At 37.3% G+C, this 282,637-nt stretch overlaps 2 protein-coding genes and 1 pseudogene across 7 annotated transcripts; all 3 read right to left on the bottom strand.

Moving 5' to 3' along the window:
* Positions 1-7,998: 7,998 nt before the first annotated feature.
* Positions 7,999-31,836, bottom strand: FMO3 (flavin containing dimethylaniline monoxygenase 3). Of its 6 annotated transcripts, none has more exons than XM_065524262.2 (10): positions 31,755-31,836; positions 30,164-30,293; positions 29,924-30,061; positions 21,795-21,983; positions 18,324-18,486; positions 17,940-18,082; positions 14,836-15,035; positions 11,358-11,713; positions 9,446-9,518; positions 7,999-8,626 (listed from the first exon to the last, which is right to left on the bottom strand). In XM_065524262.2, exons 3-10 carry the CDS (start codon positions 30,053-30,055, stop codon positions 8,284-8,286), a joined length of 1,599 nt encoding a protein of 532 aa, XP_065380334.1. In that variant the 5' UTR covers positions 30,056-30,061; positions 30,164-30,293; positions 31,755-31,836; the 3' UTR covers positions 7,999-8,283. The 6 variants fall into 6 exon arrangements, 4 of the variants coding, with proteins under 4 accessions (XP_065380334.1, XP_065380388.1, XP_005540026.2 ...); XM_065524316.2 differs by having other exon boundaries at positions 31,772-31,836; XM_005539969.5 differs by lacking the exon at positions 30,164-30,293.
* Positions 31,837-37,636: 5,800 nt separating this feature from the next.
* Positions 37,637-38,241, bottom strand: LOC102133709 (tRNA (carboxymethyluridine(34)-5-O)-methyltransferase ALKBH8-like; annotated as a pseudogene).
* A 17,375-nt stretch (positions 38,242-55,616) lies between these two features.
* MROH9 (maestro heat like repeat family member 9) lies at positions 55,617-183,826 on the bottom strand. The gene is made up of 21 exons (XM_045392756.2): positions 183,802-183,826; positions 177,378-177,511; positions 171,284-171,363; positions 170,225-170,360; positions 167,346-167,432; positions 164,140-164,244; positions 157,573-157,708; positions 145,786-145,901; positions 142,545-142,694; positions 139,249-139,397; positions 136,936-137,101; positions 133,779-133,921; positions 132,665-132,802; positions 131,020-131,140; positions 107,759-107,896; positions 105,676-105,849; positions 96,750-96,902; positions 96,532-96,648; positions 95,536-95,638; positions 57,937-57,999; positions 55,617-56,008 (listed from the first exon to the last, which is right to left on the bottom strand). Exons 1-21 carry the CDS (start codon positions 183,824-183,826, stop codon positions 55,767-55,769), a joined length of 2,676 nt encoding a protein of 891 aa, XP_045248691.1. The 3' UTR covers positions 55,617-55,766.
* Positions 183,827-282,637: the final 98,811 nt, after the last annotated feature.

The following is a 282,637-nucleotide window of genomic DNA, read 5'->3' as shown; positions in this document are numbered from 1 at the left end:
TCAGCATACTCCAGGGAAACAAGTACAAAGTCTGACCCCAAAGGAAATAATTTAGATTTAAGATGGGTTTGACAAATGCCTGGATTTCAGGCATTTTTATATGGTTATACATTTCATGTATTACCATAAATATATACATGAAGGTGGGTTTATTCAGGGAGAAAACTCTAAATAGTATAGTTTGTCTGTCACATAGTTACAAATAAGACTGGAAAAGTAGCTTTAGTCATATTGGGAGGCCCCTTGCATGAGATTTAAATGGGGAGAAAGAACCAGTAAAGGATTTTATGCAAGTGTAAGGTGTTTTAGAGGCTCACTTCGGGAAGATGAATCTGGCAGTAGTATACAGGATAAACTATGACAGGGAAACTAAAGTCTAACTGGCAAGTTAGAGGCCTATTCCAACAGTCTCAGAAATTATGATAGCTGGGATGGGGCGATATGTTCCATGTACTTGGGAGGCTCAGATGGGAGGATTGCTTGAGCCCAGGAGTTCCAGGCCAGCTTGGACAACATAACAAAAACTTGCCTCTAAAAACAACAACAACAACAACAACAACAACAACAACAACAACAACAAAATAAAACATGAACAAAAATAAATAAATAAATAGAACCCCAGGCAGCAAAAGCAAAATAGACAAATAATACTATATCCAAATTTAAAAATGATAGCCAGATCTAATTTGCTGGAGTGGGACTTATAAGATTGAAAGAGGCAAAAGACATGTAGAAAGTAGACTTTATAGAACCTATCCTTAGATTGCAAATAGGGATTCAAGCCAGGGGAAGAGAGAATGAGGCTGAAATATTGAGTCTGGGTATGGGTAGCATAAAAGTCAGAAAGGGAGAGAGAGAGATAAGAAATGATGAAATGATGAAATGAATTGGTTGAAGGCAAAGTGGGGTGGCAACAATGAATGAAGATGCCAAAAAGGAGCATTCTGCTGACTTAGAATGAGATCTTACTAGGATAAAATAGAAGGAATTGCAGCTGGATTTCTGCACTAGAGGTTAGGGAAATACAGAACTTCAGAATATTGAAAAATTGACTAGAAATCCATCAGGTTAGGGCTGATACACTGTAAGTAATATCGTTTCAGTAACTCAAGAAAAAGTACACCTGGGACTCAAAGGGAGTTGGTAAACATTGGCCTCACGTGTTTCCTGGGTCGCTTTGCTTTACAACTAGAGGACTGGACTAGATAACTTTTAAGGCCATTTATTTTCTATTATTCGATGTCATGATATGTTCTTCTCTAATAATTTTAATTTTTATTTTTTTTGAGACGGAGTCATGCTCTGTCACCAGGCACCAAGCTGGAGCACAGTGGCATGATCTTGGCTCACTGCAACCTCTGCCTCCCATGTTCAAGCAATTCTCCTGCCTCAGCCAGCCGAATAGCTGGGACTACAGGTGCATGTCACCACACCCGGCTAATTTTTGTATTTTTAGTAGAGACAAGTCTTCACCATGTTGACCAGGATGGTCTTGATCTCTTGACCTTGTGATCCACCTGTCTCAGCCTCCCAAAGTGCTGGGATTATAGGCGTGAGCCACAGTGCCTGGCCCATGTATTTTTAAATAAAGTATTTTCGGCCGGGCGCGGTGGCTCAAGCCTGTAATCCCAGCACTTTGGGAGGCCGAGACGGGCGGATCACGAGGTCAGGAGATCGAGACCATCCTGGCTAACACGGTGAAACCCCGTCTCTACTAAAAAATACAAAAAAAAACTAGCCGGGCGAGGTGGCGGGCGCCTGTAGTCCCAGCTACTCGGGAGGCTGAGGCAGGAGAATGGCGTGAACCCGGGAGGCGGAGCTTGCAGTGAGCTGAGATCCGGCCACTGCACTCCAGCCTGGGCGACAGAGCGAGACTCCGTGTCAAAAAAAAAAAAAAAAAAAAAAAAAAAAAAAAAATAAAGTATTTTCCCCTGATAGAATGTGACTTTCTTAAAAGTGGTATCATTGTAATCTAATATCCTGTTGAATCACCAGGTCCTAGAATATACCCTAGTATATAACTAGTACAAAAACTGTTGGCAGAAAGCATGAATTCTGTTTGCCCTTTACTATTATCATTTTTATGGAAACTTTTGCACTGGGAAACATTATTCTGGAGCTGAAAATACTGTGCTATGATTTGGATATACTTTGCTTGGCCCTGTCAAGTCTCAGGTTGATATTGGATCTCAATGTTGGAGGTGGGTCCTTGTGGGAGGTATTTGGATCTTGAGGGTGGACCTCTCATGAACTACTTGGTGTCATTCTCACAGGAGTGAGTTCTCACTCTTAGTTCTGTGAGAACTGGTTGTTAAAAAGAGTCTGACACCTCCTCCTCTCTCTACTGCTTCCTGCCTTACCATGTAATTTCTGCAGATATCAGTTCCCCTTTCCCTTTCATCATGAGTGGAAGCAGCCTGAGGCCCTCATCAGAAGCAGATGCTACTGCAATGCTTCTTGTACAGCGTGCAGAACCATGAGCCAAAGAAACCTTTTTCCTTTATAAATTATCCAACCTCAGATGTTCCTTTATAGCAGCACATATGGGCTGAGACACAGTGGCACTGGAAAGCTATTTGCAGTAGAGCAGCAGTCTAAAAATAAGCAGATCATGTGACCCCCACTATTATCTGTCTGTTTTATGTTCCACAGGAAGAAAACTGCTTAAAAACAGGCTGGGGCAACAACATAAAACACTGACAGGAGTAGCGTTATCTGACAGGATGCAAATGACATAGTGAAATTTAGATAACCATTTGCCATTATCTTGCTGGAAAATTTTCAAAAGTTTAACACTTATCTTTGAAGGCCCTGAGCTGCAATTCATAGCTTAGAGCCCCTCCTTAATTTCCTCAAGCTTGGGAGAGGAGGATTAATAATTGCCAGTTGTGCCTTCACACAGAAGCACATTTTCACCTAAACACAGAGAAATTTCAGTCTGCTAAGTCTGCTGTTCCTGATCACTAAGCCAATCAGCACCAAGGTGGAAGGTGAACAATGGTCAGCTGCAGGGTCTGGAATTAGTCTTGCTTTGGTAATATTAGTGTCTGGTATAAGCTCTGCACCTGTTCCCTCACCAAGCCTTTGGTAAATCCTATTGAGCTGGCTCCTTCTGGTGGTCATGAGAAGTTGCAGATCTCCAACTACAGGGACCATAATGACCAATGGACCCAAACTACAGGGAGCATAATTGACTAATGGATCCAAGCTGCTCATTGAATGCTGCCTTTGAACTGAGGTTATACTTATTCAGGCTGTTCCCAGCCAATGACTCAGTATGGCAGAGATACCTAGGCAGGCCTCTTCCTTATAGACACAGGACTCCTCTGATGCCCAACTTTGGTCAGGCATTCCCTTACAGCATTGCCAAACCATTCCTAGACTGCTTGGCAGTCTGGAATGTTTTCACCCAACTCTCCTCCCCTCACTTCTTTACTTGGGGTCATACTTGCATCCTTGTCTGACAGCTCCCCCTGTCTTTTCCAACTCCTTTCCTATTATCTTTCACAGGTATTCTCCTGATCAGTTCCTTGCATGTTTAGTGCTATGTTGTCATATGCTCCTTGGAGGACCATTCTTAGAGAATATACCCATGCTCTGTGACTTGACTTACTGGAGCCTTATTCTGACCTCCAGGCCACTTGATTGGGACTCTGGTATTCGCTCTGGTTCTTAGGAGTATCCCTTACCTGTAATTAGGAGCTAAATCTTTTCTTCATGTCATTTACTTCTGGCTGGAGTCTTATTCCACCAATGTGTGGGCTATCTAGAATGACATTGGTCTTCTGGAACCATTTGTAAGACTTTGACTCTTGTTACAACTGACGAACTCATCCTGTCCTCATTGTAGCTATGACTGAGAAACCAAGAAACTCACTAGCTCGTCCTCTTGGATGCCGGCTATAAATTGAATCAAGTTGGACCCTGGAATTTTGATCACTTGCTACCTTTCTGTCATTGTCAGATAAGTTGCATAAGCCTGTGGTATGCATGGCTTTGGACTATGTTCCTTTTCACACTGGCCTACAGTTGAGGTACCAGATTCTCATACATCAGTAATTAGAGTAGTAATCACTTATATGAGATGTTGAAATGTACTCCCTTCAAGAAAGGTGACATTTTCAGCTGTTTTCTTAATGGGAAAACATTCTTAGTGGGAAGAAATTACAGATCCTTTAATGAGATTAGTATGAAAGCAGAAGAAATGTGAAGGCAGTGGCTATTTGAGTGACATGAAAATATTCCAAGGGGCACAAAAGCACAAAGGGAAAGCTGGTAACTTCACAGTAAACCTCATTGCCTCCATAGTTTTTCCCAATATCAGGAAGTGCCTTTCTACAAACATGTGTCACAAACTTAACACAGAGAGAATTGAAATTTCTACTTGTTGGATAACTATACAGTTACACAACAAACAGGAGGCTATGCATTTCCATGCGGAGACTGATATTACAACTTAATCCTTTTGGCAATCAGAGATGGGCAATTATCCTAACCAACTTATGTTTCCAACTTAGAAGGCTCTCTAATTTCAGGGCTTTATCCATACTTAAATCTGGTAACCAAGCCTATGAAAAGAAGTTTCAAATACAGCAGGTATAAATGTCTATAGGAAAAGGCTTGAGCAGTGTAGGAACCATCTCAGAATTATAAGAGCATGGACAGAACTTCTTTTGTTAAATACTATTATCTTAACCCAAGAGAACTGTTAATAGAGAGCTGAGTTGCTGCATTATGGGTGCTTCCCTCCTATGTCTTAAGATTAGCCAGCAGCATGCAAGGAATTGGAAGCATGTCCTTACATGACACAGCAAGAAGGATGACAAGATCCTATTTGTGTTTGAAAAAGTTTACTCTTGCTGCTGCATACAAAATGAAATGTTAAGATGCAAGAATGGAATCAAGTAGGAGGCTCTTAGAATAATGGGTAAGATTTAATGGTGGATTTGACCCAAGTGGAGGCTATGGAGGCAGACAGAAGTGAGAACATTTGCTGATGCTGTAGGTAGGGGAATGGTGAGGTGTTATGGACTGAGTTGTGTCACCCTCAAATTTATATGTTGAAGTTCTAACCCCTAGTACCTTAGAATGTTACTATATTTGAAGAGAGCATTCTTAAAAAGGCTATTAAGTTAAAATGAGGTCATAGGGTGGTCCCTAATCCAATATGATAGGTTTCTTCACGAGAAGAGGAGATTCAGTCACAGGCACATACAGAAGAAGACTGTGTGAAGACACAGGGAGAACTTATCCACAAATGAATGAGAGAGGCCTCAGAAAAAACCAACATTGCTGACACTCTGATCTTGGATTTCTAGACTCAGGAATTGTGAGAAAATAAATTTTTATTGTTTAAGCCACCCAGTCTGTGATACTTTCTTATGGCATCCCTGGCTAACAAATATAGGAGGCAGCTAAAGAAATTGAGGATTATACCTAGTTTTGTGGCTTGAGAAATGGCATATTTAGAAGTCTCATTACCAGAATAAGTAAGATTGAGGAAAGAACATGTTTGGGATCCACATGGGAACGTTGTTGGTGGGGAGAATTGAGAGGTAAATGTAGCAGTTTATGTGTGAGATGCCTATGCACATACAAGAAAAGATATCAAGGAGGCAGTGGTATGTGCAAATCTAGAAATTTTATAAATTCTTATGCAGATGATTTAAATAAATAAATCTGAACCCTCTCGTCCATTCTCAATCCCTTCTGGATTTCAACAAAAAGGGCTGGTTATATGGGGCTAGCATCATATATCAATGTCAGTAAGTTAGATTGTCCATTATTTTGTATTGAGTAGAACTACGTGCTACATGATTTCTGTGTCTCTAAAAGTCAACAGACCTTGGACAGACCCAAAGGGTTAAATGTCACCCTAAAAACCACTCTAAATTAGGAGGCAGTTGCAACATTCTAAACAAATTTACTAGAATACATATCAAGAGATATGGCTTTGGGTTCAAACTCTTTTTAGATTAGTGTTCTTGGATCATAATCTCGGAGACTTAGATTTTTCATTCATTTTATGGTGACTCTCATTAGGGGTACTTCACTTGATTTAGGGTATTTTTGGAATTTTCAGGGTCAGTTTTTGTTGTTGCATGATTGAGAAGTTCTAGTTATTAGAAGCTCTGTGAAGTCCTGCAAAATGATTGGACACAAAGTCCTCTTGGATGTGTACTTACAGTTGCACAACTTGAAAAGATTCTATACTTTACAATTGGGCTACAGTGACACACACACACACACACACTTAACACATCTGTGTATTAATTTTACTTCAGGACTGTAGATAAAGTGTTACAAAATTCTAGCTATTAAAAGGGGGCATTGCACTAAGTTGTGTTGTGTTGAGAACCACTGACCTATAATATCTTTTTACTGCATTTATTATTTTGAATGGACACATAATAATTATACAATTTATGGGGTACATGTGATATTTAGATGCATGTATATCATGAATAGTGATCAAATCAGGGTAACTAGCATATCTGTCACCTCGACCATTTGTTATTTCTTTGTACGTGGATAAAGAAAATGTGCTGTGTGCATTCATCCATTGATGAACACTTAGGTTGATTCCATAACTTGGCCATTGTGAATAGTACTGCAGTAACCATGGGAGTGCAGATGTCTCTTCATATTGCTTTCCTTTCAATATGGTATATAGCAATATATATATACTCACACACACACACACACACATATATGGGGGATATAGAAATGGAAGAAAGGAAGAAGATCACGTTTTTATCTAATGCTTTCTTCTTTTCTATTGTTACTTTCTTTATATTTTTATCTTTGAAGCTCAGATTTATCATAAATGCTATATACAATTTTAAATATTTTCCTTTTCCTAATTGTTTATGGTAGCAAAGTAACATTCTGCTTTTAAGGTCTTCTTACCAGATGTGAAATATTCCCAAATATTCCCAAATGAAGCAAAACTTTTCTTGAAAACTTGTGCCCTAAATGGAATGAAGTAACTAAAAATTAAACACAGCCCATAAAAATTTTTTTACTTCATGTTATAAATGCCAGTACAAAAAATGGAAGATTAAGTTGCTATAATCCAATTTTTAATATCCTTTTTTTGTATGATGCAATGGTTTGAATGTTTTTTTCTCTCCAGATCTCATGTTGAAAACTAATCCCCATTGTAGCAGTGTCGAAAGGAGAGGCCTTTAAGAGGTGATTGGGTTATGAGGACTCTGCCTAAATAAATGGAAGCATCATTTATGGATTAATGAATTAATGGATTATCACAGGAATGGGACTGGCAGACCTTTAAGAGGAATATATATATACACACGTATATTTCCTCCATTGATCTAAGTTGGAAGTGAAGGTTTAGTAAGAAATACGTAATATAATAACTGGTGGAGCCCTCTGACGACTGATGATTCTGACAGATGGTTTTATCTGCCTATGATGTCAAAATTTAAAAATTATAATTATGAAAATTTTAATTATAAGATGTAATAGGTTATAAAATATAATTTTAGATTTATTCTGGTACCTCAGAAGTTTAATCTATTGGGGTAGACTATATAAGACTATAAGTCTGTATAAGCATTAGATTTTGATCACAGTTTTGGCTAAATATTTAATTTTTTAAAAGATTTAGCTAAAAAGGTGTATTTGGTACTAAACTCATTATTATTGTTGTTATTCTTTTGCTGCTAGAAGTTGAAAAGTTTGTTTCCTTGTTGAGAATATAAATAAAACAAATTACTTTGTGTTAACTTTCAGTATAGACTAGGTCCTTATGCTATGTTTCTTGGGCAGGGGAGAGGAGGTCTTACCTGGATTATGTTGCACAAAACAAACAAATGAAAAATAATATAATAGCCAAACTCCCCCCTTGACCCTGCAAATAGCTTATAGAAGTAGCCTGAGAATATCATAATTATTCTGCTTAATTTGCTCTTTGTTTAGATTTAAAATACATCCTTCAAACATTGTTTAAAGGGAAAAAGGAATCATGTCAAAATGTTTCAGGAAATGATTTAAGTTAAATATAAAGAACATAGTTCTGATTTTGAAGTGTTAGTGGAACCCAAACAGAAATGATTAGTACTCTCTCAAGATTATGATATGATTCTTAAAGTGGCTATTTCAAAGCCTAGAAATAACACTGTGCTACTGACTAATGTCTACAGAGTACTGCAAAAGATGCTGAATAGAAAAGTAGATGGTGTGAAAATTTTAATTTTTAAATAGCAAAGCCGTTGTCTGGGTATTGTCAGCAACTTTCAGAAATCCTAGAGAAAATGGTGATTACGTCAATACAAGGAAAACAGCAATTAACAGAATAGGAATTGCAAAGAGCTTCAGCCAATGGAAAAAGAAGCGAGGCTTCTGAAGACTCCCGACAACTCGTGTCTGCAAGGGTTTCAACGACCGGTCCCACTGGGTCAGGATGGCATTTCTGGCTCCTGGCCACTTCCCTGGGCCCACCAGCCTAAACTGGTAGGAACTACAAGGGCCAAAATAAACTTCCATGGCCAATTTGGGATCTGTGAGAAACAGCCATGGGATGTTGGGCTTTACCCCAATGAAGGAGGAGAGTTCATCCATATAAACAATGTAATCTGTCTGTAAGGTCTCGCTTTTGCCATACCTAGAGATGGGAGAGAAAACACCACAGTGGATACCCAAACTCTGTGTAGAAACAGAACAGACAAAATGGCTCACAACTTTATATCAGTGAGAATTAACATCGATCTCTCTCTCTCTTTAAAAAAACTTCCCACACTACCCTGACATAAAACATCAATTTCTTGTGTAAGGAGAATATCATTTGTTTATCCTGTACTTTGTAGTTTTTTAAAGAACTTTCATATTGGTTTCATTTGGAAATACCCCAACACTGCAATGTAGCTGAGAAAGACATTTTTTATCCTTATTTACAAATGGATAGATTGTCTCTTGCTCAAGTGACGCTTCTATAATAGTTCATGGCCACTGAGCTAATTAGTGACAACTAGAAATGAAGCCCAGTTCTCCAGATTCATTCTCACTTTTCTGAGTCATTTTCATTAGAGGTATACCTTTGAAATATTGTCTACATCTTAGAGGATTTATGGTCTAGAGAATGGAAGCCCACATCCATGTATTCCCAAACTCTTCCAATTTCAAATCCTTTCTAGGTCTTCTTTCTATGATATATTACAGGAGGCATGGAGGGCTAAAACTGACTATGTAATGTAGATTCTCAATCCTATTATTCACTCTGTGCCTTGCACTAAAAATAACTTAATACAATGTCAGAAGCAACGTAGGTCTTCAATTAATATTTGTTGAATGGATGAATATGGCTTGTAGCTGTCATTTCAATGACGTCATTCGGGATCATTTAAGGTTAAAACAGTTCCAAGCATTCACAAATTCTCACTTTTCTATGGAAATTCTACACTCCTATTACAATAGGTACTCTTACCATTTGCGCTTTCTCTCCATTTTCTCATTAATATCATTCATCATGTCTTCCATAGAAGGCAAAGTACAAGTTCCTGAAAAAGAAGGAAAGACATGATGGAAGTTAAATGAGTCTGGCATAGGACCAGCCTACAATTTTCCCTTTTTAATAATGAGTTATGAATCACATTAATTGGTGATCATTTTCAGACAGACATCAAATTCAGTTCTAGTCTTCTCAGAACTCATATTTTTCATAAAAATTAAAAAAAACATTACCTAAATAGCTTTGCTCTTAAACTGGTTACAAGGTGTTTAAACTCAATTTCATAGATATATTTTAATCTCTCAGTCATATTTTAAGAATGTTATATTTTAAATTATAGCCAGAGGTGAATTGGCATCACTTTTCCAAGATTTATGAAGAAAAAACTTCATAGACATTAATCCTGCTTTGCCAGAAAATGGAATTTCCAGAAGATAGAGAATTTGGTGAAGGGCTAAGTTTTTCTATGGAAAGCCAATAGTTCTTGAATGTGACTGAGGATATGGACTGTCCACAAGTCAGAAAGGACATAAGGGAGACCCAGGAGACTAGCCCTGGCTTGGGGCTGCCCCAGGATCCAGGTTTACATAGGTTTGCAGAGTTCCCTGAAACCCAGACCAAAACAGGCTTTGTGTCCAGAAATTCTTCATATTTAGGATGATTTCTTTGGCAGTCTTGGAATTAACTTGAAAGAGAATAAAACTCTCAGCCCAGATATGATTGCTCAAAACCTATAATGGCTTGCTTAATTTCCCATTTCTACACTTCTTACAGGGAGGGTCACTTGAACAGCTTTTGTAGATGTGGCCTGGTTCCAGACCTTGGAACTTGTCATGCTTTTCAGGGGAAGAGAATGAAAAGAAAGAGACTGCTTTTTAGCCCACCAACTATTGCCATTGGGTTGTTGTAACTAGCCCCTCTTGTCTTGGTACTTTGGTTTTCCAAACCTAGGTTGTTCGCCTTGTCTCTCATTTCCCTTAAGACAGCCTGTGCCTTGTACATCAATTTTCCCCATAAATTGCCTTGTTTCCTTTCTTCAGAGCCCAAGTTACAACTCTTGTCCTCAGACAGAGTGAGGGTCCCACCCTTCCTTTAATGCCAGCCTCTCTGGGTCTGAACCCTAAGTGGAACGCTGAGTGAAATTTCATGCCTTTACCTTCCTGGCTACCTGGTCATATGATCTGCATCTTCCCACAACCATATTCCAACCTGCTGCTGGGAGATGCTGCCTGCCTTTCTTGCCTGACCCCAATCAAGTTTGTTGTTTCCTTTGTAAAATATAAGGACTTAGCATTCTTATGTATTACAGACTGATCATCTACCACACTTAGCACTTTCTGCCTCTATTGATCCACTGTTTGTTCTTAGCACTTCCTGCTTCTATTGATCCACTGTTTGTCCTTATTTTGTCAGGGAAGAAACGGTAGTAGAAAAGCCATTGCCTTCCAGCAATCATATTTTCCATGACTGTGGACATTCGAAGTTGGCTAGATATTGGCTTGTAAACATATTTTCTTACGCACTTTTCAAGCAATGTAACTCTACTGAGTTTTGCAATCATAATTTTTTAAAGTTGTCATTCACTTAGTCTTAAGTGGATGCAAGCTTTGGTGGTCTCAAATCTAATGAATGATCTTGGGTAATTATCAGCTGTAAGAAGTTATAAGTCACAAAATACCTCCTCTAATAATATCTTGTACTATTGCATATAATAATCCAAACTGGTATACTTTAAATTGCTTACAAAATATAGCACCAAAGAATATAGAATTCTAAATTTTCAAAACTGAAGGGGACCCTGTAACTAGGATTATTGTTTTCACAAATATACAAAGTTATTGTCACTGGCATTCATCTTCCCAATCCATGAGCCTTTTTATTGACTTACCCTTTATTACTCGTGCTGCCCAGCGGGACTGGAGGTCAACTGTGGGAATGGCAGCCCCAAGGGACTGGACAAAGCCAATCACTGCTATGGTTGACTTCTCAAGTAGAGGAGGAAAGACTCCTTTAAATAAAATGATCTCATTGTTTCTGTTTTTGATGATAGACTCATCAAGGAACGTGTAGGCATAACTATAGCCTGTTGCAAAGATTACACAGTCAATGCCCTCAAATGTGGTCCCATCCTCAAAAATGGCCGAAGTCTCTGTGAATTTCTTCACATTAGGCTTTACGGACACAATGCCACACAGAATGCAAGCTGGGAGCTCATCATTAAATACAGGTTCTTTCCTCAGGACTCTGTATGGAAAACAGAGATAATTATTAGAAGTGTAATATTTCCCTCTTGTTTTATTGGTCCATATATAAATGGATAAGCAAAAAGTGGCCCAATTTTTTTTTTCTGAGCCATAGAGTATCTCCAATATGGCTGAAGAACAAAATTGATGGGAGGCAACATTGGGAAGTAAGAGAAGTTGCCGTTTGCTGGCCCCATCTCTATTTTCTGTGATCCTTCTCTTCCATGGAGCTCTTTCCAAATCCCAGAATAAAGACTTATGCCCAGTTCCCTGTTAAAGCCTGTTTCAGGAAAAACTCTGAAGTGAGGGTTCTTCAGTGTTTACATTTTTTTAATTTGCTACTTATTCAGTGGGAACTTTGATAAGATTGTTTTTTAAATTCTTGGTGTCTCATATTTCTCATCTGGAATGTCAGTAATGTTTGTACTACCTCAGAAGTTCCCTAAATTATATAAAGAGGAGTTTTGCACAGTCTCTAGCATGTGCATAGAGCTTGAAAATGTTAACTGCTATTCTTAATTCCGTATACTCCAAGTTGGTCATCATAATGTGGAGAAGATCAAATAGGAGGAGGAAAGTCAAAGGTGTGAAAGCTGCAGCTGGGCTCTTGAGGGATGAAGTTTGAGCCCTGTGCAGACAGAGGCACCAGTCAGGTGAAGGAGGGAGCACCCAGGAATTTAAATAAGGCCAGAGGGAGGGTGCCAGTTTGAGGTTTTGGCGACTGCAAATCTGAAAAGAAAGAGCTTTGGACTACTTTTTATTGAATAATATCTGTAGTGGGAGCAGAGAAATCTGAACTCGGGAATGAACGTGAATACAGTTGAAGGAAAGAGTGTTGTTCTTGTATGGCTGTGGGAGCTGTGAGAGAGTGCTACAGGCAAATTCCACTGGAGAACAAACTGAGTTGGACAACGAGATTGGTTGGAATCTTGGAAGAAGGCTTGACTCACTTGCACTTACTACCTGCCATGTATGTTAAACCTGTGGCCATCAGGTTTTCACCTCCACCACCACCACACTGAAACGGCTCTTGTCAAGGCCGTCAGAATCAGGCTCTCAGATCCAGTGGTCCACCCTCACTTTCACTTTTACTCAACTTAGCATTTAACACAGTTGATGGTTTTTTTCTTTCTTGAAACACTGTATTCATTTTGTTTCCAGGTCATCACTCTCTCTCAGTTCCTTTCCTACTTTCCTGGCTATTCTTTCTCTGTCTCCCACAGATGTCTTCTCCTCTTCTCCTCTTCCTGATTTCTGACAGTGGCATACCTCAGGACTCAGGCCTCAGATCTTTAGTCTCCTCCATTTACACACATTCAAGAGATGTCATCTAGTTTCATTTCTTCAGGAAAAATTTTCACATGACTCCAAAGTTTTAACTTCTGGTTTGAGCCTCAAAGTCAGTGTTTCCCACTGCTGGTCAACATTCTTCTACCTGAATGTCTAATAGGCATTCTAATTTTAATATGTCTAAAACTGAACTTCTGTTCCTCCTGTAGTTTTTCACATTTTAGTAGATGTCAATGTCGTCCTTTTTCAAGTGTCTTGAAAGACATTCTTACCCCCTCCTTGCTCTCTCATCCACTATCCAGTCCACAGGAAATCCTATTCGGGTCTACCTTCAAGCTATCCAGAAATCTGCCCTATTCTGACCACTCACTGCTAACAATTTTGGTCCAGACCAACATCCCCTCTTATTCAGGTTTTTGAGAGTAGCTTTTTAACTGGTCATTTCGTTTCCTTCCTTGCCCTGCCCTTACATTGAATGATGACCACAGCAGCTGATCAATCTCTGCAATGCTAACTTAGGTCTTGTCATTCATTTGCTCAGATGCCTGCTGTGGTTTCCCATTGCTTTCAGCATAAAAGCCAGAGTCCTTACAATGATCTACAAGGCCCATGCCATCCAACAATTTTTACGTCTCTGGTTTTATCTCCTGGCGCTCTCCCCTCATTCTCTTTTCTCCAGGAAGAGAAGCCCCATTGTTGTTTGTTGATCACGCCAGCTCCGCCTGTGAAGAGACAATGCCCTGGCTGTGTCCTCAGTCTGGAATATCCTCCCCCAGAGACCCTCATGACTCATTCCCTCAACTCCTTCAGAGGTTTTCTTTAAAGTCTCCTTCTCTCTGAGACATACTCTGACGACTCTGTTGGAAATTGTCCTGACAGCACTTGCCATTACCTTTATCTGCTTTGTTTTCTTCCCCAAAGCACACATCGCCATATCTTATGCTATTGTTTGTTGTCTGTTTCCCATCACTTAGAATGGAGATTCCATGAGGACAGGGATTTTTGCCTGTTTTGTTCACTGCTATATCCTCAGGGCTAAACACAGGACCTGGCATATAATAAACGTGTAATAAATGTTTGTCAAATTAATGAATTCACTTTGTTGTAAACAGCTCAAAACTTGGGTTTTTCAACTCGTGTCAAAGTCATTTCTTGTTATGTTGCTGGCTTGGAGGATCTTATAGGAGAAGATGGGAAGGAGACTGAAGATGCAAGCATTGGCATGTATGTGTTTAGTGAGAGGGGTCCATTAAGGAGTGGGTAATGAAATGGAAAGGGAAAGGTAGGACAGGAAAAGTTCTCTTGCTGTGCTTAACTTTACCATTAAATGACAGGCAGTAGAGCAAGTGGCCAAGAGTGAGAGGCTCTGGAATCAGCAGATCTGGGTTTGTTTTGAATGCTGCTTCTACTTTCTAGCTGTGGGACCCTAGTAAAGTTATTAACTACACTGAAACTCAGTTATCTCATCTCTAAAATGGAGATACTAATAGAGCTCTCTTCATAGTTGTTGTAAGGATAAAACAAAATAATTTATGTCAGAGCCTTAGCAGAGTCTTGCTAAATCTCTGACATGTATAAAATGCTTAAAAGAGGTTAACTTTGATTATCATTACTCCCGGGACTAATTCTTGAGGCATTATATAATTTTCCAGCTGTGTAAATATAGCAAGGATTGTAAAATAGGAAATCACTCTTAATTTTTGCAGTTCTTTATCTTCTGATAGATGAGATGTGATTGCTAATATTTTTATTTGTTTTGGAGTTACAGGACATTAAGGGTTGTTGACACTGAACTAAAGGCCAGCAGGCATATCACATTTAACTCTGCATTACCCATTTAAAGGCATCAAGCCATAGTTTTCATGCTTGAATCTTGCATTCATCTGCTTCATGTACAACCAGTCAGAGATGGCTGTCGGTAAATTGTTCTTGAGGAAGGTTCCAAATCGAGTGATAAGCACCATGTCCCAGGGATAACCATTGTCCCAGACGCGGCTCATCACCCAGGAGCCACTTCTGGAGCTGATCACGACCTTAAAAAACACCATTTCAACCATGAAATTAGTGACCATTTGTAGTGGATATTCTGATGAGCTCCCCAGATCCTTCTTGAGGAATGGATCTATTACCCCACTGCAGAAAGTGGTGTCAGAAGGCATCTGTCATCTGTCAGTCCTCTTTGACAGTTGTTTTGGCTGAAGAGAGGGGCCTCACCCAACATCTTCTATTCTTTCTGGGTTTCCTCCATCTAGTGACTGGTCAATGCAGGCATATAAAGGCCCAGTCCCTCACCTCAAATTGGGGCAATGCCCAAGGACTATCCCAGCTTCAAAGTAAACAGAAGCTTTCTTCCCTTCCTGCAGAAGTATTGATCCTGAGACTGCTCCCAAATAAACTTCTGAACCTGACCTCTGCATCTTAGGGTCAGCCACCCTGTCATAGTGCTGCAGGCAAATTTTCATATTTTAATCAATCCCTGCTACAGGTGACTAATAACTTAATTCTAGTCATGTTTTCCCTAGTGCTTATCTAACTATTGCTGTCTACAAATAAGCAATTATGATCTCAAAATAGGCATTTAAAAATAAGATGCCTGCTACTATCTGGAAAGAAGGTGAGAAATTTGGAATCAGAAAGCCACACGCTCAAACATTGACTCTCCTACTTATTAATGATGTGATTTGAAAAAATTCCTTTAACTTCTCTAATCTTGTTCCCTCATTCCTAAAATGGAGAGAATCGAATTTGCCTCATCAAATTTGTGTAAGGGTTAATTTGATGTGATAAACTATGTCACACCGCTAATGTTACCTGGCAGATAGTATGTGCTCAGTAAATGTCAGTTTCCTCTCCTTCCCCTTCTGTTATGCTAATCCCTTATAGTGTAGTTTTCAGGCTTTCTTTGTCTTTTTTAAAACCAATTTTTATATACCATATCACTTCAAGGCATTTGTTATAAGAGGAACTAGACAAATAAGAAGAGACTAAAGGAGTCTGGGCATGGTGGCTCACGCCTATAATCCCAGCACTTTGGGAGGGCCGAGGCGGGCAGATCATCTGAGGTCAGGCGTTCGAGACCAGCCTGGCCAACATAGTGAAACCCCATCTGTACTAAAAATACAAAAATTAACTGGGTGTGGGGTGTGGTGGCAGGTGCCTGTAATCCCAGCTACTCGGGCTGAGACGGGAGGATTGCTTGAACCTGAGAGATGGAGGCTGCAGTGAGCCGAGATTGTGCCACTACACTCGAGCCTGGGCAACAGAGTGAGACTCTGGAAAAAAAAAAAAAAAAGACTAAAGGATCAATTAATTAAATAGAGAGCCTCTGAAATTGGTCTTCCCTCTAATTTAACACATACGCAAATAATCACATATACAAATACAAATCTCTTAAAACTATGAGTTCATCATAAATTTCCTGAACCCAAGAAGCTGAAATAATGATTTACCTTTATTTATGCAGAAATCTAATTATTTTATCCTGTCATTCAAGTCCTTAAAATATGTGATATAACCTGATTCCAATCTTTCTTTCCTGCAACTCAATCCTATATCTACTGTTCCCTGGATTCAGAAGCTTTGGCTTTCAGTTCTGTAACCCTTCAGTGGCTCAAACATTAATTTTCTCGATGACTTTCAAGAAGACAATTGACATTTCTGGTCCTCATTTATCCTTTCTGCAATAAAACTACCTTCTTCCCAAAAGCAAAGGAGCTCATTTACAGGAAAATATTTGAGTACCATAATGCATCATACAAATTGTTAGCATTAAGAACCTCCATTCGGCCGGGGGCGGTGGCTCACGCCTGTCATCACAGCACTTTGGGAGGCCAAGGCAGGCAGATCACAAGGTCAGGAGATCGAGACCATCCTGGCTAACATGGTGAAACCCCGTCTCTACTAAAAATACAAAAAATTAGCCAGACGTGGTGGCGGGTGCCTGTAGTCCCAGCTACTCCGGAGGCTGAGGCAGGAGAATGGCGTGAACCGGGGAGGTGGAGATTGTAGTGAGCTGAGATCGCGCCACTGCACTCCAGCCTGGGTGACAGAGTGAGTTTCCTTCTCAAAAAAGAAAGAAAAAAAGAAAACAAAAACAAAAACAAAAACAACCTCCATTACAGCAAGATGAAACTATAACCTACAATAGTCAAATATACAGCGCTCATTTTCTTGTCTTCATGCCTCTGCTCAAGGCATTTCCAATTCTAAGAACAGCCTCTGTTGCCTCTTCAGTCACATGATTTATATTTATTGTTCAAGGACTGGCTCAGTTCTACCTCCTTTGTGAAGCATCCAGTTTTGGAATCATAGCATTTAGTGCCTGAATCACTTGTTTATCCTTTATTCCAGTGACAGCTCTTATTCCAGAGCAGGGATCATGCCTGTTATGTTCACCACTCTCTTCAGCACCCAAGCCAGTGCCTGGCACATAGTAGGCTCTCAATAAGTAGTCATGAAATAAATGTATGCATGCATGCATAAATGAATGAATAAATGAGCCACTCTATATGGCTTAAATCCTGTTCAAAAGCTTTAACTTTATCACAAGCCCCAGAAGTAGGTTCTATTTTTGTCTATTTCACCATTGAGAAAACTGCCTCAGAGAGATTGAAGGACTTGCCTGAGTCTCAGAATCATAACCTTAACCCTAAATCTGTGCTAGTTTTAGAGAAATTGATCAGAGACATTAGGCACCAAATGTCCTGAAGAAGGAGATTGTTGAATGACAGTAGTACTCCTTGCTGATGTTCTGCCTTTGTCTATGAAGTGATTTAAAACCTCAGCTGTTACTTGGGGAAGCTCAGCTATGTGAAATACCACTTAGTCTTTACCTCAGATACCCTTCCCTCCTCCCCAACATTTCCTATCACACCTTTCCAACGATAATAACTCTTCTGTCAGTAAAGAGAGTCGCCTGAGTACCCGGGGAGTAGTACCTGTTCTGCTGTGTGGCTGAGTTCTGTGGCAATATCACAGCCCGAATTCCCCAGGCCAACCACCAGGACACGCTTTCCTTTGAATACACCTGGTTCTTTGTAGTCCCTGCTGTGGAAGCATTTGCCTTTAAAGTGGTTTAGTCCTGAGTGGAAAGCGAGAAATATATGACAATTTGAGTCATATATTTAAACAAAGACTTTAACAGAAGCAACCTTGTGAATAGATGCAGTCACAATAATGCGCTATTTTAACACACCAAGTGTATTAGATATAACAGAAGTATATTTTAATTTAACCTGCTTGTACCTTTAGAAAAAAGAAGACATTATCGAGATACTCATTTTTGTCGGTTACGTGGCTAGCAGCTTAAATTGTGGCCTTACCTGGAAAGGACTCTTTTGGTAGGTTGGGATAGACATGATGTCCAGAACAAACCATCACAGCATCAAAGACAGCCGATTCTCTTTTACCATCCCTTTCAGTGGTAACATCCCATTGGCCAGTAGTTGCAAAATCAGGACGTTTATTTACACTGGATACAAATGTCTAAGAGAAATACAGAAAGAAACCCCCCTTTTCTATGCTAGCAAATGGATTAGGTAGAAACAGTATGAAAAAAGAGAAAGTGGGTTAGCAAAAATATTTAACCAATTATTAAGATACATATTACAAATTTAAAATTCCCTCAGAATAAATCAAAACACTAAATGGTATCTGTCTATCTATTTGTCCCTGCATGATTTCTTGTGCATAACCAGTATTTTCTGGAGTACAAGAGTGACACCCCTTGGAGATATGGCAGTGACTTCAATTACAATTTACAAGAGGTATACGTCACGTATACTAGAAAATCTGATGGCCAATAATGTTCTGGATCACATTCCCATATGTTCTGGTTCAGTACAGCAAAGATAGCTCAAAGATAGACGTACTGAACCAGAACATATGAAAATGTGATCCAAAAAATTATTAAATTTGTTAAATTAAAATTAAAACTATTAAATTCAAATTTCTAACACGCTCCTGGGTGATGCTGATGTCACTTGGACTATAACTGAGTAGCTTTGACTAGATTATCAATAAATATTTGTTCACAGTTAAATGGCTGCCTGTTGGTGTGCTCCCTGTTCTAAAAAAATCTTTCAATTCTTCTGATTATATTGGAAAAAGAATCTCTATTTGGTATTAATTGTTCTTAAAAAGTTTATTATATACTATTTCATACATATAGAAGAATGCACACACAAACACATATGTAACATTTTTGTTAGTTATGAAATATAATGAGAACTTATGGACCCATAAGACCTAATACATCATTTGTTTAGAAGAACTCTGGGATTATTTAGTTAATTAGTTACGCTATTGCATATGTTAACATTTTTTTGTATGGGTTTCTGTTTGCTGCTGGTTTACAGAAATGCAATCTATTTTTATATATCGATCTTATATACCACCATCTTGCCTAACTTTTTTTGTATTGCTATGAATTCTAGTAATTCATCTATTCTTTTAGAATACATAGACAATCACATTATCTTCAGTAACTGTGTTTTACTTTCTTTTGAGTTGTCATTCATTTATTTTTCTTTACTTACTGCACTGTTTCTTAAATTTCTTAAGACTATTGAAAAGAAGTAATTACTATTGAAAATAGTAATTAGGAATTCTTACCTTGTTCTGAAACTTTACAGTGAATGCTTCTAATTTTTCATGCTTTAGCACAGCACCGACCAGTACCAATATAGTATGAGCAACATATGCAATTTAAAAATTTCTAAAACCGAGCACGGTGGCTCACACCTATAATCCCAGCACTTTGGCAGGCCAAGGCGGGTAGATCACCTGAGATGGGGAGTTCGAGAACAGCCTAACAACATGGAGAAACCCCATCTCTACTAAAAATACAAAATTAGTCGGGCATGATGGCGCATGCCTGTATTCTCAGCTACTTGGGAGGTTGAGGCAGGAGAATCGTTTGAACCTGGGAGGCGGAGGTTGCGGTGAGCCGAGATCGCACCACTGCATTCCAGCCTGGGTAGCAAGAACAAAACTCTGTCTCAAAAAAAAAAAAAAAAAAAAAAAAAAAAAAAATTCTAATAGTCACATTAGAAAGTGAAAAAAATGTATAATTTAAATCTGTCTGATATGTTAGCATTTCAAAATGTAATTAAAATTTATTAATGAGGTATTTTACTTTCCTTTTTAATAATAAGACTTAGAAAGTTAGTGTATATTTTATACTTATTCCACATCTCAGTTTTGTGGCTAGTGGCTACTATATTGAACAGTGCAGATTTAAGATAAATTAAGATAAAGATTAAGATAATATTTGTGTATGTTTTGCTGGTTCAAGACAATTCTGCTCTAAGTTTGGCAAAAGTTTTCTTTTGATTTTCTTTTTTTTCCTTTCAAGCACAAATAGCTGTTAAATTGATTTTTGAAGGATTTTTGCATTGACTTTCATGAAGGAGATTGACCTGTAATTTTCCTATTTCATATGATCTGGTCTGCCTTTGATGTAAAGGTAATAATGTCATAAAATAACTTTGGAAATCATATCTCATTTTCAAATCTCTGAAAGTTTATAAACCTTTGAAGTAATTTGTTCACTGCAAATTTGGAAGTACTCACCCATGGAACTGCTTATTTTCTTTATGGGAAGATTTTTAATTTCTAGGTCAAAAGAACTATACATCACCAAATGACAATTCAGGCTTTCTACTTATTATTGAGTGAGTTTTGAAAAGTTTTTGTTAAAAAATTGAGACAATCTAACTCACTTAAAATATTACTTGGCAAACACTTTTATAGTATTCTCGTTATATTTTTTATTTTATCTGTATCCATTTTGTCTACCCTTTCCTTCTCAATATTATTTATTTGTGCCTTTGATTTTTTTTCCTTAAACTGCCAGCTACTTATCTATTGTTTATTTATTTTTTGAGACAGGGTCTCACTCTTGTCACCCAGGCTGAATGCAGTGGCGTGATCTCAGCTCACTGCAACCTCTACCTCCTGAGCTCAAGCAATCCTCCCACCTCAGCCTCCTGAGTAGCTGGGACCACAGGCATGTGCCACCACATCTAGCTAATTTTTGGATTTTTTGTAGAGACGAGGTTTCTCCATGTCATCCAGGCTAGTTTCCAACTCCTGGACTCAAGCGATCTGCCTGCCTTGTCCTCCCAAAGTGCTGGGACTATAAGCATGGGCCATTGCACTTGGCCACTGTTCTTTATTTTATTAGTCTTTTCAAATAATTAACTTTCAATTGTGTACATATGCTTCATTTTATATTTCATAAATTTCTTTTTATATCCCCTTCATTCTATGTTCTTTGAGTTTATTCTGCCTTTCTTTTACTAATTTCTTAAACTTTTTAACCTTGTTTTTAAACTTTTTTATTTTCTAATATAAGCATTTAGCATTTACATTTATAATTTTCATGAAAATATAGCTTCCTGTTTCCCACAAGTATTGATACATAGACTAAATTAACATTCAGTTATCGATATTTTTAAATTCCCATTGAAATTTCTTCTTTGACCTATATGTTGTTTAGAAAAAAAGAGTTTTTAATTTCCAAATGCACAGGTATTTTACATTTATTTCTTTGGTATTGATTTCTAAATTAGTAGTGATTTGGTCTAAGAACTATAGGTGGTCAAATTTTGTGAATTTTCCATGTATCCTTGAGAAGAAGATAATTCTCTAAACCTAGAGTTAGAGAGGCCACACTGGTAAAAACGTTGACAAATTAGTAAGGGATACTGAAAGGAACAAGTGAGAATCCAGTAGCAGACATAGACTTCTTCAGCGTTATGATAAGAGCTAAACTGTTGATAACATCTTACCTTAAATTGTATGTACTTCAGGAGGCTCTTTTCTTTGGCGAATGCAGTGAGATATTCCTGGATCTTGCTGTTGTGCATAAAGTTGGGGAAGTCATCAGGATATGGGAAGTCTGGGAAACACATCATCTCTTTGGAAGAGTTGGTAAAGACTGATTTGTAAATGCTAGCCCTGCCCTCCTCTGCATGGTCCTGTGAATGTATAGTTTCAAATGGAAGAGAATTGGTAAATGAGTATACTGATCATGGTCAGGGCTAGTTCCAAGTAATTACAGTCATCCCTTGGTATCTGTGGAGGGTTCCAGGACCTCTGTGGTTACCAAAATCTGCGATTGTTCAAGTCCCCTATATAAAATGATATAGTATTTTCATATAACCTATATACATAAACTTTGAATCATCTCTAGGTTACTTATAATACCTAATGCAATGTAAATGCTAAATGAATAGTTGTAGTGTATTTTTTATTTTTATTTTTATTTTTTATTAGTTTTTTTTGGATTTTTTTTTATCAACAGTTGGTTGAATCTGTGGATATAGAACTTGCAAAAACAGATGGCCAACTGTATACTTATTTGAGTCATCCTTTATTCACAGTAAATTCAGTAAGACACACATAGATTAACTTCACTTCAACAATTGATGCTAGTCATGGAAACTTATTAAATTAACTTAGGATATGGAAGAATACCTTTCTTAATATCCTTTAAGAAAATAAATCTTAATCTTTTCTAAGGGAAACAAATTTTAAATTTCATTATGTCCTTTAGGCCTATGCAACTAGAATCCTTTCATTCCCTTGAACTGTTTAATATGGTGACAGAGATTTTTTAAAATTCCACTTTGTGTAATTTCGGTGTGTCAACTCATGAGCACGAGCATCTGATGGTCAATTTATAAAAGCAAACAGTAACAGGAGGTTGCAACTATTGATCAGATTTGTAAACGTAAGCATTTTAAGACTTAATTTTTAAAAAATTAACCTTAGAATTTCTACAATGTATAAAATAAGGTTAACTATTTTGAATCTAACACAGAATTTATGGGCATCACATGCCTTTTGAGTACTTATGTAAGTAACAAAGTTTTAGCTTTCAATGATGTAAAAATATTTGAATTTGCTTTAACTCTAAGGAACTATAGAACCATGCTAATAAAGCCTTAAGTGATGGTGAATAAAGAAAAAGGACATTGAAGGAAGAATGATCAGCAATGAGAAGGTTAGGACATTGTGTTGTGGTTCTTTAGTCACACACTGAAACAAACTGGGAGCTTTAAAAAAACACTGAGCATTAGGTCCCACTCTCAGAGAATTCAATTTAATTGACAAAAAGTTTTAAAAGCTCTTCAGGTAATCCTAAGGTGCAGCCAAGTTTGCAGTCACAATGTAGAGTTCAACAAATAGAAGCTCATGACCAACAAGCTACAGTTACTGTGGAAGAGCTTACCATAGGACACATCTGTTACAGCTGTGAGCTCTGCAAAGCAAGCTGTTGAATGAATAAAAGGCATTAAGTTAAAAAAAAGTACTGGTAGGAGCATGATTTGGAAGAGGTGGAGCCTTGGTTTAGCTCTGTTGAAGCACCAAGGTATTCACATCTCAAGTTTCATGATGAAAGATCAGATTGTAGATCACTATGCGTAGTTGCTATTTCATAGTGGAAAGTACTGAGCACTAGAAATTTCTAATTAGAGCTTATCTAACTCAAAGTTGTCAGGGCCCCCAGAACATGAAATTTTAGTATAATATTGGAATATTACAATCACATCAAAAGCCAATGTGGCTGCAGTTTCATTATTGACAAGTAATTAATTGGCAGATTAGTTGCCATGTTCACTTCAGAAAGCAGTGTGTTCTTGAAATAGGGCATGAGTTTTCTGCTGCTCACATAGTTTGTTGACCCTGCTATAGGCAAGTGGGATGGGGAAGTGAAAGAATTTGTAGCTTTCTGTGAGTTGGGTAAGTTTAAAGAGATGATAATCAGCATAAAGAGAGAAGAAACATTAAAGGAAAAAATTGATATATAGTCTAGAAAAAAATCAGAAGTTAAAAAAGGGTGGTATGCCCAGATGAAAGCCTCTATTCATAAAACATGCAAAATTTCATATAATTTGCTGATTTATTGTTTGGGGAGCTCCTGAGAAAAGAGGACATTTTACCCAGATCCGTGGCCTAATCAGAAATGTGGCCTGTGATTAGGCCACAGATCTGGGTGAAATGTCCTCCTTCTGTGACCAAAGAAGGTGAGAGAAATATATCATTGTGGTTCTAGATCAGGGTTAGAAGTCAGAACTAGAAGGGCATAGGAAAGTGCTATAGTAAACAGCTCCAAAAGTTTCAACTATATGCACCCTTAGTGTTAGTTAAGTTTTAACCAATGTTTGGATTTCTCTGAAATTTAAAAAATGATAATGTAAAATGATGATGTTAGAAACCAAAGGTAAGGCAAATACAAAATTAACACAATTTTAAAACAATCTCTAATGTGAATACTCAGCCTATTGCTGCACACTTCTAGTGATCTGAGAAACACTGCTGTTTACTCCATCGTTTGCAATCCATACGCCCCCTCACAGTAGTAAAATAGGAAACACTGAAAAACCAAAGGTATTTGTTTCTTACGGCTGCTGTAATAAATTACTGCAAACTTAATGGCTTAAAATAATAGCAATTGATTCACAGTTCTAGAAGTCAGTAGTCGGGAATCACTATAAGTGGGCTGAAAACAAGGTGTGACAATGCCAGGTTCGTTTCAAGAGGCTCCAGGAGAGAATCCATTCCTTGCCTCTTCTGGCTTCTGGTGGATGCTGGTATTTCTTTTTTTTTTTCAGTGGCAAGAGCCCACTTGTATGCCTTCACTCATGGCCGCTGTGGCCATCTTCAAAGATACAGCATAGCATCTTCAAATTTCTCTCTTTCTGTTGAGGTCATCACATCACCTTCTCTCTTCTCTTTGTGTTAAATCTCCCTCTGCCTCTCTCTTTTAAGGATGCATTTGTTATAGCATTTGGGGCTCACCCACATAATACAGAAAAATCTGTCCATCTTAAGATTTTTAACTTAATTATATTTGCAAATATCCTTTTCTCTTTTAAGGTAAGTAAGATAACATTTACAGTTCCAGGAATTTGGATGCGATATCTTTGAGGAGGGGCATTGTTCAATCATTCAGCCTATTACAGGACATCCTCTGGTTCCCAAGGATTCACATCTATCCCATCTGTAAAATACATTAATCCAATCCAACATCCTCTAAGTCTCAACCCATAGCAGCATGAAATCAACTTTCAACTCTCATTTATATATTTTCAATTCAAAAGTCCCAAATCTATACCCAAAGGATTATAAATCATGCTGCTATAAAGACACATGCACACGTATGTTTATTGCGGCACTATTCACAATAGCAAAGACTTGGAATCAACCCAAATGTCCATCAGTGACAGACTGGATTAAGAAAATGGCACCTATACACCATGGAATACTATGCAGCCATAAAAAAGGATGAGTTTGTGTCCTTTGTAGGGACATAGATGCAGCTGGAAACCATCATTCTCAGCAAACTATCGCAAGAACAGAAAACCAAACACTGCATGTTCTCACTCATAGGTGGGAACTGAACAATGAGATCACCTGGACTCGGGAAGGGGAACATCACACACCGGGGCCTATCATGGGGAGCGGGGAGGGGGGAGGGATTGCATTGGGAGTTATACCTGATGTAAATGACGAGTTGATGGGTGCTGACGAGTTGATGGGTACAGCACACCAACATGGCACAAGTATACATATGTAACAAACCTGCACAATATGCACATGTACCCTAGAACTTAAAGTATAAAAAAAAGAAAAAAAAAGTCCCAAATCTCATCATCATATAAATTATCCAAATCAGGTATAAATGAGACTCTGGGTATGGACAAGGATGAGGCAAAATTTCTATCTGTGAATCTGTGAAACTAGAAAACAAGTTATCTTCTTCCAAAATACAATGGTGGGACAAGCATGGGTAACACTTATAGACATTCCCATTTAGCCAGGGAGGAAAAAGAAGGAAAGAAAAGAATCACTAATCCCAAACAATTTGAAATCCAGCAGGACAAATTCCATTAGGCTTGAAGGCTGTGGCTCAAGCCTCTGCCCTCAGGGCCTGAGGCTCTACCCTCTGGGCTATCCTTTCTTTTTCTTGAAGGGTAGCACATGTTGCAGTTCAGTTTTATCAACGTATGATGCCAGCTTCAAATTTTAAAGTCTTCCTCGAGCAGCAAGAAAGGCAAATTAGCTGTCTTTAGTTGTGTTCCTCTTAATAGCCATATCAGCAGTGTGTTCTATCTTCAGCAACATCTTGCAAAGTAAGTTTGAGTATAAGGCTTTGGTTAAGATCACTGTGTCTAAAATATGGCAGGCCAGACACGGTGGCTCATGCCTGTAATTCCAGTGCTTTGGGAGGCTGAGGTGGGTGGATCACCTGAGGTCGGGAGTTCGAGACCATCCTGGCCAACATGGCGAAATCCCATCTCTACTAAAAATACAAAAATTAGTGGGTGTGGTGGTGCACACATGTAACTACTTGGGAGGCTGAGGCAGGAGAATCCCTTGATCCCAGGAGGCAGAGGTTTTAGTGAGCTGAGATTATGCCATTGCACTCCAGCCTGGGCAACAAACTCCGTTTCAAAAAAAAAAAAAAAAAAAAAAAGACATGGTCAGCTCAATAGACCACTTGGTGAAATGGCAACCAGCAATTCAGCAATTTACAAAGGAGTCAAGAATAGGATGGAGAGAAAGGCAACCTTGAATTGGGATCTTTTCTCCAACATTATCAGCTGTATGATTTTTTTTTTCTTTTCTTTTTAAGCCTCAAATTCATTTGTAAAAGGAAAAAAATATACCTAGCTTATAGGATTATTATAAATATTTAATTAAATAGAAAAAGTCATGTATCATATAGAACGTGCTTGATAAAATAGCCCTAAGTTTGATCACAAAGAAACGAAAATAACAACAACCAAAAAGCCCTAAGAATCACCAGTGTGTTAATCTGTAGCCCTGTCAACACATTCCAATAACATATAGTAGGCTCCACAACATTGTATAAGATGCTGGGTAGTTTCAAGAGTTTTTTGCACTTTGCAAAGTATCTATATTAATAAGAATGATATCTCATGTCTTTATAATATTTAAAGAGCCGTTATAGACACTGTTTCATTAAATACAACTTCTTCATTGAGGTAAATGATATAATACTGATTTTGCATTTGAGGAGGAAATAGTGGTTTAAAAGGGTTATTGATCTTCCTAAATTTGCATATATACTAATGGGTTTATCAGGACAAGAAAAATAAGACTTAGGCAATAAGGCTGGAAGACTGTACTGCTTGAGTGGAGAACATAGGGAAGCCCCATTCCTGCTGCTGTTTGGCAACACATGAAGTGATTTAATGATGTCTGCTGTAGAACCCTTATTATAAATGCATGGGACAAAGGGGCATTGAAGAACTTCAAAGCAATTCTCAATTATGTAGTTTCACAAGACCAAAGTCAGCACCTGAAACTTTAAAATCCATGGTCCGACTCACTTTGGTAACCTCACCAAATGAATGGGAAAAGCCAACAACAATAAAAAATTATCTAGGAACCCATTTAACCAGAGGTGAAAGATCTCTCTGGGGAAAACCACAAAACATGAATAAAAGAAATGTAGCTGACACAAACAAATGGTAAAACATCTCCTGCTCATGGATTGGAAGGGCCAATATCATTAAAATAACCATATGCCCAAAAGACTTAATGCAATTCCTAACAAAATATCAATGTTATTTTTACAGAATTAGAACAATTCTAAAAATTCATACGGAACCAAAAAAAAAAAAAAAAAAAAAAAAAAGCCAAATAACCTAAGCAATTCTAAGCAAAAAGAATGAAGCTGGAGGCATCATATTACCTGACTTCAAATTACAGTACAAGGCTATAGTAATTCAAATAGCATGGTACTGGTATAAAAATAGACACATAGATCAGTGGAACAGAATAGATAACTAAGAAAGAAAGCCTCATCCCTATAGCCAACTGATCTTCAGTAAAGTTGACAACAGCATTCACTGGGGAAAGGACACCCTATTCAGTAAATTGTGTTTGGAAAATGAATTGCCATATGCAGAACAAAAGTGAACCGCTGTCTCTTACCATATACAAAAATTAACTCAACATAGATTAAAGACTTAAATGTAAGACCCGAAACTACAAAAATTCTAGAAAAAAACAAGTAAAACTCTTTCACCTAGGCTATGACTAAGAATTTATGACTAAGGCCTCAAAAGCAAATGTAATGAAAACAAAAATAGACAATCTAAAAATATTTTTCACATAAAAAGAAATAGTTAACAGAGTGAACAGACTACCTTCAGAATGGGAGAAAATATTTGCGAACTATGCATCTAACAAAGGACAAATATCCATAATTTATAAGGAACTCAAGCAACTCAATTTTTAAAGAAGCACAGATAACACCATTAAAAAGTGGGAAAAGGAGATAAATAAGCATTTTTCAAAAAAAGACATACCAATGGCCAATAAACATGTGAGAAAATGCTTAACATTATGAATTACAGAGAAAATGCAAATTAAAAGTAAAATACTATCTTACACCACAGCAAAATACTATCTTACACCAGTGAGAATGGCTGTTATTAAAAAGTCAAAAAGGCCAGGCACGGTGGCTTATGCCTGTAATCCCGGCACTTTGGGAGTCCGAGGCCAGAGGATTACCTGAGGTCAGGAGTTTGAGACCAGCCTGACCAACATGGTGAAACTCTGTCTCTATTAAAAATACAAAAATTAGCTGGGTGTGGTGGCGGGTGCCTGTAATCCCAGCTACTCGGGAGGCTGAGGTAGGAGAATTGTTTGAACCCAGGAGGTGGAGGTTGCAGTGAACTGAGATGGTGCCACTGCACTCCAGCCTGGGAGACAGATTGAGACTCCAACTCAAAAAAAAAAAAAAAAAAAAAAAAAAAAAAAAAAAAAAGAGAGAGAGTAAAAAAATAACAGATATTGGTGAGTATGTGGAGAAAAAGAAACACTGTTGGTCAGAATGTAAACTATAGAAAACAGTATGGAGATTTCTCAAAGAATTAAAAATAGATTTACCATTTGATCCAACAATGCCCCTACTAGATATCTACCCAAAGGAAAAGAAGTCGTTATGTAAAAGATTCCTGCACCCATATGTTTATCACAGCACCATTCACAGTAGCAAAGAAATAGAATCAACCTTGTCCAACAAGGATGATTGAATAAAGAAATTGCGGTATATTCATACATACATGTATACATACACACAGTTACATATACATATATACGTATGTATATATGCACACACCATGGAATATTATCCAGCAATAATACAGAGTGAATTATGTCTTCTGCAGCAACATGGATGGAACTGGAGGCCATTATCTTAAGTGAAATAACTCAGAAACAGAAAGTCAGATACCACATGTCCTCTCACTTATGATTGGGAGCTACATAATGTATACACATTGACATAGAGTATGGGAATAATAGACATTGGAAACTTGAAAGGGTAGGAGAGTGGGAAGGGGTTGAGATATGAGAAATTACTTAATAGGTACCATGTACATTATTTGGGTGATGGCTACACAAAAAGCCCAGACTTAACTACTACACATTATATCCATGTAATAAAACTGCACTTGTACCCCCTAAATCTGTAAAAAAAAGAAAAAAAAGAAAGATGTGAAAAGTTATTGTGTTTTAAATGAGTAAATAACTTAATTATAACTACATAAACCTAACTAATATTTACCATGAATTTTATGTCCAAGTGGCTCTTATTAATGATCTATCAAGGGAGAATTTTGTAATGGAGAATTTCAAAGCCATTGTCTAATTTACTTCTGACTTGCAAGAAGGTTATTTTCCAACTTGTACTGCACTTAGTGGATTCCATTGTGGATCCACTGTACTTAGTGGATGACACTGTACTTAGTGGATTCCAATTCTAACAGATATGATAACTGCCATGGTAGCAGGTTTAGAAACCTGTGTGCACAGAGCATGTTCTTATACACTTCCCAACCTATTTCCCTGTCTATTACAACAACATGCTACTCACTGAAAATTTCCACAGGCCCCCAATGTCATTGCTCTTCTCAAAGCAGGTGGGCTCCAGCCCCTCTTCCAGACAGCTCCTGATGGAGGCCAAGCCACTCACGCCAGCTCCAATGATGGCCACTTTCTTCCCCATGGTCACCTGTGCAAAGGCCCAAAGAACATTTCCAGTAACAACACTGCTGAAAATTTATTCACTTATTTATCTGTTTTGATTTTACTCTTTGGCTTAATAAAAACTTACTTCTTAAGAAACACTGGCTGAGTATGGTAGCTCATGCCTGTAATCCCAGCACTTCGGGAGGCTGAGGTGGGAGGATCACTTGAGCCCAGGAGTTTGAGACCAGTCTGGGTAACAGAGTGAGACCCTGTCTCTATAAACCAAACCAAAACAAAAAAAAAAAACCAAAAAAAAGAAAAAAAAAATCAGCTGGATGTGGTGGTGCGCGCCTGTACTCCCAGCTACTCAGGAGGCTGAGGCAGGAGAATTCAGGAGTTCCAGGCTGCAGTGAGCCGTGATTGTACCACTGCACTCCAGGCTGGGTGACACAGTAAGACCTTGTCTCTAGAAAACAAATTCCTTTTAGTGATCTAACTACATTTTCATTTCTCTCTAATTTCTAAAGAGAAAATTTTCTTCTGAAAAAAAAAATAAATACTTTGTTTTTAGTCATCAGCTCTCCAAAAGTAAGAGACTGATGACCCAGCATACATATTTGTCTTTTTTGCTTTTGGACTTTGTAATTTACTGTCTACCGAAAAGAGTAAGCAGAAGAAATAAAAGAAGATTCACAACTAAAACACATGTAGACATATCCACCTACCCACCCACATATATATGCCTGTATTTGGGAATGAAGAAACATATATGTATATGTACACACACACACACACACAATCTGTATCCTCTTTCTACTTTGATACAGATAATGAGGAACAAAGTCTGAAGATGTCTGTATTTCAGTGTGCCAGGTAGTCACCCCTTCTCCCCACCAACAATGTTCTTCACCTTCTCAATTAAAAAGACAAGTAAATGGTGCATACCTATAGTCCCAGCTACTCTGGGACTGTATATTCCTGTTGAGCAGGGATACCGCTTGAGCCCCAGAGTTTGAGGCTGCAGTGAGCTATGGTTGTGGCACTGCACTCTAGCCTAGGCGACAGAGTGAGACCTTCTCCCAGGGAGGAGGCGGGGGGGGGAAATAAAAGTCATGTTCTTACCTAAAAACAATTTTTTCCCACTATCTTCAACCTTCATTCTCCTCTAAGAAAATTACATTTCCTAACTTTTTTTTTTTCTTCTGTTCCTGACACTGTCTCTAGGCTCTACCACTACTTCTTTCACTATTTTTTTTTCTTTTTAGACAAAATCACATAGCTATGCAGGGAAATAGACTTGGATGATAAAAATCATGATCCGTGATTTCTAGAAACAAACTGCCTGAATTATATCATTCTCATTCTAGCCATATTTGGTATAAAACTACAGCATGCTCCTTCTTCGTTTACCCATCCCACCCTCAACCCTTTACCATATCACCCTTTTTTTTCTTTTTTCTTTTCTTTTCTTTTCTTTTCATTTCATTTTTTTTTGAAACGAAGTTTCGCTCTTGTCCAGGTTGGAGTGCAATGGCACAGTCTTAGCTCACTGCAACCTCCGCCTCCCGGGTTCAAGTGATTCTCCTGCCTCAGCCTCCCAAGTAGCTGGGATTACAGGCATGCACCACTACGCCTGGCTAATTTTTGTATTTTTAGTAGAGATTGGGTTTCACCATATTGGCCAGGCTGGTCTCAAACTCCTGACCTCAGGTGATCCACCCACCTTGGTCTCCTACCTTTTTAATTTTTCTACCTGTTCTTTTCTTCTCTTCTTCTGTATATCTATGTGCTGTCCAACGTCTGGGCAGTTTGAAAGAGAAAATGTTCTAGTGAGCCCAAATATTAGGAAGATTGTTGGAAAATGGGAGGAGCTGCTCTTAAAGAGATAGTCAATTCTTGGTCCTTGAATGAGTGAGCACACACCAGCTCTGTGATGGATGGGACTCTAGGCCAGTCTCCCATAGCCACCCAGTTTCTGTTTTTCCTTTGATTATAGTAAACACAAGCTGCTGGTTATACTCTTGGACCCTTGGCCTGGGAGTCAAGCAGTTTCTCCCACGTGACTTTGCAGTTCTCTACTCCATTTCATTATGTGTTATTTCAAAGTTTACCTTTTTTTCCTTATTCCTAGTTCTTTTGTGGGTACCTCATAGTAGTCCTCCAAATACTGTAGAAACTTAGCTACTTAATTAAGATAGCCCAGTAAGGAGGATGACTTTGTTCTCTCTTTTCATGTCCTGTCTTGGAATTTTGGGGTCAAAGGCCTATATTTCTCAAACTTGTATTTACTTGTTTCTGAGTACAGTGTGTAGTCACAGAAAAGATCAAAATTCCACAAATTGATCTATTAGTACCAGGAACCAGGTAAAATTAGTACCGGGTAAAATTATGTTGGCAGTAAGACAAAATAAACTGCACTTAACTCCCAGTCATGAAATATAGTAAAATTTCAAAAAAAGTTTTCCTATCAACTATATTTCGATGTCACTTAGAATTATAACATCTCACTCATTTTATCTAGTTAACCCCTTCATTAAGCGAGCGATACTTAGCATAAACTGGTATATGTCTAATTTTGAGGAATTACCCTTCATGCCTTTTGAAGACAGTACTCTTCATCTCTGAAATGTGAGTATGATAGATTTCAAATCACTTGTATAGCTCTGTGGCCTTGGGCAAGTCACTTAACCTTTCCAATTCTTGGTTTACTCATTAATAAAATAGGGATAAATACACTATTACTATCTGTCTGGCTTTTTTTTAAAAAAACAAGAATTAGAGGATTAAAGGGCATGTACACATAAATACGTTTATACATGTGTACCTATAAAATGTGGCATGTAGTTAAAAATGAGCAAACTGACTTGTAGATAAAAATTAAGTCATAGGTTCATGAAGTTTTCTAGGGCTGCAATTCAGATGATATGATTTTCTCTGCTCTCATTTTACATAGAACTCCTTTTCAGTTTTTAATGCTACATAAATAGCATTAAAATAATGCAAAGAAAAGATTGTGAATACTTTAGGAAGCAATACGATTCCTACAGCCTTATTCATTTAAAGACGCAGGACACACCCAATTCTACCTTGGCTTCCGATGTTTTATCTCTCTAGGAGGTGAAAAGGCCACCTATTCTTTGCTGTCCTTCACAAGAATATATCTATAGTAGACACATTTATTAGTCCTGTCTCTCTTTAGCCTATCCTTTGCTTGCCACAGCTTTCTGCAGAGCCCCTTTTAATTTTCTATTTATTATTATTGTTTTTTTTTTAGAGAGGGAGTCCCATTCTGTCACCCAGGCTGGAGAGCAGTGGCGATATCTCGGCTCACTGCAACCTCCATCCCCCGGGTTCAAGCGATTCTCCTGTCTCAGCCTCCTGAGTAGCTGGGATTACAGGCGCCTGCCACTGCACCCAGCTAATTTTTTGTATTTTTAGTAGAGACAGGGTTTCAACATCTTGGCTAGGCTGGTCTTGAACTCCTGGCCTCGTGATCCACTCGCCTTGGCCTCCCAAAGTGCTGGGATTACAGACGTGAGCCACCATGCCCAGACTGGAGCCCCTTTTTAAATCTTCAGAATCTCAAATGCCCAGGCTCTGGTTGGGGGAGTGGATATTCTCTATTGTCCCCTCCGAATCACAAAACTGCTAAGAAGAAACTTTCATCCCTGGATGGTTACTAGATTATTGTTGCTGTTGGAAGATATGAGTGGAAGACTTCACATTCTGCTGTCTTGTTCTACATTTTCTTTATATTTTAAAGAAATTTTTGTTTTATTCTAATTGACTTACTGGAGGCAAGACGTATATCTCTTGTGACACATGTTGTCATGTCTGATGATGCACAATGGTTGAAATATTTCTATAAAATGACAGTGGCTTTTGGAGACCCCGACTTGATCATCAAAGCTATGATGGAACATTCCAAAGATGTGGATTCTTTAGGGTCCATATTCTGAAGCTAATATCTCGTAAAGAGTCGAGTGAACAACAATTAGTGCAGGCAGTGCTAAATGAAGCTGACAGTCTGTTGCACCTTCTGCTACAAGTTCAAAAAGTGTCTCAAACTTTTTTAGTTTCACAGCCAGAGGAATTCTGTGTTTATTTCCAAAGATATATATTTTTTCATATGTTTTTAGCTATCTTTGTCATGTATGTGTGGGCTCTAAGTCAGTGATGTAAAATTATGTAAAATGTTTTCTTTAATGGGCTTGTCAATTGTTAACTTCAAAAATGATGATGGTGATGATAAAAATAAAGTACTTTCAGTTTTTCTTGAGATAAAAAATATATGCTGTTTGATCAGGTGATTTTACTCTTGGAAATATATTTTATAAAAATACAAATATAAGCATGCTTGAACAAATTGTATAAAAAAGTTTATTTCAGTTTTGTTCAAAGTATCAAAAATGAGATAGAATGAATGCTTTTTGTTAGAGAAATGAATAAATCATTCTGTGTAAATTAGAGCTAACAGATAGCTTGGAGAAATACCCCATTAAAGTACTGGAAAGGAAAAAAGCAACACGCAAAAAAGTGCTTATAATGTGATCCTTGTTTCAAAAATGAATGTTGATTTTTAAAAATTCTGTATAAATGTGAACACAAACGCACATAGACATATGATCTGTAATGGATTTTGATCAGGGAGAAAAATATGAATCCATATATAAGAAGTTGTTAGTATGCCTTACCTTTGGGTGTCGTCATATGTGAGTAGATGAAAGAGCTTAGACTAAATAAATAGGAAAACTAAACTAAAAAATTTGTGATAGGGAAAAAAATAAAACCAAAACATTTTAGAACTTAGGTAATAAAAGACTGTCTATTTAATCCTGGAACTAACAAGCAAGTGCAAACAATGTTTCTCTGTGACCACTCGCTGTGGTTTTTGACATTTGGTTGCACTGTTGAGAAACACCGAGTTAAAGTCAGGTCCAATGATAGGTCCAGAGTGGTCACCCCACTTGTTCCTTTACAAAGGGGCAAGGTCTCTGCTCCTCACATTGCCCCTATTGCCCCAGGGGCAGGAAAACCAAGACAGCCATAATTAAGGAAAATAAATGAAGGAGAGCTTATCTTACAACTCTGAGTTCCCATCTGAGAGCCTTCCGTGGCAGCTGCTGAAGTTATAAATAACCCTAAGTTACCAGGAAAATGGCAGCCATTACCAGAGCCTTCCAGAGCAGGAGCCTTATGGAATAAGAAAGACCACTTTTAAGGCTCATTAGAGGAAGAACCCTCGTGTTGGTTGCTTTGGTGATTGTGAGCGAGTAGAGGTGAGGGGATAAGATAGCCTTTTAGGCTCCATTCCATTTCTCATATTCTATCAGCTGGAACTGGGTTGCTGTATAAGGGCCAAAAAGACCTTCCAGGCTAGTTTTGGACCCATGACGAACGAGGACAGTAGTCTGAGTTTCACACCAGAGAATCTGACCATTTCATTCGTAGAGCCCACATACTGCACCTGCGAGTGATGGGCCAGCCAGGAACACACATGAAGGCCAAAGAAGAAGCAAAACAGAAACCCTATTGGCTGGTGTTAGCCCGATACTCATGTCTGCATTGTAAAACAGTAATTTTCAAACTGTACTTTCCACTTAGAATCATATAATTTTAGAACTTGAAAGAACTTTAAGGATTAAATTTATGAATGATCTCACTATGACATTTTGGGCCAGGCAATTTTTCTTTTTCTTTCTTTATTTTTTGAGTTGGAGTCTTGTTCTGTCACCCAGGCTGGAATGCTGTGGTGCGATCATGGCTCACTGCACCCTCCCGACTCTCTCGACTTCAGAATACCATCAAGAGGAGGATACTCATCATTTATTGGCCCATAAGTAATATAGAAGCCACTGAGACAGTATAATTAAAAAATGAGGAATGAGGGCAGTAGTTTGAGTTTCACACCAGAGAATCTGACCATTTCATTCTTAGAGTCACATACTGCACCTGAGAGTGATGGACCACCCAGGAACACACAGGAAGGCAAAAGAAGCAGCAAAACAGGCACCCTACTGGCTGATGTTAGTGTGATATTCATGTCTGCCTTAGAGTTTATGAAAATGTTACATATTACAATAACAAATATTACAGTGATGAGTAGTATAGCTTTTATAGATAGATTAATCAAGTTAATTTGAAGATTAGCATGTATTTGTTTTTTATTAACCAGGAATATTTCCTTTATTAAAATATAATAGAATTACTTCACTAAGCTCCTACATAATTTAGTACATTCAGTAACACTTTATAACAAAAGGTTATCTTTGAAACGGTGGACTCTTACCCAAGAATTACAAGCACTGCACAAATTACTTTAATCGCTTTTAGAAACCATCTTTTGTAGGAAAGTTGTGGGAGCCTACATTTATGAGGTCAGCCAACAGCAGCCAACTGAATGTTTCCTAATGAATCTCTACTTCCAAATTTTTCTCAAGAGCTCTCCTTTGGTAGTTTCTTATAAGTTTTCTCTTTAATTAAAATGATAATTAATTTATTCTTTTTTTGAAACAAAATGAGCATTTCTTTTTTATATATGATATATTCAGGTACATAATCAAACCTTTTGAAGAATCACACACACATTTTCTTGGACATAGTAGCTTTGCAGAATGCTGACATCACTCACAGTCCTGCAGGCGACTTCCTATCCTCCCTCACAGAACATGTAAGTAACGATGAAATACTGGACTTGGGCCATGCGATCATATGGGACCAAATGGCTCAACAGGTTCGTCTTTATCAGGGTTTCCCGTAAAGTACCAGGGAACCAATACATCCCGAGAACAAAAAGAAGTCCTGTTAATATGAATAGGCAGCTCGGAATTAGTAACTTGCCTTGAATTATATCCTCCCTCCTAAGAGTCATTAATGGAGGGGACAGAAGATGCTGAGTCTTGACTGCCCACATCAGGCATCTGCTTCACAAGCATCCCCTGCACTGAGGTATAACTGCTTATCTCCTCTCTCTTTCCTTGGCTAGTTCTGTTTCCTGTAAGCTACTTGGACTTCTGTTTATTATCATATATTCTTGTTCCATTGCCCAGACGTAAATGAGTGCCTTCCCACTAGGTTTCAGGAGTCCAACACCTGCTTGAAGAGCTGTCACTCTATGTTCTGTTGTTGCAAAATGGGGAATAACAGCAATGGAGGTTCGGGCATACCAAACCCACTGTGGACTGGTACTGACAATACATCACAAACAAAAGCCTGGAATTGTCTCACTCTACAAATGTCCACAAGGTTTTGACTCTGATCACAACCAATCAAATCTAACTCCTTATTGATGCCAAGGTGCTTTCTCCATTACCATATCCTGTATGAGCCACTATTAAACCACTTGGCAAAGCCTTCAAAAACTCAATGATGTGTGGCCAAGCAGTATGTCTCATGCTGCTGAAGTGCCCAGCAACCTATTCATAAACTTGATGGACGTACTCTTGCTCTAGTTGTCAGGTTTCTTTGTCACTCTCTGGAAATGAGGGAGGAGTCTCTTTCCTCTGGCTATCACAAGCCAAAGGGTAACCCATGGGTCCAAAGGTATCTAGATTCTCCTGTCATCACCAGCCAACTCCAACAAGGCAACATAACTGGCACTGTGATACCATCTGGGTACTTAAAATCCATGGCAGTCATGCCCAGCTTAATATTGATTTATGGTCAATTGTTCAGGTTTATGTTCAGGTTAATGTTACCCTCCCTCAGCTATTTCTCCAAAAAGCTATCACAAACATCAGGAAGACCCCCAGGCAAAGACTTATCTTTATCTACATTGTTGTTGTCACAGTGGAACTCATGACCAAAATGCTTTACTCTTCTGTGTTTCAAGCATTTTTGAAAATTTTGATGGTCCATATCTTTCGTTCAATCAACACTTTCCAAAAGAATTTTCTCATCCTCAGAAGAAATTATTTCTTCTACTACTATGAGGCCTGGTAGTAAGACTTGAGGCCCCAATTCCTTCCATTGTGCTTTTTCCACAAAATTCAAATACAGAATAATCTTTCATCCTAAATCATCCACTATTTCTTTCCCATTGAGGGTAACATAGGCTCTCTTAGATTCTTCTGTAGTTTTGTATCTTTCAAATGAGAAGGGCTTGTTAGGTGGCATTAAGAGAGCATCCACCAGTCCACATTTCTCTAAAACCAGGAGCAGTTGGTTTCTACTCACACCATTACCTAAACCACCATTGGCAACAACTAGCCTCTCCTCTTCAGCTCAGGCTGGATTCAGATTCTCACCCTGCAAGTGCTTTGTTCTTTGCTACCCTCTCCACTGTAGAGCCAGAAAACTGTCATGGATACTTGCACAACACCTCCTTTGGGCTTGGCCATGTTGGAGAAAAGCAGCATATGTTTGTTTATAGGAGACCTGGAATATTTGTAAGTTAGTTTTGTTGGTTTGACCTATGAGGTGCCGGAAGAGATTCAAATGTTCTTTGATCTTTTCACCAGAGAATAACAACAAAAAACTTGTTCAAGCACATAACTTAGCATTTTCTGTTGTGATGAAAATTAAAGTTGTTATATAATCTCTACTTTATAGTAAAATGGTATTTTTCTCTTTTATTCTTAGGAATTACTTCAACTCCATTCCCTGTTTACTTTGGCATCTGAACTTTCACTTTATCCATTAGCTACAATTCCTTGGTTATCATTATCATTGCATAATATTTTCTTTCTGAAGATGGATGATAGTTCTTACAGAGTGTAGGAGTCATGTCTTGCAGTCTAACTTGGATTTTCCTCAGCACTCAGCATGATGCCCTTTGCATACATAGTTTATCACAAAATTATTTACTGAATGGTCAGAGGTTTTAAAAATGAGCCTATTTTAGAATAGGAAGCCTAGTACAGAGGAGAAGACTATGGTTTTTAGTAGTTTCTCCACAGTTAAGCCCACTTAAATTCATAAAACATTGACAAATACTGTTTTACTGCTTATCATTGACCTTTACCTATTGGTAACATTAACCTGTATATCTTTGCTGGGATTATGACGAGATCTGGAAAAAATGATAACAAAACTATTTTCTTTTCAAGCAGAGACCTCATATTCCTGGCAAATAAATTGACCTTGACAATCAAACACAGGCATTAAACAATGAGATGAATGAATAAGGAGTAGAAAAAATTTATGTGTAATCTTCACAATGAAACTTGAAATTATCAGAAAACAATCTTGTTGGTCCTTTTAGTGGGCACCAAACCAATGAATTATTCAGAAAATTCATACGTGAACCGAACGTCCAGTTTAAAACCTACCTAGTGCCAAGGTTGACAACTTCCTCAATACTAAGAGCCAGGAATAAGACTGAGGTATGCTTGTGGGTAACAGGATGGGACTTAATACAGGGGCAAGGGATAAGGCAGGAGAGAAAATGAAGACAGAGAAAAGTCAAAGGAGAATAATTTAGCATCAGGCAGACCTAATTTGAAACTCAACCCCCAGTGGGTATCAGCTGCATGAACTTGAGAAAGTTATTTCCTTTCTTAAATTTGCTTTTTTAAAAAATCTGTAAAATAGGGATACTGTAAAAGGTGGTCACAGGAATAAATTAGCTGATGAATATGAAACAGCAAGTTTCTACTTGACAGAGAGTATTTTTGCACACAGGCTCGTTTAGTGGCAAAGCACCATCTCCCTGGAAGAAAGCACAGCTGGTAAGAAAAATATTGGCACAAAAATACACACTTCTGTTTCAGAGAAGCTTTTGTAGGTTAAAGCGGTACGTTTTGCAGCTTTTAGCAGAGGTAAGCACAGCGGCTCTAGAAAGTAAGAGATGAATTACTTAAAGTGGACTTTGTTCAGTCACTTAAACTAAGCTAAACCAAATCTGTATTGCCCTGAAACATGCTTGAGAGCAATGGCTCTTAAATAGTGAACAGCAAGCTGATGTGAATGGATTACAAATCAAAATAAAACAGATTACCAGGCCTCATCCTGAGCCTACTGGGTCAAAAATGAAGGGTAAAGCCTAGAAAGGAGTCACTTCCCCTGAAACACTCTCCCTACCTACCACCACTCAAAGAAAGCAAAAAACTTCCCTCACTGTGAGAATTGCTGAGTTTACAAATGAAGAGAGCCCAGTGTGCAAACTAGACCAAATTATACCAGATTTGGTACCCTTGATCACATGGGCTAGGGGTTTAGACTACACTGGTCAATTCCGCAACAAAGAGTAACTGGACATTTATATCAGCTTCCTGCTTCACGTTTTTTAGATCAGTGCTACTTATATTTATCTTAACTTAGCTATAGTGAAGGCCATCTGGTTTTTATCCCAGAGCGTGTGTTTGAGATACTCTTAAAAACTTGTGTGACTTGCATGAAGTTTAGGATTTGAAAGTTGCTTCTGCCACCTACTGGATGTTTGACCTTAGGTAACTTATTTAATCTTTCTGAGCTTCAATTTTCTCTTTTATCAAATGAAAATATTAATATGATTGTGTTATAGTAGTAAATTCCTACATTAAATGAATACTTTCTATTACACTCAGGATCCAGAAATCTCAAATAGACAAAACGCAGGGAAACAACATTTATATAATGCTGATTAACAAAGCCTGTTTCCATCTAGAAATGCAATAATCTATAAAACCACTTTTACAGAACTTGTCATAAAATAGGTTCTCAGAAATGCCAGTTTTTTTTTCTCTCTCTCCCTAACTTATGGCCACTTTTTATGTACTACCTTGCTTGTTATTTCGCATTGCATTATTATGATCTCTTGTATTATTACTTAATTTTCAATGTGTGCCTTGTTTTTCCAATTGCCTTTTAAACTCTTTGAAGAAAGCAAATACATCTTACATTCATGGTACTATTCCTAATGCCAAGCACGGAGCATTCCTAGTGCCAATCACATAAAAGTGCTCAATAAAAATTTCAATTGATTGAGGGTGGAAATACTAAAAGATTGATGAAGAGAAGAGATAGGCGTTTATGGTGGGCAGAGTTAATGAGATACAGAGTAGCACTAATGCTAGGGATGTTTAGTCTCCCCCACAGTTGGGTTTTGGCTTCTGTGACATCCCATCTTCGTTACTCAGTCTTCGTTTATATCATAATTTGAATGTATATATATATTTTTTGAATGTGTATTTGAAAAGAATTTATATAATGAAAGTATTTTTGAGTGATACATATTTGAAGCTAAAAGTAAGCTATACAGATTGGACCTAGGGTGTGTAGACTGGTAGATACCTCTCAATATCCCCCAGCAATTGAGTGCCATAAAAGTGTATAAGGGAGCTGAATCAAATACCTTATTTCAGAAATAGAGGGAGACCATGACTCTGATAAAATTTGTGTATGAAATTGGATTGTAAAGAATAAGTAGACTTATGGCTAAGAATTTTAATTTTTGAAATGTCTTTTTGTTTTAGTCAGACTACCACAACAGATAGCTGAAAAGAAAAAAAAAAGTATCAGGTTAGTATACGTAATTCTTGGTTGGTATTTCTATTTTCTGGCCTTCTCTGGTTCTCATATCTCTGGTCCTAACCCATTTCTGGGATATCGAAATAAAACTTCTCTCCAACCACAATTGTTGACTTTCTAACTTATAAGAATAAACGGTAGACCTGATCCAGATATTCCATTGGGGGTTTAGAGTCTAGAGCTATGCTACCCTTTATTATTTAACAATGTGCCAGTTAAAGATATCACCTCAATGAAAAATAATAATTATAATACATTTCAAATTAGAGATATATTAATGTAGTTGACCGAATACTGGAAGTTAGAGTTGAAAGACCTAACTCTCCCCACTAGCTATTTTGCTGACCATGAACAAGTCACTTGGAATCTCTAGACTTCAGGTTCCTCCTCACTTTCAATGTGCCTTGGGCTAATGTTATAAGAATAAAATAAGATATCACATGTAAGGTATTTAAAATGGAAAGGCACTAGGGGCAGTGCGGTGGTATTAGCCTGAGGAATCTGCATGTGGGGTCCTGGGATAACTGTGACAGGTGTGGAAGAACCATTTGAGATATTTCTTCTGGGTTTTTAATACTCTTTGACAGGACTGCAGCCTTGAAAATAAACACAGAATATGTCCATGTTGAAGAGAAATGAACAGAAAGAGCTTTCAGGATGAAAAAAATCAATAAAAAAATGTAAACATCTAAGGGATATTGACATTGACCTCAGAAAGCATGCCAGATTTTTCATAAGTTAGTGATACAAAGATCTGCAATAATGTATAATTACTATTTAAAAACGAATATCTTTTTTTGGTTGTGAAGATTTTTGCATTATAAATACATACAAGAGATAGATAAAACACCACATATGCAATCTAAAAACTCCTCCACGTTTGCAGCTAAACTTCTGATTTTAAAATTTTCTAACATAATGGTTCAGTTAAATTATTTCATGTCTACATCCTTAAGCTGCTGTCTATACTGCAGATAAAATGTGATTCATATGTGATCACTACTGAGAAAAACTGAGTACAAGGAACTATTGAATATAAGAATGAATTATTTTTATAAGTTTAAGAAAAGTTAGGAACTGGATAAAGAGTTGAAAAAGGAAGGGCCTTGAAGAATGTGCTAGGAAGGCCTTGAATCTTCATCCAAGCTTCGCACAATTGATACTTAGTCTAATAGGCTTGGACCTTGGAACTGAAAATGATTCTTCTGGGGCAGCCACCAAGTAGACATCTGTTTCAAGTGCATATGATGGATAACTTATGCCCCTCCCCCGATCCCCCGCTGCCTCTCGTTGCTCAATTCCTTAAGATACGCTTTAGTTTTTTAAATTTCACTTGTAACTTTTGTAAGAACTTCTGATAGCCTCTTAGGAAAGAAGAAACCTACATATTTTAATAAAGCTTGATGGGATATAATTTTATACGAAAATTTTATAAAGCAAAATTAATAAATACAAGTGTATTAGTCTGTTTTCATGTTGCTGATAAAGACATACCTGAGACTGGGCAATTTACAAAAGAAAGATGTTTAATAGACTTCCACGTGGCTGAGGAAGCCTCCTAATCATGGCACTAGACAAAGAACTTGTGCAGGGAAACTTCCCCTTATAGAACCATCAGATCTCGTGGGATTTATTCACTATAATGAGGACAGCATGGGAAAGACCTGCCCCCATGATTCAATTACCTCCCACTGGGCCCCTCCCACAACACATGAGAATTCAAGATGAGATTTGGGTGGCGACACAGCAAAACCGTATCAATCAGACTTTGAGTTAAAATAACACATTTTATGTAATTTTTATGCTTGACTATGTATCAGAAAGAATTATTTTGCTAGCTTCCCCTTTCTCCCCATTTCCTGCTGCCTCTGCCATGCCCATCCCCAATATAAATAGAACACATGAATTTTGTAATCAAATAGATCTCCAGTCTGATAGAATAGGTAGTAAGAAAGGGAGTAGAGGCAAATATGGGTGGGCTGGGTTTAAAGAAAGAGGCATGGTGGAGTTGAGGAATTTCCTGGATGATGGCTTCTATTTTTGTCTATTATATAGGGAGCAAAGTCATCTGTTGAGAATGAGTGGGCAAGTGGTCAAGTAGTAGATTTCAGGAGTGTTAAATAAAGGCAGGAACTACCTATAAGGCTTGCCTGGGGTATCAAAGTCGGGTTGGGGTTGAGGAACACAGATTTCTAATAGACCACGACTTCTTCATGGGCAGTAGCAGCATTCTACATGCACGTGTAATGTTTCTCGGGGAGCAGTGTAATCTAGGAGCAGAGAAGAAAGTAAAATAGGTGAATTCATCTAAGGTTACGGTTTTCCTAGATAGGTTCAAAGGAAGGGGGATGGTGGGGTAGCAGCTTTTGTTCTGAGGGTGGCAGCTGAAGTGAAAGACAAGAGTCCTATGCTGTGAAAAGAAGGCAATGAAGATTTGAGAACAGGGTTTAAGGGTCTGAATCTTCCCAGTAAAGTGAAAGATGAGATGTGATAGGAATGAAGGTGTCATGAGCTGAACTGTGCCCCCACCAAACTCCTATGTTGAAGTCCTAACCCCTAGTACAGCAGAAGATGACTGCATTTGGAGATAGGGTATTTAAAGGGGTAACTATGATTAAGTGAGTTCATTAGGGTGGGTTCTAATTTGGACTGACTAGTATCCTAATAAGACGAGGAAATTAAGACACAGAGGAAAGATCGTGAGAGGACACAGAGAGGATGGCCATCTCTAAGCCAAGGATAGAGGTCTTAGAAGAAACCAGATCTGGGGCCAGGCGCGGTGGCTCACACCTGTAATCCCAGCACTTTGGGAGGCTGAGGCAGGCGGATAACCTGAGATCAGGAGTTTGAGACTAGCCTGGCCAACATGGTGAAATCTGTCTCTACTAAAAATATAAAAAAATTAGCAGGGCATGGTGGTGGGCACCTGTAATCCCAGCTACTTATGAGGCTGAAGCAGGAGAATTGCTTGAACCCAGAAGACGGAGGTTGCAGTGAACTGACATGGTGCCAATGCACTCCAGCCTGGGTGACAGAGTAAGACTCTGTCTCAAAAAAAAAAAAAAAAAAGAAGAAGAAGAAACCAGATCTGCCAGCAAATTGATCTTAGATGTTTAGCCTTCAGAGTTGTAAGAAAATGAATTTCTGTTGGTTAAGCAGGATTACTTGAATTTAAGATATCGGTAGTGGAGTAATTCTGCATGGTTCAGGGTGTGGCTATGGAAGTGGAGGTTGAAGTGGTAAGGATGTGAACATCACTAGATGCAAAGACAGTAAAGCATGCAATATAAAGACAAATAATTTAAAACCAATTTTACAGTGTTATAAAAAACAAATTTAACAGTTTTGGTGGCAGTTGCGAGGTCAGTTTACAATGTACTCTGTACATATCTTTTAGAACAAAAACTATCACGTGAAATAATAAATGTGAAAGTGCCTTTTAATTTCAAGCCATAAAATAAAATCTCTGAAGCCTGAGGTGCATAAATATAGGCCTATATAAGCCTATTAAGAAAAAAAAAACATGTGAAACATCTGATTTATATGCCCTACAAAACACTATCTTCCTGTGACTTTTCCTTCCTTACATTTTGATGTGGCAATCAAATGCTATAGCAGTTAAATTATAGGATATATGTAGAATGCTTAGCTCTTTGGAAGAGCTCAGTGAAAGTTAACTACTATGTACAAATTAGACATAGAAACCTACCATATCTGGGGAAGGGAATGGGGAAACATTGGAGCTGCAGAACTAGGGAGGTGTCTGGTACTTTCTAATTGTGGCTAAATAAATTAAAACATTGCAAAGAATTTTTACAAGTCAATGCTTTGACAGAATAATATTTTTAAAAAATATTTCTTCATTTGGTAAAGAGTTAATCCATGTTTGAAATTCCTCTAAGTTCTTCTGAATGCGTGGGTTCTATTTACTGGAACCTCTTCTAGAGTAATTAGAGAATATTTCATGGTCAAGGTTACTCTATGAATTGTTTTAGTAAATATATCTGTAAAGTGATGGACATTTTATTATCAAGAAATAAATTAAAATACTCATGATTTATGCCATTAATTTGGGTAGATGCCAGGCCCTATTGATTTATATCCTCTGTATCTTGTTGAAGTACACTGTGAAACCCCTTCCCTAGCTCATTTACTGCAATGAACATCTTGTTCATTTAAAGCCACTGCCAGCCCAGACAACTTCTATTGCTTAGAATTTTTCTTCCAGCCACCCATTACCCTCTATTAAAAAGGCTTTTTCCCTCTCTTTTTAGAAAACTACTCTTGACTACAGTTATAACTCCCTGATGTGAGGCCTCCCTCTATAACTGATGTCATGAAGGAAAATTTTACCTTGAGACGTTTTTCATATACATAAGTGTTAAAAAAAAAAAAGAATAAAAGGAAGGGAAAAAAGGCAGTAACAGAAATCAAGTTGTAAATAAATGGCACACCTAAATATCAGGAATTAAATTCTCTGACGTTGTGGAATAACTTAGTAACTCTTGGCCTCGTTAAATATATTTCTAAGTAGCAATTCAATTCAAACCAATATATTAATATTATAGGACTGTGGTTTCCACATTCTTTAAGAACTTCCAAAAGGAATCCCTTCCTCCCTCCCTCCCTCCCTCCCTCCCTCCCTCCCTCCCTTCCTTCCTTCCTTCCTTCCTTCCTTCCTTCCTTCCTTCCTTCCTTCCTTCCTTCCTTCCTTTCTTCCCTTCCTTTTTCTTTTTGTTTTCTTTTTCTTTTTTTAAACAAGGTTTTACCCTGTTGCCCAGGCTGGAGTGCAGTGGTGAAATCAAGGCTCACTGCAGTCTCAACCACCATGGCCTCAGGTGATCCTCCCACCTCAGCTTCCAGAGTAGCTGGGAGCACAAGCCCATGGCACCATGCCTGGCTAATTTTTGTGGTTTTTGTAGAGATAGAGTTTCACCATGTTTCCCAGGTTGGTCTTGAACTGGGCTCAAGCGATCCACCTGCCTCAGCCTCCCAAAGTGCTAGGATTATAAGTGTGAGCCACAGTGCCTGGCCTAAAAGGAATATTTCTTACCATTCTTCTTCCAAAGTGTAGTTTCAGAGTTTGACTAGGTTGATTTCAATGTCACTGTAAGGTGGTAGAGGAAGAGGTGCAGAGAAGGTCCCATTTGTAAACCAAAAAGTATATGAGACAGGACTCAATCAATTTAGAATCTTATTTTGCCAAGGTTAAGGACCACAGTCATGATATAGCTTCAGGAGGTCCTGAGAACATGTGTCCAAGGTGATTGGGTTACAGGTTTGTTTTATACATTTTAGGGAGACAGGAATTACAGGCAAAGACATAAATCAATAAATGTAAGGTATACATTGGTTTGGCCTGAAAAGGTGGGACATCTTAAATGGGTGGGAGAGGGGGGCTTCCAGGTCATGGATTCAGAGCTTTCCTGATTGGCAATTGGGTGGAAGAGTTAAGCTCTGCCTGAAGACTTGAACTCAACATAGAGAAATGCTTGAGTTTAGATAAAGGGTTTGTGATAACCAAGGTTCTTGTCATACAGATGAAGCCCCCAAGTAGCAGGCTTCAGAGAGAATAGATGGTGAAAGTCTCTTATCAGAACTTAAAAGGTGTCAGACTCTTTCAAAAAAAAAAAAAAAAAGACCTAGTAAGGGAAAGAGAGTCTCTACAGAATGCAAGTCTTCCCCACAAGAGACAGATTTCAGGACCATTTCAGAATTTGTCAAAGAAATATATTTTGGGGTGAAATACTTGGTTTTCCTTCAGAGTCTGTTTTCTGTCATGTGATGCTATACCAGAGTCAGGTTGGAATTGTCTTATTGCTATAGAGTCTGTTTTCTTAGTCTTGAGTTTTCTGTTTCAATGTTAAATTCTAGTCCGTTGCATCTAAACTCCAAAGAGAGGAGTGAACAATGAGCCATGTCTGACCTTCCACTTTCCATCATGGCTCGAACAAGTTTTTCGGGTTTCTTTGGGGTTCCCTTGGCCAAGAGGGGGTCCATTAAGACGGTTGGGGGACTTGGAATTCTATTTTTTGTTTACACATTGAGGAGGAATCAGCAGAGTCTAGTGAAAACAGAACATTACGACAAAATTGCTAATTTTATCACAACTCTCCAGTGAGAACATTGGTAATTTAACTATTTGAGGACTGAATTTTTACAACTTATTCTATCCTTACAGGGGTTGGAGGACAGAGTGGGATATTGATTTTTGTGATAGATATAATATTGTATTTTGAAATGTTCAACATGCTGTGGAAATGCAAAGTCCCACCTGTCATTCCCATTGTCACAGTGTTGATAGAAACCCGTAGGCAACCTTGCTTTCAATATCATAGTGGCAGCGTAGCTGGCTTTCCTGACTACACCCTCCCTTCTTCTGCTGGCAACCTGCAGCAGATAGCCATCAAACCAATTTTTCCTGATAGCCTACTTTTATTAAGTCAAGATACTCCTCCAAATCACTACTTCACACTCAACGTATTTAACCTAAATTCCCGGGCATAACATGCTTTTCAAATTTTGAAAATGTTTATATAGTTCCAGTGTTTTGTGCAATGTGCTAAAGATTCAGTGACAAATATGACATAGCTCTTATTACAAAAGAGCTTGTAGATTAATGATGAAAAACCAGATGACTTCTTATTTCCTTTTCAATGACAGTGACTTGTTTAAAAGCATTTATTGAATCAGCATATACTTGAATGCCAAATGACAGGCATTGTTCTTGAATTTAGGATTACAGTGATGGACAAAATTGTACTCACTGCATAGTGCTCACATGCTGGCTTGGATTACTCATAAAACTGACACATGCTTATAATGTAATAAAAAGCAAAAAGCCAAAATAAGTATTATATCCTATACCCTTCATTTTTATTCCCCAAAGGCAATCACTATTAATGGCTTTTGTGTACATTTCCAAAATTTTCTGTCTATGCCAATATATATATTTATTTTTTAAGCAAAGGGCTCAAATTCTAACTCTACTTAATTTATTTAATCGAACCCTATCTTAATATCTCTGAAACAGGGACATGTCTTATAATCAATGTTGTATTATAGTTTTAATTGACAGAATGTTTTCTTGTCTTTGTGGTACATAAAATGAGGGTGGGTCTTAATGTTGAGCCAATGAAATGTAGTATTATAATAGTAAAGCACTTGGCTATGAGTACAGAAAACCAACACCATACCAGTTAGAGATGGTTTGGTGTTTTCAGCCTAATTACATTAGGCTGAAAGTAACAGAAATGAAAACCAACAGCTTAAAAAAGGAGTGTAATTTTTCTCACATAACAAGAAATTCTGGAGTTAGGAATGCAGGGCTAACGCATGGCTTTAATGTGCCAATGGGGCTCAAGCTCCTTTGCCTTTATCTTCCTCAGGGTAGTCAGAAGATGGTTCCTTCTCTTCCTGATGGTGCTACTACATCTAGGCAGGAAGAAAAAATATTATCTACCTTTAACGCATTCAATATATAATGGCAGAGAAGAAACAGGATAAATGCAGGAAAAAACTACCATTCAGAAAAGGGGAAGATGGGAAGATGGTGATAACCGGTTCGTAGAAATCATCAAATCCTGCCAGGCAGGGATGGTGACTCTGGGCTCCAGCAGTAGAGTGAATATTTAGTTGGGCAATCTGGCAACTCCTGGTTCTGCTTTCTGGAAGAACCACCCTTGTCTACTGTCCTCTGTGGACCTGAATCTTTCCTTTTCAAGTTGGGGAGTATGAAGGATGTACTTCTAGGAGTTTGTTCAGCTGTTGGATTTTACTTCTTTTGGTGTGAATTTGGGTTCTCTGAGATTATTTTGGCAATTGCCAACTGTTGTAGGTCAGATATGGCATTTCTTTGACCAATGTATGGAATCAAAATTTAGAATGCTTGCTGTCTGTTTGCTTCCAGTCATTTCTACACATAAGAAACAGCCAAGAATTTGTAAAGACACATTCTATACCTGAAAATTCCCATTTACCTACTGATGTACTAGTTTTTGCAATAGCTTTTTAGAAGGCTTATGTTGTAAAGAAATTTGAAAAAATGACAGTACTCTTAATCCCATCTGTCATAGCAGCTTCTTGCTTTTTTTCCTTAAAAGACTGAACTTTATTCTAATGTGTTTATATTAAATATTGGATGCTAAATAATCCATCCCTATGCCATAAGATATGATGATAAAGGTATATATGGAAGAGCATTTTAAAACATTTTTAACTTTAAAATATTTAATTGATAAAGATTGCATATATTCGAGATGCATATAATTATGATTTGATATATAGATATGTTGTATAATAATGATCAGAATCAAATTACTTTGTGTTTTTGTATTACAGTAGCACTGGTTTTATCTCCTAATATACTTGGAATGCCTTCTGCTTGATGTATAGAAGCAGTTGGTTTTCTTAACTCTATAAAGCTATGAGCTGTGTACTATGGCACATAGTATTCTCTCAAGATGGGTGTAACATTATTCTTATATAATAGTCTGATGTGGATTGACATTTTGCCTGAGAAGGTGTTCTCAAGGATATCAAAACCTTTCATTTTGTGATGCCATTGTCTTTAACAAATGGCCTCTGATGCAGAAAGGGAGGAGGGAGAATATCTAGTACTTATCCACTTAGACATAGAAGTGACACTTATCACTCTCACTCACATTTGACTGCCCAGAATGAGTCACTTGGCCAACCTAACTGCAAGGCAGGCCAGTAAATCTCCTCTTCTAATGTATGACTAAAGAATAAGGAATTGCTAAAGACCTAGCCAATATCTATCACAAATACTATTGTTAAAATGATTTCGATAATTCAACCTACTATAGAATCATCATTTTCAGCACCATAAAAAGAAATGGATCAGAATACCAGCTTGTCAGTCCAATGGAAGAATTTTGTCATTACATAGTGGGCTAGAAGTCACACCTGACTAAGGAACAGCATGTTACCCAGAGGTCACAGAATTGAAGCTGAGAACAGTAATTGGATGAGACTGTTATCTTCCTAAGGGAAGGAGTACATTTTGGTGGTATGGAAGAGCTATGTTCTTCATGCTCTTATAAAAATGATTTATTAAAACTATATAATTCTATGTAATTATCCCATTAAAACTTCACAATACGTTTCTCTGGGGGAATAAGCATGCTCTGGGGGAATATTAACTCCATATCATAGAAAAATAAACAAAATGAATTACCTAAGGCTTCCAGCTAGTAAGCAGACAAGCCAGAACTCAAACCCATGTCTCCTCAATTCAAGTCTAGGTTTTTAAAATTATTTTCTCAAGAGGGAACCATCATAGTACTGGCCTCTGCATCAAGCCAATGTTTCTCATTTATTATGAAAATGTTATATTGGGCTACCAGGACGCTGCCCTGCCAGAATATCCATTCTCTATCAATGCGCCTTCCTATTCTACTCAAGTCATTATTGCAAGGTGCCACCCCAGGACCATGGACATGCTTCAGTATTTATCAACTTGGCATCAGTGGTTATTTAGATATTGCAAAAAGAAAAAAAAAAAAACCAAACTGGAAAGTAAACAAATTGATGCAAGTCTATTAAATTTCTAGTTTTTACTTTGTCAGATGCTTGGAATTTTGACTGTGTCAGTCTAAACAGCAACCCTCTTTAGAATTTAGATACCTTCTTCTTTTAATGCGGAATAGCCTCTGTTCCTCCTCTACCTCACCTATTATGGAGTATCTCATTAGAATCATGCATCTGGAAATGCTTATTTCCTAGTACAGTGTCTCTTTCCCTAATGTCTCTGTACCCTAACTAAACTAATGTTGGTTTGTGAACAAATAAATGATTGGTTCCTATACTCAATAAGTTATAAATTTATGAAGTTTTCCCCCACATGACAAACACAGTGCTAGATGCTGATGATAGAGAAATGTCTAAACCTGATCTCAAGGACTGACTAGTACACTGACACACAATACTGACTTCTCTCTGGATCTACCAGGACTCTTAAAAAACACTGATGGCCAGGTGTAAAGCCCAAATATTCTGATATAAATGGTCTGGATTAAAGCCTGTTTATTGATATGTATTTTTAGATCAGTCTAAATGGTTCCAATATGCAAACGAGTTTATACCCAGTGGGAAAAACAAATCCCTGAAAGGGCAATTTCAGTGATATAGTGATTAAGTATCCTGTTCTGGAGTCCTTGAGTTCAAATATTCTGCACTCCTCTCCTTAAGTTATGTGACATTTACTCAATCTCTCTGAGGTTCAGATTGCTTTTCAGCAAAATGGGAGCAGTGATAATACCCAGCTGCTAAGATTGTTGGGAAGAGTAAGTCGGATATCACAAGTAAAGCACTTTGTAGTTTCTGGGATAAAGCAGCCACTAGGCCAAGTGTGCTGTGGAAACATGTGAGTTAGAGAAGGCCTCTCAGAGGCAGGATACCTCCTTCTCTGACAGGGTGCCACCATAATTTTGTGGTACAAAATGGAGGTCAGATATCCTCCTGGAATAGTGAACTCACCAGGGATCCCTTGAATCCTCTCCCCTTGCATGGATATCAAAGCCAACAGAGTCTATCAAATTGTTTCAACTATGCAATGGCAACAAAAATACCTTTTTTTTTCAGTATTATTGTGAGGATGAAATGAAATAGACACACAAAGAGTGCTTATCATGTAGTAAGTCTGCAACAAATGTGTCCCACTTCCCTATACAATGGGCCACAACAATATGCCCAATAAAGCTGAGGCTGTCTCTTCCCTTACACATATCTAGCCACCTGGTATCAGAAAGTCTGCTCACGTGTCTATTTACTCACCCATTTATCCATGTGACGAATATGTATTAAATACTACTATGGCCTGTGTGTATACAGGAGTGAATCAAGCAAACACAATTCATGATCTTGTGGAGCTGATATTTTAGCAGCAGGGCCAGAGTAGAGGCAACTAACTGCAGATGAATTACCTTTCCATTAATTTATTCTATCATTAATTATCCTAGTTATTGTGGTAAGTGCTACAAAGGTATATGGGGGTCAAAGATGCTTCCCGTGGAAATAACTTCTGAGTTGGGTTTTGAAGGATGGGTAGGAACTGACTGTGTGAGGGAAAAGGAAGAGTGCTTCTGGCACAGGAAGAACATGAGTGAAGGCCCTAATTCATGGGGAGAATGGGGAGTTGAGGAAGCTAGTGTTTCTGGAACACGAAGAGTGAGCAAGAGAGTGTTCCATGAGGCTGGCAAGGGGGGCCAGATCCTACATGGCCTTAAAGACCATGTTGACTATTTCTCTCTTACTCCAGCAAACAATGGAGAAGCTTTCAAGGATTATTATATTTTTCAAAAATGGGAATAACAGCCATGTGCCAAGAAGAAAGGTATTCATAACCACAACTATTTCCTAAAGAAGGTGAAATCTATTGAAGGGATACTCTTATGTCTTCAGAGCATATGGAAGACCTGCATATCCAAGTGGGAGGTGAAGCCTCTGGAGAGTTGAGTGTTTTACCAAGTAAAGTGAAAACAACTCAGAGATCCTGAAGAAATCGGGAAAATGTGGGGTGAAGAGAAGATACGGAAAGGAGAAGGAGGAGAGGGAACCAGGAGATGATGAAGATCATGTCTAATAGGATTATCAGACCCTAAAGAAATATCAACCTTTGTGTAAGGCATAATATATCAATTGCTGTCTGGTTGATTGATGGGTATTGGTTGAATTGATTTTCTTTGTTTTGCAGAAATGTAGCTATGTTAAATTCCTTTTGCTGCTCTAGCAAATTACCACAAACAGGGCCTTAAAACAACATGAATTTATTTCATACAATTCTGGATGTCAGGTGTCCCAAGTGGGTTTCACTGGGCCAAAGTCAAGATGTATGTAGGGCCGGGTGCGGTGGCTCATGCCTGTAATCCCAGCGCTTTGGGAGGCCAAGGAGGGCGGATCACGAGGTCAGGAGATCGAGACCATCCTGGCTAGCACGGTGAAAACCCATCTCTACTAAAAATACAAAAAAAAAAATTAGCTGGGCGTGGTGGCGGATGCCTGTAGTCCCAGCCACTGGGGAGGCTGAGGCAGGAGAATGGCGTGAACCCAGGAGGCAGAGCTTGCAGTGAGCCGAGATCGCGCCGCTGCACTCCAGCCTGGGTGACAGAGTGAGACTCCGTCTCAAAAAAAAAAAAAAAAAAAAAAAAGATGTGTGTAGGACCTTGCTCACTGGAAATTCTATAGAAATCTATTTCCTTGCCTTTTTCAGCTCCTAGACCTGTATTCCTTGCATTTTTTGGCTCATGGACCCTACCTCCACCTTCAGAAAGAAGTGTAGCATCTTCATGAATCCCCTTTCTCACTGACCTCCCATATTCCTCTTATAAAGAATCTATGATTACATTGGGCCCACCTAGATAATCCAAAATAATCTCCCCATCTCAAGATTCTTAATCACATCTGTTAAGTTCCTTTTGCCGCATAAAGCAAAATATCTGCAGATTTCACGGATTAGGAAGTGGATATTTTGGGGGAGGTCATTATTCAGCCTACCTCTTTAGGTATTCTGCTAGTTCATTATGTGGGAATGAAAATTTGCCCTAATTTTGAAAGATGAGATCTGGGACACCTGGATATATAAAATAATACAGGTTAAGGTATAAATTAAAATTATGTATTCTTTATTTCTAGTCATTTTTTATTACTCCACATTTCATAAATATGTAAAAACTTTTACTGAAGTGTGAAGGTAATATGTCTTGTTAACATTTCATTCATTTGGCAAGTATTCATTGAGCATTTACAAGTGCCAGGCATCGAGCCCAAGAGCACACAACCAAGTGTAAGACATGACAGTTGCTTTCATGAAACTTCCATTTTATGAAGCAGAAGGAGAAGGAAATAGATAATTTTATTACAGTGTGATTAAAAACGATGAAAGGTATAATCATAGGGTGTTAAGGCAAAATATAGGACCAAACCCACCCAACTTGATCAAAGAGGGAAAAAAATGGATCCCAGATACATCCATCAGGATTCAACTAGAGAAGCAGAACTGGGGATTTGACCATATGAAATTGTGGGAGCAGGATAAGTAGTCTAGTCTCTGAAGTCTATCATTTTCACATCTGATCCTGGAACTTGAAATATGCAGGGCAGGCAGTTGGGAGGGAAGGTGTATGTGAAATGGGAAGAACAAGGACAAAGTAGAACCCACAAGCTCAAAACTGTGTCCATCTCTTACTGCTTCCAATATTGATGTTGATGATGTGGGTATTCTGCAGGAGAAGCTGGAATCCTTTGTCAATAAAACTAAACTCACCTGGCCCAGAAGTCAGAGAAGCTGAAGGAGAATGTAGGGGAAGCTGGAATGGCTGCCATACAATACTAGAGAGGTGACCCAGCAAAGAAAGGAAAACATACTTGAACTGGAAGTTGACACATTACAAATTCAGATGCCACTACATCTGAATCAACAGAGAAAAAGTGCTTTCATCTAATTACAAGTAGTTTACTGTGGCTAGAATGGCTTATGCTCAGGTGGGGATATGGGGATCCAGAGAAGGTAAGGTAGGAGGAGTGAAGGATAAGCCTTAGCCTTAAGTTGAGCAAGATCATTGATGAGGTTTTATAATTCTGATGGCAATGGGAGCACTGACTATGATGGACTGTCCAATCTTTCTTTTAAAAAGCTCAAACCAATTAGCATAAAGTAGTCTTCGCTTGGGTTTCAGCTCTTCTCATTCTTCTTTCCTCCTCATAGTTGTACCCACAAACTCCTCCACTTTCCCCTACACTCTTATTGCTCAATACCTGTACCCAGAATATATTTCCTTCTCCCCTTTTTCAAGTTCCACATCTTTTTTGTTAACACTGCCCTAGGCAATATTTCTCCCAGCAGGATAGAAATGACCACACTATGTGTCACTAGACTGTGCCCATCCTGAGGTCAGGAACCTTGTCTATATCATCCAAATGTCTCCACTGCCTAACACAGTATCTGGCACTTAGAAGGTGCTCAGTAGACGCTTATGGACTGAATCAAGTTCCAAGAGCTTCTCATTAAACACTTTGCTTATGTTATTTTCAATTATTAGTGGTTTTGAGGAAATAGGGCTTCTGATCACTGTCAGAGACACCAGGTCTCTCAGATTTCTATATTTGAATAGAGAATTAAGAAGAAACAGTAAAAGCTTCCAGCATTTTTCAGAAAAGCATCTACAAACAGACTCAAGTTGTCAGGAGGGAAAGAAAAATCATTCTTCTTCTAAGGTCAGCTCCAAGACATTGTTGACTTCCCATTGTTTATGAATGATGAATGTCATCATCATTCTCTTCTATAAGGTCTTATCATTCTTGATATCTTTACTGTCTGTGGGACTGTCTATCTGGTCCTTGAGTGAGTTATAATTGTAAAGAGGGCTCAATTTTTTGATGTAGAAGAATTTAAGCAATTTTTGGAAGTTTTGATTAAGAGTTGCAGAGGTCAGTTTATTGGCTATTTTCTTAAAAATATCGTAGGTTATTTCAGCCAACTCTTTGGTCACAGTGTCTTCATCTCGGAGCAGTCGTTCAATAACTGTAACATCAGAAGAGACTTTAGTTCAAGTTATCTCTTTCTTAGAGGCCATGAGACTTTAATTCTAAACAGCCCTGCCACCTTTCACAGAGTGCCCCCTTCTCTCCATCTCTCCTCTTCATTCCCTCTGCATTTTGTAACTTTGACTGATAGCATTCAGGAAGTTTTATCATCTATCCCCACCAGACCCCATTAAAAGAAAAATGGGAATATTCACTAAAAATTACCGAGGACCTTTTATGTGTTGAGCATTTTTCTAGATAACATAAACAGGTATTTGTATGTTGAGGAAGAGGTTCATATTGGTCATAATGAAAAAGTTAAAATCAGTCTAAATGTTCATTAATAGGGAACTGCTTAAAAGTTAGGAATATAAAATGAAATACTACATATGTATTAACATATTGTAGGCCCCTATTTCTTGGCATAGAAAGATGTTTATATTATACAGCTAAGTGAAAAAAGTTATAAAACAGTTATGATAGTTAAAAATATATAATAGCTTTTATTCTTTAAAAATATCCTGGATAGGCAGGGCATGGTGGCTCATGCCTGTAATCCCAGCACTTTGGGAGACCAAGGCAGGCGGATCTTGAGGTCAGGAGATCAAGACCATTCTGGCTAACACGGTGAACCCTGTCCCTACTAAAAATACAAAAAATTAGCCAGGCGTGGTGGCCCACGCCTGTAGTACCAGTTACTCTGGAGGCTGAGGCAGCAGAATTGCTGGAACCAGGAGGCGGAGCTTTCACTGAGCAGAGATCACGCCACTGCACTCCAGCTGGGTGACAGAGGGAGACTCCGTCTCAAAAAAAAAAAAAAAAAGAAAAAAGAAAAAAAAACTGGGATAATACATAGACCAAAATGCTAATATCATTATACAAAATGCTAATATCATTATATCCAGATAGTGGACTATGAGAAATTACTATTTTATTTCTTGATAAAAGAAATAGAAACAAAGGGGGGAGATTTAGAAAACAGAGAGATGAGAAGGAGTAGGAGAGAGGGGAGTGAAAGAAGAAAATGACTGTAAGAAAGATGGAAAATTCTAGTGTTTGGCATTTAGCAGGTAGTCAAATATGTGTTGAATGAATGAGTGAGTGAGTGAATGAATGAATGGATGAATGAATGAATAAGGAAGGAAGGTAATGACGTATAAATGTAGGTCCGTGAATTATAATAAATGTACCACTCTGATGGGGGATGTCGATAATGGGGGAGGCTAAGCATTGGTGAGGAGAGAAGGCACTTGGGAAATCTCTGTACCTGCAGCTCAATATTGCTGTGAACCTGAAACTGTTCTAAAAAAAATAGTCTAGTAAGAAAGAAAGAGGAAGGAAGGCAGCCAACTTGTTTTTATAACTCACTGTTTGTAATTCTGACCCTGATGGGACAACAGACAGAGGCTAAGGGAGATTCCTAAGACCCAAACATTTTGATAGACTAATATTACCCTTTTTTAATTCCCTCCTCTGCAAATATATTGTACAATACTATCTACTAAAATGTGAATTCTCTGAGGGAAGAGACTGCTTTATTTGCAACTCTGTCGCTAGCAGTAAATAGTGCTGTCACATAAATATAAGAGATGCTAAAAAACATTTGTTAGATGAATGAGTAAATGAATTTTCAACTTTCCGAAGTTCCCAACGGCTCTAGGATGACAGTTCTCATACAATCAGTGGAATACATGGAGTGACTGAAACAGGGAAAGAGAGTAAGAGGAAATAGAATAGAAAGAGAAAAAACATACATATCTCTTAGCCCAGTCCTTTCATTGATTCTTCCATAATTATCCAACCACTACTACCACCCTCTTCCTATCTGGCCTGGCACCCTAACAGAAATCATATGTGACTAGAATCACAAATAGTAAATGTATTTAGATTTATGCATAAAGATTTTGTTATAACCTCAATACTCACCATCAAGCATGACTTCAATTTCAACTCTAAGCAGTAAATGACCACCAGATTTTGCCAAATATCCTATGCACATAATAAAAATTAAAGTTACTGCAACATGCATTATGAAAATATATTTTCTGATGTTATCTGGCTACTTTCTTTGCTTTTTTCAAAGCAAAGCATCTCTAGATTATCCTTGAGTCATCTTTTAGTACTTTTAACTATTGTCTCATAAAATTGTTTATCGAAAGATATATGAGAGTATAAATGTGCACGAATCATACTCAACAGCTCGGTGAATGACCACAAAAGGAACACACCAGGCTACCACTTACATTATTAAATAGAGTATTAGCAGCATCCTGGAAGCCTCCTTAAAGCCTCTCCCAGTCTCCTCCTCCACCTTTCAGAATATATTCTTTTGTGTCTGCCTTCTTTTGCTTCACATGACATTTTAAGATTCATCCATGTTCTTTCATGTAGCAATAGTTTGTTCATTTCCATTGCTACATGGCAGAGGCTAGCAAACAGTTTTCTTGAGATACAGACATTCACATTGGCTCATTTGTTTACATATCTATGACTGTTTTCACCCTACCACAGCAGAGTTGAAAAATTGCAACAGAGACTATATGGTGCTCAAAGTCTAAAATATTTACTATTGGGCCTTTAACAGAAATAATTTGCTGAACCTGCTATATACTAGTGTATCTTATGAATGCATCATTTTTTTAAAATCCATTCTGCTGTTGATGGGCATTTGTGGTGTTTCCAGTTTGGGGCCATGATGAATAATGAAGTTACGGGCATTCTTGTACATGAATTTTGGCATGTATTTGTATAACTGCTGTTTGGTATATAACTAGTGGATTTACTGGGCATGCTTATGTTCAACTTTAGCAGTGGGGCTAAACAGTTATCCAAAGTGGCTGTACCAGTTTTCACTCCTACCAATAGTATGCTAACATTTTCATTGCTCTATGTCCTCCAAACAATTGATATTGTTAAAATTTTTCCTTTCAGTCATCCTCATAGGTTTGGTGATAATATCACATTGTAACTTTAATTTTTATTTTTTGTTGTTGATTAATAAGATCATATGTGTATTTACTGGCTAATTGGATGTCTTCTTTTCTGAAATGCTTATTCAGATAAGTCTCTTGCCTGCTTATATATTGAGTTATCTTTTTCTTTGTCACTTGTAGGCATTTTAAAGTTCTGAGCAGTAATCTTTTTAAAATGGTGCATGTCTTACAATATCTTCTCCTATCTCATGGCTAAACTTCTCCATTTGCATTTGTGTTTTAACTAACAGAAATCCCTAATTTCAATGTAGTTTAATTTATCGTCTTTACATTTATGGTTAGTTAATTTTGAGGTCCTGTTTAGGAAATGTTTGCTTGTCTCAAGCCATAAAGATATTCTCCTATATTTACTTCTGGAAGCTTTACTATTTTACCCTTTATGCTTATATCTACCATCCAGCTGGAGTTATACAGCATGAAGTTGGGGTCAAGATATTTTTATATACCTGTATAGTTGATCCTGCACCGTTAAGAGAAAAACTGCTCTTACTTTACTGCTTGGCAGTGTCACCTAGATCATAAATTGTGTGTGGTCAATGTCTTGGCTCCATTCTGTCTGTCTATCATTGTGTCACTACTGCATGACCTTAATGTGTAATGCATCTTGATATCCATGGTATAAGTCCTTCAACTCTAGTTTCTCTTTAAATTATCTTGGCTATTCTCAAACACTTAAGTTTTAATATAAAGTTTATAATCAGCTTGTCATGTTTCACACACACACCCAAAATCCTCAATGAGATTTTGTTTGGGAATATACTGAATCTATATAGATCAATTTGGGGAGAACTGACATCATCATAATATTTAATCTTTCAATAAATGAGCATAATATATCCTTGTATGGAACTCTTTTAAAAATTTTCTGTATGTTTTCCAGTTTTCTGTGCATTCATTTTGTGTATCATTTCTTTTAAGGTATTTGATGATTTTTGGTGCTATTGTATTGGTATTTTTTTAATTTTTATTTTTATTTCAATAGGCTTTGGGGGAAGAGGTGGTATTTGGTTACATGGTTGAGTCCTTTAGCAGTGATTTCTGAGATTTTGGTGCACCCATCACCTGAGCAGTGTACACAGTACCCAATATGTAGTCTTTTAAAAAAAAATTGTAGAGGGAAACTTTCTTTTTTTCTTTCCATTATTTTTTAAAATATGTGAGTGCATATATAACCTTTCATTTCTTTTAAATAAACTGTTTGCACCTATTGACCCATCCTCTAAGTTTCTTCCCCTCACCTCCCACCCCCAAACAGGCCCTAGTGTGTGTTATTCCCCTCCCTGTGTCCATGTGTTCTCATTGTTCAACTCCCACTTATGAGTGAGAACATGTGGTGTTTGGTTTTCTGTTCCTGTGTTATTTAGCTGAGGATGATGGCTTCCAGCTTCATCCATGTCCCTGAAAAGGACATGATCTCATTTCTTTTTTATGGCTAGATAGTATTCCATGGTATATATGTACCACATTTTCTTTATCCAGTCTATCATTGATGGGCATTTGGATTGGTTCCATGACTTTGCTATTGTAAATAGTGCTGCAGTAAACATATGTGTGCATGTGTCTTTATAAAATGATTTGTATTCCTTTGGGTATATACCCAGTAATTGGATTTCTGGGTCAAATGGTATTTCTGGTTCTAGATCCTTGAGGAATTGCCACACTGTCTTCTACAATCGTTGAACTAACTTAAATTCCCACTAACAGTGTAAAAACATTCCCATTTCTCCACAGCCTCGCCAGCATCTATTGTTTCTTGACTTTTTAATAATCACCATTCTTACTGGTGTGAGATGGTATCTGATTGTGGTTTTGATTTGCATTTCTCTAATGATCAGTGATGTTGAGCTTTTTTTCATAAGTTTGTTGGCCATGTAAAAGTCTTCTTTTGAGAAGTGTCTGTTCATATCCTTTGCCCACTTTTGCTACTTTGACCACTTCAGACTCTGATATTCTTTCTTCCACTTGGTTGATTCAGCTATTGATACTTGTTTTTTTTTCCTTGTAAATTTATTTAAGTTTCATGTAGATTCTGGATGCTAGGCCTTTCTCAGATGGGTAGACTGCAAAAATTTTCTCCCATTCTGTAGGTTGCCTATTCACTCTAATGATAGTTTCTTTTGCCGTGTAGAAGCTCTTTAGTTTAATTAGATCCCATTTGTCAATTTTGGCTTTTGTTGCTATTGCTTTTGGCATTTTTGTCATGAAGTCTTTGTCCATGTCTATGTCCTGAATGGTATTGCTTAGGTTTTCTTGTAGGGTTTTTGTGGTTTGGGGTTTACATTTAAGTATTTAAGCCATATTGAGTTAACTTTTGTATAAGGTGTCAGGAAGGGGTCCAGTTTCAGTTTTCTGCATATGGCTAGCCAGTTTTCCCAGCACCATTTATTAAATAGGGAATCCTTTCCCCATTGCTTGTTTTCGGCAGGTTTGTCGAAGGACAGATAGTTGTAGATATGGTGTTATTTCTGAGGTCTCTTTTCTGTTCCATTGGTCTATATGTCTGTTTTATTTTTATTTATTTATTTATTTTTTAACCAGTACTGTGTTGTCGTGGTTACTGTAGCCTTGTAGTATAAAGTCAGGTAGCGTGATGCCTCCAGCTTTGTTCTTCCTGATTAGGATTGTTTTGGCTATATGGGATCTTTTTTGATCCTATATGAAATTTAAACTAGCTTTTTTCTAATTTTGTGAAGAATGTCAATAGTAGTATGATGGGAATAACATTGAATTTATAAATTACTTTGGGCAGTATGACCGTTTTCATGATATGGATTCTTCTTATTCATGAGGATGGAATGTTTTTCCTTTTTTTTTTTTTTTTTTTTTTTCTGTCCTCTCTTATTTCCTTGACCCGTGGTTTGTAGTTCTCCTTGAAGAGGTCCTTTACATCCCTTGTTATCTGTATTCCAAGGTATTTTATTCTCTTCGTAGTAATTGTGAGTGGGAATTTATTCATAATTTGGCTCTCTGTTTATCTATTGTTGGTGTAAAGAAAAGCTTGTAATATTTGCACATTGATTTTGTATCCTGATACTTTGCTAAAGTTGCTTATCAGCTTAAGGAGTTTTTGGGCTGAGATGATGTTGTCTTCTAAATATAAAATCATGTCATCTGCAAACAGAAACAATATGACTTGCTCTCTTCCTATTCGAATATGCTTTATTTGTTTCTCTTAACTGAAAGAATATATTTTGGTGTGTTTTCCCCCCCATATTTAGTGCTTCTTTCAGGTAGGCCTGGTGGTAACAAAATTCCTCAACATTTGCTTGTGTGGAAATGATTTTATTTCTCCTTCACTTATGAAGCTTATTTTGGCTGGATATGAAATTCTGGGTTGGAAATTCTTTTCTTTAAGAATGTTGAATTTGGCCCTCAATCTGTTCTGGTTTGCAGTGTTTCTGCTGAGTGGTTCACTCTTAGTCTGATTAGCTTCCCTTTGTAGGTGACCTGGCCTTTCTCTCTGGCTGCCCTTAACACTTTTTCCCTTATTTTGACCTTGGAGAATCTGATGATTATGTATCTTGGGGTTTGTCTTCTTGTGGAGTGTCTTAATGGTGTTCCCTCTCTTTTCCTGGATTTGCATGTTGGCATGTATTGCTAGGTTGGGGAAATCCTCCTGGGTAATATCCTGAAGTGTGTTTTCCAGCTTGTTTCTATTCGCCCCATCTCCTTCAGGTATTCCAGTCTATCACCGGTTCCATCTTTTCACAAAGTCCCGTTTCCTGGAGGCTTTGTTTGTTACTTTTCATTCTTTTTTCTCTAACCTTGCTTGCATGCCTTATTTCAATAAAGTGGTCTTCAAACTCTGATATTCTTTCTTCCACTTGGCTGATTTAGTTATTGACACTTGTGTATGCTTCACGAAGTTCCTGTGCTGTTTTTCAGCTCCGTTAGGTCATTTCTGTTCCTCTCTAAACTGTTTATTCTAGTTAGCAGTTCCTGTAACCTTTTATCAAGGTGTTTAGCTTCTTTGCATTGGGTTAGAACATACTTCTTTAGCTCCGCATAGTTTTTTATTACCCATCTTCTGAAGCCTACTTCTGTCAATTCGTCCGTCTCATCCTCCGTGCAGTGCTGTGCCCTTGCTGGAGAGACACTGCAAACATTTGGAGAAGAGGCACTCTAGCTTTTTGGGTTTTCAGCATTTTGTCATTGATTCTTTCTCATCTTTCTGAATTTGCCTAGTTTTGATCTTTGAGGCTGCTGACCCTTGGATGAGGTATTTGTGAGGACTTTTTTGTTGTTGTTGCTTTTTGTTTGTTTTTCTTTCAATGGTCAGGTCCCTCTTCTGTAGGGCTGCTGCCATTTGCTGGGGGTCCATTTCACGCCCTATTCATCTGGTTCACTTCTGCCTCTGGAGATGTCACTCAAGGAGGCTAGAAAACAGCAAAGATGGGTGCCTGCTCCATCTTCTGGCAGGGGCACTGACCTGATGCCAATTGGATCGCTCCTGTGTAGGGTTTCTGACAACCCCTGTTGGAGGGTCTCACCCAGTTGGGTGGCATGGGGAACAGGATCCATTTAATGAAGCACTTTGACCCTTGATGCAGGGGTGTGATTTGCTAGGGGGAAACCCACTCATCTGGGCTCCTGGATTCCTCAGAACTATCAGGAGGAAAGGCTATGTCTGCTGATTCACAGAGACTGCAGCTATCCCTCCCGCTAGAGGCTCAGGCCCAGAGAGATATGGGTTCTGTCCCTGAGCCTCTGGTTAGAGTTGTTGGATTTCCTGCAGGAAGCCCCACCCAGTGAGGAAGGATGAGTCAGGGTCAGGCCTGAAGAGATCCTCTGGCTGCAGTCTTCCACAGCTGGTGTGTTGGGCTGTTGGGGACAACTTTTGGGACCAAGCTGTCCAGTCCTACTGGTTCCAGCAGGGGAAAAGCACAGCCTGGAGCTATAGAGATGGATGCCACACTTCCCCTGCCCGGGGAACTTGACATGTTAGGCAGTTGTGAGTCCCAGTACTGGCTGCTGCCCCTTTCCCAAGAAGCTCAAATGGCTTAGACAGCAGGCAGCTGCAGCTGTGATGCTGGTCACCCCTCCTCCCCAGGGTCTTGATGGGTTTAAGCAGAATCCAGCTGAGACGCTATTGAGAATCTGCATGGCTCTGGGGTTAAGGCCCTAGGGCCCGGTGGTGTGGGTTCATGAGTGGGATCCTCTAATCTGTGGGTTTCATAGTTCCATGGAAAAATCACGGTCCCCCCCAGCTGGGAAGGATGCCTCCCTTGGCTGAGGGGTGGGGGTTCCTCTACCCATGTGGCTCTCAGATGGGCCACTGCACCACACTGCTTGCTCTTCCTTTCTCTCCATGGATCACACCAGCTGCCTAGTCAGTTCTGATGAGAGAACCTGGATACCTTGGTTGCCAGTGAAAGATTAATGCACTTATTATGGTTCTTTTCGATGGGAGCCTCCGATTGCCACTGTTTCTAGTTGGACATCTTGGCCAGTCAGTATGTTGTCTTTTATCCCTCATCCCTTCCCACCCTTTCCCCTGAGTGCCCAAAGTCCACTGTATCTTTTTTTTTTTTTAAGTCTCATACTGTTGCACAAGCTGAAGTGCAGTGGAGCAACCTCGGTTCACTGCACCCTCCGACTCCCAGGTTCCAGCAGTTCTACTGCCTCAGCCTCCCAATTAGCTGGAACTATAGGCACACGCCACCATGCCTGGCTAATTTCTTTTGTATTAGAGACGGGGTTTCACCATGTTGGCCAGGCTGTTCTTGAACTCCTGACCTCGTGATCTGCCCACCTCAGCCTCCCAAAGTGCTGGGATTACAGGCGTGAGCCACCGCACCTGGCCCATTGTATCATTCTTATGCCCTTGCATCCTCATAGCCTAGCTCCCACTTATGAGTGAGAACACAAGATGTTTGGTTTTCCATTCTTGAGTTACTTCACTTAGAATAATGATGTCCAGTTACATCCAGGTTGCTGCAAATGCCATTATTTCATTCCTTTTTAATGGCTGAGTAATATTTCACGGCATATATACACCACATTTTCTTTATCCATTCATTGATTGATGGATATTTAGGTCAGTTTTATATTTTTGCAGTTGCAAATTGTACTGCCCTAAACATGCATATGCAAGTGTCTTTTTTTGTATAATGACTTCTTTCCCTCTGGGTAGATACCCAGTAGTGGGATTGCTGGATCAAATGAACTTAACTTTTAGTTCAAATGAAGTTAAAGAACTTTTAGCTCAAGTGAACTTAAAGAACTTTTAGCTCAAGTGAACTTAAAGAACTTTTAGTTCAAGTGAACTTAAAGAACTTTTAGTTCTTTACGGACTCTCCACGTCATTTTCTGTAATGGCTGTACTAGTTTGCAATCCCACCAGCAGTGTAAAAGTGTTCCCTTTTCACCACATCCACACCAACATCTATGATTTTTTTTATTTTTAAATTATGGCTATTCTTGCAGAAGTAAGGTGGTATCACATTGTGGTTCTGATTTGCATTTTCCTGATAATTAGTGGTGTAGAGCATATTTTCATAGGTTTGTTGGCCATTTGTATATTTTCTTTTGAGAATTATCTATTCATGTTCTTAGCCCACTTTTTGATAGGATTGTTTCTTGTCGATTTGAGTTCCTTGTAGATTCTGGATATTAGTCTTTTGTTGGATGCATAGTTTGTGAAGATTCTCTCCCACTCTGTGGTTATTGCTCTACGCTGCTGATTATTTCCTTTGCTGTGCAGAAGCTTTTTAGTTTAATTAAGTCCCATCTGTTTATCTTATTTTTGTTGCATTTGCTTTTGGGTTCTTGGTCATGAAGTCTTTGCCTAAGCCAATGCCTAGAAAGGTTTCTTCTGATGCTATTTTTCTGGAATTTTTATGTTTCAGGTCTTAGAGTTAAGTATTTGATCCATCTTGAGTTAGTTTTTGTATAAGGTGAGAGATGAGAATCAACTTTTCATTCTTCTACATGTGGCTTGCCAATTATCCCAGCACAATTTGTTGAATAGGGTGTCATGTCCCCACTTTATATTTTTGTTTGTCGAAGATCAGTTGGCTGCACTTTATTTCTGGATTCTCTATTCTGCTTCATTGGTCTAAAAATTAAGCTTCTAATTATTTGTTGTTTATGTATAGAAATCCAATTGATCTTTGTATACTGATGTTGTATCTAGAAAACTTGCTAAACAGGTTAATTTGAGAACTTTTTTCTGAATTTCTGGAATGTTTAAAATATGCAATTATTTATTTGCTAATTTTGAATGTTTCAAATGTTTCATTTCCTTCTGTCCAAACTTAGTCATTTGTTTTGCCTTATTTTAGTTTTGGAAAATTCTTGGCCATCCTCTCTTACAGTGGTTCTTCTGCCTCATTCTTTCTCCTCTCTCTTTTTAAAATCTATATGTTAGACCATTTTGCCGTGTCTCATATTATCTTACACTCTTTTTATATTTTTCATTTTTATTTCTTCAAACTTTAATCTTTAGTTTGAATATTTTATTCTGACATATCCAATTCCATTTTAAGCTTTTTCTAATATGCTGCTGATTTCATCCATTGAGTTCTGCATTCCATTTCATTGTTTAATCTTTTGAATACATTAATCATATTTATTTTAAAGGTATATCTAATAACTGCAATAATGATATATTCTTCATTCTATCTCTATTGTTTGTTTTCTCTTGTAATTAAAAAAGTCTACTTCTGGTTGTTTTTGATTAACTGTCAGCTATTGTGTATGAAATTCTGTGTAGAAAATTTGAGTCTCTGGGTAATTTATCTTCTTTCAGAGGGGATTTATTTTTGCTTCTGCCAGGCAGTTAAGCTAAAGGTATATCTTCTTTATCCAACCAGGGATTTAGATGTTCAAGGCTTTGTTCATTGTGAGGGCTGGTCTATTTCCAGTTTACTCTTTCTCCTAGGATGAATCCATCACAGATCCCCATTGAAAGTCTGGGAGTATTTGGGATCAAGACGAGGGCAACATTTTCAAACTGGGCTCATACAAAGTCAATCATTGTTTGGTGATCTGGCTGTGATGGCTACCATGAGCATTTGTCTTGGGCCTCAGAGCACTTGCTTTGAAGTGGGTGAAGGGTTCCCACAGCAAGCAGTGGATGTGGAGTGCACTCCAGAGATAGGCATTGAAATTGGGATCTTTCTTGTTGCAGGACAGGAGCAGAAGGAGAGTTTCTGAAGCTGCAGGAAGCTTTACAGCCAGGGATGCCTTTGAGACCTGAGATGACAGCTCTGTATATGTCGTTGCTAGGTACCTCAACCTGTTCCCTTGGTCAGTCAGGAGAATGAGCCCTACTAGTTCCAAGGAGTAGTAGAGAGAATCCCATTCCTGCTCACCTGAATTAGAAGCATGGGCCACCCTTCTCTTCCTATGCAAAGAATTTCGTATGGCAGTGCTCCCTGCACTCCACACTAAGGCATATTTTCAGGCATTTGATGCACCTATTCACCTGCATTAGGAGCCTGCACCACCCCTTGCTTTCTGTGCAGAGATCTTGGTGCTGTAGCATTTTCTTTGCTCCATGCCCAGGGCACATTTCCAGGCATTTGGCTCACCCACTCCCTTGGATTAGGAGCCTGAGCTACCCCTGCCTTTCCCTGTGCAGTAGTGATTTCTCTGCTCCTTTCTGGGGCATTTCTAGGCATTTTTATGTACTCGCTTGCCTGGATTAGGAGCGTAAGCCACCCTTCCCTTTCTGAGTAGAGAACTTGGTGCAGCCAACTTGATGGTCTCTTCACTCTACACCTGGACATATCTCCTGGCATTTGGAGTACCCATTCTTCTAGATTAGGAGTTCTGGCTGTCTCTCCCTTCCCATGCAGAGAGTTTAGGGCAGTGGAGGTTCCTCTGCTCCGCACACAGGCACATCACTGGGTGCTTACTCCCTGGGTTCCCATAAGAGCTGGTGCTTATGACTGCCACTGGAGGAGTATGGATGGTCCTGCCTGGCCTGGCTCCACCCAGCTTGGTCCCCAACTCTGAGACTCAAATAACTGCAACAATGTGCTCAAATAAGCACAGTCAGAAATGATAATAATGACAAACAACTGATTCCACAGGAATACAAAAGATCATCAGAGACTACTATGAGCATCTCTGTGCACACAAACTATGAAATCTAGAAGAAATGTGTAAATTATTGGAAACATAAATCTCCCAAGATTGCGCCAAGAATAAATAGAAGTCCTGAACAGATCAATAACAAGTAGAAAAATTGAATCAGTAATTAATAAAAAGAAAAGAAAAGAAAAGAAAAAAGGTCCACGACCAGACTGATCCACAGTTGAATTCTACCAGACGTACAAGGAATAACTGATACCAATTCTATTAAAATTGCTCCAATTCCTATGAAGCCATCATTACCCTAATATCAAAGCATGGCAAAGGCACAAAACAAACTGAGGAGGAGGGAACCCTCCCTAACTCATTCTATGAAGCCATCACCGCAATATCAAAGAATGGCAAGGGTACAAAACAGAAAATGACAGGCCGCTATCCCTGATGAAAATATAAGAAAACTTTTTTAAAATTTAATTTAATTTGATTTTAAGTTCTGGGATACATGAGCAGGATGTGCAGGTTTGTTACATTAGGTAAATGTGTGCTATGGTGGTTTGCTGCACCTATCAACCCATCACCTACGTGTTAAGCCTCACATGCATTGGCTATTTATCCTGTTGCTTTCCCTCCTCCCTGCCTCTGCCAGGTCCCAGTTTGTGTTGTTCCCTTCCCTTTTTCCATGTGTTCTCATTGTTCAGCTCCCATTTATAAGTGAGAATATGTGATGTTTGGTTTTCTGTTTCTGCATTAGTTTGCTGAGGATAATGGCTTCCAGCTTCATCCATGTCTGTGCAAATGACATGATCTCATTCCCTTTTATGGATGCATAGTATTCCATGGCATAGACATACCACATTTTCTTTATCTAATCTAGTATTGATGGATGTTTAGGCTTATTCTATGTCTTTGTTATTGTGTATAGTGCTGCCATGATCATACATGTTCATAGATCTTTATAATATAATGATTTATGCTCCTTTGGGTATATACCCAGTAATGAGATTGTTGGGTCAAATGATATTTCTGGTTTTAGGTCTTTGAGGAAATGCCACACTGTCTTCCACAATGTTTGAACTAATTTACATTCCCACCAACAGTGTAAAAGCTTTCTATTTCTCCACAATCTCACTGGTATCTTTTATTGAAGAAAACATTTTCAACAAAATACTGGCAAATCAAATCCAACAGAACATGAAAAAGATAATATACCCCAATCAAGTAGGTTTCATTCCAAGGATGTAAGGATGATTCGACATAAAAAAATCAATAAATGTGATTCACCACATAAACAAAACTAAAAACAATAATCATCGCAATAAATGTACAAAAAGCATTTGATAAAATCCAGCTTTCCTTCATGAGAAAAACCCTTAACTAGGCACATAAGGAACATACCTCAAAATAATAAAAGCCTGTTTATTGCGGCACTATTCACAATAGCAAAGACTTGGAATCAACCCAAATGTCCATCAATGACAGACTGGATTAAGAAAATGTGGCACATATACACCATGGAATACTATGCAGCTATAAAAAATGATGAGTTCATGTTGTTTGCAGGGACATGGATGCAGCTGGAAACCATCATTCTCAGCAAACTTTCACAAGAAGAGAAAACAAACACTGCATGTTCTCACTCATAGGTGGGAATTGAACAATGAGCACACTTGGACACAGGAAGGGGAACATCACACACTGGGGCCTGTTGTGGGGTGGGGGGAGGGGGGAGGGATAGCATTAGGAGATATACCTAATGTAAATGACGAGTTAATGGGTGCAGCACACCAACATGGCACATGTATACATATATAACCTGCATGTTGTGCACATGTACCCTAGAACATAAAGTATAATAAATTAATAATAAAAGCTATATATGACAAACCCACAACCAATATCTTACTGAATGGGGAAAAGATGAAACCACTCCTCCTAAGAACTAGAACAAGGCAATGTTGTCCACTCTCACCACTTCTATTCAATGCAGTACTGGAAGACTTAACTAGAGCAATCAGACAACAGAAATAAATAAAGGGCATCCAAACCGGAAAAGAGGATGTCAAATCATCCCTCTTCACTGATGATGTGATATACCTGCAGAAACCCTAAAGACTCCTCCAAAAGACTCCTATATTTGATAAATGACTTCAGTAAAGTTTTAGGATATAAAACCAACATACTGAAATCAGTAGCATTTTCATATGCCAACAAGGATAAAGCCAAGAGCCAAATCAAGAACTAAATCCCATCTACAATAGCTACAAAAAACCAAAATACTTAGAAGTACATTTAACCAAGGAGGTGAGATATCTGTATAAGAAGAACTATAAAACACTGATGAAAGAAATTGTAGATGACACAAATTTTTAAAATCCCTGTTTCTTACCATATACAAAAATTAAGAGAGATTAAAGACTTAAATATAAGACCCAAAACTATAAAATTATAAAAGAGAAACTAGGAAAAACTCTTCTGCACATTGGCTTGGGTAAAGAAATTTTACTAAGTCTTCAAAAGAAAACACAACAGAAACAAAAACAGACAAATGGAACTTTATTAAACTAAAGTTTCTGCACAGTGAACAAAATAATCAGCTGAGTAAACAGACAATCCACAGGATGAGAGAAAGTATTTGCATAGTATGCATTTGACAAAGAACTAATATTCAGAATCTACAAAAAAATTCAAACAACTCAATAAGAAAGAAAATAGCCCAGGCATGGTGGCTCATGCCTGTAATCCTAGCACATTGGGAGGCCAAGGCAGGCAGATTGCTTGAGCCCAAGAGTTTGAGACCAGCCTGGGCAACATGGCAAAGCCACATTTTTACAAAAAAATAAAAAAATAAAAATACAAAAATTAGTCTGGTGTGGTAGTACAGGCCTACAGTTCCAGCTACTTAGGGGACTGAGTTGGGAAGACCACTTGAACTTGGGAGGTTGAGGCTGCATGAGCTGTGTTCACACCACTGCACTCTAGCCTGGTCTGCAGAGGAGACCACATCTCAAAAAAAAAGAAAAAAAAAAAAGAAAAAACTCATTAAAGAATGGGTAAAGAACATGAACAGATGAACAGACATTTTTCCAAAAGAAGACATGTAGGCGGCCAAGGAAAATAAAGAAATGGGGGATGTACCAAGGTGGTGGAATAGAAAGCTCCACTGATCATTACCCAGATCCCTGAGTCCCCTCTGACTAGGGTTGGTTTAAATGCTCCCTCTGTGGGTTGGCATTGGCTGAGTTTTATCTGGTTTTCCTTCCTGCTCTAACAGGGCAGCACTGAGTTTAGTGCCTCACAATTGCTGTGTTCTCCCTCACTCAGCACCCAGAGATCCTCTTAGCACCACACTGCTGCCACTGGGAATGGGGGTGGGGGGAGTGGAGTCAGTGATTCAGGACTGTTTTTTTTCTATCTCTGCAGTACCTCTTTCAGAGATACGAAGTTAAAACCAGGTACTATGCATGTTCACCTGACTTTGGGTTCGTATGAAGGCGTTTCTTCTGTGTAGGTGGTTTTTTACGTGTCAGCAGGGGTGGGTAATGATCAGCCAAGGCAGTGCTGGCATCAGCCCTCCCCTAACCCCAAACTACACAGCTTGTGGCTCCAAAAAAGACACTTTCCTTCCCCTTGAGGAGAGGAGAGGGAAAAGTGGGGAGGACTTTGTCTTGCATGTTGGATGCCAGCTCAGCCACAGCAGGATAGGTCACCAGTCAGAATCATGAGGCCCTGTTCCGGGTCCTAGCTCCCAGACATTTCTAAACATACCCTGGGCCAAAAGGGAACCCACTGCCTTGAAGGAAAAGACCTGACCTGGCAGCATTCATTACCTGCTAACGGAAGAGCCCTTGGTCCTTGAATAACCAGCAGCAATACCCAGGTACTACATTGTGGGCGTTGGGTGAACCTCTGAGACTTGCTGGCTTCAGCTGAGACTCAGTACATTACCAGCTGTGGTGGCTATGGGACAAAACTCCTTCTGCTTGAGGAAAGCAGAGGAAAAAGTAAAGGGGACTTTCTTTTGCACCTTAGATCCCAGCATAGTTACAGGGGGCAGAGCATCAAGTGGGCTCTTGGGATCCTGGATTCCAGGACTTGACTTTTGGATGGGATTTTTTAGACCTGCCTTAGGCCAAGGGGAACCCACTGCCTTGAAGAGTGAATTGTGGGCCTGGTAGCATTCACCACAAGCTGACTTCAGAGTCCTTGGGCCTTAAGGGAACATCAGTGGTAGTTTGGCAGTACTCCTCGTGACCTGGGATTATTGTGTCTACAAGGTGAGGCTCCTCTGCCTTTGGAAAGGGGAAGGAAGAGTGGAAAGGATTGCATCTCAGTTTGAGGGCCAGCTAAGCTGCAATACAATGGAACACCAGGTAGACTTCCAAGGTTTTTGACCCTAGTCCCTGACTCCTGGACAGTCCTTCTGGACCCACCCATGTCCTAGGGGACCTCACTGTTCTGAAGGGAGGAACACAGGCCTGGCTGGCTTTGCCACACGCTAATCGTAGAGCTCCACAGGCTTTGAGGAACATGGGCCAAGGAGTGGTCACAGTAGGTCTTGGGTGAGACTCAGTGCTGTACTGGCTTCAGGTCGACCCGGTGCAGTCATAGTGGTGGTGGCCGCAGGGATGCTTGTGTAACTCTACCCCCAGCTTTAGGTGGTTCACAACAGAGAGACAGAGAGAATATGTTTGTTTGGCAGAAAGTAAGAGAAGAAACAAGAGTCCCTTCTTGATAATCCAGAGAATTCTCACAGATCTTGTCCAAGACGATCAAGGCAGTACCTCTATGAGTCTGCAAGAACCACAATGTTACTTGGCTTGGGGATACAAAGTAGATACAACTTACGTTACAACACCTAAGTCCTTTCAAATCTCTGCAAAGCATTCCCGAGAAGGACAGCTACAAATAACCAAGATAATGAAGACTATAATAAATACCTAAGTCTTCAATGCCCAGACACTGAAGAACATCTGCTATCATCAACACCATTCAGGAAAACATGACCTCACCAAATGAAGTAAATAAGGCACCACGGACCAATCATAGAGAAACAGAGATATGTGACCTTTCAGAGAATTTGAAATAGCTATGTTGAGTAAACTCAAAGAAATTCAATATAACACCAAGAAGGGATTCAGAATTCTGTCAGATAAATTTAACAAAGAGATGAATGAAAAAGAATCAAGCAGAAATTCTGAGAGATGAAAAATGCAATAAGCATACTGTAGAATGCATTGGAGTACTTTAATGGCAGAATTCATCAAGCAAAAGAGAATTAGTGAGACTGAAGGCAGTGTATTTGAAAATAGAGCTGACAAAAGGAATAAAAAACAATGAAGCATGCCTACAAGATCTAGAAAATAGCCTCAAGAGGGCAAATCTAAGAGTCACTGGCCTTAAAGAGGGCATGGAGAAAGAGATAGGGGTTGAAAGTTTATTCACAGGGATAATAACAGAAGCCTTCCCAAATCTAGAGAAAGATATCAATATCCAAGTACAAAAAGGTTGTGGAACACCAAGCAGATTTAACCCAAAGAAGACTACCTAAGGCATTTAACAATCAAACTCCCAAAAGTCAAGGATAAGAAAAGGATCCTAAAAGCAGCTAGAAAAAAGAAACAAATAATATACAATGGAATTCCAATACATCTGGCAGCAGACTTTTAGTGGAACCCTTACAGGCCTTGAGAGAGTGACACGACATATCCAAAGTGCTGAAGGGAAAACTATGTTACACTAGAATAGTATATCTGATGAAAATATCCTTCAAACATGAAGGAGAAATAAAGGCTTTTCCAAATAAACAAAAGCTGAGGGATTTCATCAATACCAGACCTGTCCTACAAGAAATGCTAAAGGGAGTAACTCAATCAGAAAGAAAAGGATATTAATGAGCAATAAAATAGTCACCTGAAGGCACAAAACTCACTGGTAATAGTAAGTACACAGAAAAACACAGAATATTATAATACTGTAACTGTGGTATATAACCTATTCTTATCCTAAGCAGAAAGACTAAATGATGAGCCAATCAATAATAATAACTACAACAACTTTTCAAGACATAGACAGTATAATAACATATAAATAGAAGCAACAAAAAGTTAAAAAGCAGAGGGATGAAAATAAGGCATCTTTTTTGTTTATGCAAATAGTATTAAGTTGTTAACAGGTTAACGTAATGGTTTATAAGATTGTATTTGCAAGCCCCGTGGTAGCCACAAACCAAAAACATACAATAAATACACAAAAAATAAAAATAAACTAAATTATAATGCCAGAGAAAATTACCTTGACTAGAGGAAGACAGGAAGGAAAGAAAGAAGAAAGAAACCATAACACAACTAGAATACAAATAATAAAATGACAGGAGTAAGTTCTTATAAATAATAACATTGAATGTAAATGGACTAAACTCCCCAATCAAAAGACATAAACTCTCTGAATGGAAGAAAAAGTAAGATTAATTGATCTGTTCAGCCTACAGAAAACACACTTCACCTATAAAGACACATATAGAGTGAAAATAAACTGGTAGAAAAAGATATTTCATACCCATGGAAACCAAAAAAATTGGAAGAGTCACTATACTTATATCAGAAAAGATAGATTTCAAGACAAAAACTATAATAAAGGACAAGAAGGTCACTATAGAATGATAAAGGGGTCAATTCAGCAAGAGGATATAACAATTTAAAATATATATGCATTCAACACAGGAGCACTCAGATACATAAAGGAAATACTATTAGAGTGAAAGAGAGAGATGGACTTCAATATAATAATAACTGGAGACTTCAATACCCCACTTTAGCATTACAAAGATCTTCCAGATAGAAAATCAACAAACATCAGATTTAATCTTCACTATACATGAAATGGATCTAATATATATTTAGGGAACATTTCATTCAAGAGCTGCAGAATACACATTCTTTTCCTCAGCACATGGATTATTTTTACAGATAGACCATATGTTAGGTCACTGAACAGTCTTAAAACATTCAGAATACAGGGAAACAATATCAAGTATCTTCTTTGATCACAATGGAATAAAACTAAAAATTAATAACAAGAGGAATTTTGGAAACTATACAAAATATGTGGAAATTTAACAATATACTTCCAAATGACCAGTGAGTCAATCAATAAATTAGGAAGAAATTGAAAAATTTCTTGAAACAAAATAATGGAAACACAACATACTAAAACCTATGGGATACAGCAAAAGCAGTACTAGGAATTTTGTAGCTGTAAGTGCCTATATCAAAAAAGAGGAAAAACTTCAAATGAGCATTTTAATGATGTATCTTAAAGAATTAGAGAAGCAAGAGCAAACCAAACCCAAAATTAGTGAAAGAAAAGAAATAATAAAGATCAGGGCAGAAATAAATGGAATTGAACTGAAAACAACAATACAAATTATCAGTGAAACAAAAAGTTGACTTTTTTGAAAAGTTAAACAAAATTGACATACCTTTAGCCAGACTAAGAAAAAAAGGGAGAAGATCTAAATAAAATAAAAAATGAAAAAGGAGACATTAAAACTGTTACTGAAGAAATTCAAGGGATCATTAGTGGCTAGTATGAGCAACTACAGGCCAATAAATTGGAAGATATAGAAGAAATGGACAAATTCCTAGATACATACAACCTACTAAGATTGAACCAGGAAGAAATACAAAATCTGAAAAGACCAATAACAAGTAGTGAGATCAAAGCAATAATACAAAGTCTCCCAGTGAAGAAAAGCCCAGAACCTAATGGTTTTACTGTTGAATTCTACCAAACATTTAAAGAAGAATGAATACAAATCTTAATAAAAATGTTCTGAAAATTAGAGGAGGAGGGAATACATCCAATATCATTCTATGAGGCTAGTGTTACTCTGATATCAAAACCAGACAAATACACATCAAAAGAAGAAAACTATGGGCCAATATCTCTGATGAATATTAATGCAAAAATCCTCAAGAAAATACTAGAAAGTGAAATCAACGATGCATTAGAAAGATCATCCATCATGAGTTAGTGGGATTTATCCCTGGGATGCAAAGATAGTTCAACAGGTAAGTCAATCACTGTAATACATTATATCAACAGAATGAAGGATAAAACCATATGATCATTTCAATTGATGCTGAAGAAGCATTTGATAAAATATAATATCCCTTCATGATAAAAACCCTTAAAAAACTGGATAGATGGAATATACCTCAACATAATAAAAACCATATATGACAGACCCACAGGTGGTATCATACTGAATGGGGAAAAACTGAAAGCCTTTTCTCTAAAATGTGAAACATGACAAGAATGTCCACTGTCATCACTCTTGTTCAACATAGTACTAGAAGTCTGAGCTAGAGCAATCAGACAAGAGAAAGATATAAAGGATATCTAAACTGGAAAGGAAGAAGTCAAATTATCCTTGTTTGCAGATAATATGATCTTATATTTGGAAAAACCTCAAGACTTCACAAGAAAACTATTAGAACTGATAAATACAGTGAAGTTACAAAATACAAAATCAACATACAAAAATCAGTAACATTTCTATATGCCAAGTGAACAATGTGAAAAAATTTAAATCCCCTTTCTAATAGCCACATATAAAATTAAAGACCTAGTAATTAATTTAACCAAATAAGTGAAAGATTTTTATAATGAATATTATAAAACACTGATGAAAGAAATTGAAGACACTAGGAAATGAAAAAAATATTCCAAGTTCATGGATTGGAGAATCAATTTTGTTAAAATGTCCATACTACACAAAGCAATCTACAAATTAAATGCAATCCCTATCAAAATAAATACCAATGGCATTCTTCATATAAATAGAAAAAACTGTTCTAAAATGTATATGAAACCACAAAAGACCCAGAATAGCCAAAGCTATCCTAAACCAAAAAAACAAAACTGGAGGAATCACATTACCTGACTTCAAATTAAACTACAGAGCTATAGTAACCAAAACAGCATGGTACTGGCATAAAAACAGACACGCAGACCAATGGAACAGAATAGAGAACCCAGAAATAAATCCACACACCCACAGTAAACTCATTTTTGACAAAGATGCCAAGAACATAAAGACAGCCTCTTCAATAAATGGTGCTGAAAAAACTGGATATCCATATGCAGGAGAATGAATCTAGACCCTCATCTATTGTCATATACAAAAATCAAGCCAAAATGGATTAAAGGCTTAAATCTAGGACCTCAAAATATACATCTATTACAAGAAAACATTTGGGAAAACCTCCAGGACATTGGTCTGGGCAAAGATTTCTTGACCAATACCTCACAAGCACGAACAACCAAAGCAAAAATGGACAAATAGGATTACCTCAAGTTAAAAAGCTTTTGTATAGCAAAGGAAGCAATCAACAAAGTGAAGAGACAACCCACACAATGGGAGAAAATATTTGCAAACTACTCATCTGACAAGAGTGTAATAACCAGAATATATAAGGAGTTCAAACAACTCTATAGGTAAAAAAAAAAAAAAAAAAAAAAAAAATCTAATAATCAGATCAAAAGATGAGCAAAAGATTTGAATAGACATTTCTAAAAAGAAGACATACAAATGGCAAACAGGTATATGAAAAGATGTTCAACATCACTGATAATTAGAGAAATGCAAATCAAAACTACAATGACATATCCTCTCACCCTGGTTAAAATGGCTTATACCAAAAAGGCGGTAACAAATGCTGGTGAGGATGTGGTGAAAAGGGGACCCTCTACACTGTTGGTGAGAGGAGAAGAGTTTGGAGGTTCCTCAAAAAAACTAAAAATTGAACTACCATATAATTCAGCAATTCCACTGCTGGGTATATACCCAAAAGAAAGAAAATCAGTGTATCAAAGAGATATCTGCATTTCTTTGTTTGTTGCAGCACTGTTTACAATAGCGAAAATTTGGAAGCAACCTAAATGTCCATCAACAGATTAATGCATAAAGAAAATGTGGTGCATACACATACACAATGGAATACTATTCTGCCACGAAAAGAGTGAGATCCAGTCATTTGCAACAACATGAGTGAGACTGAAGATCATTATTTTAAGTGAAATAAGCTAGGAACAGAAAGACAAACTTTGCATGTTCTCACTTATTTGTGGGATTTAAAAATCAAAATAATTGAACTCATGGACATAGAGAGTAGAAGGATGGCTACCAGAGGCTAGAAAGGGTAATGGGGGGTTGTGGGGGTTGTGGGGATGGTTAATGGGTACAGAATAATAGTTAGAAAGAATGAATAAGACTTACTATTTGATAGCACAATAGAATGACTGTAGCCAATAATAACTTAATTGTACATTTTTAAATAGTGTGATTGGATTGTTTATAATTCAAAGGATAGAGGTTTGAGGGGATGAATACCCCATTTTCCATGACATGCTTATTTCACATTGCATGCTTGTATCAAAGCATTCCATGTACCCATAAATATATACACATACTATGTACCCACAAAAATAAAAATATTAAAAAATGAAAAAATGTTGAATGTCACTAATCATCAGTGAAATACAAATTAAAACTACAGTGAGATACCATCTTGCACTAGTCAGAATGGCTATTACTAAAAAGACCAAAAGAACAAATGTTGATGAAGTTACAGAGAAAAATGAATGCATATACATTGTTGGTGAGAATACAATTTAGTATATCCTTTATGGAAAACATTATGTTGATTTCTCAAATAATTAAAAATAGAACTACCATTTGATCCACCAATCTCACACTAGGTATCTAATCAAAGGAAAACAAATAAAATAATTGTATCAAAAAGACACTTGCATTCCTGTGTTTGTCACAGCACTGTTTACAATAGCAAAGTCATGCAATCAACATAAGTTACCATCAGGGATGACTGGAGAAAGAAAATGTGACATATATGTGTGTGTATGTGTGTGTGTGTGTGTAGATTTCTTGACCAATGCATACACACACACACACACCATGGAATACTACTCAGCCATAATAAATAATTGAATCATGTATCTTGTAGCAACATGGATGCAACTGGAAGCCATTAGCCTCAGTGAAATGACTCAGAAATATAAAGTCAAAAACCATATTTTCTCACTTACCAATGGGAGCTAAACAGTGGGTACACATGGACATACAGAGTGGAATAATAGATACTGGAGACTTCAAAAGGTGGGAGGGTGGAAAGAGAATGAGGGATAAAATACTACCTATTGGGTACAATGTACATTGTTTGGGTAATGGGTACACTGAATGCCCAGCGTTCCACCGTTATGCAATATATCCATGTAACACAACTGTACTTGTATCCCCAAATCTATTAAATAAAGAAAAAAATTTATATCAGCTTTATAACTGACAGAGATATATATTATAACAGAGCCCTTCATTTCAGTGGATAACCATGTAATTTTTCAGAATCTTCGAATAGTTATTCTTCAGTCAGCCAAAATATTCAATTGATAAATGCCATGCTATGTGATCATTAAATAAACTAAAAAATAAAATGATTTTAAATATCACAACCAGATGAAAAATAATGCTACAAAGGATTGAACAATTGCTATATGCTAGACACTCTCCTGGGTGCTTTGTTTCAATTACTACTCACACCCATTTTGTGAAGCTATTCTTATTATTCTCATTTTACAGACAGTAAAACTAAAGTTCATAGAGATTAAGTAACTTGGTAAAGGTCACATGGCTAGAGGGTGTTCATTCTGAGGTTTAAATGCAAGATTATCTATTTTTTACTTCAGTAATCAGAACTAAAATTTGTTTTTCTGTTGTGTAGACTTAAGGTATACAACATAACGTTTTGATATATATGTACCTAGTGAAATGAATACAACACTCAAGCAAGTTAACATATCTATCATCTCACATAGTTACCCTTTTTGTGTGTAACACACAAATGTGTTGTATTTATTTTAAGTGTTCTTTTAGCTAAAAAGACCTAAGATCTACTCTCTTAGAAAATGTACAGTATGTAAGTATGTCATACAATATTATTAACTACAGTTTTCATGCTATACGTTAGTTCTCTAGATTTATCTTACATGACTGCAACTTTGCACCCTTTGACTTATGTACCCCTTGATTTACATCTTCCCATTTCTTGTGCCCTTGCTCCTGGTAATCACCATTATACTTTATATTTCTATATATTTGACTTTTTAAAAAAGATTTCACATATAAGTGAGATTATGCAGTATGTTTCTGTCTTTGGCTTATTTCACTTATTATAATGTAATCTAGGTTCATCTATGTTGTGTCTTGTTTTCCCCTTTTTTCAGGATGGATCATTTATATTGTCTCAAAGGAGGATTTCCTTTGCTTATCAAACCAATATTTTATATTTTTTCTTTGCTTTAGTCAAAATAGTGACCACAAAAATCACATGATCATTTTCTTTTTCTTTTTTTTGTTTATTATTATTATACTTTAAGTTCTAGGGTACATGTGCATAACGTGCAGGTTTGTTACATATGTATACTTGTGCCATGTTGGTGTGCTGCACCCATCAACTCGTCAGCCCCCATCAACTCATCATTTACATCAGGTATAACTCCCAGTGCAATCCCTCCCTCCTCCCCCTCCCCATGATAGGCCCCTGTGTGTGATGTTCCCCTTCCTGAGTCCAAGTGATCTCATTGTTCAGTTCCCACCTATGAGTGAGAAGATCATTTTCATAATACAGTCAACTGGCAGTAAAGCTCAAGATACTCTTACTGGCAGGTGGAGCATGAGCCTAGCAATTGAAGAATAATGCTTAAAAAAAAAACCTGTTTTGTGGGATGTCCTTTATTACTGTGCTTTTCTATCTGTTTGATTTTGTATTCTAATGCATTTCCTTTTAAGATTAGGTAGATAAATGAATGAAAATTTCTCATGCTAACAAGTATTAATTCCCCCAATGTCAAATGTCTTTTTTTTTTTCTTTAGTGCTTTTACTAAAATTACTGAGATTTAGCTGGCCACCCAGCTAACAACCAGATATTTAAGACTTCTTTACAGCTAGGCGGGAGGATACGTCTATGATCTAGGCTAATGATAATTTAGCAGAAGTTATATTTGCTCTTCAGAGGAGTGTGTGTGACCTGTTGATATTTTTGTTTCTTTCCAACCAACTGGAATGTAGAAGTGGCTGCAGAAGCTGGAGCAAACATTTTGGAGCTGCAGTGGGAAACTATGTGATGAGAATGTTAGAGCAGCAAAGGAGCTGGCCCTAGTTTACGTATCCTTGGACTATTGCATGAGAGAGAAATAAATTACTATCTTGTTAAACATAGTTATATTTGGATTGTTCTTACAACTGCAGATACTTATTTCATAAATACAATGTTACCACCAAATGAACAAAATAGGTGGAAAAATTGTGCAAAAAGACCTACAAATTGAATGGCTCTACGGAAACTGTGTTTTTGAAAGTCACAAATGAACTTTCAAACAGAATTTGATTCTTTGGACATTATGTCAAATTAACCAAAATGCCAAGGTCTAGGTAGGTAACCATGTGATCCCAACTGTGTGGAAGAATGCATTTGGTGGTGGTGGGGAGTGTGGTTAACAGGGAGTACAGGCTTTATCCACAAGTGAAGCTAATGGTCAGCTACATCCGGTTGCTACCATGCAGAAATGCAGGTTCAGTATAGCTTCGTCTTGCTTTTTTTTTTTTTTTCTTCGTGAATAACTAGAATCCCAGAAACTTATATGAGAACTCTCACATTTTAAATATTGACAGCTGTGACATACTACTCCATATTAATATCATGGTCCCTTTCTTGACCATTTAAATAACTATATTTCCAAGCATCTCTTGAACTAATGGCGTCATTATGACAGTTCTGGTCATTGTGACTGTAAGATAAATCACAGGTTGGGGACTTTGAAGACAGCCTTGTAAAACTGGGCTGACCCAGTTGGAAAGCACATCTTTTGTCTTTTACTTTTTGTTTCCTTCTTGGTGTAACACTTTTAAAATGTGAAGGTAATCAGAAAATACAAGGATAAAAGCCACATGCTAAGGTCAGATGGCAGTGTACAATGATGCAATAAATATCTATGTACACACATCATTTCTCCCCTGTGTGAGTGTATCTGAGAATATATTCTCTTGAGAGGAAATTACTGAGTCAAAATAATATGCATTTCACATTTTGATAGATTTTACCAAATTGTTCTTCTTAGAGAAAGTAATGATTTACAGTCTCAACAGTAATGTAAGTGATGGCTCACTTCCTGCAACCTGGCCAAAATAGGGTCCTACAAAACTTTTCATCTTTGTCAGCTCAATGGATAGAAACATTGTTGCCATCACTTTTGGATAAATTTGTGAACATTTTAATGTTTAAGAGCCAAATGATTTTTTTCGGTGTGTTCTTCGTCCATTTTTCTATTGTTACTTTTCCTTGTGGGTTAGTAAAGATTCTATAGACAGCGAGAATTCATGCTTTGTCTTGATAAATGTAAATATTTCATCAAAATTTGGCTTTTGACTTTGTTTATAGTGCTTTTGCCTTGCCAATACCGTTTCATTTTTACATAGTTATCAATCTTTTCTTTATGGCTTCTTTTGACTCTTAGAAAGATCTTCCCCACCTCATGACTGTAAAGCCCATTTTTCCAATTTATTTAATTTAATTTTATTTATTATTATAGTTTCCTTTTTAACATTTGAACTTGTGATCATCTGGATTTTATTTCGTGTAAGAAATGAAATGGGCGTAAAATTATTCTAAAAATTCCAGATGGCTCAGCAGGTGTCCCAACATCATTTAAGGAACATTCCATATTTTCATCACTGTTAGTTAAGGTCAATGATTCACTTTCTAAAACACCGCATATTTAGGGGGTTATTTCTGGATGGTATTATGTCCTATTTATCTGTCTATTCATTCCATGTGATTTTAATTACTAAAGCTATATTGACATATGATAGGGCTAGTCCTCTCTCATTATTCTTTTCAGTTAGAGTTTCCATTATTCTTGCATGCTAACTTTTCTACTTTAATTTTAGAATCAGTATGCCAATGTTGAAAAAAATCCTATTGATATTTTAATTGGCATTTCATTCCATGCACAGATTCATTTAGAAAAAAATTGACACTTTTAAAATTTTTATTCTTTTTTTCCTAAAATAGGGTTTATACCTTTCTATTTTCAGTCTCTGTGTCCTTCAGTAATGTTTGCAATTTTCTTCATACAAATATTGCATATATTTTAAAGTTTATTTTTAGACCTCCCTTCCTTCCTTCTGTCTATCCTTCCTCCTTTTCTTATTCCTCTCCCTATCTCCCATCTCTCTTCTTACCTTCTTCCAAAAGTCTTCCTTCCTTCCTTCTTTTGCTCCCTCCTTCTTTTTCTCCTCTCTCCCTCCCTCATTCTTCCCTTCCTCCTTTCTCCTTTACTTCCTCATTTTTTATTTCCTTCTTCAATTTTTACCTACTATAAATGAGATATTTTCTTTCACTGTATTTTTTTTTAATGAGTTAGTTGCTTTGAGATTAGCATAATTTAAAGCATGTATTTTTAAATTGAAAGTATATAAAAGAATATATATAATATCCTACCTATGGACTTAAACAATACTGGTGCTCTTGAAGCTTCTTGTGTGTCCTTTCATAAACACTTTTTTCCCTCCGTCTCCTCCTAGGTAAACTAGTATATTGAATTTTGTGTTGACCATTTCCATGATCTTTCTTACTGTTTTCCAGAAAATTAATGTGAATTCTCAAATAATGTTTTAGTAGTGTCTGCTTTCATCAGTACATAAGTAGTATGTATTCTTTGGGTTTTGTTTTTTGTTTTTATTCATTTTACTCAAAGTTTTTTTTTTTATGTGTTCATCTATTCTGGTGAAAGTAAAGATAGCATTTATTTACTTATTATTTATTTATTGTTTGTAATAAACTTCCTTGCTATTTACTGTTGCATTTGTGACAATACAAAAATTATTTATTCATTCTACTTGTGACAGACATTTGGATTATTTTTAATTTATCTGATATTACAAATAATACAGCAATAAACTTACATGTCTCCAGATGCACCTATGTGAGAGAGTCTAAGGTACATAGTTAAAAATGGTATTACTGACTTATAGGAACATTATGCTCAACTTTAGCTAATAAGATGATGTCAAATTATTTTCTGAGTGTTTGTATCAATTTCTGTTCCCACTACAAGCAACAAAAATTCCCACCACTCCACACACTTTTCAACTCTTGATATATATATATATATATACACACACACACACAAATCTAGGTATACATGCTTTATACTTAGATTTTTTAAATTAAAGTTATATATATACACACACACATATATACACACATGTATATATATAAAATATATGTGTGTATATATGTGTATATATATATCTTTAATTTTAAAAATCTAGGTATAATGCATATATGAAAAAGTGCACATATAAATGTATAGCTCATGGAATATTCACACAGTGACCACATCTAAAGTCAAGACACAAGACATTACCAGTAATCCAGAAACTCTCTCTGAGGCTCCCTTTTAGTTTCTCCCAAGTGTAAACACTACCCTGAGTGTAATAACTCTTTAGTTCTAGCTGTTTTTGTGTTTTACATCAATGGAATTGTACAATATGTACTTTTTGTGACTAGCTTTCATTTCAACATTGTAAACTTCCTCTCCACTGTGAATGCAGTTGATTTTTTTTCATTGGTACGTAGTATTTCACTGTGTGAATCTACATCAATATATTCATCTAACTGTTGATTTGCAGGATTGGGTTATAACTAGTAATGCTGCTTTGAATATTCTAGTATATATATTTGTGAACACATGTATGTATTTCTGTGAGATTTTATAGAATTCCTGAGTCATAGGATATGTATGTGTTTGGTTTTATCACATATAGCTAAACAGCTTTCCAAAGTGGTTTAAGAATTTTCAGTGCCAACAGCATATAAGAAAGTTCTGTTTGCTCCATATCCTTGACAACAGTTGAGCTTGTTAGTCTTTATTCTACACTTTATGTTCGATGTATAATGGTACCTTATGTTTTCAATTTGCATTTTCCAAATGAACAATAGACTCAAATATCTTTTTATATGTTTATTGGTCATTTGTCTATCCTTTTCTGAAAAGTGTCATTTATTACTCATTTTTCTATTAGGTGTTTTTTTTCTTATAAATTTATATGAATTCTTTATATATTCTAATGTGATTCTTTGCCAGATATATGTGTCGTATATATCTTCTTCCATTTGGTGGTTGCCTTTTAACATCATTTGGTGAAGAGAAGCTTTCAATTTTAACATCAGTTTTTATTTTTTTATATTTTAAGAAGCGTTGCTACTTTATTGGTGTGAAATGGGGTGTTATTGTTCTAATTTGTATGTTTCTGATTATTAATATTATTGGACATCTTTTTACATGATTATTTGTATTTATGTTTTCTCTTTTGTGAACTTCCTCTTCATATTTATTATTATTTTTTGCACCTTTTATATTTTGGTCTATGGATTTTTTTGTCTTTTTCTATGTTATAATTAATATAATATCAAAATTAATATGTTTTAGTTACACATGTACAAATATTTTTCTCAGCTTATTGCTTGATTTTTATATTTTTATCTTTAGAAATATTTTGGTAATCTTCAGTTATGAAGATATTATCCTACATTTTCTTCTAAAAGTTTTAAAATATTTGTGTTTTATGTTTACATTGTTTGATTCTTCTAGAATTAATTTTTGTGTAGGGCGTCAGGAGTCCTTTTGTATTTCCAATTTTCTTTGCAACTTTTATTAGGCAGCCCATCATTTGCCGGTCTGATATACACTGCCAGTTCTGATATATATTAGGTATATGTGTGGATCGGCTTTCTATTTTGTTCCACAGGTCTGTCTTTCCTTGAGTGAGTAACAGACTGTTTAAAATTCTGTAGCTTTATAATAAATCTTTATATCTGGTGAAAGTAGTAGCCCCAATTTTTTTTCCTTCAGGAGTATCTTGGCCTTTTGCTATTCCACAACCATTTAGAATCAATTTATCAAGATCTATGAAATTATCTGATAGTATATTCATGACACTTGAACTGAGCCTGTTGATCAGTATTTTTCAACAGATGCTCAGTAAGGATTCTAGATGGGACAAGCATTTGTGAATAGCACTGTCATAATTATTTCTGAATATTAAGCATATCTCTGCTCATTAAATGCATCAATGGACATTAAGTGTTGTACCCATCAGGAAGCAAGCTGGCAAGGGAGCTTGGGAGGTATAGAATGCAGAGGTCAGCCTTCCGAGACATAGAGAAAAATAAAAAGTGGTAGAGACTTGATTGAAAGATGAGAGCCCTACAGGTAAATAGATACTAGATGTCTTTTTGCAATAGTTCATCCATTCATTCTTTAGTTAGATGAATTCCATGCTCTAATAATTTCTTCAAGAAGAACTCATGATGATGATTTCATCCTGAGTTCTTGTGTTTTTGAAAATAATGTTCTGTCATCTGTATAGTTGGATAAAATTGTGCTGAATATAAAATTCTCCAGTCACAGTTTTCACTTCACTTAGGAATTTGTAGGCAATATTCCACATTTTATAGTTGAATACTATAAAAATATGTTTTTATAGTATTCAAAATATGTTTTTATAGTATTCAATATTCTATATTTTATACTTGAATTCTATAAAAAAGTACTTTTTAGTATTCAACTATAAAATATAGAATATTGAAGTAAAGAAGTTTAATGACAGTTTCTCTATTTTTAAAATCTATAGGTAATTTTTTTTGTCTGAATGCATAAAGAATTCTTGAAGAATTCTTACAGAACTGTGCAGTTCCATAACTTTATTACAAAATGCCTTAATGTTGCGTTCTGTATAAAATATTTCTTGAAAAAATGTTTTCCTCTCTCAGTATATTTAATCTAGTCATCTTTATTTCTTAAATTTTATATTCAAAGACTTTTGTTCTGTTGTAGTTTTTCATTTCTCTTCTTCAGGGATATCACTTGCACATATCTGCATTTCTTTTTTCTATCATCTATGTCTACTATTGTTCCCTAATTTTAAGAATTTTGTGGGGGTGCCAAATAGATGGTGGAATAGAAACAGCAGAGTTCAGAGGCTCCCATCATGGAAAAAAACAGACAGACAGACAAACAAACAAACAAACAAAAACCATACTAAGCATGTGAATCCTTCACCAGCAGCCAAGGTATTCAGGTTTTCTCATCAGAACTGCCTAGGAGGCTGGTGCGAGAGAGAGAGAAGGAAGAACAGTGTGGTGTGGCGACCTGCCTGAGAGCCACATGGGGCAGGTGAGCCCCTCCTCCAAAACCAAGGGAGGCAGTGAGTGAGCGTGCTACCCAGCCAGGAATCTGTGCTTTTTTGATGAAACTGTGCAACCCACAGATTGGAAGATCCCACTCGTGAACCCACGCCACTGAGGCTTAGTGTCCCAACCGCAGAATGTGCAGACTCTTTAGAGCCTCTCATCTGGAATCGGCTTAAGATTACCGAACTCTCTAAGCCATTTGAACTCCTTGAGGGAAGGGCAGCAGCCAGCACTGGGGCTCACAACTGCCTAACACGCTAAGCTCCCTGGGCAGATGAACACCCAGAAAAGGGTGGCACCCATTTCTAAAGCCCCAGGCTGTGCTTTTCCCCTGCCAGAGCCAGGGAGGCTGGATAGCTTGGTTCCAAGACTTGTCACCCCACAGCCCAACACACTGGCTGTGGCAGTCTGTGGCCTGAGTGCCTCTGCAGGCCTGACTTAACCATCCTTCCTCATTGGGTGGGACTTCCCTGCAGGGACTCCAATAACTCCAGCCAGGGGCTCAGGGACAGAACCTGAATCCCGCAGGACCTAAGCCCCTAAGGAGAGGGAGGCCACAGTCTCTGCAGACCAGCAGTTTTAGCCTTTCTTCTTAGTAGTTCTAAGGAATCCAGGCAGCCCAGACAAGTGCGTTTCCCCCCAGTGAGGCACACCCCCTCTACCAAGGGATAAAGTGCTTTGTTAAATGGGTATTGTTCTCCATGGTACCCAACTGTGTGAGACCCTCCAACGGGGTTGTCAGAAACCCTATACAAGAGCAATCCTACTGGCATCAGGTTGGTGCCCCTAGAGCTCAGAGGTCCTAGAGGAAGGAGAAGGCACCCAGCCTCCTTGAGTGACATCTCCAGGCATGGGAGTGAATCAGGTGAATAGGGCCTGAAGTGAACCCCCAGCAAACTGCAGCAGCCCTACAGAAGAGGGACCTGACCACTGAAAGAAAAACAAGCAGAAAGAAACAATAAAAGCAGCAACAAAAAAGCCCCCAAAAAACCCCATCCATGGGTCAGAGCCTCAAAGACTGACTCTAGACAAACTCAGGAAGATAAGAAAGAATCAACAAAAAAATCCTGAAAACCCAAAAGGCCAGAGTGCCTCTTCTCCTCCAAATAATTGCAACATCTTTCCATCAAGGACACAGAACTGGACAGAGGATCAGATGGGTGAATTGACAGTAGTAGCCTTCAGAAGATGGGTAATAAAAAACTATGCTGCACTAAAGGAGCATGTTCTAACCCAATGCAAAGAAACTAAGAACCTTGATAAAAGCTTACAGGAGCTGCTAACTGAATGACCAGTTTAGAGAGGAACATAAATGATCTGATGGAGTTGAAAACCCCAGCATTAGAAGTTTGTAAAACATATACAGGTATCAATAGCCAAATTGACCAAGTGGAAGAAAGGATATCAGAGTTTGAAAACCACCTTGCTGAAATAAGGCATGCAGCCAAGACTAGAGATAAAAGAATGAAAAGGAATGAACAAAGCCTCCAAAAAATATGGGGCTTCATAAAAAAGACCAAACCTATGATTGCTTAGAGTACCAGAAGGAGATGAGGAGAATGGAAACAAGCTGGAAAACACACTTATATTTATGGATATATTAAGAATATTATTATCCAGGAGGACTTTCCCAACCTAGCAAGACAGCCCAACATGCAAATTCAGGAAATACAGAGAACACCACTAAGATACTCCATGAGAAGATCAACCCCAAGACACATAATCATCCAATTATTCAAGCTTAAAATAAAGGAAAAATTGTTAAGGGCAATCAGAGAGAAAGGCTAGGTCACCTACAAAGAGAAGCCCATAAGACTAAAAGTACACCTCTCAATAGAAACCCTGCAAGCCAGAAGAGATTGGGGGCCAACTTCAACATTGTTAAAGAAAAGAATTTTCAACCCAGAATTTCATACCCAGCCAAATTAAGCTTCATAAGCAAAGGAGAAATAAAATCATTTTGAGACAAATGTTGAGGGATTTCATTATCACCAGGGCTGCCTTGCAAGAGCTCCTGAGAGAAGCACTAAATATGGAAAAAAAGCACCTAGTACCAGTCACTGCAAAACACACCAAAATGTAATGACCAATGACACTATGAAGAAACTGCACCAACTAGTATGCAAAATAACCAGCTAGTATCATGATGACAGGACCAAATTCACACATAAAAATATTAACCTTAAATGTAAATGGGCTAAATGCCCCAATTAAAAGACACAGACTGGCAAACTGGATAGAGTCAAGACCCATTGGTGTGCTGTATTCAGGAGACCCATCCAATGTGCAAAGACACACATAGGCTCAAAATAAAGGGATGGAGGAAAATTTACCAAGCAAATGGAAAGCAAAACAAAAACAAAAACAAAACAAAACAAAAAACAACAACAACAACAAAAAAAAAACAAAAACCCAAAAAACAAAACAAACAAACAAACAAAAACCCACAGGGATTTCAATCCTAGTCTCTGACAAAACAGACTTTAAAACAAACAAAGATCAAAAAAGAATAAAAAGGGCATTACATTGTGGAAGAGGGAAAAATTCAATAAGAAGAGCTAACTATTCTAAATATACATGCACTCAATACAGGCACACCCAGATTCATAAAACAAGTTTATAAGACATACAAAGAGACTTAGACTTCCACACAATAATGGTAGGAGATTTTAACACCTCACTGTCAGTATTAGACAGAACTAGACAGAAAATTAATAAGGATATTCAGGACTTGAACTCAGCTCTGGATCAAGTGGGCCCAGTAGACATATGCAGAACTCTCCAACCCAAATCAACAGAATATACATTCTTCTCAGTGCCACATGACACTGATTCTAAAATAGACCACGTAATTGGAAGTAAAACACTCCTCAGCAAATGTAAAATAACTGAAATCATAACAAACAGTCTTTCAGAACACAGTGCAATCAAATTAGAACTCAGGATTAAAAAACTCACTCAAAAACACAGAATTGCACAGAAATTGAACAACCTGCTTCTGAATGACTCCTGGGTAAACAATGAAATTAAGGCAGAAATCAAGAAGTTCTTTGAAACCAATGAGAACATGGAGACAATGCACCAGAATCTCTGGGACACAGCTAAAGCAGTGTTAAGAGGGAAATTTATAGCACTAAGTGCCCACATCAGAAAGCTTGGAAGATCTCAAATTGACGCTCTAGAATCACAGTTAAAAAAGCTAGAGCATCAAGAACAAACTAATCCAAAAGCTAGCATAAGACAATAAGTAACTAAGATCAGAAAAGAATTGAACTAGATAGAGACATGAAAAGCCCTCCAAAAAAATCAATAAATCCAGGAGCTGGTTTTTTAAAAAAAAATTAACAAAATAGACCACTAGCTAAACTAATATAGAAAAAAAGAGAAGAATTAAATAGATACAATAAAAAATGATAAGGAAATATCACCACTGACCCCACAGAAATACAAACTGCCATCAGAGAATACTATAAACACCTCTACGCAAATAAACTAGACAATCTAGAAGAAATGGGTAAATTCCTGGACACATACACACTCCCAAGTCTAAACAATTAAGAAGTTGAATCCCTGAATAGACCAATAACAAGTTCTGAACATGAGGCAGTAATTAATAGCCTACCAACCAAAAAAAAGCCCAGGACCAGATGGACTCACAGTTGAATTCTACCAGAAACACAAAGAGGAATGGTACTATTCCTTCCGAAACTATTCTAAACAATTGAAAAGGAGGGACTCCTCCCTAATTCATTTTATGAAGCCAGCATCATTCTGATACCAAAATCAGGAAGAGATACAACAAAAAAGGAAAAGTCCAGGCCAATATTTCTGATGAACATCGATGCAAAAATCCTCAATAAAATCCTGACAAATCAAATCTAGCAGCAAATAAAAAAAACTTACTCACCATGATCAGGTTGGCTTCATCCCTGCGATGCAAGGCTGATTCAACGTAAGCATATCAATAAACATAATCCATCACATTAAACAGAACTGAAGACAAAAACCACATGATTATCTCCACAGATGCAGAAAAGGCCTTTGATAAAATTCAACATCGCTTCATGTTAAAAACTCTTAACAATCCCAGCACTTTAGGAGGCTGAGGCAGGTAGATCACGAGGTCAGGAGTTCAAGACCAGCCTGACCAACATGGTGAAACCTCGTCTTTACTAAAAATACAAAAATTAGCTGGGCATGGTGGCATGTGCCTGTAACCCTAGCTACTCAGGAGGCTGAGGCAGGAGAATCGCTGGAACCTGGGAGAGGAGGTTGCAGTGAGCCAAGATTGCGCCACTGCACTCCAGCCTGGGCAACAAGAGCAAGACTCCATCAAAAAACAAACAAACAAAACAAAAAAACCACCTCTTAATGACAAACCCACAGCTAATATCGTATCGATATCATATTGAATGGGCAAAAGCTGGAAGCATTTCCTTTGAAAACTCGTACAAGACAAGGATGGCTTCTCGCACTACTCATATTCAACATAGTATTGGAAGTTCTGGCCATGGCAATCAGGCAAGAGAAAAAAACAAAGGGTATTCAAATAGGAAGAGAGGAAGTCAAATTGTCTCTGCAGACTGCATGATTCTACATTTAGAAAACTCCATCACCTCAGCCCCAAAACTCTTTAAACTGATAAGCATCTTCAGCAAAGTCTCAGGATACAAAATCAATGTGCAAAAGTTATGAGCGTTCATTTACACCAATGATAGACACCCAGAGAGCCAAATCATGAATGAACTCCCATTCATAATTGCTAAGAAGAAAATAAAATACCTAGGAATACAGGTAACAAGAAATGTGAAGGACCTCTTCAAGGAGAACTACAAACCACTGCTCAAAGAAATCAGAGAGGACACAAACAAAGAGAAAGACATTCCATCCTCATGGATAGGAAGAATCAATATTGTAAAAATGGCCATAATGCCTAAGGTAATTTATAGATTCAGTACTATTCCCATCAAACTACCATTGATATTCTTCACAGAATTAGGAAAAACTATTTTGGATTTCACATGTAATCAAAGAAGACCCCACATAGCCACAACAATCCTAAGCACAAAGAACAAATGTGGAGGCATTGTGGTACCTGGCTTCAAACTATATTACAAGGCTACAGTAACCAAAACAACATGGTACTGGTACCAAAGCAGATACATAGACCAATGGAACAGAACAGAGACCTCAGAAATAACACCACACAGCTATAATCATCTGCTAAATACAAGCAATGGGGAAAGGATCTTCTATTCAGTAAATGATACTGCGAAAACTGGCTAGCCATATGCAGGAAACTGAAACTAGATGCTTTCCTTACACCTTATACAAAAATTAACAAGGATTAAAGACTTAAATGTAAAACCCCAAACCCTAAAAACTCTAGAAGAAAACCTAGGCAATACCATTCAGGACATGGGCATGGGCAAAGATTTCATGACAAAAACACCAAAAGCAATTGCAACAAAAGCCAAAATTGATAAATAGGATCTAATTAAATTAAATAGCTTCTGCACAGCAAAAGAAACTATAAGACTGAACAGGCAACCTACAGGAGAAAATTTTTGCAATCTACCCATCTGACAAAGGTCTAATATCCAGAATCCACAAGAAACTTAAACAAATTTACAAGAAAAAACAACCCCCTCAAAAAGTGGGCAAAGGATATGAACAGACACTTCTGAAAAGAAGACATTTACATAGCCAACAAACATAGGGAAAAAAGCTCAACGTCACTGTTCATTAAAGAAATGCAAATCAAAACTACAATGAGACACCATCTCACACAGGTCAGAGTGGTGATTATTAAAAAGTCAAGAAACAATAGATGCTGGCAAGGCTGTGGAGAAATAGGAATGCTTTTACACTGTTGGTGGGAATGTAAATTAGTTCAACTGTTGTGGAATACAGTATGACAATTCCTTAAGGATCTAGGACCAGAAATACCATTTGACCCAGCAATCCCATTACTATGTATACACTCAAAGGAATACAAATCATTTTACTATAAAGACAAGTGCACATGTATGTTTATTGCAGCATTATTTAAAATGGCAAAGACATGGAACCAATCCAAATGCCCATCAATGATACACTGGATAAAGAAAATGTGGTATATATGCACCACAGAATATTATGCAGCCATAAAAAGGAATGAGATCGTGTTCTTTGCAGGGACATGGATGAAGCTGAAAGCCATTCTTCTCAGCAAACTAACACAGGAACAGAAAACGAAATACCACATGTTCTCACTCATAAGTGGGAGCTGAACAACAAGAACACATGTACACAGGGAGGGGAACAACACACATCAGAGCCTGTTGGGAGGTGGGGGGTGAGGGGAGGGAACTTTGAGGGCCAGTCAATAGGTGCAGCGAACCACCATGGCACATGTATAGGTATGTAACAAACTTGCATGTTCTGCACATGTATTCCATTTTTTTTAGTAGAAAGAATAAAAAGAATTTTTCATTGATGGTTTTTGTTTGATTTTGCTAACATTTCTCAACCCTGTACTCCTTGTCCCTTACTGAGTTCTCAACAAATATTTTCTCTTTTGCTGGTTGTAATTTAATTTGCATTTTTGGTGATATGTTTTTTCTCACTTTTTCCCCCTTGTACTTTGAAAGTTTATTTTTCATGTGCTCCCATTATCCCATCATATATTCCCTATATGCTTGTGTCTATACTTTAGATCTTCATTTTAAAATGTTTTGGATTCATGGAAATATTTATCATGACTTTCATCTGCTCTATAGACATATTTTCTAAGGTGTGTTTTTCTTCATTCTTTTGTCTCTTTTTTCCCTTGAAGTACCACTGTAGAAAGATAATGCTGTTTCTTTTTTAAAACTACTTATTTACTAATCTTGCAATAGTTATATACAGAGGTTTATTTGTGGGAACTTCCAAGGTAGAACTCAGGATAGCAGAGATTAATTCTGGTTTGAAATAAAGTTATTATTGGCTGAGCACGGTGGCTCACGCCTGTAATTTCAGCACTTTGGGAGGCGGAGGCAGGCAGATCACTTTAGGTCAGGAGTTCAAGACCAGCCTGGCCAACATAGTGAAACTCTGTCTCTATTAAAAATAGAAAAATTAGCCAGGCGTGGTAGCGCATGCCTATAATCCCAGCTACTCTAGAGGCTGAAGCAGGAGAGTCGCTTGAACCTGGAAGGTGGAGGCTGCAGTGAGCCAAGATTGTGCACTGCACTCCAGCGTAGGCGACAGAGTAAAAGTCTGTCTCAAAAAACAAACAAACGAACAAACAACCAACCAAAAAAAAAAAAAAAAAAAGAAAGAAAAACAAAAGAAAAGAAAATGACAGAAAGTTATAACAGGGTTTTTCTTTGTGTGTGTGTGTGCGCACACACACACGTGTGCATGCCTGTGTCTGTGTGTGTTCTGCCACTCCTCTCTGATTAAAACAGATCAAGCGCTTCAGTGCTGATCATAATTCATTTTGTCATCTACCCTGACTGAGAGCCTCCTCTCTATATGTATGATGTGACTGTGTATTTCCTTATTCTTTGCTGCTCCTATTACTCCGTGATGCTAACTGGGGTCAAGGGAAGATCCTACTGCCAAGTTGGAGACTCACTACCAAGTTGGGAATTCCAAAATACAGAATAATTCATTTTCATTTTCACAGTGAGAGCTAGTAGGGGAAAACTGTTTGGTCAGGTTTGTCTAATATTAAAAAACTGTCTAGTCTTAGAGTCTTCCTGGGTCGCCCCTGCCTGTTTCCACTTTTTAAAAACTTTAGTGGATTTGGTAGTTCTTCCTCATCTATTGTAGTCTGTGGTTACAGATGTCCAAGTTTGGTTGAAGATGATGTTTTTATATTTTTAAAAATTATTCGTATTCTTTGGGTAGTGATTTTTAAGTGATGAAGGGGAATAATGAATGATGGTATGTCACCATCTTAAATTTTGAAATCCATTTTGCTGAATACACTTTGCATAAAAATTAATTATACAGCTATATTCTCTGTGTACTATAAAATAGAACTCTATTCTCATCACATGTATCAACCTCTATTCATCACCATGACAGGTGCTGTCCCTCATAAACAGAGATATTTAAAAAATGTAAGGAAAACTTTTAGCTTCTTCTCCATTTAAGACAAATTAGAAATTGAGAATTGAATTATATTTACCTATCAAAATAACCGATGCCCTCTTAAGATATGTTCTGGAGCTCCACAGGAATCCTAAGGTATCAGATATCAAATCTGTAATGTAGTTCCTATGAGAAATAATCTGAGAATAAAAAGGAGAAAAAAACACCTCTCTCAATTGTTGAAATAGAACATTTGCTTCCTCCAGAAAGGCTTCAACATACCAAATCAGGACCAAATTAGAAGCTGGGGATGTTTTTGTGGGAACTATATTCTTGTTCCCAAACTCAACTCTCTTTTTCCATTCTTTGGTTAGCATTCATCCATCCCTACTTGTCTTTTTTTTTTTTTTTTTTTTTTTTTTTTTTTTTTTTTTTTTTATGAGACGGAGTCTCGCTCTGTCTCTCGGGCTGGAGTGCAGTGGCCGGATCTCAGCTCACTGCAAGCTCCGCCTCCCGCATTCACGCCATTCTCCTGCCTCAGCCTCCCGAGTAGCTGGGACTACAGGCGCCCGCCACCTCGCCCGGCTAGTTTTTTGTATTTTTTTAGTAGAGACGGGGTTTAACCGTGTTAGCCAGGCTAGTCTCGAAATCCTGACCTCATGATCCGCCCGTCTCGGCCTCCCAAAGTGCTGGGATTACAGGCTTGAGCCACCGCACCCGGCCATCCCTACTTGTCTATCATTGCTATTCATGCTGGGTTTCAGAGGACTAGCTCAAGAGGCAGTGGCAAAGTATTCTAGTTTTCTTTTTCGTGATCTGGGATGTTCTTCCTACCTTAATACCCATCCATAGCTCAAAATGGGTGGGCTGGAGGAAGAAGATAAGATGGATGATCAATGTTGAGAAAGGGGAAGTGGAAAATTCTAATTCCTCTCGGCTCAAGCTCCAGTTATAATCATTTATTGAAGATTTTTTCTTCCATTTCTTTTTCTCCAAGATCTTCTCTTATCCCCATTACAGTTTTTATCACTTTGGATATCCTGTAAGTTTTGTCTATAACTCTTACAGCAGTAAAAATGGAAGAGCCACTTACAAGATTGTTACAGATATTGAGCACCACCATCTCAAAACTGTAATTTTCATCTTTGAGAAAACGTGATGTTGACCACTTTAATTGTGATGTACAGATTTTTAATGTATATTTACATGCCTGTGAGACAGAAAAGGGTCAGTGGAGATCTATTCATCTGTTGTTAGATAAAACATTGTAATTCTTGGTAAATTTATGAAAAAGAAGATCAAATGACTTACTTTAGCTACTCTTTCCTCGTCATCCTCCAAAAACAGGATTAGGGGCACCAAGCCTTCTAGAATCACATCATTCAGCATCCATGTGTACTGTCTCATATCCCTAACTAATTCACCAAAGTGTCGAATTGCCATACTTCGAATGCCTCCATTAATCTGTAAAAGAAAAAGGTCTTATTTGAGGATAATATTAGGGCTTTTTTCTTCAATCAGTAATCTACACATGCACACACACACACACACACACACACACGATATAAATATACTATATATGTATATGTCTATACCTACACTATGTGAAATTTTATTTATTTTTTAAAAAATTCACCTTGGGTTAAAGTAGTTAGGGTGTCTTTTAATTTTAAAATAATATTTGCTTACTTATTATTTACAATAACCAAGATATGGAATTAACCTGTGTCCATCAATGGAATAATTGAAATACTTTTCAGCCTTAAAAAGAATAAAATCCTGTCACGTATGACATGGATGAACTTGGAGGACATCATGCTACTTGAAATCAGTCAGGGACAGAAAGACAAATATTGCATGATCTCACTCATATATGGAATACTAAAAGGTTGAACTCATAGAAGAGGACAGTGGGACTAGGTTGCCAGTAGCTGAAGGGTGGTGGGAGGCACTAGGGGAGATGTTGGTTAAAGGATACAAAGTTTCTGTTAGACGGGATGAATAAATTCTAGAGATCTAACGTAAGTCTAGCTACATTAGACTATAGTTAATAATGTAATGTATACTTAAAAATTGCAAAGAGATTAGATCTTAAATGTTCTCACCACACACACAAAAAAAGATATATGAGGTAATGGCAATGTTAATTTTGTTTGATTTAATCATTTCACAATGTATAAATATATCAAAACATATTGGATTCTATAAACATATACAATTTTGATTTATTAATTATGCCTTAATAAAGCTGAAAAAAATATCAACTAGTAAAAAAATTACTTACCAAAATTCAGATTGCATTACAAAAAACTCCTGTGAAAAATTAGTTTCTTAAATTCAGGAAGATGATTAGTATTTAATAGCATCCTAAAAGTATAAACTGAAATAGTATGTGTAACTTGGAGATAATTTTTACAAGGATACTTATAATAATGTAACCATGCTGTGTTCAAAGGCTGGAGGACTTTGCTGAGTTGCCACTGAGTAGCAATGGAAGCTCTATGCATACTGGCACACAACCAGGTTTTCAAGGGCTACTTAGGCCAAATAGGAAGGTAATTGGATAAAAATGATTCTAGAAAGGAAAAATTGCAAGTAAGAAGAGGTTAATTTTTTAATTTAATTTATTTATATTTTATTAGAGATAGGGTCTAACTCTGTTGCCCAGGCCAGAGTGCAGGGGCAGGATCATAGCTCACTGCAGCTTTTAACTCCTGGGTTCCAACAACCCTCCTGCTGGTCTCAAAATCTTGGGCTCAAGCAATCCTTCCGTGTCAGTCTTGGAAAGTGTTGGGATTACAGGCGTGAGCCACTGCACTTGGCCCAAATTTTAAAAATATAATAACACTTTCTGGTTTTCAGGAAATGTTTATAATCTCATACTGATGTTTTTTTTATGTGAGCATTCTGACTACTTTATCACATATATGACCTTGGCCAAATATTGCCTTCTCTTTGCCTTAGTTTCTTTACATGAAAATTGGATGATAGTAATATAGTTGCTTAGAGATTTATGTAAGATAGCTCGTGTAAATCATTTAGAATAGCCCCTGGTATATATTAAGTGTTCAATAAATTAAGCCACTTTTTTTTTTCTTTTTTTTTTTACTTTAAGTTCTGGGGTACAAGTCCAGAAAGTTTAGGTATGTTACAAAGGTCTATGTGTGCCATGGTGGTTTGCTGCACCTATCACCCCATCATCTAGGTTTTAAGCCCCATATGCATTAGCTATTTCTCCTAATGTTCTCCCTCCCCTTGCTACCCACCCCCCAAGTGGCCCTGGTGTATGTTGTTCCCCTCCCTGTGTCCATGTGTTTTCATTGTTCAACTCCCACTTATGAGTCAGAACACGAGGTGCTTCATTTTCTGTTCCTGTGTTAGTTTGCTGAGAATATGGCTTCCAGCTTCATCCATGTCCCTGCAAAGGACATAATCTTCATTCCCTTTTATGGCTGCATAGTAGTCCATGGTGTATATATATCACATTTTCTTTATCCAGTCTAACATTGATGGGCATTTGGGTTGGTTCCATGACTTTGCTACTGTAAGTAGTGCTGCAATAAATATACGTGTGCATATGTCTTTATAGCAGAATGATTTATAATCCTTTGGGTATATACCCAGAAATGGGATTGCTGGGTCAAATCGTATTTCTGGTTCTAGATTCTTAGGAATCACCATAATGTATTCCACAATGGTTGACCTGATTACATTCTCACCAACAGTGTAAAAGCGTTCCTATTTCTCCACAGCCTCATCAGCATCTATTATTTTTTGACTTTTTAATAATCACCACTCTGACTGGCATGAGATGGTATCTCACTGTGGTTTTGATTTGCATTTCTCTAATGATCAGTGATGTTGAACTTTTTTTCTTTTTTTTTTTTTTGAGACGGAGTCTCGCTCTGTTGCCCAGGCTGGAGTGCAGTGGCCAGATCTCGACTCACTGCAAGCTCTGCCTCCTGGGTTCACGCCATTCTCCTGCCTCAGCCTCCCAAGTAGTTGGGACTACAGGCACCCACCACCTCGCCCAGCTAGTTTTTTGTATTTTTTTAGTAGAGACGGGGTTTCACTGGTTAGCCGGGATGGTCTCGATCTCCTGACCTCGTGATCCACCCGTCTCAGCCTCCCAAAGTGCTAGGATTACAGGCTTGAGCCACCGCACCCGGCTTGAACTTTTTTTCATATGTGTTTTGGCCATGTAAATATTTTCTTTTGATAAGTGTCTGTTCATATGCTTTGCCCACTTTTTGATGGGGTCTTTTTTTTTTTTTCTTGTAAATTTAAGTTTCTTGTAGATTCTGGATATTAGATCTTTATCAGATGGGTAGATCGCAAAAATTTTCTCCCATTCGGTAGGTTACCTATTCACTCTGATAATAGTCTGTTTTGCTGTGCAAAAGCTCTTTGGTTTAGTTAGATTCTATTTGTGAATTTTGCTTTTGTTGCAATTGCTTTTGGCATTTTTATAATGAAATCTTTGCCCATGCATATGTCCTGAATGGTATTGCCTAGGTTTTCTTTGAGGGTTTTTATGGTTTGGGGTCCTACATTTAAGTTTTTAAGCCATGTTGAGTTAATTTTTGTATAATGTATGAGGAGGGGTCCAGTTTCAGTTTTCTGCATATGGCTAGCCAGTTTTCCCAGACCATTTATTAAATAGGGAATCTTTTCTCCATTGCTTGTTTTTGGCAGGATTGTTGAAGATCAGATGATTGTAGATGTGCAGTGTTATTTCTGAGGTCTCTGTTCTGTTTCATTGGTCTATATATCTGTTTTGGTACCAGTAGCATGTTGTTTTGGGAACTGTAGCCTTGTAGTATAGTTTGAAGTCAGGTACCATGATGTCTTCAGCTTTGTTCTTTGTGCTTAGGATTGTCTTGGCTATATGGGCTCTTTTTTGGTTCCATATGAAATTTAAAGTAGGTTTTTCTAATTCCGTGAAGAATGTCAATGGTAGTTTGATGGGAATAGCACCGAACCTGTAAATTACTTTGGGCAATATGGCCATTTTAATAATATTGATTCTTTTTATCCATGAGGATGGAATGTTTTTCCATTTGTTTGTGTCCTCACTGACTTCCTTGAGTAGTGGTTTGTAGTTCTCCTTGAAGATGTCCTTCACATCCCTTGTTAGCTGTATTCCTGGGTATTTTATTCTTTGTAGCAATTGGGAATGAGTGTTCATTCATGATTTGGCTCTCTGCTTGTCTATTGTTGGTGTATAGAAATGCTTGTGATTTTTGCACATTGACTTTGTATCCTGAGATTTTGTGAAGTTGCTTATCAGCTTAAGGAGTTTTGGGGCTGAGGTGATGGGGTTTTCTAAATATAGAATCATGTCCATAAACAGAGATAATTTGACTTCTTCTCTTCCTATGTGAGTACCCTTTACTTGTTTCCCTTGCCTGATTGCCCTGACCAGAACTTCCAATACTTTGATGCATAGGAGTGGTGAGAGAGGGCATCCTTGTCTTGTGCTGGTTTTCAAAGGGAATGTTTCCAGCTTTTGCCCATTCAATATGATATTGGCTGTGTGTTTGTCATAAATAGCTCTTATTATTTTGAAATATGTTCCAATAATACCAGGTTTATTGAGAGTTTTTAACATGAAGGAATGTTGAATTTTATCGAAGGCCTTTTCGGCATCTATTGAGATGATCGTGTGGTTTTTGTCATTGGTTCTCTTTATGTGATGGATTACATTTTTTGATTTGTATATGTTGAACCAGGCTTGCATCCCAGGGATGAAGCTGACCTGATCGGGGTGGATAAGCTTTTGAATGTGCTGCTGGATTTGTTTTGCCAGTATTTTATTGAGGATTTTCTCATCAATGTTCATCAGGGATATTGGCCTAAAGTTTTCTTTTTTGTTGTGTCTCTGACAGGTTTTGGAATCAGAATGATGCTGGACTCATAAAATGAATTAGGGAGAAGTCCCTGCTTTTCAGTTGTTTGGAATAGTTTCAGAAGGAATGGGACCAGCTCCTCTTCGTATGTCTAGTAGAATTCGACTGTGAAATGGTCTGGTCCTGGGCTTTTGTTTATTGGTAGGCGGCTATTAATTACTGCCACAATTTCAGAACTTGTTATTCGTCTATTCAAGGATTCAGTTTCTTCCTGGCTTAGTCTTGGGAGGGTGTATGTGTCCAGGAATTTACCCATTTCTTCTAGATTTTACCTTTTATTTGTGTATAGATGTTTATGGCGTTCTCTGATAGTAGTTTGCAGTTCTGGGGGGTCAGTTGTGATTTCCCCCTTATCATTTTTTATTGTGTCTATTTAATTCTTCATTCTATTTTTCTGTATTAGTCTAGCTAGTGGTCTATTTTGTTAATTTTTTCGACAAACCAGCTCTTGGATTCGTTGACTTTTTGAAGGGCTTTTCGTGTCTTTACTTTCTTCAGTTCTGCTCTGATTTTAGTTATTTCTTGTTTTCTGCTAGCTTTTGAATTTGTTTGTTCCTGCTTCTCTAGCTCTTTTAATTGTGATGTTAGGGTGTCGATTTGAGATATTGTTAGCCTTTTTTTTTTTTTTTTTTGACAGAGTCTCACTCTGTCGCCCAGGCTAGAGTGCAGTGGTGCAATCTCGGCTCACTGCAACCTCCGCCTCCTGGGTTTAAGCAATTCTCTGCCTCAGCCTTCCAAGTAGCTGGGATTACAGGCACGTGCCACCATGGCAGGCTAATTTTTGTATTTTTAACAGAGACGGGGTTTCACCATCTTGGCCATGCTGGTCTTGAACTCCTGACCTCGTGATCCACCCACCTCAGCCTTCCAAAGTTCTGGGATTACAGGCGTCAGCCACTGCTCCTGGCCGATATTTCTAACTTTATGACATGGACATCCAGTGCCATAAATTTCCCTCTCAACACTGCTTTCGCTGTGTCCCACAGATTCTCATACATAGTCTCTTCTTATTGGTTTCAAAAGACTTCTTGATTTCTGTCTTAATTTCATTATTTACCCAGGAGTCATTCAGGAGCAGGTTGCTCAATTTCCATGTAATTGTGGGCTTTTGAGTGAGTTTCTTAATCCTGAGTTCTAATGTGATTGCACTGTTTTTAGAGAGTGTGCTATGATTTCAGTTCTTGTGAATTTGCTGAGGAGTGTTTTGCCTCCAATTATGTGGTCTATTTTAGAATCAGTGCCATGTGGCACTGAGAGGAATGTATATTCTGTTGATTTGGGTTGGAGAGTTCTGTATATGTCTATGGGGCCCACTTGATCCATAGCTGAGCTTAAGTCCTGAATATCCTGTTAATTTTTTGTCTCGTTGATCTGTCCCTTGTTTCTCAGAGGTTTTGCTCATTCCCTTTTCTTCTTTTTTCTCTAATATTGTCTGCATGCCTGATTTCACCAAGATAGTCTTCAAACTCTGATATCATTTCTTCTGCTTGGTCGAGTCAGTCATTGATACTTGTGTATGCTTCACAAAGTTCTTGTGCTGTGTTTTTCAGCTCCATCAGGTCATTTATTTTCCTCTCTAAACTGGTTATTCTAGTTAGCAGCTCCTCTAACCTTTTATCAAGGTTCTTAGCTTCTTTGCATTGGGTTAGAACACGCTCCTTTAGCTCAGAGGAGTTTGTTATTACCCACCTTCTGAAGCCTACTTCTGTCAATTCATCTATCTCATCCTCCATCCAGTTCTACGTCTTTGCTGGAGGAGGTGCTGCGACCATTTGAAGGAGAAGAGGCACTCTGGCCTTTTGGGCCTGCAGCGTTGTTTTGTTGATTTTTCTCTCATTTTCATGAGTTTGTCCAGTATTGATCTTTGAGGCTGCTGACCTTTGAATCGGGTTTTTGTGGAGACTTTTTTTGTCGGTGATGTTGTTGCTTTCTGTTTCTTTGTTTCTCTTGCAATGGTCAGGTACCTCTTCTGTAGGGTTGCCACAGTTTTCTAGGGGTTCATTTTAGGCCTTATTCATCTGATTTGCTCCCATGTCTGGAGATGCCACTCGAGGAATCTGGAGAACAGCAAAGATGGGTGCCTGCTCTTTTGTCTGGAATCTTGAGGGGCACCAACCTGATGCTTGTAGGATCGCTCCTGTATAGGGTTTCTGATGACCCCTTTTGGAGGGTTTCACCCGGCTGGGTTTTATGGGGAGCAGGATCCACTTACCGAAGCACTTTGGCTGTCCCTTGATGGAGGGGGTGTGCTTCACTGGGGGGAAAGCCCACTTGTCTGGGCTGCCCTGCTTCCTTCAAACTAGGAGGAGGAAAGACTGTGTCTGCTAGTGTGCAGAGACTGTGGCCACCCCTCCCCCCAGGGGTTCAGGCCTAGGAAGATCAGAGTTCTGTCCCTGAGCCCCTGGCTGGAGTAGTCGGACTATCTGCAGGAAGACCTCAGCGAGGAGGGATGGGTCTAGGTCAGGCCTGAAGAGGCACTCATCAGCAGTCTGCCACAACTGGTGTGTTGGGCTGTGGGGGATACCTCTTGGGATCAAGCCATCCAGCCTCACTGGCTCCAGCAGGGAAAAATCATAGCCTGGAGCTATAGAGACGGCTGCTGCCCTTCCCCCACCCTGAGGGCTTTGTGTCTTAGGTGGCTATCAGTCTGAGTGCTGGCTGTCACCCCTCCCCCAAGAAGTTTAAAGGGCTTAGACAGCAGGCAGCCACAGCTGTTGTGCTAGTCACCACCCCCGCCCCACCCCCCCACCCTCCACCGCCTCCCAACCCTCCACCCCCCCCCCCCCACCCTCCACCGCCCCCAGCCCCAGGAGCTCAGCAGTCTTAAACAGATTCTAGCTTAGTGGCTGTTGAGAATCTGTACAGTTCGGTGTTTGGGACCCTAGACCCTGGTGGCATGGGCTCATGAGTGGGATCTTCATGGAAAAAACACGTTTTCCCAGGCTGGGTAGCACGCTCACTCACTGCCTCCTTTGGCTGGGTGTAGGGGTTCCCCTGGCCTGTGTGGCTCTCAGAGAGGCCACAACACTACACTGCTCTGCCTTCCTCTCCATGGGTCACGCCCGCTGCCTACTCAGTTGTGATGACAGAACCTGGATACCTCAGTTGCCGGCACAGGATTTGCATGCTGTTAGGGTTCTTTTTGATGGGAGCCTCTGAAGGCTGCCACTGCTTCTAGTTGACCATCTTGGCCCTGCCCCTTCAAGTCACTATTATTATTACTATTCTAAAGTGTTTATGTGTTTATAAAATTCATTTTTACCACTACATTTGTTTTTTCCATAATTTAATAATACTGTGCTCTTCTTCATTGAAATGTAAGTCATTAAAAACTTAGAAGTTTTGGTAGGATAATTTGTTGTGAAATAATTCTCTGGTTTACAAATAATTTATCATGGAGTTCTTTAAAAATACATAGATTCCCCATGGCATACCAAAGTTTTCATTCAACTTTTCTGAAACATGTTTACCATGTAAAATGAGAATTTTCAGAAGGAAGAACTTTCTGATAAAATACTTTAAAATTCAAATTTTATATGATAATAAACATTTATTTGGGGCATGGCAAATAACAAATCTGATTCTTATAATAAACCTAATACTGTTTATGTTACCATTGCTGTTTTATCAATGGGGAGAAAGTGATACACCAAAAGACTGAAGAAATCACTCACTCGGTGTTTGATAGCCAATAAGAGGCGGAAGAGGGATTTGAACCTAGGCAGTCCAGATATAGGGTTAACCAGTACATAGCCACAGAGCTACAATTTCATCCAAGGATAGAGGCCATTCCTTGATGATTATTCTTTTTTTCCCCAGGTTCTCACAGTGTACTTAAAAAAAAAAAAAAAAAAAAAAAAAGCCTGGGCACAGTGGCTTACGCCTGTAATCCCAGCACTTTGGGAGGCCGAGGCGGGCAGATCACAAGCTCAGGAGATCGAGACCATCCTGGCTACACAGTGAAACCCCGTCTCTACTAAAAAATACAAAAAATTAGCCGGGTGTGGTGGCAGGCACCTGTAGTCCCAGCTACTCCGGAGGCTGAGGCAGGAGAATGGCGTGAACCCAGGAGGTGGAGCTTGCAGTGAGCCGAGATGGCACCACTGCCCTCCAGCCTGGGCCACAGAGCGAGACTCTGTCAAAAAAAAAAAAAAAAAATACCAGTACTTACCTAACTAATATTGTTATCTCTGGAAAAGAAATAGTGACTTCTTACAAAATAACTATTTTCTATTGACTTATTCTGTGCCCTAACATCATTGCTTCAACTTGAGTTTCAGCTGAACCACAAAGCCTAATGATCTTACATATCTAACTGTGTCACTCACATGATCCATCAGAGGACAGTAGCTGGAACCAATTCTGGTACCCAAAGAATAAGTCATTGTGTCCAGTTTGTTTAAAAGCCTTCTAAGGGTGATCAAGGCCCGAAGTACAACAGTATCGTCTTTGGAAAGGAAGGCATCCAGGATGGCTATTAATATACTGCTGACATTTTCTATCTACATATAAAAGGAAAAAATGGTGGGATTTAGGAACTAGCAGAAGACTTGAGCTGACATTTAGTATGGATACCTCGAGTCTGGGTGGCACATCATGGTGTGCGGAAGCCGACTCACGAAAGTCCCTTGTCAAATTTTCAAAAATGTTGACTTTTTGCAAAAAAAAAATTACTGAAAATTAAATTATATAAATTTAACATTAAATAGAAACTGATAATAAATACTAAAAAATTGTCACTCCCTAATTCTTTTGCTACATTTTACCATTATCTATGCTCTTGAGATTATTCATGGGCATTGCATCTAATTGGCAGGAATATTAAATAATGATGTGCTATTGTGCATCTTTTGCCAGTTCCCTGGTTAGTCATGTCCCTTTGAAAGTTTCAGATTAGCCATCATAGGGATCTTTACACCAGGGAATTGGCCTTATTTTCAGAGAGCTGGCTGTCAAACATTTACTAACACACTACTGGCAGAATGACCTCTAAATTAGATGACAGTGACCCATTTGGACATGAGAGCTACTGAGACACTCAGGCAAGTCATGGGAGTCAATGTAGATCAGAACCAAACAGAATAGAAGGCAAGGAGGAACATGCAACAGAGACACCAGAGAGAAAGAAAGGCAAGAAGAAAAAGACTAAAGGAAATTAATGAATATTATTTTGCCAAAATAATAGCTTTAAGGAGAAAAAAATAGAGCTAAAGACTATGTCAATGCCAGAGGCCATTTTTGTCTTTACAAACAATATATGCAATCTCAACCCAGATCACTTTCCACTACTTTTCTTTCACTCTTCTAGGAAGCCTTGACAGAATTTTCCTTTCAGTTGTTAATAACATTAGGAAGAGCTCTGGGTAAAGCAATAAATAATTTGCTGCTTACTAAGAGAGTGTACACTACTGGTAAATCCATTAACTTATATTATTCATTTAAAGTAAACAGACCATGGCTTATGTCAGTATAAATGCACAGTGGGTGTCCACTGATAGGCTTAAGTTTTCAGAGGCCATGCTCAATAAATAAACAAGGATTTATTATTGGATGTATTATAAAAGTAATGATTTATAGAACATTTACACTCTCAGCATTTTGCAAGATACTTTGGAGTGTAGAATTACAGAACATGGAACATGCTTAAATTCAGTCGACCAGGAAGGCAAGAATTATTCATGTGAGTCAGTGGGAAACAATATAAGTCTGTTGTTCTCAGCTTTAACTTGAATAACAGTTACCTGGAGGACCTTTAAAACACAGATTGGTGGGCCTACCCCAGAATTTCTGATTCCATAGGACTGGGGTGGGGCCTCACAATTTGCATTTCTAGCAAGTCTCCAGTTGATGCTGATACTGCTGGTTCAAGAACTGTGCTTTGATGGCCACTGGTATAAAATATGAGTGCTCATAATTGATATGGTCCTGAGAGGGATGAGGCTGCTAGAGATAAGAAATTTCAGTGCAGTTTGACTTGGGCCGATCATTGAAAAAGGAGAAAAATGTAAATATGTATAGGTAAAGTAGGAAAATTATGAGTAGAAGAAAAAGCTTGAAAAGTGCTCTGAGATAGGAATTAATGTGTACACGTGTGTATGTTGGAGGAGAAATTATGTGTGTATGGTTTAGACTGTAAGACAAGTCTAGGGCAATGAGGATAAATACATTCTGAGTGCAATGAATGATTTTCTGTAACAACAAAAAAGTAAGGCAATAAAGCCACTAAATGGACTTAATACATCCTTTCTATTCAACTCAGTTTCCTTGTTAATAAAACAGCAGGCTTTGATATGTATTAGTTATATAGAGACTGAAAAATATCACTGCTTTACTAGTGAAGATGTTAAGTAACATCAAAATCTCATATTATGGTTTTGATGATGCTGGCAGATACAAATAACATACACATACCTTATTGACAACTGGTGACATATGGGCAATTCTCTGAAGGATCAGTTTGCTAACTATAGGATTGGAATCATTGATCCAGTTTGTGAAGAGGACCAAAAATTCTTCTGGGAAAGGGTCCCTGAAGAAGTTATTCAGAAGCTGAAAGAAAATAGTTAATAAGTTTATAAGGAAAGTAGAGGCCAAATTGCATGATTTCTGTCATAAAAATCAAGATATTCTAGGTAAAACTAGAATGCAAATCTCACTAAAACATCAAACACATATATTTCAGTGCTCACAGCAGTGGGGAGAGACAGAAACCAGGATAGAAAAATAGATGCTTTTGTGTGTGTGTGTGTGTGTGTGTGTGTGTGTGTGTGTGTGTGTGTATTTTACATTTTCCTCCATTGTTGGAAACTCAGTGACCCAATTTAAATTTCCCCATCATACTGATTGTAGTCAGGTGGTGAGTTTCTTGACAGTGTATGTCTACATATGCTAAGAGGTGATAACCTACTGCCGGCCAGGCACTGCACTAATAAATAGAGATACAATGGTGAGCAAAACGGTAGCACCCTGTGACCCTGTGGAGCTTCCAGGCAAGCTAGAAAGACTGATACTATACTAGGTACTACTCTAATGAGACAGAATTTCTAATTGTAGTCAGTACTAGGAAAGAAAGCTACCAGCTGTCACAATACATCTGCACCTACAGCAGCAGTCCCCAAACTTTTTGGCACCAGGGACCAGTTTTTTAACGACTTTTTTTTTCCAGGAATGGCTGGGGAGGTGGGGTGTGAAACTCTTCTACCTCAGATCATCAGGCATTAGTTTAGATTCTTATAAAGAGCCTACAACCTAGATCCCGTGCATGCATAGTTCACAGTAAGGTTTGTGTCCTATGAAAATGGAATACCGCCGCTGATCTGACAGGAGGCAGAGCTCAGGTGGTAATGCTCGCATGCTGCTCACTTCCTGCTGTGCAACCCAGTTCCAAACAGGCTATCAACCCGTACCAATATGTGGCCCAGGGAGCTGGGGACCCCTGATCTATGGTACTGTTTAATTTACATTGTGTAATGTAGATTCAAGTTAGAATGAAGAATGATATTTAGATTTAGAGTTGTGAGTTGGCATTAGCTAGAAAAAGTGTTTAGAGAGGTTACCTTCAAGGATGATGAACCATGTGCAAAGGCCCTGAGGGAGATGAAGCAGGGCGTGTTTGAGCACCTGAAAGATGAGTGAGAGGAGGGGAGAGGTAATAGAAAACTGGACAGCAGTAAGGCAGTGGGACAGAACCTACAGGCCAGTTTGAGGAAGTTTAGTTTTTAAGAGCTAATACTCAAAGTGAAGACATGAGTATCATGAGCCTTTATACATTTAATAACTGACAAATATGCTGATTAAAATCTCTTAAAAACACAATGACAGTTTTGGCCGGGTGCGGTGGCTCACGCCTGTAATCCCAGCACTTTGGGAGGCCGAGGCGGGCAGATTACCAGGTCAGAAGATTGAGACCATCCCAGCTAACACGGTGAAACCCCATCTCTACTAAAAAAAACCCAAAACATTAGCCAGGCATGGTGGCGGATGCCTGTAGTCCCAGCTACTTGGGAGGCTGAGGCAGGAGAATGGCCTGAACCCGGGAGGCAGAGTTTGCAGTGAGCTGAGATCGAACCACTGCACTCCAGCCTGGGTGACAGAGCAAGACTCCGTCTCAAAAACAAAAACAAAAACAAACAGTTTTATAAAATCATGTTTTCCTTGGAAGAATTTAAAATATCTTTAGATCAGGTACACAGAAAGATAGGGAGTGGCAGAGCAAGAGAGCGAGAGTGAGACAGACAGTGAATGAGAGAGAAAGACAGATCACATCTTCTTTTCAAACTTTCAAAGAACCTTCACAAAAATTAGATACCATGTCAAAAAGTATTATTAACATCTCTAAAGCAAAAAAGTTAAAAAGCACTTCAAAAATTTGTGATATAATAAAAGAAGAAACCAAAAAGAAAGTTTAAATAAAATAAAAAGAAAGCCTATAAAGCACTTGTAAACTTAAGAGAAATCTCTCCTAATTTGTGGATCAAAATCTTAAACCACAGAGGAACTCAAACACTCAATAAGGATGACAACAAAATAAAAAACAATAAAAATTATACATAACATATATTTATACTATAGTTGGAAGTAAATGCATAATTTGACTTTAAATATTTTACTTAAAAAGAAATGTTAACATAAATTATTTATATCCTGAAATTAAGAGAAACAATATCACAAAATAGAAAACAGTACTAAAGAAAGCTGGTGTAAGAAAATAATAAAGGCAGAAATCATTGTATTAGGAAACAGAAAAACAATAGAATAAGCCTATTGCCTTTTGCACAGGAAAAAAAATCCTATTAAGATAAACAGATTTTTCATCAACATTGTACAAAAAAGAAAAAATGAGCAGTGAGAAAAAAAGTGTGGAGTAGATAAAAAATTTTAAAAGACTATCTGCATTAGTAGTTCTTAGGCAAGGATGAGCGCAGGATCTTCTGCCGGCAGCTTTTATACATTACACATGTCTGGGCTTCATCCTAGTAGGTTTTCTGATGGCAGACCTTGGCTTATATACTTAAAAAATATTTCTTGGTGACTTTAATATGCCCATCTAGTAGAGACCCAGTGATTATGGCAGTAATTTGAAATTCTGAGTGAAATAAATTATTTTCTGGAAAAATATAAATCTCCAAACATAAGTCAAGGAAAACTAGATCATTGAAACAGACGAAAAATAATGGGAAACTGGTAATAATCAATGTGTTATTTCCCAACAGGATCAAGGGTAATTCTTTTTAAGTGATAACCACACATAAAAATGTAAAGTCATATTTTCCCTTTGAGATTCCAGTAAGTCTATAGCATGGTAATTTGGTGTTATGTGAATATTCCATTCTCCAACAACTTTTCACTTAATTGTTTTAACATCTATTGATGATTTTTCTGGATTTAGTTATCAAATTAGGGCTTGCAGAAATTGTGATTTGCCACTTCTAGCATTCCTTCTACATTTAGTGGCTGGCATCTGTCTCTCTGTCTGTCTCTATTCCTGTCTCTGTCTGTCTTCTCATTCTCTCATTTTGAGAACCACCAAAGATTCATGAAATAAAAAAAAAACCTCAATGTTACTAAAAATCCTAGAAGAAAACCTGGGCGGCACCATTCAGGATGTACGCATGGGCAAAGCTTCATGTTTAAAACACCAAAAGCAATGGTAACAAAAGCCAAAATTGACAAATGGGATCAATTAAACTAAAGAGCTTCTGCACAGCAAAAGAAACTATCATCAGAGTGAACCGGCAACCTTCAGAATGGGAGAAAATTTTTGCAGTCTATCCATCTGACAAAGGGTTAACATCCAGAATCTACAAAGAACTTGAACAAATTTACAAGAAAAAAACAACCTCATGAAAAAGTGGGCAAATAATATGAACAGACACTTCTCAAAAGAAGACATTTATGCAGCCAACAGACATATGAAAAAATGCTCATCATCACTGGTCATTAGAGAAATGCAAATCAAAACCACAGTCAGATACCATCTCACACTAGTTAGAATGGTGATCATTAAAAAGTCAGGAAAAAACAGATGATGGAGAGGATGTGGAGAAATAGGAACACTTTTACACTGTTGGTGGGAGTGTAAATTAGTTCAACCATTATGGAAGACTGGTGATTTCCCAAGAATCTAGAACTAGAATTACCATTTGACCCAGCAATCCCATTACTGGGTATATACCCAAAGGATTATAAGTCATTCTACTCTAAAGAGACATGCACACATATGTTTATTGTGCCACTATTCACAATAACAAAGACTTGGAACCAACCCAAATGTCCATCAGTAATAGACTGGATAAAGAAAATGTGGCACATATCCACCATGGAATACTATGCAGCCATAAAAATGGACGAGTTCATGTCCTTTGCAGGGACATGGATAAAGCAGGAAACCATCATTCTCGGCAAACTATCACAAGAACAGAAAACCAAACACCGCATGTTCTCACTCATAAGTGGGAGTTGAACAATGAGAACACATGGACATAGGGAGGGGAACATCACACACTGGGGCCTCTCAGGGAGTGGGGAGCTAGGGGAGGGATAACATTAGGAGATATACCTAATGTAGGTGATGGGTTGATGGGTGCAGCAAACCACCATGGCACGTGTATACCTATTTAACAAAACTGCACATCTGCACATGTACCCCAGAACTTAAAGTATAATAATTTAAAAAAGGGGGAAAAATGTTACAATTATTTAGGTACTATTTATTTTGATACTCTAAGTTGGCTAGTAGAAGCCACTTTGAGTTGACTCTTGTGTCCTTTTGATATGGCCCCATGGGCCTTTAGCTCTTCTTTGGGTTGTGGAAAAATTAGATGTCCCTGACTCATCTATTTTTCTTGACCTCTGAAACCAGCCATTTTATCAAGGAGACATCCTTTTGGTGAGTAATAGCACTTAGAAACCATTAGAAGTCGATGCTAAAGTACGACTGGCTGTCAGAATATCATGTTTTCTTGGCTTTTACTCGGAGCTTGGAAATAGTTATTCTTTAAATCGTGAGTTTATACTAATAATGTTGATATTTTAGTTCAAAGCTAACATAAGAGTTTATATTACCTTTTTGCAGCTTCATGTTTTTATTGCCTTCCTTTTACTTGGAAAACCCTGGTGTTTAATAGGATTAATATATTTACTTATTTGCTTTCTGATAAATAATACATACCTTAGTCTTAAAATGATAATATCAATATACAATACCAATAAACCTTCTGACTAAAAGTGAATATTTCTTTATACATATTTTCATTCTTGGAACATATCTAAATCAAAGCACTATGTTCATAAGCTGCATGGAGTAATTATCTGTGTGGTTATTAATTTGGTATACAAATAAATTCATTTGCATGAGTTTAAATTTGGCTTTTTTCTTTTTTTCTTTTTTTTTTTTTTTTTTGAGACGGAGTCTTGCTCTGTCGCCCAGGCTGGAGTGCAGTGGCGCCATCTCGGCTCACTGCAAGCTCTGCCTCCTGGGTTCCCGCCATTCTCCTGCCTCAGCCTCCCGAATAGCTGGGACTACAGGCGCCTGCCACCACGCCCAGCTAGTTTTTTTGTATTTTTGTAGTAGAGACGGGGTTTCACCGTGTTAGCTAGGATGGTCTCAATCTCTTGACCTCCTGATCCGCCCGCCTCGGCCTCCCAAAGTGCTGGGATTACAGGAAATTTGGCTTTTTTCTACTTCTTGATTTAATTTTATTCTTTCAACAATAACTTTATGAGTCAAAACTACACAAGAAGGGGTACTTGGAGAGTCTCATTCCCATCCCTGTCCATTCTTCCCTTTTACTCCCATGTCGTTTAAAGTAACCAGTTTCTTTAATATCTAGTTTATCTTTTCGTTTTCTCTCCAAAAGGCAAGTACATATTTTAAAATCCTTATAGTTTATAATATATAATAAAACTATATAGAATATAAAACATGTATTTAATGTGTGCATATGTATATATTTCCCAAAGAATAAGTCTACATTTTATATACTTCTATAGTGTATAATACATTTCTTTTTCTCTCTTATGCAAAAGGTAGCATCTGTGCTGCTCTGCAGTTTGTTTTATTTTTACTTAACAACATCTCCTGGAAATTACTCTGCATCAGTACAAAGAGATCTTTCTCATTCTTTTTAAAAAATAGATAAGGTCTTGCTATGTTGCCCAAGCTGGAATGCACTGGTTATTCACAAGCACAATCACAGCTCACGACAGCCTCAAACTCCTGGCTTCAAGTGATCCTTCTGTCTCAGTATCCTGAGTAGCTGTGACTACAGGTGTGTGGCTTCTCATTCATTTCTATGGCAACATAGTACTAAAATATGTGTGGATCACAGCAGATGATTTTAACCACAGGCTTCTTCCAAAATTTTAAGAAATAGATGATTTGCAAGATTCATAAGTAATTCCATTGTGCAGAGGAGTATTTAAAATTACTGAATTGATTTTTACAATTGAATGTAAATCTCACACAAAAATATGAGAGAGACAACACATAATAAGTAACTACAGAACAAAATCACCTCTGAGTAAGATATAAAAATTTTTAATAAAATTCTAATAAGTCAAGTCCCAGCTATATCGAGTTTGTAGAATATTACAATGATAGTTTTAATGTTAGGCTATCTGTGACTATTATATAGTATTAATAAGATATGTAAAAAATTATATTTTTCACTATCAAAGTCAATAAAATTTAACATTTCAAATGTAACTATGAATAGAACAATGGCTAATAACAGTGTATTTCCAATAAAAATTAACCATCTTAATAGTGAAATAGAAGCATTTCTATGAAAATCCATAATAAAGCAAGAATGGAATATTATTCACCACGATTATCCCCCAGAGAAGCAATAATTTTGCAGTCATTCCCAAGCAAAAGTACCTTGCTGGAGATTATTTGGGTTTATGTAGAAGGTTGCAAAAACATGGTGGATTCTAAAATTAAGGAGAGCTGTTTTGAGACTGTAAATCAATACTTGGATGGTAGGCTTGCTGACTGTGGTCCTGGTTCTAAACCTAGAAATGACCTGGTCTCTCTGCAGACTTGGCTACAGTTACATTTGGTGTTGGTTCTCCCACCAAAACCATCCACCAAGGAAACCAGGGTAACAGGCCTGCTGACCTTGGTTATGTCTTTGTGCCCTGAAACAGCCCTGTAACTCATCTCTATATCTTCTCAGCAGTGGCCTGAGAGCTGTCCTGCCTGCTCAGAAAGCTGCCAAAAGACAAGCCTATATGTGATTTTGCAGGCCGGACTGCTAACTTTGGACCCACAGCAGATCCTGGAAAGGTCCTGTACCTTGACTCCAGCCCCTTTTAGCTGCAGTTTGGGAGCAGTTCTTCCTGTCTAGTGACCAGCTTAGGAACATACCTATCCTGCAGACCATGTTCTGGCTGTAAACACTGAAGCAGCCTTGTGACTGGGTTCTATCCTTGCTAGTCATGGTCTGGAGCCAGTCCTGCCCTGGGACCCACCCACTTACACAATAGGAGCCCTCTCATAGACCCAAAGGGAGCTACACCAATCTTTGTACTTGGTAATAGGTCTGTTGTTTCTGCACCCTGTAGTGGACCTTGATTCCAGAGACAACACTACTGATCAAGGTCCTAGAGGTAGGCCAGTTCACTCAGGAACCAGAGAAGAGGCACACCTTCTTGAACCATGGTAACAGACCAGCCAACCACAAGTCCCAGGAGCAGCCAGGTGCCCTAGCTCCAACTCCACCCAACCACAATTCTGGAGGTAATCTCATTAGCCCAGGCATGAAAAGGAAAAGGTGTTTACCTGCCAAAGCCACTCTGTAAAAGTGGGAAAAAGTGTTTACATTTTCAAATGCATGAAACCAATGCAAAGCTATACAGATAATGAAGAATGAGGCAAATATGACATCACAAAAGAAAACTTACAAAGCTCCAGTAGTTGACCACAAAAAATGGAGATCTACAAACTGCCTGACAAAGAGGTCAAAATAATCATCTTAAAGAAGCTCAATGAGATGCAAGAAAACACTGATAGACAACTAAATAAAATTAGAAAAGCAATGCATGAACAGAAAGATACACTTAATTAAAAAAAGAAACCATAAAAAATAACAAAACAGAAATCCTGGAGCTGAAGATTATAACAATAGGCTGAAGAATTCAATTGAGAACTTTGATAGCAGACTTGATCACACACAAGAAAGAATTAGCAAACTTGAAGACAAGTCATTTGAAATTAGCCAAAATAATAATAATAATAATAATAATAATAATAATAATAATAATAAAAGAATGAAAGAGAGTAAAGACAGGGATGTAAGGGACACTATTAAATATCTGAATGTTTAAATTATGGGAGTTCCAGAAATTGGGGGAGGAGAGAGAAGGAAGAAAGAGGTGGGGGGAGGGAGGAAGGAGCAGAGAGACAGAGAGAAAACATTTAAAGAAATTCTGGCTGAAAACTGAATCTTGTGAGGGTTATAAACATCCAGATTCATAAAGCTCAAGACTCCAAGGAAGATCAACTCAAAGAAGAACTATCTGAGATACATTATAATCTAATTATTAAAAGTCAAAAAAAAAAAAAGAATCTTGAAAGCAGCAAAGGCAAAGAGACTTCTCACACACAAAGAAACTAGCATAAGGCTATCAGCAGATAACAGAAACCTCACAACTGAGGGAGTGGGGTATATTCAAAGAAAAAACCTGACAACTAAGAATACTATACCTGACAAAGTTGTCCTTCAGAATTAAGTAGAGATAAAGACATCCCCAGACAAACAAAAACTGAGGGAGTTTACAACCATGAGACCTAACTTGCAAGAAATGCTAAAGGGAGTTCTTCAATTTGAAATAAAAGGACACTGAGTAACAACATTAAAATATGTGAATGTATAAAACTCACTTTGAAAGATAAATATATAGTCAAAATTAGAATATTTTAATATGGGATGGTGGTGTGTAAATCACATTTAACTCTAATGTAAAAGTTAAAAGACAAATGTATTAAAATATAGCTTCAATAATTTGTTAATGAATATTAAGTCCTGGACAGACATTCAGACAAGAAACACAAGTCATCCAAATCAGAAAGGAAGAAGTAAAATGTTCTGTCTTTGCAGATGACATGATCTTGTATATATAGAAAGCCCTAATGACTCCATAAAATGCCTCTTGGATGTAATAAATTCAGTAAAGCTGCAGAATTCAAAATCAACATACAAAAGTCAGTTGCATTTCTATACACTAACAATAAACTATATAAAAAAAATTAAGAAAACAATTCTATTTACAATAGCTATAAAAATTAGAATATTTAGGAATATATTTAACCAAGGATGTTAAAGACTTGTACACTGAAAACTATAAAATGCCGATGAAGGAAATTGAAGACACACATAAATGGAAAGATATCCAGTGTTCATATATTGAAAGAGTTAAAAGTGTTAAAATGTCTATACTGGCCAGGCATGATGGCTCATGCCTGTAATCCCAGCACTTTGGGAAGCCAAGTTGGGTGGATCACTTGAGCTCAGGAGTTTGAGATCAACCTGGGCAACATGGTGAAACCCAAAATCCATCTCTACTAAAAATACAAAAATTAGCCAAGCATGGTGGCACGCACCTGTAGTCCCAGCTACTCTGGAGGCTAAGGTGGAAGGATTGCTTGAGCCTAGAGGACAAGGTTGCAGTAAGTCAAGATCGTGTGACTGCACTCCAGCCTGGGAAACAGAGTGAGACCTGTCTCAAAAAAATAAAAATGTCTATACCACCCAAAGTTATTTACACATTCAATGTAATCTTTCTCAAGAGTCCAATGGCTTGTTTTACAGAAGTAGAAAAAAAATAAGGTTTGTATGAGACCAATGAACACCCCAAATAGTCAAAACAATCTTGGAAAAACAAAGTTGGAATACTACACTTCCTGATTTCAAAATATATTACAAAGCTATAGTAGTCAAAACAGTATGGTCCTGGTATGAAAACAGACATATTGACCAATAGAACAGAACAGAGTGCTCAGAGATAAACCCACCTGGTGACTAGGAGAGATCATGGCAGATGGGAAGCAGGATTAGATTGCAGCTCCAGCAGAGCAGCATGCAGAGGCTGCATTGTGTATTTTAGCTCCAGATTGATTGTAAGGACAAACCAGTAATCCTGAGAGGACCCACAGACCCTCTGAAGGAAGTAGACGCTCCTGCAGGACCCGGAAGAAAGCCCAAATACTGTGAGTGCCCCAACAGTGGAAGTAAGAAAGGGAGACAGTCCTCTCCCGAACACACAACCTGACTGGAGAAGCTGAAGGTCTGTTTGCTGGAGAAGTTTCTGACTTTACCTGAAGCTGAGTCAAGTCAGAGAGCTGAGCCAAGTGAAATATAGGGGTTAGGGGAAGTAGCAGAAAGGCCCTGGGGAGTTCACTGGGTCCCCAAGCAGCCCATTCCTGCCTGGCACCACAGGGATCCATCAGGAAGAGATCCATCAGAAGGAGGATCCATCCATCCTGGCCAGAGGAGCAGGGGGTAAAACTATGCAGGGAGAAGGAATTCTCGAGCTGAACTTTGTAACAATTTGAATAGAGCAAGAAGCCTCTTGGCCAGAACTCAGGAGAGGGCATGAATCTGACTTGCAGACTTAGACTTCACAGGCAGCGGAGGAACTAAAGCCTTTTTCTTTTGCAGCTGGGAGGTGAAAAGCCTTGGGCAAGTTTTCAAGCCTGCCTTGCCCTCTGCCTGGAAACAGACTCAGGGCTGTTGCAGGGGACATGATGGGAGTGAGACCGCCCCTTTAGTTTGTGTGGAAGCTGGGTGAAGCCTGTGACTGCCACTTTCCCCCACTTCCCTGACAACCTGCATGACTCAGCAGAGGCAGCCATAATCCTCGTAGGTACACAACTCCAGTGACTTGGGACTCTCACTCCCATCCCCCACAGCAGCCACGGCAAGACCCACGCAAGGGGACTCTAAGCCCAGACACACTTAGCCCCACCCCCACCTGATGATCCTTCCCTACCCACCCTGAAAGCAGAAGACAAATGGCATATAATCTTGGGAGTTCTAGGGCTCCACCCACCACCTGTCCCCCTCCACACTACTATAGCTGATGCTTTCTGGAAATCACCATCTCCTGCCAGGATGCCAACCAGCACAAAAACAGAGCATTAAACCACCAAAGCTAAGGATCCTCACAGAGTCCATTGCACCCTCTACCACCTCCACTGGAATAGGCATTGTTATCCACTTCTGAGAGACCCATAAATGGTTCACATTACAGGACTCTGTGTAGACAACCTCCAGTACCAGCCCAGACGCTGGTATAGTCACGGGGTGGCTAGACCCAGAAAAGAGACAACAATCACTGCAGTTTGACTCATAGGAAGCCACATATACAGGAAAAGGGGAAGAGTACTATATCAAGGGAACAACACCCTGTTGGACAAAAAAATTTGAATAACAACCTTCAGCCCTAGACCTTCCCTCTGACAGAGCCTACCCAAATGAGAAGGAACCAGAAAACCAAACCTGGGAATATCACAAAACAAGGTTCATTGACACCCCTCAAAAATAATACTAGTTCACCAGCAATGATTCCAAACCAAGAAGAAATCCCTGATTTTCCTGGAAAAGAATTCAGGAGGTTGGTTATTAAGCTAATCAGGAGGGACCAGAGAAAGGCAAAGCCCAGTGCAAGGAAATCCAAAAAATGATACAAGAAGTGAAGGGAAAAATATTCAAGGAAATATATAGCTTAAAGAAAAAACAATAAAAATTTCAGAAAATTTTCAGAGACACTTTTAGAAATGCAAAACGCTCCAGAAAGTCTCAGCAATAGAACTGAACAAGTAGAAGAAAACAATTCAGAGCTCAAAGACAAGGTCTTCAAATTAACCCAATCCAACAAAGACAAAAAGAGTAAGAAAGGTGGGGGCGGAGCAAGATGGCCGAATAGAAACAGCTCCAGTCTCCAACTCCCAGCGCGAGCAACACAGAAGACCGGTGATTTCTGCATTTTCAACTGAGGTACTGGGTTCATCTCACTGGGGAGTGCCGGACGATCGGTGCTGGTCAGCTGCTGCAGCCCGACCAGTGAGAGCTGAAGCAGGGCGAGGCATTGCCTCACCTGGGAAGCGCAAGGGCGAAGGGAATCCCTTTTCCTAGCCAGGGGAACTGAGACACACAACACCTGGAAAATCGGGTAACTCCCACCCCAATACTGCACTTTAAGCAAACAGGCACACCAGGAGATCGTATCCCACACCTGGCCGGGAGGGTCCCACACCCACGGAGCCTCCCTCATTGCTAGCACAGCAGTCTGTGATCTACCGGCAAGGCAGCAGCGAGGCTGGGGGAGGGGCACCCGCCATTGCTGAGGCTTAAGTAGGTAAACAAAGCTGCTGGGAAGCTCGAACTGGGTGGAGCTCACAGCAGCTCAAGGAAACCTGCCTGTCTCTGTAGACTCCACCTTTGGGGACAGGGCAATAACAAACACGGCCGAAACCTCTGCAGACGCAAACGACTCTGTCTGACAGCTTTGAAGAGAGCAGTGGATCTCCCAACACGGAGGTTGAGATCTGAGAAGGGACAGACTCCCTGCTCAAGTGGGTCCCTGACCCCTGAGTAGCCTAACTGGGAGACATCCCCCACTAGGGGCAGTCTGACACCCCACACCTCACAGGGTGGAGTACACCCCTGAGAGGAAGCTTCCAAAGCAAGAATCAGACAGGTACACTCGCTGTTCAGAAATATTCTATCTTCTGCAGCCTCTGCTGCTGATACCCAGGCAAACAGGGTCTGGAGTGGACCTCAAGCAATCTCCAACAGACCTACAGCTGAGGGTCCTGACTGTTAGAAGGAAAACTATCAAACAGGAAGGACACCTACACCAAAACCCCATCAGTACATCACCATCATCAAAGACCAGAGGCAGATAAAACCACAAAGATGGGGAAAAAGCAGGGCAGAAAAGCTGGAAATTCAAAAAATAAGAGCGCATCTCCCCCGGCAAAGGAGCGCAGCTCATCGCCAGCAACGGATCAAAGCTGGACGGAGAATGACTTTGACGAGATGAGAGAAGAAGGCTTCAGTCCATCAAATTTCTCAGAGCTAAAGGAGGAATTACGTACCCAGCGCAAAGAAACTAAAAATCTTGAAAAAAAAGTGGAAGAATTGATGGCTAGAGTAATTAATGCAGAGAAGGTCGTAAACGAAATGAAAGAGATGAAAACCATGACACGAGAAATACGTGACAAATGCACAAGCTTCAGTAACCGACTCGATCAACTGGAAGAAAGAGTATCTGCGATTGAGGATCAAATGAATGAAATGAAGCGAGAAGAGAAACCAAAAGAAAAAAGAAGAAAAAGAAATGAACAAAGCCTGCAAGAAGTATGGGATTATGTAAAAAGACCAAATCTACGTCTGATTGGGGTGCCTGAAAGTGAGGGGGAAAATGGAACCAAGTTGGAAAACACTCTGCAGGATATCATCCAGGAGAACTTCCCCAACCTAGTAGGGCAGGCCAACATTCAAATCCAGGAAATACAGAGAACGCCACAAAGATACTCCTCGAGAAGAGCAACTCCAAGACACATAATTGCCAGATTCACCAAAGTTGAAATGAAGGAAAAAATCTTAAGGGCAGCCAGAGAGAAAGGTCGGGTTACCCACAAAGGGAAGCCCATCAGACTAACAGCAGATCTCTCGGCAGAAACTCTACAAGCCAGAAGAGAGTGGGGGCCAATATTCAACATTCTTAAAGAAAAGAATTTTAAACCCAGAATTTCATATCCAGCCAAACTAAGTTTCATAAGTGAAGGAGAAATAAAATCCTTTACAGATAAGCAAATGCTTAGAGATTTTGTCACCACTAGGCCTGCCTTACAAGAGACCCTGAAGGAAGCACTAAACATGGAAAGGAACAACCGGTACCAGCCATTGCAAAAACATGCCAAAATGTAAAGACCATCGAGGCTAGGAAGAAACTGCATCAACTAACGAGCAAAATAACCAGTTAATATCATAATGGCAGGATCAAGTTCACACATAACAATCTTAACCTTAAATGTAAATGGACTAAATGCTCCAATTAAAAGACACAGACTGGCAAACTGGATAAAGAGTCAAGATCCATCAGTCTGCTGTATTCAGGAGACCCATCTCACACACAGAGACATACATAGACTCAAAATAAAGGGATGGAGGAAGATTTACCAAGCAAATGGAGAACAAAAAAAAGCGGGGGTTGCAATACTAGTCTCTGATAAAACAGACTTTAAACCATCAAAGATCAAAAGAGACAAAGAAGGCCATTACATAATGGTAAAGGGATCAATTCAACAGGAAGAGCTAACTATCCTAAATATATATGCACCCAATACAGGAGCACCCAGATTCATAAAGCAAGTCCTTAGAGACTTACAAAGAGACTTAGACTCCCATACAATAATAATGGGAGACTTCAACACTCCACTGTCAACATTAGACAGATCAACGAGACAGAAAGTTAACAAGGATATCCAGGAATTGAACTCATCTCTGCAGCAAGCAGACCTAATAGACATCTATAGAACTCTCCACCCCAAATCAACAGAATATACATTCTTCTCAGCACCACATCGTACTTACTCCAAAATCGACCACGTAATTGGAAGTAAAGCACTCCTCAGCAAATGTACAAGAACAGAAATTATAACAAACTGTCTCTCAGACCACAGTGCAATCAAACTAGAACTCAGGACTAAGAAACTCAATCAAAACCGCTCAACTACATGGAAACTGAACAACCTGCTCCTGAATGACTACTGGGTACATAACGAAATGAAGGCAGAAATAAAGATGTTCTTTGAAACCAATGAGAACAAAGATACAACATACCAGAATCTCTGGGACACATTTAAAGCAGTGTGTAGAGGGAAATTTATAGCACTAAATGCCCACAAGAGAAAGCAGGAAAGATGTAAAATTGACACTCTAACATCGCAATTAAAAGAACTAGAGAAGCAAGAGCAAACACATTTGAAAGCTAGCAGAAGGCTAGAAATAACTAAGATCAGAGCAGAACTGAAGGAGATAGAGACACAAAAAACTCTCCAAAAAATCAATGAATCCAGGAGTTGGTTTTTTGAAAAGATCAACAAAATTGACAGACCACTAGCAAGACTAATAAAGAAGAAAAGAGAGAAGAATCAAATCGACGCAATTAAAAATGATAAAGGGGATATCACCACCGACCCCACAGAAATACAAACTACCATCAGAGAATACCATAAACACCTCTACGCAAATAAACTGGAAAATCTAGAAGAAATGGATAATTTCCTGGACACTTACACTCTTCCAAGACTAAACCAGGAAGAAGTTGAATCCCTGAACAGACCAATAGCAGGCTCTGAAATTGAGGCAATAATTAATAGCCTACCAACCAAAAAAATTCCAGGACCAGATGGATTCACAGCTGAATTCTACCAGAGGTACAAGGAGGAGTTGGTACCATTCCTTCTGAAACTATTCCAATCAATAGAAAAAGAGGGAATCCTCCCTAACTCATTTGATGAGGCCAACATCATCCTGATACCAAAGCCTGGCAGAGACACAACAAAAAAAGAGAATTTTAGACCAATATCCCTGATGAACATCGATGCAAAAATCCTCAATAAAATACTGGCAAACCGGATTCAGCAACACATCAAAAAGCTTATCCACCATGATCAAGTGGGCTTCATCCCTGGGATGCAAGGCTGGTTCAACATTCGCAAATCAATAAACATAATCCAGCATATAAACAGAACCAAAGACAAGAACCACATGATTATCTCAATAGATGCAGAAAAGGCTTTTGACAAAATTCAACAGCCCTTCATGCTAAAAACAATCAATAAATTCGGTATTGATGGAACGTACCTCAAAATAATAACAGCTATTTATGACAAACCCACAGCCAATATCATACTGAATGGGCAAAAACTGGAAAAATTCCCTTTGAAAACTGGCACAAGACAGAGAAGCCCTCTCTCACCACTCCTATTCAACATAGTGTTGGAAGTTCTGGCTAGGGCAATTAGGCAAGAGAAAGAAATCAAGGGTATTCAGTTAGGAAAAGAAGAAGTCCAACTGTCCCTGTTTGCAGATGACATGATTGTATATTTAGAAAACCCCATTGTCTCAGCCCAAAATCTCCTTAAGCTGATAAGCAACTTCAGCAAAGTCTCAGGATACAAAATTAATGTGCAAAAATCACAAGCATTCTTATACACCAGTAACAGACAAACAGAGAGCCAAATCAGGAATGAACTTCCATTCACAATTGCTTCAAAGAGAATAAAATACCTAGGAATCCAACTTACAAGGGATGTAAAGGACCTCTTCAAGGAGAACTACAAACCACTGCTCAGTGAAATAAAAGAGGACACAAACAAATGGAAGAACATACCATGCTCATGGATAGGAACAATCAATATCGTGAAAATGGCCATACTGCCCAAGGTAATTTATAGATTCAATGCCATCCCCATCAAGCTACCCATGAGTTTCTTCACAGAATTGGAAAAAACTGCTTTAAAGTTCATATGGAACCAAAAAAGAGCCCACATCTCCAAGACAATCCTAAGTCAAAAGAACAAAGCTGGAGGCATCACGCTACCTGACTTCAAACTATACTACAAGGCTACAGTAACCAAAACAGCATGGTACTGGTACCAAAACAGAGATATAGACCAATGGAACAGAACAGAGTCCTCAGAAATAATACCACACATCTACAGCCATCTGATCTTTGACAAACCTGAGAGAAACAAGAAATGGGGAACGGATTCCCTATTTAATAAATGGTGCTGGGAAAATTGGCTAGCCATAAGTAGAAAGCTGAAACTGGATCCTTTCCTTACTCTTTATACGAAAATTAATTCAAGATGGATTAGAGACTTAAATGTCAGACCTAATACCATAAAAATCCTAGAGGAAAACCTAGGTAGTACCATTCAGGACATAGGCATGGGCAAAGACTTCATGTCTAAAACACCAAAAGCAACGGCAGCAAAAGCCAAAATTGACAAATGGGATCTCATTAAATTAAAGAGCTTCAGCACAGCAAAAGAAACTACCATCAGAGTGAACAGGAAACCTACAGAATGGGAGAAAATTTTTGCAATCTACTCATCTGACAAAGGGCTAATATCCAGAACCTACAAAGAACTCAAACAAATTTACAAGAAAAAAACAAACAACCCCATCAAAAAGTGGGCAAAGGATATGAACAGACATTTCTCAAAAGAAGACATTCATACAGCCAACAGACACATGAAAAAATGCTCATCATCACTGGCCATCAGAGAAATGCAAATCAAAACCACAATGAGATACCATCTCACACCAGTTAGAATGGCGATCATTAAAAAGTCAGGAAACAACAGGTGCTGGAGAGGATGTGGAGAAATAGGAACACTTTTACACTGTTGGTGGGATTGTAAACTAGTTCAACCATTATGGAAAACAGTATGGCGATTCCTCAAGGATCTAGAACTAGGTGTACCATATGACCCAGCCATCCCATTACTGGGTATATACCCAAAGGATTATAAATCATGCTGCTATAAAGACACATGCACACGTATGTTTATTGCAGCACTATTCACAATAGCAAAGACTTGGAATCAACCCAAATGTCCATCAGTGACAGATTGGATTAAGAAAATGTGGCACATATACACCATGGAATACTATGCAGCCATCAAAAAGGATGAGTTTGCGTCCTTTGTAGGGACATGGATGCAGCTGGAAACCATCATTCTTAGCAAACTATCACAAGAACAGAAAACCAAACACCGCATGTTCTCACTCATAGGTGGGAACTGAACAATAAGATCACTTGGACTCAGGAAGGGGAACATCACACACAGGGGCCTATCATGGGGAGGGGGGAGGGGGGAGGGATTGCATTGGGAGTTATACCTGATGTAAATGATGAGTTGATGGGTGCAGCACACCAACATGGCACAAGTATACATATGTAACAAACCTGCACATTATGCACATGTACCCTACAACTTAAAGTATAATAATAATAAATAAATTAAAAAAAAAAAAGAGTAAGAAAATACGAACAAAGCCTCTAAGAAGTATGGGATTATGTTAAACAACTAAACCTAAAAATAATTGGTGTTCCTGAGAAAGAAGACAATTCTAAAAGCTCAGAAAATACATTTGGGGGAATAATTGAGGAAAACTTCCCCAGTCTTGCTAGAAATCTAGACATACAGATCCAAGAAGCTCAAAGAACATCTGGGAAATTCATCAACAAAAGATCTTCACCTAAGCACATTGTCATCAGGTTACCCAAAGTTAAGAGGAAGGAAAGAATCTTAAGAGCTGTTAGACAGAAGCACCAGGTACCCTAACAAGAAAAACCTATCAGATTAACAGCAGACTTCTCAGCATAAACCCTATAAGCTAGAAGGGATTGCAGCCCTATCTTCAGCTTCCTCAAATAAAATTATCTGCCAAGAATTTTGTAGTCAGTGAAACTAAGCATCATATACGAAGGAAAGATATAGTTGTTTTCAGACAAACAAATTCTGAGAGAATTTGCCATTACCAAGCCACCACTACAAGAACTGCTACAAGGGGCTCTAACCCTTAAAACAAATCATGAAAACAGAACCTCTTTAAAGCATAAATGACACAGGACCTATACAACAAAAATACAAGTTAAAAAGCAAAAACAAAAAAACAAGTACACAGGCAAAAAAGAGCATGACAAATGCAATAGTACCTCACATTTCAGCACTAACATTGAATGTAAATGGCCTAAACACTCCACTTAAAAGATACAGAACTGCGGAATGGATAAGAACTCACCAACCAACTATCTGCTGCCTTCAAGAGACCAACCTAATGCATAAGGACTCAAATAAACTTAAAGTAAAGGCATGGAAAAGGGGATTTCATGCAAATGAACACTGCAAGTGAGCAGGAGTAGCTATTCTTATATCAGACAAAATAAAATTTAAAGCACCAGTGGTTAAAAGAGACAAAGAGCGACATTATATGATGGTAAAAGGCCTTGTCCAACAGGAAAATATCACAATCCTAAACATATTTGCACCTAATACTAGAGCTCCCAAATTTATAAAACAATTACTAATAGACCTAAAAAATGAGATAGACAGCAACACAATAATAGTGGGGGACTTCATACTCCACTGGCAGCACTAAACAGGTCATCAAGACAAAGTCAACAAAGAAACAATGAATTTAAACTATACCTTGGAGCAAATGGACTTAACAGATATATACAGAGCATTTCATCCAACAACCACAGAATACACATTCTATTCAACAGCACATGGAACTTTTTCCAAGATAGAATATATGATAGGCCAAAAAGTGAACCTCAATAAATTTAAGAAAACTGAAATTATATCAAGCACTCTCCCAGACCACAGTGAAATAAAACTGGAAATCAACTCCAGAAGAAACCTTCAAAACCATGCAAATACATTGAAATTAAATCCTGCTCCTGAATGAGCATTGGGTCAAAAATGAAATCAAGATGGAAATTTTAAAAAATTTTTGAACTGAATTACAATAATGACACAACCTATCAAAACCTCTGGGATACAGCTAAGACAGTGCTAAGAGAAAAGTTCATAGCCCTAAATTCCTACATAAAAAAGTCTGAAAGAGCACAAATAGACAACCTAAGATCACACCTCAAGGAACTAGAAAAACAAGAACAAGCCAAACCCAAACAAAGCCAAAGAAAGAAAATAACCAAGATCACAGCAGAACTGAATGAAATTGAAACAAACAAACAAAAATACAAAAGGTAAATGAAACAAAAAACTGGTTCTTTGTAAAGATAAACAAAATTGATACATGATTAGAAATATTAACCAAGAAAGAAGACAGGAAATCCAAATAACCTCACTAAGAAATGAAACGGGAGATATTACAACAGACACCATTGAAATACAAAAGATCCTTCAAGGCTACTATGAACACCTTTATGCACATAAACTAGAAACTCTAGAAAAGATGGATGAATTCCTGGAAAAATGTAAACCCCCTAGCTTAAATCAGGAAGAATTTGATACCCTGAACAGACCAATAATAAGCAGAGGGATTGAAACAGTAATTAAAAAATTATCAACAAAAAAAAGTACAGGACCAGATGGATTCACAGCAGAATTCTACCAAACATTCAAAAAAGAATTGGTACCAATCCTTTTGACACTATTCCACAAGATTGAGAAAGAAGGAACCCTCCCTAATTCATTCTATGAAGCCAGCATCACCCTAATACCAAAACCAGGTGAGGACACAACCAAAAAAGAAAACTACAGACCGATATCCTTGATGAGCAAAGATGCTAAAATCCTTAACAAAATACTAGCTCAATGAATTCAACAACAAGTCAGAAAGATAATCCACTATGATCAAGTGGGTTTCATACCAGGTATGCAGGGATGGTTCAACATACGCAAGTCAATAAATGTGATAAACTACAGAAACAGAGCTAAAAACAAAAATCACATGATCATCTCAATAGATGCAGAAAAAGCAATTGGCAAAGTCCAGCATCCCTTTGTGATTAAAACCCTCAGCAAAATCGGCATAGAAGGGATATAGCTTAATGTAAAAAAGCCATCTATGAAAATCCCACAGCCAACATAATAGTGAATAGGGAAAGGTCGAAAGCATTCCCTCTGAGAATTGTAACAATACAAGGAACAATGCACTCTCACCACTCCTCTTCAACATAGTACTTGAAGTCCTAGCCAGAGCAATCAGACAAGAGAAGGAAATGAAAGGCATCCAAATTGGTAAAGAAGAAGTCAAAGTGTTCCTGTTTGCTGATGATATGATCATTTACCTCGAAAACCCTAATAACTCCTCCAGAAAGCTCCTAGAACTGATGAAAGAATTTGGCAAAGTTTCCAGATACAAGATTAATGTTCATAAATCAGTAGCTCTTCTCTACACCAATAGCGACCAAGCAGAGAATTAAATCAAGAACTCAACCTCTTTTACAATAGCTGCAAAAAAAAAATAAAATAAAATACTTAGGAATATATCTAACAAAGGAGTTGAAAGACCTCTACAAAGAAAACTACAAAACACTGCTAAAATAAATCATAGATGACACAAACAAAAGGAAACACATCCCAAGCTTATGGATTAGTAGAATCAACATTGTGAAAATGAGCATACTGCCAAAAATAATCTACAAATTCAGCACAATCCCCATCAAAATCCACCATTATTCTTCACAGAACTAGAAAAAACAATTCTAAAATTCATATGGAACCAAAAAAGAGTCCGCATAGCCAAAGCAAGACTAAGCAAAAAGAACAAATCTGGAGGCATCACATTGCCTGATTTCAAGCTATACTATAAGGCCATAGTCACCAAAACAGCATGGTACTGGTACAAAAATAGGCACATAGACCAATGGAACACAAGAGAGAACTCAGAAATAAACCCAAATACTTACAGCCCATTGATCTTCAACAAAGCAAACAAAAATATAAAGCGGGGAAAGGACATCCTTTTCAACAAATGGTGCTGGGTTAATTGGCTAGCTACATATAGGAGAATGAAACTGGATCCTCATTTCTCACCTTATACAATTATCAACTCAAGATGGATTCAGGACTTAAACCTAGGACATGAAACTATAAAAATTCTAAAATATAACATTGGAAAAAAAACTTCTAGACATTGGCTTAGACAAGGATTTCATGACCAAGAACCCAAAAGCAAATGCAACAACAACAAAAATAAATAGCTGGGACCTAATTAAACTAAAGATCTTTTGCATGACAAAAGGAACAGTCAGCAGAGTAAACAGACAGCCCACAGAGTGGGAGAAAATCTTCACAATCTATACATCTGACAAAAGACTAATATCCAGGGTCTACAACGAACTCAAACAAATCAGTAAGAAAAAAACAATCCCATCAAAAAGTGGGCTAAGCACATAAATAGACAATTCCCAAAAGAGGATATACAAATGGCCAATAAACATATGAAAAAATGCTCAACATCACTAATGATCAGGGAATGCAAATAAAAACCACGATGCAATACCACCTTACTCCTCTAAGAATGATGGTAATCAAGAATCAAAAAACAGTAGATGTTGGTGTGGATGCGGTGATCAGGGAACATTTCTACACTGCTGGTGGGAATGTAAAGTAGTACAGCCGCTATGGAAAACAGTGTGGAGATTCCTTAAAGGACTAAAAGTAGAACTACCATCTGATCCAGCAATCTCACTACTGGACATCTACCCAGAGGAAAAGAAGACATTATTTGAAAAAGAAACTTGCACACACATGTTTATAGTAGCACAATTCCCAATTGCAAAATCATGGAACCAACCCAAATGCCATCAATCAACAAGTGGATAAAGAAATGATTATGTATATATATGATGGAATACTACTCAGCCATAAAAAGGAATGAACTACCAGCATTTGCAGTGACCTGGATGAGATTGGAAACTATTATTCTAAGTGAAGTAACTCAGGAATGTAAAACTAAACATGGTATATTCTATGTGATATGTGGGAGCTAAGCTATGAGGATGCAAAGGCACAAGAATGATACAATGGACTTTGGGGACTTGGGGGGAAGAGTGGGAGATTAAATATTGTACAGTGTATGCTGCTTGGGTGATGGGTGCACCAAAATCTCACAAATCACCACTAAAGAATTTACTCATGTAACCAAATATCACCTGTGCCCTAATAACTTTTGGGGGAAAAAAAGAAATAAATCCACCTATAAATAGTCAACTAGAGATTGATAAGCCAATAATAGACACTGGGCAAAGCATAGTCAATTCAATAAAAATAATGAATCACATAGTAAAATTAATGAGAGGTCAAAATAGACTAAGCATATTTGAAATCATTGATGACTATTGCAATGTTCAGTTAAATTTATGCATACTTTTGAAAGCTTTAGAAGTAGATGGTATAGTATAATAGTACACTTTTCATAATTAATTAACCATTTTACTATGATGTTTGAAATCACCTCAAATTTTGAAAATATTGGGCACTTCACCTTAGGTAATACATGCCTATTATATTACTATATTTATGAAAAAAATTAGATTTGACTCTGATAATTTCAGGTTATAAAGCCTTTATTTTTTGTAAACAAGAGTTTGTCAATTTGCTTGATTCCATTATAGTATTACAATACATGGCACAATATTCATATACAAAGTAATATGGTTCTACATCTTCATTTTACCCAGTTACTCAGCCAGTTCCTTTCTCCCCCTAGATGGTCAGAAGTACTGCCTAGATCCCCGATGTTAACTACCATCTTTATTAAACCCAATTATCCCTCAATATACTTTAACAATCATGCAGAAATATATAAACTGGTACTAAAATATAATTAGTGTTTGTAAAAATTCACACCCCTAGAAACAGAGAAAAACCAACTGCTGGTGAAAGCTGAAGGGACAACTCTTCCATAACCCAGATCTAACCCCACACCTCTCCCCATCCAACTTCAGATATCATTCATGATCTTAAGTCTTGGTAAGGACGTTCATGATCTTAAGTCTTGGTAAGGACCAACATTCAGAGGGAGAAATATGAGAAACTGGAATTTTGATTTAAATTTGGGTAAGAAAAGGAAATGAGAACACAGCTGTTCACAGTCTACAAAACTTACTTCGGTGAGGAATATTACTACGATGACAGTGTCTTCTGACCTTCTAGGACCTTCTACTGAGAGCTTATAGAGATAACGCAGAGTCTCCGGAAACTGTGGAAAGTTATATTCACTGAGAGTTCTGTAAAAGAGAATAAGGCACTGAATTAGCAAAGAAGAAAACACTATGCTAATAGTGGCAAAGAGAGAAACATTATTCTATTTTGTACCTCCCAGATAGAAAGAAAGATACTCTTTAATAGTCCCTAAATAAATTGTAGTCCCACTATGAATTCTACACATACTCTGGAGAATTACATATAACTGGATCCCTGTCAACATCTCTTTCCTTAATGTCACTTCTCTTTCCTGTCTCTCCCATCCTTTGCCACAGAACAGAATGCCCTATTTTAGTGTGAGCTCCCACCAATTCTTGACTAAAGGGAGAGGAAATAAAAATTTAGTGCTCAGTCCAAGATGGCTGCATACAGGTCATCTTTGTGGTTTTGGACCAAGCTTTTTCTTTAAATGCTGTAATGCCAATGAGAGTTTGGGACCGCCCTGGATTACTCAGGAAAAGAGGTGGTTATCTCTGATTCACTATGCCATTCACATTCTCCAAAACACATTTGGGTGGTGGACAGCCTCACACTTGTCCTGACATGGTGGACTGGATCAGATCAGTAAGGGCAGAATGGCTAAGGATAACATGAGAAAGTTTCCATTTTAAGATTCCCGGTTGGTCTTCGAAACCAGTGCTTCTAAAACTGCAACGTGCAAACAGATCACCCTGGTGATATTGGGAAAATACAGATTCTGATTCAGTAGGTCTAAGGTGGGCCATGGATTCTGAATTTTTAACTCTCAGGTGATGCTGTTGCTGCTTGTCTGTGGACCCCACTTTGTTTGAGTAAGAAGATCCAAAGTTACTTCTTAGATATCCTTAGAGTGACATTCAGCTTGTGACAACTTGCAGGGTACAGATGTACTACACTTTTACACAGCATGTGCCCCTGAAATCTATTTGCAAATGAGATTCTGTTATAAAAGCACCAAGGCCCCATAGACCACAAAGAGTGTAGTTTTTGGGTCAGTCGCAACTTGAAGTAGTCTTAGTCTGTCATGTTGTCAACAGCCCATATTTTGATTCTTGATCAGAAAATCTGATCCCTACAATCAGAAACTTGCTGTTCACTAAAGGGTTAACTAGAAAACCCCCTTTCTAGTACAAGAAAAATAAAAGTGTTCTTCTACTATTCTTTTCCAAATTTATTTGGCTTATTCAGTATAGGTTTTTATTGGACCTCTTTCAACTGGAAACACATTTAAAACTGATGCCTGCAGTGCAGGAATCAGCTAAAATCAGAGGGAAAAAACCAAACTCACTTCTAGTTTTCTGTATCTGTAAAAAAAGAAACCTGTTCTGTGGAGGGAGGAAAATGGGGCATCTATATTATCAGGTAAGAGGGCAAGAAAAAGGAAAAAAATCACAAATAAAAACCCTTCAAAATAACTGAAGATGTAGAAATCAAATAGCAACTCATATCATTAAGAGAGATCTGGAAATTGGAATAGATGCCTATTTTGTTTCCTCATGGCTTATTGAAGGAAGTTGGAGAAGGTGGGATAGAGACCAAGAATCCTACACAGAGACCCCTGTCCTTACTTAGCAATAAAGTAGACTCCATAATAGTAACACAGCTCTTCAGATAACTGGTCCCAGAAATTCGCCTTCGTTAGAGTAATATCCACCTGTTGCAGTCCAGAACAATTCAGCAGAACTCTCAGGGCATCCTGAGCATATCTAAAGCCCCAAAAGAGAGCAAGATCATCACATGTCAGTGATATTCAAAAAACTAAATACACATTACCTGCCTTTTCATCCCATCTTGGGCAGAATATAGGTTTTGAGAAAGGGGATGTCTCAAAGGAAAAAGATTGCTAAATGTCCTTCATCTTCCCTGATTAACAATACATGGGATAGGGGTTAAATTAAAATTGTGGCACATAAAATCTAGCATCAATCGCAGAACAGCTTATTTGTTTATTATTACTAGCTTATTTGCGATAGATTAATTTGAAAGAGATGTTCAATGATGCAATGACTTGCTAAAGGTATCCATTTTCTTCTATTAAATGAATAGGATATATTTTCATCTAGTTGAGATGCTTTGATATATGTCTTCTTATAGAATAGGGTAAATAGTAGACAGTTGGGTTGAGATTTCTCTGCTGGGTAGCAAAATCAACTGTACTCTCTTGAGCAAAAAGGAATTGCCAAACTTCTCTGTGGACAGACAACTGCATGTAGTCATAAACCCATATATCCCATCTCCAACCATGAATTAACTTTACGGTTCACAAAGTACATTTGAGCACATCATTTTTAATCTTATATGTAGAATAACCCTGAGAGGTTACTAGCAGAAAGTAAGTAAATGGCAGAGCAAAAACGTATCTGACTTTGGATTTAATGCTCTGCTGTCTTTTCTGTGGTAGTCTCTTACTGATCTGATAGGGAGTGTGGTAGGAATCAACAGAGTTCTGTGGTCATGGCTTTTTATATGCTACACATGCTCAGGGGAGGTGAGCTAACTTTTAGATACTCAGGCTGGTTACTTTTCTGAATGCATTCTACCATTCAGAGAAGAGAAAACTGTAATAAATGAACACACTGCACATGGGACTGTAAAGAATCCCATATGAACCCAAGGGGGTAGAAGTATTGACAGCTGGATGCTTATCTCTTATTTAATCTGAAATAACCAGTATTATCTCACAAAGCATTGTCCCTGGGTGTCAGTTTCAGCTCATTGCTGTAGAAGACTTGGAACATAAGGGTCATCAAGAGCTGGGGGAAAAACTGGGCCACCGCTTTCTTGTAGGAACCAAGAGGCAGAAAGGTGCACAGGGCCTGGGATGCCTACAAGGGAAGGAAATAGGAGGTAGAAATGTAAACATTTTTCTCTAAACCCACTCGACCTTACTGAGGGGAGCAAGGGAGTGACTCTGCAACCCCTCCTTCAGCCTCCTTGAAAAAAACCTAAAGCATATATGGGTATCCATTCATTCAATAACAGCTGCTACATCAATTGTGAGCTGGGAACTGTGCCAAGCCTACTATGGTAAGGGACTCCTCAAGGCACTATACAAACACCCTGGATACCAAACCAGTGGGATGCAGGCTGGTTTCCAAGGTGGGCTTCCTTCCTAAGATCCCCTTCCTATGTGGCCATGAAGAGCAGTCATACTAATAACCTAGGTCCTTCCTGTGCTCAAACAATACAAGGAAGTGAGATATTTAAGGGGAAGGCAGGTCAGGTCACCAACAGATCATTTGGCATACTGACCACTGCAATAACCACCACATCAGAAGTATGGGTTTGGGCTATAATCTTAAAAGACACATTCCTAACTGCCATAATCCTGAATATTGAAATCCTGGGAGACCAAACTCCCAAAAATATAACTCGGGAAACATAATTTAAAAATTTTAAAGACGTGTTTATATTCTTAAAAATGAGATTTATTGGTTACCAGAGGCTGGGAAAGGCTAGTGGGATGGGGGAGGTGAGGATGGCTAATGGGTATAAAACAATAGTTAGAAAGAATAAATAAGACTATTTAATAGCATGACAGGGTGACTACTGTCAATAATAATCATACATTTTTAAATAGTGTAATTGGATTGTTTATAATTCAAATAAATGGTTGAGGGGATGGGTACCCCATTCTCTTTGATGTATGTATTTCACATTACATGCTGGTATTAAAACATCTCATGTGCCACATAAAAATATACACCTACTCTGTACCTACAAAAATTGAAGTTTTTTAAAAAAATTAAAATGACATTTGAGAAACATGAAAATGTGACAGAAAACTTCATAGGTCATTTTACACAATAAATTGGGCAATAATATATGCATTTTTTCCAAACATAAACACTTAGGTATACTAACAACAGTCACATGGGTAACAGTTATGGGCAGACAAACCACATTCATAAAGAAATAGCTTATATAACCGTGGTCATCTGAAATCCCTTGGTGGACAACCTAAGTCTTTTGACAAGACAGACCAATGGATCACCACCACACATGCAGTCACCCAAAGAGCCGAGATCTCAATAAATTTTATCTTTCTCAGAAAAAGCAAATATACAAAAATGCATCACTTCATTTATTGAGGAAGTTTCAACATTTTTATGTGTAAGTGCAATGCTTACACACAAAGTCAATATAGTGACAATGCATCTTCATGGAGACAAATTTGCAAAAAAAATGCATAAAAATAATTAGAACCCTCTAAAAGTCTTTACACCATTTTTATCTCCAATATAGGAAATGAAATATGTAGTACAGCAAATTGGAAAAAATAATGCTGACAACTTAAAGTAGTGAGAAAAATACATTAAAAAGAAAAAACACACTAAAAAGAAAATTCAACATAAAAACAATAGGAATAAATTATGGGCAGCTGCATCGAGGTGGTTCATAAGAGCTGGTCAACTTTTACGATCCTTAATTATATTTTGAAGTCCTTTATTATGATGAATGGCTGTAGGGCATGGCTCTCCCTGGAGAATATGTTCGCATTCATTTCATATGTGATGCTACTCTTTTTGAAATTCTTTTGTGGTTTGACATACACTAATTCGAGCATTCCCTGTTCAATTTTCCCATCTTCTGTGCCATGCTTTTATGTTGTTTTGGCATGCAGAAATCTATTTCACATGCACTCATAGAAAGACCACAGATTTGAAGAAAACAGTACTAGTGATTGAACAGCAACACCATTGCGTGTCTTCTCCTACTGTACACATAATTAATTTCAAACCAGTCAGTAACTTTTCTGACTTATTCAAGGCAAATGTGGCTTTAATTTATCAAAAGCTCCTGGAATTTCATCAGCTGGAAGGAATGTCAATGCAAACAAATGACATATTTTACCACTAAAGTTTTCATCATTGTCATATTGCCTGGCTAATCTCCTCATCTGAATTTTTCTAGAAATGCTTTGGACTGAATGGAAAAAAACAAACTTTATTAGTGACAACTTGAAATTCACTTTTAGAAGCCTTGATTGCACCTAATTCCAAACATGTCATTACAGTTTGGGAATTCAATTAGATGATAGAAATTTTAGACTTTTGGGATTTTGATATTTTGGAATTTCAATATTCAGGATTATGGTGTTCAGGATTTTGCCTTTAGGGATTGTAATTGGCATTGTAGAAATACATGTTCCAACATATCACATTTTTGAAGCAATGCCAACTTTATAATACCCTGTCTCTGTAAGACTTTACTCCCCGGAGTGGTGATTTTGGTTTTCAGGAGAATAAAATGATGGACACAGATGAGATTCGGTTTTTACATGGCTACAAATGCCTATATGATGTAGCCAGTGGCTACTTCTCTCATATCTCCTATGCTCTCATCTCCCTTGCCCAATTCACTCAGATTCTTTGGCCTCCTTGTATTCGCTGACATACTAGGTAAGTGTCCATCAATACGAGACTTTTCCCTTCTCTCAGTCTAGAACTCTCTAACTCAGATATATGTAAGGATCACATCCTCACCTGATTCAGGTCTCTGATTAGATGCCAGCTCAGCAGAGAGGTCTGCCCTGACCAACTCACCTAAACCTTGCCAGTCCCTTTCTTTCCTCCACACCACTATATATCTCTTTTAAGCTTTATACCATCTGACTTACATGACATTTATTTGTTCATTGTCTGTGTTTCTTACCAAAATGTAAACTCCATAATAGGGCACAGCACATAATAGACACTCAATAAATATGTGTTGCATGAATGGATGCATGAGAAGAGGACTGTGTTAAGAAAGTATGATTGAGTCTGTGGGCAGATAGGGATTTTTCACAATCAGGAAAACAATACTGAGAAGAAGAAATACTCATCGTGTTATTTACCGCCAAAGGCATTAAGTTGGTAACATCAAGAGAGAAACGTTTTCCTTTCGTTAGGGTGTCCTCCATTTCCCCAGGTTTTCCTTTCAGTATCAATAAGATTGTCTTCAGCACATGAGGGGCCACGCTTGCCTCAGAACCCGCCGCCTGCCACATCTGTATCAGAGTGCTGCAAACACAGCCCCGCCCCACACAATGAGAATCGTGTTTGTTATGTCCTACTTGATAGAATAACAAGAATCAGGAAAAGAGTCTGGGTTTTACATTTTTATATAGCAAAGACACTGCAGACCTGTCCAAAGCAAACTGAGATTCCTATTTCCAAATGATCCCATAAGCCTCTTATCCTAGAAAACAGAGAAAGGATTTAAATAAAACCTTATGGAAAATACCAGTCTGGTCTGCAAATTCATTTCTACTGCTATTTAAATATCTGTCTAGCTCACTGTCAAGAACTGATCAGCTTTCTGCACTCTATACTTCCTCTGCTACTCCTGCCTTATGACTTTGTTTGTTCAGAAATAATAGAATATTTAAAAACTGGCATGGGAATACAAATTAATAAGTAGATGAATATAAAAATTAAAAAACCCTAAATAAAAAATGAACTAATTAAATAACAAAAATAAAAACAAAACTGAGCACAGAAGAGTAAGCCATCTTGTCAAATGTCACACAATGAGTGACACAGATGCTATTAAAATCCTGGCTTCTCAATCTCCAGTCCCCTGGCTCCTTTTCCTATGTACTCGACACTCTTCAAGATTAGTCTTACTGTTGCTTATCTTACAAACTGCTGTACACCTCTTCACCGATGTATTTCTGAGACCTTGCCAATTCATGCTGGGTTCTGACACTTATTGCTCAGTCTTTCTGTGTTCAGGTTCATCATTTGGGTGCCTGATCGCTTGGAATATGGAAATACCCAGCTCTGTAGCACCCACTACCCACCTGCTCCAGGTCCCACTTAGAATCACATGGACGTCAACTCTCATATGCCGTGTCTCCTTGTCTTATTTCTTGTTCATACCTCTTGGCTGAGCAAATGTTCCATGTGTTTCTTTGGTTTAGTTTCACTCCATGTCCTGGCCTTTTCTACCTCGGTCCTCAGATAGAATTAGACCTGCTGGTAGCAGCTTTGGTTAAGTTCACCTAAAAAATTATGCCTGCTTTCTGTACTTCCTGAGCACATATTGCTTGTACCAGATTTATTGGCAATTTTTATCTTGTATGCATGTGAATATATTCCCTCTCCTCAACAAAATGCTTCAGGGCCAGTAATACTTTATACAAAGTGGGTGCTTAGTTCCTGAATGAGTAAATTGTCTTATGAAGATCTTTCTAGGAATTTTATGAATAGTAAAATACTTTGTGAGTTAAAGCTTCCTAAATAAATACAATCTTTCAGTCTGAAAAATAAAGTTATGTGATTTATTTAGACTTTTGTTTATTTCAGTGCCCTTTCACAGACATTAACTAACCTACATAACACATTTAGATAGAACTTTCCTCATTTTCTAGATGAGGAAATTTAGCCTCGGGGAGTTTTATCGAACTTCCACAACGTCACATAAAATGTAAGTGTCAAAGTTGATGGAAACAGATTCATTTGTTTCCAAAGCCCAAGTCCTCTTCATAATAAAACTCTCCGCCTTTTACACTGTTCATGGTAGGAAGTAGTACCTTGATTTCCAATGTTTATGCAAATTGTAGAAATGGAGTGGTGTGATTTTTCTAAACTCTTCTAATGTGCCTGTTAGGTTCATATTGTCCCATAAGCTCGCATTTGTATTTTTTTCTTCTTAAACTTTTCCTGTGATCCTGGATCATAAATTTCAGTCTAACAGTTAAAGGACACAGGACTCCCAATTTTAATGCTTATTATTGGGATGTAGAAATATCTTATGTCTGTCCTTCATAAACAAGAAAAAACACTACATGTACAAATTTATTTTCTCAACAAAAATGAGTAAATTCACAAATGGGAATAAAAATCCATTATCACATTGAGGAGAGGTTTGTTCCTCTGGGATATGCAACATAATACAATTTAAAACCTCAGATAAATAATAGTGACATTGGTCATTTCTTGTGGGCCTACTGTGTTTTAGGTATTATACAAAGATATGCATAACACATATGATATTATTTAAGTCTTACAATCATCCCACATGATGCACAAATACATTTTTCTCTTTCAGAAAAAAGAAACCAGACCTGACTATAGTAGGTTGAGAGTTTAAACCCAGGTCCATCTGACAGTGGAGCCTGTGAACAAGTCCTCATGGAAGGAGACAAAGGGTTGGGGGGCCTTACTCGTCTGCTGGAACTGAGTAGTCCATAAGTTGAAAGATGACCTTCTTGGGTGAAGTACATGTTAACAAAGTGATAACCCGCAACATAACATCCTTCATACAATTGTTATCACACAATTGCCTATAAATAGTATCCACAATCTTAGACACCTGGAAGAGAAATTCCACAGGTAAACAAGAATCTCCTGTTCCATGGTCACCTCTAAACCAAGGCATTTCTTGGATATAAGAATTCACTTTTTCTCAGAATTATCAAGGCAGCAACTAACACACAAATAAGCACTAGTAGAAAGCATATTTATATGTGTTACTACACAATGCAAAATATTCATTTGGATGAAGACTAAATCTGTGCATTTACGAATAGCAGGAAAATGCCCATTTCTTTCAAAGTTTATTTTGGGAGGGTTGAACTCATTATATAAGAAATATAAACTCAGTATAGGAAACATACGTATAATTCAAGTACTTAAAGAAGAAAATCAAAATAATGGAACAGAATAGCAATGGAACTACAGTGTATACTTCAAAGAAACGTTTGAAAGTTAAAGATGATTTGAATCCACATATTGAAGGGATGAATGATGTGTCGGAGGAATGACCCAGAATGGTAAACACCAACCCATAATCTTGCAAACTCTACTCATAGTCCCATGTTAATTTCATTTTTCCACCTTTTTACTTATTCTTGAACAAGGAGAGTTCTAGCTGGATCTGAAATTTGTCTCAAATCAGTGGTTGTGTATTCAATATCAAATTTAATCCACCCAGATCATCTCACTTCTTATCTTGAAAATAATCCTTTGCATTTTTTTCTTCTTAAATATTTCTTGTGATCCTGGATCATAAATTTTAGACTAACAGAGATTATTAGCTGAAAAATTAGTTAATGCAAATTTACATTACCCTGCAGTTACATCATATACAGTTCAGTTATCTGTACAACTTTCTATGGCAACCCAAAGAAAAAATTATAAATAAAATGTTAAAAAGTGCAGGGTACTTTTCCAACCACATAGGTTCCAATGTGAGCAAGAAATGAGAGATATCAAACTACTCTTTTCCATAGACCTTTTTAACTATAGGATTTAGAGCTTCTTCTAGTTGTCCTCTTCTTATTTTAAATGCAGATACCTCTAAAGCAAGCCACCTATGTCACTGGGTGCTTAATTATAGAAATTTGTGCCAATTTATGTCCAGTTGTAAAAATGATAGTCTGTTCCAATTTTGATGAAATATTTGATGTGTTAGGATTATTTAGAGATTATAAGCCCATATACTATATATGGAATTTAGGGGATTTTTAGGGATATTTTTAGCCTTATAACTCTTGTTAGAACCCAACCCCATCTAAGACAAGAATCCACTGTGTTCAGTAGTCCAGTTGCTTGTGGGAGCTGGGGTTGGGTCATAAATTGAGGAGCCCATTTTGTTCATTTTTTTTCTGTGGTTAGAGATTTCACTGTAGCAGAGGCTAGTTTTACACATCTAGTTTTCTGTTTGGTCTCTCTTCCTCTCAGGGACTTGGTAAGGCTTCATCTCGCCTTCCTTCAAGTGCTCTTTCCCACTTCACTAGAAGAGAACTCTATTTTGTAAGATGACTTTTGCCCTTCACCCTTCCCTGTGATTGTGTTTGCCCTACAGAATGCTCCCATCTGCAGCAGCATTGACAGTTCTATATAAAGCATCGCCTCCCCTTTCCTGCCCTAGGAATTTGAGTAAGACTTCTCAGATTATTTTCAGTCACCTTGCACTCCTGTGTCAGGAGAGGGAGCTGGAGGTTCATTCCTCATGTCACCATCAGGGCTAGTTTCATGGGCCTGTGACCTATGTGTTTGCGCAAGGCTCCATGCTGAGAAGGTACCCTTACTTTGTTTAAAGCTCTGCCACTATCACCTTGAACTTTTAAACAATTTTATCTTTGTACTTTGTAAATCAAATCCCATGGGACAGTGGAGCAGAGGAGATACAATAAGTGAGTCTGCCATTGTTCCTATGGTCCCCTTCACATATGGTGTTCACAAAATTCCAGGGGACCCAGGATGTGAAGCTCAGTGGGAAAACAAGATAAGCATCTTACTAAAACTGTAACCTACTTTAAAAATTCCCACTTAGTCTGAAAATGACATAGAAGGAAACAGAAAGGGTAGCCCATAAATTATTTTCCCTTCAGGCTTTCCTTACTCATCAATAGGCTGAGGGTAGCGAACGTTGGTAGGATATGTGAATGATAAAAAGTGAAATTTTAGAAGTTGAGCTAGTTTTATGGAGTGTTTCCATCCTTTCGGAAAGAATTTAATACATATGCATGTGTGAGCTGTGAAACACAAATAGCATTATTTTGGTGATTCTGCACATGAGCCAAATGCTCCTATGTTTACCTTTGTAACTGGCATTGCACAATATATGTATGGATAGTAAAATCTGCTCACGACTAAAAAATGTTAATTGTTTTTTTTGCTTAGAAAGACATTAAATAGCAAATAAAACCAGCATGAAGAATTGAGAGAGAGAGACTGTGGAGGAAAGGCAAACACTGCATGTGCTTACACATTTAATGACATTATTTCCTATGTTGTGAGGAAGCAGTCCCAGATTTCATTCTGCACTGAGCCCCACAAATTATGTAGCCAGCTCTACGGCAAGCTGAGGGTCTTTGAAATCTTTCCTTAAGGGATACACAGGGGATTTCTATTACAGCTATACTATTTTATTGCATTAATGTATTTCTTTAAAAATTTGAAAGCAAATATGGCAAAATATTATGAGGTAATATGATTGGTGGATAAGCATTCATTACCTACTCTCTAAAATTGTTCGTATGCTTGAAATATTTCACACAAAAAATCCTCAGGCCAGCATGGTGGCTCATGCCTGTGACCTTCGTGCTTTGGGAGGCCAAGGTGGGAGGGTTGTTTGAACCCAGGAATTTGAGACCAGCCTGGGCAACATAGCAAGACCTCCATCTTTACAAAAATTCATTTAAAAAGTTAGCTGGGTGTGGTGGTACATGCCTGTAGCCTCAGCTGCTTAGGAGGCTGAGGTGGGAGGATTGCTTAAGCCCAGGAGTTTGAGGCTGCCATGAGCCAAGGTTTCACCACTGCACTCCAGCCTGAGCCACAGAACAAGACCCTATCTCTAAGTAAAATTTAAAAAACCTAAAGCCTCATTATATTAAAGTGATATAATGAACAATGACAAGAAGTACATATAAAAAGAAGTGGACATACAACAAAGGCAAAAATGCACATTAGAGAGTAAACCCTGTGCTCTCCTGTTTATTGTCAAGTATCTTACCATGATGACCTTCTCGGCATGAAATTCCAGAGTAAATTTCAGTATGGATGCTGCATCAGATGCGATTTTATCATCAGGTGAAGAGAGTTTCATCAGGAGACTCCACACAAAGTCAGTCAGCAGGGAAGGCAGTAAGGTTTGCCCTACTCTCTGCAACCACAAAGGATAGTCATGACCTCAGGGCTTACTCACACCAGCATAAAACAGCTAAACTCAGACATGGTGGCAGATGCTCAAGAGCCAGGCAGCGCCACAAGACTTCCATGGTCCATATACATCTCATTGGAGTCTCCTTCCTCCATGAAAAAAATATTAAAAATTATATTTTACAACAATGTTGGTACAAAAATGACTATAATCCAAGTGAAATTATATTTAATTTTTTTCTTCTGATTTTAAAGCAATTCAGCTGTTCAAATATTATCATGAATTTCTTCAGTTTTGGAAATGAGTTTACTCAGATCAGAAACAAGTATGAAGAAAGCAGAAGATGCAGGAGGGGACAGGGTAAGGAAGTCAAGCGAACTCAAAGGCATGGACTTTCCTCTTTTACAGAAAGGGATCAGGAAGCAGAAAGAAATAAAAGGCCTTTATGTCCATGATCGAGGTGCAAGAACTATAATTCAAATAATCCCTTGTTAAAGTTAGAGGACTCTCCGTGGATTGTAAAATTTGAACAAAATCACATTGATTATAGATTTCTCAATTAAAGAAAGATAAACGAGCCAAATTTTCTCCTTTTGCCTTTATACGGGGAAAAAATAGTCATTCTCCCAAGTACAGAGGATACCCAATCTCATCAATAAAAGTTTTTCTGCACTGTCTTTAAAGGGATGGAGTATTGCTTTTTGGTCATAAGGCAGAACTAAGACTAAGGTCTGAGTGAGAACTGATGATCACTAGCGCCTTTCCCACTGGGCAGAGGGGTGACGGATGGGAATCTTGGAAAGCTATGGAAGAAAATTAGAGGAGGTTAACCAAGGATTGGAGAGGTGGGATGAATATCACAAATAGTTTGCCACACTTTAAGAAAGCCAGATTTAATTATATGACACTGAATTTTGTTTTTTAAATGGTGGAAGGCAGAATATTCTCTTTTTGAATATTTGCTTGCTCAACAAAAAATTTACTTTAGTATCTATCTAAAAAGTTGTAGAAGAAGCAATTCCCAGTGAAACTTAGAGCTAGTGTTAGAAGTTTCTGTCACGTACAGGTGAAGGTGTGATAGTAGATTATATAAAATGATAGGTTTGCTTTGTAAAATATTATCTACACGTAACTCTCCAGAAATACACCAATCACACAGGATCAGCTGGGCTCTTCAGAGGTCATTTTTATCTCCCCCTGCTTCTTACTGCTACACTGTTACACCATGTTATTACATGTTCTTGATGCCACTTGCTTGAATGTTTGCATAATATACTATTAACAGTCCACAGATTTTCATTTATTCCTCTATGTTTGGCATATACTTTAAAAAATCTGTGACGAAGCTCTTCTCACAAATAGTGGTGTTGTTTTGAGTTATTTCTTTCTATAAATTCCCATGAATGAGACTACTAGTTTATTTGGACATATATATATTTTAGTTAATGACACTTTGTGGCTCTCTGTGAATCCTTTGGAAAACAGTGTCCTCTCTTACAACCAACCACTATATAAAATGAGAGTGCCATGGTTTGGGAATTGTTTTTCATTTTGTTTTTCTATCCAGCCTTCCCATTTAATGGTATTTTGCTTCCAGCTTCCATGGTTAGCAATCTTGCTGCTTCTACTCCTATTTGCATGCTTTGAACTTTGTCTTTGGCTATGGTCCTCTTGGTCTTGTTTCTACAATCTTGTATTCTCTCAATTTACCTATTCCATCTACTACTGGAAGTCCCAGCTCCAGGTTTTCCAGCTACTGCTCCTGCATGTAGTGCTGGACTTGCTTTGGTCTCACAATTGGGAAATGAATAACAGGTCATGAACACAAGGACCCAGGGCACCTCCCCCAAGCCCAAGGATTTTTACACCTGATGGATATTAAACTCCGATGAGCAAGGACACCAACCTAGAGGCTGTGATGATAAATTTCATGAACAGCTTAGAAGAGACCCCAACAGACTGCTGGTCCTAGGTTCACTAGCCCAGTCATGGTACTCAGGATTTCAATTCCAGGATACTGAAGTGGAGGATGGAAGAATGAGGGAAGATTTGCTAGTAAACTTAAACAGATGCCTGGTTTCTTTATGTAAATGAACATGGTCAACCAGGCTTGAAAATTTTGAGAGGAGGTGGGAAAGAATAATTTTTGGTTTTGGAAAGATGTACCATAGGGCTTCTACATATTTAAGACATCTATGCAGTATTTTTGACCATATCATGTTAGATGTATTGCTTCTGCGTATCCTCAGCCTCCCACAATTCCACCCATCTCAGCCATGGAAGAAGACACTGCTTTATACATATAGTTTTAAGAGGAACCCCTAGATCCTCCTACCCCAAGAGATGAGCTGGCCTAAAGGGCTTCCCCAAAAGTTTTGCTGAGCCACTGGCTCAATGCGTGTGGATGGAAGGTGCTGGAAAGCCCAGCCTGGGCCCCAGTGCTGTGCAACTTCTGGAGCCTATAACTAAACCTATCTGGAAGGTGCTGGAAAGCCCAGCCTGGGCCCCAGTGCTGTGCAACTTCTGGAGCCTATGGCTAAACCTATGTAGTTTGAATAAGGTGAGGGAGCATATATAGCTAGAGAGCCTCACGGTTCTCCCAAGGGTTGAGACAGTGTAAACACAACTTACTTGGTACTGAGATTTATCATGTAGGCTTTTTTAATTTTTATTTCTCATTTAATAACACTTTTAAACAAATCAAAATCACAGTGTCATTATGTTTGCAGAGCAAATTATGATAGTATTGGAAAGTCTGTTAACTGCTTTGTTAATTTTTCTAAATAAGCAGAAGTTCTCCATTTTTAGTGAACTATTTGTTGGCCAAACAAAAAGAAGTGTAACTAGGAAAACCTCATTTGCTTTCTATAAGGATTAAGTAATACAAATTACTATATTTGGGAATAATTGGCATAATTATTAATAGAGATGAAAATCAGAAAACCAAATGGTCTATAATCATTTACATTTTACCGCACTGAGTTAAAAAAAAATGAAAAACTACTAACAACATAAACTTTGTTCAAATAAATTGCTACTAAGAGTAATAATACATATAAACAAAAGCCCTTGGCAAAAGTGGGGGCTAAATTACCTGAGCAATTTTGCTTTTGTCTTGTCGAAACTCCTTGGGTAGAAATTCTACATCAGAAGAAGGAAACTGGAGGCTGTGACTTTTATCGTTTGTAGGCTTATTTGTTCTAATATCCGCTGTGTTAAGAAAAATGGTTTAAGGTTATTTGATCACTGGTTTGTTCGATGACATTACTATTTCCAATTTTCTTTTCCTGCCCAGTTCAGGAGATCTGACGTTTTCTGAATATTTAACTCTCTGCTCATAGTTTAGCCTCATAAAATATTATGGCACTCACACAGAATTCATAAAGTGTTTAAGAGAGTCCATGTGACATATGAATGAAGGACAAATACTTTTAATAATAGCCTGACGAGATAACAAATACATATAGACCATCAAATGCATGGTTCAGTGTGCTGGAAAAGCTAATGCTAAGCTGGAGGGTCTATTGGCAGGGAGAGTAGACTCGGAGGCATCTGAAATGAGCTGAGTGGTAGACCAGAGAATCCAGAAGTACTCAGGAAAAACTTTAGGTGCAGAAAATTTCAGTTCCGGAGAAGGTGAGCTTTAAATGATTTTGTTTGTTTTTAAATAGCTCTATAGAGATATAATTGACATTTATTTACTGATTTTGTTTTTGATTTTTGTCTTTTTTGAGCCAGGATCTTGCTCTGTCACCCAGGTTGAAGTCCAGTGGTAAAAACAGGGTTCACTGGAGCCTTGACCTCCTGAGCTCAAGTGATCTTCTCACCTCAGCCTTCCCAGTAACTGGGATTGCAGGCACATGCCACAGTGCCCAGCTAATTTAAAATACACATATTTTGTAGAGATAGGGTCACACTATGTTGCCCAGGCTGGTCTCCAACTCCTGGGCTCAAGTAATCTGCCTGCCCAGGCCTCCCAAATTGCTGGGATTACAGGTGTGAGCCACCATGCCCAGCCCATATAACATATCTGAGGTGAACAACTTGGTAAGTTTTTGTGTATCTATAAACTCAATAATAATAAACCACAGGAAAAAAATGAACAAATCTATTGCCTCCAAAAGTTTCCTCATGCCCTTTTGTAACCCCTCACACTTACTCCCTGTACCCATCCTCTGACTCCAAGTCAACCACTGATCCACTTCCTGTCATCTGCTCTCTGTCAAGTTGGTACTTCCTAATTTTATATAAGTGGATCATACAGTATGTACTCTTTTTTGGGGGTGGAGGGGGGTTGGCTTCTTTCACTCAGCAAAACTACTGAGATTCATCCATGTTTTTGTACATATTAATAGTTTGTTCCTTTTTACAGTGAATAATACTATTCTATTATACGTACATACCCAAATCTCTTTATCTATTTGCCTGTTAATGGACATCTAGGTTGTTTCTGGTTTGAGGCTATTACAAATAATGGTGTTATGAACATTCATGTACCATTAAGTGTTTGTATGAACAACTACTTTCATTTTTCTCAGGTAAATATAAAGTTGTGGAATGACTGAATCATATGATAGCTATATGTTTATCTTTTTAGGATAGTGCCAAATTATTTTCCAAAGTTGTTATACTATTTTACAGTTTGCCCACAATGTATGTGAGCTCAAGTGACTATACATCCTTAATAACACATGGTAGAATCAGTCTTTTCAGTTTTAGAAATTCTAATGGGTGTGTAGTGGCATCTCATTATAGTTTTAATTTACATTTCTTTAATAAGTATATATAGAACGTTATTTGATTTGCTTCTTTGCTATGTGTTCTTCTTTGGTAAAATGGCTATTTAAATCCATTTTTATTTTTTAATTTGGTTGTCTTTTTTCTTAGAGAGTTTTTTTTTATTTCTTCTAAAAAAAGGGGGGTGGATACATGTGCAGTATGTGCAGGTTTGTTACATAGGTACACGTGTGCCATGGTGGTTTGCTGCACCTATTGACCCACCTTCTAAGTTCCTTGCCCTCACCCCCCACCCCCCCACCCCCAACAGGCCCTGGTGTGTGTTGTTCCCCTCTCTGTGTCCATGTGTTCTCAATGCTCAACTCCCACTTAAGAGTGAGAACACACAGTATTTCATTTTCTGTTCCTGTGCTAGTTTGCTGAAGATGATGGCTTCCGGCTTCATCCATCTCCCTGCAAAGGACATGATCTCATTCCTTTTTATGCCTGCATACTACTCCAGTGTATATATGCACCACATTTTCTTTGTCCAGTCTATCATGGATAGGCATTTGGGTTGGTTCCATGTCTTTGTCATTGTAAACAGTGCTGCAGTAAACATATGTGTGCACATGTCTTTATAGTAGAATGATTTATATTCCTTTGGGTATATACCCAGTAGTGGGATTGCTGGTCAAATGGTATTCCGGCTCTAGAACCTTGAGGAATTGCCATACTGTTTTCCACAATGGTTGAATTAATTTACATTCCCACCAACAGTGTAAAAGCGTTCCTATTGCTCCACATCCTCTCCAGCATCTATTGTTTCCTGACTTTTGAATAATCACCATTCTGACTGGCATGAGATGTTATCTCATTGTGGTTTTAATTTGCATTTATCTGATGATCAGTGATGTTGAGGTTTTCTTCATATGTCTGTTAGCTGTGTGAATGTCTTCTTTTGAGAAGTCTCCGCTCATATCCTTTGCCCACTTTTTGATGGGGTTTTTTTTTTTTTTTTTTTTTCTTGTAAATTTGTTTAAGTTCCCTGTAAATTCTGCATATTAGACCTCTATCAGATGGATAAATTGCAAACATTTTCTCCCATTCTGTAGGTTGCCTGTTCACTCTGACAGTAGTTTCTTTTGCTGTGCAGAAGCTCTTCAGTTGAATTAGATCCCATTTGTCAATTTGGGCTTTTCTTGCAATTCCTTTTGGTGTTTTATTCATGAAGTCTTTTCCCATGCTTATGTCCTGAATGGTATTGCCTAGGTTTTCTTCTAGGATTTTCATGGTTTTGAGTTTTACATTTAAATCTTAATCCATTTTGAGTTAATTTTTGTATAAGGTGTAAGGAAGGGGTCCAGTTTCAGTTTCTGCATATGGCTAGCCAGTTTTTCAAGCACCATTTATTAAATAGGGAATTCTTTCCCCATTACTTGTTTTTGTCAGGTTTGTCAAAGATCAAATAGTTGTGGATGTGAGGTGTTATTTCTGAGGTCTCTGTTATGCTCCATTTGTCTATGTCTGTTTTGGTACCAGTGCCATGTTGTTTTGGTTACTGTAGCCTTGTAGTATAGTTTGAAGTCAGGTAGCATGATGCCTTCAGCTTTCTTCTTTTTGCTTAGGATTGTCTTGGCTGTACGGGGCCTTTTTTGATTCCATATGAAATTTAAAATATTTTTTTTAATCATGTGAAGAATGTAAATGGTAGTTTGATAGGAATAGCATTGAATCTATAAATTACTTTAGGCAGTATGGCCATTTTCACAATATTGATTCTTTCTATCCATAAGGCTGGAATGTTTTTCCGTTTGTTTGTGTCCTCTCTTATTTCCTTGAGCAGTGGTTTGCAGTTCTCCTTGAAGAGATCACATCCCTTGTTAGCTGTATTCCTAGGTATTTTATTCTCTTTGTAGCAATTGTAAATGGGAGTCCATTCATGATTTGGCTCTTTGCTTGCCTATTGTTGGTGTAAAGGAATGCTTGTGATTTCTGCACATTGATTTTGTATTCTGAAACTTTGCTAAAGTTGCTTATCAGTTCAAGAAGTTTGTGGACTGAGATGATGGGGTTTTCTAAATATAAAATCATGTAATCTGTAAGCAGAGACAACTTCCTCTCTTCCTCTTACAGAGTTTTGAGTGTCCTTTATGAACTTTGAATATGGGTCTTTTATCAGATATGTAGTTTGCAAATATTTTCTCCCAGTCTGTGGCTTAACTATTAACAGTATCTTTCAAAGAGCAGAAATACCTAATTTATCATTTATTTTCATTTATACTTTGATTATTGTATCTAAGAAATCTTTAGCTAATCCAAGGCCCCCAAATTTCTTTGAGTTTTATAGTTGTAGATTTTACATTTAGTTCTATTACTCACTTTGGATTAATTTTTGAATATATATGAAGTATGGATCAAAGTTGTTTTTCTGCCTATACATATTCATTTTTTCCAAACACAATTTATTGAAAAGTTTGTGCTCACTCCTTTAAATTGCCTTTGAAACTTCATAAAAAATCAGCTGACTATATATATGGATTTATTTCTGGACTCTCAATTCTATTCTGCACAATGTTGAATAGAATAGAAGTAGTGATAATACACATCCTTGTCTTGTTTCTGATGTTTCAGGGAAATCATTCAGTATTTTACCATTACGTGCAGACATACCTCAAAAGATACTACAGGTTTGGTTTCAGATCATTGCAATAAAGTGATTATCACAATAAAGTAAGCCACATTAATTTTGTTGGTTTCCCAATGCCTATAGAATGTATGTTTACACTATGCTATATTCTAGTAAGTATGCAATAGCATTATGTCTAAAAACATACATATCTTACTTAAAAACATTTTATTGCTACAAAATGCTAACAATCATTTAAGTTTTCACTGAATAGGTTCTCCTGACTTGGATCTCCAGCAATCCCTCACCAGCGCTATTGAGCCAGTAGCATCTCTGCAACTCTCTGGGACAGAGCTCCCTGGGAGGGCGAGTTGCCATCTTTGCTGTCTTATAACCCTTACTGTCTCCAGGCTCTTGAGAGTCTGTGGGGACCAAAGACTGGTCTGAATTCCCAGCACAGAGCATTCCCGACATGAAAAAGTGGCTGGGCTATTTTCCACCCAGGTCTCAGTCCTTCTCCTCACTGGACACGGTCTCTTGACCTTGGACTCCAGCACAACCACCCTGCCGCCATCTGACCCTTCAATCAGAGGCAGCCCAGCATCTCTCTGAGTAGAAAATCCCAGAGTCAACCCACAACACCTCCACCACTGCAATTGCCGTGGTACTCCCCTAACAGCCCTTGGGCTGGGGGAAGGAACAAAGGGCCTAATCACTATGCGGGCACCTCCAACACACTCCAGCCACAAGAGGAAAAGGAGTCTAACCCTTATTCTCTGGAAATACCCAACCCCCACTCCTCACCAGGCAGGGCCCCTGGCTCATAACTGCAGAATGGTCACCCACAACCATGGCTGAGCATGTCCATTGGTAAGTGGCCTGGAGTCTCCCTGGGGAAAGGCTCCCAGAGGTATTTGACAACCTCTCTGCCATTGCCACAGCAGAGTTCTATCCCTGCTGCCCTCAATTTGGGGAAGAAATGAGCCTGAGGGCTACACCAGAGCTTATAGCACACCACAGTCACCATAGGAAGAGGAGACCAATCTTTCCACCTGGAGAGTCCTTGAACCCCTGCTCTCCAACAAGCACAACCCCAAGCTCATACCAGCAATTTAGCTGTCCTACCCTACTGGCTGAACAATCTCAGTAACAGCAGCTCCGTGTTTCTTGGAAGTAGAGCTCATGGGAGCAACTGAAAACTCCTCTACCACTGCCTCTGCAGTGGTACTACCCCTGCTACCCTTGGACTAAAGAAGGAGCAAAGACTGTAAGTACCTAATCTGCACCTCCAGCAAGCTACAATCAACCCAAAGAGAGGGGACCAGTCTGTCTCCCAAGGGTTCTACTTGATGCTCCCTGCTTATCACCAGGCCGGGAACTCCTAGCTTGGGCCCACAGCACAGACCTTCAATCCTGGGTTGATTACACTAAGCAATTACTGACCTGCATCTCTCTGGTGTGGAGCCTCCAGAAGTCAAGCAAAAGACTGTTGGCCAAAATCACTGCCGAGGTTCTTTTCTCTGCTGCCTCCAAGTTAGGGAGGAAATATAAACCTTGAAATCACCCCAGAGTTGTGATAGGCATCCCGGAAGTGCCAAGCCATGATCTATAGCCAACACTCAAGTGGGAAAGGAGCCCATGGTTTCAGGGTACTGAGAAGGAGCATAGCTGCTACTGTAAGGAAATATAGGGGAGCCACAACTGAGCAAGAGTCTACCAACTGACCACTGTGCCTAAGTGCCATTGACCAGATCACACCCTAAAACCTCAACACCAAAATATTTCACTAACATACCCTACCATGAAACCAAAGATGAGAAGTCAGATACAAATACAGACCCTGCACAAAGCTCAGCCCTGTGAAGACATCCCAAAAAGAAGTCTGCTGACTATACTCAATCTCCACTGCAGTTAAAGGAATACCCTCATGCAGAGCTGAGAAAGAACCAGTAACTCAAATAGCTAGAGTGTTTTATGTCCTCCAGATGACTGAAATAGTTCTCCAACAAGTGTTCTTAACCAGGTTGGATTGATGGAAATGACAGAAATATAATTCAGAATATGGCTAGGGATGAAGATTACTGAGATTCAGAATAGCAAAACCCAATCCAAGGAAACTAAGACTCACAATAAAATGATACAGGAGCTGACAGATGAAATAGCCAGATTGAAGAAACCTAACTGGCCCGATAGAGCTGAAAAACACACTATAAGAATTTCACAATGCAAATGCGAGTATTAACAGCAGAATAGACCAAGCTGAGGAAACATATCATGAAACTTGAAGCCTGGCTCTCAGAATTAAGGTAGTCAGAAAAAAAAAAAAAAAAAAAGAAAATAGAATGTAAAGTAAAGAACAAAACCTCCAGGAAATACAAGATTATATAAAGAGGACAATTCTATGTGTTATTGGCATCCCTGCTGTAGATGGGGAGAAAGCAAACAACTTGGAAAACATTTCAGGATTTCATCCATGAAAACTTCTCCAACTTTGCTAGAGAGGTCAACAGTCAAATTCAGGAAATACAGACAATCCCTGCACAATTATACATCCCCAAAACACATAATCGTCAGATTCTCCAAGGTCAAAATGAAAAAAGAAAAAAATGTTATCATTTTTTAATATGCCTCAGCTTCCTGAGTAGCTGGGATTACAGGCATACACCACCATGCCTGACTAATTTTTGTATTTTTAGTAGAGACGAGGTTTGACCATGTTGGCCAGGCTGTTCTCAAACTCCTGACCTCAATTGATCCACCAACCTCAGCTTCCCAAAGTGCTGGGATTTATGAGCCACCATGCCTGGCCTCAACATTCTTAAAAAAAAAAAAAAAAAAAAAAAAAAAAAAATTCCAACCAAGAATTTCATATCTGGCTCAGCTAAACTTCCTAAGCGAAGGAGAAATAAAACCCTTTTTAGACAAGCAAATGCCAAAGAAATTCATTACCACTGATCTGCCTGATAAGAGCTCTTGAAAAGAACACTAAATATGGAAAGGAAAGACCAGTACTAGTCACAGCAAAAACACACTGAAGTACACAGACCAGTAATACATAAAGCAATCACATGAACAAGTCTGCATAATTAATCAGCTAACATCATGACAGGATCAAATCCATAAATAACACTAACCTTGAAGGTAAATGGGCTAAATGCTCCAATTAAAAGGCACAGAGTGGCAAGCTTAATAAAGAACAAAGATGCAATGGTATGCTGTCTTCAAGAGACCCATGTCACATGTAATGACACTTATAGCCTCAAAATAAAGAAATGGAGAAACCCTACCAAGCAAATGGAAAACAGAAAAAGGCTGGGGTTGCAATCCTAATCTCAGGCAAAACAGACTTTAAGCCAGCAAAGATCAAAAAAGACAAAAAGGGCATTTACATAAATGGTAAAGGATTCAATTCAATGGGAAGACCTAACCATCCTAAATAAATATGCACCCAAGACAGGAGCACCCAGATTCATACAGCAAGTTCTTAGAGATCGTCAAAGAAACTTAGACTCCCACACAATAATAGTGAGAGATTTCAACATCCCACACAATAATAATGGGAGTCTTCAATATCCTGCTGACAGTATTAGACAGATCATTGAGGCAAAAAAGGTCACAATCTTAAGTGAAATAACTCAAAACAGAAAGTCAGATACCACAGGTTCTCACTACATAATGTGTACACATGGGCATACAGAGCATATTAATAGGCATCAGAGACTCATAAAGGTAGGAAGATGAAAGGTGGGGTGAGGGATGAGAAAGGACCTAATGGGTAAAATGTACACTATTTAGGTGATGCTTACTAGTCAATATATCCAAGCAACAAATCAGCATTTGTACCTCCTAAATCTATTCAAAAAAATTATTATGTCCCCCTAATTAATTGATCCCTTTATCATTATGAAATGACTTTTTTTTTTCCTTGGAGGCATTCTTATCTCTAAAATATATCTTTTTATAGCAATATAATGTAGCCACTCTAATTTTCTTTTTATTATTGTTAACATATCATTTTCTAACATTTAACATTTAATTCATGTGTGTTTTATATTTAAAGTGAGTTTCTTGTAGGCAGCATATAGTTGAGGCTTGCTTTTTATTCAGTCTGACAATCTCTGTCTCTTTACTTCGGATATTTAGAACATTTACATTTATTATGATTGGGTTAAAAATTTTTTTGATTATTTGTTTACTATTTTTTCTTATTTTTTTCCCTATTCTTTTTGCTTCATTTTAAATTATTTTCCATGATTCCATTTTAGCTCCATTTTGGCTTATTATATATAACTTTTTGCTATGTTATCTTAGTGGTGGCTTTAGGGTTTAGATGATACATCCTTAACTTATTACAGTTTACTTTCAAGTGTTATTTTATAGCTTTGTGCATAGGAGAAAAATTTTAAAACACATTTATACATTTTCCCCTGTAAGTTTTTGTGTTATTGTTTTTATACATTTTACTTTTGTTATTATTTTTGCTTTAAAGAGCTGGCTATCGTTTAAAGAGATTTAAATAAGAGAGAGAAATGAATACTTATCTATATTGTTGAAGTTTTCCAGTGCTCTTCATTCCTTTTTGTAGATCTAGATTTTCATCTGGTATAATTTCCTTTTCTAAAAGAATTTTCTTTAACATTTCTTGCAGTTAAAGATCTGATGGTAATTAATTCTAGCAACTCTTGTATATCTAAAATGTCTTTATTTTATTTTTTTTTGAAATATATTTCTACTCATTTAAGGATTCTAGATTGACACTTTTTTTCTTCTTTTCTGTATTTTTTTATGTTGGCTTCATTGCCTATAACTTGTGTCATTTCTGATGAGAAATCTGCTGTCACCCTTACCTTTGTTTCTCTATATATAATGTCCTTTCTCCTCTTTGGCTCCTTTTAAGATTTTTTTCTTTATCACTTGTAAGCAATTTAATTATGATGTGCCTTGATGTTCTTTTCTTCACATTTCCTGTTCTCTGCCATGTTTTTTGGTGTGTGAGTTTATAGCTTTTATTACACTCGAAAATTTTTCAGTCATTATTCTTTAATTTGTTTTTCTGTCCTGACTTTCTCACTTTCAGAGACTCAAATAAGATATGTATTAAGCTCTTCAGAGACTCAAATTAGACATGCCTCATAGTTCATTGATGCTCTATTTGTCTCAGTTGTTTATTTCTCTGTTTAAATTTTGATAATTACTATGTCTGCAAGCTCATGAATCTTTTCTTCTGCAATGTTGTTAATCCATGCCAGAGAATTTTTCTTCTCAGATACTGTCATTTTTATCTCCAGAGGTTCAATATAGGTCTTTTAGGAGTTTTTCTATGTCTCTACTTAAGATGTTTTTATCTTCTAATTCCTTAAATAAGTGGAATATAGTTATAATAAATCTTTTAATGTCACACTCTACTCATTCTATCATTCGTGCCTTTTCTCTATTGCCCAGGCTGGAGTGCAGTGGCGTGATCCTGGCTCACTGCAACCTCCGCCTCACAGGTTCAAGCAATTCTCCTGTCTCAGCCTGAGTAGCTGGGATTATAGGCACATACCACCACGTCCAGCTAATTTTGTATTTTTAGTAGAGATGGGATTTCACCATTTTAGCCAGGCTGATCATGAACTCCTGACCTCAGGTGATCTGCCCGCCTCAGCCTCTAAAAGTGCTAGGATTACAGGCGTGAGCCACTATGCCCGGCCTAATAATTTTTTTTTTTAATTGGACTTCAGACATGTTCATGTTAACTTGTTGAGTGCAGGAATTTTTTTATTTCTAGGGGTATTCTTCAGCTTTGTTTTGGTAAATAATTAAATTATTTGGAGATAGTGATACTTTTAGATCTTGTTTTTAGGCCTTTTTAGGTAGCACTAAAACAGTTTGGTCTGGGGATGATTTTTTTCTCCTAATGAGACAAAACCCATCTGAGTACTCTACCTCAGTACTTGTGAATTATAAGCTTTTAAATTCTGGCTTACAGGCATAGGTATTATCACCAGCCTTTGTTGAGCACTGGATCTTTTTCTGTAATCGTTTTTGTTGTTTCCCACCCTTCGAACTCAGGCAGTTTACTCACATGCATATTCTCATTAGTACTCAGCTAAATACTTAAAGGGGGCTCTCTTTAGATCTCTGAAGATCTCAAGTTTGTGGGTTTGTGCGTGTGTGTGTGTGTATGTGTGTGCATGTACTCATGTATGCCGTTCTGGTACCCTGGCCTTTCAACTCTAGATATTGACCTATCTGGACTCCCATTTCTTTTTAACTTGATGAGACCACTGGCTTATCTCTTTTTGTGTTGGCTCCTAGAAATGTACTCTAGGTGGTAAGCTTAGGCAATTACAAACCCCACCTCATTTGTTCTTATCTTCTCATCTTTCAAGAGTCATTATCCTTTGTTATTTAATGTCCAATGAATTGAAAACTGTATGTGTGTGTGTGTATATATATATACACACATATATATAATACACATATATACATATATACACACACACACATATATATATACATATATATACACATATATATACACACACACACACACACATATATATGTATATATACACACACACACACACACACACACACACACATATATATATTTTTTGAGACAGAGTTCCACTCTGTCACCGCTCTGTCACCCAAGCTGGAGTGCAGTGGTGTGATCTTGGCTCACTGCAAGCTCCGCCTCCCGGATTCATGTCATTCTCCTACCTCAGCCTCCTGAGTAGCTGGGACTACAGGCACCTGCCACCATGCCCGGCTAATTTTTTTGTATTTTTTAGTAGAGACGGGGTTTCACCGTTTTAGCCAATAGTCTCAATCTCCTGACTTTGTGATCCACCCGCCTTGGCCTCCCAAAGTGCTGGGATTACAGGCGTGAGCCACTGCGCCTGGCCAAAAACTATACATATATTAAGGTTGCTTATTATAGGAGGGTAAATAGAGTAAATCTGTTCTCTGTTATTATATCCTGGACAGAAGCAGAGGCATAGGCTCCATAGACAGAGGCTCCACCCCTTACAAATATACAAGTATTTTTAAGCTTTGTTCTAGAATGCAATTAAATTACTTGGAAATAGTTTAATACTTTCAGGTCTTGCTTTTATGTTTTGTTAGACAAGTCATAGCAACATTTATTTTAATCCTAGGCTGATTTTTCTCCACCATTGAAGCAAGAATCTTCTGAGTAGTCTATCAGATGCTCAATTAGATAGAAAAAATACCTCATTTTTAAAGTCCCATTGGTAAACTCTCTCCTTCTCCATCCTTCCTGGTTCTACCCAGCATTCCTCTCCCCACCATTAATACTCAAGTAATCTAAGAACAGTACTTTATAAATCTTGAAGAACCAACCACACTATTACCAGAATTTCTTGACAATGCGAAAAAGATTCAAAGATACATTTTAGAAAGTATAGCTATGACTCTTGGGACAGGATTTAGAAATTAACAGACATAGAGCCTTCCCAGGACCCATAAATTGCATAACGAGGGATATATTCTTAGTAACCCTGAGAAAAGATAGTGAACCATTCTTACCATTCTGACACTGTGCAATGTAGAGGAGGTGACACATTCCCAATGACGCTTGTTGTACAATCGAGGGATCTTCATGGGAACACAAAAGAGACAGCTCTGCTGCCAGGAGACCCAAACATGGAGCATCAACACTTGTCTAATGGAGAAACAAAGGAGAACATTCATTTGCTATGCATAGCCAACATGAAAATGTCTGCATGCATCTGATCCTGTTATAAATCAGACTAGGATTCTAAGATAAGCTTCAGAGTTTACAACATCTGTAATCAAATCCTGGCCCCGTTACTGACTCTCAATTTCCTCATCTGTGAAATGAAGATAATAAATTCCACTTTGTAACAGTTATTGTGGAGAGTAAGGGGTAACACTGATGACAAGAAGAAAAAATCCTAGCAAAGTACTTGGAAATAATGGTGACTCAACTAATGTTAGTTTCTGTGCCATGAAGTGGGTAGCCATTTGTGGGTAGCAAATTCCCAGGACGTGGAAAAGTAAGGTGGTATGTGTATTTCCAAAACCTTTAGTGTTTCCTTTTCCACATATGAAACACTATAAGTCACTGAGGAGGTATGCCACTTTTCCTCTTGAAGTTGTTCTGATTCCTCCCAGGGAAATTTTTTAAAATGCGGAGCATTTGCTTTTGATGTCAAAGCTACTACCAAAATATTTCTGTATTTCCTTCTACAACTTCTTCAACACTTCGACTAGTCAAATATTTAGATTTTCATCTTAATGGACCTGTTTGGCTAGAGAATATCCACATAGAGAAGAGAGTAGAGATAGAAAAGAGGAAAGATACAGAAGGCATTTGCTTTTATGAAATTATGGGTGCCCTTTACCAATTGTGTGTGCCTTTTTTTTAAAACAAAGAAGGGCTCTGATTAAATGTAGATTTGGCGAACTAGCAGCATGGCTTGCAGATAGTTCTTGCCCCCAAGACAAGTGATTACTTTTCCTAGGTAGAGGCTTTGATGATTGGAGCAATTGTTGATGGTAAACTCCTGAGGGATCGCAAGGCCTGCTTCTGCTTCTGTTGACCTTTTTCATGCCCCATTTTCCCTGCCCTTTACGTGACTTACCTCACCACTTCCTGCCCACTCTGTCTCTCTCTCTCTCACACACACACAGAAATTCCTAACGAAGAAATATGAAGTGGCCTGGGTCATCTGGGTCACGGGCCAAGGCCGTAATTGAATTGTGATGTGGGGAGTGAAGGTCTCAGTAGGAGAACAGAGATTATAAATATCTTTTTTTCCGTGGATATTCTGCTTGTATTCTTTTCCACCCATACAAAGACTGGCCTGGTCCTTCCCCTTTTAGGAGCTCTGTGGCTTTGGAGAGTCTGGGAGCAGACAGTAGCAGCTGCCTCTGCTCTAGGCCCTAGGGAGAAATGCTCTCTTTCCCTGGAAGTCCTTTTCTTTGGGTTTATATTCCAAGGTTTTTTTCCCCCACTCGATGGCAAGATCGTTGTGTATGGGCATGAGAAAAAGGAGCAAGTTTTCTCTCTCTACAGGGCATGAGAGAAGCGTAGTACTTCTCACAGCTTAACTCACTGAAGCTGAGCACCACTTACAGGGGACTGGCCTCACAGTCATCTTATATTACAGGTTTTGCCTCAAATGTCCTCCCTGATTATCCCTGCTCAGGAACTTGTTAAATGTGTAGTTCTTAGTGGATGTTTTTGTAAATGAAACTCCTCGTGGTTTCCTTCTCTTCTGTTTGCCAGTTAGGATCTATCTAACTGTATATGTTAGGTGGATGCCTCTAGCAGAGTATGTGTGGTCGTGCCTAGACTGCATTTCCACTTACTGTCACCAACTAAAAAGGCATGTTTAGGGAGTGGGACATGACCCAAGGTAGGCCGAGAGAGGAGTAAGGCAGCGTGGATCATGGAGCACACTGATGTATATCCTGCACAGCCATTCAGAAGCGTGACAACCACAGCTACCCCTCCTCTAAGACAAGACTTTGAGAGCTTTCAATATGATATATCCTGGCTTTATAGAAAATCTACCCAAGTACTAAAAAGAAGCAAATATTTAAAAAATGGAGAAAAGTAGCTTCTCGGTATTCACTCCTAAACCTAAGTATTCTTGCTTAGTTTTCTGGCCCTTTTAACTGTGCCCTTTCTTTGTAGATCTGGCCTCTCCAGTCACTTATCTTAACAATAATGATAGTTTTAAGTGCTAGGTTCCAGAAGCAACCACTTCCGTGGTTTTCAGCTGCTTCTTCTGGAAGTCATCCTTGTTTCTATAAACAATGCATCTTCACTTCTAACATCAGTTTGAGACATTGTCTATCTCAATTCCATTCTTCCACTTCCCCACAATTCTCTCAATAGAGAACATTACTCATCACAGTATATTATTTTTAATTCTTCTACTTTTGTGTTTTACTACTATATTAATACTTTTATTTCTTGTTTCATAGAACAGAAAAACAGAATAGGAATATAACAGGATAAAACGTAATAACAGAATAGGAACATAAGTAGAATCATCCAGAATGTAGCCTTTTGTGCCTGGCTTCTTTCACTTAGTGTAATGTTTTCAAGGTTTATGCATGTTGTAGCATGTATACAACTTTATACCTTTTTATGAGTGAATAATATGCCATATGAGTATGTTACATTTTACTTGTTCATTTGCCTGTTGATGGACATTTAGATTGCCCTTTTCAGCTATTGTGAATTTTGCTGCAATGAACACTTTGTATAAGTTTTTGTTTGAACAACTGTTATATTCTTTTAGGTATATACCTAATATTTCTGTGTCAAATGGCAATTCTATGTTTAACTTGTTGGAGAACCACTAAACTATTCTTTGCACTTTAATTTTTGCACTTTTGAGCTCGTAGCATTTACATTGTGTTCAGTAACTCATTTAAGTTTTTCTGTGCTGGGTTTATAGATTAATTCTAAAAGTTAAAAATCAATAATATGGTCTCACCATGACTAGGTAAAATTACTCAATGTATAGGCTAAGCTCACTTTAGTTATATTTCCTTTTGGCATGTACCTATGTCTTTCTCATCTGTACCCTGCATTATCTCTTTATTTTATTTTTTAAATTATTTTTATTTTTAATTTTTTTGGAGATGAGGTCTCACTCTGTCACTCAGGCTGGACTGCAGTGGTGTGATCATAGCTCACTGCAGCCTAGAACTCCTGGGCTCAAGAGGTCCTCCCATCTCAGGCTCTCAAAGCACTGGGATTATAGGCATGAGCCACAAAGCCCAGCTGTCTCTCTATCGTTAATAGTATTTTTTTCTTTATTTACCTTTGTCTGTCTCTTTTATTTGCAGAGTTTCCCCAAATTTCACAAAGTGTGGTTGCTGCTTAATATTTAAGGATGTAATGCCTGTTGATGGGGTTTTGTGTGTGAGCAAGGGTTGCCACCTGTTGTACTTTGTTTTAGAGCAGCTAGGAGGGGGGCTAGAGTCATGCTGTAGTATATCTAGATAGAATGCAAGACTCTTTTCTCAGGGAACTTAACAATGGTTTTTGCAAAAGAAAAATTCTCAACTTCTGTCTGCCAATGTGTGTCAAGAGGAATGCGGGACAACATAGGTTCTTCTGTACATGCTTTCAATTAATACTTTGAATTAATGCATATGTTTCCATCCTGCCTTGACTCCCACCCCTTATCATTATTTGGCCTTTCATAACTCACCCTCTAGGGTTCTACAGGGAAAACTGCTTTTCTTTCAGCTAACCCCTATCCTATGCTCATGGTCTCCCACCACTCAGTTCCCCTGCCAGGTTTTATCTTCTAACTAATCTGTCTTCCAGAAATTTGTTGGCATGACTAGCCCATTGAAAACACTTCATTAATTCTCTTTGTTGCTGTGTATTTATACTTTTAAAATATTTTGTTACCATCATTTTGTGGGGACTCTGGAGAAGAAAGAGATATATATTTAGCTGGAAATCCACCATCCATTTTTAAATGCTGATGTGCCAAAGGGACAAAGCTAGGGAAAAAACATCTCAGTGCTATAAGCTGACATGCTTAACTCACATTTCTTTGCCTGTTGAAAGTTGAATCATTTAATTGAAGGAACATGTGCTTTGAGTGTAGGAGTTTCTCTATCCTGATGGGCACATGGGTCATGTGAGACAAATCATCACTTTAAAAATGTTTATGACAAGATAAAAATGATAGAATTGTTCAATAGGACAAGAATCTCTGACACTCTGGAGGACCTAGGCTAGGGTTATTATGAAGAAAAAAGTCTATCCAATGTAGGAACAGTACCAGACAACAAATGAGGTGGATGCACTTAGAGAAGGGTAGAACAAATATTCATTGATGATCTACAATGTGTCAGATACAGAGATGCACAGACCGGGGCTGTGGGAATCTCAGATTTTAATTTATCAACAATGTGTTTTGATTTTTTTGTTTTGTATATTTGCCTCCCCAATTAATTTCACTGGCTTAATCATCTTTACAAGACATTATTTTAAAGAGAAAGCAAACTTAGTGAAGTTTTATGCTTCCCTGATAGTGATGAGCTGGTTGATTCTAGCTCTAGTTTCAATGTCCAGGAAAATGCTGAAGTACTTCCACCTGGTGGCACTTAGTGAACATTGCAGAACAGAGTAATAGGTTACTCCATCGGTTTTCTCAAACAAATCTGAGTTATAGCTAGGAACTCTCAACTAACAATTTATGAGAAACTTCCGCTTCACATGTGAATTTACATATTTATTCCTTTGCAGTTGAAGGATGGGATGTATGCAAAGGAGAATGAATTCTACTACAGTAATGGAAAGAGGTGACAGAAGATGAAACTCCAAAATGTCTATCTGCTACTTGAGTGGAATTCACTAGAATATATCAAATGAAGAGAGAAACATGTGACTAGGCTCTAGTCAAACAATTGTCATCAAATACTTGCTGAGTATATGACACATTTTAGGAACTGCGCAGAAAACAGTCTTGAGTGGTGAGATACACTTACTGTCAAGCTTCACTTGCAAAATTTTCAGTGGTGAACCTTCTGGACACCCGATGTATAACTCAAGCTATTTTAGAAATTAGAGAAAGGCTGCCTTCCCAGGTCAGAGAATCAGAAGATTGAAATAAGCCACTCACTCTCTTTTTTTGGGCACTGAAATAGGGAATCAGCATGATACAAAGAACATCCTGGACTGTATCCCCTGTCTAAGTAAATTGTATTATGTTCCAAAGCTGAGTTTAAACACAATAGTAAAAATTCAAATGTATTACAAAGCTCATCTAGATTCTTCATCTCAATAAATCTGGGGACTGCTTGTACAAGCAGTAGAAAATGAATAAAGATAACATCATGAATGCGTGTTTCTCACCCTCTTTACTTTTATCTCCTCCTGAAGTGACTCCAGCAATCAGATAAGTAATTAGCAGAGTATGTTTAAAAATCGCTGTAAAGGATGGGTTGGGAAACAGAGGCTGAATATACAGTATCCACAAAATAGAAATATTCATAGGTAGTATGACGTTTTTTAGAAGGCAGGCCATGATGGCATTCAAAGTATAGACAAACTCAGTAAATATTGGTGATTATGACATACCTATTTGTTCTCCATCTGAAATGCAAAAATTAAAGTCTGATTATATCCCAGTATTTGTGAAGGTGTGGGGAAATGGGCAGTTTAATATTTATAAGAATGCGAATTGGTGGACAATTTTGTGTTACTAAACTTTAACCTATCATATTTCTTTATCTGACCATCACCTTTCTAAGCCTTTCCAGGTACACACTCATGTACTTGCACAAAGATGCCCATTTTGTATTGTTTGAAGCAGAAAAAATTAAATGATACTTTAATGTCCATCAACTGAAAAATAGCTAAATGGATCATAATATGTTAAAACTATGGGCTATAAACTGTATTTAAAATAATAAAATGAATCTACATATGTTGACATGAAAATATCTGTAGGATGTATTGTTTCAGTGAAAAAAGCAAATTGTAGAACCATATGTAAATACAACTTTAGTAAAGAAACAATAAGTAATAAAGCTATGTATTTCAGTGTGTGTTTTATATGTGGGTATGCACATTGAAAGTGGTTTGGTAGGACACACATCATGCTGACATGGCTAAGGACAGGGTTGGTGTGGAGAGGATAGTAAAGGGAGACTTATGCTCTACCTCTAGCATGTTTCACAATGAAAGAACTTGAGGATTACTTGTATAAATTTAAAATAAATAAATAAATAACAGCTTTCAAATTATTTTAGGAAGTAATACATAAGAAGACAGGTAAGGTTGGAAGAATTTTAAAAATTACAAATTGTGGTCTACAGAGGAAATTTCAGAGTCAGCAAGAATCTGGTTTTAACACCTTCATGTTCTTTGCATAAAGCATGATGCGTCTTAACCAATTGTTTGAGAAACTGTTCTGATTGACAAAAAGTCATGTAGGATATTGACCCCTTTTCTGATATCCCAACCAACCTACCAGTACAATAATACCAAGGACCTGTCAAGTACTGTTAGGATCCAAGACACGGAAAGCAGCACTATAGAAATGCAGTCTTCAGAATCAGGTGGCATTGTTATACTCTGTGACTTACATATTTTCTGACTTTCCTGACTGTAAATCTTAACACCTTGTTGATGATCACCATGATTCTCTCTTGCAGATATGAGCTATCTTTACTCATCCACACAAGCATTTCCTGTTGGAAACACAAAGTCATCCTTGAACCATGCAATTTCCATTTTCCAAGAACCTTTCCTCTATTCTCCAACGTCACCAATTCAGGCATTCCTACAGTCTCCTGGTTATTTCACACTTAACCTACATTTATCTCAAAAACCCAGACAATAAGCACCTAGTATACTACTTCATCTACTATAGAAACTGTTTCTGGGTTTTATTTTATTCTATTCAACAAGTATTTACTAATATCCACTATAATAGTCACTTTGTTAGCACCATGAATAGTTCAGCACGAGGCTATGATATGATTATCAGCTGCTTTGCCTCCTCTTTTTCTTTCAACGTATGTATTCTCCCTTTTATTTTTAAATGACAAGCTGCATTTCAGATTTAAAAGACATTCCAGAATTCCTCTGCCAATTCACCACTCAAATATTCTGGCTTATGGTTAGAGAGTACATTACTGGAGGCAGGTTTGTTAGAAAGTTCTTGCAAATTTTGATTCAAATCTGTCTTAGCTGCACCTTCTAGCTGTTCTTAATCCTCAGAGGGATTAATTCTTCTCTTGAGAAGGGAAGAATACTGCATATGCCTCATATACTAACCACCATTAATAGTTTTCTTTAAGGCAATCTGTCAGGGTCTACTATATTTATGTCAATGGTTGGCCAAACCTCTTCACCTGCTCTTGCTCCCATTGTGAAAAATGTTTGAAGTCTATTTCCTAAGGTGAAAGAGTTTCTAAATCTCAGAGAGGTCAGCCTCTGCCTTGGCCTTTTCAGGAGTGAAGTTTCAGCCCTTTTCGAGAATCAGGGAAGATTTTAGGCAAGGTAGGTATAAGAACAAAGTGGTTAAGTAACAGGTTCCCAAGATAGAGGGGCTCCTCCACACATTAGCATTATATATATTATTGCTCCTTTCTCTGTTTTCATTTTTTTTTATCGTGAAATGGAAGAAATTACAGTAACCCCCTCACGAGATTATGTTAAGGATTATATGAGATAACTCACATATTCAATTTAGTGTCTGACATGGAGTCAATGCTTAACTCAATAAATGGAAACTATTGATAATTTCATGGGGTGAATAAAAGAGCATGCACGGGCACGGAAGGGGAGGATTCATAATCACCGTGAAGGGTCGTGAGGATAACAACTTTTTTTAACTTTTATTTTAAGTTCAGGGGTACATGTGCAGGTTTTTATATAGATAAACTTGTGGTATTAGCCTAGTACCCACTAATTATTTTTCCTGATTCTCTCCCTCTTCCCAACCTCCACCCTTTGTTACGCCCCAGTATCTGTTGTTCCCCAATAAGTGTCCATGTTTTCTCATCACTTAGCTCTCACTAATAAGTGAGAACATGCAGTATTTGGTTTTCTGTTTCTGTGTTAGTTTGTCAAGGATAATGGCTTCCAGCTCCATCCAAATTCCTGCAAATCACATAATCTCATTCTTTTGTATGGCTGCATAGTATCCTATGGTGTATGTGTACTACCGTTTCTTTGTCCAGTCTACCATTGGTGGTTATTTAGGTTGATTCCATGTCTTTGCTATTGTGAATAGTGTTGCAACATGTGTGCATATGTCTTTATGACAGAACAATTTATATTCCTCTGGATATATCATATCCAGTAATGGAATTGCTGGGTCAAATGGTATTTCTGTTTTTAGGTCTTTGAGGAATCACTATGCTGTTTTGTACAATGGTTGTACTAATTTACACTCCCATCAACAGTGTATAAGCATTTATTTTTCTCCACAACCCTGCCAGCATCTGCTGTTTTTTGACTTTTTATGGATAGCCATTCTGACTGGTGTTAGTTGATATCTCATTGTGGTTTTGATTTGCATTTCTTTAATGATCAATGAGGTTGAGCTTTTTTTTTCATATTCTTGTTGGTCACATGTATGTCTTCTTTTGAAAAGTGTCTGTTCATGTCCTTTGCCCACTTTGTAATCGATTTTTTTTTTCTTGTAAATTTAAGTTCCTTTTAGATGCTGGATATTAGACCTTTGTCAGATGCATAGTTTGCAAAAATTTTCTCCCATTCTGTAGGTTGTCTGTTTACTCTATTGATAGTTTCTTACGATGGGCAAAACTCTTCAGTTTAATTAGATCCCATTTGTCAATTTTTGCTTTTGTTGCACTGCTTTTGGTGCCTTTTTCATGAAATTTTTGCTTGCTCCTATGTCAGAATGGTATTGCATAGGTTGTCTTCTAGGATTTTTATAGTTTTGGGGTTTACATTTAAGTCTTTAATCCATCTTGAGTTAATTTTTGTATATGGTGTAAGGAAGGGGTCCAATATCAATCTTCTGCATGTGGCTAGCTAGTGGACAACATTTGTTAAATGAATAATTAAAAAAAAACAGTTGGCTCAAATTAGGCACAAATTAGCCTAATACATTTTATTTTTCTTCAAATTCCTTTTTGTCCTCATAAATACCAATACTGCTTCTTTACTTGTGTGTATTTATGATTTATACAGCTCATAGATGCTCCCAGTAGGATAAATTGATCTGTTTTTCCAGTACTTCTACACAGTTGGCCTCTGATGCCAACATGTTAGGAATGCAAAATTGAAGACCATAAGACATGCAGTGCAGTATTCTGTCTCTGGTTTAGACATTAAAAAATTAAGTTGTGAAAAATAGGTTTTGAATTGTCATTAGGCCTTCTTTAGGTACAGTAGTATCCATGAAGACAGAATGCTCAGCATTTTCTTTAGTACCTGAGTTGATGAAGAAGCAGCATGCATACAGACATACACAGCATGGTTTCATAGCTATGGGAACTTGAGGATAGTTTAGGCTAACACTGCTCTCTAATACTTTCCCTGCCACTCCAAATTGTGTTCACCCATATAGCACCACATGAGACCTGGTTTTTCAAGTGCCTGTTGATGCTGTCCTTCCCAAATTAAATTCCTAAAAGTGTGCCTCTGTAATTCAAACAAAGGGAAGTGACTACATTTCCCTCTTTTGTGGTAAAGAAAAACTTTCAGTCATCAAATACTTGAAGGAGACGCAAACATAGCAAGTGAAAAGACAGCGAAGAATAGTGAGCATACTAGATTTATGACAAGAAAATTAAACTACTTATTTCCCCTTTACCTTTAAGATTTGTAGTTTGTAGAGGTCTTTAGACACCAAGGTCAGAAGAATGTTCTCATATATATTTAAAATATTGTGATATAAATTCTGAAACACAAAAACATTGCACAGCCAGTCTTAGATAAACTTTTACCTAGTGTCTACAGCTTTTTTTCTTGCTTAAAAGTTACTTTTAATTGGGTTTCAATTCCTTGAACATAAATCAGTGACACAGAAAATACTTAACATCAAATTGTAAAATGCCACACATATTTAAAGACTTCTAGCATTATCTCAGATATTAAAAAATATACGAAGAAAAAAGACAAAGGAAAACATAAAAATGTAATTCCCTTTGAGAAATAGAATGAGTATTTTTTATTTAGTGACTTTCTATAATCTTTAAATTTTCTATAATAAGCATCTACCATGTTTTTTTTTCTTTCTTTCTTTCTTTATTATTATTATTACTATTTTGAGATGGAGTGTCATTCTCTCGCCCAGGCTGGAGTGCAGTGGTGCCATCTCGGTTTGCTGCAAGCTCCACCTCCCAGTTTCACGCCATTCTCCTGCCTCAGCCTCCTGAGTAGCTGGGACTACAGGTGCCCACCACCACGCCTGGCTAATTTTTTGTATTTTTCTAGTAGAGACGGGGTTTCGCCGTGTTAGCCAGGATGGTCTCGATCTCCTGACCTCATGATCCACCCGCCTGGGCCTCCCAAAGTGCTGGGATTACAGGCGTGAGCCATGGCGCCCGGCCTGCATCTACCATGTTTATAGGAGGAAAAGCTGTAAATTTAATTTTATAAAAACTTACTTCTCCGTGTTTGTGAATGCTGCATTTTCTCAATATTCTTTGTGCTTAAATGTGATTTTGCTTGAGAATTCAATATGTTGGATTTATTTTCACTGGATGCATGATTTTGGGTTCATTTTTTTCTTTATTTTTTATTATTATTATGATTATACTTTAAGTTCTAGGGTACACGTGTACAACGTGCAGGTTCCTTACATATATATACATGTGCCATGTTGGTGTGTTGCACCCATTAACTCGTCATTTACATTAGGTATGAGTTAATTTTCAAAAAGAACATAGCCCTGGCTAATAGTTTTGTCCCCCTATTTATAAAAAGTTTTATTTCCTATTCTAATGATGAAGATTTAGAAAAATTCTCACATCTAAAATTTTAAATTTTCTCTTGCCTTAGCTGTTTATAGATTATCTTTCTAGTGCTTGTTTCGGGATACTCTTGTACATATACTTTTCAATTTTCCATCGTCTTTTAGAATGTAATAACATGAATATATTTTATTCTAACTGTTGCTTTAAGTTCATTGAAAGCATTAATTTGTGAATATCCACCTGAGTAGTTGTGATGGAGGTAGACAGTAATTGCTATTTTAAGTGCTGACACTTACTACTATCTATGTAAAAAAATAGACTTTTATGCCTTTGTGATTTGAAATAGGTTGGAGAAGATTCCAGCATGATGTGACTTGGTTCTTATTTTAACTGACACCTACAAGTTACCCAAAGGTCATATTTAAATATAATTCAGGCCAGGCACAGTGGCTCACACCTATAATCCCAGCAATTTGGGAGGCTAAGGTGGGAGGATTACTAGAGTTCAGGAGTTTCAGACCAGCTTGGACAACGTAGTAAGAACTCATCTCTATAAAACAAAACAAAACAAAACAAAAATTAACCAGGTATGGTGGTGCATGTCTGTAGTCCTAGCTACTTGAGAGGCTGAGATGGAAGGATTGCTTGAGCCCAGAAGGTGGAGACTGCAGTGAGCCAAGATAGTGCCACTGCACTCTAGTTTGGGTGACGGCACAAGACCCTGTCTCAAAAAAAAAAAAAAAAAAATCCAATATTGAATACATTTTATATGTAAATAGATGGAAACAGTAAGATTTATTGTTCCACACACTATGTAGGTACTAGAAATTGTATGCTATGTAGGTATTGGAAATTTCCATGTGTGAGTAGCTGACATATAAAATACATAGAACATTAATAAACATGGGGCATTTGGATGTTGAAATGCTATATAACAACACATTTTTTTTTCTTTCTTGCTAGTATTGGAAGAAGAGTTTCATTTAACTCAGAAAGTTATTTTTCTTCTTCCAACTACCAGAGTGGTCCTCACCAGTAAAAAGTAAAAGTATCTCTGAGTATTCTCAGGTAGCCATTCAGAAATATTTGGAAGAGGTCAAGTTGGAAAAGAATGGCACATTTGGGAAAATTAGCAGCCTAAAAATCTGTGTTAGGGATATAGGAATATAGCTGAGAAAGTTTCTACATTAAAGTCACCTTGCATCAATTGCAGAAGAGGCTGAAATTATCTGATATTTGTATAGAAGCTCTTATAAAAGGAAATAATTGGCCTGATAGTTTTTCATCTGAGTGTTCTAGGTTCTCTCCACAAACTGAAGAAAGGAGAGAGGTGGCTATGCTGAGACCTCACGTTATACCATAAGCCACGAATTTCTTCTCTAGCTTATAGAGCGAGTTCACTGTATAGCAATGCTGAGGAAATGGAGACCACAGATGTTTGCTAATCTTACTATATGATTCTTTCTACTTCCATCTTTCTATGTTCCTATTCCATTCTTTGAAACATTTGCCAGCAAACTCCCTATTCTTGCTAAACCAATTACCCAAAAATATCTTCACTTATTTGCTCCTACAAATCCTACAGAATCCACTAAAATCCCATGGGTTGTAGAACTCACAAGGAGTCCAGGGGTATAGATAAGTGCACTGACTGTTACAACTAAAAAGAGTGAAGAGGAGGACTCTCAAGATTATCACCTGCTGAGACACATTCTGCAGGATTGCTGTGATGTGTAATAATATCCTACAATGATTAAAGGAAGAAAAATTTTACCTCCATGTCCTCAAAGTCCTCATTACTGCTCCCCATTTCTTTTACTTTGTCAAGACTTGGCATGACAACTATCATTCCAAAGGATAACTCTATTATCTTCAGCTGAGATTCAAACTGCAGTAAGGGATCCACAAAGCTGACAAGAAAAAGGCATAATTATTAATGATGAGATAACAAATAATATAATAGAAATTTGGTGGCCATTTCTTTTTTTTTTTTTTTTTTTTTTGAGACGGAGTCTTGCTCTGTCACCCAGGCTGGAGTGCAGAGGCGCCATCTCGGTTCACTGCAAGCTCTGCCTCCCGGGTTCATGCCATTCCCCTGCTTCAGCCTCCCGAGTAGCTGGGACTACCAGCGCCTACCACCTCGCCTGGCTAATTTTTTGTATTTTCAGTAGAGATGGGGTTTTGCCATGTTAGCTAGGATGGTCTCGATCTCCTGACCTTGTGATCCGCCCACCTCGGCCTCCCAAAGGGCTGGGATTGCAGGCATGAGCCATGTGCCTGGCCCAGCCATTTCTTAGTGATAAACAAAAATGAGGTTCAGCTTTTGGCTTTATATGACAGATGAGTCTTAAGTATTATCTTAAAAATGATAATGTTTTAAATATAAAGGAATTAATTTCTTTGTAAATATTATCTATAAACAATTATTTAGAAATCAGAATATATTTCTCCATAAACATAATAATGCAAAGAGTGGTTACATTCCCAGCCAAGTCCACAAAGCCATGCTAAGCTTTAAACAGTTGAACTATATTACTACCACAATTTCTGTAATCAATGATAATATGTTTTTCATATCTTAGGATTTCTTACATTGAGATGCATCTTCAAACTGATAGCAAATGAAGCTTGCATAAGCAGCTAGAAAGATTATCTGCCTGTCTATACAATACAGAAAGACTGGAAAAGAGTATGAGAAAGAAATAGTAGTTGCCAAATTATAATGGTGGAATTTGGAGTAATTTCTTAATTTTTCACAATTACATGTTTTAAAGAGATAACATTTTAAATACATCCAATTAGGGAAATAAAAGAGCATGATAGCTTATCATACCTGGAGTTCACAGCCAGGATCACGGATTCATTACTTAAGAGGCCTGAGTATGCATCCAATAGGCTGCTAACTTTATGTGCCTAAGTACCATGTTAAAAAAAAAAAAAGAAGAAGAATTAATGATTACAGAACAGTGAGACTCATAATAGCATGTGTACTTCTCCCTTTTACAGAGACTAAAGGAACCAAATCAGGCTGGAAAACACGCTCAAAAGTTCATAGAAGTGTTAAGACCAGACAAACTGTAATTTAAATTTACAATAGTATGTTTGCCTAACTGGAGGTCTTTTACAGTCAACAACTATGCTTATATAATTTGTATTTCCAGACAGCATTTTGTAAGGTGTGCTCTTTACCAGATGCACTTCTGTACACCACTATAACTATTAAGTCCCACCTATACGGTGTGGAGTCTGCCTATAAAAATGCCAGCAGGGCCGGGCGCGGTGGCTCACGCCTATAATCCCAGCACTTTGGGAGGCTGAGGCGGGCAGATCATGAGGTCAGCAGGTTGAGACCATCCTAGTTAACACGGTGAAACCCCACCTCTACTAAAAATACAAAAAAATTAGCCGGACGTGGTGGCTGGTGCCTGTAGTCCCAGCTACTCGGGAGGCTGAGGCAGGAGAATGGCAGTAACCCGGAAGGCAGAGCTTGAAGTGAGCCAAGATGGCGCCATTGCACGCCAGCCTGGGCAACAGAGCGGGACTCTTGTCCCAAAAAAAAAAAAAAAAAAAATAACAGGGCAACTTAAGTCAGGTATTATTAAAGACTGACTAAACTTACACTATGGACTGAGAACCACTACAGGGCAATGTGCAGCTGTTGAATACAACAATTTAGGCTTTAAAAGTGATAATTAAAGGGATTCCACTAAGAATTTATCATTCTTTCTTTTCCAAGAAACTGGAGAACTAGACCTCCAATAGCCAAAACAATCTTAAGAAAGAACATGGAGGTATTACAGTTATGATTTCAAGCTATAATACAAAATTAAGTAATTAAAAGTGTATGGACTGCTGTAAAAACAGACTCATAGACAAATTGAATGAAATTAAAAGCCCAGACATAAACCCATTAATATATGGTCAACTAATCTTTGATAAGGGAGCCAAGAATTCACACTGGGCAAAGGACAGTCTCTTCAATAAATGGTGTTGGGAAAACTGAATATCCACAAGCAAATAAATGAAATGGGACCCTTATCTTATACCATATACAAAAATTGATTTGAAATGGATTAAAGACAAATGTAAAGATGTGAAACTGTAAAACTCCTAGAAGAAAACATAGGGAAAGAGCTTCTTTACATTGGTCTTGGCAAAGATTTTTTGGGTAGGACGTAAAAAGCACAGGCAACAAAAGCAAAATTAAACAAGTGGGACTACATCAAACTAACAAGCTTCTGCACAGCAAAGAGAGCAATTAACAAAATTAAAATGACAACCTATGGAATGGGATAAAATATTTGTAAAACATAAATCAGATAAGGGGTTAATATCCAAAATGTAAAAGAAACTCATACAATTCAATGGCAAAAAAAAAAAAAAAAAAAAAAAAAGCAGATAACCCAATTACAAATGAGCAAAAGACCTAAATAAAAATTTTTCCAAAGAAGACATACAAAAAGCAGTCCCTCTGAGAACTGGAACAAGACAAGGATGCCCACTCTCACCACTCCTCTTCAACATAGTACTGGAAGTCCTAGCCAGAGAAATCAGACAAGAGAAAGAAATAAAGGACATCCCAATCCATAAAGAAGTCAAATGGTCACTGTTTGCTAATAATGTGATAGTTTACCTTGAAAACCCTAAAGACTCCTCCAGAAAGCTCCTAGAACTGATAAAAGAATTCAGCAAAGTTTCCAGATACAAGATTGATGTACACAAATCAGTAGCTCTTCTATATACCAACAGCGACCAAGTGGAGAATCAAATCAAGAACTCAACCCCTTTTACAATAGCTGCAGAAAAAAAAAGACAAAACAAAAACAAAACAACAACAACTTAGGAATAGACTAACCAAGTAGTCAAAAGACCACTGCAAGAAAAACTACAAAACACTGCTGAAAGAAATCATAGACGACACGAACAAAAGGAAACACATCCCATGCTCATGGATGGGTAGAATCAAGATTGTGAAAATGACCATACTGCCAAAAGCAATCTACAAATTCAACGCAATCCCCATAAAAATACCACTGCCATTCTTCACAGAATTAGAAAAAAAAAATTCTAAAATTCATATGGAACCAAAAAAGAGCCCGCATAGCCAAAGCAAGACTAAGCCAAAAGAGCAAATCTGGAGGCATCACACTATCTGATTTCAACCTATACTATAAGGCCATAGTCACCAAAACAGCATGGTACTGGTATAAAAATAGGCACATTGACCAATGGAACAGAATAGAGAATCCAGAAATAAACCCAAATGCTTACAGCCAACTGATCTTTGACAAAGCAAACAAAAACATAAAGTGGGGAAAGGATACCCTTTTCAACAAATGGTGCTCGGATAATTGACTAGCCACATGTAGGAGAATGAAACTGGATCCCCATCTCTTACCTTATACAAAAATCGACACAAGATGGATTAAGGACTTAAATCTAAGACCTGAAACTGTAAAAATTCTAGAAAATAACATTGGAAAAACCCTTCTAGACATTGGCTTAGGCAAAGATTTCATGACCAAGAACCCAAAAGCAAATGCAATAAAAACAAAGATAAATAGCTGGGACTTAATTAAACCAAAGAGTTTTTGCATGACAAAAGGAACAGTCAGCAGAGTAAACAGACAACCCACAGAATGGGAGAAAATCTTCACAATCTATACATCAACAGCATGGAGATTCCTTAAAGAACTAAAAGTAGAACTACCATTTGATCCAGCAATCCACACTACTGGGTATCTACCCAGATGAAAAGAAGTCATTATTTGAAAAAGAAACTGGCACACATATGTTTATAGCAGCATAATTCACAATTGCAAAATCGTGGAACCAACCCAAATGCCCATCAATCAATGAGTGAATAAACTGTGATATATATATATGAATATATATCATATATATGACATTTATATATATGAATATATATCATATATATGACATACATATATGTGATAGAATACTACTCATCCATAAAAAGAAATGAATTAACAGCATTTGCAATGACCTGGATGAGACTAGAGAATATTCTTCTTTTTTTTTTTTATATTTTAAGTTCTAGGGTACATGTGCACAACGTGCCGGTTTGTTACAGATGTATACATGTACCATGTTGGTGTGCTACACCCATTAACTCATCATTTACATTAGGTATATCTCCTAATGCTATCCCTCCCCCGCCCCCCCTTCCCCACAATAGGCCCCAGTGTGTGATGTTTCCCTTCCTGTGTCCAAGTGATCTCATTGTTCAATTCCCACCTATGAGTGAGAACATGCAGTGTTTGGTTTTCTGTTCTTGCGATAGGTTGCTGAGAATGATGATTTCCAGCTGCATCCATGTCCCTACAAAGGACATGAACTCATCCTTTTTTATGGCTGCATAGTAGTCCATGGTGTATATGTGCCACATTTTCTTAATCCAGTCTGTCACTAATGGACATTTGGGTTGATTCCAAGTCTTTACTATTGTGAATAGTGCTGCAATAAACATACGTGTGCATATGTCTTTATAGCAGAATGATTTATAATCCTTTGGGTATATACCCAGTAATGGGATGGCTGGGTCAAATGGTATTTCTAGTTCTGGATCCTTGAGGAATCGCCACTGTCTTCCACAATGGTTGAACTAGTTTACAGTCCCACCAACAGTGTAAAAGTGTTCCTATTTCGATTGGAGAATATTATTCTAAGTGAAGTAACTCAGGAATAGAAAACCAAACATTGTATGTTCTGTGATATGTGGGAGCTAAGCTATGAGGACACAAAGGCATAAGAATGATACGATGGACTTCGGGGACTTGGGGGAAAGAGTGGGAGGGGGGTAGGGATAATATGTTTCAGGGTATACTGCTCAGATGATGGGTGCACCGGTCTCACAAATTACCGCTAAAGAATTTACTCTGTAACCAAATACCACCTGTACCCCAATAACTTATGGGAAAAAAAGACATAAATGGTGAATAGGAACATGAAAAATGCTCAATATTATCAATATAATAATATTAATTATCAAGGAAATGCAAATTAAAATCACAGTGAGACATTGCCTCACACCTGTTAGGATGAGTATTATCAAAAAGATGAAAGATAATAAGAGTTGGTGAGAGTATGGAAAAAAGGAAACCCTTGGATGCATGTAAACCCTTGGCATGAATGTAAATTGGCATGAAACCAACCACATGGAAAACAGTATGGAGATTTCTAAAAAATTAAAAATAGAACTACCATATGATTCAGTAATCCTCTTTATGGTTATTTATCCAAAGAAAATAAAAGCAGGATAGCAAAGAGATCTCTTTACTCCCATGTTCATTGCAGCGTATTCACAATAGTCAAGATATGGAATCAACCTAAGTGTCCTCTGATAGATGAATTGATACAGAAAATATAATATCAGATATTGAAGAGTTCCAAAATTCAAAGCTGTCAAATTGTCAAATTTCTTAAGAATTTACAATTCAATATGTAGCTAATAGGAGTCTCATAAAGAATGGAGAAAACATGAAGAGAAAAATTATCCAATCAATAGTGTAGTATAATTTCTCAGAGATAAATGGCTGGAGCCTTTAGATTGGAAACGTGTGAGTGCCCAGTATATTTGAATTAAAAAAAAATACCAGAGACATTTTTATAAAATTCCAGTTTACCAGAAATAAAGATAAATCTTAAAGGCTTCGACAGAAAGAATCCAGGTGACAAAGGCTAGAGAATCAGACCACCATCATGTTTTCATCAGTCATAATGGATGCCACAAAACAATGTAAGTTATGTGTTCAATTTTATTTTAAGAGAAAATGACTTGTGACCTAGAGATATGGCTGAAGTAGTAATTGCTGATGACTCTTTTCACGGTGCTAGTTTCTTTCTTTCTTTCCTTTCTTTCTCTCTCTCTCTCTCTCTCACACTCTTCTGTCCCCCTCCCCCCTCCCTCCCTACTTCTTCCTTTCTTTCCTTTCCTTTCCTTTCCTTTCCTTTCCTTTCCTTTCCTTTCTTTTTCTTTTCCTTTTTCCTTTCTTTCCTATTCCTTCCCCCCTCCTTTCTTTTCTTTCTTTTCTTTTCTTTCTTTCCCTAATCTACATTGCATGACTTTTAAAAATAAGAGCATACCATTTTTGTAAAACTATAAAAGCATTTGAAATTGATCATATATTCACTTCATGAAGAAAATCTCCTTAAGCTCTGAAAGTTAGAAACTGTATGGGCCAATGCTGCAAGACTTTATGTTACAAACATAAGAATGGGACAAAAGATGTTTAACACAGTTAGATGAACTCATACTTTACCTTGCACCTACACAAAATGGATCATAAATATAAATGTAAGGCTAAAACTATAAAACCCTTAGAAGAAAACACTCATTTTTGGTTAGGAAAAGTTTTTTTTCTTTTTAGATGCAACACTAAAACCATGGCCCACAAAATAGAAAAAAATGATAAATTGGACTCGATCAAAACTAAAACCTCTTGTTCTTCAAAAGATACCATTAAGAAAAATAAGGCAAACCATATACTGAGAGAATATATTTGCAAATCATACATTTTACACTCAATACTGTTTATAAAATACTTCTAAAGATATTGTATGAAGTCCGCATGAAGAAAAAACTTTACTAAATATTCAGAGAAGCAGGAAGAAAACATGTTTCTAATGATAAGACAATAGTTTAAGGAAGTATTCATAAATTAATCTGTAAATTCAGTGTTTCAACTCAAAATGCCAAGAGAAATTCTGGAAGGAATTTGACAAGTATATATCAAAGTTCCTCTGAAAGTGTAAATAATTAAAAGTAGCTAATACATTTTTGAAAAAAAAAATAAGTGGATAGATTACAAAAGATTTTGTGTTTTACATCTGAGCTATCTGAAGTAATTAAAGATTTGTCTTATGCCTCCTTTACTGCTATAATTTGATGTGTTGGCATTGCCTACCTCTGCTGAAGTTAAAAACTGCTGCTTGCTGCTGCTGCTGCCTCTGCCATCTATCAAAGGCATTGATACTGTTGCTAGTGCTTCTTGATTACAGCCCCATGGCTGTGGTAACCCATTAGCAAAAGAGCCAGGTTCTGCACAAAAGGTGCTCTCACTTTATAGCTAAAGTCACAGGTGACTGAATTCACTCTCATCATTTTCAGATGGTCATTATTGCTCTTTTACAACAGCCCTGTCTTTGTAGGACTTAGCAGCTGGGACTGTGCTATTAATATAGTGAGAAGCACTCATCAACCTCTCATACTAGCCCACTGTCTTTGAATCACTTTCACACACTTTGATAATCTTCAGCTAGGAGGTGTCTTTCCCTGCAGGCTCTTCCATCCTGCTAGTCCTGCCTTATCTTGAGTGGCCCATGCCTCGATGCTAGCAAGAACTCAGTTTCTACATCAAGCAAGAACTCAGTTTCTACATCAAGCAAGTTTATGTTTTCTTTCCAACAAGCCATTTGATTGTCTCCTTCTCTCTTCTTGCAACTCCTATTTCCAACCTAAGTCTGTGTCATTCTTTTGAATATAATTGGGTTTCTGAAGTTGGCCTTTTCCACAGCTAAGAGAAATGTAGATTCTGTTGCTGAAAAACAAATTAAGACCTGGAATGGTAGTCCAGCTTTTGCTTTCTTAGAACCACAGTTTTACTATGCATGCTTAGGAGTTGGTTCACTAAACTCCTGTTATTCATCAATAGAGACAAATTGATGGAGTTGATTAATTTGTTTCTGTAATTGGAATGCCATAATTAACTATTTGCACTTTCTAAATTTTCTGTGCACTTTATATTTTCAACAAAACTCCTTATCACACTATTGGCAATAATTGTGTTTGGACTATTGTGCTTCTCTAATAGTATATACATGTAACTAGATCAAAATTTAGTGTGATCATCTCTAACTGATGGCAAATCTCTATTTTAAAATTCCTTCAAATCCACATAGGAAGATATCTTTCCATTTTTTCATCAGGACCCCCTCCCACACTAGGGAAAAAAAAGAGGAATTTTCAGTGGCTTAGAGACAAAGAAAAACAATTTGATGATATAAAAATAAAGGCTAAAAGAAAATAAAGAATAAAAATTAAGACAAAATGGAGGATTTAAGGCTGAGGGACATTTACAAACATGCATAGTAAACAGCCCCTTTACAAGAGCAAAAGATGGATTGTAAATATAGACTATATCAAAATATAGATATAGTTTGATCCAGCAATAAAACTTAGATTATTCATAGAAGCATGTTTTTGAATGGACTTTTAAAGTAATATACCTTATTTATTTATTTATTTGAACATGTGAAAAGGTAATACACATGCATGTGCAGTACAGTACAAAAGCGTAAACAGTGAACAATGTTTTCAAGTCTTCCCCTTCTCTAGCTCCCATCCTCTAATTTCCATCCCCAGAATCTACAGTTGTTACTGCTTTCCTGTGCATTCTCCTAGCAATAGAATATGCAGATATAAGAATGTTAATGATACTCTTTTGTGAGCAGTTTTAGCCTCTAAGGTATATATATAGGAATTGGTTCTATGTTTTCCTGTAACTGCTGCCACTGTGCTCTGTTCTTCTCTGCCAACTCCCTTGCCCTATCTTTCCCTGATAGATGGCTGTCTCCCTTATGGACTATTCTAAGTCTGATTTCATTAATTCTCCATCTCGTTTTGGTTATTAATACAGTCTCATCATTATTGTTAGTACTAAATCCTGTTTATTTAAAATCTTCAACTTTATTGTTTGTTCAAACGTCTTCCTTGATACCCAGAGCAGGCAAGGATTTTGGTTTTAGGGTAAACACAGTATAGCTTAGTGCTTAGACCAGCAACTCTGCAGCCACTTGCTAGCTATGTGACTATGAGCCAGTGACTTTCTGCCTATGTTTCCCCATTTTCAAGGTAGTACTTACCCCACAGGGCTGTTGTGGGGATTAAATGAGTTATTCATTTAAAGCACTTAGAGTCTGCCTAACATGTTATCGGTACTATGTAAGTTTTAGCTATTTTTACTATCATTGGAATGGGGAAGGGATTTCCCTCTCTCACACCTCTCAGTACTCTGTTCCCTTTCTCATATTCCCTGTCTTTGTATCTCTGGAGTTGTGGGTGGCTGAGGAATTAGGGGAAATATGTTTCCTTTTTGGTCCATCCATGAAATAATTTATTGTCCCCTTCCCGTTGGTGATTCGTTCTGGCATAGCAGGTGGTGCCCCCAACAGCCCTGCTGATGAAGAACTCAATCTACTAGGGGAGTGTCACTTTCAAGGTCCAGCTACATGTTCTGGAAGATCCCCACTGTGCTGTGTTTTGGTTTTTTGTTTTTGAATTTTGAAGCACCAGCCCACTTGACCCAGGTGCAGGAGTTCCCAACAGCCATCAGCCCTCAAGTATACACTGCAACTCAGATGTCTGTTATTACTTATAATGAGTATCTTTGTGTTTCATCATCTATAATTTTGATAGAGCAACACCACTCTCCTGATTAAATAAGTCACCAAGGTTTTGAACTTTTTAGCAAAGCTTAAAGGAACTTTCATGACTAAGTCTGTGCTTACCCCTCTATCCACAACTCCTATCATTTCCTCTTGACCAGTCTTCATTCTAGATACACCTTTTGTCTTAGATGGATGCTACAGGGTGCTGTTTAGACCACCCCTCTCCATTTCAGTACTGAAATACTCTTTCCACAACTTGTGGAAGTGTTGGCAGCTGAGAGCTCTTAGATAAGTATTCTTGAGAATTCTCTTAGCCAAAGAGCCTTCCTACCTAAGATCACATCCCCTCTCTGGGAGCAACCTACATCTAATGACTAGTTGACATGGGGAAAAAAAGACCAAACCTCCTTGCCTCAAAGAGGGTCAACTTTGAAAGGTCATCCCAGTTACAGAGCACCCTGCAGAAGTACCTGAGACCTATTTTGCAAGTGCATTGCAGTTCAACACCTCCTTGTACTTAATCCTGCTTCCTTCACTTTGCCTCTACTACTAATCCCCAAGTATTGATCCAAAGAGCACATCCACTGTTACTTTAGAGTCTACTTCCTGGGGAACCATAGCTAAAATCTATAATTCTACAAATGTATGTTGCTTTTTCTTTCTCCATGCCTTTACAGGTGCTGTTTCCTCTTCTTGGAATGTACTTCACCTTCATCTAGGCATTCTACTCATCCTTCAAAGTCCAGCTCAAATCTTCTCTGGCCCAAAGTCATATTTGAATGTCCCTCCAAATGTACTTCTATCATTTCCTGAATATTGTAACTTCTTCATAACTTGTAGCAGTTTCTAACTACTGAATTTTTTGTAAATCTCTCCCATTGGACTATAAGGAATTTGGGGCTAGTGTTTGAGTTTTATTCTACTTTGTTTCTCAAAAAGATAGCATAATATTTAATGCATAGCAGATTATCAATAAATATTTATTGAATGAATGAATGAGTGATTGAGTGTAATTCTAAACTGCCTCTTTCTGACTCTATGAACTATACAAATGGGAAAGGATTAAATTACCCTGTGTAATAGAATATGATTTTATTAACAACTCTCCTCATGTCTTGGCTAGAAAAGTCAATTTGTCCACCAAATGTTATCAATGTTTTGCTTTAATTATCAGCAACTTTGACCTATGGATTATGAAGGAAGTCTATAAAAGTTTTAATATCCACACTGAAGTATTTCTTTTCTAAAGGTAGAAGATTACATATTTTCTTATGGTAGCCCTCCCCTATTTCTTCTGTATTAATTTGGATGTGGATTAAAATGATGGTAGGGTCTATTAGAGGTTCAGAATTTTAAGACGATTTTGAAAAATGACTGGGTGAATATCCACTAAGACAATACCATACTACACACTGCAGAGAACACAAAGATGAATAGTCACAATCTCTGCTCTCAAAAGATCAAAGACAAGAAATTTGCAAAAGATCTAGAAAACAATAAGAAATGGAAAAGGAAAGACGCAAACTAGAATGGCTCTCAAATAAGGAAATAATATCATTCAATAGAGACTAGGTAGAAAGGGCTTCAGTTTGACCGGAAGGGTTTCCACAGTGATGATGGAAGGTAAAATATGAGTGAGGAGACTATCCTAGAGACCAGTCAGTTGATGGAGGATGGGTGGGATAAATAGTAGCATGGGTAAAGAGTTTCATCCTTTTAAATTAGTACTGAAGGTCATTTTCAGGAGCATGAGAGAGTGAAGAAGAAATGACGCTGCAGGGACATACAGGTAAAAACAATTTTTAACCAAATTGCCTTTTTTTCCCTTTCTACCCCAACACATGTACTTTAAACATTACTTGTAACATCCTTGTAATGGAAACAGTTAAAAAGTTATTTTTTCCAAGAGATTTCAATTACATTGATATCCTTATAGAATATCACTTACCATGTGGTGCCATTTCACACTGTATTGCAGAATCTGGAGACTACTCACTAGCCAGAAAGAAGGAGATTAGTTAAAAAGGAATGAACATAGCCTCTTATCATCTTAGTGGAGCCTGATTTCCAAATCTGAAGCTACTATGACCTTAATGTCAAAGCCCAACAAGGACATCCACACACACACTAAAACTACAGACAAATTTACTGTGAGTATTACTGGACAACACTTAACACAAAGATTAGCAGGCAGAATATGGCAGCACATTAAAAGAATGAAACACTATGCCCTAGTAGTATTTATTACATAGAGGATGGTTCAATAAAAGAGAATCTATAATACAATTCTCAACATTAATTGCTAAAGAAGAAGTTCTACACAATAATTTTTGAGTTCCAAATTTATAAGATTTTAAATATAAACTTGATAACATTTTTAAATAAAATGACTATGTAGTTCCTGTCTTAATGTGACAGATAAAAAAGAGGGTACCAGGTATAATTAGAAAATAAATAGAGCATTCTTATTAAGGTAAAGAATAAAACAAAGATTACCATTACTACCACCATCATTTACCATTTCTGGAAGTACCATCAAATATTATTTTTAAGTAGAAATAAATGCATATATTAAAATTGGAAAGAAAAATATAATTTTGTTTGAATTATAACTTCTTGGGAAAAAGTATGAGGGGCTTTTAAATTTTCAATGTTATCAAAATAATTTAATTATAAGTAGAGTTATCAGTTACTGAAATGATTGATAAAATTGCCTTATGAAATTTTTAGAACCTGTTGTGTTTTCCTTTGCTTGCTTGGAGGAGGTAGCACTTTGATAATTATTTTATGTCTTCTATTTTAATTGGTATATTTAGATTTTCTAGATCTTCCTTGATTCTTTTTTTAAAAATAAACTTTTTATTTCAGAGCTATAGGAAAGTTACAAAGACAGTAAATTCTCATGTATCCTTCAACCAGTTCCCCCCAGTGTTAACCAAAATCTTACATAATCATGGCACATTTTTCAAAACTAAGAAATTAACATTATTACAATTACATTAACTAAAATTCAGACTTTATTTGGATTTCACCTATTTTTCCACTAATATCCTTTTCTTGTTATAGGATCCAGTCCAGGATTCCATGCTGCATTGAGTCAGCATATCTCCCCAGTTTCCTCTGATCTCTAAAAGTTTAGCAATCTTTCCTTGTTTATGACCTTGACAGTTTTGAAGAGTACTGGTTAGGTATTTTGTAAAATGTACCTCTGTTTGTATTTATCTGACTTTTTTCCCACATAATTAGACTGGGAATATAGCTTTGAGGAAAAAATATTACAGAGTGAATGCCTGCCTGTCTCATCATGAAAAAAATATACAAGATTTGAATTTATTTATTAGTACTACTATTTTTCTCTTCCTGAATTCAAATATTCAACTTCATCTTTATATGGGTCATTTTCTTTCTGCCATCCTTAGATTTATTTTGTTTTATTTGTATAACTTCTTGCTTTCAATACTTGATTTCATTATTCTCATTTTTTTCTGGTTTATTTTTCTAAGTATTAAAGGCTGTAAATTTTTCTCTGTGACCCCTTTGGCTGTATACTATAGAGTTTGATATGTAGTATTATCAATACTTTGTAGTTTCCTATTAATTTCCTCTTTGACCCAACAATTGTTTAAAATAGAAAGTTTACTTGACAAGTGATAGGTTGTTTTTCGCTTGTTTCAGAAATTCATTGTTAGTTTCTAATTTTTTGCACTGTAATCAGAGAATATGTCTTCTATTTCTACTTTTTGGAATTTATACAGAAATTTCTAGCCTAATACATGGTTACGTTTGTGAATGTTCTATGGTCATTAGGGAAAAAAAGGTACATTTTTTGTTATCATGGATACAGAATAATGTAAAGTTTTCTCTCTGTCATCTGCCACTCATACACACACATACACAAAAATGCCTCCTCCTATCTCTATCTATTATGTCCTAAAGACTTACTTGCTTTTGGATTCTTTGCCGACATGCTGACAGAGGTGAATTAAAGTCTTCTACTACTAATGCTGCAAAAGAGTATCATGTATTAATACATAAACCAGAAACTTTCCTACAGTTTTTTTTGCTCTATCAATTTAGATGGTACTATGATATATAGTATATGGATTGTGTTAATTTTCTATAGCGATGCATCAATTTATCAAAATTTAATGGCTTAAAAATACCTAGTTATTATAGTGTCTTAGGTCAGAAGGTTCAGTCTCAGTTTAGCTGTAGTCTGCTCAGGGTCTCACACAGATGGACTCAAGATGTCAACTGGGAGTGCTATCTCATTTGAGGCTCAGAGTTCTCTTTCAAGGTCAGTTAGATTGTTGGGAAAATTCAATTGTTTGAGGCTGTCAGATTAACGACCCTATTACTTTGTTGGCTGTGGCTGAGGGCAATACTCAGCATCTAGAAGCCGTGTATGGTTTCTTGCCATATGACCTGTTCCAGAGGCCATCTCATGCTACCAGTCTCCAACTTCTGTCTCCAACCTCCAGACCCAGACTTAAAAGGGTCATGTGATTAGGACAGGCCACTCAAATACTCTTCCTTTTAACTCAAAGATAACTGATTAGTAACCTTAATTATAGCTGTACAATTCCTTCTTCCACATTATATAACATAATCATGAGAATGATGTCCCCATCATATTCAGAGCTTCATCCCATACCTTTCCTTAATATTTCAGCTTCAAGTGGAGGGATTGATATAAGACATGGATACTAGGGGACAGGAATATTGGGAGCCATCTTAAAATTCTTCTTACTACATAGATTTTCATAATTATTTTATCATCATAATGGATTATGAACTTTTTCATAATGTGATACATTGAAAAAATCACCTTTACTGCCTTAAAGCTTATTTTAAAGCTTGAAATTCAAGTTTGTCTGAATTATGATCCCAACACCTACTTTGTGGTTGTTTACACTTTTTTGGTATTCCTTTCTTCCATCTTTTTATTTGCAACCTTTTTGAGATACTTTGTTTTATAAATGCCTCTAGTATGTAACATATTGCTGGACTCTGTTAGTGATTTAACTATATTTCTTTCTCTTTCTACGTAAGTTCAATCTCTTGTCATTTATTCCATAACAGATTTTGTCACTGTATTTTATATGTGCTTTTATTGTTGTTATCGTTACCTTGAAATATCTTATTATTTGATGTTTTTCTCCTCACTTTGTATGTGTGTGATGTGGTGTTTTTGTGTGTTTCTTTAATATGAAAGGTTTATATTCCTGTGGTGATGATGTTTAGGATTACAATAACTTCTTATATTTATTCCTCAAAACTTTAGACAGAATCTGTTGATTTCCAACTATGAGCAAAGATGAAATTGGTTCATTTCTATTTTCTCTGTCACTCCTCTTAAAATTTTAGTTGATTTTATTAGTGAAACTTTTATGCATTTGTGTTTATATTGCTTATTTACTTTAATAACCCCTAGGTTTTAAAAATGAAATCAATGTGTTTATTAACTTTCTCCTTATCTTTTATTTTTGTTATAATTGTTATTAGCAATATCACTTTTATACTTTCAAGATGTATAATATTTACATTCAGTTATGTAACAATAATCCTACTTCCTTTATGTCTTAGCCCTTCATGTAACAGATTCTGTGCATACTGCCAGACTTTCCCCATTCATTTCTTGTTGAGCTAAAGTTCATTTTCTTTGACTTTATTTAAGAAAGACTCATGAGAATCACATTCCTTGGTTTTTTTTCACATTAAAACTGTTACACTGAGTTAAAGTTTGGCTGCATATAATATTCTTGAGCTATAATGTTTTCATAAGCGTTTTACAGACATTGTTCCATTGTCATCTAGCACTGTTGTGGAAAAGGCTAAGGTTAGCTACTTTTTTTGTCTCCTATATAGATCAAATGAACCTTTTTCTCCCTCTCTGGATTTCCAAAGGATTCCTTGTTTATTTTTGAAATTAAGTAACTTTACAAGGAAAGAGCTCATCATTGACTGACTTAATTTTTCTAGGGACATAGTCTGCTTTTGAATCTATATGTTCATAAAACATTTTATTAAATTTTATTTACATATTTCCTTCTCCTCTGTTATTTTGGTTCTCTTCTTTAGTGATACCAGTTATGCTTATATTTTGTCTCATTTCTGAAGTCTTTCTAGCTTACCTCAGTCTGGTCCTTAATTCTCCTTAGCACGTTTTTACCAATATTCATTTTCTTTGCACTGTTTCCAACATTGCTTTTGGCCTTTTCAGAGTATTTTTAACATTCCATTTTTTTCCTGAGCTTCCCTATGTCTTTCCTAAATTCTTATATATCTACTTTGAGATCACATTTTATAGATAAAATCACTCCATTAAATTAAAACAGTTTTTCATCTGCCATTTGATATTTTTCCAGTTTTAATTGTCATTGATTTTTTTTTACTTTTCTACTTTTTTCTTGTAAAATATTTGTTTAGATCTTGTATTGATTCTTTTAAAATTATTGCCTATTAGAATAAATTGGGCTACTTCCAAATCAAATATTTTCAGGACTTTCACCTTGAGGAGTGTTCCTCTTGATCCAGCATAGTATGTATAAATTTGCTCTTTTAGCTTTACTTTTCCCCAACTATTTCACCCTGGCAGCATTAGAGCTTCTGCAGAATTGGCCTCCTTTACCCTGGCCCACCTGCAGGCAACAACAGCTTGTTTGTGTGATTTCTTGTTTAGTTCAGCTTCACCAGCTTATCCTTGGTTCAAAACCAGAACCAAAGAAGGTTTACTTAGTGTATGCATTCCATTCCCCTTTCTCTGTCTAAGCTACTCACCTTGCTTTCCTCACATCCCTATCACCCAGGAAAAGCATCGGTCATCTATCCAGGGAGGTATCTCTGGGTCCAAACATGTGAACAAAAGCCCTATTCCAGGCGTGTCATATTTCCATACAATTCAGCTGTTACTCCATAACTGGAGTGCTTTCCTTGCTGTTTTTGAATATCCCATATTTTAGTAAATGTATGTTACTGGCCTCTACCCTATCAGAGACTTTGCTTTAACAAAAGTTTCTTAAAATTTATCACAGAATTAAAGACATACAGAAAGAAACTTTAGGAAAGATCTAAAATTTTACCCTTGATAAAATTATTGGTATTCATCCCCCCCCCCCACTTTGTGTATGTGTGTGTGTTTGTGTGTGTGTGTCTACTCTACATTGCTGGAGGAAACTGTAATTGCCTCCCCTGAGGCAGTTGCCAAGCAAGATAATGCTGAGTCTTCTCAGGGGACCCACTCCCACCACTCTTCTTTGCTTCTAGACCCGTAACTAGACTCAAGTTCCAGAGGGTCCCTAAAGTCAAGGTACAAGGTGTTACCCATGAGGAAATGTGCTATATTCCAAAAGAATGACTGAGTTTTCTTCTTTCTACAAGCAGAAATCCAGGGAACCTGTGTAGAAATAAATAATGAAGCTGTGGGATAATGGAGGAAGACACAAAAAGTTGAATTAGGCCATGTTTATTGATATGGGCTCACTAAGCAGAGATTCTGCATTTAATGGTGCAGCTCAGGGAATTAGAAGTGGCTGTAACTACTTGTTTTGTTGATTGGCTAAAACATGGACCAAAAAGTGGCCCATGAGGAGAAAGTTAGAAATGCCAGACCTGTATAGCTTAAGGCAGAAAAGGGATTCAAAGGCTTAGGGAGATTGGAATGTTAGAGTGAATTTGTCATTTACAACCTAGTCCCTCATGCTGGGAGTGTCCAGAAGGCACATCTTTCACCACTACAGCAAGCAATTTGTGAGGGAAGTCCCAGCATCCTTGAGGAGCTCTGTGTTTGCTCTTTTCTGTAGATCAGACCCTACTATGGTGGAAACTGCAGCCATTGAATGGAGAAATATAAATGTGATGAGGATAATTGGATTTCAGAGTGGCAGGGGCAAAAGGGCAAGCTCAACAGCCAATGGAAAGATGAGTGTGGTTGACTTAATGAATAACAAAAACTCAAAGCAGCAGTCAAAATAGTCTGCCTCTTGTGAACCTATGGTATTGGCTAGTTGATCATGGTGTTCCTAGAAGTTAAACAGATAGGAGGCCTATTAAATTCTTATTTGATTTGTGTAAGCATAAAAGTTCTAGGTCAAGTAAACAAAAATCTAACCTAAATAAAAAATTAAGTCATGATTCCTCAATCATTTCCCAGACTTAAGCTGGCTTATAAAGCCCAGAATTCCTTGAGTGAAGGGGAGGCAGGGTCCCTTTGAAGAAGGACCTTAGTATACTACCAAAATTTATACTGTGAATCTTTCTCCTGGACTGCCACAAAGGGACCTATGGCCTTTTCCAGGATAAGTGTGCCTTGGGGAAAGGAGATAATCAGAACTTTTGGGAAGTACTAGACAATGGTTCTGAACTGACAATAATTCCAGGAAACCCAAAATGTCATTCTGGCCGTCCAGTCAGAATAGGGAATTAGGGAGGTCAGCAGTTCAATGGAGTGTAGCTCAGGTCCTTCTAATAGTGGGTCCAGTGTGTCCCCAAATCCATCCTCGGTTAGTACAGAGTTATTTGTTATAACTGAGGTTATTTCCTCAGTTCTGGAATGCATAATTGGAATAGACATGCTGAGTAGCTAGTGGAATCCCCATGCTGCTTGCTGGAGCTGTAAAGTGAGGGATATTATGGTGAGAAAAGCCACATGGAAGCCACAAGAACTGCCTCTACCTAGGAACATAGTAAGCTGGAATCTATACTGCATTCCCGGAGGGATTGCGGAGATTAGTGCCATCATCAAGGACTTGAATGATTCAGAGGTGGTCATTCCCACCACATCCCTATTTAAATTATCTATTTGGACTGTGAAGAAGATAGATCTTAGAGACTGACAGTGGATTACTGTAAACTTAACCAGGTGGTAACTCCAAATACAGTTTCTGTCCCAGGTGTGATTTTATTGCTTGAGCAAATTGACATATTCCCTGGTACCTGGTATGCAGCTATCAATCTGGCAAATGCTTTTTTTCTCCATCCCTTTCAGTAAGGTGCACATGAAGTAGTTTGTCTTCAGCTGGCAAGACCAGCAATACTCCTTCACTGTTCTACCACAGGGGCATGTCAACTCTCCAGCTCTATGTTATAATTTAGTTTTCAGGAGTCTTGATCACTTGCCCATCCACAAACATCACACTGGTTCATTATATTGATGATATTGTGCTTACTGGACTTTCTGAACAAGAAGTAGCAATACTCTAAACTTATGGCAGGACCCCTGTGTGCCAGAGGGTGGGAAATAAATCTGACAAAAATTCAGGGGCCTTCTATCTCAGTGAAATTTCTTGGAGTCCAGTAGTGTGGAGCATGTTGAGAAATCCCTTCTAAGGTTAAAGGTAACTTGTTGTATCTGGCACCTCCTAAAACCAAAAAAGAAGCAGAATGCCCAATGGACCTCTACAGATTTTGGGCAACATATTTCTCATCTGGGTGTGTTACTCCAGCACATTCACCAAGTGTTCTAAAAAGCTGCTAATTTAAATGGAACCCATAATAAAAGAAGACTCTGAAACAGGTCCAGGCTGCTGTACAATCTGCTCTGGTACTTGGACAATAGGATCCAGCAGATCCAATGGTGCTTGATGTATCAGTGGCAGATAATGATGCTTTTTAGAGCCTTTGGCAGTGAATTGAAGTGCAAGCCCCCAGGATTTTGGAGCAAAGCCTTACTCTCCTCTGCAGATAATTAGTCATCTTTTAAGAGACAGCCTTTGACATGCTACTAGGCCTTAGTAGAGACTGAATGCTTGACCATGTGGCACCAAGTTACCATGTGACCTGAGCTGCTTATCATGAACTTGGTGTTATCCAACCCACCAAGCCATAAAGTTGGGTGTGCACAGAAGTATTCCATCATCAAATGGAAGTGATATACATGTGATCAGGCATGAGCAGGTCTTGAAGGCACAAGTAAATTACATAAAGAAGTGGTCAAAAGCCCATGATCCTTCCTCCTGCTACCCTGCCTTCTCTTTATTTGCCTGCAACTATGGCCTCATGGGGAGCTCCCTATGATCAATTGACAGAGGAAGAAAACAGCCTGGTTTACAGATGGTTCTACATGATATACAGATACAACTTGAAAGTGGATGACTGTATCCCGATAGCCCCCTTTTGGGACATCTCTGAAGGACAATGATCAAGAGAAATATTCCCAGTGGGCAAAACTCCAAGCAGTGCAATCCTCCCTGTAGGCAGAACTTCGAGCCCTGAATCTGTTTTTTTACTTTGATTGGAAGGAGAAATAGCCAGATGTGTGATTATACACTGATTCATCCACTGTGGCCAATGATATTTCTAGATGGTCAGAAACTTGGAAGGAACATGATTGGAAAATTGATGAAGAAATTTGAGGGAGAGATATGTGGATAGACATCTCTGAATTAGCAAAAAGTTTAAAGATATTTGTGTTTTCTGTAAATAGTCACCAAAGGGCGATCTCAGCTGAGGATTATTTAATAATCAAGTAGATAGGATGACACATTCTGTAGATACCAATTGGGCTATTTCTTCAGCTACTATTGTCATTACCCAATAATCTCATGATCAAAGTAGCCATAGTGTCAGGGATGTAAGTTATGTATGGGTCCAGCAACAAGGACTTTCATTTGTCAAGGATAACCTAACTATAGCCACTACTGAGTGGCCAATATGCCAGTAGCAGAGAAAAACACTGAGTCCTTGATATGGCCCAGAATGATCAGCCAGCTACCTGGTGCCAGGTTGATTACATTGGACTGCTTCCATCATAGAAGAGGAAGCATTTTGTTCTTACTGAAATAGACACTCTGGATACGGATTTGCCTTCCAGGTATGCAATGCTTCTGCCAAAACTACCATTTGTGGACTTATAGAATGTCTTATCCACCATCATGTTATTCCACACAGCATTGCTTCCGATCAAGGAACTCACTTCACAGCAAAAGAAGTGGGGCAATCGGCTTATGCTCATGGAATTCACTAGTCTTATCATGTTCCCCACCATCCTAAGCTACTTGTTTGATAGAATGGTGGAATGACCTTTTGAAGACTCAGTTACATCACCAGCTAGATATCAATACCTAGAAGGGCTGGGGCAAGATTATCCGGAAAACTGAATATGCTCTGAATGTGTTCAATTTATAGTGCTATTTCTCCTATAACCAGGATTCCTGGGTCTATGGATCAAGGGGTGAAAATAGGAGTTGCACCACTCACTATTATCCTTAGTGACCCACTAGCTTCCTGTTCTTGTGACATTATGCTCTGCTGTCTTAGAGATCTCAGTTCTGGAGGGAAGAATTATTCCATCAGGGGACACAACAAGAATTCCATTGAACTGGAAGTTAAGACTGCCACCTGGCCACCTTGGTCTCCTTGTGCTTCTGAGTCAACAGGCTAAGAAGGGAGTTATGGTGCTGCTTGGACTGACTGATCCACACTACCAAAGAGAAATTGGACTACTATTCCATCATGGAGGGAAGGAAGAGTATATCTGCAATACAAAAGATCTCTTAGTGTGTCTCTTAGTATTGCCTCTTAATTTTGTTCTGAATACATATCTGTGTGTATATATCAGCAAATATTTTTTCTTTTCTTATTCTCTTATCACATAATATAAAATGTAATGACTTCATATTCTAGTATTTAATATTGTTAATGTTACATCATATTATTTAAGTTACAGGACATCAAGGAAGAGAGTAAACGTCACTGAAGGACTTTATCTCCTCCTCTGAGGAGGGTTTAGTGCATTTTCATTTGTATGCAGGACATATGTTGGAACAGGAATTGAAAGAAATTAAAGAATGTGTAAGCAGAAACTCAGTTGTATGTAAGAAAACCCAATTCTCCCTGAGAAAGAGAAAGAGCTGAAGCCCTTCAAAATTAACTGCCTGTTTTTCTGTGGCTAGTGAGATTTATCTCGTCTCCTTTCCCAGGCATTGTGAAGACCCTGTTTCTCTAGCTGTGCAGGTGCAAGGTCACTAGACAGATAAACTCAAGTCATAAAACATGTTTTTTCCTAGAAAAGTAAGAAATGATGTGATGCATGTCTCAATTAATTGAATAACTGTCTTTGTTTCTCGCTTCTCTAATATGCTTCCCCCTGCACAGATCTCCCCCTGCCCCACGGAATGCTTAAAAGGTAACTTAAATCTTTGCTCAGGGTTCAGTCCTTTGGATGTTAATCCGACTGGGCCGGTGCACCTAAATAATAAATATCCTCCTCAACCCCATCAGTCTCTCTGATTCCTTATCAATCGTGCTACATTTCAACATGTTAAATGGAATTATGAGCTTGTTATTGACTTTATTTGGAGATTAAATATGGCTTAAGGATATGTATATGGGTTCCAAATTTTCAGTGTGGGAACTCATTATAGTTAGTTAATATTATGTGTCAAACTGAGTGAGCCATAGGTTGCCCAGATATCTGGTAAACATTATTTTGGGGTATGTCTGTGAGGGTATTTCCAAAAGAGATTAGCATTTAAATTAGTGTTCTGAGTATAGGAAATGACACTCCCTAATGTGGGTCAATATCTTCCAATCCTTTGAGGGCTGGAATAAAACAAGAAGGCAGAAGAATGCTTAGTTTTCTCTTTGCCTGACTACTTGAGTTGGGACACAAATCTGCTGCCCTCAGTGCTCTGGTTCTGAATCCTCAGAACCAGGCTGGACTTTTTATCATCAATTCTCTTGCTCTCAGGCCTTCAAACTGCACCACTGGATCTCCTCGGTCTCTGTCTTGCAGAAAGCAGAATCTAGGACTTCCTAGCTTCTATTATTGTGTAAACCAATACCTTATAATAAATATATTTATCCATATAGTTGTGTTTTCTCTTATCCTTACTAATAAGAGAACCCTTACTAATAAGGCATGAATTTAGGAGATTAATTAATAAAGATGAATTCTTCCAATTGGCAAATTTGGTAAGATTTCTGGATGAGGGCTCTTAGTAATATAATTTTCTTTCTTTCTTTTTTTTTTTTGCAACCTCCACCTCCTGGATTCAAGTGTTTCTCCTGCCTCAGCCTCCTGAGTAGCTGGGATTACAGGCACCCGCCACCACACCCGGCTAATTTTTGTATTTTTAGTAGAGACAAGGTTTCACCAAGTTGCCCAGGATGATCTCGATCTCCTGACCTCATGATCCACCTGCCTCGGCCTTTCCAAAGTGCCGGGATTACTGGCGTGAGCCACCATACCCAGTCAGTAATGTAATTTTCTAATGTATTAATAATTCTTTCTCTTAAGAGAACAAAAATTAAGAAAAATAGTCAGGATTAGAAAAAAAGATAAGCTTTTGACTGACTGAAATATTAATAGGAATTCACTTACATATTTGTAACTTCTCTGTAATCACTGATGAGACAAAGTAGTGAAGAGAAACTCTAGTATATTACCTCTTAGCCAAAGATAAAATACCTAGATAGTTACCAAGCAAGCAAATTCTTTGAAATGTTGACACTTGTCATGGCAACCATATATTTCAAAGATTCCATTCTGGAATGAATGTGGTAGAATGTACTGGCATGCCCAAGTGGCTACGAATACTCACCTGTCATTATTGAGGGGTGGGGAAGCTTCTGGTTTCTATGTTACCAGCACTGAAAGGTAGTTCTGCAGACCAACAGTCCAGTAGAAGCTGGGCAAAGGATAAGAATAGAAAATTCACAGAAAAGGAAAACTGAATGGCCAATAAACATTTTAAAAGATTTGTAATCTCACTTGAAGTTATGAAAAAACAAACCACTGAAATATTATTTCTCAGCTAATAAGTTAAAAAATACTAAAATACAAGTAAAAATAATAAAAAATGATAATTTCAAATATTGGCAAAGATAAAAGAAACTTGAACTTTCTCACATGACTGGTGGGATTATAAATAGATATAACTAGTTTGTAGAGAAGTTTGTCAAGTTCTAGCAAAACCGAAAATCTACAACCCAGAATTTCCAGCTGTTGGTCCATAGAGTGTATAAATATGTATACAATTGATGCTCTGAGAGACATGGGGAAGGATGTTTATTGTAGCACTTTTTATAATAGATTTATTAAGATATAATTCACATACCATAAAATTTATCATCTTAAAGTATATAATTCAATCATTTTAAATATTTTTACAGAGGTATACAACCATCATTACTATCTAATTTTAGAACATTTTCATTTAGAACAACCTCCAAAGAAACCCTGTACCTGTTAGCAGATATTCTCCCTCCCTCTCCCCCAAGTACCTGGCAACCACTAGTCTTCTTTCTGTCTTTTGGACATTTTATGTAAATAGATTTATACAATGTATGACTTTTTCTGATTAGGTTGTTTGGTTTTTATTGAGTTGTGATATTTTATATATTCTAGATGCTAGTCTCTTATCAGATACATAATTTGCAGATATTTCTACCTTTTCTATGGGCTGCCTTTACATTTTCTTGACAGTGTCTCTTGAAGCACAAAAGTTTTAAATTTAAGTGAAATTTAATTTGCCATTCTTTTTCTTTTGTTGCCTGTGTTTTTGATATCATAACTAAAAAAAAAAAAAAAAAGAACATTGCCTGCATTCCCTGGCCCAACTTCACAGAGATTAGATTTAGAACTTTTCTAAGAGTTTTATAGTTTTATGCCTTACATTTAGGTACTTGGTTCATTTTGAATTAGTTTTAGTATATAGTGTGAGGTAGGGGTCTAATTTTATTTTTTGCATCTGGATATTCAGTTGTCTCAGTACAATTTGTTAAAAAGTTGATTCTTTTCCTGATTAATTGTCTTCACATCTTTGTAAAAAATGAATTGACTAAAATGGTTTATTTCTGAACTCAATTTTATCCCATTGATCTATATGTTTTTCCTATACCGGTAGCACACTGTCTTGATTACTGTGTCTTCATAGTAAGTTTTGAAATCAGGAAGTGTGAGTTGTCAAACTTTGTTTGTTCTGGGCTTACAATTACAACATTAGTCTAAAACAATGTAGTTTGAATCAATACTAATTTAGTTTCAATAACATACAAAGGTTTTGCTCCAGTATACCTGGTTTCCTCCTTCATCCTTTCTGCTATTATTGTGATGCACACTATATATATATATATATACACACACATACACACACACACACATATACATGTTATACATACATATATTTAAATATTATAATCCCACCAACCCAGTTTTATAATTATTGCTTTATGCTGTTTTCTTTTAAACATAATAGGAGAACAAAACCAAATACTTTTAAACTACCTCTGTAGTTTATGAGTGTGCTCTCTGTGTAGACTTGAGTTACTATCTAGTATTCTTTTATTTCAGCGTGAGACAATATCTTCAGTATTTCTCATAGGGCAGATCAGATAGAAAAACAATCTTACTTTATTTGTGAATACTTAATTTTTTCTTTCTTTTTTTTTTTTCTGAAGCATAGTTTGGCCAAGTATAGAATTCTCAGTTGGTAATACACTTTTTTTTTCTTTTTTGAGATGGAGTCTGGCTATGTTGCCTAGGCTGGAGTGCAGTGGCTCAATCTTGGCTTACTGCAAGCTCCACCTCCCAGGTTCACACCATTCTCCTGCCTCAGCCTCCTGAGTAGCTGGGAGTACAGGCGCGTGCCACCACACCCAGCTAATTTTTTTGTCTTATCATAGTGACGGGGTTTCACAGTGCTAGCCAGGATGTTCTCGATCTCCTGACCTCATGATCTACCTGCCTTAGCCTCCCAAAGTGTTGGGATTACAGGCGTGAGCCACTGGGCCCGGCCCAGTAATTTATTTTTATGGTTCTTTATTGTCATCTGACTTCCTTCTGGGCCTCCCTCTTCTCTCTCTTCCTCCTGCTTTGGCCATGTAAGATGTGCCTGCTTCCCCTTCAGCCATGATTGAAAGTTTCCTGAGGCCTCCCCAGCCATACTTTCTGTAGAACCTGTGGAACAGTGAGCCAGTTAAACCTTATTTATAAATTACCCAGTCTCAGATATTTCTTTAAAGCAGTGTGAGAACAGACTACTACAGAAAATTAATACCTAGGAGTGGTGCTGCAGCGGGATAATTAAGGAATCAGAGAGACGGAGGGGTTGAGGAGGAATTATTTAATTATTTAGGTGCACCGTCCCAGTCGGACTAACATCCAACGGACTGAGCCCTCAACAAACAGTCCGGTTACCTTTTAAGTATTTTGTGGGGCGGGGGGAGATATGAACAGGGGAAGCATATTACAGAAGTGAGAAACAAAGACAGTTATTCAATTAAGACATGTGTTACGTTATTTCTTACTTTTCAAGGAACAACATGTTTTATAACTTGAGATTATCTGTTTAGTGACCATGGAGCCGCACAGCTAGAGAAATAGGGTCTTCACAATGCCTGGGAATGGGAGAGATAAGACTCACTAGCTGCAGAAAAGCAGGCAGTTAATTTTAAAGGACCTCAGCTCTTTCTCTTCTTCAGGGGGAATTGGGTTTTCTTACATACAACTGAGTTTTTGCTTACACATTTTTAATTTCTTTTAATTCCTGTTCCAGTGCATTGTTATAAAGATGCCTGAAAATGTGGAAGCAGCTTTGGAGCTGGGTAAGGAGCAGAGGTTGGAACAGTCTTGTTGGCTCAGAAAAAAACAGGAAGATGAGAGAAAGTTTGGAACATCCTAGAGACTTGAATGATTTTGACCGAAATGCTGACAGTGGGACAGAGATGGCCAGGCTGAGGAGGTCTCAGGTGGACATGAGGACCTTATTGGGATTGAATTTGAGAGTGATGATTTAGGGAATTTGGTGCAAGAAATTTCTAAGCAGCAAAACATTTAAGATGTAACCTGGCTGCTTCTAACAGTATATACCCATATGCCTAAGCAAAGAGATGGTCTGAAACTAGAACTTAAAAAGAGAAGCAGAGCATAAACGTTGGGAAAATTTGCAGCCTGACCATGTGGTACAAAAGAAAAACCAATCTTCTGGGGAGGAATTCAAGCCAACTGAAGAAATTTACATAAGTAAAGAGGAACCAAATGTTAATAGCCAAGACAATGGGGGAAATGTCTTGAAGGCATTTCAGAGATCTTCAGGGCAGTCCCTCCCATTACAGACCTAGAGTCCTAGGAAAGAAGAATGGTTTTGAGGGCCAGGTTTAGGGCCCCACTGCCCTGAGCAACCTTGAGACACTGTTTTTTCTGTCCCAGCTGTTACAGCTACCACTGTGGCTAAAAGAGCCCCAGGTACATCTCAGGCCACTGCTTCAAAATATGCAAGCCATAAGCCTTGCTGGCTTCCACATGGTGTTAAGCCTGCAGGGTCGCAGGGGACAAGGGTTAAGGCTTGGGAGCCAATGCCTAGATTTCAGATAATATATGGAAATGCCTGGATGTTCGGCAGTCTCCTGTGGCAGCACAGCTCTCATGGAGAACCTCTACTAGAGCAGGGTAGAGAGAAAATGTGGGGTTGGAACCTTCACATAGAGTCCTCACTGGGGCACTGCCTAGTGGAGCTGTGAGAAGAGGGCCACTGTCCTCCAGATTCCAGAATGGTAGATCTGCCAACAGCTTGTACTGTGCACCTGGAAAGGCTGCAGGCACTCAATACAAACTTGGGAAAGCAGCCACGAGGGCAATACCCTGCAGAACCACAGGGGCAAAGCTGTCCAAGGCCTTGGGAGCCCACCCCTTGTGTCATTGTTTTCTGGATTTGAGACATGGAGTCAAAGGAGATTATTTTGGAGCTTTAAGATTTAAAGACTGCCCTGCTGGGTTTCAGACTTGCATGGCACCTGTAGCCCCTTTGTGTTGTCCGATCTCTCCCTTTTGGAAAGGGAATATTTAGCTAATGCCTGTACTACCATTGTATCTTGGAAGTTACTAACTTACTGTTTTTGTAACTTGGAAGTTACTAACTTACTAACTGTTTTTGATTTTTCAGGCTCATAGACAGAAGGCACTAGACTTGTCTCAGATGAGACTTTGGACTTTTGAGTTAATGTTGAAACGAGTTAAGACTTTGGAGAACTGTTGAGAAGAGATGATTGTATTTTGCAGTATGAGAAGGACATGAGATTGGGGAGGGGCCAAGGGCAGAATGATATGGTTTGGATTTGTGTTCCCACCCAAATCTCATGACAAGTTGTAATTCCCAGTGTTGGAGGAGGGGTGTGGTGGGAGGCGATTGGGTCACTGGCGTGGGTTTCCCCCCTTGCTGCTCTCATGATAGTGAGTGAGTTCCCATGAGATCTGGTTGTTTGAAAGTGAGTAGCACCTTCCCCTTCTATCTCTTTTCTCTCTCTTCTTCCTCCTCCAGCTATGTAAGATGTGCCTGCTTCCCCTTCTGCCATGAATGAAAGTTTCCTGAGGCCTCTGCAGCCATGCTTTCTGTACAGCAGAATTCCTTATCCCACCATTCTAAAAATACTTTCACTGCTTTGTTTTGATAGAAAAAAAATTGAAAAAAAAAATTCTAACATTAAACAAATTGTGATCTCTTCATACAATGGATATAGCAATTAAAATAATGGACTAACATTGTATATCTAAACATGGATAGCTGTAAAAAAATTATGAAAAAATTGCAGAATGATATGTATGGTGTGACAGTTATATAATAACATACTGAATTGTATTTTTATTGGGTGCAAAACAGTATTTTTGATATGAAGTAAATTTTGTAAAACAATTGGATAGGAGGATAAATGCATCATAGTGATGGTGAATAAAACTAGAATGAAAAAAAAATTGGATCAACATTTTCCATAATATTTTCTTTTTCTATTAAAGAAAATCTGGGCACATGAAAGTTTGCTATATTATTTTCTGTGCTTTTATGAATATAAAATTTAAGAAGAAAGTCATAATGAATTAGTTCCGTCTGTTCTCTGGGAATTCCTTTGACTCTATTCAATATTTTATAATCTGAGGGTGGAGAGAAAACAAAAGACAAGAGTAAGATAAATAACTGCTGAACCACAATCAAGTCTGTTATATAATGATTTTGAAATGGGTTTCAAATCTGGAATGTCAAATTCTGGTTTTCATTTTGCTTTTAAATAAGCACAAGTTCAAAACAGACAGAAAAAAGTATGAATCATTGGCTTCTTACTATCTAAAAATCTCCATGGTTTTCTCTGCTCTGGCCAGAGAATGAGAACTTTGGACATTGTTTCTCTTCTTTCCCCTTCACTGTTCGTTTGTAACACCTCCACAGTTTCCAAAGAAAGGAAAGAAACTGCTTTATAGTCATGCCCACTTGAAAGAACATAGCACCTCTCTTCCAGAGATTTTTAACATTCCAGCAATGAAGTGCGAGCACAAATATAAATTCCGTTTTACAAGTAGGAAGTGGGACAGTCTGAATTGCCGTGATCTCTAAATCATTTTTCTCACATGACTATTTGACCAGGGTAAAGACGCAAAAGAAGCTTAAACCTCGCCCCTCTGGCCTGCTAGCCAGAGCTTCCAAGTCTCCTCCGTGTTCTCATTACAACATGAAACCACTAGGTGTCACTCAAGATAAAACTTGCAGGCATCATACTAGAAATTACAAGTGGGGGAATTCAAGGTGTTAATAGAGGAAACTGAAATTTGCACACTTACATGACGCAATGGAAAGTGGCCTCTTTCCAGCCCAGTACCCTCAGGAGAAGGTCTCAGATCCTCTGTATCATATCTGTGTAGTGTGTGGACTCATTTAGGTTGGAATCAGCTTTCAACAGAAAAATAACTAAATGAGTTCACAAAACTCAAGAGGCATGTTATAGTGATGCCTCTGTCAGTAAAATGGAGTTGAAATTCCAAGCCTTAAGTTTTCTAGCATCTCTCCTTGGAATTGTGTCTAAAATTTCAGCAGTTGCCCTCGGGTGGTAGTGAACCAAATAATTAGGATTTTCATATCTCATGAGATATGATTTTAAAATATCCATTTGTACTATTTCCTATGATTTTTCCCATTGTATGTCTTGTATAAACCATAGCTAGCAAATAGTGTGAAGTTAATAAATATTTTTTCAGTGAATCAGATGAATCAAGAGAAAGACACTAAATTTGTTTTGTGCTACTCTATGCCCTGTTCTCTACGGCTTTCTTTCATTCTTCTTTTTTTTTTTTTAATAACTTCACGAAAGGCCTGAGAGGTGGTTATTGTAGCCATCGCTTTGTACAAGCATTACTCACAGGATATAATCACAAGTGATTTTTACTTTTATTTCTCCCTGTATTTTTAAACATTATTAAGTAGGAAAGCTTTTGTCCTGTTCCAGGACAAATGTCAGGCACACTTATGACATTTCTGATTTCTTATTGCTATAAAAAGTCCTATAGTCACTGCACATAGCAGAATAATCACAATTTAATAATTTTCACAGCCCACTTTTGTATAATAACACAATTTATTTCACTCAAAATTACATTTTCCTTGTCCAAGCGAAGCATGGCTGCCGTCAGACAGCCTCCAGAAGTGGATGAGGTATGTTTGTCTTCTTTTTCTTATTTGGTTCCTCTGCACTCCCTAACTGGGGTTGAAGAGGGTAAGAAAGAAGGAGAGATGAGAAGGGCAGTGACGTTTCTTTCTTAGAATGGTGCTTTTGAGATATTCACACATCCCTACTGGAATCTTTTGACTGCACTTCCCGAGAACGAGCTAAGCATGTTTCTTCTAGCTGGCCATTCTCTTGCAGTTTTTCATATAGTTTGACCTTCTTTAATGAAGAAGATTTATTAACTACTGTGGTGTTTTCTCCTTCTTCTACATTATAGAGCCCCCAGTTTTTAGCTGAGTATATAACTGCTTGGAATAAGCCTCTGTTACCATGGCTCATGTGGAAATTCTTGGACGCCTCCTTGCTTTGTTTTCCTTTTCCTCTATCCTTTTTCCCGTTAGCTGCAGCAGACAGACAAAATTGCGGCCTGGATAATGAGGTAGAAGCCCTGTGCTGAGGGCCTTAATGATCATGAAATGACTTGCCAGCCTTGCTCAACCTTGCTCCTCCTTGTCCAACCTTGCTCAGTCTGGACTTTATTCACCTGAGATAAATAAATTTCTAATCTGCCACGTTAAGCTTTTAGCACTTGCAGACAAGCATAAGCCTAACTGATAGAACTGTGGAACTACACTAGATTTAATTTTAGTGGAACTTCTGATGTAAATGAAGTCAAAATTAGAAAAATAACCTTTACTGATGCATTCTAATGTTTGATCACCTTGCATATAGGAATGACATTGCGTGAAGTTCTGGAAGAGGAGGATACTGAAGTGAAATAAGGGAGGTCCTGCCCATAAGAGGTCACTCTCTTCCCCTCCTACTAGAAACATTTACCTGTGCTTCCCCAAGTGCAAGCTAAGAATTTTCTTTCAGCTGGCCATTCTCCCTCAGTTCTTACATAATTATTCTTATATACTTGTATATACTTTTATATCATATACTTCTATATTTATACACTTACATACATGTATTTACGTACATACACTCCGTTTTTCATATACCTCATGCTTTCTGCATAGTAAATTGGATCTATAGCCTATGGCTGATTCCTTCTCTTCCAACACTTCATAGCTACTGCTTCTCTATTCTCTGGTGGCAAATCTTACTATTTGCTTACTGAACTCCAACAATATATATTGACATAAGAGAAAATAAATAATTAAATAAATAATGTTGCCATGATTTTTTCATGCTTAACTTCCTAGAATTCTATTTCTCTCAGATGAATTTGGGTGTAATGTGTTATGACAAGTTGTAATAGGAAATCAGAGTTTTCTTTTTTCCCCAAATGGTCCAATTCTGATGTGATTAGAGAAAATTTCCCTATGTGACTTCCAGTTTCAAAATATGCTCCATGAACAAAGGAGATTCTATGGTCACTGCCTCTTTTTGCAAATTCATATTGAAAATTAGCATATGAAAGTTGCACAGTATCCCTGTGGTAAACAAATACATTTAACTTTCCTTAACCTAGTATTTTCCAGTCTCATTTGATTATGGAAGCCTTTTGTCCTATAGCATCTACTAATGTATATTAGCAGAACACCATGTGTCCTGAGGTATCACAGATCAGTGAGCTCTTCTTGCTTTCTGCAGCAATGATCCATGAGGTTGATCACTGACATAATTAAATAATGATGACCTTTCCTAATTAGCAGATGAAAGGCAACCAGAATTCCTTAGTTTAAAATTATACTTTCATTAGTTTTGCTTAAATCTTTGGTGTCATGATTATCTGCTTTACAAAATAAATGAGCAAGTAACAAGCATTATTACTGGAAAAAAATTTAAAAAGAGAAGATCATATTTAGATTTACAGCTTATTTTTCCGAAGTAACCATGTTTATGGCTGTGATTTTACATAATACACATACAGTATTATACATTCATTAGAAAATTATTTCCAGATCTCATGATAAAATACTTTTTGATGCACTTTCATGGTGAATCTCAAGAGTGTACTGAGGATCTAGAGAGGCAACACTCTTTGGACTCAATGGTGGGCACTTGAGGGAGCAGGAAGGCATTGGGGGAGAGCACAGGGCAGGAAGGACGAGGAACGGGAAATGGAGCATTGCTTTCTATTTATTTGAAACTGTTAAGATGTCAACATTTTCCAAGCTTATAAACTGCCCCCACAAAAACGTGTGTCCTCTCCTCTCAAGTTCCCCCATTGTTTTCTCTTTATTTTTTAAAATCATGTATCAAAATGGAAAGGACATGTCTAAGACAAGTAGAAACCATTCTGATTCTTTCTTACCTAGTATTTAGTATAGAAATGGTAAGTATGTGATGCTGAAAAAGCAATTCTTTTTTGGATTATTTCTTGTTTAAAAATTAATTTCAACTTTTATTTTAGATCCAGGGGGTCTATGTGCAGGTTTGTTACATGAGTATATTATGTGATGCTGAAGTTTGGGCTATGACTGAGATTGATCTGATCGTCTGGGTAGTAAGCACAGTACCCAGCAATTAGTTTTTCAACTTTTACTCTTCCCTCCCTACCCTCTGTAGTGGTTCAGAGTGCCTATTGTTTTCATCTTTATGTCCATGAGCACTCAATATTTACCTCCAACTGATAAGCAAGAACATGCAGTATTTGATTTTCTGTTCCTGTGCTAGTTCACTTAGGATAGTGGTCTACCACTGCATCCATGTTGCTGCAAGGGACATGGTTTTGTTCTTTGTTATGGCCATGTAGTATTTCATGGTGTATATGTAGTATATGTACCATATTTTCTTTACCCAATCCACCATCAGTGGGCACCTAGGTTGACCCCATGTCTTTCCTATTGTGAATAATGCTGTGATAAACATGTGAATGCACATGCCCTTTTGGTAGAATGATTTATTTTCTGCTGAAAACAATTCCTAATAGAAAACAGTATCTAATAGAAAAACCAACTAAAAAGCAAGACATTGACCATATCCCCAGCATGTGCATTATAGTATAGTTCTATTGTATTTGATTTTTATATTTAGTTATTTTTACAGTTTCATTAATAATTAACAAGAATATTTCTTTAAAACTACAACTAAATAATTATGCCTAATTTTGTAAAAAAAAAAAAAAAATACATCCTACCCTCACATTAAATAAAACTCCCCAAGTAATAGGCTATTATTCCCTACATTATCCTTCCAGAGATGTGGAAATTTGGCAGGAGGGATACTAGTTATGTTGTATTTTCATTTAGACATGGTGAATGTTAGAAAAGATTAAGAATTTAGAATGAAATCCTTTTAGTGAGAAACAGAACAAAAAAGTCCATAAAATATTATCATACAGTAGTTCCACCTTATCTGTGAGAGATATGTTCCAAGATCTCCGCAGTGGGTATCTGAAACCATGGATAGTACTGAATCGTACATATACCATGTTTTTTTCCTATACATACTTACCTTCAATAAAGTTTAATTTATAAATTAGGCACAGTAAGAGATCAACAACAACAAATGATAAAATAGCACAAATATACCAATATACTGAAATAAAACTTATGTAAACATGGTCTCTCCATCTCTCTGTCTCTCTCTCTCAAAGTATCTTATTATACAGTAGTTAATTATTTTTGAACCACAAATAACCACAGGCAACTGAAACTACAGAAAAGCAAAACTGTGGATAATTGTAAATGGGATTACTGCTTTTATTTCTTTTTCAAGTTGGTTGCTGGTAGTGTGTATAAATGTAACTGATTTTTGATGTTGTATCCTGCAACTTTACTAATTTCATTTAACTAAGAGTTCAATAAATTCTCTACGAGTTTTTTGGTGGAGTCTTTAGGTTTTTCTAAATATAAGATCACGTTGTCTACCAAGAATGATAATTTGACTTCTTTCTTTTTAATTTGGATGTCCTTTATTTATTTCTTGTATTAGTCCATTTTCAAGCTGCTGATAAAGACATACATGAGCTTGGGCAATTTGCAAAAGAAAGAGCTTTAATGGACTCACAGTTCCACATGGCTGGGAAGGCCTCACAATCATGGCAGAAGATGAAAGTCACATCTGACATGGTGGCAGAAAAGAGGAGAATGAGAGCCAAGTGAGAGGGGTTTCCCCTTATAAAATCATCAGATCTTGTGAGACTTACTCACTACCACAAGAACAGTATGGGGGAAACCCATGACTCAATTATCTTCCACTGGGTCCCTCCCACAACAGGAGGGAATTATGGGAGCTACAATTCAAGATGAGATTTGGGTGGGGACACAGCCAAACCATATCATTTATCTTGCCTAAATGCTGGCTAGGACTTCCAGTAGTATGTTGAATAGAAGTGGTAAAAGTGGGCATCTTTGTCCCATTCCATATATTACTCGAAAGGCTTTCAATTTTTCTCTGCCTAGTATGATATTAGCTGTGGATTTGTCATAAATGGCCTTTATCATGTTGAGGTATGTTCCTTCTATACTCAACTTGTTGAGAATTTTTATAATAAAGGAATGTTGAATTTTATTGAATGTCTTTTCAGCATCTATTGCAATGATCATATGGTTTTTGTCCTTCATTCTGTTAATATGGTGTATCTTGTTTATTGATTTGCACATGTTGAACCATCCTTGTATCCCTAAGATAAATCTCACTTGATCGTGATAAGTGATCTTTTTTCTTAACTTTTAGGTTCAGGAGTACAAGTACAGGTTTGTGACGTAGGTGAACTTGTGTCACGGGGGTTTCTTGTACAGATTATTTCATCCCCCAGGTATTAACCCCAGCACCCATTAGTTGTTCTTCCTGATCCTCTCTCTCTTCCCATTCTCCACCCTCCCAAAGGCCCCAGTGTGTGTTGTTCCTTTCTATGTGTCCATGTGTTGACAAGTGATCTTTTTAAAGTGTTGTTGAACTTCGTTGCTAATATTCTGTTGAGAATTTTTGCATCTGTGCTCAACGGGATGTTGGCCTCTAGTGTTTTGTGTGTTTTTTGTTTGTTTGTCTTGGGGGATGTTCTTGTCTGGCTTTGGTATCACGGTAATGCTGACCTCATAGAATGAGTTTGGAAACAGTCCCTCCTCTACAATTTTTGAAATGATTAAAGTATAATTGATATTAATTCTTTACATGTTTGGTAGCATTCAGCAATGAATCCATTAGGTCCTAGGGTTTTCTTTGATTGGATACTGTTTTGCTCTTGTTGCTCATTATTGGTCTGTTCATATTTTCTATTTTTAAATGATTCAGTCTTGGTAGTTTGTAAGTATCCAGGAATTTATCAATTTCTCCTAGGTTTCTGATTTGGTGATGTGTAGTTGTTCATAGTAGTCTATAATTATCCTTTGTATTTCATAGTAGTCTATAATTATCCTTTGCATTTCTGTAGTACCAGTTGTAATGTTTCCTTTTTAATCTCTGACTTTATTTATTTGGGTTTTCTCTCTTTTGCTCTTAGTCTAGCTAAAGATTTGTCAATTTTGTTTATCTTTTCAAAAAAAAACAACTTTATGTTTCATTGATCTTTTATATTTTTTCTCAATTTCATTTGTTTCTGCATTGAACTTAATTACTTACTTTTTCTTACTAAAACTGGGGTTTTTTTTTTGTTGTTGTTGCTTTTCTATGTCCTTGAGGTTCATTACTTGAAGCCTTTCTGTTTTTTTAAATGTATGTATTTATTGCTATAAACTTCCCTCTTAGTGTTGCTTTTGCTGTGCCCCATAGATTCTGTTTCCATTTGCATTTGTGTGAAGAAATTTTCTGGTATCCTTTTAATTTCTTCATTGACCATTGGACATTCAGAAGCATATTCTTTAATTTCCATGTAGTTGTACAGTTTCCAAAATTCCCTCTTGTTAATGTATTTTTTATTTTATTCTGTGGTGGTGAGAAAATATACTCAATATAATTTTGACTGTTTTGAATTGTTGAGACTTGTTTTATGGCCTAACATGTGGTTTGTCTTGGAGAATGTTTCATGTACTGATGAGAAGAATGTGTGTTCTTCAGCAGTTGGATGAAATGTTCTGTAAATGTGTGTTATGCCCATTTGGTCTAAAGTACAGTTTAACTCTCATATTTATTTGTTGATTTTCTGCCTGAATTATCTGTCCATTGCCAAAAGTGGGGTGTCCATTATTATTATTATTATTATTATTATTATTATTATTATTTTGAGACAGAGTCTCACTCTGTCACCCAGGCTGGAGTTGGGTGGCACAGTCTTGGCTCACTGCAACCTCCGCCTCCTGGGTTTAAGCAATTCTCCTGCCTCAGCCTCCCAAGTAGCTGGAACTACAGGTGTGCACCACCATGCCCAGCTAATTTTTGTATTTTTAGTAGAGACAGAGTTTCACCATGTTGGCCAGGCTGGTCTCAAACTCCTGACCTCAGGTAGGCCACCTGCCTAGGCTTCCCAGAGTGCCGGGATTACAGGCATGAGTCACCATTCCCAGCTGGTGTCCCCTATTATTATTTTACTGTAGCCTATCTTTCTCTTTATATCATTAATATTTGCTTATATATTTGGGTGCTCCATTGTTGGGTATACATATATTTACGACTGTTATATGTTCTTGCTGAGTTTACCCCTTTACACTATATAATGACCTTCTTTTTCTCTTTTTACTCCTTTTTACCTAAAGTCTGTAGAACTATAGCTACTGCTGCCCTTTTTTAGTTTTCATTTACATGGAATATATTTTTCCATCCCTTCACTTTCGATCTTTTTGTCTTTATAGGTGAACTAAGTTTCTTGTAGGCAGCATAGAACTGGGTCTTGTTTTTTAATCTATTCAGCCACTATATGTCTTTTAATTGATAATTTAATCAATTTGCATTCAATGTTATTGATAGGTGAGGACTTACTACTGCCATTTTTTTACTTGTATTCTAGTTGTTTTATAACTCATCTCTTGCTTTCTTCCTTTCTTACTGTCTTCCTTTCTGGTTAAATGAATTTCTATGGTAGTATGTTTTAATTTGTTACATTTTATTTTTAATATATCTATTATAGGTTTTTGCTTTGTGGTTATCATGAGGCTTACACAAAAGTCCTATAATAACAAGTTATTTAAAAGTGATACTAACTTAACTTTGATCACAAAAAAGAAAAGAAACAACCATATAAAATCCTTACACACTAACTCCCTTCTTTCTCCACATTATGAGTATCTATCTCTTAACAAATTGTCGTAGCCATTATTTTTAATAGTTTTCTCTTTTAGTCTTCTTAGTTAAGATATAAGTGGCTTATACAGCACAATTACAACATTAGTTTAACAGTCAAATTAGCATTCTTCTCTTTCAGTTTGAAGAACTTGCTTTAGCATTTCTTGTTGGACCAGTCTGGTAGCTACAAACTCTCTGAGCTTCTGTTTGTCTGGGAAAGTGTTTATCTCTCCTTAATTTCTGAGTGATAGGTTTGTTGAATACAGTATTCTTGGTTGACAGTATTTTTCTTTCAGCTCTGTTAATATATCATTTCACTCTCTCTGGCCTGTAACGATTTTGCCAAGAAGTCTGTTGCCAGGCACATTGGCTTTTTTTTTTTTTTTTTTTTTTTTTAAATGTTACTTGCTTCTTTTCTCTCACTGCTTTCAGAATCCTCTTTTTGTCATTGATCTTTACAGTTTTCTTATTTGGGCTGAATTTGATTGGTGACCTTTAATGTTTCTGTTCCTGCATATTTGTATCTTTCTCCACGTTGGAAAAGTTTTTGGTTATTATTTCTTCGAATAAGCTTTCTCTTTCTTTTTCTTTCTCAGTTCCTTCTTTAATTCCAATAACCCAAATATTTGCTTTTTGATGTTGTATCACAGAGCACATAAACTTTCTTCATTTCCTTTTATTCTTTGTTATTTTTTCTCCTCTGACTATGTGTATTCAAATAATCTTTCAGCTCCCTGATTCTTTCGTCTGTTTGATCAGCTCTGCTATTGATTGCATTTTTTATTTCATTTACTGTATTTTTCAGCTCCAGGATTTCTGTTTTATTTTTTAAAAAGTATTTAAATCTCTCTGATTAACTATCTCCATCATTGTCTCAGAAGGTCTTTGCACAACAAGGTAATTACTTGACTGCAACAGAAGAGGCTAGAGCTGAAACTGGGCCTTTTTGGATCTGCTGTGGGACAGAGGCTGGGCTATCTAATACATTGGCTCAGATAGGCATGCATCTACCAGCAGGTCCCTGCACAGAGGGGATAGTTTCCTGACTGCAGCAGGAGGACTGGAGCTGAGACTGGTCCCTGTTGGGATCCACTGTAGGACAGAGGCTAAAGAGCCCAGTCTCATTGCCTTAGAGGGTGTGTCTCTCCCAGAAGGAACTTGGCAGCCCTTCATGCAGCATGAGGAACTGGAGCTAAGAATGGGTCCCATTGGGATCTGTTGTGGGACAGAGGCTGGAGAGTCCAGAGTCACTGGCTGAGAGGGTGTGCATCTCCCAGAAGGAACACACAAGCCCTTCATGTGGCATGAAGGTATACAGCTGAAACTGGGCCCCTTTGGGATCTATTGTGGGACAGAATCTGAGGTTCCCATCTTGCAAATTTAAATAATGTAGGTAGCCAATGCTGTACCAAGAAAGTGACATTTCAGCAAACCTAAAGGAAGTGAGGATGAATGCTATACATACACGTGGTGGAAAGGCATTTCAGGTACAGAAAACAGGAGATATAAAGGCTCTGATGTCAGAGCATGCTTGAACTTCTCAAAGATGGTCACAAAGACCATTGTAGTTGGACATAAAGGGTGATGTATTGTATTAGTCTGTAGTCAAGCTGCTGATAAAGACATACCCAAAACTGAGCAATTTACAAAAGAAAGAGGTTTAACAGATTTACAGTTCCACATGGCTGGAGAGGCCTCACAATCATGGCAGAAGGCAAAGAGGAGCAAGTCACATCTTACATGGACGGCAGCAGGCAAAGAGAGAGAGCTTGTGCAAGGGAGCTCCTCTTTACAAAACCATCACATCTTGCAATGCTTATTCACTTTCACAAGAACGGCATGGGAAACACTTGCCACCATGATTCAATTACCTCCCACTGGGTTCCTCCCATAATACGTGGGAATTCAAGATGAGATTTGGATGGGAACACAGCCAAACCGTATCAAGTGTTAAGAAAGGAAGTGAGAGTGGAACCTCATAGACTATTATATGTACTTCACTGTTATTACGGGTAAGAAGTGAAATTGTTGAGGACTTCAGATGGAGGAAATATGTAATCTTACATATAATTCTATTTCTCTCTTAAGAATAATCTGAAACTGACCTAATGCAGAAGTACATAGACCAGTTGAAGTGATTATAATAATTCAGGCAAGAGGTGATGGTGATGGACCAGAGTAGAAGTAGTGCAGGTGGGCACAATGGTCAGATTCTAACTTTATTTTGAAAGTAGAGCTTTAGTTGGTAGATCAGATATGAACATGTGAGAAAAGAAGAGATCATGAGAAAATCAAAGGATAGATATTCCATTCCTGTGTGGGGAGCAAGGATTATGTAGAAAGTAAGAAATTTAGTTTTATATGTTAATCACATAGATGCCTTTAGAGATGCTGAGAGGACAGCTGGATATAAGAAATTATTTTATAATACGAGATACATTCTAAGACCCTGGAGAATGTATGGATTAGTCCATAAAGAGTATGGAATAAACTAATTATTTAGGGGGAAAATCAGCTTGCAGCTTGCAATTACATAGCAACTGAAATTACATCTAGCAACTGAAATTCAAGTTGGATGAAAGAAATAAGTAGTTTTTAAAAACAGTAGAAAACATGAGTAAATTCCTGATATCTGAATGAATAAAGTTACTTCTGAGTATTAGAATAATGGAAAAGTCAAAAGGGAAAATATTGGTAGATTTATGCACACACAAATTTGAAATATGATAAAAACATAAAAGGTTAATAATATACTGGAAGAAAATGTACCACAGATATGAGAAACAAGGTCAACAGTCTTTTATAAGAAGCCTTACAAATTAGTGATATCAAAGAGTAACATCTAATATGAAAATGTTAAAGGTCATATAGATATAATTTTCAAATAAAAGAAAGGCCAATAAGTATATTTTAAAATGTTCAACCTGACCAACAATCAAAATGATGAGAATTAAAACAAAGAAAACTCCCTTCTCCTTTTTTTCTCTTATTTTGCTCATCACAATGTGTGTTCATAGCAGTGCTGTAGGAGAGCTCTCTCTATGTGGTTCATACTCGGACTCTCCCTCATGCGAACACATTTCATTCTTCCTGAATTTGGAAATATAAATCAAGAGTCCTGGGAGAGTTCACACCCTGTGACTCAATTATTACATTTCAAGAAACTAGAAGAGAGATTCAAATTTTTTTTTAATAATGACATTTAAAACAGTATTATTTATATTGTGAAACATAGGAACAATAGAAATATCAACAAAATAATTGATTACCTCAATTATGAAGCATACTTAAAGACTATAATGCAGGCATTAAAATTAGGTTTTGGAGAATTTTTGGTCTCCATCTGTTTTGTGCTACCATAACAAAATAACTGAGATTGGGTATTTTTGAAAGAACAGAAATTTATTTTCTTGTAGTTCTGGAGGTTGAGAAGTCCAAGATCAAGGCTCTGGCATCTGGTGTCTAGTGAGGGCCTTCTTGCTATATCCTCACATGGCAGAAAGTAGAAGGGCCAAAAAGAATGGACTACCTCCATTAAGCCCTTTTAATGGCACTCATTCATTCATGAAGGCAGAGTCTTCATGACTTAAACACTTTCCAAAAGACCCCAGCTCCCAACAATGTTGCATTGGGAATTAAGTTTCTAATATAAGAATTTTGAGGGACAGGTTCAGACCACAGAAATTTTTAAGATGGGGGAAACTCTAATGATGTAACTTTTACTAAATAGAATCACAATATAAAACTGTGTACATCACGAATCTAATTATAAAGTATTAAAAGAAAATACATAAAATTAGCTTCTTGTAAAAAAGAATACTTACAAAAAGATATTTAATATACATAATTTGGAACATATTGAAAAGTAAGAAAAAAACAATAAAATCACCCATAATGCAGAGTTATAAGGCCATCCTAAACCATCAAGCCCCGATCAACCAGCCCAAACCTAAAAAACCTACCAGGCAACCCATGGGATAGTGAAAAACAATCTTTATTGCTTTAAGGTACTAAATTTTGGTGTGGTTTGTTACACCACAAAAGCTAACTGATGTACTTCATTACCCAAGCCCAGGCACCAAATGTTTCTTTTTCCCTTATTACAATATCTGGGAAAGGAAGGGTTTGACTTTTAATAAAACAAATGATACTAGTGAACCAGCAGGCAATACTGTGTCCCCTTCCCTTCCGTTCCCTACTCACCCACACATTTTTACCTCCAGAAAAGCAAGCTTCATAATGGTTAGAAAGTTCTTCCTGTTAACTTTGAGTGGTAACATAATCTCATATGAACCCTGTGAGAAGCCGCTGAGCAGAGCTCATTAGAGCTCATTTGTACTTTGTAAGCATTGCTTTTCGCCCATTGCTCCATCAATTCTTCTTGTAAGACTCTGTATGCCCCTCTAGTTTACAAAATGAGAAGAAATACTGGACATTAGTTAATTGAATTAATAAAGTCACACTTCAGGGTGGAGGAAGCAATTGAGTATCAAATATTTTTTATTATGTGCCTGAAAAAGAAAGGCAGGGAATAGGAATGGTATTTGAATGCTGGAAAAACAGATTATCATTTCTTGGCATCACCCCTCTCTTTACTTATCATCCCATGTGTATTTCCAGGGAAATACAATCCTTGTGTTTCTGATTCATTTACACTTAACTCATTATAATGTTTTTCAAGAACTTTTTCTAATGGGCCTTTAAAATATGAGACTATTTATTGGGAGAATGAGTTTATAATCCTGCCTAGCCCAGATGGACACATATTAAGAGAAAGTGACATCCTCTAGAAAAAGTATTGGAATGCAGATTCATTCCAATAAGACTCTGGGTAAATAAGAATTACCTGGATAATATACTTTAATGCTCCCCATACTTGACAGAACTAAATGAAGGAAACAATAATTCCTGTTTTTTTAAGCAACTAGGTATTAGTTTGCCAGGGAGGAAGGCCAGAATCATCCCAGAAATGATGACAGACTCTAGGCCTAGAGATTCTAGGAAGATTCACCCATACTCACTCCGTCCATGCTTTGAATCTCAGTTGCTGCTCAGCTCCCGAAATCTGTCTCTTACCTCTATTATTAACTTTAAAATTCTCTTGCTAAGTTTGGCCAAATATCTCTGTAATTAGTGTATCCAAAGGAAGGGGATATGTTGCACTGCACATCATTCTTGATGCCTCTTTTGCATTAAACACTATGGAAGCATATTCCTTCATAAAGCTTATTTGTCCTTTTCCCCCAGCTCTCTTCTGACTTCTCTGCCTGTGTGGTCTCCTGCAGTGACTCCTTTTTCTCTCCCTACCTCTTAAATATTCACTTTTCTCAGGGATCTATCTATACACATTATTATCAGAGTCTCCAAAATGAGGAGCTGTAATCAGAGACAATTGGTCTCTTTTCATTTCACATCAGAACACGAGAGTCTGCTTGCTCCCTCTTTCTTCCTTGCATTCAAGCTTCAGAGTGAGGGGTCTTTGTTCACTGAGTCAGATCAGATAAATATTCAGAGAAGACCACAAATTACTATAAACAGAACTCCAAGTCATCATTTCCAGTTAGGTACATCCTCTCAGGAAATATTAATTACTGAGAGCCACCCTGGGAAATTTCCCTACAGATCCCATAAAAATTTGAACCATGTCAAAAATTTGTCCTGAGCAGACTTATCTACTAACCTGTTAGAGAGAGCCTCTACTAAAGCAAGACTTTACAAAGACTGTTAAACTGGATGGATAATGGGGTGTCTCTTCCCAGGCATAGACACAGGCCTTTCCAATGTGCCTCTGGCTATGTAGCTATTTGTTTTCAGTGTGACATTCTCTAAGTTATGTGTGCTCATAGCAACACATTAGGCTAATTTACCCTTTGCTTACAAAGAGGATCTGTAGGGCACATTCATCAATAACCCTGCTTTCCAGGTGTACAAAAACTTGTGATATTAAAAATGAATGCCGAAGACCAAGCTCTAAGCCTCTTCTCAACATGGGGAGAAGCCTATTGTTGATTCAAGCTAGGAATTTCTCCTCATCTGTGGAGAATTCATCACCTTTCCTGGGACAGTGCAGATTTGCTGTGCTAGAGTTTTTTGCCTGCATCTGGAATGATGTAGGCCCATATCTGGCCGGTATTGGTAGTGGTTCTGGCTGGTGAGGATGTCAGCATAATTCCCAGAAAAGTCGAGAGCCAGATATCTCTGAAATGAACTAGAAAAACTCTTATATTAGATGGTATTTATAGTCAAAAATCCCATATTCTGCTGCCATGTAAAGTTAAAACTTCAGAGAAAACCATTGGCAACTTATTTCTCAGAGTTTACACACACACACACATGCACACACACCATATATACATACATCATACACACACACCCCCCATATGTACACACATCATACATACGCACACACATTTGGCTTAACACAGATTTTTTTTCCAGAAAATAACACCAATTGACTTACTTCCCACAACTGAATATCCCAAAGCCTAACAGGTAAACACGTGCCTACTGCAAAGCAATTCTGAAGCTAAAAACCCATAATTAATGCAGACTTCACAGATTAAGGGCACAGACCCCACAGGTATCCTCACATCAGACATTGGCTGCCAAGTCTGTGATTCCCAGGATACTGGCACTTCTGATGAGCTGGCTACAAATTTGGAGCTTCCTACTAGTCCCTCAAGTTCTATAATTCACTAGAATGACCCACAGCACTGAGGAAACTGTTATGCCCATGGTTACAGTTTTATTATAAAGGATAAAAATCAGGAAAAACCAAAAGAATGAAGCTATAAGATGAGGTTTGAGAGGGTCTCAAATGTAAAATTTCCATATCTTCTGGATATATCATCCTTCTGACACATCGATGTGTATTGCCAACTAGGAATCTCACTTGACCATCATTGTCTAGAGTTTTTATTGGGGGTTTTATTTAATAGATAGAATCATTGACTATATGATTAAACTCATTCTCTAACCCCCTTCCCTCCTTGGAAGTCAAGCTGATATGATGTGGCTCAAAACTGTAACACTCTAATGGCATAGTTAGTGTTTCTGGTATGGCTAGCCCCTATCCTGAAACTAGGAGCCCACCATGAGTCATCTCATTGGCATAAACTCAATGTGTTCTCTGGTGCCCATCCTGGATAACAAATGCACTTTTATCACTTGGGACATTTCAAGGGTTTAGAAGCTCCTTTCCAGAAACCAAGGTCAAAGGCCAGACATATTTTTTTATTATACGACATTCAATCTGAACCATTGCAGCCAAATTGAAATTCTATAGGGAAGTAGTCATGCATAGAAGGGAACGATAGGGTTTCATTACAGCTTGAGTATGCCCTGTTTAAACAAAATCTGATGTATGAAAGTCAGATTTATAAAACAAAGTTATTCCAACAGTGAAGAGAAATTATAAAGTAATCATATGATAGATGGCATAATATGTAGTTATTGGTGCTCATAAAAAGGTTAAAGGCATGAGAAAAGTACTTAGATAATATTAAGATATACTCAATATAGAGAGATCAAACACGAGCAACAGCATAGTGAAAGAATATTAGCAGTGACTGTAGTTGGGTAGTGGCAGAAAAGAGTGAAGGAGAAGAAGCTGCAGGGAATTACCTCTTCAGGAGACTCTAGGTCCTGTGTTCATCTGGTAAGCCCTGGTGACAGCAGGCTTCAGTGTCTACATAGCTGTGAGTTTAACATGGCGAAGCTTTTGTCCTCTCCTATATATCAGTATCAGATAGAAAATAAAGCTTCTACCTGGCCTACTTGAAGGCAATGATTACAAAAACAAATGACTATTTTATGTTTTTATTTCCATTGACGGTTTAACTGGTTTAATGAGAGAAAGAGAGAGAGGGAGGGAGAGAGAGAGAGAGAGAGACAGAAATTTTATCACATTTTATGATTTCTTTTTCTTATGTCAGTTTTTATTTGAATATTTCCCAAATTTTCTACTGTAAATGTGTATTTTTCTCTAATAATCCATAACATACAAAATGGTAGCATGGGATTAAGAATGTTTTATTGTCCTTTTTCCCCTTTTTCTTATAGAAAAAAAATAAAATGACTGCTATGTTTCTACGAGAAAAATTCTTTACTATACATTTATAAAAGAACACCAGTAAAAGGTTTAAAAAATAGAAAGTAACTACAAGGTTGACAAAGGTTCAGCTTAGAATTCCCTTCAAAACCAAGCATTTTAAATTAATATTACATGTGTCAATGTGCAAAAATGTACTTTTCATTTGATTCACACACCTGCTGTATCAAACTACATACATTTGCATTCAAACTTTTATTATTTGCGACATTACTTTGGGAGTAAATTTTCCCACAATTCGGAGGCTGGTAGTAGAGTTGCTACTCAATGCTGTTAAATTGAAGCTACAGAGTTTACATTTCTTTGAAATGTTAAAGTACAACTCTAAAATAAGGAATTGTTATTCTTATATGCTGGACAAGAACTTGGAGTCCTTTCCAAAATTTGCCCAGTGAAATATTGTCAAATCAAGATTATTGCCACAGTAGAGAGGAAATAAAATCGTGAGAAATCAAAATGCATTTTCCACATTTCAGATGCAAACTCCTTTTAAAATTTTTAATTTAATCTTTTATTCTGTGTTAGGTTTTCATTAACTTTATTCCTTCATCTTACCATTGAGCTGCAGTGATTAGCTTTATAGCATACCCCAAGATCAACTCCCTTGAATATCTTTCATTACGTTACTTTTACACAACTCAAGTAGAAATTAAGACTCTTTCGTTTTTAGAACCTAAGCTAAAAGTTTTTTCCTTGCCTGTCTCCTGTACTCTTTCCTTATTATGCCTTTATTTCAAATCATATTTTGTCAGAATAAATATACAAAGGTGATTATATAGGGCAGCAGTTTTCAAAGTGTCACCAGCACATCCCTGGAGGCCCTTGAGACTCTATCAGGAGGTCCCTGAGGTCAAAACTGTTTTAATAATAACGCACCGATGATGCAAAACCATTGTTGGATAAAACTGCTAGTCCTTCGCATGAATCAACATAGGGCACCAAACTATACTAGTAGACACCATATTCTCCACTGCCACATACATACAGTAAAAACAAACAAACAAAAAAAGCAAAATGCACCAAAACCTCCCTAAAACCCAACCAAACAAAACAAGCAAAGTCAGCACATGAATTTTTAAATATTCTATATAATGAACTGAGAAATACATATAAAGTACTTCTGCTACATGGAGAAATATGCTGGTTTCATATTTTCAAGGAAAAGCACTTGTGTGAGTATTTGAATTGTGAGCTGAACAGGCCACTCTGTAAAACCTTTTTTATTATTTGAATGAAGCAATGACAGACTACGGTTATTCAGATTTGGGTATTTGGCAGACATTTTCTCAAAAATGAATGATATGAGTCTGTCACTTCAGGGAAAATAAGTATCTGTTGCCGATGATAAAACTGAAGTTTTCAAGAGAAAATTAGAGTCTTGGAAAATGTTATCCACCACCATGAGTTTGACAGCTTCCCAATACTGAAACACTTTTCTCATGAAATTGGCAGTGATGTTAATAACTGTGATTTTGCGTCAGCATTTGGAAGATCTGCATAACTTGGTAAACCAGTATGTTCCAAATTACCAATGTATAATGTTCCAAAATCAGACATGTGTGAAAGATCTCCTCAAAGTGCAAGACATACAAGTGGATTTTAATGTAACAGAGCATGCAAAGTTTATGGGTATAGTTTCAGATTGCACATTGCAACAAACCTTTAATATTGCTTATCAAATTTTAGTGTAGTAGCAAAGAATAGTGACAAATGTCTGAAAGGATATATGGAGAGACATGATGTCAAGAGAGACTATAAATAGTTCAATCATTGCTAGAACAGTGGTCCTTTTGCAAGCATATTTGCTATTCAGAAGCATTTATAAGACAATAAAATATTTTCAAATTGCTGCTTAGTTTAGAAAATGCTTCCCTGTGTGCCAGTGGTCTCTACGAGTAGTAACTGCTTCATAGTTTTCTTCCCCATCAACAATTTGCAGGGTGAGGATATATGAAAAGGGTTTCATAGACCTTTGTAAAGGCCCATTTTAATCAATAGTACCTTTTAAAAACAATGTTTTGAATAATAGTTTCGATTTTGAATTTCTTATAAACATTTCTATAATTCAGCCACTGAAATCTCCCAAGAATAACTTTAAAGACAGAGGTTTGAGTATGACTTTGACATATTCTTTACCTCCCAAGTGCCTCACAGATTAAAGCTTTGTTCTTGGCAATGCAAGAAATTTACAGTCCTTCTTGAAAACTGTTGCTGGGAAAGAATATGCTTACTTTGGATGTTCCTTGTGAACAGTTAGGACACTCAAATAAAACAAATGTTGCCTTAGTTTCAAGGCAAATCAATGATATTTTCAGATACCTCCAAACAGACCTCGAAAATGATCCGTGTCACTGTCATTACTGAGTTATTGGAGTGATCATTCAGATAGGCCTCATCAGTCATAAAGCGTCAAATAAGGGAGATAACCAGAGTCCTAGGAGCTTATAGGCCTTATTGCCTACAGTTTGACCTACGAAATTATTTGGAAACTTGACCTTGCAAAACAGGATGCATGATGAAGAATGATTCAATTTCCTGCTAGCCAGGGAGTGATGCTCTCATTGTCTGCTTCAACCCTTGTCAACCCCACTGCACAGATTTCCTTCTATGTTTCTCAATTTTTAGAACCACTTTCCAAATCTCAACATAAGATGCCTTGCAATCATAGTCATAATTGTTTTCTGAATGAATGTAATTTCCCCACAGATGCAATGCTGAGATATGAGACACATCACTTGTCTTACTGGAACCGTGAGATCTGGGTTCCGGGGACCATTTAATTGCCAGTTGTACAATTTTTAGCAAATTACTTGACTTCTCTGGACCCAAGTTTCTCCTCAGTAAAATAAAGAGATAAAGTAGATTAGTCTAGTTACAAAGTTCCATAATTTATTAAAACTGCCTGTGATTGGTTTTGGGGCTTCATAGAAAGAAGTTGATAAATACCTCCACATAAACCTACGCTTCCCACCCTTGCAGACCCAAGTTTAAGTTATTTTCTGCTGTGTCCACATTTGGTCTCAAAATCATATTCTTCTCAAGACTCTAAGAAGCTACTACCAAGTGATTGAAGTTGGCACAAAGAAAAGTCTTCCAGTTAAACTTTAAAACTAATTGCTAATTAGGAGAACTTTGCTTTTAAATAGCTAACATGTATTAGTACATACTATTTCTCTCTCACTGTTCTAAATGCTTTATATGTATTAATTCCCCGAATCTTGGCAAGTTTGTTGGCCAAGTACCATTATTATCCCCATTGTACCGATGAGGAAATTGAGGCACAAAAAGATTTAGTAGTCACCATAGTCCCTCAGCTGCTAAGTAGTAGAGTTGGAATTTAATCTCAGGCAGTTGATTCCAGAGCTATATTCTGAATCACAACACTGTATTGTGTTCAATCTTCATTTCTGCATGTTTTTTCCTTCTTTTTACATTGTTTATTATGGAAACATTAAAACATATATGAAAGTAGCAAGAACATTATAATACATCTGCATATACCTCCCAATCTACCTCAATAATTATCAAACATGACCAGACATAATTTATCTATACATCCCTTAATTACCTTCAATTAGATTATGTTGAAACAAATCCTAATATCATTCACCCAGAAATCTTCAGTGTGTGTCTCTAAAAGATTTCCACTACTACTATTATCACACCTAAAACAACAGACAAATAATTCCTTATTTGATCAAATATTCAGCCAGTATTCAAACTTTCCTTATTTTTGTATTTGTTTTCTTTTACAGTTTGTTCAAATCAGAATCCACAAGTGTTTACACATTGCCTTTGGTTGATGTGTCTTTTAAGGATCTTTTAAACTATAGATTTTTTCTTCCTCTTTTTTCCCCTTGACATATACTTGTAGAGGACACTGAGCTGTTTATTCTGAGGAAAAAAATCTTTAGAACTTCCCGTAGTCTGGATTTTGTTATTGCATTCTGAGATGTCACTAACAGGTTCGTCTATGCCCTGTAGCTTCTGTAAACCAGAAATTTGATCTAGAGGCTTTATAAGATGTATTTTGGCAAAAATACTTCACAGATAATGTTGTGAATGTTCTAATACATCACGTTACTACTCACAAAATGTCAAATTTTTACTATTTTTTGTGATGTTAAGATCAGTGGGTTCAGGTACTATCAGCCTAAGCCATCTACTATAATGTTGTCCATCAATTTTTTATCTAACTACTTTAGTATGTATTGATGAGCATTGATTACCTCCAGTATTTTGTTATAGTTTGCAAAATGGTGATTTCTAATTATGTGATTTCCTTCTTCATTTGTTATCTAAGATTCTAATTCAAGAAAAATCTTTATGAACAATTTAGCTCAAAATAGAGATAATACATCTTTCTACTTATTGTTACCTATGTGGTTGAAGCAATGTACAGTTTAAATAAGCCAAAATAAAATGTATCTGTTCAACTTTGGAAAAGGTAAATAATAAGTTAAAGAGAACATTGAAATGCTATAATTTATATGCCAATCTTTTAATAGCTCATTAGCAATTATAACATATGAAAGATGGTTAACTTAATTTTCATATTCATTTTTACTTATGTTTCTATTCTAATTGGAGCCATTTTACTTATTTACATGTTCAAGTAATGTGTATTGAAACCTCACTATGTGTAAGGCACTCTGCTAATCAGTGGCTACAGAACATGAAACAAAATAGTGCTTGCCCTCTATGAGCTCCCAGTCCAGTGGCAAAGAGAAAAAATAAATACACAAATACCTCATAAATACTGTTACATGTTATAATTCACACATCATTTACATCCCACATTTATTAAATTTATACATCTTGCATATATTATGGTGCTATGAGAGCATATAACAGAGAAATCTCAGAGGTTAGTGGTTAATCAAGGAGTCTATCATAGATCTTTCCTTCTTTAAAATCTCTATTTCTAAATCCTAAACTACTTAGGCAGCCACTAAAGCCTTGATTATTCATGAAACTCACAAAATGACTGATTAGCTAAACTGCAGTTACTTTATTGAAACTTGTTAGAGAACACTATTTCTCCTTATCTTTATGGTTATTATATTTTCCCAGAGTATTTAATGGTTATCAAAATGTCACTCAATCTTGATTGAAATATTGAAGTGAACACTGTAAATATGATTAAATGACAGTGACTGATATGTCTTTTTAGCATTCTGTGTAAGGAAATGAGAAGCAATTGTGCAACCCTGCTCTTACGCACTGAAGTTCCATGGCTGTTAAGTCAAAACTGGTAATGTGAGATTTTTGAAATGAGGAACTATATTAAAATTTTCCTATTGATACTGGAAATTTCATTTGACCAATTATATAATTTCTAGTGACTTGTGTAGGCGATATATTTCAACAACATATTCAGCATTTATATAGAGGAGACCTATTAGTTTGGGGCCAAAATATTACCACTTTTATTACTGAGAATAAGATATCAGGATTTTTAAAAAGACTGCACTGATATCACAGAGATCTTTATTCTTCCCTTCAATTTGAGAATTTCCTTTTCTTATTGGACAAAGAAATGGATGATGTATTATTGTGGAAGTATGTATTATTGATGAATATTGATTAATACTCATCAAAACAAAACAAAGGAAAGCAAAGCAAAACAAAACAACACATGCAAGAGAGAACTAGGAAACGCTTTCCACAGTCAAAACTTTTTTAAAGGCTGAATTAGAAAACCATGTGCCTTGGCCGGGCGCAGTGGCTCATGCCTGTAATCCCAGCGCTTTGGGAGGCCGAGGCAGTTGGATCACGAGGTCAGGAGATCAAGACCATCCTGGCTAACACGGTGAAACCCTGTCTCTACTAAAAATACAAAAAATTAGCTGGGCGTGGTGGCGGGCACCTGTAGTCCCAGCTACTCGGGAGGCTGAGGCAGGAGAATGGCGTGAACCCGGGAGGCGAAGCTTGCAGTGAGCAGAGAGTAGGCCACTGCACTCCAGCCTGGGCGACAGAGGGAGACTCCGTCTCAAAACAAACAAACAAACAAACAAACAACACCATTTGCCATTTGCCTTAATATCTGAAGTTGAGGTATTTTTTCTTCTATACTTCAACTGAGAGAAACTAGTCAACTTGGGAACTGTCACAGTATTGAATTCTTCAGTGAGAAATCTTAGTGTTCCTGGATCCAGGTTGAATATGAATTGGAGAGTCAACAAATTCATCTGTTTCCAACAATCTGTAACTGTGAGTTGAATTTTTTGCTAATTTAGTAAACAAAAACAGGGAGAAAAGAAGTGGTACAAGGGTGCTTCATGCTTATGGAGCATATACTATGGACCCAGCAATCTTGGCACCTTGCATGCATCATCTCATTTAATCTGTGCAATAACTTTGTAAGGTTTCAACTCTTGTCCATTATTAAATATCCCATATTTAATATCTATAAATCTAATATCACACTCTCTTGATTACCATAGCTTTATGTTAAGTTTTGCAATCTAGTAGTGTGTGTTCAAGTTTTTCTTAAGATTGTTTTGATATATATATTAGTTTTATATATAATATATAATACGTATAAATTGATATACACAAAATAAATATTTTAATGTATAATTACATATAGTTATATATTATATAGTATATAACATACTATATAATGGTATATATAAATATATAATATATATTTTATATGTATATTATTTATATATTTTTTCTCCCAGTCTATGGTTTATCTTTTTACTGTCTTAATAGAATCTTTCCAAGTTTTTAATTTTGATGAAATCTATTTGACACTTTTTTTCTTTTATAGTTAACGTGTAGGAAATTAGTGCTTACAACAATTTCAAGATGATGTTTTCCTTTGTTTTCTTCAACAAGCTATATAGTTTGGCTATTATGTTTAGGTCTATAATACATCTCAAAATAATTGTTTGCAAGTCTCATGAGCTATAAGTTGAGGTTAATTTATTTTCATATAGGCAGCCAGTTGATCCAACACTATTTGTTGAAAAGTCTTTCTTTTTCCCATTGAATTGCTTTAGAACTCTAGTTTTAAAAAAAGTAATAAATAAAAGAAAGAAATCAGTAAAGATATAGGCTTATTTCTGAACTCTCTTTTTGTTTTTTGATCTATTTACTTTTTCCTTTGGATTCCTATAGGTTTTATAAACAGTGTGTAAATTTAATTCTTAAAAGCCTGATGACTTTGGTTGGTATTGCTTTGAATTCATAGATTAATTTTGAAAGGATTAACATTACGACAATATTGGATCTTTTAATTGATGAATATGATATATCTCTCCATTTATTTATGTCTTCAATTTCTCTTAGTAGTGTTTGTAATTTTCATTTACATATCTTGCATCTCTATCACTAAACTTGGCTCTAATATCTTATATGTTTGGGAGCTGTTATAAATGTCATTTTAAAAAATTATTTTCCAAATGTTATTGTCAGTATCTATAAATGGTTTTTTTGTATATTGATTTTGTATCCTGTGACCTTGCTAAATTCACATATTGGTTATAATAATTGTATATTCCTTAGTTTTTTTAAATTTTTTTGAGATGGAGTCTCCCTCTGTCACCTAGGCTGCAGTGCAGCGGCGTGATCCCCGCTCACTGCAAGCTCTGCCTCTCGGGTTCATGCCATTCTCCTGCCTCAGCCTCCCGAGTAGCTAGGACTACAAGCACCCACCATCATACCTGGCTAATTTTTTGTATTTTTAGTAGAGACAGGGTTTCACCGTGTTAGCCAGGATGGTCTTGATCTCCTGACCTCACAAAGTGCTGGGATTACAGGCGTGATCCAGCATGCCCAGCCTTCCTTAGGATTTGTTATGCGCATGATTATGTCATCTGAGAATAAAGTCTTTTATTTATTGCTTTCCAATATGTATGTCTTTTATTTCTTTTTCTAGTCTTATTTCATTGGCTAGGGTTGCCAACGCAGTGCTGAATAGAGTGAAAAAGTGGATATCTTCCCTTGTGTGCTCCAGAAATTGGTACTGAAAATTTGACTTAATCAAAAACTGCAAAAATGCTCAGGGCAAAACTCTGCAAGGCCTGGCAGAATATAACTACTTGGGGAAGAACAATTATCAAGAAGTTTTGAACTGAGCAACTACCAAAGGTCACACAGGGATGGAAAACATTCAAGGTTTGACGGAAAGAATGAAAAGACCCTGTAGAACCCCCACAGAATTCAACAAAGACCTTATAAATGCTAAGCCTAATAGTCGATGGCCTGCTTTCCTCACCATGATAAAGATTTGGAATTGTCCTAATACACTCTCCACCAAGTTATCTTTTAATGGTTTCTTTACCATTCGAGGTAACAATTACTTTAACCAGATGTCACATTTCAGAGATTGGTGAGTGCTCAGTCAAATATTATAATGTCCCATTCCTTTATATGCATATGTCTCTAATCTCAGTATGATAGCTGATGGAAATACTTAAATGCCTTTCTTAACATTAAGAGAACAACTTCACATTAAGATCTCAGCATAATAGAGACAGATGTGATTCAGGGATGTAAACAGAAATTTTGGAAATTAATCAAGGATGACCAGAATCAGAAAAAATATCTATTAATAATAAATAAATTTGGGAGTCATGTCTCAAAGACAATAACAAGGAAACCACCATAATTTAAGGTTAACTTAGTTCATAAATGTCTTAGAATACATATCACAGAAAATAATGCTTTGGCCAGAGCAATAGAGAAGATGACTTAATGCTTTTTCTCAGTTTTGGAAAATATTGCATTACCACAGCTTGAAAAAATAATAAAGTAAAGAAAAAAATACCAAAGACAAAATTTGAGTTTTCCACCTCACCAAAAGTAACAGAAGACTGTCAATCAAAGCATAAAAATACAGTGAACTGCAGTTCAAGTCAATCATCTGCCTTTGATGCCAACTTTTTACCAGCCATATAGAGTCTGTCTTATCTCTTTGGACTATTTGGAAAGTAATTTATTTTGAGACACTTTGGACTGTTGCTGGTCCTCAGTTATGTGCCTGCCTCACCCAATGTGTTCTTTAAAAATTACATTAGCACACATAAAAGGAATTCTATTTGGGCTAGTCTTTCTGGCTCTATCCAATTAGTGGAAGCTCTGGTTCTCAATATTAAGGGCAAAGTATCAAGGACTAAGATATACAGTAGGGAACAGGTTGAAGCATCACTGTCTTCTTAGTGCCCAGTACACATGATCTTTCTCTATGATTTTATGCCTTACCCCAACATAGTGCATTATATACTTGTAAGGAGGCCAAGCTACACATTTGTACAGATTACCTCTGGCAGTGTGGTGAATATTTTAGACCAAGTCTTTAGCTGAATAAAGTGTTTCTTATTTTCAGTTGCAGTGTTATCAAAATTTAATGGATCTAAAAAGTGAACAGATTAGTGAAATGGACTAAAATTGGTAAAACACAGAAACTGGTCCAAATAGGGTGTCAAAACAAACAGGGACCTAAAGCAGGTGACAAAAGCTGGGTCACAAAGTCAACAGATAAAAGATGCAGGAGATGAGAGCTGGAAAAAGCTAGTCAAGTGAATAAGTGGAGGAAAGGGAGGGTAGCTAGAGAAAATATTGACAGCAGAAAGGTATTATCTGGAGTTGGATTTTTTCTTTTTCACCCTAATGTGAAAGTGAACCAAGATGAGAGCAAGTAGTTTTATCCAGTTAAATTGAACTGAGCCCATTTGACTTCAACGCAATTGATGTGCACTAATTGAACCAGATTTAAAGATTGTATTGGGCTGCACCATTTCCTTTTAGAAATGTGGGTTTTTTTAAGTGGACACACACACAACTATAAAATTTAGATAACACAATGCTTTTACTAAATTATTTTTACTTAAGCATAGAATGGACATTTAAAAGTTATGAAGTCTATCCTCTTGATCTCCAGGATCATAAGTAAACCATCTCAAATATGTAACAATTCATGTTCATGGAAGACACACACACACACACACACACACACACACATATACACACATACATATACACACACATAGTTTTGGCTTTTTAAAAATAACTTTTGTTCATTTTTAGGAAACATGGAAGAGAAAAGCTGTGTTCCTGCTTCTGTACTTGTCTTGGCCTGGAAACTCCCACTCAGTTCTTCATTACAGAAAATAACTTTGTAAAACTATGAGCCCCAAAATGGGATGAGGCAAAAGAATGAGATGAAAGTTGTAGAATTAATGAACCAGATTATGAACTGAAATAATAGCATGATAGACTTTGTAAATTATAATAAGAACAAGGAAGGAAATAGACATGGACAAAAACTGAATTTATGGCATGGGGAAGACACTGAAATGGTCACGGATCAGAGATTAAAGCAATTGGAAGAGATGATAGTTATGAAAAAGTAAAGATAATCTAACATAAAGGCAACTGGTATCCCTGAAGGAAAGAGCTGCTATTATGTAAAGATATACCACAATGACAAAACATTTCCTGAAATGAAGAAAAAAATTGAGAGGGAATTTTATATACTAGGAAGTAATAATGCAAAATTATTCCTATCTGAACATTTTTAAAAAATAAATTACTATTAAATTACCAAACTGGAAAAAAAAAAAAACTTTAAAGGAATTGCTTTAGATATTTAGGCAGAAAAAGTAAGTTTCCAAGGAGGAAACAAAATCCAGAAGACAATGAAGCAATAACTACAGAATTCTATTCTTGGGTCTAATGTTAGACCCAAGAATATTTAATCCAGCCAAATTGCCATTTAGGAAAATAGGAGAAAACGCAGATACCATATATATGTAAAAAGTAAAGGATTACAGGTTTCAGTCAAGAATTCTTAAGCAAAACATTCAAGAAAACAAAACAAAACAGACAAGTAATGTTTAAAGAAATGAAGAACCCTGACTTGGAAAACTGATACAAATTAAACAAAAGAAAAACTGATTGGGTATGAAATCCATTTAAAAATAGAACAAAATTAGGCCAGGCGCAGTGGCTCATACCTGCAATCCCTGTACTTTGGGAAGCTGAGGTGGGCAGATCACGAGGTCAAGAGTTGAAGACCAGCCTGACCAACATGGTGAAACCCCATCTCTACTAAAAATACACAAATTAGCTGGGCGTGATGGTGCAAGCCTGTAATCCCAGCTACTCGGGAAACTGAGGCAGGAGATTTGCTTGAACCCAGGAGGCGGAGGTTGCAGTGAGCCGAGGTCGTGCCACTGCACTGCAGCCTGGGTGACAGAACAAGACTGTCTCAAAAAAAAAAAAAAATTAACAGTTGAAGGAATTTTCATTGTAAAACTTAAGTGTTATAATCCCTAAACAAGTAAAAATATCATAAGTAACAGAAAAAAGATGGTGGGAGGATTAAAAGAAATTTAGTAATAACAATTGTTTCATTTTTGGTGGAAGAGAGGCAATTCACACTAAAATTGAAAATGCAGTTTTTTTAAAAAAGATAACACTAATTTAATTATCTTCATATAGTTCTTTTAATGTTAAAAGAGCTTAGAAAAAGTAATAGCTCTGGCATATAGAAATTTTTAATTCAAGTTTACAGATTCATTTCTGTCTTTTTTTCTTTAAGTAAAATTAAATGTTAGGTGTTTTATTAAAAATGGCTTAGGGCACAATTCCATCCTTATAAATTAATTTTATCTATTTATCCTCCTTTCTGATACTCTCCATATATTTGTTGTATTCAAATTTTATTAATTTTCTGCTGTTTTTTTAGGGTTAAGATTTTCTTTTACTTGCCTCTACATTAGTATCATATTAGCTATATTCTAACAAATTACAAAATTTAGTATTTTCATTATTATTTTGTTGTAAATATATTTCTATTTTCTTTATGATTTCTCCTTTAAACCATAAGTTATTGTTTTTAATTTTTTGAGCATCATTTATATTATTTATATTTTCTGTAGATGATTTTTTAAAAAATTTTTAAGTTTTTGTGGGTATATAGTAGATATATGTATTTATGGGGTACATGAGATGCTTTGGTACAGACATGCAATGCCTAATAATCGCGTCATGGTAAATGGCATATCCATCTTCTCAAGCATGTATCTTTTGTGTTATAAACAATCCAATTATACTCTTTTAGTTCTTTTTAAATGTATAATTAAATTATTATTGACTATAGTCACTCTGTTTTGCTATCAAATACTAGGTCTTATTAATTCTTTCTAACTACTTTTTGTACTTCTTAACCATCCTGACTCCCCTGCACCCCCATGCTTTACTACCCTCCCAGCCTCTGGTAATCATCCATTTATTCTCTATGTCCACGAATTCAACTGTTTTGATTTTTAGTTCCCACAAATAAGTGAGAACATGCGATGTTTGTCTTCTGTGTCTGGCTTATTTCACTTGACATAATGCCTTCCAGTTCCATCCATGTTGTTGCAAATAAAAGGATCTCATTATTTTTTATGGCAGAATAGTACTCCATCATGTATATGTACCATGCTTTATCTGTTCATCTGTTGCTTCCAAATCTTGCCCATTGTGAACAATGCTGCAACAAGCATGGGAATGCAGAATATCCCTTTGGTATACTGATTTCCTTTCTTTTGGATATATACCTTGGAGTGGAATTGCTGGATCATGTGGTAGCTCTAATTTTAGTTTAGTTCGGTTTAGTTTACTTTAGTGTTGTTTTTGAGACGGAGTCTCGCTCTGTCACCTAGGCTGGAGAGTGCAGTGGTACGATCTCGGCTCACTGCAACTTCCATCTCCCGATGTTCAAGCTATTCTCCTGTCTCAGTCTCCCGAGTAGCTGGGATTACAGGTGCCCGCCATCATGTCCTGCTATTTTTTTTTATTTTTGGTAGAGACAGCGTTTTGCCAAGTTGGCCAGGATGGTCTTGAACCCCTGACCTCAGGTGATCCACGTGCCTTGACCTCCCAAAGTGCTGGGATTACAGGTATGAGCCACTCCATCTGACCTATTTTTAGTTTTTTTTTTTTTAATTTTGTGGGTTCATAGTAGGTGTGTGTGTGTGCGTGTGTGTGTGTGTCTGTATGGAGTACATGAGATGCTCTGATACAGGCATGCACTGTGAAATAAGCATATTATGGAGAATAGGATATCCATCCCCTCAAGCATTTATCTTTTGAGTTGCAAACAATCCAATTACACTCTTTAAGTTATTTAAAAATGTACAATTAAGTTATTACTGACTATAGTCACCCGTTGTGCTATCAAATAGTAGGTCTTATTCATTCTTAAACTGTTCTCCATAGTGATTGTTCTAATTTACATTCCCACCAACAGTGTGTGAGGGTTTCTTTTTCTCCATTTCCTCACCAGCATTTGTAATTGCCTGTCTTTTAGATAAAAGCCATTTTACCTGGAGTGAAATGATATCTTATAGTTTTAATTTGAAATTCTCTGATGATCAAATGATGTTGAGCGCCTTTACATACTCCTGTTTCCCATTTGTGTGTCTTCTTTTCAGAAATGTGCATTCAGATATTTTACCCATTTAAAAAATTATATATTTTTTTCCTGTAGAGTTGTTTGAGCTCCTTATGTATTCTTAAACTCTGAGTTATTTAAATGTGTTTTTGAAAATTTTATACACATGGAGTACTTTAGTTATCCTTTTGTTATTGAGTTTTTAATTTTATGCTGCTGTGTGGTTAGTTTTTTAAATACATCTTACATTCTTGAAAACAATGTATATTTTCTAACTAAAGGAAGGAAGATAACTCTGTAGGTATAAAGACAGAAATATGGATATAAGATCAAACTTGGTAATGTGTGGTTCAAATGTTCTCTAACCTTGCTTATTTTTGGTTTGTTTTGATGGGAGATGTGTCTATTTCAAATATTTTCTTATGTATTAGAAACTGTGTTTTTAGGTGCATATGCATTTGTGATTATTTCTATTGGGTCGATTGCTCCTTATATTGTATCTCACTTTATTCATAATTACTATTTTGTTTTAAATTCTATGTTATCTGGTATTAACCTAAAATAATCTTTATTTTGGTTAGAATTTACATGTTACATCTTTTTTTCATAATTTCTTTTCTGACCTGCATGGTTTTATTTCAGTTGTGTGTCTTATAAGCTGCATATAGCTGGATTTTATTCTTTTTTACACTATCTAAACTGTTAATCTCTATATTTTAATAGGTGACTTAATTGCATTTAAATTTATTTTAATTATTAAATTGTAGATTTATTCTTCTTCTCTTATTTTGTGTTTTTCAGTTTATCACTATTTCTTTGCTTTATTTTTCCTTTTCCTGTTTGCTCTTGGATTAAAGTTCAATTTATTCCCCATTTCTTTTGTTAGTCCAGAAACTAAGTATTTCTATTTCTTTAGTGATTACCTTAAACTTTTTATTATTTTATAGTGCAGAATTAGGTCTAAACTTTTTAATGGTTTATAAAATTGTTCAGTATTTACATCCCACTCTCATATAATAGAATCCTAGCACTTTTTAACACCCCATTGACAAACTCTCCTAATGTTTTTGTTTTACCATTTTTAACCCACAAAAGCTTCTTGTTAGAATTTTTGTAGTCACATTAATTAATTTTCTGGTATGTTTTGCTAATTTTCATAACCTCTGTTGTTTTTTGCATTCCATGCTTTCCCTTTTGGTTCTCTTTTCTTCTAGGCTTCTCCTAATATTCAAAGGGCCTAGATTGAGAAGATAAAGAAGCTCACATACCATACATATAAATACATATTTTTTACATACACAGAATTTTTTTTTTTCCCTACCACAAGCCCCTGTCTTTTCTCACTAGGATACCACCATTGCTTTTGCATTTACTAGACAAACTGGGACCTGAAATGTAAAAGCTAAAATATAGATTGTGAACAACCACTCACTATTATTTTTCCTAGACTGTAGTTTAGCTCTTTTCATGAGTGTTTGAAATTTGAGGGGCTTCTGAACTGTAGAGAGGCTTTAATCCTGTAGATGGACATTTGTACTATAATTCCATTCAGCCTTTAGCTGTTTGTGTGTTCCCTGTGTACTCTTTACATAGCTGTACTCCTGGGTTAATGGTTCTAAGTTTCTCTTTGTAGAGCTATTTGTTTCCACGCAACTGTACATAAAGCCCCACAAATTGTTAAATACATGATGCTCTATCCTCTTTCTTGGCAAATATATCCTCCTAACAACCTAGAAGAACAGGTTCAAATTTAGATTTCTTAGACTTCTTAGACAAACCAGAAAGTCGTGGCTTGGAGAGAGTGGGCCCCTGACCTTTGTTTTGCAGCTCACACCAATTCTGTTCTCATCCTGGCTTTACCTCACACAATTAAGGGTCTCATATACATGTTTGTAGTTCTCTCCACACATATACATAGCTCCATCTAGAGCTCTTGCAAACAGCTACCTCTCAGCTGCCTCTTCAGTTGAGAGGTGTGACCACTGGTGGTATCTCCCTCTGTTGAGACAACAGACTGAGGAAAGAGATCCATCCGGGACCTGTAAGGAGGCCCAGGTTCTGGTGGAAAACTCTGGCGTTCTAGGTATTTGGACCAGGGTCTAGAAGGAGAGGTAGGTTCCCAGTGAGCACATCCCCTTAGTCCTGTGGATTCTACCTTATAGCAAAAACAGAGACAGAGAGAGGATTGTATAATAGCATGAGGGTCGGGAGAGCTGCCTGACTCTAAAAACAACAATGTTCGGAAGCACATCTTTACTAATTATTTCAGTGAGAATCTGTGCGTGGTAAACTGTGCTTTTCTCCTTCCCTCTTAAATAATAGTTTAGCTGAATAAAAAAATCTAGTTTTACATTACGTTTTCTTAGTACTTTCAATATATTACTACATTGTCTTCTGATATCTACTGTTCCCAATTAACAATCTGCTTTTGATCTCACTGTCACATTTTTATAGGTAATTGGCATTTCACTACATGTTTCAGTTTGAATGATATTCACTCAGTTTTGTTTATAAGCAGTGGCTTCGTAGATCTATGGACTCTCAATACCAGGAAAGATCTTAGAAGTCCTTTACAGAGAAGATAAATTACTTTTCTCTTTTTTATCTCTATCCCCTGCTTCTTCCTTAGTTCATTCAGATGAGAAATTTCACCCACATTTTTGACCTTATGTGCCTTTGCACTTGAGTGTCTGAGTGACTATTCCTATCCACAAGGGTGGTTACTTAAGTTAATCTGGAATATACTATGCAGATTCAATCATACTAGATGGAACAGAGAAAAGAAGGTCCAGCCCAGTTTCAAAGCGCAAGATACTCTGGTGTGACTTAGCCAAGGAACTCTACAACCGAAATACTTGACATATTGTTTTCCATTTGGCTGCTCAGCCTCGCTCAGATAACTTTTTCCACAGAGAATTCTAAGTTAGGGGCAGTCTTTAACAGCAATCTTTAACAGTCCCCCTGCGATCTTTAACAGCATTAAATTCATCTCCTTAATTTGGTAGCATAGATGATACCACCAAAGCCTGAAGAGATAAAGTGAGTGACTTACCTAAGATTATAAAGTTAATTAGTAAAACAGTATAAAATAGAATTTAGATCTAATTTCTAGCTCAGGAATATTTCCAGGACTCTATATTAAGTTTTTAATATTTTTTTTCTCTATTTTCAAGCTGCTTCCTTCACAGAATGGAATTTTCTCCACTATATTCTCTGATTAATACAGAAAGAACAGAAATTTTAAAGTCAGGAAGAACTGAGTTTTAATTTTGTTTCTATCATTTACTAACTCTGGAACCTAAAATGTTAGTTTCTCTGAGCCTTGATTTTCCGTCTGTAAAACAGGGATAAGAACATTCAACTCAAAGAGTCTGTGTAGAATCAGTATGAAGCTCCTAACACAGTGCTTGCCACAAAGTAGACATTAAATAAATAGTATTAATTTTTTTGTTGTTGTTCTTGTTATTGGTATTAGTGTGTTTGCTTTAACACATTGACTTTTGCCCTGCACTGGCATTCCTTCTCTTTGAGGGAGCTCTTAGCTTTAGCTTTATCGTGTGCGCGTGCGCGCACGTGTGTGTGTGTGTGTGTGTGTGTGTGTGTGTGTGTGTGTGTGTGCTTGATGAATTTAAATGGAATGTTCTCTGGGTAGAGATAACTCTTGCTTGTGGCTCAGAGTAGCACTTACTATATTGTGGATGAAGACTGAGAAGTGGTGATTAATAATATTAAGTGATAAGTGAAGAGTTGACAAAAGGATCATAGCCATGCTAAAACAGAATGAGTGCTTGCAGTTTGTCCATAACTCATTAGTCTGCTCCAGACCTAAAATATGAGTCATAGTCACTAAATGCCAAGCTCAAGAACATGGAGTCGAGCTCCTTTTCTTTGACCATATAATTTCAGAAGCCACTCATTAGCATGAGTGTGTTAAGATGCTCAGTCACTGCTCAATTCGTATGTCTCTGTTCTCTTTCCCAACTTTCCATCATTTCCCTTTATATATTTCCCTTTGTTGCGTTATCCTGTACTGCCTCTCACTTGATATTCCCACAAGAATTCCTGACTGATTTCTGGAAAGTTTGGTGTGGGACTACATTATGAAAGTTTAAGAGATTGTGTTACACTTCTATTTAAATCATCACAGAAAGAAAGCCTGGGAGAGATGGGTGGTTTTCTTTAAATCAAGCCTGCCAAGTCCATCCAGTCTGATAGGATAACATTTCAACTCCAAAGGGAAAAAAACACGTTACTTACTCTTACGATTTTTGGGAAACCAGAAGAACATCTCCTTCTTGAATGGAGATCATGAGGTCCAAAAGTCACAGACCTGCAAGCTACAGGGATCCCAAATTAAAGGATGTAGCAGTTACTAGAAGGTCCAGGCAATATAAGACTCCAGGAACTTCAAGGGAGAGATGGGATTGTCAAGGAAGCTTCAAGGGAGAGATGGGAAGCTACTGTTTTTCAAATAATAACAATAATGTAGATTTTAATGATTTTAGATTTTCTAATATGTGATTATGAATCCTTGGGTTTGTGTTAAAGACAAACTTTCCAAAAGGACGCTTTAAGTAGTATAGAGGAGCCAAGAGAGAACATATATGAGTATCAACTTTCATTTGCTTATTGATTTGCATTTTGTTTTTTTAAAATTTTTAATTGACAAATCATAATTGTATATATTATATATTTATGGGGTACAATGTTATTGACTTTAAACTAAGACGAATCTGAGTTCCTAATCTCATGTTGGCTTTACTAACTGATTAACCTTGGCAAGTGATTTTCCAGATAGAAGCTTCAGCTCTTCATGTGAACATTGGAGATATTTAATACTTCACAGGGTTTTTGTTTGTTTGTTTTGAGGATTAGAGAAGCTTATGTATAAAAACGTTCAAGACTTATTAAAATCTAAGTAAATGGTAAGTTTCTTAGGTGGAAGCCAAGACATGTATGCCTGCTGAGTTAAATTAATCAAATATTTATTAAATACCAAGTCTAAATTAGAGACTTTGCATCTATGCACAGAGATGAGAAAGACACAGCCTCTGCTCTTGTTCCATCCTCAGGATGTTTACTGTCAACATGGTGTGTCTTTTGAGCATTTTATTTTCACGTCCAAGACACCGATCATGTTGAATGAAAGTCTCTTAAGAGACTTTTTTGTATGTTTTATATCAATGTACCATCAAAGTCTAAAAGGATGAACAAATTCAGCAAATAGTCACTGAGGGTCTCTTTGCACCAAATTGCTGTTCTTGGTATTTGGGATATATCAATGTCCAAAACAGTCAAGAATCTCTGCCCTTGAGAAACCTACGTTCTGAAAGAATGAGTGAAACTACTTAATAATCATAATCAAAGATTTTCCATAAAATGTTTTTGACCTTTCGATAGAAAATTTCCCTGAAGAATAGAAGCAATTCAGAAATAACACTCTTCCAGGTTGAGTGATGTACTTACAAGTCACCACCACAGATCCTGCATTTTGCAAGGCCACCAATTTTTATCATAGCTTTTATGAGAATGACATGGGAAAGTGTGGGTGAAGAGAGTATCTGGCTCCTTTGAGGAGATGGGTTTTATACAAATTCAGCTTAGGATTCCTGGTGTCCCATCCATCACATCGCTTCCTTGTCCTGACCCTTGAAGACAGTATGGGGCAAGTATAGGGCCCAGGAGGTTAAGCCAACTTGCTCTGACCAGTAGGTGTGTATCTACTGTGCTTCTCAATCTGCTCTCTGCAGGGCATGTGTGCTCCTTCATCAAGAAAGCTGCCAGCATTCACAATTGGAACATAAACAGACCAGCAGGTTCTGATTAATCCAAATTGGAACTATTCAAACAGTCACAAAAAGAGATCTTTTCCCCTGAAGGAATTTACATGTGAAGAGAGACTAAGATGGGAAATAAACATTTCTATAATGATTAAAGTTAATTGCCTTGAAAGGATGCCTCTGAAAGAACTGCTTTCTGGTTTTAGTTCCAATCTATTTTGGGGCAAGCCTGTTTTTCATAAGATTGGTAACTGCAAACAGATACTGCCCTTTCATTGAAAACAGATGGCACAGGACATAATTAAAGAAGTATGCACTGGCATCTCAAATAACTGCTTTCAATTACAGCATTTCAAGAGTATTAGGGAGAAATATTTTAAACAAGACCACTGCAAAAATAGATTTTGTCATTAACTTTGAAATAATATTTGACTTAAGGCTGAAATTTCCATGTGCCAGGTCTGGATCTCTCAGACCGATGCTGATTGGTGCAGGAGAAATTGAATCGTTACGGTCCTATCATTCAGGGGGAAAAAAATCTTATATTTTTAATCCAGAGAAAAACCATATTTTTCCTCTGGTAAGACTCATACTTTATTTTGCTCTTGAATCTCAGTTGTATTTCACAACTTTGAGGAGCTTTCATAGAGAAACCATTTCCATGCTAAGCCTGAGGTCATCTGTCATGAGCTTGTGTGTGTGTGTAGCCAGTGGGTACAGGTCCACTCCCATCGTAAAGTGTGTGTGTGTGTGTGTGTGTATTTATATATATAAAATTTTTTTTTTTAATTTGAGATGGAGTCTCGCTCTGTTGCCCTGGCTGGAGCACAGTGGCACGATCTCGGCTCACTGCAACCTCCGCCTCCCAGGCTCAAGTGATTCTCCTGATTCTTCAGCCTCCCTAGTAGCTGGGACTATAGGCGCCAGCCACCATGCCCAGCTAATTTTTTGTTTTTTTAGTAGAGACAGGGTTTTACCGTGTTAGCCAGGATGGTCTTGATCTCCTGACATTGTGATCCGCTCACCTCTGCCGTCCAAAGTGCTGGGATTACAGGCGTGAGCCACTGCACCTGGCCTGGTAAAGTATATTTATATGCCCTATAGACCAAATTGGTAAGTAACACTATACATGTTCATGCCAAGATCAATACATACAACCCCAAAATTAGATAATTTGCAAAGTTGCCACATTGCCTGGGCTAGTACATTCATAATCTGTGGTTTGCCAGTTGTAATTGTTCTCATCAGATAATTTTAATCGAGATTATACTAATTATAACATAGCGATATACAACTTGCAATTTACAAAAAGCTTTACTTGTGTTGTCTTATGTAACATTTGGAATGACGTTTACTTCTCTCAAAAAAAAAATAATTATTGAGCATATAATACATGGCAGGCACTATGCCAAGAGAGAAAACTATAAACAAGATGAGTTTACTTGCCCTCTCAGAGCTTATGCTAGATAGAGACAAGTGAATAGGCAATTACAATACAGGATGGTTAGTGCTGTGGTGAAAGGTAGTTAGGGTTACATAGTAACCTAGAAAGAAGTAGCTTCTCTCCTATTACCTGAAACAGCTTTAGAAACAAAAGTGTGAGGAAAATGTACAATGTATTATCTTAATGACTCAAACACATATACTTTCTAATGAATCAATGGCTCCCAATAATTATAACAGCAGTCAGGAAGCTATACTTTGTTGATTATTAATGGCCATTAATTGGTTCATAAGCACAACATATATTTACTTTTGATTATATGTACACACACCTACACATATGCACACGTACATGAATGTGGAGAGACAGAGAACACATATGAGCCATACTACCTCTGATCCACCAATCAAAACTGCATGGACTTTGAGCTCTGTCCGGTCATGCTGATGAGTTAGTTGTGAGCTCTCACCCATTTCCTTTGCACTAGTAGTGTGCATAGCTTAAGAAGAAAGGTAGGGTTGTGGTGAATAACAAGCAAAGTCTCCCAAACTAACCAGTTCACACATCCACACATCTAATGCCTCATCATGTGAGTGGTGAGTAGAATATTGCAATTGGAAATTTCCTTCAGGGTTGTACTCAATGTTCAAGTTCTCCCTGAAGATTTTCAGATGAATCTCAACCAATAACTAATTTGCTTTTCCTTATTTTGAATATTCTCGTGTGTGTATGTGTGTGTGTGTGTGTGTGTGTATCCTATATAGTTTATTATTTATGGGGAATGAACTGAGGCAGTACTGCAAATGTTAATGACATCCATTCCAGATGAAACTATATAGATTGCCTCCCAAAGAATTAAAATACAGCACAAACAGTAATCATGTTTTGATAAATATGAGGGGGAAAAGTTTTCAGTATGGAGCATAAAATGAAACGGGGAATTATGGATTCTGGCTAGGGGAGAAGTGTAGCGGGGTTAGAACCCCCTTGAATGATCTTAAAAAGTGAAGAAATATCCTTTCAATAGAGAAGCTTCAAGTTCTGCAGGTGAGAGCATTTTTAGCTTAGGATTGGGGGTGATTCAGAGTGTAGGCTGAAAGATTGGCTCCCATTCTTCACACTTGCTTGCTTCCATATTTAGCCATAGCCCCATCATGGGTGGAGTGTGTTTTCTTGCTTCATAGACTTTGGGCTTGGCCACGTGACTTGCTTTGATCCTGGGGCAAGAGTGACAATGGGTCAGTTTCATACTGAGGCCTTAAGAGGTCTCATATACTTCTTCTTGCTCCCTTTTGCCTCTGCTCCCTCCATGAATGAAGAAGCATATCTGTTTCTGGGACTCTAGGATGACGAGAAATGTGAAGTAGAGCCTCCAGGCTGGCCCACAGACCTGTAGTGGGAAGCAATGGCATCTAGGGAGCCACAGCTTCAAGTAGATCCACCCAGTTGAGCACAGCATCCATCCCAGTTCAGCCAACGCACAGGCTCGTGGAAATAAATGATCTTTTAAGTCACTGAGTTTTGGGTGAAATTTTTACTGAGATATATAGTGGCAAAGGCTAGTTAACAATTGTTTGGGAAAGAAATGATGGTGTGTGGAGGTAGAAAGAGGATGAAGCTGGAAGCAGGTTTGATTCTGGCTGTCTTTCCCTGGTTCTTCACAATCTCTAAATAGAGGCAGCTATCCGGCAAATGGCTGGACAGCCAGCATTTGACTGCCTTCCCTGACTCATTGGAATTCAAGTCCTGCTTGCCTGACTAGAAACCCGGCTTTCCAAAATTCAGAGCCAGCCATATAGTTTGGGAGGTGAAGGGCTATTATTTCTGCTCACAAATACTCTAAATTTGGCAATAACTAAACTAAAAATCAGAGATGTAGATTAATTTAGAAACATAGGAATATCTATGCTTCTTATACTCTAAAATATCATGTAAGCTCTTTGATTGTAAAGAATAATTCTAGTCATCCTTTTTGCCCAGCTCAGTTGTGGGTAAACACAGAAATGTTATACATTCTACTAAAGTGCTAAATGTTAAATGTTCCTAGGTTGTCAGGCCCGTTTCAGAATCTGGATAATAAGTTGAATGTTATATTTGTAGCTCTCTTCTCTACATAACCCTAGTGTCAACGAATTGTTTTTTGTTCCTTACTCTCTTCTCTAAATAACCCCAATATCTACGAATAGTTTTCTAATTTCTTTTTGCCAAGCATTCTTCCTCCAAAATATTGGATTTATGTTATGTGATTTATAAAGATACATGCTGAGATTGTGCATGCTGAGACTTTGATACACTTTGATTGGTATATTCACTCTGCATCAGTTCCTCAATTAGAAAATCAAGCAACCTATACATATAGAAGCTGAAGTTTAATTGCCTCAACAAGTATGCATTGAGGATATGTGATTGCTTGGTGACAATGAGTAGCTTCCATCTATTTCCTAGATCGATGCTATTTGTCATATCTGTCCCCTCACCTTGATCTCAGAAAAATCCAACTCTGCTGTGCAGGCTTAGAAGCTTGCAGGGGTGGCAAGACACCAAAGTAGAAATGTCCTGTCACACCACTTGGACTGCATTGAAGGCTCAAATCTAGATAATAAAAATAACAACAATGACAACAACAACAATATTTTAGCTAGAATATTTTCTGAACACTTAGGATCAACAGGCACTATGCTAAATGTTTTCCTTGCATTATTTCATTTAAACTTCACCACAATCCTATGAGATGGTAACTATGATTAATCCAGAGAAGTTAAACCACTTGCAGTTAGTAAGTAGCTGAAGCGGGTATTGAACATATTCCTAGGTCACTGCTTTTCACTACTTTGCTAAGAGGTGTTAGTTGAAAGCATGATTTTGGATGTTCTCTTAAAAGACCATGACCCTTTTTCCACTTACTTGTCTCTTCCATAATTAGTGGTTAATCTTAGTCTTACTTTATTCCAAGTTTTTCTTGATAGAACTCCAAAAATACTTAACAACTTCCAAATGTAATAGTGGGTGACCTGGCTCTTTCTCATTTATACATTCAGTTCAGGTCAAGGGTCACCACAATGAAGCCTTCAAGCATGACTGATTTTTCGCTAGAAGTATAGAAAAATCTAATTTTTCACCAACCACTTCATAAGAAGATAGGCACAAAAACCATGTGGCCTTATCCAATTGAGTTCCTTACCTGTACTGAGTCTAAGCATAAATACTAATTTTTAAAATAAACCTCACATGTTTAATTTGATTTTTTCTGAAAATAAAAAAGTATTCCCATATGATTACTTAGAATAAATCTGGCAAATCACTGTCTTCATCATACCAAAGATTTTTTTTAAAGTCTACTTCAATAGTTTTCATGTGGTGAACTGTCTGGGTCCTACTGATGGGACGAGTCCTAGAGTTAAAAAAAAAAAAAGAAAAGAAAAGAAAAAGGGAGAAAACGCCTTTTTTAAGACTGTGAGAAAAGAAATACTTTATGCTATTTAAAGAAGCTTGGAAGATTTTTTTCCCCTTTGGTAAATGCCACAAAAGAGACATTTCTCGTGAAAACTTAACGGAGAGAAAGGCTGTAGCATGGTGAGGATGGCCTCTGGGAATAGTTATGGGAGAGAGTTTGGAGCCAGGATCAGTAATTACGAGAAACCAAGGAAAAAAGCAGAGGTTACATAGACATAAAACATTCTGAAAGCAATAATGGAAGTGGAATGAGGGGACGAAACAGAGTAAATGCTTTAAATAAAAGTAGTTCTCACCATACAAAAACCAATAGCATTCACATCTGGTGTAGCAGAATATATATCAGACTTAGACATATCCTTAAAAGTATATTGAAAGCTGAATGTGTACTTAAAAATATGCTAGACAGAGAGTACTGGATTTTGAATCTTGGACCTTCACTTAAAATGTGAGTGACCTTGAACAATTTACTACACCTTTGGATTCATTATTCGCAAAATAAGTCATGAAACAACATATGTGAAAGTGCATAGCATATATAGTAAGTGTTTAAAATGTATATTTTTGAGTCTGAATTATATAACCAGTTCTATGCTAGAGGAAAGAATGCTTAGTATGGTGAAAAGAACTTGAAATATAATTTTCAGACCTCGGATTTCTCAAGATCAATCACTTGATAGGCAGTAGGGAAAGTATAGTTTCTGTCACACAGCTGAAAACACATGATGTAAACCCACTGAGTGGCTGCTGTAAACACAGCACTTTGGTAGGCGTATGGTGCTGAGGAGAATGGGGTGGGGATTATGGAATGGAGAATAAGAAAGGAACACCTATTGGACACTACACACTTCTGCCAATCAAACTGAGGCTTTAGATGTTTATGACTGTGTGACATCATGAGCTTTTGAGTTAGGCTTGTTTTCAAATCTTGACTTTGAATATGTGACTTAGGTATAGCCTTCTAAGTCTCAGATCTCCCATCCAGAGAATGGGAACAAAACTATACTGCAATACCATTTAAGGATTACAGATGATTTATGAAAAACGCCTAGAAGTTAGTAGACATCTGATACATGGCAGCTATTGTTACTTAAAAGGTCACAGCTGCTTCAGAGAAGAAACTGAGCCTCATGAATCTTAGTATTCTTCATTGTGTTTAGCACAATGCCCGTCATATATTAAGCATAATAAATCTTCATTGAATAGATGAATAACCAAAAGACTAATGCTCTTGGCTTTTGCTCTAATTGCCATCAGATGGAGCTTTGCCTGATTTGGGAAATTTTTTTTCCCTAAAGGACCAACTGAGTACCACTTTTGACTTCAGAGCATATCTCCAAGACAGAGGAACTACAATAGACATAAATTGGCCATCAGGCTTGCTTGCCTATTAAAGACACATTCACATCCCACCTAAATGTTGGTTATACCTTTGGTTTTGGACTTAGTCTTATATTCATTTTCCAGCACCATCATGTCTGACAAGTCACTTTGAGAAAGTTAGTTACCTCTTTGAACTTAATTTCCTCATTCATAAATAATGACCTTAACGGGTGATGGAAAAATTAAATGAGACAGGATATGTATAGTGTCTGACACATAATAGGCAGGGCAAGTTTTGAGGCTGGGTATATGACACAAGAACTCAAGCTCCTTAGATTACACTTGATTTCCAAAGGATTTTAAGCTTGTTGAATAAAGCAGCCATATCTTATTCAGAACCACTTTGCACGTGCCTTGGTGCCTAGTATAATACAGGGCAAAGAGTAGACGTGTAATCAATACTTGTGGAGCTGAATTGCTTCCAACTGTTACCCACACTCTAAGTGAATCAAGACCATTTCTCCAGGAAAATGTGACTTTAGGTACTAGGAACCACAATTGATTCACAAAAACAAGGCATACCAAAGACACGTTTTTCCCTTCTTATTAGAGCAGTTGTTCAGAAAAATCCATAGACATAATATCTCTTTATTTTAATAAGGTTTTAGACAAGGTGAACACTTAATGATGGTTTTAGACATAAATAACAGAAAATCTAAATCAAACTAGCTTCAAGAATGAGTACATTTATTGGCCCACATGCTTGGCAGCGTGTATCAGAATTCATTGATCCAGCAGTTTAGTAATATGATCAAGGATCCAGGTTTTATTTTGTCTTTCTGTGCTAACAACAGTGTTGGTTTCATCTTGTATGTAAGTTGTCCAGTAGTCAAAAATAGGCTACATGTTCTCTCATTCATATGTGAAAAGAAAAATGAGCAAACAACTCTCAAGCACTGAACATAATTTTCCTTTCATAATGTTCCCAATTCTTAACCAGTAATTGTCATCAATGGGACACTATGCACTGATAGGTTCCAGTTAGGGATCCTGGCAAGGGATGGTTTTTAAGACTGGAGTTGAGGTCAGTTCCTCAAACTTTACTGCTTCTACACAGGGGTGGGAGTGGAGTGGGGAAAGCATGATGGAGTTTCAGTCACTGTGTCCCCAGCTAAGATTATTATGTTCATGAAAAGATGTAGACTTTTAGACTGGATGATATAGTTGGGTTGATTAGTAACTGATTAAACAGCCACACAACTAACAAACTACAAAGTGAGGTGACATACCACATACTCCAGGAATCTTCCCTTCCTTTACCTTACCAGCCTAAATTGGGGGAATATGTCCCTCCACTCTGCTTTTATACAGAGCTATGTGTCATCTTACATACATACAGCATATGAATTATATATTTATATGACAATTCTCCAACCCAACTATGAGGCTGTTGAAAGCAGGAGCTGTGCCTTATCCATCTTCGTGGCCTCAGCACATAGCACAGAACGTGAAATGTAATAAGGAGCTCAATGTTCAAATATTAGTTCACGAGCAATCAATAAGTAGAAGTTTCGGCAAGGAAGATTTCGAGTCCTCACATGTGTGAAAACAAAACTTTCTAACGATAAATGTGTTATGTAAATTACCAGCAGTCTTCAATCACTTAACTATAAAGAGGATGGAAGTTGGATTAAGATACCGTTAAAGTCTCTTTTAATCCTGGAATTCAGTGATTTTCTGAGCTTACTAGTGGTGATCACAATGTATACTTGGTGATGGAGTATTACATTAATGGCCCAGATACCTCCCTGATAGAAGTCAGGACATCTGGGGGTGGGAAGTATTATAGCCAACTGTTTGGCTCATGAGAATTTGAATCTTCTTTCTGAGCTATGATCTTTACGAAGGGAGCATATTCCATTCTCCTTGCCAGTGGTGATAAGCATTTTTTTTTTTTTTTTTTTGTAGATTGTGATCTTGCATGAACTTGGCATTCTTTGTCTACTTATAAGTCAGATGCCAAGACAATGAGAAAGATAACTGAAAAAAACTCATGAGCCAATGCAGTACCAGGGATGGGGGTGGCATTTCTCAATACCTTGAGAATCTTTAGCTCAGGTGACCTTTCAGAAAGAGAATAAATAAAAGCAGAAGTCAACATGGCAGGCACTCAATGTTCACCTAGTGCTGAATACTGGGCAGTTCCTCTGGTTATGTGGATAATAAATATAAGGAGACAAAATTCTAGCCTACAATAAAGTTCAGAGTTAAGTTGGGTATTTGCAACATACACACACACACACACACAGTGTGTGAAAAATGTACAAAATGATATCAAAGACAGTAAAGGAAGTGACTGGGCAATATTACATTCAGGAATGTATTATGCACAACATACCCCTCCACTCAACTCTTAAACTATCCTAACCTGTTTTCAGAGGGAAATTCATTCCTCTCAAATTGCTTCCAACACGGACACTTCACTCCACCCTATTAGAACTTACATTTGTGTAAGGTGTAAACACTTTGACTACCCTAAAAATGAGAAAGAAGAGCTCAATTTTCTTGTAGAGCCCCAGAATGCTTAATGACCAAAAAAGCAAATCTATGGGGATAAAGCACACTCCACATCAGGGAGGGAATTATTCTCAAAGCGCTTTTTGGAGGCAGGAATTTTGTGAAGAGAGAGAACTGGCTGGAAATGGGGAGGTATGAATTTTAGTTCTTCTTCTGCTATAATCTAGATTGATGAACATGCAGAAGTCATAACATCTCTCTTGACTTCAGTTTCCTGCCTTATGAGATCGCTAATTCTAGAATATTTAAAAATTAGGTATTATTGAGGATCTTCAACTTTTCACTTTGCCAAGTATGGGCCATAAAAAGGAATAAGCTAACAAATAAGCAGCAAAATAAAAAACTGTCATCAAACTCTATCATTATTTAACAAACTAAAGGACACTTTAGCACCAAAAAATGTAAGTAAATAATCCCACATTTTAAAAAATAAAATGTAAAACTTAGCTTTATGTCAGTGCCTTCAAACTTTAACCTTTGTCTATCTTTTTTCTTCATGGGAAAGTGCAAATTTTTCCATAGCTTCCATGTGAGAACCTCAGAAGTAAGCCTGCTTACATTTCTGTCCTATGCTGTCATGCTGGCATGCTGTGACCCTGAGCCTGACCCTGGACAGCATACTGGACATTCAGTAGTAAGTCCAGGGATAGAGAAGGGGAATTCAAAGCCATATTGCACATCAATGAGGTTCAGCATTGACAGAATAATCCAAATTCATTATTGAAATATTACTACGTGCTAGGTCCTCTTCTGGGTGACGGAATTCCACAGAGAACAAAACAGACACAGACCTGCCTTCATGGAGCTTATGTCCTAGTAAAAGGAACAAGGTTATTTATAGATACACAAGCAAATTGTAGTATATCACATCATCTTAAATATTCTAGAGAAAAATAAAGCAGAGTGAGTATGATAAATCCACTCCAGTGAAGTGTTCAGGGAAGGTCTCTGAACAGAGCCCAGAAGGAAAGGAAGGGAATGAGCTATGTAAATGTTCTTCTAAGAGAAGAACCTTATTGGCACAGAGAATAATAACTATAAATGTCCTTAAGCAAGTGTGTTTGATATAGTTGAGGAACAGCTATGCATGGAAGTTAAGACACAAAGAAAATGAGTTCAGAGGTGACTGAGGGCCAGATCACAAAGGACCTTATAAGCTCCAGCAAGGATGGACTTTTCTCGGCGTGAATGGTGAACCATTGGAGGTCATGGAGCAGAGGAGTGACTTAGTCTGACTTGTGTTTTAATGAAATTGCTCTGGCTACTATATAAAAAGCCTCTATGTGGACAAAGGTAGAAAAAGAAAACTGAGTCAATGCTTTAATTTCTAGTCTTGGAAATGATCAAGAATATTAACAACAGAGAGATAAAGGAGACATCTGAAAAGTACTATTGTATTGTTGTTGCTGCTGCTTTCAGAGTTGAGGAAATAGGGGAAAATATGTTATTCAATAGGAAAATGGCTAACATTTGGAAATACATTTCTAAACCATATATACTGTAACACACACACATATATATTGACTTAATATACAACACATAACTACTAAAAAACCCTTGTTCTCTAACTTTTCCAAAGCTAATGTTCTCTAATTTTAGGGTTTTTTTTTTATTATTATAATTTAAGTTCTAGGGTACATGTGCACAATGTGCAGGTTTGTTACATACGCACACCCGTGCCATGTTGGTGTGCTGCACCCATCAACCCGTCAGTACCCATCAACTCGTCATTTACATCAGGTATAACTCCCAATGCAATCCTTCCCCCTTCCCCCCTCCCCATAATAGGCCCCGGTGTGTGATGTTCCCTTTCCTGAGTCCAAGTGATCCCCCTGTTCAGTTCCCACCTATGAGTGAGAACATGTGGTGCTTGGTTTTCTGTTCTTGCGATAGTTTGCTGATAGTCAGCAAATTTTAGGTTTTTTAAGGCTTTCCTTTTTATTTTTACTTTTATTAGCTCATTACTTTATATATTTTATGGGAATCCTGTGTATTAGTCAGGATGCACTAGGTTATGCTGCAGTAACAAACAAACCTCACAATTTTGATGGCATACTACAATAAAGGTGTATATCCAATGTGAATCAGCAAACAGACTCTGATCATCTTGGTTACCTAGAGACCAGACTAAGAGGCACTCCATCTCAACATTTGTATTCACAATTGCTGAGGTAGGGAAAAGATACATAACAAATTCTATACTGGCTTTTAAAACTTCAGCTCAGAAGTAATGCACACTGTTTTCCTTCACATGTCACTGGTATCAGTCATACAATCATGTCTAACTTCAAATGAGGCAGGAAAACATAATTGTGTCATGTACCTAGAAGAATAAGTGGAAAAACAAACCCAAATAGTCCTAATGGCTCCCACAGTCTGGCTCTTTGTTTCTGATTGGATCTCAGCTATTCCTTGCCCTCATCTTTCCAATTTGAGTGTCTTCATGCCAGTCTTCCCTGTTTATCTCAGTTGGAATTTTTATGACCTATAAACTCCCAAATCACTCATGCCACTCATATGACATTGCACTTTTCCTTATATTGTAGTTTTTATACATACACACAACTGGCATCTGATATTCTGAATGCCCAGCTATCTTTCTCTTTACTCTAGTAGGGTGATCCTGGTTGTCAGGAAATTGATCCAAAGAGGTCCTAGAGAAAATATCTCTGCCAAGCAAGATATTTGACCAGCAGGCAATTCCAGATATTCTCTGCTGTCTGAAGCCCAGCAAAAGTTAACGTCATCATTTGCTTCCTAGCAATGGAAAAGCAATAGTGCTGAGGGTTTCATCTTTAGACTGAGGTATTAGTAAGTGTCAAGGTACACTCTTGAGCCATACTGATAGACTTCCAACTCTGAGGACACTCTGTCCTAAACAAAAATTGTTTATATTTTCCTGGTCAGGGACTAATACCCTTATGTCATCTCACTATCAGAATATCATCTTTGATTTTTCTTTCTTTATTACATTTCAGAGATTTATGACTATGTGGTACTGACAAGAAGAAGTACAAAACTGCTGCATTGCCCACAAACAGGGCCCCATCTTTGCTGAGTTGTTAAAACAATTATCTGGTTTATTAAAGGTAATGTCTAATTTTAGTTAAGTGACAGGTATTACAGATTGCTATTTTTGCTTTTAGCAGCCTCATAAAAGGAGTGTGAAAGAGCAATAGAGCAAATGCCAGGATAGAGCATGTAATCCTTGGAAGGATTTGGGAGGAAAAAAGTTAAGTTTTAAAATAGAGACTTGTCCATATGCTATGACTAGAAATGTCTTTTCAATTTGCTTTACTACTTAGGAAACTTTTTGCAAGTGACTTTTTCATTTTTCTCTTCTTCTCATACTGTAACCTAACATTTTGCCTCCTAGAGGAGGCATAAACAAATATTTTTCCAGTATACAAAAATCATAACCGACTTGCATATTCTACCCAACAGGTGGCATTGCTGTTTTACAAATGGCTCTAGAACTAACACAGCAGCTAAGCAGTCAACATTGGATTTGGTTTTTGTTGTCTGTTTTCTTTTTAATCCCACCTATTTTTCATAGAAGAGGGCAGGTAGGAGAAGTACAAATATTCCTTGGAGAAGCACTTTGGCTTTGAGAAGACATATATGGCTGATAAGTCATTTCAATTAGGGAACATTAGTTCTGCAAGAAACATCTGACTTTCCTTTTTTGATCACTCCGGATGAGTTGAAAAAGAATTGTTTATTTTCTTTATTTCTGTCAGTGACCAATTTATACCAGTTGAATTTACAAATTAATTCACTAAATCATTTATGCATTGAGACAGTGGCAGTTACAGAATCTGGCTTTAATCCTTATTGTACAAGGCTGGAAACATCAGGAGCTACAGAAGAAAAATAAGACCCTATTCTCTCCAAAATTTTTACACTAATTAAGATAAAACATATATCTATTCCATTACCAATAATCCAGGCAACATACTCTCATTTGAGGGCACTAATGGTTAAAAAATGAAAGCTAATCGTCAATGAGAAGGTACTGTATGCTAGACACTCTTCCAAGGCTTTATTTGATTCCCACTGCAATCCTATGGAGTAGGTACTATAATTATCCTCATGTTATCGTTGAGAAAGTTAAGACCTGAGGCCAAGTCATGGCAGAACTGGGATTTAAATCCAGACAGTGTGACTCCAGGTAAAATAACAGCTGATACTTACTAAGTATTCATCATAAGCCAAGCAAGTGTTTATGTCCTTTGTACACATTAGGTTAATTAATTTTCATGCTTACATTTTAAACTAGGTATTAACCATTATCATTACATTATTTTCTTATAGGGATTTAATTGCCTTTCCTAAAAATTATAAATGCATTTATCTCTCAATTCCTTAAAAATAAACTGAGATTTGTGTAAACATATATTGAATAACATCAGACAACGAAATTCCAGAACTCTAGTAATTTACTAAGGGTTATAAAAGTGTGCACTTTTTCCATAAGGTATGTCAGTTACATTTCAACCAGCATTTTGGTAGAAGTTAAAAAATATTTACTTATAATACTTTATTGCTTCCTCTTCAGAAAAACAAACAAACAAACAAACAAAAAACTGCGTTTTCAGCTGTGAGAAGAGTTGCCAAATGACTAATTAGGGTCTCTGAAACTTTGTCCATTTTGTTTCATCAGTATATCACATAGCCTTTAAAATAGGAAAACTTTTTTTAAAAGTAAGAAAATACTGGTAGATGCACACACACACACACACACACACACACACACACACAGAGTCCCCACTCAACTGATTAATACATAGCAAATATTTTCTATCCATAAAAAGACAAACAAAAAACACATAAACTTCAATAATCTATAACATTTCTTTGGTTGAAAGCAACCACAGAACCTTTTAGTTAAAAAAAAAAATTCCTGAGTGAGATGGGGTTGAGGAAGAATAGCAAAAAAGTAAGAAAGAAATTTGGGCATGGTTTGATTTCCAACCATGATATAGGTTAGCAAGAACATGAAAATATAATAATCTTTTTTAGAATTTTACCAACCCACTTTGACAGCTTATTTCATGAACTTTCAAGTATTTTTCGTCATTGTTGAGGAATGGGATATTCTGGTTAATGCTTGCCACGGGTTCTTATTAACTCAATAGAGCCGAGTTTCAGGATTCCTAATTAGACATCTGGCTGCTTTACATGGAGGCTGAAAAGATTTTATTTTTTAAGGGAAGTGACTAAGTGTTGTAAATACACATTTGAAATTTCTGCTAAAATACTAGAAGAAATATTACTGCTTCTCCCTTATTGCAATTAGAGCTATAATAAATCGCTAGAATTCTGTAGTTTGTCTGAAATTAAATTAATACCTAAATATTTGCCCAAACCTTAAGTCAGAGTTCAAATGCAAAACTTTTTCTTATAATTCCCATGCTTATTTTCAATGGTTGAGAGGCAGTGCCTTCACATTTATTCTTTAAAAAAACCCACCCAACATAAAGGAGAAAAAACTTTGACATAATTTTATATTCATACAGCGAAAATCTGTGGCTCCCTCCATAGCTGAAGATCTGTTTTTTAGGAGCTTGTTAAGCATCTCCATAAGTTTGATTCCTTCATTTTCTAATCAGGGAACACAGCATAGAGTCATCAGTGTATAACATGTATAGAACTCTGCCCTGATGGTTTTCAACTTTCTCTGTTCTCTGGCAAAACCTTAAAACCAATCTAATTTGACTTCAACCACTTGTATCTTCCAGAAGTTTTTAGATGCTTCTTGGGCAAATTATCTATTCAAGAGGCAAGGTGGGATAAGAAAGGGGATATTTTGAGGTTTTTCAGACAATGGCTGTCTGAAATATTAGAAAGGCTGATAGCCCAAACCAGCAAGCTGTGGGGATGCAAACCTTCCTCCACTGTGTCAATGGGAGGAGAAAATGTTACACATTTTCTGGAAGGCACTTGAGTAATTTCCATCCAAAGAACTTTTTTATATATATATATATATTCTCTATATAAATGTATATTCTATATATATAAATATATATTCATATACACACATATATTCTATATATAAATATATATCCATATATAAATATAGAATATATAAATATATATATTTATATATATATATATATTCCCTGTAATTCTACTTCAGAATTTATGTCAAGGAAACAAATGAACATGTATAGATATGCATGTATAAGGATATTCATCACAATGTTCTCGTAGTAACTAAGAATTCAAAATAAGTCAGTGTCTATTAATAAGGGTTTAATTAAATAAATTATATCTGTCCAAGCAACAGAAAATTACACAACTATTCAAGAGAAGATATTTATTAACATAGAGAATACACATATAGTGTTGTTGAGTGACAAAAAGGGGATTACAAATGTCGATGCCTTTTTAGAAGGAAATATGAATTTAGGTACGTGTGCATAATGAACAGAAATAACCCAGAAGGCTATATGATAAAATTCTAATCATAGTTTTGTTTAGATAGGATTACAGATTATTTTATTTTTTCTTAATTATTTAATGTACTTTCCAAATACATAAGCATATTTATTTATATATGCATACTTAGAAAAATAAAATAAGACTATTTTTGTGTTATACATACACACACACACACACATACGGGGAAAAACAAAACAAAGCAAAGCAAAATGAATTCCTTGAGATATTAACCATGACATGATTGCCTACCTTTATAATAAATTGCTTTAACTTCAAATTTAATAAATATTTTTGAGCAACTGTTATGTATAAGGCATAACATACTCCATGCTACCTTTGGTTCCTTCTTCATCCTTCAACATTCTCCCTCCTCTTCTCTTCTCTGCACTACCTCCTCTCTTTTCTCATTTCCTCTCATCCTCTTTCTATTTATTATTCCTTGGTTTCTTTGGCTTTTTTCAAATCCCTTGATTCTACCTCTCTTCAAACAAAAACATGCAAGTTTCTTCTATACATCTCGTATAGAAGTCTCTGAAAGTCTCTGAAAGATCAGTTTACTAAACCCTTCTGCTCCTACCTCTTAAAAGAAATTTATCTGACAACACCATTAATGAAGTCCTAACTGAAGAATCCAATAGTCTTATGTGAACAAAAAACTTATTTTTGCATTTTCTTCTGGTCTTTTCTTATATTCACACACCTATACCTATAACATACGGATCTTTTTTATATTTTCTTTCCTTTTTAACATAAGCCACTAGAAACTTTTTTTTTCATATTTTCTTTCCTTTTGAATGTGTCACTCTATCTCCAATCCATTTTCATCGTAATTACCCTCAGTATTTGCTTAATATTGGATAGTTTTACTGATGGTTAAGAACCTGGACTTGGGAGTTATCCTGCTTACATTCAAGTCTTATCTTTACCACTTACTGGTTGTATAATTTTAAACTATGTGTCCTTCATGCTTCTCATCAGTTAATTGGGGGTAAATTCTACCACACAGAATAGAATATCTATATCATAGGCTATTATGAAGATAAAATGAGGTAATGTAAACTAAGCCTTAGCATAGTGTCAAGCACATAGTAAACATTCAGTAAAAGTTACCTGTTATTACAGATTCTATCCAAAGGCACATTACTTATACACTCTCCTTTTCTGGACACTTGTTATATGAATATTTCATTATTACATGTAGGCTGAGCATCCTTATCTTAAATTCTTGGGACCAGAAGCGTTTCTGATTTGAGATTTTTTTTCTGATTTGGGGATATTCATGTAGACATAATGAGATATCTTGGGGATGGAACCCAAGTCTAAACAGGAAATTCATTTATGTTTTGTATAAATTTTATACACATAACCTGAAGGTAATTTTATATAATATTTTAAATAATTTTGTGCATGAATCAAAGTTTTTATTTTATTACCTTTTGTGGGTGTGCTTGAAGGGGAATCTGGACTTGCATGGAAAAGATACACTGCAGTTGAAGGGGGCTGAGAGGATTTTCTTTTCCCTCTAAGATGCTGAATAAACCATGTTGTGCAACTGTGTTTTGACAGCGACCCATCATGTGAGGTCAAGTGTGGAATTTTCCACTTGTGGTGTCATGTAAATGCTCAAAAACTTACAGGTTTTGGAACATTTCGGATTTCATATTTTTGAGATAGGGATGCACAACCTGTATAAGGAAAGTTGCAGTGAGCATTTGACACAAATAATACTTTTTCTCTCTTTTAGATTGTTTGGTTTAATTTTTAAACACAATTCCCTAAGAAAAAGTTCTCAGAATTGGAATGAGGGGGCAAAAGAGTCATGGGCAATTCTGGGCCACTGCTCTTCAAATGACGGTTCTTTTCTGAATTAGCATCTGCAGCTGTGCATATACAAGTTCTTCCAACATAACCAACATTGAGTAGCATCATGTCTTTCAATAATCAGTAATTTAATAGTTGTACACTTGTACTCCATTGTTATTTCAATAAGCATATTTTTGTTTTTCTGTTGTGACCAGTCTTTGAAATGCTTATCCATTTATTAAAATTTATCTTTCATAAATCCTCTTTAATATTTAAAACTACACTATTTCCCCCATAAAACTTTGGTCACTCTCATCTAACAATGGTACCTCTGCATACCAGTTTCTCAGGACAAAAGCTTGGACTCATCCTTGACTCTCCTCTCCCACACTTTATACCCAATCTATCAGCAAGTCTCTGGCTTTTTCTTCAATTGAATATGCAATATGATTCAATCTAAGATAACCCATGCTACAAAGGGGCATGAGTGAATTTTTTTGTTGTTATCTATAACTGTTATACCTCTTGATTATGGTGGTGATCACTGGAGTGTATACATTTCTCAAAACTCATTGAAATGTACACTTAAAATGGATGAATTTTCTATACACAGCTTATACTCCAATAAAGCTGACTTAAAATTTTTCTCTTGCAAGAAAATTTTGCAATTTACAGTACTTTGCTTTATGTGTTTTAAAAAAAAAATCCAGTTTTCAATATTTTTAAGTTTCCATCCTTGATTTCTACCTAGACCTAGATTAATAATAATAATAATAATTTGCAGCATTTCCAAAAAACTGAAAATACGTGAAGTGCTCTCCTTGCTTGGTCATGTCATAAGAAATTTGCTTCTCCACAAGGAGTTGAGTCACGTAATCTATTCTGCAGCTATTCCATCTGCCAAGAATGCCAAGTGGGACAGTTGTCATCTGTTTTTGAAGCACCCAGTGCTCCAGTGCCCTCCTGAGCAACTGTGATGACTCCCTCACAAATTGTACCCCTAGGGTCTCAATGCAGTTGGCCATACACAGTGTTTGGCATTCCCACCCACATCAGTTTTGATTTTGAGGACGAGTGAATATTCTGTGAATGCCATAGAGAAGCAACACTGTAGGCAATTTGCACTTTAACACGAGTTAGCTAATCAGATGTCTAAAGTTCCCAATGCTCCCATGGAAATAAGACTTAAGTTAGGAGAAAGGAACAAATCTAGAGAAAAAAGAGCTTTCAGGAAGGTGTGGGATAAAGTATTTGGGGAAATTAGCACAAACGCTGGGTCCCTAGAAAATAAGAGGCTGAGGCTGAATTAGAAGCAAGATCCTCAGGAAGCAAATCCAGGACACCTTGCTTTATCATTGGCTTTGGCTCCCACCTGTGTTGTAACTTCTGCAAATAACTATAGCTGCTAGAAAGAGCTGAGTTCTTTATGATCCCTGGACATTGAACTACAGGCTACCCCTTTGGGAGCTGGGGCAGTTTATAATAACCAATTTCAATTTTTTGTTGTTGTTGTTTAACCTTAGCTAGTTATTAGCAAAACCAGGATTTAAATCTGGGATTTCTGATCCCAAAGCTCTTTTCCTGTCCACTAGGTCAGGCTACCTCATAAACCATTAAGTAGGAGTTTCTATAAATAATAATAATAACACAGCAATAGCATCAACCAACACCAAAACTGCTGTTACTAACAATTATTGAGCATTAATTATCTGGCAGGCATTGCAAAGTCCAGAAACTTGGAGTTACTGTTGGTCTATTGCTATAACCTTTTGATTTTGCTTCCTAAATATTTGTCAAACCCATTTCTTCATCCCTGTGGCCTTATTCTGAGCACCTCACTTGACTGCTGAAATTACCTCCTGGCCAGTTACCACTTTGATCTTCTTCTAAGAATGGCCCACATTTCATCCAGGAAAATCTTTTCAAAACACAAATTCTATTATGCTTCTTTCATGCTTAAAACTCCACAGTGACTTCCCGTTCCTGTTAGGACAAAGAACAGACGTCCTTAATGTTGCCCAAAAGACCCCCACCTCCACTCTGCTCTCTAATCCCATTCCTCTCCACCTCATTCTCTGACTTTCAGCTTTCTTGTTCTGTGAATGTGCACATGCCCTCCAGCCAAAAAGGACTTTGTCCTCGCTCTTCTCTCTCTCTGGAATGAAGTCCCACTGCTATATTGCCTTACCCTGTAACCTATGTAACTCCTCAGCTCAAGCATTATTTCCTCAAAGAAGTTCATCCTGATTCCATATTCTGGTTGGTCTCATTTATTGCAAATTTTCATAAAGCAGTGTTCCTTTTCTCCAGACCTCTTATTTCAGTTTATAACAGTACATTTGTTAGTGTGGTTTTTTAACTGTTTTCTCTCCTAAACTGAAAGCTACTTGAGAATAGGAAGTTTGTTTCTTTAGTTCGTATTTCATCTCTAGTAACCCGCACATAATATTCATTTAATAAATATTTCTTAAATCAATACTTCTAAGAGATAAGTACCATGATTATGCCTATGTTACACAATGCAACTGAAGACAGGTAAACGTTAAAAGTATAAACTAGGACCAGGTACAGGCTCATGCCTGTAATCCCAGTGATTTGGTAGGCTAAGGCAGGAGGATTGCTTGAGCCCAGGAATTTGAGACTGCAGTAAACTATTAATTGAGCCACTGCACTCCAGCCTGGGAGACAGTCTGAGATTTTTAAAATTATAAACTGTACATTTTAATTGCATTGTGGAATATGCTGACTGTGTTGGTAATGTGAGTTAGTGAACGTTGACACAGGCTCCCTTTTCTGGTTTGCTCGTTGTCACTCAGTGGCAGGGCAGATGGGAAAGAATGGGAAGCAGCTTTGATAAAATACCATGAGGTGAGAAAGGTTCAAGCACAGTTTCTGCTAGAGTCCCAGGGAGGTAAATTGCACTAAAGACAAATGAGAACAATACTGATCTTTCATGAAGTATTTATGAAAATTAAATTATATGACAGCATAAACCCAGAAATTCCATTCCAAAGTGTTTACCCAAGAGAAAGGAAAATACATACTCACCAAAATACTTGTACATAAAAGTTCATAGCAGCTTTACTCACAATAATTAAAACCTGGAAGCAGTTTACTTGTCTGTCAGTAAGAAAATGGAAAACTACACTTTGCTATACTCATACAATGGAATACTATTCATCAATAAAAAGGAACAAAGTACTGAAACACACAATAACATAGTCAATTTCATCAACATTATGGTAAGCCAAAAAAGTAAGGAAAGACACAAAATGAACAAATCCCACTGGATTCCATTTATAAGATGTTCTTGATAATGCAAAGCTATTTTTTGCAAAGTAAAAATAGACTAATCAATAATAATAATAATTAGAACTGTGGTTGCCTCTGCAGGGGGAGGGGACAAGGATTACCTAAAAAGAGGGTTGAGGGAACTCTCTGGGGTAATGATCACATTTTATACCTTGAAAGGGATTTAAGTTACATAGATTTATTTGTCAAAAATTAGCAAATATTGAATTAAGGTAAATGTATTTCATTGCATGTAAATTCTATCACAAAGAAAAATAAAACTGTAAACAAATACTAAACTAATGATGTGCATGCTGGCATATTCACGGGGAGTATAATGGTGGCTATAATTTACCTAGAATTCCTTGCAAAGCACTTCTAAGGTGGATTGATGGAAGGATGAGTAGATAAATAAATTTGTAATAAAACATGTATAGTAAAATGTTAATGGTAGAATTTGGTGGTGGTTGTATATGAGTATCACTATAACATACTTTCAATATTTTTGTATATCCAAATATTTTTACAATATAATATTGAAAAAAATCTAATGCGAGCAGCTGGCATCAGTGATCTTTCGCTGGTTAAATATATTACAGTCTTCCCCATTGCTTCAGTCTAAGGAAAATTCTGTGGTGAAAGCTATGAGGTTATCTGACTGTAACTGGAATTCATTCTCATGGTTTGGCCTGGTCTGGGCTGCAGTTTATTATTACTCCTTTCTTAACATGCTCTTCTTTCTCGTCCTGTGACTCCTGCTTTTCTGTTCTCCTTTCTACTTCCATGTGACTCCTCTTTCTCTCTTTTAGGTTGCTCTTCTTCCTCCTTCTCACTAAATATAGATCTGTATTCTTTTTTCCTCTCAATGACATCTCCTATGAGAATTCCTCTCAGTTTCGTTTCTTCAATTATAGCATTCACTCCAATAATTGCCAAATCTATTGCCAGCCCCACCCTCATTCCAGAATATCAGACGTACACCTAAACTGCTTTCTGGTAAATTCCATCTGGGTATTCCCAGAATCTCACACTAAAACCTCTATCTCTCTGTAACCATCCTCTGTTCTCAGCTTGTGTTTCTCCATCTTCAAGGCCTCTTTGACTCCTCCTCCCACCCGTCAGCCCATGTAGCCAGTGAGTAGCCGCCATCTATCAGGCAGACTTCCTAAACTTCCCAAACACCCCTCCCGCCATCTCCAGACCTTCTGTTGCTACCCTAGTTAATTGGTTTATTTTTCCATAGTTTGTAGCAACAGTCTCCCAACTGGTCTTCTGCTTCCTATGTCTCCCCTTTTTCTCTTTCCTGACAGTGATCTTTCTAATGCCCAATTATAGGAATGTAATTCTTCAGCCAAAATATTTTTGATGATTTCTTGTTGCCTAGAGAGTGAAGTTCAAGCTTCTTGGCCAGTCTTTCAAGGTCACAGTGTGGCTTAAACTGAGTCTTTTAACCCCTTTTCCCAGCACTTCCATAATCTCCCAATCCTACGTTCCACACAAATGAAACCAATTGTTTCCCAGTCCCATCCAGAGATTCCTTCTCATCCATTTAGGCGCAACTGAAATGTCTCGTAAGTGTCCCTGAACTTTCCTGATGGAAAGAATCTTTCTTATCTCTGGACATGCATAGTGCATTCTTCGTCGTGCTCTTAGGGAACGGGGCACTTTCTCTTCTGTATTATAATTCCACATGTGTAATCAGCTGCCAGCTCCTTGAGGAGAAAAGTATCTATATTTGGTTAATTTTTTATTCCTCATAGTGCCTAGAAAAGAGCCTTGCAGAGTTAAAACTAAATGAACATTTGTTGATTGAACTAATAAAAACCACATGAAGGAGAAACGTAAGTTAAATAGAAATATGGGTGTTTAGACATAGATCATTCTTTAGTACTTCTATTACTAGATAGTTAACTTTTTTCATGTGTGAATTCTTGCTCAACCACTTAATTTCCCTTTGATGCAATTCTCTTTATACAAGTCATTTTTTTTAAACCACTGGTGAAGGTTTCTTTTTGTGTATGGATTATAGAGCACAGTGGTATCTTTCATGGTCCAGATAAAAGCACAACATCAAAAATCGGAATTACTATATTGGTGAGTGTATATATATTTGTGTTCAGCTATTTCACCCAAACACTTAGGCTTATGCAGAAAGCTGGGTATTACTGGATATTTGACCCAGAATAGTGCTGTTTCAATGTGGGCTTTATTAGGAAATTGGTACAAGATTACAGTCTCTTGTTACCTTCTCTTTTAATCTCAAATTAATAAATAGCTTCATATTACAAAGAAAGAAAACTTTTATACTATAATCCAGTTGTTTCAAAAATATAAATAGTAATTATTTGTTAAATAGGGCCAAATTTAAGGAAAGAGTGGCCCTTTAGTAAAAACAAAATACTGGAGAAATTTGGAACTATAAGTGATCTTGGGTATTTTAAATGAACCATTTCATTATGATGTTAGAAAACTGAAATCTGGAAATGTAAGCCATTGGTTAAGAGAAGGTGGTTAATTAAAAGGATCGATAGGGGAACCAGGCTCCTGAATCCCCAACCAGTGCTCCTCACTGCTCTGTTACGTGTCTTTCAAGAGACTGTGGAGTAAAAGAGTTGTCTGAAGGTTGTTTTTCCCATCTTCCCCTATAACCACAATAATAAATAATAATTCACAATTATAATTTGTCTTTCCATGTGCCAGACACTAGAAATACAATTTATATACATGATCACTTTATTAGTCCTGCTATAACTGCATACTGAGATATGATTAATTCCATTTCACAGATGGTGAAACTAGGCTCATAGTGGTGGGAATCAAATAACCAACAGTTCCTGCCTCAAAAAGTTCACAATTTTGTGCAGGAGAAAAACATTGGAAAGGTAATTCCACTTTTTCCTCAAAGTTTCATTAGGAGGTTTCTAAAGTGCCTTTGTTCACCACAATCAAAATCTAATTACTATGTTACAATGATCCTGGTTTAAGGTAGAGGAGGAAGAGATCTTTCCTATCACCCTCATGGGGTTTCTTAAATTATTATAATTATTTTTAAGTTCCGGGATACATGTGCAGGATGTGCAGGTTTGTTACCTAGGTAAACATGTGCCATGGTGGTTTGCTGCACCTAACAACCCATCACCTAGGTATTAAACCCAGCATGCATTAGCCCTTTTTTCCTAATGCTCTCTGCAACTCCCACCATCCCCCAACAGGCCCCTGTAAGTGCTGTTCCCCTCTCTGTGTCCATGTGTTCTCATTGTTCAGCTCCCACTTTTAAGTGAGAACAAGCCGTGTTTGGTTTTCTGTGCCTGTGTTAGTTTGCTGAGGATAATGGCTTCCAGCTTCATCCATGTCCATGCAAAGGGCATGATTTCATTCCTTTTTATGACTGCATAGTATTCCATGGTGTATATGTACCACATTTTCTTTATCCAGTCTGTCACTGATAGGCATTTAGGTTGATCCCATGTCTTTCCTATTGCAAAAAGTGCTGCGATGAACATACACGTGCATGTATCTTTATAACAGAATAATTTATATTCCTTTGAATAGATACCCAGTAATGGGAGTGCAGGGTCAAATGTTATTTCTTGTTCTAAATCTTTGAGGAATCGCCACACTGTCTTCCAGAATGCTTGAACTAATTTACATTCCCACCAACAATGTAAAAGCATTCCTATTTCTCCACAACCTCGCCAGCATCTGTTTTTTCTTGACTTTCTAATCATTGCCATTCTGACTGGTATGAGATGGCATCCCATTGTGGTTTTGATTTGCATTTCTCTAATAATAAGTGATGTTGAGCTTATTTTTATATGTTTGTTGGCCGCATGTATGTCTTTTTTTGAGAAGTGTCTGTTCATATCCTTTGTCCACTTTTAAATGGGATTGTTTGCTTTATTTCTTGTAAATTTACTTAAGTTCCTTGTAGATTCTAGATATTAGACCTTTGTCAGATGGATAGATTGCCAAAATTTTCTTCCATTCTGTAGGTAGTCTGTTCACTCTGATGATAGTTTCGTTTGCTGTGCAGAAGCTCTTTAATTTAATTAGATCCCATTTGTCAATTTTTGCTTTTGTTGCAATTGCTTTTGGTGATTTCCTCATAAAATATTCGCTTATGCCTATTCCCTGAATGGTATTGCTTAAACTTTTTCTAGGGTTTTTATAGTTTTGGGTTTTACATTTAAATCTTTAATCTATCTTGAGTTAATTTTTGTATAAGGTGTAAGGAAGAGATCCAGTTTCAGTTTTATGCATATGGCTAGCCAGCTCTCCCAGCACCATTTATTAAATAGGAAATCCTTTCCCCATTGCTTGTTTTTGTCAGGTTTGTCGAAGATCAGGTGATTGGAGATGTGTGGCTTTATTTATGAGTTCTCTATTCTGTAACATTGGTCTATGTGCCTATTTTTGTACCAGTACCATGCTGTTTTGGTTACTGTAAAATCCTCAATAACATATTGGCAAACTGAATCCAGCAGCACATCAGAAAGCTTATCCACCATGACCAAGTTGCTTTCATCCCTGGGATGCAAGGGTGGTTCAACATATACAAATCAATAAACATAATTCATCATATAAACAGAACTAAAGACAAAAAACACATGATTATCTCAATAGATGCATAAAAGGCCTTTGATAAAATTCAACATCCCCTCTTGTTAAAAACTTTCTCTTGTTAAAAACTTTCAATAAACTAGACATTGAAGAAACACACCTCAAAATAATAAGAGCCATGTATGACAAACCCACAGCCCATATCATACTGAATGGGCAAAAGCTGGAAGCATTCCCTTTGAAAACTGGCATGAGACATGGATGCCCTCTCTCACCACTCCTATTCAACATAGTGTTGGAAATTCTGGCAAGTCAATCAGGAAAGAGATAAAATAAAGGGTATTCAAATAGGAAGAGAGAACATCAAATTATCTTTGCTTGCAGATGACATGATCCTGTATCTAGAAAACCCCATCATCTCAGCCCTAAAGCTTCTTATGCTGATAAGTGACTTCAGCAAAGTTTCAGGATACAAAATCAACGTGCAGAAATCACAAACATTCCTATACATCAATAACAGACAAGCAGAGAACCAAATCATGAATGAACTCCCATTCACAATTGCCACAAAGAGAATAAAATACCTAGGAATACAGCTAACAAGGAAAGTGAAGGACCTCTTCCAGGAGAACTACAAACCACTGCTCAAGGAAATCAGAGAGAACACAAGCAGATGGAAAAACATTCCATGCTTATGGATAGGAAGAATCAATATCGTAAAAATGGCCATACTACCCAAAGCAATTTATAGATTCAATGCTATTCCTATTAAACTACCATCGACATTCTTCATAGAATTAGGAAAAACTATCTTAAAATTCATATGGAACCCAAAAAGAGCTCGCATAGCCAAGACAATCCTAAGCAAAAGGAACAAAGCTGGAGGCAGTCTCATTTTTTAAATTATTTTTGGCATATTTCATGAACCTGATGTGCACTCCTTACACTAACTGCGGCAGAAACTTTTATTCCTTCTTTCATGTATTTGCTATTTGTTATTCTGCCACAGGTTATTGCACATACATGCACTAACCTGCAATGATTTAGTACCTTAAACATGTTTGTTACTAGACAAATTAATGTAAGTAGGGTGATAAGTGGCACAGCAGTACTTTTAGAAGAGAATTAGAGGGGAAAAAAGTAATTGGTATTCTGGGGGTGCAGTATTAGGTTGTCTTTGGTGGCTTGAGTTTTCTTTCTTTCTCCCATGCTGGGATTCAATTTCTGGGATTCCATGCAGAAATTGAATTCCTTCCATTTTCATGATGCTGAAGTGAATACAATTGTATTTCCCTGGTACCTTGTTAGGAAAAATTTGGGTTGGCTAGTTGTGTTCATTCCACTACACTGCCAGCATGGGCCCAGTTTGAACTCCCATGCAATTCCACTCTGCATAGAAGGCTACTGTCACAAATGACACACATAAGGAATTTCACACATAAGGAAAAACTATTCCATGACCTTCTTTCTAATCATTCAAAACAAACCTTCTTCTCAGCACCACTGTTCCTGCCCTATCATCCATCTGTCCTCCGCTACTTGTTGTTAGCCAGCAGTGGAAGGGAGAAGTGGATTTGAAGAAGTCTTAATGGTAGCAACTCTGGTCACAGTCTTGATGACTTACTCCTGTATTAAGACTCATGTAATAGCTGCCTAATACTTGATTTCTAAAAATCTCCTTTCCTCTGAAGTCAAATGGATAGAATAATAGTGTCCACCTTGTGAGCATGAAATTGGATAATACAATGCTAAGTATAGAGCATATCACACACTGGTGCTGAATACACTTTAGCAATTACTTTGTTATTCCATCATAATTTTGCCATCCGATAGACAGCAGAGACTGGAGGCAAAGACTTGGGGCAGAAAAAAGTTTGAAGATAGATACAAACCAGAGAAAGTCAAGATAGCACCGTGACAGCAGTTACAGACTATTCCTCTTTGCTTTATTGCCAAATCTGTCCTGAAACGCCTACAGATCTTGAGTTTATGAACAAAGCTTCAGTTATTCATAATTCGCAATCAAAATGTAGGCGTTAAGACAAGGATAGAAAGGGATAGACTGTAATCTTTTCATCTGCCTTTGTGTACATGGACAGAGGAGAAGCAGGATACTGAGACAGGTCAAAGGGGTGAGGTGTATCTCTCCACGTGCACACCAAGACTACTCTTTACAGCATTGCTGTTGGCCAACCAAAGGCTGACATTTTTCTTTCCTTCAACTTGGGAAATGCTTCACAGATAATAGCATACCATATGAATGGAAAAGATTGGATGTAAATTTGATCTTCAAAAGATGGGGGGTGGATAGCCTTGGGGGGAAAAATACAGTTTTCACATAACAGGTCCTTGCATTGACAGGAAGTATACTAGATAAAATGCACAGCCTATTTGTTAGAGAAGTGTGCTGATTCCTGATGGGAACAGATATAGATATCATGTGATACAATAAACTTTTGGCGTTGTCAACTGAGGGCACGTGGTCTTGACCTCCAAGGTAAGCTTGGTCTTAGGTGAGGTTCTTCTCTGTTAAGGGGAAAATGTGATTCAGTCCATACATATTCCTTTCCATTTCTTATCAGAGATTCAAACAGGAGCTAATACAGTCCTTGGAACTATATTAGGATAATAAATAATCAGTGTTTGTGATGCCACCTTTGTGTCCCAGCAACAGCCATAGCACAATGAACTTGCACTTCTGCCTTCCCAGACATGCTCTCCCCAACTCTACAGTGAGAGAGACAATATGTGACAGGCTCACAAGAATTCTTACATTGGAGAATGAAAATTCTGCAAGTTAATGAAAGTTTTAATAAAGTTCATGGAAGTTTTAACTTCCAAAAATTTTTAACTTGCTTAAAAATTAAGCCACTTAATATTCTAGAAACCAGTAGGTAAAAATCCCAGTGTTCCTTTTCTTAAGCAATGTATTACATAATTAGTAGGTATATGGAATGTTGGTGTATATGTGCAAGGAAAATATGGTTTAAGCAATCACTTCTTGGGTCAACCTGCTACAAGTAATCTAAGGCAAACTATTTGGAAAAATGATGCCTTTGACTGCAATTGAAGCATATGAAAATTGTTGAGTGGAAACTAAAGGTTAGTGAGTACAGGAACCTCAGACAGCAGAGTAGGATGCCCAGGCAGAGAAGGCAGATCTGGCATCCATGGTAGCTCCTGGAACCATCTGCAGAAATGAAATTTGGAGGAAGGTGTGCCATTTACCACCAGCAGTGTTTCCCATCCACCTGGATATAAACCCTGGCCATCACCCTGAAATCTGACCAGAATTAGTAAGGGATATTTCATAGCCACAAAAGACTTGGACTCTGCAAAGTAAGGATGCTTATTAAAATGGCGTTTAGATTGGTGGAGCCATTGATAATTTCAGATGTTGGAATTTGTTCCAAAGGGAAACAGTGTAGCTGACATCAGGTGAAATATATAGATAAGGATAGTGAGAAGGGGATAGTGAGAAAGGTACTTCTGGAAATCTAAGCCTAGCCTTTGAGTTTCTCTTGGAGGATGCGCAGGGCTCAACCTTTCTTTTCTATTGTTTAGATTGTTTGAAGTTGTAGTGCTCTGTCAGGAAAAGTCAAGTCTGGGAGGATGGCAGCCTGTTGATTTCAGGGAAGAAGAAACAAGGAACTACCTTGCCTATCATGTGCTCAACATGTGCTTGGCAGTTTGTGTCCATTATTTCCTGTAATGATCACATGAATCTCATGCAGGTGGTATTAATATTAGCCCTATTTTATAGCTGCATAAACTGAGGTTTAAAAATAGAAGTAACTTGCCCAAGATTACCCTCCTATTTCATGGCAGAGCAGGGCTTTGAACTAACTCACGTCTGTCTGACTTCAAAGTCTATTGCCTTCACAACACCATTTTGACTTCCCTCTGTGATCATTTCCTAAGTGCTTACAATGGGTAAGGCAGTGTCTTAGATCCTACGTCTATCTCACAGAATATCCTCAACTCCCAGAGGGTAAAATAGAGGCTCAAAAGGGTGACATGTCTGTACTAAAAAAAATGGTGCATATTACAGTCAGTGCTAGAATATTCTGTCTTTCTTGAATCCTAACCTTCCTGAATTGAGAGTTGAACCAGAAGAAAGGGGAGTAATTAGCCCTCTTGCCCTGGGCCTGTACAATGACAGTAAACATTTGCACAGCTCTTTATAGTTAACAAATCATTTTCACATACAGTTATTTCACCTAAGCCTTGATTAACTCCTGAAGGAAGTAGTGATATTCCTTTCACTTTTCAGATGAAAAGGAGGTTTGTAAAGATTAAGTGAATCTCTCTCTAACACTTAGTAAGCCATGAAGGGCTGCATCTTTGGTCTTTTGACTATAGATCTCATTACCATTCCTTCAACATTCATTGTGTACTGCCTACATGTCAGCATTGTGATGAGGACTGGGAGCAGAGAGGTGAATAAGGCACCGTTCTGGCTTTTCAGGAGCTCATAGTATAATGGGAGATGCAGCTGAACAAATCAGATAATTCCAGTAGAATGTAGTAAGCCTTTACTCTTAGTTAACACAGCCATGGTATTCTGACAGGAAACTTGGGAATGATGCCCACTTGGCAGAACTATTAAGGTACTCATAGTAGGACTGACTCCTTATTACAGTCTAGACTTTGTCAACAGCAGTATTTTTGTTATGTGTGCGAAAAGTAAAGGGTAACTAAGTTCCCACTGAAGCCAAGAGAGAATTGATTACTGGAGGGAGGGACAGTTCTTTTCAGGGTTTCAAATATTTTCCTATTATTATCCCAAATGTCTTCCCAGTTTCATGATCAGTACATCATGCTTTCCTCTTCCACAGGTTCCTCTCAGAAACTGTTATTAAATATGTAGAAGGAAACACATGTCCTTGATGAAGTAAAAAAAAAAAAAAAAAGACTTTGGAAGTTGAAAATAATGGCAAATGGGGAATGATGCAGTTTTGCATGGGTTCTAATAAAAAAAGTCTCAGAAGAGAAAAAAATAATATTTTCATAAAAATCCCTTTTGGAAGGCAGCCAGACAGGCTACGTCAGTTCTAGCTTGGAGGCAAGCCGCTGTGACTATTCTGAGATTTCCAAGCAGGACAGCCACAGGGGTGAAGTGCAGCTGGAAGAGAGGGAGCCAAGAGTTTCATCAGCAAAGACTTCATCTTGACTTGTTTTGCAAAGAAACAAAGATGGGAGAGGTCTTTGCTCTTCCTCAGGGATGTGTTGAATATTCAAAAATATTAATTTTGGAGCAACAGTGCCTACAATTTTGGAAACAAGCTAAGTCAGAGCTATAGTTGAATCAATTGGCAGAAAGCTCCTCTGAATCTCCTGAGGATGCCCATTCTAAGTCCCCATGGCCCTTCAACAAGAAATCAAAACGACACAATATACAGACCAGGAAGTCTCCAGATGGACTACAATCTCTGGGCACCCCCAAGTGTCCAACGCAAACCATAATCCAGCATTTAAGATGAGCCCAGAATTTTTACTAATTGCAAGGAAAATAGCTTAATTTGACAATCCACCAAGTGCTGCAAGTATAGGTAGCGTGTTTTCAGCTTACAGATGGCCCTTCCAGAATACAGGGCCAGTTCCACACAACAGTGCCCCTAGCATTTGTATGCACTTTGATGCCCTTGTTCTCTACCTCCAGATACTAAGTTTAATCCTATTCTGCAGCACCCCACTCTGAATCATCATCACCAGACAGCTTCCTCTTTTGTACTCCCAGCTGAAGGCTTGACTGTACAACTCCCTTGGTACTTCCTGCTAAGTAGCTGTTTATTTGAATGTATAAAAGTGTAAACAGAAATAGAGGTTCAATGTGTTCTTTCTCCTAGAAGTATTCATATTATTAACTTTAGAATTAATGAATTAATTGAAGAGAATTAGTAACTAATGGGGGGACTTTTAGGAACCAGGAAAGATTAGAGAGGCTATCGGAGGGTATCTCTGTTGCAAGACAGAGATAGTTACTGTTTAGATCCATTTCTGAGTAATTTCAGCTCTGTTTCCAGGAATATACTTAAGAAAATATTTTGGCCACCCATGGTAGGATTTTTTTTCTTTTTTCTTTCTTTTTTTTTTTTTTTTTTTTTTTTTTTGAGACAGAGTCTTGCTCTGTCGCCCAGGCTGGAGTGCAGTGGTGCGATCTTGGCTCACTGCAACCTCTGCCTCCCAGATCAAGCGATTCTCCTGCCTCAGCCTACCGAATAGCTGGGATTACAGGCACCCACCACCACGCCTGGCTAATTTTTGTATTTTTAGTAGACACAGGGTTTCACCATGTTGGCCAGGCTGGTCTCGAACTCCTGACCTCAGGTGATTTGCCTGCCTCAGCCTCCCACATGGTAGGATTTTAACTTATGGAGTTCCATCACAAAAGGAAACAAGAAAATTGTTCATGTTTTGTATTTTCTTCTAGTCCTAGGTTGCAGGAATCAACATTGTAAAAATTTCAAAAATTTTCACAAACTGATTGGTAAATTTGATGGACAGAGCTATGGATAGACATATGATAAGTATAAAAGTAAAATGTTAATGGCAGAATCAAAGTGATGAATATGAATGTGTTCACTATAAAATTCTGTCCACTTTTTCATATGTTGAAAGTTTTTATAATGTTAGGAAAAAATATGTTACTGTCATAACAATAATTATAGAAGAGTATTTGTTTCCGAATATTTATATTTATTTTACAATAATTTGTTTTAAATTGGAATTACTGAGTCAAATGTATGAGTATTTCAAAGATTTTAATATTTATTATAAAATGTTTTCCCAAACATTTGTTTCAAGTTATGCTTCCACCAGTAGAGTATCTGAGACTGTTGGGAAAGCATTTCTTAAAAATATAAACAACTTTATTGTTACAACTGGCACACAGTGAAATTTACAAATCTGAAATGTACAGTTCAGCAAGTTTGTATAAAGGTATGTACCTGTGTAACCAACACCACTAACAAGATACAGACAGTTTCCATCACTGTAGAGGGTAGAGAATGCCCTCATGTTTCTTAGCTGTTCCCTATCCACCCCACCTCAGCCAACAATTCTGCTAATTTCTTTTTATCAAGATTAGGCTGATATTTTCTAGAGTTTCATGTCAATTAAGTGATACAGTGTATACTACTCTGAATCTGTCTTCCTTTTCTCAGTATGTTTTAAGGATTCATCCATGTTATTTCATGTTTTTGTAGTACATTGTTCCTTTTTATTGCTGAATAGTAGTTCATTGTATAGATAAACTATAATCTGTTTATTAATTCTCTTGTTGATGAACAACAGATAGCTTTTAAATTTTTTAAATATTAAAATTCTGTGTATCCCGATTCCATTCATATAAAAAAGTGATTGTGTGCATTAGACTAAGATCTTTGAAGTCAATGGCTGTGCACAAATAAATGGATAATGTGTAGTGAGAGTTTTAGGCATCTGTCAGGTCAGCGGAAAGATAACTGCAGGAAGGTGAAACTGTAGGCACCTGGTATTACCTAGAGGTTGGAGCTCTACAGACACAGAAATAGAACTTTAAAGTTGTTCTTTCTCTACAATGTATTTCTCTTTAAAAAAATAAATGATCTATAAGAAAAGACCCAATATTTTATGGCCAATTTCTATTTTCCTTTTTTTATAAATAAAAGAATATTTAGAATGTATTTGCTTAACATTTATCCTGGATACGGCACAAGCTTCTTTTATTGCAGCTAATGGGAATATTTACTCATGAATTGAAACTTCCTATGTTAATTATATTATATTGTTTCCTTTTTGGCATATGTTTGGAACAGCATATGAAAATTTCCCATGAGAAAAACATTAATTTTGTCTTCTTTTTAAACATTTTTACTACAACTTAACCAGTAATGCATTCTATTTTTAATTTTCATAAAATTAGGTTTATATAATAAATGAAAAGCATCCGGTCAAAATTACAAAAGGGTATCTTAGAATTTTAGGAGTAGAAGGGACCCTTGAAGTCATTTTGCTTGAATTTCTTACTGTGCAATTAAAGAAAGTGAGGCCCAAAGAGATTACATGAATTGTGGAAAGTCCCACAGCTAGCTGCATGAGACCTGAGGCCCAACCTTTGGCCTGCGGGGGCCCAGTCCATTTTCTATTTGTACTCCATTACTTTGCCTCTCTGTGGGCTGACGCCAGGTGGTCTTATCTAACCCAGGTCCTGAGGATCATGGACTGTTTTCAAGTGCAGAGGGAATTCATCAAGATCAAAGTGAAAGTGTCTCCCCATCTCCTTCTCTGACTGTGCAGCCCACTTACCTTCTAGCCCTTAGGCTACAAAGTCATAGCCTCCCTGTATTTTGCTGTATGTGCATGTCTCAAATCTTGGGCCATTCCAAAAGTCTAGCTTCAAACTTTAGTTGCATTACAAGAATGCCTCAAGCTCAACACCTATGAAGCTTTAAGAATTTTTAATTTTTATTTTTGAAAACTTTATGGTTTTATAACAGCTCCAATTATTCAGAATGTCCATCATCAAAGGCAACAAAAAAGAGGAATGTATGAAATATCCAACTCATAGCAATAAATTCAAACGTAACTATTAGGCCCATCTTGCATCACTATAAAGAAATACCTGCGGCTGGGTAATTTATAAAGAAAAGAAGTTTAATTAACTCATGATTCTACAGGCTGCACAAGCATGGTGCTGGCATCTGCTCGGCTTCTGGGGAAGCCTCAGATAACCTTTTCTCCTTGAATGTGAAGGGAGGGCAAGCATATCACATGGCCAAAGCAGAAGGAAGAGCAAGAATGGAGCAAGTGAACACACTTTAAACCACCAGATCTCCTGAGAGGCTCACTTACTACCTTTAGGACAGCACCAAACCATGAGGGATACCCACTCCCATGACCCAAACACCTCCCGTTAGGCCCACCCCCAACAATGGGTATTACATCTCAACATGAGAGTTGGAGGGGACATCCAAAATATATAAATGACGCTTTCAGAAATAAATAACTTCCCAAATGAAAAAAAAAAAAGAAGTCGCAGAATTTGGAAAAGGCAAAGGCTGGTTTCTGTATTAAATAACCATAAAGCAGGAAGGTGAATGATTGTGTTCACACAAAGCTTTGGTTCAGACTCAACCTTTAGGTGAAGCAAGGTAATTGCAAATGGAGAAATCTTGAGTACAAGACCTCCTTAGCATCCTGTGGCACTGAGGTGTCCCTAGCTTTATGCCTTGCGATGTTCTTGGCTAAAGGCTTAGAAACACCTTTTTGACAGTGGAAGAGAAGAGCTTGATGTAAACTCACAGTCAGCTACCTGTTAGACTCTTTAGTAGAGTAGTGGTATTCAAAGTTGTTCAGGCAGGTAACCAGAAGATGTGATGCTCTGTGTAAAGAAAGAGCCACAGAGCACTAACTGATTTCACTCCCCCAAACACACAGAATTCTTACCAGCAGAAAATATGACTCTGCTGTATGTAAACAATGTGAAATAATAGAATCATAGCCCTAAGGACACTATCCACAAAAGAGCAAAGCATTACACTAAGCACCTTTGGCTACTTACAAGTGCTTTCTGTTTTTCCAAAGAGCAAAGCCTAAGGCAAACTGAAAAGAAGCGATTCTATTTGCCCTTTTTGTCTCCAGTGATCTGTGAAAACAGACCCATTATTTTAGCAGCTGGACAATTCCACCCAATACCCTGTTGGAAAACACTTTGAGAGCCACTATTTTAGGGAAAAAAAAGTCTCCTCAAAGGGTCCTGGATTCTTCTTTTTTCTTCTCCTTTATTACTTCCATCCTCCATTTCAAGCACACAACACGCTAAGGCTCTTTCTTACACTTCCTTTGTAAAAAATAATGATTACTATTATTCAATAAATGTCTTCACAATGAGATGTACATTAATATTAAGGCAAAATGTTTGATCATATGCAAGGATATTTACTCGTTTAATAAAAAGAATAAATAGTAGTAAGTTAAATAAATGAAGCTCTAATTATAGGCATCAATTAGCAAGGTAAGGAGCTCAAACTTCGGCCAGTGAGGACAGGGAAAGACAAGAGCACCGAGCTCTCATAAGAATGAAAGGCGACAGGTTGGGCATGGTGGCCCACACCTGTAATCCCAACACTTTGGGAGGCCACGGTGGGTGGATCACCTGAGGTCAGGAGTTCGAGACCAACCTGGCCAACATGGAAAACCCCATCTCTACTAAAAATACAAAAATTAGCCAGGCATGGTGGCAGATGCCTATAATCCCCGCTACTTGGGAGGCTAAGGCAGGAGAATCGCTTGAACCTGGGAGGCAGAGGCTGCAGTGAGCCAAGATCGTGTCGTTGTACTCCAACCTGGGTGACAAGAGCAAGACTCCGTCTCAGAAAAAAAAAAAAAAAAAATTAAAGGTGACATTGCACATTCCAGGAAGAAATGGCTGAGTTCTGAAGAGTGTAAAACTACATAAGGAGAAGGAAGAAGCAGTGGAAAAAACTGTTTTATCTTAAGGTGGCTTTCTTAAAGTTTGTATTTCCTCATTTGGATGTAGTATTGATTAATGAAGGAATATCTGAAGTTTGGATTATTGCTGAAGTTCTAATTTTCTCCACCTAAAATTAGGGTATCACTGCCCATTTTTCTATATTCTAAGCACTTGGATTTATTTTTTATTAGCGTTATGTTTTCATTTTTTCATATCTATTTCATCTTGAAATAATTCAACTCATAAAAACGTACAAAATAGTAGTGTTTTTTTCAGCCTACCCTTTGCACAGCTTTTCCAAATGTTACATCTTATCTAAGCATAATACAACGATCAAAACCCAAAAATAAAAACATTGATACAATGCTATTAAGTTAATCGGCAGTCATACCTTATTCAAATTTTACCAGTTGTCCCACTAATGTTCTTTTTCTTGTACAGGATTCATTTAGTTGCCATGTCTTCTTAGCCTCATCTAATCTGGAACTGTTCCTCAATCTTTCTTTGTCTTTCATGACCTTGAAACTTTCAATGAGTCCCTCAATTTGTTTTGTCTGATGTTTTCTCATGATTAATTCAAGATATTTATTTTTGGCAAAGATACCGTGAAAGGGATCTCGCCCCCTTCTTAGTACCTTCATATTAGGAGATGTCAGATACTGATACGTCTCATTACTGGTGACAGTAACTTCGATGTCATGGTTAAAGTGGCAACTTTGATTTCTAAACTGTGGTTACTCTTTTTCTCCTTGCAATGAGCAAATACCCTGTGGAGATATACTTTGAGAAAATGCAAATATCCTGTTTTTTGTCATACTTTTGTTCATTAATTTTTATATCCAATATGATTCTTGCTTGCAACAGTTATTACAGTGGTGTTTGACAAATGGTGATGTTCTATACGGTTCATTCTTTCTACATTTCTCCCCTCCTCCCTTCTCCTCTTCTCACCTCTCTCCTTTTCTTCCTTCCTTTTTGTTCAAATTGTCCCAATTTAGCCATTGGGAATTTCTTCAAGTTGGTTTCCATATCTTCTCAATATATCTCTATCATTTTTCAGCACTTCCTTAATCCCTGGCACCACAGAATATTATAGATTCTTCCTGTCCTTTCTTTGACCTAGCCCTGGAATCATCTGTTTTTCCAAGGAACCCTGGTTTCTTTTACTGAACAGTATTATTTAGAAACTAAAATCTTGGTGCTTTTTCTGTTAATTCTATTAAGTGTCATTGCTTCTAGGCCTTTCCCCCAGAGAAAGCTAGGAAATATATGTATGTACATACATACACATGCACATGTCTGTATTTCTTTCTATCTGTCATCTATCTAGCTATTTAGCTATCATCTATCTATCTGTCTATCCAATCTACTTATTATCTATCACCTGTTAAAGACCATGAGTTCATACTGATATCTCCAATTTGAATCCAATACCATAGGTTTTGTTTTGTTTTTTCTTAACCTAGATTTCTCTTCTTCCTTATTTGTAACTCTTTTTTGTGACAGGGAGAAATCTGACTCTCATTGTCCACAACATATTTTCATATTTGTTCAATCCCCGCAAAACACATAGAGTAGCTTCAGAACTGCTAAAACATACCACAGTGCAAACCAAGTTTATTAGCTAGAGCACATGTGTGCTACATCCTTTTTGTGCTTAGTCTTATACCGTATACTCAAAATCTGTTTCCCAAAGTTACTTCGGATAACTGTGTTCTTCCCCAACTCCTTCATTGTGGCTTGGTTATTCATTTGTTATATGGTTAGGTTTATTTGTTACTATTTGTATTACATTTTGGGTTGACCTCCACACCTCAGTTGATTTAGTTGTTTACTTATTTGGGGGCTATGTGAAACACTACCATGTTGCTAAACACCCGAACTAAGCAAAAGGATATATCCAGAGAAGTTAGACTGATGGCTTATAATTAATATGCTTTCTGTATTCATTTCCTTATTTATTTACATGTTTTCTGGTTACTATTTCAGCCCCACATTCATAGTTAACATTTTTCCTTTTCTGTGACTCTCTTGGGTAGTTTAGTGAAGGGAACTCTAGATATAGGTGATGTTAAAGATAGATATACAGAGATATGCACAAGGATTTATACAGGCACATATTTATACATTAATAGAAATCACTTCCTGCTTCAAAATGATTTTTCTCAACAATCTATATTCCAAAACAATACTTCCAGCACTCCTGCCTGAGGCGAAGTCATTCAGAAACTCTGTTGATAGAAGTATAGCAGAGGCTGCTGAGGAGTTTGAAGAGAACTCTGCCCTAACCCTCCTCCTCCACAAAACATAAGGACGCATGGCCAGCTGTGTGATCTTTTCCCCTTGCTGATTTTCTATGTCCTCCTTGAAGCTTTTGGCTGTTCTGAGCACCCTCCTTTTTTTTTTTTTTTTTTTCTGGCTCTTGCAACACCTTGTATACATGGCTGCCTTTTCTGTTTTTTCTTCTTCTGTCGCTAATATTCCAAATTACTGTTCTCTATCAGAGAGTATCTTAGCTACTTTTGGTGCCACAAAATCTGAGAAAAATGTACAACAAATGCAAGATCGAAAATCAAAATTTGGGCTGTCTTTTTTTATACATGGCTACTCTGGCTCTTTCCTTTCCCTCCAAACTACTGCTGAACATTTCCCCAAAATAGCTGGAACACATGGTTCAAAGCAAATCATAAACTAATTAGTGAGCAGAAAATCCTCCCCAGTGCCCTCTTGACCACAGGTACAGAGCTGCACTGAAAGGTCATGAGGCAGTAGAATCCTCAGAAGAGGGCTGGTGCATGGGCATGCTGGGTGAAGAGCCTGCTCTGGCTGGAGAGTTAAACCATGCCAGACTAGCCAGGTTGTAAGTCTCACAAATGCGTCCTTTCTTTTGTGTATCACACAAATCATGGTATTAAATTTACTTTTATATGAATATCACAGAATATAAAGAAATCAAAGTAAAACAAAGAATTATGAACTTCAGATGATTTTTTTCTACAACAAAAATTATTATTCACGCTTCAACAAATCTCTAAAATTGGCGCACAATCTTCTGAGAAGCATTGTTAAGTTGGAGTATTGTACTGGAAAACTGTATTTAATATTTGACAGGATCTAATGATTCTCTACTATGATATATGAGGAAAACAATTCACCCAAGATTTTTGCTAATTGTGTTACTTTTACAGTTTCAAAATGTAAGTTATTTTCTCCTATTATCTGGCTTCAGTTTCATAGTTGTGTAATTCTAACTCTGTACTTAAATAAAGTCACTAATTTCCACCAGTTCTTGTGTCACGGCTTCTCTGTTCCTGGCATCTTGGTGGCTAGATTTTGTCAAGAAGTGTGTTTTGAGATGTGCTAATGAGACCTGTCTTCTGAGTTCTTATAAGCTTGAAAGCAGGTGTTTTTGTTTTGTTTTGTTTTTGACAGAGTCTTGCTGTGTCAACCAGGCTGGAGTGCGGCGGTGTGATCTTGGCTCACTGCAACCTCTGCTGCTGGGATCAAATGATGCTTCTACCTCAGCCTCCTGAGCAGCTGGGATTACAGGTACCTACCACCATGCCCTGTTAATTTTCGTATTTTCAGTAGAGAGAGGATTTTGCCATGTTGGCCAGGTTGGTCTCAAACCCTTGACCTCAACTGATCAGGCCGCCTTGGCCTCCCAAAGTACTGAGATTACAGGCATGAGCCACCATGCCCAGTCAGCAAGTGTCTCTTGACCTGGACAATGCTTCATCTAGCAATGATATATTTTGGTTTCGCTTTCCTCTTTTAGATATTGTTCCACTGTCTTCTGGTATTGACCACTGCAGTGGTTAAGTCTGACACCAGTTTGGTTTTTCCTTCTTATAAGAGACTTGCACGTCTGTTTTGTTTTAGGGCCTGACTGATTCGATACACTTTCTTTCTCTTTGAAGTTCAGTAACTTTACTAAGATATTTTCCCAAGTTTATACCCTGTGCCAGTTTCTCCTGGGATACAGTTTGTCCTTATGTCCAACACACCTTGCTCCTCAACTTGCATCCTCTCAGACCACTTTTCACTCCAAGCTTTTCTGTAGTAGCCAACTTGATAAGCTGTGACCTGACAATATCTTGCCTCAAATAATACTCAAAGGCATCTCTTCCAGGGCATTGTCCAGGGCATTGCTGATGTAGGGATTTGGGATTCCTGGGGGGACTCTATAGACTCCTCTTCATGTGCAACTTTGGAAGTACAAGGGGGTTAACTTTGTGCAAGATGGTACCCTTGATTCCAGGGGGGAAATAGAAAGAGGTGTTGCCCATTTCTCCTTTTGAGTAGTGCAGGGTGCCACAGCAAGGCCTGACTTGGGAAGCACTGATGTTTGTATCCCCTTCCCTCTTATGCTCTTCCCAGTTCTTCTCTTCTAATGCCTGGTATTACTTCCCAAAATAACTACCTGAACATAATACCTTGTCTCAGGCTAGGAAGAACAATTATTTCTAAAATGTCCTTAGATTATAGGTTTGTAACTTTTTGTTTATTCATTTATATTTATTTCACTTTTTCTCCTCTGTAAATGTTTCCCTATCTTCACTTTTTTTTTTCCATTTTATTTATTGAGCTTGCCTCAAGCCTACTCCGGGTTTCCAAACAGATTTTCTCAGTCCAACATGACATAAATCTCTGTGATTATTTCATTTTTCTCTTTGATATCTTTCCGGCACTTTGCCAGTCTATTTTTCATTACTTTTAATAGGTTATTGTCTCCTCTTTGATTCCTCGTTTCTCCTATTGGTTTTTTAAACTTTCAAGGGATCACAGTGTATGTAAGGGTAATTAATTGTGTGATGTATGTTCTTCACCTGCTTTTTGCTTATGTTCATGTCTTATCTATGCATTGTCTCTATGTGAGTTTTTTTCTGCATATCTGTCATTTTTAACAGGTCAACAATTTGCTGGAGTACAGTGGGGAGGAGAATGGTGAGAGTGAGTGATGCAGTCTGTGTTTTGGGGCTTGTGTTATTTCTTTTTCCTTGGGGGACCATCTCAGCTTGGTTTTCAACATTCTAATAGATCATATCGATCACTGCAAAGCTCTTTCTATACTTGCCTGTGCTGCACATTTGTGGTTTCCTTTCCCCTCCCTTTTCCATCTCTCTCTCTCTCTTTTAACCTTTGGCAGCCTCTCTAAGCCAGGAGACCAGAATATAGACAGTAGCTGCTTCCCTTATGTTATTTTGTGGTATTTTACTTGGTATCTAAAAAGAAAAATCATTGATTTTCTAAGGGCCAGTACCAACCCCTAGAGCTCCTTGCTCTAATTAAAAGACTATACAGGGCTTTTAGATTCCCAAGCTAGGATCTCTAACCAATAATATCAGCATTACCTATAGACTTGTTAGAATTGCAGTTTCTCAAGCCTCACCTGCTGAATGAGAAACTCTAGGGGTGGAAATGAGCAGTCTGTGCCTTTAGGAAACTCCCTGGGTGATTCTGATGCACACTGAAGCTTGAGAAACACTCTTTTAAAAGAATCTCCTCTCTAAAGACAGGACTAAGGAGATTTGTCTCACTTCTGAGTTATCCTTGCTCATTTTAGAGCAAATTACAGAAAATTTGGGGTTTAGGGTTGTGGTTTAGGGTTGTGGCTCTTTGTTCTAAGAAGATAGAGGGTATTTTTTTCTCTTCTTATTGTTTGCAGTGTGATTTGAGAGAGAAGGCAGGAATAAAAACATACATTTAAGCCCACAATTTAAAACTGGAATTCTAGGCCATTATTCTGAAAGAGCTATATAGAAGAAGGATGGACTTTCTAGGTATAAAATCATGTCCTCTGCAAACAGTGACAATTTAACTTCTTTCTTTCCAATTTAGATGCCTTTTATTTTCTTTCTCTTGCCTGATTGCTCTGGCTAGGACTTCCAGTACTATGTTGAATAGGAGTGGTGAAAGTGAACATCTTTGTTTTGCCCCAGTTCTTCAAGGAATAGTTTTCAACTTTTTCCCACTTGGTAGGATATTAGTTGTGGATTTCTCATAGATGGTGGCATTTAGTGTGCTGAGCAAATTGCATTTGTTCTATAACTAATTTGTGAAGATTTTTTAATTATGAAGGTATGTTGAATTTTGTCAGATGTTTCTTCTACATCTATTGAAATGATCATAGGGCTTTTGTCCATTCTATTAGTGAGAATGTATTAGTCTGTTTTCACATTGCTGATAAAGACATACCTGAGACTGGCCAATTTACAAAGGAAAGAGGTTTAATGGAGAACTCAGAGTTCTACATGGCTGGGGAAACCTCACAATTATGGCAGAAGGTAAGGAGGAGCAAGTCACATCTTGTGTGGATGGCAGCAGACAAAGAGAGAGCTTATGCAGGCAAACTCCTGTTTTTTAAAAACCATCTGATCTCATAAGACTCATTCACTATCAGGAGAACAGTGCAGGAAAGACCCACCCCCATAATTCAATCACCTCCCACGGGGTTCCTCATGGGACATGTGGGAACTGTGGAAGTTACAATTCAAGATGAGATTTGGGTGGGGACACTGAGCCAAACCATATCAGAGATGTATCATGCTTTTGATTTGTATGCATTCCACCATCATTGCATCCTTGGGATAAATCCTACTTGATCATGGTGACTAATCTTTTTAGTGTGGTGTTGAATTTGAATTCAGGTTGCTGGTATTTGGTTGAGAATTTCTGCATCTATGTTCATCAGGGATATTGACTTGTAGTTTTCTTTTTTTTCCCCTCTGGTTTTATTATTAAAATGATGCTGGCTTCATAGAATAAGTTTGGTAGAATTCTCTCTTCGATTTTTTATATATAGTTAGGAAACATCTATATTAGAGTAGAGTGTTTTTAATGTTTGGTAGACTTCATCACTAAAGCCATCAGGTCCTAGGTTTTTCGTTTTTCGTTTTTTTTTTTTTTTTTTTTTTTTTTGAGACAGAATCTAGCTCTATCCCCCAGGCTGGAGTTCAGTGGTGTGATATTTTTAATAGAGTTGGGGTTTTGCCAGGTTGATTTCAAACTCCTTACCTCAGGTGATCTGCCTGCCTCGGCCTCTCAAAGTGCTAGGATTAGAGGCATGAACCACTGTGGTGGCCCTGGGCTTTCTTTTGATGAGAGACTTTTATTGGATTGGTGCAAAAGTAATTGCCATAATGGCAAAAACTGCAATTACTTTTGCACCAACCTATGAAGTCTTCATTCTTTATTGGTATGTTCAGACATTCTATTCTTCATACTTTTACACATAGAAAACCCCAAAGACTCCACCAGAAAAACTTAGAATAAATGAATCTGATAAAGTTGCAGGAAATGAAATCAACATACAAAAATCAGTAGCATTTCGATATGCTAATAGAAAATTATCTGCCAAAAATCAAGAAAACGATCTCATTTACAATAGCTACAAAAACCCTATGAGTTAATTTAACCACAGAGGTAAAAGATCTCTACAATGAAAATTATAAATCACTGATGAAAAATGGAAGAAGACACAAATAGAAAGATGGCTGTGTTCATGGATTGAAATAATTAATATTGTTTAAATGTCCATAGTATCCAAGGTGATTTACAAATTCAATGTATAATCCTATCAAAATACCAATGGCATTCTTCATGGAAGTAGAAAAAGAAATCCTAAAATTTGTATAGAACAACAAAAGACCCTGAATAGCCAAAGCAATCTTGAGCAAAAAGAATAGAGCTGGAAGTGTCACACTATTTGACTTCAAAATGTGCTATAAAGCTATAACAACCAAAACAGTATGGTACTAGCATAAAAACAGACACACAGACTAATGGAACAGAATTAAGAGCCCACAAATAAATCTATGCATTTACAACCAATAGATTTGTTTTACGAAAGTGCCAGAAACATATGTTGGGGAAAGAATAGTCTTTTCAATAAATCATGCTAGAAAACTGGATATTCACATGTAGAAGACTGAAACTATATGCTTATCTCTCACCACATTAAAAAAAAATCAAAATGGATTAAATACTTAAATGTAAAACCTGGAACTATAAAACTACTAGAAAAAAAAAAAAACATAGAGGAAATGCTTCATGATATTGATATGGCCAAGGAGTTTTTGGATAAGTCATCCAAAGCACATGCAATACATGCAAAAATGGACAAATGGGATTGTATCAAAGTAAAAAGCTTCTGCATAGGAAAAAAAAATCAACAGAGTGAAGAGACAACCTACAGAATGGGAGATAATATTTATAACTATATTGTAACTGTATATCTGACAAGGGTTTGATATCTAAACTATATAAGGAGCTGAATAGCAAAACAAAACAATGTGCAAACAAACCCCAAAACAATAAATGGGAAAAAAATACCTGAATAGACATTCTCAAAATAAGATATACAAATAGTCAATAAGTATATGAAAATCACGCTCAACATCACTAAACAGCAAGGAAATGCATATCAAAACCATAATGAGATGTGGCCTCTCTCCTGTTAGAATGGTTATTATAGGCCGGACGTGGTGGCTCATGTACTTTGGGAGGCTGAAGCGGGTGGATCATGCGGGTCAGGAGTTTGAGACCAGCCTGGCCAACATGATGAAACCCCATATCTACAAAAAATACAAAAAATTAGCTGGGCATGGTGGCGGGTACCTGTAATCCCAGCTACTTGGGAGGCTGAGGCAGGAAAATCACTTGAACCTGGAAGGCAGAGGTTGCAGTGTGCCAAGATCGCGCCACTGCACTCCAGCCTGGCCAACAGGAGTGAAACTCCATCTCAAAAAAGAAAAAAGAAAAAAAAGGAACAGCTATTATCAAAAGGACAAAAAATAAGAATTGTTGACAAGGCTGTGGAGAAAAGGGAACCCTTAAACACTGTTGGTGTGAATGTAAATTAGTGTAGCCATTATGGAAAATGGTATGGATGTTTATCAAAAAATTAAATATAGAACCACCATATGATCCAGAAATCCCACTACTGGGTATTTAGCCAAAGGAAATAAAATCCATATGTTGAAGAGATAGCTGTACTTCCATGCTTATTGCAGCACTATCGTCAAAAGCCAAGTTATGGAATCAACCTAAATGTCCAGCAATGGATGAATGGTTAAAGAAAATATATACCCAGTGGAATAGTATTGAGCTATAAAAACAAATGAAATTCTGTCATTTGCAACATGGTTGAACCTGGAGGACATTATATTAAGTGAAATAAGCCAGGCACGGAAAGATAAATACTGCATAGTCACACTTACACGTGAAAACTAAAGTTGAATTGATGGAACTAAAGAGTATAATGGTGGTTGCTAGAGGCTGGGGTGGTTGGGCAGGGGATGAGGAGATGTTGATCAAAGAATACATAATTACAGTTAGATAGGAGAAACAAATTTCAAGGTATCTATTGTATAGCAAGTTGACAATAGTTAATTTGATATTTTATATTCTTTAAAAATGTAAACAGTGGATGTTAAATGCTCTCACCACAAAAATGATAACCATGTGAGAGAATGCATTTGTTCATTAGCTAGATTTAACATTCCACTATGTATATATACAAGTCAAAAGATCATGTTATATGTGATGAAAACACATCATGTTATCTATCAACCTAAAAAAAAAAATAAAAGAAAATGATAGGCTTAGCAGCTAGAGGCCCAGCTTGGTTCCCAGTTCTGCATCTCATTAGTTTATGACCTCTGACAAGCCACTTAACCTCTTCAGGCTCCTCTGGGCCATGTAAACTCCATGCCTTTGAGGAACAAAAATGCTCCTTGTGATTTTCCTCCTTAGCTCAAGTTTAAATGCCTCAAAAGATAAGGTTTGTTTTCTTTCCCGTAAGAGGTCATCACTGGGGAGTGCTCACTGCCATAGCCTTGAAGCCTAAACTAATTCTACTCTTAATTTATATTTATTCTTGTTCAAAGACAGTGACACCTTCCTTCAGTGAGGGTAATTTATTCAAATTTCAAGTCTTTGTCAAAAGCTATGGAGCCCCTGCAAGGCCTGCTTTCCATTAATCCTGTAACTCTGGTTCTTTAGGAGAGAGAACATAGCTGACTCCTGCCAGCAAATGGTGAGGTGGAGGCCAAGGCACCATAAAATTTATATGTGATTTCTGACTTCTCCTGTGCCTCATCACATTTGAAATAATCACACCCCTTCTTCGTTGGCTAAATGATTGTTGTTAAAAATTTACCATAGTGCTCAGGTAACCCGTAACAAATATCCTAGCAGGCATACCCAAAAAGAGAAGACTCCTGGCCTCTAGTTATTTCTAGGGACCCCTTCTCCCACATCCAAATGGATTCATTGCTTCCTTCATTTTATTCGTCACTGATTTAATGTCTAGGAAAGTGCCACTTGAGGTGGGCCTGTTAGCCAATCCATGACTGGTCGTTACCAATGTGTGATGAGATAATCCTGGAAATGAACAGTAAACATTTAGAAATGTATACAGCAATTTGCTTGACATTGCATGATATCCAAGCAGGTGGTCAATGGACTGGTCTCACTGAACAGAGGATAAGCCAATTTGAGTGTGACTAACTCAGAAAGTGAGCTGCATGTGCCTTGAGTTATATTTTTCATGCCAGCAAGGACTCGTTACATAATTTCCTGAGCCCAACACAAAATGGTGGGAATTGTGTGAATACACAGGTTCTTTGCCCACGGAGTGAGACCTGAATGCACTGTAGAATAATGTTATGACGTGACATGATTATTTTAAAGTTGGCTCATCATCTGGAAACTAAAAGCATGTAAAACTTTGAGAAAATATAAGCATATTTTTTATAACTTATCATTTTTATACTCAGCTTAAATTTAAATCAAGCCTGGTTTTCAATTTAGCTGAATAGTATCAAGTATAATAGGATAGAAAATATTTGTCTTGTTTATTTTTAATTCTCATGTTCAGTTTGTACTATGTCACTGGGGTTTTTTTTGCTTTTTTTTTTTGTCAAGAAAAGACACATCTCTTATGAATGTGGCAGTAGTAGAAAAGCAAATGTTGAAAACAGAAGTTATTTAAAAAACTGAAGATCCAAAGAGTTTGTATTGATTTGACATGTAAGTGTGATCCCCCATATATTGATTTTGTAACCATAGTTGAGGTTGAAGTGTGTTATTGCAGAGATGTAGTAGCTGATAAAGCAATGAGACCATCAGAGCAAAAGTACCATTAACATGTGAAACTTGAAGAACTACATTAAAAATCAAACACTTTGAAGAAAGGCTATTAAATTAGAAAACTGACAGAGCAGCGCATATGCTCAAATACCATGCTTGTATGTATATAAGTATATAGGAATATGTATAAATACTACACCTGTAAATATGAGGCCACTGTAGCTTTCTTGTAAAGTAACACTTCGAATTGCTAAAACAAACAATAACAAACCCATTTAGAGCTTTGTTGGTTTCATTCTTTATAAGCCAGTGCACCTCTGCAACAACACACTTCAACCTCAATATGTTAATATGAGAATTAATGAAAGATAGATGCTTTGAAATTTGGAATAAATTTGCAACCAAGAAGAGAACTCAAGTAGAACTCTCCAATGATTCTGTTGGCTGGTGTGTTCAGGAGTGAACTAGTGATAAGGAAGACAGAGTCACAGAACAAATAAAGCTGGTAAACAATTCTTTACTGCATTTTGACAAATGCACAAGCACCCCTACCATGATAATTATTTTCATATATGTTCAATTTAATCATGATACTCTGAAGGAAGCACTTGACTTTCAGCTTCATTGCTGACAACCGCAGCTAACTTGTAACTATATAAAACTAGTAAGAATTTTATCATCTAAAATGTGATTTGGAATTTAAGTTTTGTGTAGGAGAATGTTCGGATGGCACAGCTGCAATGATGAAAACATTTGGGAGTCTGTTGAAGATTATGGAGCTTGCACTAGAATGTAAACCAATGCACCAGTTTCTCACCAAGAAAATGTTGTTATGAATAAAGTGTCTTCTGATCTAAACAGTGTGATTAGTGATACAGTAAAAATTGTGAAATGCTTAGAGACAAATGTGTTAAATTTGAGAATTCTCTTCATTATTATGGTAATTTGCAAGCTGATAGTAAACAACTCTTGTATGCTGAGATACAATTGTCTTCCTGGGGAAAAGTTATATTGGAATTATTTGAACTATGAAAGGAACTCTTAGTATTTCTGCAAGGTAAAAAACCAATTTGTTTCCATCTTCTTAAACGCATGAATTAAAAATTTCGACTTGCTGATTTTTACAGCATTGTAAAAATATCTGATAGCTACATTAGTATTTCTAATGATTTCAATAATTCCATTTAAGAAAAGAATGAAATGCATTTTTTTAAAGGCACATAAGATTAAAGGACAAAAATGAAAGATAGAAACTTGGAAAAACAGTTTCTACAGATTATTATGACATTTAATTAATTTCACAATAATAGTCCATGAAATAATGATTCTGATATTGCTTATCTGCAAAAAAATTATCAACCTAATAGCTTAGAATTTGATAGAATTTTGGATTTTATTTTTCAACAAAAGGAGATAGATGCTTAGAGTCATGAATCTGAAATCTATTTCTTTCTTTGAAAACTAATTTAAATTGAACTTGAAATTTTAGAATATATTGTTGGAACTGGGTATT

The sequence above is a fragment of the Macaca fascicularis genome, chromosome 1 (assembly GCF_037993035.2).
Source record: "Macaca fascicularis isolate 582-1 chromosome 1, T2T-MFA8v1.1".
Lineage (NCBI taxonomy): Eukaryota > Metazoa > Chordata > Mammalia > Primates > Cercopithecidae > Macaca > Macaca fascicularis.
This window is presented reverse-complemented; position numbering and strand designations above follow the sequence as displayed.

Excerpts from the sequence above, each read along its gene's own strand:
- FMO3 (XM_065524262.2), bottom strand. The coding sequence starts at position 30,055 with ATGGGGAAGAAAGTGGCCATCATTGGAGCTGGCGTGAGTGGCTTGGCC. Across the intron at positions 18,487-21,794 it reads TGAAGTACATACAATTTAAG|ACATTTGTATCCAGTGTAAA; the intron begins GTAAGATGTTAT and ends TATTTCTCTTAG. Across the intron at positions 18,083-18,323 it reads ACCAAAAGAGTCCTTTCCAG|GACTAAACCACTTTAAAGGC; the intron begins GTAAGGCCACAA and ends CTTTCCACTCAG.
- MROH9 (XM_045392756.2), bottom strand. The coding sequence starts at position 183,826 with ATGTCGGCAAAGAATCCAAAAGCAA. Across the intron at positions 177,512-183,801 it reads GGCAAAGAATCCAAAAGCAA|AACCTGGCTCTTTTGCTAAT; the intron begins GTAAGTCTTTAG and ends CCTTTTGTGCAG. Across the intron at positions 105,850-107,758 it reads TGTCACCAGTTGTCAATAAG|ATAGAAAATGTCAGCAGTAT; the intron begins GTATGTGTATGT and ends TTTTATATGTAG.